This window comes from Natator depressus, chromosome 2 (assembly GCF_965152275.1).
Source record: "Natator depressus isolate rNatDep1 chromosome 2, rNatDep2.hap1, whole genome shotgun sequence".
NCBI lineage: Eukaryota > Metazoa > Chordata > Testudines > Cheloniidae > Natator > Natator depressus.
In genome coordinates, this window is record NC_134235.1 from 42,381,864 (window position 1) to 42,670,221 (window position 288,358).

A 288,358-nucleotide genomic window follows, 5' to 3' on the forward strand; every position below is an offset into this window, starting at 1 on the left:
CAAGCTTGGCTCCTCTGTGGGGAAAAATACACAGAAACAACAGGGCTCCAGAAAGCAAGTGGAGAGAGAGTAAAAATGTAGAGCACCAGCATTCATATTTGCAAAAGTTAAGACATATCAACCATTTTGCTCTGTACCAAAGCAGTGTCCACAATCCAATTGGAGCCTTCCGAGGTTGGGACTTTTGAATCTGACAGCATCAGAATGAGACACTTTCCCTAAAGATGGTTTGGTCTTTCCTGGCTAATTTAGCATGGTTAGCATGTCCCTTTATAAAACTCCAGGTGTTCCAGCTAAGGATGAGTGTGTATGTAATCTTCATGTTTTGCATACTTTACAAACCTCTAAGTTTATTCTAAAGGAGCAGTGTGCAACAGATTTTCCTCTTTCTACCAATGGCCCTAATTAAACTGTAAACAGCCAATATCTAAGGCAGAATGTTCTCTAGCACGCTCTGCCAGTCCTTTATGATCTAGTTAATGTCCGTTTTCACTGAAATAATTGTCAAATTGAATTTTTTTCCACTAGGCAGTTTCTAGCACAATGATGCACTCTACCCTCAGAGGGGGTAAATGAAATAAATGGTAGATTAAGATTGCTACCAGCCCCATAATGCCTCTCAGAAAAGCCAACAGGTAGATGGTGTTGATGCCAAAGCAAAGGAGTCTCTAGAAAGTTTCAGCAATAGAGTATACTGAGGCATCCTGTTTTTGTATAGTTTCCAACACAAAGGCCTACCCGCAACAGAAGGGGCCTTTAGGCCTTACTGCAATACATTTTGTGATGAGAGAACCCTTTAAGCAGTGGATAGCAAGTTCTGTTTATCCTGAATCAATACCTGCTAAGCAGGACCTAGCCCCCCTCCCTAGCGCACCCTAGGCACCTGCAACTTCTGAGGTCTGTGTCATCTTCCCTTCAGCATGGTTGCCTGCCTTTGCCTACACCCCAGAGACAATGGCAGCAAGAACTCCCATCTGTGAAGAGATGCAAAGTCTTTGAGTAGAGTGCTGTTTTGATCAAATGCTAGCCCTGTCTATTAATGTATCCCAGCCATGGGTCAGACAAAGGCCTTTAACTATGACCCCTATTCCTTATGTCCCTTTTAATAAAGTACCTGTCCCCTATTATAGTACTTTTAGTCCCTCATTTTCCTGCATGCTGAGTGAAGTATACAGGGAATAATGAAAGCAAGTTTATTTGCATGTATGTCTCACTATTTTATTAGGCAAGGAGGATACCTGATCTTTCATAATGAAGAGAAGCAAAATGAATAACTATTTTTATGAACACTTGAGTAGCTCAACTTTTATACAAAGTGCAAATCAAATGGTTACAAGCTACCTGTTAGCTCTCTTTTAGACACAATGACATTTAGCCCCAAAATTCCACTTTTGAGCCCATTTCCCATTTTTTATTAAATGTAAAAATAAAAAAAAATCAAATTTCAGTCTAGTTTGGCAATGAACCGTGTGGCTGGAAGACATTTTAACATTCATTTGTTAAAATAAAATTTGCATAGACTTATAGGTATTTAGAAAGGCATCTTTCAATGTGAGAAAACGCTGCATAAGATCCCCCCACGTACCAAGGATAAACTGTATGGGTCTATCCAAAAGATGTTCATGAGAAATGTGGAATGGTGCCAGCATTTTCCTAAGTTATCCAGGACTCCTTGGCAAATCTGTAGAGAAACACTATCAAAAACGCATCTGAGGGGAAGTTAGCAAATTTCACAAGGATTCTTATTTTAATATATTCCAGGACCTGTTCACTATCTGAGGGTCACTTTTTAAAAAAACTTCTTAAAGCACCTAAGAATGTTTAAGATGTAAAAAAATACAACAACTTTGCAACTAAAATGTTTACAGTAATTGCATATGTTACCTGGCTACATAATTCACTTGTCTGCTACTAATAAGGAAAAGAAATCTGCCATGCAATTGTGATGTTAGGCTAACCATCTGATAACACACATGAACAATTATGATTGAGATGAAAATTTAACTTAATATTAGAATCAGCCTAACTAAAATAACATGGGTGCTTACAAGCAAACTGGTACGTTGCAACTCAATTAAACAGCAGATATAGGGTTCTCCTGAAAGTCTTGCATTCAGAAGTCCTATTGAAACCAACAGGAGCTCATTGAACACTATTCTACTCCTACATTTCAATAAAGAAAGCAAAAATATGCAGCAACAGCAATCAAGTCTGGCTAACTAGTTGTTCCACAGGAATTGTATGCTTCTATGAAAAAAACTGAGCTGGAAGGGTGGATGGGAATTGATGGTGCAAGAGCCAGAGAGGGCTGTGTCTTACTTAAATTGAGTCAGCACATCTTTTCAAATTATTGGGCGAGCTGGATTAAGTGAAACTACAATGTACTAAATAAGATTTGAGAAAGATTAGTGATATCCTCACGTCTTAATCATTAAGTGCTAATTCTGCTTCTAAGACAGACTTACTGCACTCACTAACATTCTACTTGTTTCTTTCAGTATGTTGTTAGTATTAAGTTCAGTAGGGAAAAAAAATAACCAAACCAGGCATGGAGACTTGCATAAACCCTTGTAACATCATGGGGTTCTCTTTCATCATACATATATTTCAGATGTCTGGCTGGTGGGTTTCACCCACATGCTCAGGGTCTAACTGGCTGCCATATTTGACCTCTCCACATTTCTAAAAAGTGTCCTTCAGTCCTCAAATGTAAGAAACCCCATGATTCAAGATCCGGGGGTCTATTAGTGCCATTGTATAGTTCCAGACTTTAGTATCAATATAGAAGTCCACCTGATCATATGTCCTTTGTATAAAATTGAGGTCTGTTGTCGGTAAAACAACATTCAAGTAGTTTTTGTCATACCTGTCAAAAGAAAATTAAAGATGTTCAACAGGTGCTTTTAATATGTTTTAAAAAGACGTATATCTTTCTACAGTCAGCAGTATTAAACCTTAGAGTCCTTGTAAAAACAGCTAATAGATTGCTCACACCAAGGAAATGTATACACAATTCACCCAGACTGTGATAACAAGCAGGACTCTGAATATGCACTAATCTTCACTATGTAATGCAAATATTATAAAAGCGTTGGAGGTGCAAGAAAGGACAGTAACCGTATTTAAGCAATCCTGGTCAATACAAATGCTTACAAATTTTCAACATGAACAGGTAATCTCCTGCAAGCTCCTTCATGATGGAAACAGATGAAGGAGAATTCTAGACAGCTTGGCAGTGAGTTGGACTGCATTGCTAAAATTCTGCTCTATCAGGGGTTTTGGTAACAGCTAGCTTGATGAAAAACTAAGAAGGGGTTGGAGATTAAAGGAAAACTGCCAAATACTCTAAAGCCCAAACTGACCTAGTTTAGAGCTGTTGTATGCTGGTGGCAACTGTCTGGAATTAAGAATATTTAAGCCACCATTCCTTTGTGAAGTACGGTGTTTTTGTAGGACACAAATACCTCCAAATTTGTTCATTTTCCCCTGCTGGCTTGACTGAAGTACTTAAATACTACTCCTAGAATTAGTCCTATTCTTAGAATACATTCCAGCTGCTGTCGTCATTATGCTTACACACACGTGAGAAAAATGAGGGGTCATATACCAGCTTTAACTGCGCTGAAATTGCAGTAGCAGTGAAAAAAAATTTCCATGTCATCTAGTTGAATTTCTGGTTTCCAGGTCTGTAAGGAGGTTGTTGTAAACAATCCAGGGAGGACTATAGATTAAGAGCTCCTGGTATACGAAAATATTAGTTGAAAATGTCCTTTTAAATGCCTGTTGTAATACCCAATATACTATTAATGGACCTTTAAAAACTAATATTGGGCCTACAACTTCTCCCAAATGCCTAAAAACTAGTTTTACGATTTGTATAGTATGCAAAGTGGGCTAGATATAAAAACATGTGTTTTCCCCCACTCTTTTGGACCCATTTGGAATTTAGATAGAAAAGAGGTCATTTAGAACTAATACAACATTTGCTAACTGTTCACAGGAAGCAGAATCCTGTATGTCTGTGAACTTACTTCTGTTTAGATGACTGTAACTTCCCTGGGTTTTCGTTTCACACTCTCCAGTCGTGTTAGGGGGCGAAAGTTTGTTGATTTCTTGTTTCCTTCTGTATTATTTAATCGGCAGTCTTTCTGTAGGCCTTTCAGCAGCTCCATTAATTCACGCTTTTCGAGCTCTGCTTGCTCCAGCTCTTGACGATGCTGTCTCTCTGCAGCCATAAGGGAGCGCACCTCAGACATCATTCGTGACATCTGACTCTAAAAAGCATGTGAAAACAGACTAAAATAAGAGATCATATAAATACATTTCCAGTAATGGTGGTATTGAAGCTGAAATGACTACTGTATATAGGAGAAGAAATAATGAAGACCAGGCACAGCTGAAAGAATCTGCAATTTTTGATAAACCACTGAACAAACTTAATTTTGCTGATAAGAGCACAGTTTTCGCTTGCTGTGGCACTCATTTCAAATATTCCAGTCTGCAAGAGCCACGAGAGACAGCGAAAATCCAACTGATCACAGATGTATCACTGGATTTCACTGGCTGCTGGTTATGCTCTGTATCTCAAAACCCAAATGAACATTATTCCAAAAACCGAAAGTGTTCAGGACAGAGCTGTGTGACTTACTTGCAGATATGATCTTCCAATATTTTAATTCAAATCCAATACGACGAAACCTTAAAACATACAAAGGCTCAACTGTCTTGCATTTTGATGATGATTTTTTTCCTGTTACAGTATAAAAGCTGGATGAATGGATTAGATAATACATTCTCTCCCCACTGCTTTTTACTTTGGCCTTATCACCACTGGGTTTTGAAGCAAGTTAGAACAGAATCTGAACACAGCTCTAGCTAAACTGGTTTTGTATGGGACCCTGATCCAGCAACTGGATCCATGTGGGCAGCAAACCCTTACTTGCAGTGATGTGTCTTGTATTTAAAGCGCCCAGACTTAAACAGATGCTGCATGTTACAATTTGGGGAATACCACTATGTACAGCTTAAAGAACAGGAGTACTTGTGGCACCTTAGAGACTAACAAATTTATTAGAGCATAAGCTTTCGTGGGCTACAGCCCACTTCATCGGATGCATAGAACGGAACATATAGGTACAGCTTATGAATCCTGTTTGATACTGGGGATTCTCTCTGCACATCTGTCAAACTGCAAACTCCATTTGGAATGTGTGGCTTGTTTGCCTTCTTTCTGCTGTCTTTTGTCTCCATATTGAGCTAAAACCCACAAAAGGTGACGAGAAATTCTTGCAACTTGCACAGAGCTAACAATGGAGGGTTGTTCAGCTTTGACAAAGAGATGGCTGCTGCCCCAGGCAAGCCAACTCTGAACTCCAGGGGTGTGGTAACTTAGCAACAGATGTGGGGGGCTGATCACCTGACAAGGTGATGGGTGGGTCACCTGACACAGGGGACTGGAGGTTATTAGAAAGAAGGTCTGTCACCAGCCACTGAAGAGAAAGGAAGCACACTGCTGCAGGGATCAGAGACAAAGACAAACTCCATCATCCAGCCAAGAAGCCATGTGGAGTAGAGCAAGGATCCTGGACACCAGGATCTGACCTAAGCCCAAAGAATGCTCAAGAGTCTGGATAGGTATTTTATTATTTTGTCTAGATCTGTATATTTCCGATACTATCTAAAGTGAACAGTGATTGGTTTTGGAACCTTTGCAAATTCTGCAATGTATGGGTTATTCCCCTTCCGTCTGCATTTTCTGGAGCTGTTTCAAAGTTGTCACACAGCCCATGTTAGCCACATCTCCTTCTCCAGCCTGCTGACAGATTTTCTGCCTCTTCAGCTGCAATCAAATGATGGTTCACCTTGCTCCCAACTTTTCTTGACAGCTTATTATTTTATTCCTGGACACAGGAGCAATAGAAATGTTTCCCTCAGAAGATTCTTATACTATACTCAATTTTCTTCATTGTTCAGAAGCATATGGGGACACAGAGCTGTCCTAGATCTCAAGCGACTCAATCAATGGATGAAGAAAGTGAGATTCTGGATGGAGACCCTAGCTTCAATGGTAGCATCCCTGTCCAAGGGGACTTCCTTGCTTCTGTGGATCTAGCAGATGCAAATCTCTACATTCCCATATGACTAAACCACCACAGACTGCTGAGATTTATGTACAACACAGCCTGCTATCAGTACCAAATGCTCCCATTCAGCCCCTGGGCTCTTTACCAAGATGCCAGACTCAGGTCTCAAGGCACTTAACTGTATCTCTTCCTAGACAACCCTTCCAAAACTACAGCATAGTCATTTTAGATTAAATCTCAGGAAAAACTTCCTAACTTTAAGAACAGTAGGACAATGGAACAAACTGCCGAGAGAAGTCATGGAAACTCCTTCGCTGTAGCTTTTCAAAAAGAGGCTGGATAGCCATCTGTATTGGATGGTTTAGACACAACAAATCCTGCATCTTGGCAGGTAGGTAGACTAGATGACCCTTGCAGTCCATTCTAACCCTATGGTTCTAGGATTCTACCCATCATTAGACAGATTCCACAAGGTCCAGAACCTGCATGTTGGTAAAGTGTGCAAGTCCACCCATAACTCAATATTTACAACTACGGGGCCTCCTGGTTTCAAATATAGGAATCGCTCTGTGGGCAAGGTCCCATATCAGGTGCCTTCAGGTTTTTCTCCTAAAAGCATGGAACCATTCACCAGAAAACATGCAAGATCAGTTCCCAACCAGATGATGAACTCTCTAAGATGGTGGACAATCCCAGAGAATGTCTGCAAGGGACTTTCCATATGCCTTCCAGACCCACAAGTACTCACAGCCAATGCCAGCCTAACAGGATAGAGAGCACATCAGGGGAACAGAACAGTACAAGGCACCTGGAACCCCATGCGAAAGGAACCAGAGCATTAACCTATTGAGGCTCAGAGCTCTCAAGCTAGCCCAATGGAGGTTCCAGAACTACCTAGAGGATGAAAATATTTTGATCTGTTTGGCCAACATGACCGTTGTGCCATATGTCAACAATCAAGTGGAAACAATGAATATAACTCTACACGCAGAAGTGATGGCCAGAGAACTCCATAAGAGCAAAACACTCAAAAGGATAGCTGAACTAAAAGGCAGACTGACTCACCAGATGTACTATCAACAACTCAGAGTGGTGCCTGAATCAGAAAATCTTTACTAGGATTTCACAGAAGTTCATCCTTCTGGCAGTCAACCTATTCGCCAATCGCAAGAAGACAAGGCAGCCAAAGTACTTCATCAGGGAAGCAGGCCCCAAATCCCTGGGGATGGTTGTTTCTTTGCACATATGGCCGCAAGGCCTTCTATATGCCTTCCCATTTCTAAAAAAGGTGATCCAGAAAGTAAGGTAAGACAAGAAGAAGCCAAGGTGACAGTGCTAGCACCATGCTGGCCAAGCAGATGCATGGTTCTCTGATTGGAGAGAACTGAAATTGGAACTACCACTGTAGCTACCAGTGAGACCAGACATCCTTTAACAAGGCCCATTACTCTATCTAGAGCATCTACAAGTGATAGCCTGCTATTAAGAAGGAAGCATTAGCCACACTAGAACTATCCTTCAAAGAGATGGAACAACATTCTCCTCCCAGTGAGCTTCAACCCTAAGAGCTACTCCTCTATCTGAACTAGGTTTAGCTTGTGGTATCATTAACAACAAAAATCCAAAGGATCCTGATATCCCACTTAGTCTGGACTTTCTTCAGAAAGGCACAGACAAGGAACCAGCTCCATAGTGCCTGGTGTCAGCTGTAGGAATGTCCTATTCACCACATCCTCTGATTCCTTGACAGAGAACTCTCAGATATCTCAGAGTACTCTGACTGACTAAACTTGTGGTTAAACCAGTCTTTCCAAAGGCCCTAACTACGCATCCTTTTGGGCCATTGACATCAATATCTCCATTCCACTTATCTATCAAAACTTTTTTTCAGGTCATCATTATGTCTACTAGACGAGTTTCTGAACGGGCAGCTCTAGCCATGCAGGAATGCCACTGGGTGTTTCATGATGACAAGGTGGCACTAAGAATATTAGAATCGTTTTTTGCCTAAGGTGAATTTAATCTTTTCATGCCACACAGGAGATTGTCCTCTCTTCATTCTGTCCAAAGCCACAGCTCCCGACAGAAAAGCTGAGTCACATGTTAGACATTAGAAGAGCACTGAAGATGATGCCAAGCATACCAAATTGACAAGAAGATCAGGCTCCTAATTTGTCTCCTTTCATCTGAAATGCCAAGGGCCCAGGGTATTCAAGCTATCACTAGCTAGATGGATCAAGCTATGTATAAAGACATCAAGGCACGCTCCACAATATCTATGATGACTTTGTGGGTGGAAAGACCTTGTGCTTCCACCGCTGAGAGCTGCAGGGCAGCAATATGGTCATAGGTTAACACATTTAGCAGATACTATAAACTGACTTTCTGTTCTCTGTGGAGGTCTTCTTTGGTAGGAAGGTGCTGCAGGCACTGAGCGAGGAATAGCATTGCCATTTTGGGCAATTAACTCAAGGGGGAATCTTCTCTATCTCCTTTTTTTGTCTTATCCCCCCTTATTTCTGTTCATTGTTTGTTAATCTCCGTATGTATCAGAATTGTGGGAGACACTGAGCTGCAGAATGGTAAATTTCTTACCTGTTAATTTCCTTTCTGCTAGCAGCATCTTCCACAGTTCTACCTTTCCTGGTTGGCTTCCTAGCCAGGAGACAGTATTTAATTTTGATGGTTATGTTTATAGGCTGTAGCCCACATTGTCTAGCACTGAAGTTACTGTTACTAATCATATCCTACGAATTTTTACACAGCTTTGGAATGAATCATCTGTCAGCAGGCTGGATAAGGGGGCATGGCTCGCACAGGCTGTGCTACCGCTTTGAACTGCCTCCAGAAACTGCAGTCAGGAGGGGACTAGCCCATACCTCTTATAATTGTGGGAGATGCTGCTAGCAGAAAGGAAATTATCATCAGGTAAGAAATTTACTAATTTGTGAGTGTTTCAATTATCACGTGTCTCTAAAGAATTGAAGTGTCTGCTAGAGTGCCCATAAAGTGAAACTGTGAGCAAGGATGTGCTTAATATACTGGGATATCTTGGGGTCAGCACTACTTGTAGGGGCCTAGGGTAGCCGGACTCCTAGATTCCAATTCTCCGAAGGGGTAACTGACAGAAAACCTGTGCCAGAAAGGTCAAGAGAGAGACTGTGTTGGAGTCTACTGAGACCCAAGGAAGCTTAAAAGCACACGGCCCCAGCATTTGGGCCCAAAACAGCAGCCTGGTGAGTGTCCAGCAGGGGAGCTTTACCAGGCCACGACACTGCAATTATTTGAAAAGGATAGGTTCACACCATTGGACTGTAGGACTGTATCTTCTATAGTGAATTAGGATAACAAACTCTCCCCACTACTTGAAAAAGCAAAAAAGCTACACTGTTGGGAGAGGGGAAGAAAACAAAAACACATTTCTACAAATGACACTGGAACTTATTTACCTTTAGTTCTTCAATTTCATTTTGCAGAAGACTCTCTTTTTGAACCATATGCCTTCTCTGTGAATCTAATCTGGACTCCATTTCATGCTTTGCCTCCTCCACTCTGCAGATCATTTCTGACCTAAAAAAGTGTATTTTTCCTTTTTAAACCTAACCATTATACCTGTGACTTTTAAGTACCAGAGTGAACTACTGCTGCCAAATAGCCACATCATTCCTGAATACAACTGGGTGAAATTTTTCGACCAACACTTTTTTCCTCAGGAGGAGAAAAATGCAGATTCAGGAACACCAAAAGATTTTGCAAATTCATGGTGATTTCACTGAGTTGCTTCGGTAAAGAAAAAGAAACACTGAAGCAAATTCTCCCCCCAAAATCAAAATGTTTCATTTAGACAGTTTCTAGATTTAAACAGAAAAATTGAAACATTTAAACTACCTTTTCTTTAGAAATTTCCTTTAATTTTATTTAAAAGAATTAAAAAACATTAAAAAATGTTCAAAATTAAAACAAAAACAAAATGAGAGGTTTTTTTTTAAAATTTGGAATTGACAATGAACCCCAAAAATTCGTGATTTGCCCAAATTTAGTCCTAAATTGAAGCTCTGCTATTGTCTTGTGTTACACAGCTCTCCAGAGGTAATATGAGATATTTAGCATGTTTTTCCAACGGACAGTATTCTTGCTCAGTATGTACCTATTTAGGGGTTTTAATCTCTCGATAGAATGTGCAAGTTCTACTCCTGGCATCAATATCAGAGATTCTTGGTGCTGAAATCCTACGGCGTTGGGCAGCGATACAGAATTCCAAGATAGATGTTTCTGAAATAATTCCAGAAGCTATAGACTAACTTTTTTGGGGGCTTTGGATGGTTTATTTCCTTTCATCCAAACATATAACTGTCATTTTGATTAATTTTATTTTAAGAGTATATGGTAACTTTGTGCAGTAGTTTAGGAGAAATGTAATATGTTTCTCAAAATACAAAGCATGAATGGGCCTCAGTCTGTGTCATTCCACTTAACCCAAGGAGAATGGAATTCTGAAACAAGGACATAATACAGAGAGCTACAGGTTAAGCTCAGGATAGCATACCATCTAGCAGCATTTGGATCAACACTTGTTGGTTTATCATGGATGTGAAATGACAGTAGTTGTGGGAGAAGGAAACTAGTATCATTTAGTTATTAAACACAGCCATAGCCAAAACTGAAACATTAACAGGTTAACTGTTTGAGTTTTGAGCAGCAGTTTGGCATTTTATTGGTATCAGGAAAGTTCACTTGTTTCCTGCTGCACTTACCAGGAACTGAACCTGGGTCACCAGCAAAGTGCAGGAGAGCTGGGGCCTCCATTGACCAAAGGAGCAAGAGAGAAGGTACCAGCAGGATGGGGTGGGAAGAGGTACAAAACTGCTGGAAGATCATGGAAATGATAAACTGGAAGAGGGAGAGAGGCAAGAAGAAAGAAGGGAACAGACAGAAGGTAAAGACGTATACTGATAAGTATTAGTAGTTTTCCAGCATTTTAGGCACAAGGACAAGCTTGAACTCGTAGGTCACCAGCCTCTCATCTCTGATAACTTTATAACTGCCAAATATAATCAGAGTTTTTCATCTCCAAAGTGTTTTTAAAATCTTAAATAATAAATCTTACTTCATAATTTGGCTCTGGGTCCATATCAGACTAAGGTAAAAAGTGAAAAGGTTTAATGCACTCAGTCTAGTTCTTTGTAAGTATTTCACACTTTCATGTAACCATCACATAATTTTGGATAATTGCAATCCCTATTCATTAGGGTTCTGGGCTAATCAAACTAATTCAACTAACTCAGATTAAAAAGTACAGTAAGAGTTTAAAGTGTGTAATGGCTTTTCAAAAATATCCTTACCAGTTAATACCAAGTGATTTACACATTATCGGTTAGATATCAGACTTAAACAGAGCTAGTACTTGGACCTGTCTTTTATGTGCAGTGATTTTAGGCCCAGGTTAAACACAAATACTCAGGAAACAGAAGTAGTATTTTACCGGAGCAGTTCTACTTCTGTTCTTAGCTCTGCTACACAATTATGCTGCGTGTCTTCTGCCCTGAAAATGGTGTAACCACAACCATTAGGGCATTCACGGCTCCGGTATTCACACACTGCCAAATGGCCATCTAAGTTACGTCGTTCAATCTGAACTGGACAACCTGAACAGGAAACAGTAAATTAAGACAATATTAAATCACTGCAATTAACAGAAGCATAGTCCATTCCAGGCAAAAACACCCAAGCAAGCAAACAAACCACAGTGCACAGAACTGATCATATGCAAATATGTCAAAACAAAGTGATTCCCTTACAGCATGAAGAGATACACCTATAGATCCCAAAGCCTTGTCTACATTAAAACTTTTTGCTCAAGTCTCTCATCATTGCTCTAACCCTGGTGGTAACACTAATGTAAGACATGGATAGTAGAAAAAATACTGGCAGCTGGCCTACACTATGCTCCCACCAGCCCTACTCCACCACCAACAGCAATGGTTGGAGATATTAAGATAAATGCCAGTTTAGACAAGGCTTGAGTATCAAAAATTTGGCACCCAAGGTTAGAGAAAATTTGGACCTTGGCAACTTCTCCAAGATCACAGAGCAAATCAACAACAGAGCTGGGACTAGAACCAAGTTCTCTTCACCACTACGCTTGTGCCCTACCTACTAGTAGACTAGTATTTCTCAACCAATGGGCCGCAACTCCTGAAGGGTGGGGGACAAAAGGAATCAGGAGCATTGTGAGGCCATTAAATTTTATTTACAGTTCTAAAGCAAGGGGGGGAAATTTAAAATAACTTAAGGATGTCAAAAGCCTTCAAAGTCTGTGAGATCAAATGTAGTAATAGTATACATTTTTACTCTTACTTTTAGAGTAAATGTAAGTAGGTTGTGCACATTTCTGACTTCAAATAATGGGTTGCCTACCTGACAAGTCTGAGATAAAAGGCAGCATGATCAAGTGCAGTGTATTGCAGACAGGCTGGTAAGGACAAGCAGAAAATATCACCTAGTAGAGGTGGCCTAGCTACAAGCACAAACAAAAATGTGCCATAAAAATCTTGCAAGTGGTAGGTTTCAGAGTGTGTGCACTTCTGATTAAGACAAACACCTATATAATTTAATAAAAATATTTTGCACTTTCAGATCACCTTCCACTGGAAGATCTCAAAAGACTCACAACACCTCTCTGAAAGAGCTATTACTCCCATTTTACAGATTAAGAAACACACAAATGTAAATAACTTGCCCAAGGCAACATAGCAGCAGCATAACTGGGAGCAGAATGCAAAAAACCTTATTTCTTGTCCCATATTAAGCATCAAACAGCGGTTTATCAGATATATACTTAGCCCTACCTACACTGGCTAAAGTTTGAGATACCTTCTGGAAAAGGAGCAAAGCAGCAAGTTATAGTGTAATTCTGTTTAATATAATAAATGTTAAATTGGCCAAAAAGATGGTTCCATCATCACATGCAAAAAACCACAATCAGATGGGTAATAAAAGCTGAATATTAGACAAAATCATACCTTGGCAGAAAGCAAAACCCATGCACTGCTGTGTATTGTGATAAATTAGGGGTCCAGTATTCAAATTCATTCTGGTTAATTTTCACATGAAAAAGGAAAAACTGATGATGGATGACAATCATCATTACAACAGAGAGCAAATCCACTGTCTAAAAAAATTTCTGCAAACTCTCAACCGCTGATCATTGTATTATCTTTTTAATTTTTATTTGGCTCTTTTTTTGTTTTGCTTTGCTTGTTAAACTGAAGCAACCACATTGCAGAGGCCATGTCTGTGTAGGACTGTGCAAGCAGAAGTACCTACCTGCCTGCCTAAAGAAAGCCTACTTCAATCTTTTTGGTCTAGCATGAATATGGTCTAGAACTCAGAAATTCACAATGCGGAACTCAACAAAGAAGTGAATGAATGTCCATCGCTGTCACCCTACTGTGATCAAGTATGACAGATACAAATTTTCTGAACAAAAGGCTCAACTTTGAACTTTACTCACCAGCATTTGAGCAGGGTATCTGGCTGTATTCACATTCTCTCTCATGTCTGTCTATAGATTCTAGAGAACAAACCATTTCACAACCACGCTCTCTGTTCTTGCAATGAAGCTGAAGTCGATTTAGATCATTTTTCATGTATCTATATACAGAAAAGAGTTACTTTGTTTCTTCTTCTTTTTTAAACTCCTGCAATACCGTAAAAGTGTTTACTTTTGCCACATTTCAGGGATTCTACCTTCCACAAGGAAAAAAGTCAAATGCTCCGTTCAACATATTTCAGCATTCAAATAACTACACTTGATGAAAGGGGGTTGGGAGGGTGAAAGCTGTGATGATGGAATATTAAGGTTCAAAATTAAATATGCAAATTAGTTCATGAAGAATGGCTATTGAGAGGTCACAAAACTAAGATTTTAGCACTAACTAGGGCAGGAGTGGGCAAACTTTTTGGCCAGAGGGCCACATCTGGTTATGGAAATTGTATGGCGGGCCATGAATGCTCATGGTTCCCGGCCAATGGGAGCTGCGGGGGTGGCGCTTGGGGCAGGGGCAGCGCGCAGAGTGCCCTGGTTACCCCTACGCATAGGTGCCAGCCGGGGGACATGCTGCTGCTTCTGGGAGCCACGGCACGTGTGGAGCAGAGCAAGCCCTGGACCCTGCTCCCCGTCGGGAGCTCAAAGGCCAGATTAAAATGTCTGAAGGGACAGATGCGGCCTCCGAGCCGTAGTTTGCCCACCCCTGAACTAGGGGCTTGTGTACACTTAAAATGTTAGTGGCACAGCTGTACTGCTGTAGAGCTTCAGTTGTGGACACTACCTATGCTGACGGGACTTCCTCCCCTACAGGCGGAAGAATTCTCCAGTCCACCTAATGGTGTCTACATGGGGACTAATGTCAGCTTACCTATGTGGCTCGGGGTGGGATTTTTTACATCCCTGAGTGACAGTTATATTGACCTAATTTCCTAAACCAGGCTTTAGAAAAATCCCTTCAACAACCAGATTTGTTACGTACCTGTAGAGAGGTCGTAGCACAGACATATCAAGTGCTTGTCTGTCTTCAGGGCAGTTATTGTGATGAACAAGCCAGCCATGTATACAGGCAGTACAGAAAGCATGTTCACAAGGAGCCTGTAAAGGATCTTCTAATACATCTCGGCATATACAGCATAAAAGTCCTTCATTAACATAGCCAACAAAACGCTCAATATCATAACCCATTCTTTTTCACAGACTTTCAACCTGTTATAATGTTAAAACAGCAATTAGTAACTGATGGATAACTAATTATTTAGCACTGACAGAATGCTTGGTGCTGCACGATACACAAAAGTAAAGAAAGGTCCTGCTCAAAGAGCTTTCTATCTTGAAAGCAGAGACACTGATAAAAACAGAGAGGATTAACTTAGTAGGTTCTCTCTCATTTTGAATTTATTACAAAACGTGATTCTTGTGGACATTGTGAAAGATAGCAGTTTAATTCTGCATTTGCACAATGTTTTTGAGAGTATTTAGAGAATAACTGAAGATTTATTCTGTAACTGAAAATTTAAAGATGAATTACAGAAAAACCGCTGTTCAAATGTCAGAACTTGATTTCTGTTTCTTTACCTTTATTTGTATAAAACTCTGCAAATTTGTAAAACAATGTTTTTACTGATAGTATTGAACACCCTTGAGTACTTCTCATCCATATGATTTTATGTATATCTGTCAACCACAGGTAACTTAATTTGATGTATGTTTCTTCTTATACTCGTAAGAAGAACTATTAATAACAACCCAGCTACTGAATGAGGTGGGAGTCTAGAAAAAATAGCGTATGATCCTGTATGTACAGACTGTACCATAATGCATATGCACAAGGAGCCAAATTAAGGTTGCACAGGCAGTGGTGCCCTCAGCTCCTGTACATGGCACCCCAGCAGCTGCAAACAGCCAAGAAGAGTAACTACAAAGGAAGTTCTGCTTGGACCCTGCAGCCCTGGACTGAAGCATGCTCCGTGCAGGTTGCGAAGTATTCTCGCTGGCTTTTTGAGGCAGCCACAGCCTATAGGTGTTTCCACTTGTCTCATGAGCTGCCCCCCTTTTTTTTTTAAACTGTGCCCCCTGGGGTTTCTTTTATGGAACCCTCCCCAACCCAGCATCGTGGTGCAGAAATTCAAACCCTACCCCCTGCTTATATTTTCTGGTTTTCACGGGTTTTTCCTGTTATTTAGGCGTGTTCTGGGGCAGTTTTGAATCTTTGGTTTCACAGACAAACTCTAACAAGCCTCTGAGTTTGTGCAAGCTGCAGTTTTTCAAATCATATAACTACACCAAATTTTCATGGTGATGGCAAAAGACACATCCCTGACACCAGGGTGACCTCCCTCCCCAAAAAAGTTTCAAGTCCCTGCTCTAAAGCATGGAGGTACCAGAGCTCCTCAATAAAACAGATGTTTTGCCCATATTAAAAATAGTTACAATTTATTTTTCCCTAACTTCTTTCTAAAAAACGGCTGAACTGTTTTAGCTGAACTTTGCTCAAAAAACAGCCAGAGGCACACACACAGCATAGAAAATTTCAGCCCAAATGGTTTAAGTTTGGAAAAGTTATAACCACCTGAAAACAGGGTCTTAGAAGGGAAAGTCTAGGGGGCAATGTTAATTATAACCAACACTGACGGATGTGGAGCTATTCTGTAATTTATGAATACTGTATGTTGACAGGGTTATTGGGATGTTTACTTTATAAATATTTTGGTTCAGTTTAATAAGGACTGTATGGAGCAACACGCAGGAAAGAATAGAATGGCTTAAGATAAGCCACTTCTCCACAAACTTTTGAGGGTTGTTAAGATGAAAGCCATTAGATGAAAAGGCCAATGGACAGCAGAGATCAAAAAGACTGTAGCAGTTTAAAAAGGGCTCTCTCTCAAGGGGGGCTCTGGAAACAAGATAGAGTACAAGCACTGGAGAGGGGAAGGGAAGAGGAATCTGAAGAAGTTAGTCCTGTATAGGTTACTATCAGGGCATGGTTAGCTTTTATGTAAGACAGAGGTGTGTAGACTGTTTTAAAAATCTGTTTTCTTTAAATGGTTTGTACTGTTAACAATAAACTATACTTTGGCTTGAAGAAGTCTGTTTTGTCACTGGATACCCCTGGTCACAGACCCTTGATAGGAAGGACCACAGGCATCAGAAGTCAGTTGGACTTACTGGGTAAGCATGGTTGATACCGTCTGTACTGTAATTCAGGGCCTGGTCTAACAGTGAGAGAATTGCAGAACTCCACCCTAGGATAGGTAAAGGCTTCAGCCTGACACCTAAGACGGTTGAACTGAGCGAGACCAGAAAGGAGAAAGAGGTGCCGCTAGCCCTGTAATGATGACATGTGCTACCAGCTCTGCCCATAAAACATGTGAATTTTAAAAGATCAGTAGCCCTAAAACTAAGTTGAAAGTTATATGAAAGAGAAGTAACAAGCTTCTGTACTTGAGTACAATTCTATCAAGGAAGATGTGGCTCGAGTCTAACAATACTTATTTTATGTAATTAACCATCTTCATATATTTTAGGCTGCACATTTTTTCTTAATCATAAAAAATTACTTTTGCAACATACTCAAGCCTCATGAAACAATATTTCCTAAGTTGTTCGAATTTCTTAATAAATATATTTATTAATTATACATAGAAAAATATTTTTTTTACCTTTTAGATTTAATTCACATAAATAGCATGCAGTTTACCACAAACGCTTTGGAATTATGGTTTTCAGGGGAGACAGCAGTACCAAACCATCTTATTCTATCATCTCTTCATTGCTTTGTGTTACTTTCTACAAGAACACTAAAAAGAAACAGAATCAATTGTTGTGTTTCCTAAGTTACAGATCCCCATGCTTAACCAGCTAGTTGTTGAATAGACTACTGTTCTCATAGCCATTAAATCTAAACTTTAAAGAGGCATGCATTTGAAAGGTTACTTTATAGTATGTTTAACACTTTAGCTTGCTGTCACCCATGGCTCATATAGACTGGAAAAAATAGCTAATAGGTGTTAAATTAATACTTTTTAAAACAATACATAGACTGAGGGCATATCTACACTAGGTGCTAAGTGTTGTTTAAAAAGCATTAATAAAAATGTTTTACCATGCTTTTAAAAACACCCCCTATTTTCCTGGGCCCTGTCCAGACTACAATATATTATTTTTGTTATAATTTTGACAGAAAGCATTTTTATTTTTATTAATTTATATTTTCAGTTGCCCAAAATTATGTAGCTTAAGCATTTAAAAAAATAAATTTATATATTCACAGTTGTGGGAAAGAATGGGGTGGTCAAACAATACTTATTTAATGACTAGGGCCCTACCAAATTCATGGTCCATTTTGCTCCATTTCATGGTCATATGATTTTAAAAACAGTAAATTTCATGATTTCAGCTATTTAAATCTGAAATGTCACTGTGTTATAATTGTAGGGGGTCCTGACCCAAAAGAGAGTTTGGGGAGGGGGTCACAAGGTTACGGGGAGGGAGTTTGGGGGGCTGCTATCCTTCCTTCTGCGCTGCTGCTGGCGGGGTACTGCCTTCAGAGCTGGCCATGTGGCCAACAGCTGCTGTTCTCGGCCACCCAGCTCTGAAGACAGTGTAGAAGTAAGGGTGGCAATACTGCAACCCCCCTAAAATAACCTTGTGACCCCCCTGCAACTCCCTTTTGGGTCAGGACCTCCATATGAGAAACTCTGGTCTCCCCTGTGAAATCTGGTCTTGTGTGTGCTTTTACCCTCTAATATACAGATTTCACAGGGCAAGACCAGATTTCACGGTCCGTGATGCGTTTTTCATGGCTGTGAATTTGGTAGGGCCCTATTAATGACAGTAGTTGTTGAGATTCAAAAAATTAAAGCATTTATAAACATTAAAAACACAAACTGTAAACATTACATGTCAAAATATTCAGAGTAAATATCCTTAAATCGAACTCTAATAAGTTCACAAGCAGCATTTTTCTTACTTTGCCTATCTTTAAATTTCAATTACCAATGGAAATATTTGTTGTTCATTTGTGTGTGTACAGTGAAATCAAAACTTACCTATAAAAATCTAATCCTTCCAACCCTAAAAACAGGTCATGTTTGAAAATGTTAGCTAACATTTTAAAATAAATTGTTTATACACTAGATGCAAAATTATAACACCTCTAAAAACATGTTAACTGCTCATATCTAAAACACATTTTTAATTACTACTGTGTCTATGGTAGGTGCTAAGTGGCATTTAAAAACATGTTAATTAACTCATTGTAACTAAGGCCTTGTCTACACTGGCAAGTTTCTGCACAGTAAAGCAGCTTTCTGCGTTATAACTCCCGAGGCGTACACACTGCCACGCCACACAGTGCACAGAAACCCTAACCCTAAGTGAGATATCTTCCATAATGAACACAGCCTGTGGAAAATGTGGGTACAGGAATGATTATAAGACCCCCCCTACAGTGCTGGCTCTCTCCAAGAGCCACGTGTCCAGTGTACAGTACAGTCCTGGAACACTGATTTTCCCTGCCCCTGAGGTTACTCAACATTTTGGGGGCTTGTAGCTCCTGAGTGCCTGTCGGGTCAGCCAGCTAGTGACAGGTATGTGAACAGTGGCTGTGTTTTAAACCAGTGGTCTCTGTGTTGCAAACAATACTGCTTCTGTAAAATGTTGCATTTTGGTTTCACAAATATGACTTGGGAGCCCAGCCTCCCTCTTTGTTATCGCTGGCTGAATGGCTGTGCAGAATTAGAAAGTGGCTTTGAATAACTAAAAAGGACTTTCTGTGTGAGGTCATGATGAACTCCGCGGTCAAAAAATAGGAATTGAAGGAGTTGCAGGACAGTGAGAAGAGCAACCGAAAGGAGAACGCGGCACGCCAGAACGAAGCCATGGAGTGGCTCTTAAACGTTATGGAGGGCCAAGCGGACACGCTCTAGGCGCTACTAGCACTGAAAACTGAGCAGCTCTGTGCCCGCCCTCCCCTGCAGTCGCTGTCGGAAAACTCTTTCCCATGTACCCTCCAGAGATCGCCAACACACTTATCAACTCCAGGTCCAGTTTGAACCCACTGCATTCCACTCCTGCCCTGTCACAGTCCAGCCCTGCGGACTCCCAATACTGCACTCAACAACCGTCCCTCCACAGTTTAGTCCTGCTGAAGTATAGTACCCGCTGCACTGTACTCCAAAGGACAATGTTGCACCTGGACATACACAAATCTTTAACCGTCCCCGTACCTCACCTCCTCCTGGGACCCTTCCTTCCTCCATCCCCCACAGTGCTGATGTGTTTTTTTGTTTCTCTCTCCCCTCCGGTCATTGTTTTTTAATAAAAGAATTGTGTTGGTTTGAAAGCAATCTTTATTCCATTAATTGAAAGCAAACAGAACCTTACAAAGCAACAGGCAATTGTCTTACACCTTCATAGTGCATTAGTCTGCAACGATCACAATCACCTCCTAGCATTACAAGCACTGCACTCCCGAGCATAGCAACAAATTTTAGTGGCTTTTAGCTTCAAATTGCTGCCTTAAGGCATCCCTGATCCTTATGGCCCTGCGCTGCGCCCCTCTAATAGCCCTGGTCGATGTTCAAATTCAGCTTCCAGGTGCTGAGCCTCAGCGGTCCAGCCCTGAGTGAATCTTTCACCCTTCCTTTCACAAATATTATGGAGCGTACAGCACGCAGCTATAAGCACAGGAATATCATCATCAGCCAGGTCCAGCCTCCCATATAGGCAGTGCCAGCAGGCCTTTAAAAGGCCAAAAGCACGCTCAACAGTCATTCTGTACTTGCTCAGCCTGTTGTTGAACCACTCCTTGCTGCTGTCAAGGTGCCCCGTGTATCGTTTCATAAGCCACGACATTAAGGGGTAGGTCTCCCAGGATCACAATGGGCATTTCAACTTCCCCTACGGTGATCTTCTGGTCCGGGAAGAAAGTCCCTGCTTCCAGCTTCCTGAACAGGCCAGTGTTCTGAAAGATGTGTGTGTCATACACCTTTCCGAACCAGCCTGCGTTCATGTCCATTAAATGCCCACAGTGATCCACAAGTGCCTGGAGAACCATTGAGAAATACCCCTTCCAATTAATGTACTCGGTGGCTAGGTGGTCCGGTGCCAGAACTGGAATATGCATGCCATCTATCGCTCCTCTGCAGTTAGGGAAGCCCATTTGTGCAAAGCCATTCATAATGTCATGCATTTTGCCCAGAGTCATGGTCTTTCGGAGCAGGATGCGATTAATGGCCTTGCACACTTCCGTCAACAGGAGTTCAACAGTTGACTTTCCCACCCCAAACTGGTTAGTGACTGATCGGTAGCAGTCTGGAGTAGCCAGCTTCCACAGTGCAATTGCCATGCGCTTCTCCAGCGACAGGGCAGCCAGTGGGAGCCACGATCGGCCAAACCTGCGGATGTGGCAGGTAAACAAACCGGTCCGGCCCGCCAGGGGCTTCCCTGAACAAGCGGTGGCCCTAGTTTGAGAACCACTGGTTTAAAGAATAACTCCACTGCCACTCGTGACGTGTTAGTCAGAGTGAACAGCATATTGGTCAACAGTGCAGGATCCATTCCTGCAGAAGAGGCAGAGCGCACAGTACACAAACCGTTGAAAGATGGCGCCAAATGTCGACGGAAGCACAGGTACTGCTGGGATGCGAAGCAATGCATCACAGGGCATTGGGACAGGACCCAGGATGCCCCGTGACCCCCTCTGCCTTCCCACAACCCTTAGCAACAGAAAAGGAAGAGATGCTCTGTGGGATAGCTGCCCAGAGTGTACCTCTCCGAATACCAATGCAAATGCCGCAAGTGTGAACATGCTATTGCGCAGGCAGCTGACAGTGTGAACACGCAGCAGTGGTTTCCCTTCAGCGCTCTCTGAGGGGTGATGTAACTGCCAGTGTTGTAACTGCCAGCATAGATATACCCTAAGACTTGGTCTTTGCTAAAAAGTTAGGCTGACCCATCTATGTCGCTCAGGGGTGTTTAAAATCCACACCCCATAACTATGAAGTTAAGCCAACCTAGCCCCCACTGTAGACAGTGGTAGCCTTTCGCCTAGCTACCACCTCGCCAATAATAGAACTCCTCCCATTGGTGGAGGTAGTGTCTACACTGCAGTGCTACTGCAGCACAGTTGCAGCGTGGTAGTGTTTCAAATGTAGACAAGCCCTAGGACAAGGTGGATGAGGTAGTACCTTTTATTAGACAACTTCTGTTGGTAAGATAGACAAACTTTCGAACTTCCACACAGCTCTTCTTCATGGTAGCTAACACATTTTAAAACAATCCGGTTTCCCAGTTCAGACATGGCCCCAAATAGGCCTTGTCTAGACTAGGAAAACAAGGTGCTTTTAAGCCTTTGTGTGGACAAGGCATGCTACCTTTTGACACATTAATTCACTGATCAAGGCTGAAAACATTAACATCCCTTTCCCCTGCCACCCTCTTGCTCCCAGTCTAGCCATACCCAGAGAGAAGGTGCAAACGCTACTACAAGTTTTATTAAAAATAAATCTAATTATCAGATTTTATAATACTTATACACAAAAAAGACAACATACTGACTAATGATTTTGGACTTTTTTAAAATGTGGTTGTAGGTATTGATTTCTTTTAAACTGTGTTTTTAATGTGTTTTCTGTGTTTGCAGGCTTGAAAAGCCTAAACTGATTTTTCATTGATTGCCTGTCAGTAATATAAGCAGCAACTAAAAACATTAATAAAAGTAAATATAGAAAATAAACTATATAAATATTCTAGAATATTTTATTTTAAAAAGATGAGCTTGATTTTAGGACAACTCTTTCATTCCATTTTAACTCCATATGGTGACACAATTCTCATTTTTCTATCCCCAAAGTAAACCTTTTCATAAAATTCAGAAATGCAACACATGTAAGTTTTTATTATTGAAAATTAATGGTGGGAAGTAAAAAAAAAAAAAAGTATAAACCACAATGGAATGGAGAGCACTGTCACAGAATAATGGACTACTTACTGCTTGTAGATACATTTTGAGAGATTAGAAACAAACATCTATCCATCATGGTGAAGAAGAGATATTTACCTTCCACAGTGGACAAAAACCAATGTTTTTTAAAAAAAATAATTTAAAAAAAAATTAGTTTTTTATTTAAATCAGATTTTTTTTTGATAAAATGTTTGAGGAAAAAAACCTATCTAAAGATAAAGATACATTATAGCTCAAAGATATCTCATCATGGAATAGGGATTATAAATTCTAGTTCTGTAGTATGAGACAATATATTTGTGTAATGTTTAAGAAAAGTTTTGTAAATTAGTTCCAATAGTTCTTGGATTAGGGACCCAAATTTATGCAGTTCCACAGGCTTCTGTATAGATTATTTCGGTTAATCTTTCTATCTACCCAATGGGATTCGGTGCTCAGTCTAGAAGATACCATCAGAGATGCTTAGTTTTGCAGTTCTCAAACTTTGGATTTGTGTCTCCAGAGGTAACATGCTTGTTAACAGCAAAAATGTTTTTAAATAAATAAATAATTTATAGAGGTGAGAAATAACTGACCTCAACTCTATTATCCCTGTGCAAATTTGTGTACACATAGTCAATCCCTCACCTCTCTCTAAAAGTGCAAAGTTTCAAAAAGTTCAATGAATAGAAGATTGTTGGGGGCAGAATACATCTGGACAAGGAGAAGAAGTCTGGAGATAAATGTGAGAAGTGAGGGACATATGCTTGTTTTGTTAAAATATTATATGATTGCTGTTGAAGAAAAAAAATCCAGAATACTTAATGTTGTTTTAGTTAAATAAAACAATTGAAATGTCTGTCTGGTGATGTTCTCCTCCTAATACAGAATGGCAAGAAAATCCTCCAAATATTAATGATTAACCTGTTGAATAGGATATATTTATGAAGTCATTGGGAGGTGAGCTATCTGCTTCAATTAATTACCTTTGGTAAATGAAATAACCAAACAATCATTCATTTTCGGATATAGCTGTAACACTAATCTGAAAAGTTTTCAAAATAAATCACTGTTTAAAAATGTATAGTGTGTACCTTCTAAAAATGAAACCTACATCTATCTCTGAGTTGTGAAGAATATGTATTAAGGTTATAACAACCAACAAGAATGCACTTTTATGTAGAAAACCATGATTAAATCGAGTCTTCCTGACTAGTGATTTAAATCAAATCCACCCTGTTACTTTCACAGCATGAAACAATGTTACAACTTTCTAGATTCACAGACTTGTTTTTTGCCAAATAAGTAATGTAGAAATTGATAACTGGAGTTCCGCCTCAGATATTCCATCCTCCTATGTTAGGAAAAGCCACTTGAACTGTCTGGATATGGAAGTCATCCTTCAGTGCTCCAGTAGTGCAATTGGTTAACACATGGGGGAGTACTGCTAAGGTTATTAGGACAAGAAGCAATGAGCTTAAAAGGGAGGTTTAGGTTGGACATTAGGAAAAACTTCCTACCTGTCAGGGTAGTTAAGCACTGGAATTAATTGCGTAGGAAGGTTGTGGAATCTCCATTATTGGAAATTTTTAAGAGCTGGTTAGACAAACACCTGTCAGGGATGGTCTAGATCAGTGTTTCTCAAACTGGGGTCCGCAGATCACTAGGGATCCCCGGGGGGACTCCAGGGGGTCTGCAGGCCCCGCTGAGAAACTCCTCCCCCTCCCTCCGAGACATGCCTCCAGCATGCTGGGGAACAGGCTTACTTGTCCTGGCTCACTATTGCTCCCAGAAGTGGCAGGCATGTCTCTGCGGCCCCTGTCCCAGGGGGCCAGGGGTCTCCATGCACTGTCCCCACCCCGAGCACCGACTCCGCAGCTCCCACTGGCCAAGAACTATGGCTAATGGGAGCTGCAGAAGCAGTGCCTGTGGGCGGGGCAGTGCACGGAGGCCACTGGTCCCCCCACTTAGGAGCCGCAGCCAGAGGGATGTGCCAATTGCTTTTGGGAGCATTCCGAGGTAAGCGCCGCACCCCTCACCCGCTCCCACACTCCAACCCCTGCCTGAGCCCAAAGCCCGCAACCCCTCCCATACCCAAACTCCCGCCCAGAGGGCATGAAAGTAAAATATTTTAAGGTTACAGCATTTCAGCTTCTAAGTCTTAAAAAAGGTCGAATTTAATCCACCTAAGAGGTGTTTTGTTTTTTAAATTTAACTGCTGTTTTTTTAAATGGGTGCCAACAATTAATTCAACCAATGGGATCAATTTCTCTCTCAGGATAAGTATGTACTTTATGCTATCTTTTGCTCCTAATCAATAAGGGCATTAATGACATCTCACGTTTTAAAAAAAATACTTCTGAAAATTATTCTCAAATAAATTAGAACACTACCCCCAAAGTGAACCAAACATGGAACTCAATTCTGGAAGGCGCAGAGCACCCTGTATTTCCACTGAGGAAAAAGGGAGTTGAAGGTGCTCAGCAATTTGCAGGGTTGAGAGCTCCTGGAATGGTACAGTAGCTGTAATTATGGCACCTTAATCTAATCACTCAATTCATTTTTCTTCTAAACTTTATTTATATTAAATGTTTTTCTTTCAGTGCTTTTCATTTATACATCTTAATGTGTTTTTACAAAGGAAACCAAGTGTCCTTATTCCCCTTTTACACATGGGGAAACCAAGGCCAAGACAAGTAAACTATCTTGCCCAGAGAAGGACAGTGGCAAATCTAGGAAAAGGACTTCTTCACCAAACCACTTTGAAACCTTTTCTTCAAAACACATGCACATATTTGACTCCTTTTCTGGAGGGCATCATCTGGAGCATTAGTACCTTTGGAGCAGAGACAATGAACACTGGTAAAGTCAATAAACTACTTATGTACATTTGTGTTCTATTATCCGCGGAAAGAAATGGAAGAGTCCATTTCCTGATGTAATTTTGAAAAGTGACATTTCTGAACAAGGGCACTTCTGAAGCTGATTATGGGTATACTTTAGCGCTAATGACACAGGCCCAATGGAATGGAGATTTTAGACCCCCATTTATTATTGCAGAATAAATTAAGAATTTAAATTCAAATTTACGGTCAGAAAAACTTTAGCTTTTAGTTACTTAATTTCATTCAGTTTTCTATTTGATAAAACAAGGAGACGTGTCAGTGTATTTTTGAGAGCATTATTTCAACTGAAACTACCTCCTGAAGGTGTTTGGAAAGACAGCTTTTGAATCCAAAACATTTGTGATCTTAGAAGCAGGTTCCCAGAGCGCTCAATGGGAGATTTAGAAATATATCCAAATCAATGTTTTTAATACAACAAATATAGTCTATACGGAGCTAAAAAACAAGGCCAGTAAGTTAACATGAATTTACAAGGTCACAGCTTTATTCTTCCTGTAAATGGACACTAAAGCAAAGGATTACTCCAAATCTTATGTTCAGATCAATGCAGTGAAAAACAATACAATATTATGTAAAAAAAAATTACAACTGAAGTCTGGTAAGGTCAAATTGCTTGAACTGATGAAACACACTTATCTAACTAACTGAAGTTATATCCAGACCATAAGATGCAGTTTAGATTTAAAAAAAAAGCATTATTGCAAGCAAGTGTATAGTGCTGAGAAACAATCAAGTTCTGATACCTAGCCTAACAACTGTATTTCTAAAACCAGAATTTATTAAAAAGAAAAAGTGACCATTTTTAAATCTTCTAGGTAAACCCAATGTGAGGATAATTGTAATATTATATTGAAAGAATGTGTGCCAACTAGTCAGAATATTGATCCTTATTTATAGTCATTGCTCTCAGTATGCTGATATCTAAATGTGGGATAATAACCCAAAAATAAGAGACACAAGAGAATAGTTAATACAGGAACTTTAAGATGACAAATCATTTATTTAGAATAATATTTCATAATTCTTTATTTTTGACTTACATAATTTATAAGAAGAATAAGAAACTGTGGGGAACTAGTGTCAAGTTTTGGTCTAAAATGAGGGCCAGTAAAAGTGAATTTGCTGTTTTTTTCCCGCCCTCAGGACTAACGGTCTTTCCTCAAGACTCAGTTTCTTTACACTTTCGTCATTGGTCAGGAATTCTAAACCTCTTATTTTTGTTGGTCTCCTTCGGACTCTGGCCGATTTGTCCACATCTTACTTAAAGAGTGGTAGTCCAGAACTGGAGACAGTACTCCAGATGGGACCCCACCAGTGCCAAATAGAGTGGAACAATAACCCCCTCTATCTTATGTATGACACTCCTATTAATACACCCCAGAATTACATTAACCTTTTTTGCAATTGCATCACATTGTTGACTCGATCAATTTATGAACCACTATAACCCCCAGATTCTTTTCAGCAGTACTACTGCCTAGCCAGTTACTCCCCATTCTGTAGCTGTGCATTGATTTTTTCTTCCTAAGTGTAGTACTTTGCACTTGTCTTTACTGAATTTCACCTTGTTGCTTTAAGACCAATTCTCAATTTGTCAAGATCATTTTGAATAATAATCCTTCCTCAAAAGTGCTAGCAACCTCATAAGAACATAAGAATGGCTATACTGAGTCAGACCGAAGGTCCATCCAGCCCAGTATCCTGTCGACTGACAGTGGCCAATGCCAGGTGCCCGAGAGGGAGTGAACCTAACAGGTAATGATCACGTGATCTCTCTTCTGTCATCCATCTCCACCCTCTGACAAACAGAGTCTAGGGACACCATTCCTTACCGATAACACCATTCCTTACCCAACCTCTCCAATCTTGGTGTCATCCACCAATTTTATAAACATAATCTTCACTCCATTACATGATTATCTATTCAATAATTACAAACATTACAACATTTCCAGCAAAGTTGATACTTAATTTTCAGTATATAAGAAAAAATAAAAATACCACTAAAATTTAGAAATCTGCAAAAATCAAGATGGGTATATAACCTTCCACTATAAATAAGCATTTAAGAATGCATTTTTTAAAATTAGACTCATTGTTTGCTATTTTCCAACAACTAGAGTCAAAAGCAAGATTGAACCTGGCATGCACATATTTGACACATACTACTTTTACACATTATAAGATAAATACAAATTTGTGCGGTAAAAATGTGAATTCAGTAATCCTTCTGAAACAATTTACAGACACTTCTTTCCCGAAGGGAGAGAAACTATGCTTTAAAATGAAAACCTGGTTCTGTATGAAGTTTCACTAATTTCACTAATGATCCCAAAATGAGAAGTGCTCCTCTCTGCCAACACTTGCTTAAAGAGATATCACCAGCTGAACTTCACCCCCATACTGCGATCTAAAACTTTTCTTACAGTTGTGAAAGGTGGAGACTAGCAATGTTATTGCCATACTTCAGATTTTGTTTTTAGCTGTTATTCGTTTTAAGGCCAGATTGGAAGCAAGGTGTAATTAACAACATTTCAATTAAGTTTAGTTACATACAGGTAACATTCGATCAATTTACACAAACTGAATGGCAGTACAAGGGGAACACATTCTTATATGCTACTACAGAGGAAAAAAAGATTACACTTTAAATGCAGATTCTTGAAATTTAAATTAAATGACGTAATAGGTAAAGTTTTTAGAAGTTAATGCTCTTACGTAAGTGGGTGAGACACTGATAGATCTGGAGCAGAGCTAACTGACCACCAAGGGGAGGAAAGTCAGGGACTTGGATGGACAGATGCTGCCAGTTTTCTCGCTGGCAGATATATAGCTCGAAGTCACATCTCCACCTCCGTCCTCTCGCTGACTGAATCCCCCGCAGGCCGCTGCCAGAGAATCCCTGGCGACGAGCCGTTATTCACCGGGTCAGCCCCTCAGGAGCCCGCCTGGCCCTATACCCCGCTCCTCCCGCACCATCCCCGGCTCTTGGCCGTGTCACGCTGGCTTCAGGGGCCAGTGCACGCGCGGCATCCCCCGCTGGGGATGGGATCCCGCAGCTCCACCCCCCTCCCCCGCAACCCTTGGAGATGGGCCCCACCACGCACGGTTAACCGCTCCCCGTCCCAGAGACCCACTTACCGCCCAGCCCGGCGGCACCTCACACCACACACGCTCTCTCGGTTCTCAGTTGGTTTCCAAGCACCGCCGCAACGGCAAGCAGCAGTGCATTTTGCGACTGCTATTGCTTGACGGCTGCTTGTCACACACCAGGGAGAACCCCAGCAGGACCACCATACTGTGGGTGGCAGCATGCGCATGCGCAAGGCAGCACCCAGCGAACCCGTTCAAGAGAGGGGAGAGGCCAGTGGGCACGCGCGGGTGCAGGATAGCTGGCGGAGTGAGGATGACCGACAGGAGTATGCGCGGTTGAACTATGGCTGGTGGGAGGAAAGGAGGACGCATGCGCTGTGTGGCAGGTGGCTGACGGGAGCCGGTGGCTGCGGCGGGACGGTTGACTTGAGCGCGATGTGAGTGGGGCAGGGGCGCAGTGACTGAGGAGGCGACGGAGGCCGCTACCTCCTTTCCGGCAGGGGGAGCGCAGCTCTCCTCCGGGGGCAGTACGGAGTAAGCCCCCGACCACACGCAGGCCGGCCGCGCGGATGCAGCCGTCCCGCGTGGGGAGGGGGGGCGGTGAGCGTCCCGCCTGACCCACCCGCAAGGGGCCTGGCAGTGAGTGCCGGGGGAGGGGGGAGGGGGGAGGGGGGAGCAGAGGGTACTAGTAAGCAAGCTCCTGGCTTGGCGGAGGGTCCTGAGCCCTGCCTCTGTGACAAATCTGCCCTGCCCAGCAGCTCATCCCTGCTGGGCGATGCCTGCTTTGGGCATCAGGGTGTGTTCGCCCAGCCGATCGGTAAAGCGACGTTTCCTTTTGCTACTTTTTAATCTGGCTGGTCTCTGGAACAATCTTATTGCCGTAACTGGAGTGTGAGGCCTAAGAGGGGAAAACGGAAAATTGCCTCTGTATGTTTGAGATAGTGGAGTACCTAGGAGTGGAAATTTTGGTGGGCCCTGACTTTTGGGTGGAGGGGCAATGACAGACTGTGCTAACTCAGCTTCTCCCCTGATGCCACGCCCTCTTCTGGGCTTCACCTGCTAGGCTGGGGACGTGCATGGGGCAGTGCAGAAAATGACAAGGTAGAGTTGCCGGAGCATAGTTTTCTGAAGGGTGGGCGCATAGCTCCTGTCCTGGATTTCAGGTGCCTGAGTGATGCTCTGGGCTGCTGTGGCAGCACTACACCCTGACTCAGATTTGGGTGGGCTTGAATGCTACGTGGCTATGCCCCAGTGTGAGAATATTGGCAGTCACCTCTCCTCTCTAAAGTGCTCTCCCAGTTTTCTTCCAGCCACTTGTCCTGTAGAATTAGATATGCTCTGCCTTCTCATCAGAAATAAGCTCTATCTTTCTTTGTTTTGAGGTAGATGATACATAACCCAGTAAATGTGTGTTTCCAGTTATATGTATACAAATTGAAATTAAAGTAATGCATTAGTCTTGAACCCCTAGTACAGGCAATAAGAAATAGTGCTGCTATCTAGGGGTTTGTGTACACTAGCAATTAACAGCGCTGCAACTTTTTCACTCAGGGGTGTGAAAAAACACCCCCCTGAGCGCAGCAAGTTGTAGCTCTGTAAAGTGCAAGTGTAAACAGTGCCCCAGCTCTGGGAGCCATGCCCCTCATTGAGGTGGATTTTTTAGAGCACTGGGAGAGCTCTCTCCCAGTGCTGCGACCTGATCACACAAGGCACATTAAAATGCTGCCATGACAGCGCTTTAGCATTGCCAATGTAAAGCCTAAAGATCTTAGTCTCAGGCATTGACAAGAAGTTGATTTGTATATTTATCTACTTTTTTCTGTTCCTGAACATTCCATACCTATTACTTTTGATTAAAACCTTTGGTAAAGTTTTGGGGTATAAAGTGAAATTCGTCAAAATCTCAGATTCTCCTGATTTGTTGGGGTAGAATCTTTTAAGGCTGCACTGACCCTGGAAACTCTCTTTTTCAATGGACTTCATTTAAAATTAAGTATTTGGATTTTAGAGATCTAATGTGCATACTATGTATAACACAAACTTTCCAGATTAATTTGCACTATTTCACAAGGTGATAGCTGGAAGTTACTGCCAGTTAGGTGGGTAGATCAAGTTGGGCCAGTGCTGTCCAAATTGCATTGTATTTTGTACCTATTTTGGATGTTCCTGATTATTATTCCTATACAATGATTTGACCTGATGTTATCAGGGTAGGGAAGGTGAGCCATCTGCTGTCTAAGATTGCTATATAAACATCTTGAACATGGTATCTGCTCCCTTCATGATATTAAAAAATACAAACTGGGCAGTGCAATAATTTAAGGGCCATTCTTGCATGAAATTTAAGGCCCAGCTCCTATGAACATTTAGGTAAATGCTTAACTTGATACATGTGAGTAGTATAACCAACTGCAACAAGACCACTCACATTCCTTCCTGATATATAAATTGCAATACAATGGTAATGAATGCCTGTAAAGATGAGTAACATTGAAAGCCATCTCTCAGACAAACACTGGAGAAAATGCACCTACCTACCAGTCAGTTGCAGGAGAAGGACCTGTTCCAATACGGGAATTTTTCTAACAGGCCTGGAACCTTACGTATCTGTACAGATCTGCTCAGTTGTATTCTAAAAATTTGTATGTATTTGTACATAAAAGGTATTCTTTCACTGTTTGCTTTAGTAAAAGTAGGAGTGTATGTACATTGAGAAAAAGTGAGCTAGTGTAAAATTATTCTCTTGCTTTTTATATTTTTCTCTATGTTCTTTACATTATGCTTTGGAATACACCCTGTATACAATAATACATTATATGCATTGTATACAGTGTATAATATTACAATAGCACCCAAAATATCCTATGGGCTGTACAGATACATAATATACTCCTCGGGGAATTCTGCACCAAAAAATTAAAAATTCTGCACGCAATATTTTAAAATTTTGCATATTTTATTTGTCAAAATAACACAATATAATCAAACCAGTTTCAATTATTTTGGTAATTTATTTCAACATACCTGACAGCAAGTATGTCTGTAACAATACAGACAACAAAAAAGATTCAGGAAATGTTTTTTGACAAATAAATTCCTTACTAGGCATATTAATAAAGAACTCTGAGTAATAATTCATTTAAACTACAATACAGAAACATATTTTCTGCACCCCTCAGAAGTAGTGCAAAGGCTTGTGGGAGTAAGGGGTAACGGAGGAACTGAGGGAGAAGGAAGTAATTGCTGGAAAGAAGGCTGGGAGTAAACATAGTGGGTAGTTGGATGTGGGTGAGAGAAGTATGGAACAGGGTTTTTTTTTGGGGGGGGGGGGAATTGTTAGGGAGTTGGGGAGCCTCCCCCATGCAGACCCTGGCTGACCCCTTGCCTCTCTCATTCAGTCAGGTATATCTGCCCCTGTCCCCATGTGTCCGTTCACCTCCTGTCTCCATATATCCTTGCACCCCCTCTTCCCTTTCCCCATGTGCCCCTGCACACTCACTCAGCCACACCCTTCCCTCATCCCAGTGTGGCCCTGCACCCCCACTCCCATTCAGCCCCTGCTCCAGTCTGTCCTCCCACTAGCCCTTTTGAACCTGTCTCACACCCTGCAGCCCTGTGTGCCCTGCTTTCTCTGTGCCCCCCATATTCCATGCCTCCTCACCTGGCCTTAAGGGCAAGGTGCTCTGAGGAAGGCAGCCTCTTCTCCTCCCTATCCGTAGAGGTCTGCTCCTGCCTGGAGCAGCTGCCCTCTGTTTTGGCACCACAGCATCCCCTTGTGGGTAAAAGGCATAACTGCAGTACCTCTCTGGCAGAACATTTCTTTGTATTTTCTGCAGAGAAAAAAAATTCTGCTGGGGACATGAATTCTGCACATGCACAGTGGCACAGAATTCCCCCAGAAGTGATAGTAAAGGACAATCCTTGCCCAGAGTTTATAATTTAAAAGAAGACTGGTCCTAAGAAAACATAGATAGTATGTGAAGTATAACCCTTGTAACTTGTAATAAAGTTGACTGGTATAATTTTTATTCCAGTAAAAATAGTACATTTATAAAAACAGTGCAGTAAACCTAAATCTTTCCATAGATGCATAAAGATATCTGCCTGTTAAAGGGTTCTTAAGTTTAACAGCAACAAAGGAACAGATATTGAATTATTATAAATACAAGAAGAGCAGCCCCTGGTTGCATCAACAGAGCCATAGAAGAGGCTTGCAAATCTTGAATATGATAAGGGAAAAGCAAAGATATCACTTAAAATAAGAGTGCTTCCTAATACAACCACACTGAAAGTGACTAACATATAGGGTGAAATCAAATGGTGATCATTCTTCCATCCAGGTGTAGCTCTGCCAGTAGCTTCATACATGCACTCTGTCTAGTTAGGTAAACCACAATTATAAAACAGTCATTAATACTAAGCATTTTTGTATCTAAATCTTTTAAGAAGTGTTTTTTCTTAACAGTAGCCCCTTAATTTCTTTTGTGTGAATGTTCTTCGAAGGGTTGCTGTGCAGCTAGTAGACCACTAGAGTGCAAAACAGTACAGAAAAAGATTTGTGCCACTGGAGTATACAGTAGCTACCAAAACTGTGTCTGTGTCCTGTTCCCAAAAGGACAGAGATGTTTGTATCACATGGAGGCCTACTAAGCTTTGACTGTATTCTTGGTCAATATCTGTCATGTAATTAAAACAAATAATTCTGGAAACCCAATTATGAAATAATCTGAGAGACTTAAACAAAACTGTAACCCATACATTGTGTCTCTATACTGCCACATAACATTTTTATAGTAAAAACACATTATCTTTTTCAAGTTCTGTTGCAATAGATGCAAGTATACTGTATCAGAATGACTTCTTGGAGTATATTATAGTCTTGAGTTCATCTGCGTGAACAATGATATTTGATGTTTGGAAAGCAACTAGCACTCTGTGGGTGCTACTGGAAATAAAGGATACAGACAGGTTTCAGAGTAACAGTCGTGTTAGTCTGTATTCGCAAAAAGAAAGGGAGTACCTGTGGCACCTTAGAGACTAACCAATTTATTTGAGCATAAGCTTTCGTGAGCTACAGCTCACTTCATCGGATGCATTCAGTGGAAAATACAGTGGGGTGATTTATATACGTAGAGAATGTGAAACAATGCGTGTTATCATACACACTAAGAAAAGGAGTACTTGTGGCACCTTAGAGACTAACCAATTTATTTGAGCATAAGCTTTCGTGAGCTACAGCTTATGCTCAAATAAATTGATTAATCTCTAAGGTGCCACAAGTACTCCTTTTCTTTTTGCGAATACAGACTAACACGGCTGTTACTCTGAAACCTACCATACACACTGTAACCAGAGTGATCACTTAAGGTGAGCTATTACCAGCAGGAGAGCCGGGGGGGGGACGGGGGGGACACACCTTTTGTAGTGATAATCAAGGTGGGCCATTTCCAGCAGTTGACAAGAACGTCTGAGGAACGGTGGGGGTGGGGAGTAAACATGGGGAAATAATTTTACTTTGTGTAATGACCCATCCACTCCCAGTCTCTATTCAAGCCTAAGTTAATTGTATCCAGTTTGCAAATTAGTTCCAATTCAGCAGTCTCTCGTTGGGGTCTGTTTTTGAAGTTTTTTTTGTTGAAGAATTGCCACTTTTAGGTCTGTAATTGAGTGACCAGAGAGATTGACGTGTTCTTCGACTGGTTTTTGAATGTTATAATTCTTGAAGTCTGATTTGTGTCCATTCTTTTATGTAGAGACTATCCAGTTTGGCCAATGTACATGGCAGAGGAGCATTGCTGGCACATGATGGCATCTATCACATTGGTAGATGTGCAAGTGAACGAGCCTCTGATAGTGTGGCTGATGTGATTGGGCCCTATGATGGTGTCCCCTGAATAGATATGTGGACGCAGTTGGCAACGGGCTTTGTTGCAAGGATAGGTTCCTGGGTTAGTGGTTCTGTTGTGTGGTGTGTGGTTGCTGGTGAATATTTGCTTTAGGTTGGGGGGCTGTCTGTAAGCAAGGACTGGCTTGTCTCCCAAGATCTGTGAGAGTGATGGGTTGTCCTTCAGGGTAGGTTGTAGATCCTTGAGGATGCGTTAGAGAGGTGTTTTAGTTGGGGGCTGAAGGTGATGGCTAGTGGCGTTCTGTTATTGTCTTTGTTGGGCCTGTCCTGTAGTAGGTGACTTCTGGGTACCCTTCTGGCTCTGTCAATCTGTTTCTTCACTTCAACAGGTGGGTATTGTAGTTGTAAGAATGCTTGATAGAGATCTTGTAGGTGTTTGTCTCTGTCTGAGGGGTTGGAGCAAATGTGGTTGTATGGTAGAGCTTGGCTGTAGACAATGGATCGTGTGGTGTGGTCTGGATGAAAGCTGGAGGCATGTATGTAGGAATAGCGGTCAGTAGGTTTCCGGTATAGGGTGGTGTTTATGTGACCATCGCTTATTAGCACCGTAGTGCCCAGGAAGTGGATCTCTTGTGTGGGCTGGTCCAGGTTGAGGTTGATGGTGGGATGTAAATTGTTGAAATCATGGTGGAATTCCTCAAGGGCTTCTTTTTCATGGGTCCAGATGATGAAGATGTCATCAATGTAGCACAAGTAGAGTAGGGGCATTAGGGGACGAGAGCTGAGGAAGCGTTGTTCTAAGTAAGCCCTAAAAATATTGGCATACTGTGGGGCCATGCGGGTACCCATAGCAGTGCCGCTGATTTGAAGGTATACATTGTCCCCAAATGTGAAATAGTTGTGGGTGAGGACAAAGTCACAAAGTTCAGCTACCAGGTTTGCCGTGACATTATGGGGGATACTGTTCCTGACAGCTTGTAGTCCATCTTTGTGTGGAATGTTGGTGTAGAGGGCTTCTACATCCATAGTGGCCAGGATGGTGTTTTCAGGAAGATCACCGATGGATTGTAGTTTCCTCAGGAAGTCAGTGGTGTCTCGAAGATAGCTGGGAGTGCTGGTAGCGTAGGGCCTGAGGAGGGAGTCTACATAGCCAGACAATCCTGCTGTCAGGGTGCCAATGCCTGAGATGATGGGGCGTCCAGGATTTCCAGGTTTATGGATCTTGGGTAGCAGATAGAATACCCCAGGTCGGGGTTCCAGGGGTGTGTCTGTGTGGATTTGTTCTTGTGCTTTTTCAGGGAGTTTCTTGAGCAAATGCTGTAGTTTCTTTTGGTAACCCTCAGTGGGATCAGAGAGTAATGGCTTGTAGAAAGTGGTGTTGGAGAGCTGCCTAGCAGCCTCTTGTTCATATTCCGACTTATTCATGATGACGACAGCACCTCCTTTGTCAGCCTTTTTGATTATGATGTCAGAGTTATTTCTGAGGCTGTGGATGGCATTGTGTTCTGCACGGCTGAGATTATGGGGCAAGTGATGCTGCTTTTCCACAATTTCAGCCCATGCACGTCAGAGGAAGCACTCTATGTAGAAGTCCAGTCTGTTGTTTCGACCTTCAGGAGGAGTCCACCCAGAATCCGTCTTTTTGTAGTCTTGGTAGGAAGGTCTCTGTGGGTTAGTATGTTGTTCAAAGGTGTGTTGGAAATATTCCTTGAGTCGGATACGTTGAAAATAGGATTCTGAGTCACCACAGAACTGTATCATGTTCGTGGGGGTGGAGGGACAGAAGGAGAGGCCCCGAGATAGGACAGATTCTTCTGCTGGGCTAAGAGTATAGTTGGATAGATTAACAATATTGCTGGGTGGGTTAAGGGAACTACTGTTGTGGCCCCTTGTGGCATGTAGTAGTTTAGATAGTTTAGTGTCCTTTTTCTTTTGTAGAGAAGCAAAGTGTGTGTTGTAAATGGCTTGTCTAGTTTTTGTAAAGTCCAGCCACGAGGAAGTTTGTGTGGAAGGTTGGTTTTTTAGGAGAGTATCCAGTTTTGAGAGCTCATTCTTAATCTTTCCCTGTTTGCTGTAGAGGATGCTGATCAGGTGGTTCCGCAATTTCTTTGAGAGCGTGTGGCACAAGCCGTCAGCATAGTCTGTGTGGTATGTAGATTGTAATGGATTTTTTACCTTCAGTCCTTTTTGTATGATGTCCATCTGTTTGCATTTGGAAAGGAAGATGATGTCTGTCTGTATCTGTACAAGTTTTTCATGAAGTTGATAGATTTCCATTCCATACAGCTAAATGCATAATAACATTCAAAAACCAGTTGGAGGACACTTCAGTCTCTCTGGTCGCTCGATTACAGACCTAAAAGTTGCAGTTCTTCAACAAAAAAAACTTCAAAAACAGACTCCAACAAGAGACCGCTGAATTGGAATTAATTTGCAAACTGGATACAATTAACTTAGGCTTGAATAGAGACTGGAAGTGGATGAGTCATTACACAAAGTAAAACTATTTCCCCATGTTTATTCCCCACCCCCACCGTTCCTCAGACGTTCTTGTTAACTGCTGGAAATGGCCCACCTTGATTATCACTACAAAAGGTTTCCCCCCTTCCCCCCTCCCCGCCCCCCACTCTCCTGCTGGTAATATGACAGGTTTCAGAGTAACAGCCGTGTTAGCCTGTATTCGCAAAAAGAAAAGGAGTACTTTTGGCACCTTAGAGCCTAACCAATTTATTTGAGCATAAGCTTTTGTGAGCTACAGCTCACTTCATCGGATGCATACTGTGGAAAATATAGATGATGTTTTTATACACGCCGACCATGGAAAAAAATGGATGTTTATCACTACAAAAGGTTTTCTCTCCCCACACCCCACAAAATCGGATTTGTGCTGGAAATGGCCCACCTTGGTTATCATACACATTGTAAGGAGAGTGATCACTTTACATAAGCTATTACCAGCAGGAGAGTGGGGTGGGGGGAGAGAAAACCTTTTGTAGTGATAAACATCCATTTTTTTTCATGGTCGGCGTGTATAAAAACATCTTCTGTATTTTCCACAGTATGCATCCGATGAAGTGAGCTGTAGCTCACGAAAGCTTATGCTCAAATAAATTGGTTTGTCTCTACGGTGCCACAAGTACTCCTTTTTCTTTTTGCTGGTAATAGCTCACCTTAAGTGATCACTCTCGTTACAGTGTGTATGGTAACACCCATTGTTTCATGTTCTCTATGTATATAAGTCTCCCCACTGTAACTGAATGCATCTGATGAAGTGAGCTGTAGCTCACGAAAGCTTATGCTCAGATAAATTTGTTAGTCTCTAAGGTGCCACAAGTACTCCTTTTCTTAAAGGATACAGAGTAATTGTCCTGACTGTAACAGTGCATATAGAGCTGAGACTATACCCAGCTCTATTCCCATCTTGATAAGGGGAGTTTACACAACCAGTTTGATTATTAATTGATTCTTAATTAGTTGATTATTAAAGGCAGAATTCTAACCTCAAATGCGCATCTTGAACATTCAGTACTCTGTTTATAAGTACAGTAATGGATTTTTCAAGATTAGCTGTGGAGGGCACAAGAGAAGTTTCCATTCCCAAATGTCTGTCTTTATTAGTCCATGTACAGTTTGTAGAAAAGCAATTTGTATACTGTTCATCCTTAAAGTACCTCTTGTTCTTGAGAAGTGCATCATTGACTTCTCAGGTGAAAGTGGAAATGTTAATGACCGAGTCCTACAGTGTGGATTAGTAAAGATACAGGTTACTATTTCCATTTCTCTTTTTAATTACAGTAGTTGCATGTCTTGTTTGAACATCTTACATCAATTTTGTACATATAGTATGTTAAACCTGAGAACTAAAATTGCTCTTGAAAATGATCTGAGATACAGACTGTGTGATAGATGCTTTCATTTTTAAGATGTGCATGTAGAGTGATATCCTGAAATATTTCTGCCGTTAAAGGTTCTTGCCCCCAAAAATTTCTGTATCTGCTGTTTTTCAGACTGGCAGAAGTAAATATGAGGCGATCAGCAGCTCCAAGTCAACGTCTAGGGAATTCAGCTAAAAAGCCAAGGTTTATACCCCCAGGAAAAAATAACACAATCTGTCTGAAGAAAGAAAATGAACAGCTGGTTCCAGAAATTAAGTTGACTGAGGTAAAAAGAAAAATGGGATGGGGAAACATTTAGCTATGCAGCACCACAACTAAAATATGCCAACAGTAATTAATTCTTACTCGTGCAAGTAGTCGTAATGGGTCAGATTCTGACCTTAACTCATGCTGAATTGCACCTTAGTCCTCAAGTAGTCCCATTACTACTCCCACTTCACCATTGAAGTAAAAGTGCTACCTATGAGTAAAAAGTATCAGAATTCAGCATATATACAAGTCTTACTGTAGCCAACGCATGGATTGCAGGGTTGGCCTATACGTCACTGGGTTACTGAGAGACTGGACTGTAAAATGTTTTGAATGTCCTGGTAAAAGCATTTCAGAAAAGAAGGTCCTTTCTTAAGATGGATAATTCAGAAATGTCAATACACTGAGTCACAGTGTGGCTACAAGACAGCAAAGCCTCTGATATAGAAAAAAATTCAGTATGTCCTCATTTTAGTATATCTTTTTAATTTTAAGTCTTCTGTTGAATAGAATTCATAAGTAGAAGTTGCTGCTTTTGTGGATGGCCATTTATATTAAAAGCACATTTATTTATTTTCATGTATCCATGTGTATACACACAAATATACATAGTAGAGGCTTGATTTTTCCATCCTTATGTATGAATAGTACCTTACTTCTCAGCAGGTACCACTGAAAATCTATGGGACTATTCAGCGTAAATAAAGGGTGGCAGAATTTGGACTAGAGTAACTTGCAAACTTACCATAGAGAAGGAATGATTAATCCTGACCTGTATAACCAAGCTTCAAAATTGCAGAGAGCTACTAAAGTTTGGATGTGGGTAGTACCTAATTATTGTCTTAAATTGGCAACAGGAGAAATTTAGATTTTAATATTTTTGTATAATCTGAGCTGGTATTTTCTGTAATGCATTTAAATATGGAAAAGAACTATATATCTTTCAAGGATGTACTCATCTGGAGTACTGTGTCCAGTTTTGGGCCCCACACTACAAGAAGGATGTGGAAAAATTGGAAAGAGTCCAGCGGAGGGCAACAAAAATGATTAGGGGACTGGAACACATGACTTATGAGGAGAGGCTGAGGGAACTGGGATTGTTTAGTCTGCAGAAGAGAAGAATGAAGGGGGATTTGATAGCTGCTTTCAACTACCTGAAAGGGGGTTCCAAAAAGGATGGATCTAGACTGTTCTCAGTGGTAGCAGATGACAGAACAAGAAGTAATGGTCTCAAGTTGCCGTGGGGGAGTTTAGGTTGGATATTAGGAAAAACTTTTTCACTAGGTGAGTGGTGAAGCACTGGAATGCGTTACCTAGGGAGGAGGTGTAATGTCCTTCCTTGGAGGGTTTTAAGGTCAGGCTTGACAAAGCCCTGGCTGGGATGATTTAGTTGGGGATTGGCCCTGCTTTGAACAAGGGGTTGGACTAGATGACCTCCTGAGATCCCTTCCAACCCTGATATTTTTTGATTCTATTAAAGGCAGATTTTTCACTTTTGCATTAAGGGTAGAGAAAATGCTACCCTGAATTTCTGTTTTTGCAGGTAGAAGAGAAACAGCAGAATGGCTCTAGGCATATAAGAGCTCTTTCTAGAATATGTGGTATAAATATAAATTCTACACTGGCTGTGGAATCTCTTGAAGAAATAAGCTCCACGGAAAAGTGTAATGGAGAAAATGAGTGTGAGGCTGCTGGAATGAAAAAAGTAAATAGACCTAAAGCAGGTAAGATATATCACAGCAACTTTAAAAAAGTGGACTAATTTGGAAGTATTTGAAAAACATAAGGCTGATTTGTTACTCATTGACATGACATGAACGTTGCATAAATGCTTAAATTCTTGTAGTGGTAGCATTATCTCCTGTATTACAAAAAATAGTAATAATAATAATAATTGAAGTTGCTCAAATCGACTGCTTTCCTCAACCCCTCCCTTTTATTTGGTGGGGGATCTAAAAGAAAGTGGAGACTAGCTGTTGGCGCCACCTTTCTAAGTCCTGGTCTAAACTAAAAAGTTAGGTCAACCCAGCTGCGTTGCCCAGGGATGTTCAAAGTCCACACCCCTGAGCAACATTGTAGCCAGACAGCCAGCCCCCCCCCCCCCCCCCCCCCCCCCCCCCCCAGACCAGCATTGCTGGGAACACACGGGAGCCAAAACAACAGGGCACTTAACATAAATTCCAGCACAGCCTTTGAAGCTGTGAGAAGCACAGGTGTGCTGCTACAATGTGCCTCTGGGAACATATACAACGATTAGGCTCACAGCAGACAGAGAAGCTGTGACAGACATGGCTCTTAGCCCCTACTAAATAGCGTGATGCACACACCCCAACATCCTAGGTGGGAAAATATTTACCCTAATAAAAGGAATGTCCAGTAGTCAAAACTTATTGTTTCTCTCCCTTGCAAGTGTATACTACTCTTGCGAGAGCTGGCGTCACCCAGACAGACAAGCCCCAATTTGGCATAAGAAAAGAGAGAGAGAATAAAGGAGTACAGAGGTATAAGTATGGGACCTACAGCACCATGATTTTTGAGTGCTTTTCACTATCTATCTGCTGGTCAGATAAGTGACAGCCTCCCAAGGCTTCTGCAGCTAAGAGGGTCCCTAAGCCTTGTCCCTTATTCGTCTTTCCGCGGAATTGAGTTACCGATCCTGGCTTGGCACCGCTGGAATCGAGAGATGCAAGGAGGGTAAAAAGCACCCACACCTGATCTCCTATCTTTAGTGTACACATATTTTGAAATAGAGCTCTCTACTTTTTCTTTCTTTGGGATTGTGGCTTCAGTTTTGTAACTTGTTTGTGTGTGTAACATCTCTACATTTAAATAAGTAGGCACTAGCAATTTTGTAACCACATGATTAGAATCTAGTTTAATAAATTTTGGTAACCATTTGTGCATAAGCCTGACTTGTTTCTCTGGTTTACTGTAAAGCAGCCAACACAATTGAAGAACCTCAGCTGTTTTGGCTATAAAGCCTGGCCATTAGGTGAGAGTACTAAGAGCCTAGCGTTGAGTTGTGCTGCCTCCACGGGGCAAACTCTTGGGGCGCCTGTCAGTCAATCCTGACTACCCACTGCGAAGGAGCTCTGAGCTCTAGCAGTTAAAGTCACGGGTGTGGAGAGGCTCTTAGTGCTGCCATTGGGGCACCTGTCAGTCAGTGTTGACTGCCCACTGCGAAGGGGCTCTGAGCTCTAGCAGTTAAAGTCACGGGTGTTTAGGACCTTGGGGCATCCGTCAGCCTAGCCCAGGCTGCCCGCCGCGAAGGGACAGTGCATCCTAGCGGTTAAAGTCACGGATGGTATAAAACGGGCATAGCTGGCACCTCACCAAACATCCTTGGCCATCGGCTAACAAACATGAGTAATCCAACATAACCCTTGGTGTAGATGACACTAGGTTGACCAAAGAATTCTTCTGTTGACTTAGCTACCACCTCTTGGGGAGGTGGATTACCTATGCTGATGGGAGAACCCCTCCTGTTGGCGTAGGTAGTGTCTACACCGAAGTCCTACAATGCTACTGCTGTGCTGGTGTAACGTTTCAAGTATAAACAAGCCCTAACACTTTTTGTTTTCTGTTAAGTTACTATTTTTATTTTTTCTGACTTAATTTAATGATTGATGATGATTTATTATTTTAAGTGTAGTATGTTTAATTGGGTCTGATGCTAGAAAAATTCCACAACTGTTTATAATTTAAACTATACAATTTGTGACTCTTTATAACCATTGGAATTGTAATCAAGTCTTTGTTTAACAAAGTGATGTTCAACCCTATTATAAAATGTGACTGTGATGAGATGGTTTAACATTTTTGCTTACATTTTTACAGAACTTCATAATACATGTTGGTGCATATGATCACGTGACTTCTTTGGAGTAGTTGTTAGGGACTTCTTTCAGAACGTTGTTTTTTGAGTCTTTACCTGATCTGTCTTGTAATGATTGCAAGGAACTGTGAAAATGGTGGTTAAAAAATTATTGTTTTGTCCTCATGGATTATGGTGACCTACGCTTTCACAATAAAATCATAAACCTCGGTTTGTTTGAAAGGGACTTCTCAACTTTTTAAGGCCCTCACGTTTACCTGTCTTACAAGTTAACTCCTGTTCCTTCTGATGCTTATAATTTAAATATAAATTTTTAAGTGTTTGTGTGGTAGGAAGAATGGCCAGAGGACAACTTTTTTTGGTTTTGAGTAATTTATGGTCTGCTGTGATGTAAGTGCATGTTCAATGTTTGTGTTCTCTGGGTCCATTAAATTGCACACTGGCAGATACTTCAAAATGACATACTTGTGGAGGAACCTCTATCAGCAGATTCCCCCACAAAAATTGCGATAGAAGTGAAAGATTCCCCCTGGAAGTCATAGTGCTAAAGGGAGAAAACTGCTGGCATATCTTCCCTGTGAAGATCCATGTTAGTACTTCTGAAATAGAGTTGTGAATAGAGGGACATAGTGTTGCCTAATGGATAGAGCACCGGACTGAAACTCAGGACACTGAGTTCTGTTCCCAGCTCGCCTGCTGGGTGACCTTTGACAAGTCACTTCATCTCTTGTGTCTCAGTTTCTCCTTTTTTAAAATGGATACTGACCTCCTTTGTAAAGCACTGATGAAAAGCACTATATAAGAAGAGCTTTATTTTGTTATAAATACTGCTTAAAGTAATCACTGTTACTTAGATACAACTACCAGCTTCTGCTAGTGTATCTTGCCAGCCTTTACCAAGACTTAATTTGTTTTCAATATCCTATATTCTCGAAGGTACCCATATAAGTCCTACCAGTTGTACCAATTCATGTGCTACTCGGCATAACTAGCGCAACAATTATGTAAATGATGTAAGCCATAAACTTCAGTCAGAGCATGAAACTTAATAATCAATTTTATTTTGTTAAAGCTTCTGCTATTTATGAAACTCAAAAATAATGAAAACTGGTCATGAAAATCGGATTCCATAGATTTTTTTTTTGACTAATGAATTATATATGAATTTTCTAGCCAGGTGGTAAAATCAGTTGGTTGGTTAAAGGGATATTATCACAATGATGTAATTTAAAGCTGGGTTTTTTAGATGATTAAAAGAATTTAACAAATCTTAATTTCTTGTACCATATTCGTTTGTTACCTACAATTTGTTCAGTGTGGACAGTGAAGCTGGATTAGTAAGTTTCACTTTTTGCTTCTTCGGTACTGGCACAATGCTGCTGTGTTTTTTAGGTTTCAAACATAGCAGGAGAATGTGCAAATAAATGCCTCCGTTTTGATTGAAATTCTTATGAAGCACCTGTGGATGTTGAAACAATTGAGTTCATTTGGATGGTCATTCTGATACCTCTCCTGGAGAATGCTCTGCATTCAATCTTTTAAAACCTGAAAATTGACATTCCAGCTGCACATTTTCATTGTGTCCCTTTTCTGGAGCATATACAATTGTATTAGATAGCAACTATGTAAATACTGTACTCAGATCTAACATAAAAAACCTCTTGCCTTGCTAGTTATAGTTTAGATTGAAATTATTATGGATTTGTTTCCTGGAAAACTTTACTGATTTAAAACTGTGCATGTTCTCAGACACTCAACCCTGAAGAATTTTAATATTTTAGGTGTAGATTGACAAAAAGGTCCTATTACACAACAAGCCATTTAAGTATAATTATGACTAGTGAAAAATATGGTGCTCCTTCAAAAATACATCATTTTGGAGGATTTTTTTATCATTACTTTTGTTGGAAAATTAGACTCATTTGAAGTGGCAAAGTGTGGTAGTGTAACTTGGCGGGCTCTTTTGTATTTAGAACATAGGACATGATTTGTTGGCAGCTCAGTTAGCTTGTATAATGACAAAGCATGGTGACTGAGCTGGTATTTGCTACCAGCACATCTTGAAAACTTAGAACAATGCTACTAGTGAGTGAATACATTTGGTGCTGTGATTTCCTACATAACAGAGGACCTCTGAGCCCTCTCTTAGTATAAATAAGTGCTACTTCTAAATCAATCCAAAGGAGGTAGCAGGAGTGGGCAGGTCTTAATGAAGAAGGGAAAGGATGGTTTTGCAGTTCAAGCATTGGACTGGAACTTGGGAACTCTGTTCAGTTCCTGATTTTGTCACAGGCTTCATATATGACTATGGGCAAATCAGTTACCTGTGCCTCAATTCTCATCAGCAAAATGAGGTGGTAATACTTCTGTATTTTACAGGGGCTTTGTAGGGTGCTAAGTGCCCTGTAGAGACTAAGGTCATGTCTACACCTATAGTGCTGCAGCAGCGCAGCTGTACTGATGCAGCTGCGTTGCTGCAGCGCATCTGGTGAAGACGCTTTATGCTGATGGGAGAGAGCTCTCCCATTGGCATAATAAAACCACATCCGCAAATGGCAGAGCTATGTCAGCTGGAGAAGCTCTGTGCACATGAGCGCTTATGTTGGTGTAACTTGTGTCACTCAAGGGGGTGGTTTATTCAAACCCCTGAGTGACCTAAATTATGCCGACATAGGCTCTAGACATAGCCTATATAAATCTTATTTGTTAGAACTCTTCCCACCCATTTGTATATGGGACACCTTACCCTTTATTTCTTTGTTTGATGTCCTGAGAGAGTGATGTGCTCTCTCTCCTTTTATCTGGCAACATTCTGTCTTTTTATTACTGTTTTATTTCTTGGTGAAGAGTGGGTGAGGTTTCTGTCTTCTCTTTTATTTATTTTTTTGGCTTTTCCTTTTTCCTGCATTTCAAAGTTTGCATGCTCTTTGGAAATAGTATACATTGAGAATTCCTGGAGGCCATGCCAAATATACTTTCTTTGCTAACCTGACTACCATGGCAGCAGAGAGAAGGGAAATTTGACTTGTAGAACTGGTATCTGACACTACAGCTTTCTTCATGTGAACTTCTCCTGCAGCCGGCTGCTTTGTGGCAGCTACATGAATAGAAGGTGGCTTTTAAGAAGAAGGCCACCAGCCAGATCACATTTACATTGGAGAGGTGGAGGGGAGACAGCGAGGCGAGGCAAGGCGGGGGGCGAGGGGAATCCAGTCGTTTATTTAACCTTGCCCTTATTGCTCTTCTTCCTTGCCTCCAGACTAGTCTAGTGCCCTCACATTGGGCAACAGTGTTCTTATGCAAGAAGTTTGGGTAGTTTTAAAAAAAATCTTTAATATGTTTGAAAAAAGTGTGAGATATTTCCCAGTACGAAAATTCTTAAGGATACTGAGTTCAGAAGCTATCAGGGAGAATCTAGTTGCGCTTGATAAATCTCTCTGCCTTCCCCTAATTGCCTGTCAAGTTTCACTTGTAACCAGTGTGACAGTAGCTTGCATCTGGAGTGTCAGTGGATATACATCAGTGTCTTTTGACAATTAAGAATGTTACTGTGCACAATCTTGAAGTGAGAATGATAAAACTAATAGTTTCTATCAATCTGAATTGAACAGTACATTTAACTGAATATTTTTGATTAATCATTTTTTCATGGGATTTCTTCAGTTGTATTCAGCTGGAAAACTGAAGTGAGTCAAACAATTGTTTATTCTCAAGAGTGTGCTAGGTGGACTTATTCAAATCACTGTGCTGAACTGTGAGAAATTTAACTTAAATCAGGCTTTCAGTTTAATAAGTACAAATCACAGAGAAAGCATTACAAAGCATTAATTAAAAACACAAGCATATCTTAAACTTGCTTACTGCTGTTTTTAATGAAAGCTTTAAAAGGAAACTTGAAATAGAACAAGAGGACAAAACATAACTGGACATTCAGAAGATTCAACATCTGAACCTCAGATGAACGAAGATAGTTCATAAATGTATTTTTTAAAATTACTTTATAGAATTAAAAGCAGTAAATCCTTAAAGTATTACTGTAGTGTCAATTCAGTGTGAGACTAGAATGATTACAACATACAATCTCCAGGGTAAATCTTGACAAATATATTCAATACAATAAAAATAACATGGAAAGAGCAGGGAAAAGTGAAACCCAAATAGTTATTCAAAATTAAGAAAAAAATCTGGTAAATAAGTTGTTCTTTTCTCACAATGGAGTATGTCAAATTTATTCTTATGTCACTGTTGATCAGGAAAAAATACTCCTTGCTGTGCTCCAAATACCCCACAAACATTGCGAAAGTTAGCAGCACAAAAGGCTGCATCTTGCACTCTAGCGCTTGTAGATTCAGATTTAAGCATATCTAACTTTCTCTGACGTACCTGTTGAGAAAAGTCAGGAAATATGGATGTGGTAACCCCCAAATAACCAGGGTGGATTTGCTTTAAATCATGATTTAAATCACTAGTTGGGGAGTCTTGATTTAATCATGGATTTCTACATAAAAGTGCATTCTTGTTGGTTGTTATAACCTTTCATACATATTCGTCACAATTCAGAGATAGATGTAGGTTTCATTTTTAGAAGGTACACACTACATTTTTAAACAGTGATTTATTTTGAAAACTTTTCAGATTATTTTTACAGCTATATCGGAAAATGAATGATTGTTTGGTTATTTCATTTACCAAAGGTAAATGAAGCAGATATTTATGAAGTCATTGGGAAGTGAACTATTTCCAATTCAACAGGTTAATCATTAATATTTGGAGGATTTTCTTGCCATGCTGTATTAGGAGGAGAACATCACCAGACAGACATTTCAATTGTTTTATTTAACTAAAACATCAATGTTATGGATTCTGGATTTTTTTTTCTTCAGCAAACATATAATATTTTAACAAAACAAGCATATGAATTTTTGAATTTAGTTAAACATTCAAGTTCTTTAAAATCAGGTTTATTTTTGTTAAAATTGTTTTAAATTAAAATAGTTAAATGAAATATTAAAAAAAAAATTAAATAGACTATGGCAGCAAGGTCAACATGAGAAACTTAAAATATTGGCTTTTGCTGCTAACTCGGTCGTCTGCACCTTCATTTTCCTGTTTGTTCACAATCTGGAAAAGAAAAAAAAGCTTTCCTGCTTTTTCAGGTCCCAAATGATTTCTCAATTTGGAATGAATTAGTCCAAAGGAAGAAAAATATTCTTTCTACACCAGCAGAAGAAGCTACTGCTGTTAAAAGTGAGATTATCACTTCAACAGTCTCTGAATCCAAGTGCTTAAGCAGGGGTCTCAAAGTCCTGACCTGTGGGCCACCTAAGAACCTCACCACTGCGGCTCGCGGAAAATTTTTAAAAAGTTCTTTCATCTGGCCCTCATGGCTGCCAGTGGAGGGGGCGGGAGAGGAGCGGGCAGGAGAGATTCACATGCCCCTCCCCACAATGTTGCTCCATCCTGCTGCTCCTGGGACCCTCTCGGGGGTTGCACTTGGCAAAGTGTCATTCACCTCGGGCAGCTCCGCTCCCTGCAAGCGGTTCCCTATCCCTGCTGTTGCCGGCGGAGCTGTGGAGGAGAGACCCATGCAGCCACGCTGCTGGCTGTCTGCTGCAGGCGCTGCCCTCCGCAGTTCCCATTGGCTGGGGAGAGGGACAGAGATATATCATCACTAGTCGCCGAGCAGAGTTGGCCATGGAGGCAGCATCATTAGTTGCCAGGCAGAGTCATCCATGGAAGCAGTGTCACTAATCGCCCGGGCAGTCAGCCGGGGCGGCATGAGGCCAAGGGAGCGAGGAAAAAGGATGGGAAACGGGCTGGGAGGTGGTGTGAACACCATCTGCAGTGACATTATTGGCCTGCCTGGAGGATTTGAGGACTGGCACTGGCCGTAAGGTAAATTGAGTTTGAGACCCCTGGCTTAAGTGACTTCCACCAGTTCACTGGTGTGACTTTCTTTAAAACATCATCAGCAAACATGTTTCTTGAATGGTTCTTATTCCCAAACTGGGTCTCTTTTATGGCCTGCTGCCATTATAGGTTTTCCCTTCTAGTGAGATAATGGTATGGTAGATCTCAAATCAATGAAGGCTACACTCAGAAAGACCTGAAGACTTCTGGAATATGCTGCTCAAACAGTTTCACTTTTGTTTCTACTGCCTGTCCCTCCCTTTTCACATTTATCTCCAGACGACTTCTCCTTGTCCAGATCTATTCCATCCCCAACCATCTTCTATTCATTGAACGTTTTGAAACTTTGCACTTTTAGAGAGAGGTAAGGGATTGACTCTGTGTGCACAAATTTGCAGAGGGACAGTAAGGTTGAGGTCTGTTGTTTCTCACCTCTATAAATTGTTTGTTAGCATTTTTGCTGTTAACAAGCATGTTATCTCTGGAGTGGAGACACAAATCCACAGTTTGAGAACTGCAAAACTAAGCATCTCTGATGGTATATTCCAGAATGAGCACTGAGTCCCATTGGGTAGATAGAAAGATTAACCTAAATAATCTACACAGAAGCCCCTGGAACCCCATAAAATTGGGTCCCTAATCCATGAATTATTGAAACTCATTTACAAAACTTTTCTTAAACATTACATGAATATATTCTCATACTACAGAATTAGTTTTATAATCCCTGTTCCATGATAAGATACATTATATCTCAAAGATATCTTAATTAAAACTATCTTTAGATAGTTTTTTCCTCAAAAAGCATTTCATCAAAAAAATTTGATTTTTTTTTTTAAATCACTTATTTGCAGGGTGGATAAAAATCAATATCATGTTTTCTGACCTTGTTTCTAGAAAGAAACATGTCTATTGGTGGAAGCCAAGAAAGAGACCATTTTCAGGGTTACTGTTGGCAAGCGCTATCCAATAACTTCTAACTTTTGTTTTGGGCCTGGTCTGATTTGGGGCCCATGCCTGGGCCCCATCACTGTTTTACTAATAAGGAAACAAATAAAGAGGCCAAGTATCTGTGAGCTGATGTACAAGTCAGTGACAGAGCTGGAACTAGAACCCACATCTTTGATACCGAGTGTCAACTAATAGACGACATGACCAGTTGTGGTTATGGAGAGTAATGAAAAAGGACTAGGGAAAGAGAGAGGTGGAAAGGGAATGGAGACAAATAGACAGATTTAGAGGAGGAAGTGGGTGAGGTCTATTTGATTGAAAAGAAAACAATCTACTAGTTAGCTGATTTATTAATTGGCTTGTCAGGCTTTTAATACTCCCTTGATATAAACAAAAGAACAACAAAGGAACCAGCTGCAGGAGTAAAAAGGGAGTGCAGGCAGAAGTCCAGCAACAGAGTGGGGGTTACCTACTTTATTGCACCCAATGCAGCATGTATGATTACCTGCCCTATGGGCAGGTGGCGTATGTGTGCATTCGGTGCAAGGAGCTTCTGGTCCTCAGAGACCGTGTACGGGCTTTGGAGACCAGAGTGGCTGAACTGAAGGAGCTGAGGGAGACAGAGAGGTACATTGATGAGACTTTCCAGGACACAGTAGAACGGTGTCCCCCAGTCTGACAGCCTCTGTGCTGTTGAGGAGGATGAAAGTCCCAGGGAAGGAGGGCATCTAACTGGAGCAGACAGAACCAATCCCATAGTTGGGACCCTCCTTCCAGATGATCATGTGGTATCCTCTCGCACTGAGGATACCTCTCCAGGGGAGAGAACTCTAGCTATTAGAAAGAGGCAGGCATTAGTAATGGGTTTGTTAGTCTCTAAGGTGCCACAAGTACTCCTTTTCTTTTTGCGAATACAGACTAACACGGCTGCTACTCTGAAACCTGTCATTATGCAAGGCACTGAATTTAGCCGTATGCAGTGGAAATTTATCAACTTCATGAAAAAACTCATACAGATACAGACAGACATCATCTTCCTTTCCAAAACCAGACAGATGGACATCATATCAAAAGGACTGAAGGTAGCCACTGAATGCATCTGATGTAGTGAGCTGTAGCTCACGAAAGCTTATGCTCAAATAAATTTTAGTTTCTAAGGTGCCAGAAGTACTCCTTTTCTTCTGTCATTAGAAACATAGATAGTTGGGTTTGCGATGACCGGGAGAACCGCATGATGACTTGCCTGCCTGGTGCGAAGGTTGCGGATCTCTCAAGACCTCTAGATAGACTTATGTGTAGTGCTGGAGAGGATCCGGTGGTCGTGGTACATGTAGGTACCAATGACATAGGGAAGGATAGGAGAGAGGTCCTGGAAGCCAAATTTAGATGGCTAGGTAAGAGATTGAAGTCCAGGACCTCCCTGGTAGCATTCTCTGAGATGCTCCCAGTTCCACACGCAGGGCCAGTTAGACAGGCAGAACTGCAGAGTCTCAATGTGTGGCTGAGAGGATGGTTTAGATTTATTGGGAACTGGGGAAACTTTTGGGAAAGGGGGAGCCTATACAGGAAGGATAGGCTCCACCTAAACCAAAATCGAAACAGATTGCTGGCACTTAACATTAAAAAGGTCATAGAGCAGTTTTTAAACTAAGGGCTGGGGGAAAGCCGACAGATGCGGAGGAGCACATGGTTCAGACATTCCTTAGGGGAAGATTTATTAATAGAGAAGGAGAGGATGGAAAAGGATAAAATACAGGCAGGATCTGATCAGAAGCAGTTAAATAAGAGTCCCATTCAATTACATCATGTAATGGCAGACAGCCAAAAGGAGATAAGTTTTTAAAGTGCTTGTATACCAGTGCTAGAAGTCTAAATAATAAAATGGGTGAACTAGAGTGCCTCATATTAAATGAGGATATTGATATAATAGGCATCACAGAAACTTGGTGGAATGAGGCTAATCAATGAGATACAGTAATACCAAGGTACAAAATATATCGGAAGGACAGAAAAGGTCTGTTAGAGAGCTTATTGCTTCACTCTCCCACTTCCCTGGTCCTTGCATGAACAGAGAGCAAAATACCCGAAGTCCGAAGGTGCAAACAATTAGATGTTTACTGGGGTGAACTTCAAGCAAGCTTAAATCCAAGTTCCTTTTTCCTTATTTTCGAATCCCAACTTACTTCCTGTTTGCCCCTAATTTATATAGTAATATTCTTAGCTATACCTTAACCAATCATTCCACTGAAATTCACCTAACCAAATCCTAACATATTGTAACATGATTAGCTAACCAATTATATCCCACCACCTTAATTAGTTTACACCCAGCAAAATTAATTATACGGCAGACAGAAACAATCACAGAACCAGACAGAGACCATGCAAATAGACAGTAGCAAAGTGGGAACTATAATGACAAAACAATACAGAAGTGAGGATTTCACAACTACATCTATAAAGACATAAGGGTTTTCCAGCTGTGTCTATTGATAAGTGAGTTCTTACCAGACAGAAAACTATCAACCTAAATTTCCTTTTACATCTTCTAGGCTCTTCCCTTTCTCTGGAGGTGATAGATCGGATCACCTTGCTAACAGCCCCATATTGACTAGTTTGGAATGTGAGGATGTGACCATGTGAGCCAGCTTATGGCTGCCTCTGCTGCTTAGCCAAAGGCATTGGCCTAAGAACAGGGCCTCAGACTGTCAGTGAGAGACACAGATTCTTTCTTGTATACCTCTATCACTAGCTAAATGATAAACATATACCTACATTCTTAAACTATAGGCCTTTACAGGCAGGCCTGAATATCTATATCCTAACAAGGTCGTGCTGGTGGGGAAGTGGCATTATATGTGAAAGAAAGTGCAGAATCAAATGAAGTGAAAATTGTAAATGAATCAAACTGTACCATAGAATCTTTATGGATAGAAATTCCATGTTCTAATAATAAGAATATAGCGGTAGGGGTATATTACCGACCACCTGACCAGGATGATGAGAGTGACTGTGAAATGCTCAGGGAGATTAGAGAGGCTATTAAAATAAAAAACTCAATAATAATAATAATGGAGGATTTCAATTATCCCCATATTGATTGGGTACATGTCACCTCAGGATAGGGAGCAGAGATAAAGTTTCTTGACACCTTAAATGACTGCTTCTTGGAGCAGCTGGTCCTGGAACCCACCAGAGGAGAGGCAATTCTTGATTTAGTCCTAAGTGGAGCACAGGATCAGGTCCAAGAGGTAAATATAGCTAACCACTTGGTAATAGTGACCACAATATAATTAAATTTAATATGTGGGGGGAAAAACACTACAGCGGCCCAACACTGTAACATTTAATTTCAGAAAGAGGACCTACACAAAAATGAGGCGGTTAGTTAAACAGAAATTAAAGGGTACAGTGCCAAAAGTGAAATCTCTGCAAGTTGTGTGGAAACTTTTTAAAGACCCCATAATAGAGGCTCAACTTAAATGTATACCCCCAAATTAAAAAACATAGTAAGAGAACTAAAAAAGAGCCACTATGGCTAAACAACAAAGTAAAAGAAGCAGTAAGAGGCAAAAAGGCATCCTTTAAAAAGTGGAAGTTAAATCCTAGTGAGGAAAATAAAAAGGAGCATAAACTCTGGCAAATGTGTAAAAATACAATTAGGAAGGCCAAAAAAGAATTTGAGGAACAGTTAGCCAAAGACTCAAAGTAATAGCAATTTTTTTTTAAGTACATTGGAAGCAGGAAGCCTGCTAAACAACCAGTGGGGCAACTGGACGATTGAGGTGCTAAAGGAGCACTCAAGGACAATAAGGCCATTGTAGAGAAACTAAATAAATTCTTTGCATCGGTCTTCATGGCTGAGGATGTGAGGGAGATTCCCAAACCTGAGCCATTCTTTTTAGGGGACAAATCTGAGGAACTGTCCCAAACTGAGGTATCATTAAAGGAGGTTTTGGAACAACTTGATAAATTAAACAGCAATAAGTCACCGGTACCAGACAGTATTCACCCAAGAGTTCTGAAGGAACTCAAATGTGAAATTGCAGAACTACTAACTGTAGTCTGTAACCTATCATTTAAATCAGCTTCTGTCCCAGATGACTGGAGGATAGCTAATGTGACACCAATTTTTAAAAAGGGCTCCAGAGGTGATACCGACAATTACAGGCCTCTAAGCCTGACTTCAGTACCGGGCAAACTGGTTGAAACTATAATAAAGAACAATATTGTCAGACATATAGATGAACATAATTTGTTGAGGAACAGTCACCATGATTTTAGTAAAGGGAAATCATGCCTCACCAATCAACTAGAATTCTTTGAGGGGGTCAACAAGCATGTGGACCAAGGGGATCCAGTGGATATAGTGTATTTAGATTTTCCGAAATCCTTTGACAAGGACCCTCACCAAAGGCTCTTACGCAAAGTAAGCTGCCCCGGGATAGGAGGGAAGGTGCTCTCATACATTGGTAACTGGTTAAAAGATAGGAAACAAAGGGTAGGTACAAATGGTAAGCTCTCAGAATGGAGAGAGGTAAAAAATGGTGTCCCCCAGGTGTCTGTTCTGGGACCAGTCCTATTAAACATATTCATAAATGATCTGGAAAAAAGGGTAAATAGTGAGGTGGCAAAATTTGCAGATGATACAAAATTACTGAAGATAGTTTAAGACCCAAGCAGACTGCGAAGAGCTACAAAAGGATCTCTCAAAACTGGGTGACTGGGCAATAAAAGGGCAGATGAAATTTAATGTTGATAAATGCAAAGTAATGCACATTGGAAAGCATAATCCCAGCTATACATATAAAATCATGGGGTCTAAATTAGCTATTACTGTTCAAGAAAGAGATCTTGGTGTCATTGTGGATAGTTCTCTGAAAACATCCACTTAATGTGCAGCGGCAGTCAAAAAAGCGAACAGAATGCTGGGAATAATTAAGAAAGGGATAGATAATAGGACAGAAAATATCATGTTGCCTCTATATAAATCCATGGTACGCCCACATCTTGAATACTGTGTGCAGATGTGGTTGCCCCATCTCAAAAAAGATATATTGGAAAAGGTTCAGAAAAGGTCAACAAAAATTATTAGGGGTATGGAATGGCTTCCGTATGAGGAGAGATTAATAAGGCTGGGACTTTTCAGCTTGGAAAAGAGACGGCTAAGGGGATATATGATAGAGGTCTATAAAATCATGACTAGTGTAGAGAAAGTTGTTGACTACTTCTCATCACACAAGAACTAGGAATCAGCAAATGAAATTAATAGGCAGCAGGTTTAAAACAAACAAAAGGAAGTATTTCTGCACACAGTGCACAATCAACCTGTGGAACTGCTTGCCAGAAGATGTTGTGAAGGCCAAGACCAAAAAAGAACTAGATGGAGGATACGTCCATCAATGGCTATTAGCCAGGATGGGCAGGAATGGTGTCCCTAGCCTCTGTTTTCCAGAAGCTGGGAATGAGCAACAGGGGATGGATCACTTGATGATTACCTATTCTGTTCATTCCCTCTGGGGCACCTGGCACTGGCCACTGTCAGAAGACAGGATACTGGGCTAGATGGATCTTTGGTCTGACCCAGTAGGGCCATTCTTATGTTCTTTGATTTACATGGATAGATGTCAATAAACGTCAATTTCATCTGATACAGTGAAATCAACGAGGAAATAAAATCCATCGGGAGCAGTCAGTGTGAGTGCACCTCCCCCTGGTACCTTGTGCCTGCGGGGATCGGGTGTCACTGGCCCTATAGGCATTCAGGGAGTCCTCTGCAGCTTTGCTGTCATGGCCCTGTTCTCCCAATCACTAGCCAGGAATGTGGGGGCTGTCCCCTGGCAGGACCTGTTCAGCAGTGGGGTGGCCTCCCCTGCAGCCCTGTCTGGTGGGTCTGCTCTGAGATGCCAGGACCACAGCCTTACACCTGGGCGTGCTGGGCCCCTGGGCTGTGCAGGGAGCCCCCTGAATTCTCCGCTATGAGTGCTAGGAACCCCGTACAGCCCTGCTGTCAGTGCAGCCCTAATCCCAACCCTTTCCCCCCCATTAATTGTCTGCAGCTATAAAAAGAAAAAATATTTTTTTATTTTTTTGCAATTTAAAAAAAAATCAAATTCTCAGAGACTCTAAGGCCAGAAGAGACCATCATGATCATCTAGTCTGACCTCCTGCACGTTGCAGGTCTCAGAACCTCACCTAACCACTCCAGTAATAGGCCCATAACCTCTGGCTAAGTTATTGAAGTAATCAAATCTTGATGTAAAGACTTCAAGTTACAGAGAATCCACCGTTTACTCTAGTTCATACCAGCAAGTGAACTGTGCCCCATGCTTCAGAGGAAGGCAAAAAAAACCCAGGGTCTCTGCCATTCTGACCTGGGGGCGGGGGAGGAGTCCTTCCTAACCCGAAATATGGCAGTCAGTTAGATCCTGAACATGTGGTTGAAACCCACCAGCCAGATATCTGGGCAAGAATTCTCTGTAGTAATTTAGAGCCCTCCTCATCTAGTGTCCCATTTCTGGCCATTGGAGCTATTTGCTAATAGGAGTTGCAGATGGGGCATATGCCACTGTAGGCAATCTCATCGTACCATCTGCTCCATGAACTTATCAAGATCAGTCTTGAAACAAGTTAGGATCTTTGCCTCCACTAGTTCACTGGGAAGGCTGTTCCAGAATTTCACTCCTCTGATGGTTAGAAACCTTTTTCTAATTTCAAGACTAAACTTCTTGATTGTCAGTTTATATCCATTTGTTCTTGTGTCAACATTGGCCCTTAACTTAAATAACTCCTCTCTTTCTCTGGTGTTTGCTCTCTAAATACATCAGAGGGATGATCATATCTCTTCTCAGCTCTTTGTTTTGTTAGGCTAACCAAGCCAAGCTCCTTAAGTCGCCTCTCATAAAGTAGGTTCTCCATTCCTTTGATCATCCTCGTAGCCCTTCTCTGCACCTGTTCCAGTTTGAATTCATCTTTCTTAAAGATGGGGAAACAGAATTGCACACAGTATTCCAGTTGAGGTCTTCCCATTGCCTTGTATAATGATTATAACAGTTCCTTATCTCTTCTGGAAATACCTTGCTTGATGCATTCTAGGATTCGATTAGCCTTTTTCATAGGCACATTGCATTGGCATCTCATAGCCATCCTGTGATGGACTAATACACCCAGGGCTTTTCCCTCCTCTGTCACTTCCAACTGATAAGTCCCCCAAAACATAGCAGAAATCCCTAAACGCATTACCTTGTACTTTGCACTATTAAATTTCATTCCATTTCTATAACTGCAGTTTTCAAGATCGTCCAAATCTTTGTATGATATTCCAGTCCTCCTCCATATTGGCAATACCTGCCAACTTTGTGTCATCCACAAATTCTGCCACACTTGTTAATATTAGTCATGGAGACAGTAATTTTGTAAATTGCAAGTTTGAAGGATTAATGTTAGTGTAAGTGTGATGTAGTAGGGGAATGTCAAAGTAATAGTATGTACAACTCTGTTATGTTCTCCTTCCTGCACCTCAGTTTGAAGTACAGATCAGAGTTCTGTCTTTTCAGGACTTTTCAGAAAGCATTACAAGTTAAACCTCAGGGCTATTATATGTAAAACCCTGATAATTAGCTGTTCCCAGTCAGCTTCTTAATAAACAAACATTAATGCACAGAAGCATTGTAAATAGTACTTGGAATACTATGAATAACTTTTAAACAAGAGGAGTTAGGCAATAAATCTACATGATGTTCTTTACAGATCTCCCCACTTTGTTGCTGTTACATATATTTAAATATTTAGTTCCAACATAACTTCTCTAACAGTGAGGGTAATTAACCATTGGAGCACCTTACCAAAGGTTGCAGTGGATTCTTATTTACTGGCAGTTTTAAAATCAAAATTGGATGTTTTTCTAGAAGATATGCTCTAGTTCAAACAGCAATTATTTGGGGGAAGTTCTATGGCCTGTATTATGCAGGAGGTCAGACTAGATGATCACAATGGTCACTTCTGGCTTTGGAATCTATGAATTTATACTTCAGCGTGCACGTGCACACACTCACACATTCCTTGCTGATCTTTTTTTAGAGAGGGTTTCTCAGTCTTTATAGTGCAACCATAAGGTGTCCTATGTGTCACTTGGTCTCTTCAGAGCTTGAGAAAAATGGTAGCATTTCAGTCCTTATCCAAAAAATTCAGAACCTGTAAAGCAAACAATCAATCTGGGGAATCTCCACAGCTAGCAGCATTCCAGCCCTCACAGCAGACACATCTTTTGGTCCTGTGTCAATCAGCTGCTAAGTCCACAAGGCTGTCTCCAATTCCTATATTTCTCATCTTCCCCTCTGAGCTCTGGTTGGCTCAGCTCTTAGAGGGTAAAAGGGGGTGACCTCAAACAAACTTTTATAGGTAACTCTAAAAAATTCCAACTAAAATACCTGTCTCTCCGTCTCCCCCCCCCCCCATTGCTTTTCTCCCTTTCTTTGGGCCAAACAAAGTCAAATACTGCAATAGGTTGTGCCCCTATTTAAATAAATGACATCCCCACAATCTGATGACATCTGTGACCCACAATAATGTCCTATCTACATCTGTCTGCAAAGTCAGGTAGTAAAGAAAGGTATATGCAGTGATACTTTATCACTTGGGGATCTTGGATCTCCACAGAAGTACAGACTCAAGGACTAGTCCCCAAGTTTGAGTGGGTTGACTTCTAGCTCTGCCTGGTCAGGCAGTCCCACCACATCTGTGCTACCCTCCACAAATGTTGTGACGGGAATAGGCAGATTCACTTTAGCTGCAGTGGAGTGCTCATATCATGAAATTTCCCTTGATTTTCATCAAGTGAAGTACTCTGGTTTGGGTCAAATTCCTCCGCCAGTGTCTTAAGTTCAGATTGCAAAGTCAAATCAAATGAAGATTCATCCATTTCTTCAGTCTGCACACCTGCATTAGATCCCTTCTGTTGAGATCTCCTTTTTACTTGAGTCTCTTCCAGCAGCTCTGTCAGGATTCCCTCCCCACTCTGAACTCTAGGGTACAGATGTGGGGACCCGCATGAAAGACCCCCTAAGCTTATTTCTACCAGCTTAGGTTAAAAACTTCCCCAAAGCACAAATCCTTCCTTATCCTTGGATGGGTGCTGCTGCCACCACCAAGTGAGTTAGACAAAGATTCAGGAAAAGGACCGCTTGGAGTTCCTATCCCCTAAAATATCCCCCAAGCTCCTTCACCCCCTTTCCTGGGGAGGCTAATATACCAACCAAATAGTTAAACCAGATTCTTAAAAACCAGAACTTTATTATAAAGAAAAAAAAATAAAAGAAGCACCTCTGTAAAATCAGGATGGAAGGTAACTTTAGCGGGTAATCAGATTCAAAACACAGAGGATTCCCCTCTAGGCAAAACTTTAAAGTTACAAAAAACAGGGATAAACCTCCCTCTAAGCATAGGGAAAGTTCACAAGCTAAAAACAAAAGATAATGTAACGCGCCTTGCCTTATTTACTTACTCTTTTTGCAATATTGTGACTCTTTTTAGGATGATTTTAGGAGAAGGAGTTTTCTGACCTGGTGCTTCTCTGCTTCCCCAGAGAACACCCAAACAAAGAGCACAAACAGAGCCTTCTCCCACCTCCCCAGATTTGAAAGTATCTTCTTTCCCCATTGGTCCTTTTGGTCAGGTGCCAACCAGGTTATTTGAGCTTCTTAACCCCTTACAGGTAAGGAGGAATTCTAGGCTACCCTTAGCTGTATGGTTATGACAAGCTCTACCTCTGTTATCTTTGGAACAGATGCTTTAATGTTCAAAAGCTTGGCAGGCTTTCCTACAGTAGCATTCCGTCTGAGACGACGCTTACAGATCTGATATTTCCTTTACACCACTCAGATCATTCAAGGCCAATAAAATCAACCTCTAGCCAATTCTAACATTTTCTCTACTTCTGTATGGGCCATCTTATTGTGGATTCTAAAGCACAGTTTCTATGAGTGTAGGGACTCACTAGCTGTCCCCAACCTTCTCCTCTCCTCTGAACCTTCCTATATAAAATCCCATCTGACAGGAAGAGTTTTGGCCATTCTGGCAAGTATAGTTGGGTCTCGTAGTTCTGCTCCTTCTCCTCATTCTGACTTGGTCTATGGCGAGACTTCAGTAAGTAAGTGCTGTATGCTTTCCAGTCAATGGGAATAGAATCTTGGGCACTTGGTCTTCCAGGCCATGGACTTGGAGTTTGAAACTCCTGTGGTATGCTGGCCCCACAAGACAGTGTCTACAAATCCTGTAGCATGAGCTGCTGATTCTTCTTCAGGATTATTCTCCTGAGATCTAACTTGTGCTCCGTGCATCTGCAAGATTGCTGTCTGTACTCTTCGTACAAATCCTCCAGCAGGGACCTTTGCTTGGGGAAAATCTCTTGTTTTTCTCTTTTAACTTTGAGTTTATGCCACCCTGAATATCTGCTGATCAGTTATTGGTGCAGTAAATGAGGTTAGGTGTATTCTCACAGTCTCCTATGAAATGTTGTTCCTGTCCACAGTTGAAACACGTTCTTTTTTTTTATCTGGGTATCATTTGCTTTTCAGTTTCTTTGAGGGTCCCAATGTCCTTCTGAACTAGGTTGAGCAGGTCTTGGTCTAAAAATCTTCAATTGAGTCAACTGCTGCTCAGCCAAGGAGAGCTGTGATAGCTCCTTTTCTTGAATAGTCCTATGTTGTTAACATGCAAAATTGTGCCCTAACTCACTATTTCAGAATACATTTGGCTGCAATGTACAGGCAAAGCTGTACAATAAAGTTATAAAATTTTGGGCACAATTCAAGGTAATGTCCTATACAAATAATGTAAATATTCGGGTAACTAGCGAAACAAACAAAAGGACACAGGAAAAATTGTAATAGATTGTAGTACACGTAAAAAGAAATAAATAAACTTGAATATTTTATATCTGCATGCATCAAATTGTTTATTGCACTGTTTCCACAATGCAGGAAATTTTGTAATGTATAAACAAATCCCCATTTAGTAGATTAATTTATAGTGCTGTTTCCTTGACAACAAGACTTGTGAGGATTGACTGCAGAGTCCATATTTGTTTTGGGGGATATTGATGTGTGGCTTTAGGTGGATGTGAGTGGTCCATGCAGAAAGGTTGTTAAATTTCCCTTTTACCTCCTTTCTGAATTTGGTCTGTCAGACGTACAAGGGCAAGTGGGGTTAAGTGGACAGTAACAGCCATTCTTGCGGGGGAGATAAGAGACTCATATTGCTTGGCATTTGTTTGGATGTGAGATACTGTGTGTGGGAGTAGGCAGCCTATTTTAAAAGCTGTTAAGTTTACTTCTGTTCCTTTATTTAAAGGTAAAGTTTTATCCTTCCTCCCTCCCCTCCCCCCAGCCCTGACCTATGTATTAGGTGGCTTGATTCTGGCTAGCAGTAGCGCATTTTCAGCTGTGGTGACTGTCTCTTCATTGACATTAGAATGACAATGTTGAATATTGCTGCTGTGCTAGGAATATAGTAGTCTGAGTGAAGGGACATAATTGTTTGGGGGGGGTTGGTAAGGTAAGATGACACAGGGGAAAAGTGTGCGCATAAACCTGTGTCATGTTTGATTTTAATCCCATTGGTTTTGTCTGTTTTACTTTCAGGAATTCAGGGTGTTAGTTGGTTGCTGAACTGGCTTCTCAAATAATGCTGTTCACTGGAAGGACAGTGTTTTAATAATCATGCCCCATGACTTAAGGTTGTGATCCCTGACTGTGTTTGTGTAACTGAGATCACCTAGCTGGATGCCACTACATGGCCGTTATTGGCACAATAGTCTTTAGCTGGTTTTTGGCTCTACATAGAGGGAGTATCAGGGAATGTGGTGTAACTGTGTAGTTTGTTTCTGACCTCAGTTACAGGAGACTGCTTGCCCCTAAACTAGATGTGATTGTGAGTCTCCATCTTGAATGTTAGTCCCAAGATGAGATTAATGTGGGCCAAGAATTGGTGTGCACATTGCTGAAGAGTCACATCAGAGCCCCTTTGTGAATTTATTGCCATTACTAATTGTAACAATTATGGAGTTGCCAAGACTGATAGTGCTTAGCGGCATCAGTGTCTATGTGGATGATGATGGTTTTCTCAGTTGGATGAGGGTCTCGTGGTACTATGACAACCATGGGACTGTGTCATGTGGATTCTGATTAATTTCCTAGAGCTGGCCACAGTCTGGATCTAATGTTTGGGATAGGATAAAGATTGGGAGTATAGGCTTGTCATTGATCAACCATTACTTCCTTTAGTTTAGGGTCACTTTCATGTCATAAAAAATTCTGTGGTTGCTTAGGCTGACAGCTTCTTGAGGTTTGTGGAATACATAAACAAGGCAGTTTGCCATTAGATGAAAGTTATCATTTATGTTTTTCTTTTTTAGAGGGAAGGAAGCAACCCTGGCTGAAATGAGTCCATGCTCAAAAATCTTCTCGTGGTATTAATGGTCTGACATTGCCTAGTTTCAAGATTTCCTTTGTAACTCTGTGAACACCTACTCACAGAGGAATTTTTCATCATTTGGTCTAGCTGCAGGACTTAAGACAGTGTTAGTCATGTGATGGAGTGTTAACTGTGAGATTTGAGATGGCTTTTCCTACTATTAATATTAGCTCTATCACCTGTATTCAGTACCATTAATCATCAAGTATTTCTTCTGTATGGGCTCATTGGGCATAATTAGATTTCTTTGGGTCCTGTCTACACTTCTGTTACAGATCAAGTGGGGTGCACAGTTGTCGGAAAGTTTTCCCCTAGCAGCACCCGTCGGGTCGGCTGTGGAGCCCCCTGGAGTGGCGCCTCTGTGGCGCTCAATATATGACCCTGCCGACTTGGCACCTCCTCAGTTCCTTCTTACCGCCAGTGACGGTCATTGGAACTGTGGTGGCTTGCTTAGCAAGGTCTCCTCTCCTTCTCCTAGCCTTTCAGTTCGCTGTAGTTATTAGTGGTAGTAGTGTTTAGCTGTTGGGAGTGGGGGTTTTCCTTCCACCCTGACTGCCTATCTCCTCTTAGGGACTCGGGGCATGCCTCAGTCGCAAGGGTTCAAACCCCGCAAGTCCTGCAATAAGCCCGTACCAGTGGGTGACCCCCACAAGGCTTGTCTAAAGTGTCTGCGGGAAGCGCACCAAGCCAATAGGTGCAGGGTTTGTAAAGGGTTTCACCCTAAAGAAAAAAGGAGTGGGACTTCCATTTAAAGTAGCTCCTTATGGAGGCAACTCTGAGACCACAATCCGCCTCGGCACGGCAAGACCCGGCACTGTGTTCATTGGTGCGGAACACTCCGGTATCCATGGCAGAAGAGGCATCACGGAAGGACTCTGGGCACAGAGATTTGCGGCACCACTGCTCCCTAGTGCTGAAGTCAGTGGGAACTGTCCAGCATTGGTCCCATTCCCCAGCACCACAGGAACTGTACCGAAGCAGGGTAGGACTGGATCACCGCCTTCAAGACCCACTCCTTTGGAGTCAGCCAGTGGGGCACATCGCAGGGAGGAGCACCTGGCGCCGAGAGCTTTGGAGCTGGCACCCTTGACTTCAGCCCCGCAAAGGAGACCATTGAGTCTGGTGCCGTTGGACTCCCTAAGCCATACGGTAGAAGAGGTGGGGCTACCATCCACCCCAGACACCTTTGAGGGACCTCATTGCTATGATGGCACTGCGGTCCCTGGCCCTCCACGACAAGCCTCCAGCACTACTGAAGGCAGCACAGTCATGGGGAAAGCCGGTGATGTTGTGTCCACCTGCATCTCCAAGGCACTGCTCACCGGCACCGACAAGGAGGCACCGCTCTGAGTCCCAGCACCAATCCGTCTCACAGCACTGCTCACCATCATGTCCCCAATCCCCACCTTGGCACGGGTTCCCGACTCAGCAGAGGTCCCGATCTCGGCACTGGTCAACACGGCACCGGTCGAGGTCTCGGCACCGATTGTCTTCATGGTGCTGCTCCGGATCCCAGCACCACTCATCAACCCAGCTTTGCTCGGCACTGCCATGCCGTCAAGATTCCGGTCCTCATCTTCAGACTTGGAGGTGGGGTCCAGATATTCGCACCAGAGCTGGTACTGGTCGGCACATAGACGCCCCAATGTAGGCACAAAGCCATGGCCAGCACAATCGCAGGGGCTGGCAGAGTGTCCCTTTTGGACCTCCTGGGCATATCACCAGGCCCAGGGTACCTTGTCCAAGGGCTCCCGGTCGGTGGTAGCCACGCTCAGGGTGCTAGCAGCCTCGGCCAACCACCCTGTCCCCAGGGATGCTGAGGGAACTCCGGCCTCAGTGCCTCCCCTGGAGCCGACCCCACTCCTACAGCTGATCTGGGGTTAATCAATCTGAAACAGGAGGTCCTAATGGACCAGGAGGTCCAGGATGACCCTGTTCCCCCACTTGTGTTCTCATCTTCTTCCTCTCTAGATGAGGCAGTGGTGGGGACTTCTACTTTAGGGATGCCGCCCATAAACAGTTGTGCCCACCAGGACCTGCTGTGTAGGGTGGCACACGAGAGGGACCTGCAGGCCGAAGAGGTGGTGGAACAAGAGGTTCCTCAGGAGCTAAGGGGAAAGAGATTCTACTCCCATTATTTCCTAATCCCCAAAGCCAAAGGGGGTTTCAGACCCATTCTAGACCTGCGGGGCCTCAACAGATTCATGCTGCACTTCAGCTTCACCATGGTCTCCCTGAGCTCAGTCATTCCCACTCTGGATCTGGGAGACTGGTACGCCGTCTTCTAGCTCAAGGACACGTACTTTCATATATCCATACGTCCTGCTCACAGATGATACCTGAGGTTTGTGGTCAATCACAACCGCTTCCAGTTTATGGTTCTCCCCTTCGGCTTGTCCACAGCCCCTTGGGTGTTCACCAATCTCATGTCTGTCGTTGCTGCCTTCCTTTGCCAGAGGCAGGTGCAGGTATATCTGCACCTCAACAACTGGCTGCTCCAGAGGCGTTCTAGGGACTAGGTAGAAGCGCAGATACGTATCGTGAGGTACACATACAACAGGTTGGGCCTTCTTCTCAATGAGAGCAAGTTGACCCCGATACCAATTCAAAGGATAGAGTTTATGAGGGCAGTATTGGACACAGGTTGTGCTAGAGTATTCCTGCTGGAGACCTGTTTTCTAATGATCTCGGACTCCATACAAGGTCTCAGACGGTTCCCTACCACCACAGCAAGGGCCTGCCTGAGACTACTCGGTCACATGGTATCTTGTACGTACGTGGTACAGCATGCCAGGATGAGCTAAATCTGGAGAGGTCTGCGATGCACGTCAGCGTACCGCCTGGAACGCGACAGTCTGGACTCTGTGGCTACTCTTCCGGGTTATCTCTTCCAGTCTCTGGGCTGGAGGCTCAACCAACAAGCTATATGCAAGGGAGTCCCCTTCTACAGACCTCAGACCTCACTGTCCCTGGTAGTGGAGGCATTGGCACTGGGGTGGGGCACACACCTGGTGGACCTTCAGACACTGGGCCTCTGGTCTCAAGACGAGCTCTCACTCCACATCAACATCAAGGAGCTGAGAGCGATTCAATTAGAGTGCCAGACCTTCCATGCCCACTTGAGGGGTTAATGCGTGGGAGTCAACACAACTGCAATGTTTTACATAAACAAGCAGGGTGGTGCCCATTCCTCTCCCCTCTGTTGGGAAGCCCTCCAGCTGTGGGAGTTCTGCATAGCCCACTCAATGCATTTGGAAGCAATGTATCTCCCAGGATCACAAAACGAGCTGGCAGACTACCTCAGCAGATTGTTCTGCATCCATGAGTCATCCATCTGGCCAGATGTCATCCTCCCCAGCTTCCAGAGGTGGGGAACTCCCCGATCTTTTCGCCACTCTGAGCAACAGGAAGTGCCTGAGGTTCTGCTCCTTTTGGAACCACTGCCGGGGCTCCGTCACAGACGCCTTCCTCCTCCCATGGTCAGATCATCTCATGTATGCGTTCCCACCATTTCTTCTTGTACACAAGGCCCTGCTCAAAGTCCGCAGGACAAGGTGCTGGTCATCCTGATGGCTTCAGCGTGGCCATGCCAACACTGAACACCACGCTCCTGGACCTTTCGGTAGGCACCCCGATCATGCTATCGCTGCTCACGAACCTGATTACCCAGGACCATGGTCGCTTTCATCACCCAGACCTCCAGTCTCTCCACCTCATGGCCTGGAAGTTTCATGTCTGAACCCCATGGAGCTCATGTGTTCGGAGTATGTCAGGGAAGTTCTGCTCGCTAGCAGGAAGCCCTCCACTAGGGCCACTTTTCTGGCAAAGTGGAAGCAGTTTGCAATCTGGTGCTCCCAAGGCTGTACTCCATCATTGCAGACCCCTATTCCTTTCTTCCTGGAGTACCTATTGCAACTCAAGCAGCAAGGTCTGGCTGCTTCGTCCACCCAGGTGCACCTGGCAGCTATCTCTGCATTCCACGTGGGAGTGGCCAGAAGCTCCATCTTCGCCAACCCCATGGTAGGCCACTTCCTCAAGGGCCTGGAGCACCAGTACCCACAGGTTCAGCAACCAATCCTTGCATGGGACCTCAACCTGGTTCTTTCCAAACTGATGGGATCTCCTTCTGAACTGTTGGCAACTTGCTCACTCCTGTATCTATCATGGAAGGTTGCTTTTCTGGTTGCCATTACTTCGGCAACGAGGGTCTCGGAGCTCAAGGCCCTCACCTCTGACGCTCCATGCACAGTCTTCTTCAACGACAAGGTGCAGCTTAGGCCTCACCCTGCTTTCCTTCCAAAGGTTGTGTCCCAATTACACTCCAACCAGGACATTTTCCTGCCTGTATTTTACCCTAAACCTCATGCAACCGTCCAAGAGCAACAGCTCTACTCTCTGGATGTTCGATGGGCACTTGCTTTTTACATCAAACGCACGAAGCTGTTCCGAAAGTCAAACCAACTATTTGTGGCAGTAGCAGACTGTATGAAAGGTCTCCCGGTCTAGTCACAGAGGATCTCATTGTGGATTACCATCTGCACCTGCTACGAATTAGCCAGCGTTCCAGCCCTGGCTCTCATGGCCCATTACATGAGGGCACAGGCCTCATCGGCAGCGTTCCTGACCCAGGTGCCAATTCAAGAATTCTTCAGGGTGGCAACATGGCCCTCAGTGCACATATTTGCTACTTGCTACACTATAAACCAGCATGCTAGAGACAATGCAGCCTTCGGCAGAGCAGTGCTCCAGTCTGTCATTCCATAACTCTGACTCCACCTCCAAGGTAGGGTTTGGGAGTCACCTAACTGGAATCAATATGAGCAAGCACTCGAAGAAAAATAGTTACTCACCTTCTTGTAACTGTTCTTCAAGATGTGCTGTTCATATCCATTACAGACCTACCCGCCTTCCCCTCTGTCAGAGTAGCCAGCAATCAGGAACTGAGGGGGTGCCAGGTTGGTAGGGTCATACATTGAGCACCATAGAAGCCCCAGTCGAGAGGGCTCCACAGCCAACCTGACGGGTGCTGCTAAGGGGAAAACTTTCCAACGATTGTGCACGCAGCGTGCACACACCTAACTGGAATGGATATGAGCAACACCTCTCAAAGAAAAGTAGTTATGAGAAGGTGAGTAACCGTTTTTTCCTGAACGCAGTCCAGCAACTGTCCCAATATTGGGGTCCACTCTTGGGGTACAGACCTGCTATCTAGCACCTCATCCTGAGAGCAGCAACCCACTGTACAGCTACATAGCCCCTGTAGGCACAATGCTGACCCTTCAGACTCCCTTGTACATAAACACACCTTCTCCTAGAACTCCACCCCAAAGGTATGAAGCTTCTGGTTTACAGTTCAACTTTCTTGGAAGGCTTGTAGTAATTGTGAGGCATATAATTCAGTAATTGTGTTGCACTCTGGGTTCTCTTCCTTAATAGTATAAAATACAAGAAAGTGTTGATATCATTTAGAAAACAATAAACATCCTAATCGCAATGCCCCTTACTATCTCACCCTACCCCTGGTAGTCCTTGGAGGGGGGGACCATGTGGTCTCAGGAAGGGAGGCAGGGTCCCCCACACCTCTTGCAGGCCCTGACATACTGGGCTGCTTCTCTCTCCCCTCCTGTTGAGCAAGAGAAAAAATGACCCAGGAAAGATCAGCTCCTCCCTCTTTATAACCTTCCTTTTTCCACTGGTGCCATTGCCAGGTGACCAGTAGTGGGAGAAGGGGGGCCCTCAGGCAGAAGGGGTGAGCCAGTGCTGGGGCTAGAGTCCCAGAGCCTGCCGTTCATCTGCTGCCCATGCAAACAGGTAATAGAGAAGGCAAAAAACTGCACGTTCAGTTGGAGTTTGTGTGCATCTGTGTATACTGCAAAAATCCCCCAGTATCAAATAGAATTCATAAGTTGTACAGAGCCTCCTAACTCACCACAGCTTCATATACAACTGTTTGGGAGACCTGGTTACACCACAATTGTTCTGTGAATGAGTTATACTATTTTTCCAATTTATAGTGTAGCCAGGATTGTGACCATGTTTTGTAACAGGGCTAAAGCATTGGCCATATCTCCCTTGACATTAATGCCTCTTAGACATGTTGTCATGCTTAAACATGGTTAAGGTCATTTTTACTCTAGAAATTTGAATAATTTTGTAACAAATCCTCTGGCATGGTTTTATTTGCAATGTTCATAGGTCCACAGAGTTGCACCATTTGTTCATTTCAGCCAGTTCTTGGTTTGGTGCTAGGGGGTTGGCCTCTAGAGCCTTCGGGAATATTGTTAATAAGAAATTTGTTTTATCTGTTCTGTCTTGATGGCATCACTGTTAGTCCTTCAGGGTGTTTAACACCTTTTCGAGGCAGGTCGGCTGTCTGGAATGCAGTACAAGAGGCTGCCCTGGGCCAAGTCCAGACTTGAACAGTCATAGTGCTAATATTTTTACATATTGTGTAACATGGAGTTCATAATTTGATAGTCTTATCTCACTTTTTCACATGAATAACAAGGCTTTCCTCACACAGCATCCAGGGCTGGGTCAGACCCACCCCCACATTTCTCCCCTGGCTGCAGGAAGCTCTGCAAAATCCCTTCCCCCCTCCCACCCCACTTCTTGCGCCCATCACTTCTCAGCTGCAGAGGGAGGGCTTGGTAGGGTGGTGGTGTGGGTGGCTCATCAGGGTGGTCCAGGTGCAGGGATCTGGGGCTTATCAGGGGAATTCTGAGTGCAGGGGGGTGAGGCTCAATGGGAGGGTCTGGGCATGAGGTGGTCTGGATGCACAGGGGTTGTGTGGATGGGGGAGAAGCTCCCTGTACAGGGATCCCTCCCTCTGCAGCTGAGGCGTGATGGACGCAAGAAGTGGGGTGGGAGTGGGGAAGGGATTTTGCAGAGCTTCCTGCAGCCAGGGGAGAAATGTGGGGGTGGGTCTGACCCAACCCCGGATGCCGTGTGGGGAAAGAGGTAGTCTCTGCCCAGCCCAGCCCAGCCTGGACTAGCAGCTGAGCCTGGCGCAAGGTACGAGCCACCAGCAAGGTCTTCCCCAGTCCTGTTTCCTGCCCCACAGTGGTTTACTTCTCTTCCAGCTGCCCTGGGTACCTGAAACATACTGCTGGCAAGGGTTGCATGACTGCTTTTGTGGCTTCCCTGCCAGAAAGTCATTTTTCTGCAGGGAAGCAAAGAAATCTGCAAGGGACATAAATTCTGCACATGCGCAGTGGCGCAGAATTCCCACAGGAGTAGGCAATAGATAGTATATTGGGATTTTCAGGTGTCCCAGTTAAGTGAGCTCTGATTTGTGCACTTGAATTAATTGAGTTAATACACGTACTGAAGCATGTGAGTGAGGGGAAGGAGAATTGAAACTGGTAGGTTACAAGTTGGTCAAGAGCTGTGGGAAGATTGGAGTTGTAGATAGAGAGAAATTTGGGGGAAGCGATTAGGATAATCAAATGAAGGCTTAGGATATGTTTCATTCAGGGGAAGTTGGAAGGCTCCAGGCACTTTAATGAACATTACAGACCTGGCTGAGCCCTCCTAGTATGGGGTCACCAGTCTATAGTAATTGGACTCAGCCTTTGCATTCCATGTTCTTCCAAGCCAGTTGGCTTGGGCAGAGTCCCACCATGATCTTTAGATTTGGGCTTTAGATAAGGCTCGCTCCTGCAGATCCTTGCCTGAAATCCTTCCTTGGGACTTGAGACTCCACAGTCCAACTGCCCTAGGCCTCAAGACCAGTCCTGGACTTCCTAAGTCTCTCCAGTTGCTGATGCTTATTCCCCCAGAGTTCCAGTCCATTTTGGATACTCTGGTTTATCGTTTAACTCTTTGGTGACCACATGGCAGGTAAAGTAAGGAATAGAAGCTTTGCACAGGAATTTCTAAAACCAAAGTAACTTTTACTCTCAAAGCATACAAGAGTTACAGATCTTTAGGTGAAACAACAAAATCTTATATGCCCTCACGCCTTCTTGTGAGTCCTCAGGGCATAGTCCATATATCAAAGTGTAGGCTCCTCCTGCAGTCCTCTTGTTGTGGGCAGTGGTTGGTTGGTGTGAGAGGGAGTAGAGTAGACCTTGATCTTAAGTAAAGTGTCTGTCCCTTCTTTAATGTGACTCATTCACTGGCTTCAGTGTCCTAGTCAGGTGATTAAAGCCTTAGCCCCTCTTAGAGACAAACTGGTAGAATCAGGTTTTTTTGCCTGATTACTCTCTTCAGCAAATACCATTGTTCCCATAGAGTCATTCATAATTGATGGCCCTCTCATTCAGGGTCAGACACCTTAATCTTTCACACTAGACATTACTATAGGCAAAGAGCAAAGCATGGGAAAAAGAGGGCAAGTTAAGCATAAAAAGCAATGTTTTTACCAAGTGCTCACACTCCAAATAAGAGTTTTTGTTTCTCAAGTTCCATCTACAATGGGCTTCAAACCTTTCTTAAGAAACTCTATTTAATCTTGCTTTGAATGCAGCCCCGGACAAATGAATCAGCACACTCCTACCTAGATCTGTCTTTATTGCCTTTAGATACTTTTAACTATAATTGGATTTCTTCCCCTTCACCCCATCCCAGCCGACATTTTTCAAGAATAAACATGGTAAGCTTGAGAAGCTGTTACCAATATCCCTTCAAATCAAACTCGTTTTCAAGGTCTTGACTTTTCAGTCATGGACCTCCTTTTTCAAACTTGGTGCTCAGAACTGTACACAGTAACCCCCTACAAGCTCCCCCTTTTTAAGTGGAACCATTCTTTTCCTTAGCTTTGTAAGTTCTTTTGTTTCTCAGATTTTGTTGGTTTAATTTAAACCATGGATGTTTAAAACCTGGTATATGTATTTTTAAATAATTTTTTTGAAAAATATTAGCTATGCAGAATGATTAGCACTGGTACAGTATGCACATCTTGTTAATAAAAATATTTGACACTGAAAGAATGCTTCAAAGTATTATCATAAAAGTAGATTTTTTTTTTCCTGGTGGATAGTATGAAAATCCCAGTATCCACACACTGTAATACACTCAGTAAATCTGTCATGACTGAATGTAACCTTTATTACATGCAGACTGGGAGTTAGATCATGCCATTTCTTAGGCACTGCAGACTGAATGTTGATGACATACACATTACAGGACAGGCATGTTTTAGCAGGGCACAGCTGCAGGCAGAAGCTAAAGGACAATTCATTGTTCATGTATATCTCTTTTTTGTTTTTGCTCTAGATAAATGTTTTATCATTAACAGACTGCTTCTTTAAAACGCCTGTGTGTAGGTAGCTAAAGCAGCCTGCAAAATGCAGGAGAAGCTTAGCTTTACTGTGAAGTCTGAGTCTGAGTGTAACCTAACTAGCTAGAGGATATGCAATTCCTGATTGACAGCAGGACTAGCATTATGCAAATGCTGTAAGAGCGAACAGCAGCTGGGGAACAGTGATCAGGGGCTCTGTTAGGGATCTCTCTACACACGCCACACTTATCTCTCTAGTTTTTATCTCTTCTGCTGTTGTGTTTCATTTCAACAATCAATAAATTACACAAAACAATTGTTGCTTTTTTGACAATATTAAATTTAAAATCTCAGAGCAGTTTCAGCTTTTCAGCTAGAGATCTGTGAGAGTTTTTTACTCAAGCTAAATTGGTTAAATTTCAGCTGGGTAACGTGCTTATCTTTAAACCTTTCTGTTTTTAAATCCTGTGTGTCTGGTCCCTTCATACTAAAGTGTATTTTGCTTGTTTCTTCCCGTCGTCTTCAGTCTGAAGCCTTATGTAGGTCAGGCTTGGCTTAAGCAGATTTCCTGAACCTGCGTCAGCTTAAGCTGAAGGAATTTTAATAAACCCTCCCTTGTAGGCGTGGGCCTAAATGAGACTAGCCTAGTTAAGCCTGATCTTTTTCTGTTTGTGAAAAAGAGCTGAGCAGAGCTAGGGACTGCATGGTGGTTTCAAAAACTGCCTCCTTAATTCAGAGATAACAATGGTTGGGAAGGCCAGATCTTCTAATTTTACCTTATCTGAAAAGCTTGATTTGCTAAAACTTGTGAAGCCGTATGTTAAAATTCTTGAAGAACATACCAATAAGCATTCAGTAATAGTGGAAAAAAACAAATGCTGGGATATCATAGCTGATAACTACAATGCCATCGGAGTAGATCGTCCTCCTCGTACTGCACAGGGCCTGCGCACGCTGTACAAGAGGCTCAAAGAATATGCCAAACAGGAGCTATTGCAGCAAAAGGAGACTCATTCAGATTATAAAAGCAGCATTTCTGAGCCAACCAAGAAAGTTGTGGAGATGATTCCACAGATTTCCAGTGTGTGTTTAAGAGACAGGAGCAGTTTACAAAGGTGAGATTCATTTTACTTTGTTATTAAATTAAAATTATAGCGCCTCCTACCTACTCTATATGTCTTATTCTTAACTTGAGTTCAGTGTCCTAAAGCAAATACCCACAACAGAGCTGAAAAGGATTGGAAACAATAGCAAGATACTATTTCCTTTGTTTTATGGTGACTTAACATTGCATTCTATTTTCAGCTGTGTTTCAAAGCTTGTTTCAGTGTCTTGTGTCATATTCTGGAAGGTGAGGGTTAAGAGGGAATCACAGAGAAATAGTAGCTCCAACCTCTACCCCTCCCTCACCTTTTAATAGGCAGATTATTCAAACACTGAAGAAGTGATGGCTATTCTCCTCCATTTAAGGTAATACTGCAGTCATCTTGCTGCATATAAAACTATTACCAGTTTACATAAGATCCATATAAAGTTCAGGGAACAAAGAAATCTATTTCGTATACCTTGTCTGTATCATAAATTATTCTATTAGGCAAATATTGAATATGTTTTAATTGAATCCAGATCTTAAGTACTTTGTCTCCATACAGTAAAGTGCCTTTAACAATACAAATAGATTTTTACAGATTACCTTTCCTTCACTTGCTGACATTTTCTGAAACCAGAGCAAAGCTAATTGCAAAATAAACTGTAAATAACAATACATGTATTGTATGCTAGGCAGTTTGGAAGCATATAGACAGAGACTGAGGAGCTACAGAATCAGAAGTTTTCTCTTTTGTAGTTCTTTAGTGCTCCATGAAGTAAGAGACTGTCTAGATTTGAATCAGACATAGTACAAGCAGGCAGTGGGCAAGCTTCTCCCCACAGCTGCTATAATGCCCCTCAGATCAGACTTGCAACACACTCTACTGGTACAGTATTGATCTTTTCAGGATCAGAAACTGCCAGGGTCAGATTTTGCTTCCTCTGGATGCAGATATTTTAAACTAACAAGGATAAAAGTAAACATGATAAAGCTACATTTTTACATTATTTTCACTAACAGATCAAAATAATATGTGAAGTTGGCTTCCCATTAATCAGATACTACTTATAGTTGGTTGGTGCAACAGCTAAGTGTTCTAAGGGAAGCTGGCATGTGCACACAGGGGAAGTTTGATTCATGGTGCCAATGACTGAACTGAATGGTAACAATTGTCTAAATCCTAATGTGCCAGATGCTCTTAAAAAAAAAAAAATAACATGCTCTTGTGGGGCTTTGTTGTAAAGAAATCTGTAAAAGCAGTGCAGCCTAGTTGCTACTGGTGAATGCCCATATAGGTAAAATTCAAAAGATCTTATAAAAAACAAAACAGCCTTTTTAATTAGGTATAAAAGTGATGTTTTGATCACCACCTCCTGTAATGAAAAAATTAGTCTGAGAACTATAGATGTTACCGGGACTAGTGTACAGTAATGGTGCTTTTCATGCACAGCATATTCAAGAGCCAGTGCTCTCCATAATTTGACTCCTGCAACTCAAACATATTTGAAATCTGTTAGTACTCTGAGAACAGTGAATTGGGGCCCAAAATGATTTCCCCTAATATACCAGTTGGTGCACTAAGTATTGGAGAAATACTTTTAAATAATTTATGCAAAATGCACTATTATTTTGTATTCTTTCATTTTAACCCTGAATTACACCCCCCCACCCAAACATAACCAGTTTTAACCCATTAGAACATGACTTAGTTTTTGGAGGTATATATAAGTAGGTGACAAAGTCCTAATGTCACCTGGTATCTGGTAAGAAATTCTTACCTTAATTTAATTTAATTAAACAAAACCTGTGAATCATGGGTGCCTCAGGGTTATAAATACCACCCCCATTATGGTAACTGTTATTTCCCTTTCTTTCAGTGGAGTTGGCAGGAGTCCCATTATAACTGCCAAAGAAGAGCTTCTCTTATTACAGTTCCTTCTTTCTGTTTTCACCTTCTATCTTACTGTTGTTTAGCTCTTAAGAAACTAACTAGAAATAGGTTTAGAGTAGCCCAAGAAAGCTTATGCTCTAATAAATTTGTTAGTCTCTAAGGTGCCACAAGTACTCCTGTTCTTTTAATGAGAAATAATCCACAGGTCTGAGTCACATGGAGGCTTAGCATTTTGCTAGTTTCTTGGTGGGGTCCACTGTAGTGGATCAGTGTAGATTTCTCACCATTGGGCTGTTCTAGACCATATCAACTCCCAGTCAACCTCACCTCCCCTTTCTGGGAGCCTCTCTTTCTCTTTAGCTTGACCTGCTTCTCCTGATACTTGTTTCCACCCCTTGCCTCAGGCTAGGAACAGCAAGGAAGGGTGAGGAAGGCCACATTAGGAGCTGAGGCTATGGCAGGAAGAAAAACAGCATGTAGCCAGCAGTGGAGAAGAGACTGTCAGTTGTACTTGGCAGTGGGAATGGAGCGTGATGCTCTGTGCTTGCTTGGGGAGAGAAACATTACTGGTTGGAGGGCACAAGAGGCTCAAGAGAGAGTGAAGTTTTTGGGTGAAGTGAGAGGGAATGAGGTACTATATTTATTATAAGTGAAGCAGGAAACAACACCTATAATTAGGATTGCCCAACACTTCTCATTTTAAGACCTGTTTTCAATTGCTTATAACTTTGCCAAACTTTAATAATTTGGGTTGAAAGTTTCCATACCAAGTGCTAGCCTTGGGCTGAATTTTTTTTAATTCTGTGTTTGTACAGTACCTAATGTACAAATAATAATTTTCATTAAGAACCTCTACTGCCTCCATGCTTTAAAGCAGGATGGTCGCCCTGGTGTCAGTGATGTGCCTTTTGCCATCCTTATGAAAATCCATCCAAATTAGGCTCAATTAGGATCCCCTGAAAATCTATTTGCACATATTCAATAGAGGCTTGTTACCATGTGGCAGCTTAATACTCTGAAAATTCTTTCTGGGCCCGCTCCAGCCTGAAGCTGCAGGGGCTGAGCAGGACTGGGAGAGACTGGGAGGAAGGGGTGGGGAGGTTGAGAGACTGGGGCATGGAGAAAGGGAGTGGGGGAAAGACTGTGACTGAGGACAATTACCCAGGGGCAGGGTGAAGAAGGGCTAGGAGCAGAGAAGATCAGACTTGCTAGGGGAGAATGGGAATGGGACAGAAAGATCTGTAACCACTAGACTACACTCTCCTTAGAATCTGAAATAACAAAAAATTCCAGCATTTCAGCATTCTTCTGCTATCAGGAAATATCTGTGAAACTGTCTGGCAAAACGTTTGCTTTATCTTCTCCTAATGACTAGCCCACGTACAGGATGAGAACCTACTGTGACTATCATTTACTCGGTTAACTCAAATGGCAGAGGTCTCTACTGTGGATCTAAGAGTTCCAGCCCTAGTGGTGAACAATGTGGGTGGCAGTATTGTTTCACATGCTGGAATTTTATTTTTTTAGTTTACTTTTTTAAAAATATAGTAAATTGCATACAAAAAGAATGTTAAGGTTGTAAAGTCAAGCACTCAAAAGTTAGGAAGTAAAAGAATTAAGGCCCATGCAACCTTAATTGTCCCCCTTTTGTGTATGTATTATAATACAGTCTTTAATTACATGATCACATATTATTTTTCCCACAGGACCCCTGCCTCATTCAGTGCACAAGATGTACACTGCTTACGGAATTAATCTGGGCTGTGTATTGAGTGAAGCAGTTGTCAGTAGGCCCCGGGCCTCATTTGTTGTACGAGTTGAAAGGTGTGTAGTGAATGAGGCAGGGTCTTGCGTGAAGAGAAAGGATGGTCTCATGGTTAAGGCATTTGAAAACTGGGTTCTATTCCTGCCTCTGCCACAGAGACCCTGATCCACACAGGGATTTAGGTGTTGTAACACTCAGCATTGCAATGCTTCACTTTCAGGTTCCTAGAAAACCACTATCATCACTGGGATCCACAAAGCCTGAATTAGGTGTCTATGCTCCCTATACAATGCATAGGGAGAAATAGGTGCCTAAGAATGGGATCCACAAAAGCCCGCACACTAGACAGGGAGTTGCCTAAGCTAGCTAATGGGAGATGCTGGCAAGAAGGGTGTGTCCTAAGCCTTCCCCTCTCATGAAGTTAGGCACCTCCCTGTAGTTGAGATCTAGGTGCCTATCTCTGCATTCTACAGCCAGAAGTCCCTTTCTTGAGGGGCATGGAGAAAGGGAGTGGGGGACAGTCAGGCAGTTTAGTTGCCTAAGCAAAAAAATGGAGAAGGAGGTGGATGTGTCTCCTTTATGACTTTTAGCTCAGTGGTTAGAGCACACACCCAGGATGTGGGAAACCAGGGTTCAATTCCCCCTTATGTATGATGGGAAGAAAGGATTTGAGCAAGGGTCTCCTACCTCTTAGGAGAGTACCATAACCACAGACATATGGAATATTCTGATGTGGGGCTTCCTCAGTCTCTTCTATAGAATCTGTTCCTCCACTTTGGGTAAATAATTAGAGTCATTGGGGCAGAGTGAGAGAGCGAGACTAACTCTATAGCTTGGTGGTTAGGGCACCCACCTGACAGATAGGTGACCCAGGGTGTCTAGTTCCCCTGTTTGGGTTGCATAGGGAAGATAGGTAGGGCACTACCTCATTTCCCTTACTTTGTGGATTTTGCTGGGGCTTAGGCATGAGCTAGATTTCTGGACTTCTAGAGTGAGGCTGCAGTGTACATGCTCAAAGTGAGAAAACATAGGCATCTACCATAAAAACATTATTCATTGAGTGAGTTTTGGTGCCTATGGGATTACGCAGCAGCTGAGACAGGGAACTGTGGGTTGCAGTGATGCCTAAAACTGGGATTTAAGCATCTAAGTCCCTTTGTGGATCTTATGTGATGCTAGGCAACTCACTTAAACTAAACTTTTCACAGGTTGCCAGTAACTGTGGTCATGTCTACGCTACCACTTATGTCGTCAAAATTTATGTTGCTCAAGGGTGTGAAAAAAACATATCTCTGAGCGACGTAAGTGTCACTGGCATAAGTGGTAGTGTGCACAGCGCTCCTGCCAACATAGCTACCACCGCTCATTGCAGGTGGTTTAATTATGTTGATGGGAGAGCTCTCCCATCAGCATAGAGCAAGTACAGTAGAGATCTTACAGTGGAGCAGCTGCATTGGTACAGCTGTGACACTGTAGGGTCTCTAGTGTAGACATAGCCTATGTGTTCCTAATTTTCTGGATGCCCAAGTTGAGAAATGTGGGGCTAGATTTACAGAAGTGCAGAACACTCAAGCTGAAACTGAAGACAAGAGCTGTGCTTTAAAGAAATAAAGTGCTATAAAATTAATGCTAAGTTCTGTAAAAAAAAAAAAAAAAAAAAGAGGCCATAGGCCCTCAAATTGGGCATCCGAAATTAGTGGACACTTTTGACCTTAACCTCTCTGTGCCTCTGTCATAAATATAAAGGGAAGGCTAACCACCTTTAAATCCCTCCTGGCCAGAGGAAAAACCCTTTCTCCTGTAAAGGGTTAAGAAGCTAAAGATAACCTCGCTGGCACCTGACCAAAATGACCAATGAGGAGACAAGATACTTTCAAAGCTGGAGGGGCGGAAAACAAAGGGTTCTCTCTCTCTGTCTGTGTTGTCTTTTGCTGGGACCAGAGCAGGAATGCAGGTCAGAACTCCTGTAAAAAGTTAATAAGCAATCTAGTTAGATATGAGTTAGATTCTGTTTTGTTTAAATGGCTGATAAAATAAGTTGTGCTGAATGGAATGTATATTCCTGTTTTTGTGTCTTGTTGTAACTGAAGGTTTTGCCTAGGGGGATTCTCTATGTTTTGAATCTGATTACCCTGTAAGGTGTTTACCATCCTGATTTTACAGAGGTGATTCTTTTACCTTTTCTTTAATTAAAATTCTTCTTCTAAGAACCTGATTGCTTTTTCATTGTTCTTAAGATCCAAGGGTTTGAGTCTGTGTTCACCTGTGCAAATTGGTGAGGATTTTTATCAAGCCTTCCCCAGGAAAGGGGGTGTAGGGCCTGGGGGGATTTTGGGGGGAAAGACGTTTCCAAGTGGGCTCTTTCCCTGTTATATCTGTTAGACGCTTGGTGGTGGCAGCAATAAAGTCCAGGGACAAAAGGTAAAATAGTTTATACCTTGGGGAGGTTTTAACCTAAGCTGGTAAAAATAAGCTTAGGGGGTTTTTCATGCAGGTCCCTACATCTGTACCCTAGAGTTCAGAGTGGGGAAGGAATTTTGACAGCCTCAGATCTAGAGCCCTGCAAATCCGCAGGTATCCACTTTATATCCGTGGACCCTTTCTGCGTATAGCGGATGCGGATACAAATTTTGTATCCGCTCAGGGCTCTGACTGTAAGAGCCGGGTGGGCAGCTGTGAGGAACCATGGCACGGATCCTCAGGGACACTGAGCGGAGAGGCTGGGGGGCAGGGACACTGGGCTGGGGGCTAGGGGGCAGGGACACTGGGTGGGGGATGGGACATTTGGCGGAGGGGCAGGGACACTGGGTGGGGAGTGGGGGGCTGTGGCTCCCCACAGCTGCCAGTGCAGCTCTCCCTGACCCAGAACTGGCAGGGAAGGGGGGGTGGCTCAAAGCTGCAGTCTGGCCATGGTAAGAGCTGCGTGGGGAGCTGCGGCGGATCCTCCACCTGCCCTGGGTGGGGGGCCCGAGCAGCCCCCGGGCAGCTCCACAGGTCTTCCCCCTCCCCTGGCCAGGCCAGTGTGGAGCCCAGACAGAGAGCTGCAGGGAGCCGCGGCAGACCCCCCTTCTGCCCTGGGCAGGGGGCCTGGCAGCCCCGGGGCAGCTCCACAGGCTCCCCCCACCCCCTCGCCAGGCCAGTGTTTAGCCCAGCCAGGGAGCCGTGGGGAGCCGCGGTGGACCCTCCACTTGCCCGTGGTGGAGGGGCTGAGAGTAGCTCCCAGCCATCTTCCCCCCCAGTCGAGGGCAGGTAGAGGGTCCGCAACTCTGCATGGGGCTCCCCACAGCAGCCCACGTGGCTCTCACCGACTGGGCTCTTGCAGGGGGATGCCTCGGAGCCTCAGCCCAGCACCCAGTGTAGAGCCATGCAAATCCACGGATATCCACAGATAATTTTTGCGGATCGGATGCACGTACACATTTGTGTAGCCACACAGGACTCTAGGCAGATCCTCATCTGTAAAATGGGAATAATAATACTGTAACACCACTTTCATGGGAGTGTTTTGAAAATAAATTCATTAATATCTGTGAAGCATTCAGATTCTGTAGAGATAAGCACCATAGAAAAGTCCATAAGGAAGTTAATAATTCTGTCTTCAGAGCAGGATTTAAAAAGTGTGCAGTAAATATGGCCTAGGGCCACACATTCAGCAAGGAGGATAACCAAAATATTGAATAGCTGATCATTAAGTAAGCATCATCCATCCTATGCACTGAAGAAGAGAGGGGTCTTCTTCAGTGAAAAAAATAATTTGTAATCATTTAATTTGTAATAATTTGGGAAAAAAATAATTTGTAATCATGTAATTAAAAACTATATCATAATGCATATGCACTAGGGGGGCAATTAAGAGTGCATGGGTCCTAATTCTTGTACTACTTAACTTTCTTGGCTGGCCGGCCAGCCTTCCTCCTCCCTGACTGTGATTTTCCACCTGTACTCCGTGCTATGACTCTCTTGCTACCTTACAGCTACTCAGGTCACACAGACAGACACACACACACACTGCAAGAGAAAAAATAATGCAGGCAGAAGTCCAGCAAAGTGGGGGGCTCTCCAGTTTATTTCATTTAATGCAGCATGTATGATTACTTCCTTGTGGGTAGGTAGCAAATGTGTGCATTTGGTGCAAGTGACTCATGGCCCATAAAGTTCATGCCTGGGCTCTTCAGACCAGAATGGCTTAATTGGAGGAGCTAAGGGAGACAGAGGTACATAGATGAGACTTTCTGGGATGCAGTAGAGTGGTCCCACCCCTTCATCTGTCAGTTGAGGAGGATGAAATCTCAGGGAAGGAGAACATCAAGCTGGAGCAGAGGGAAACAATCCCATAGTTGGAACCTTCCTTCCAGATGATGTCCTGGTATCTTCTCACACTGAGGATACCTCTCTGTGGGAGGGGACCCCTTTTATTAGGAAAAGACAGGTAATTGTAATGGGGGATTTAGTTATTAAAAATATAGATAGTTGGATTTGTGATGACTGGGAGAACCATGTGGTGAATAACCTGCCAGGTCTGAAGACCTCACAAGACATCTAGACAGACTTCTGTGCAGTGCTGGGGAGCACGTAGGTACCAGGAACATAGGGAAAGGTAGGAGAGAGGTCCTAAAGGCCAAATTCAGGCTGCTAGGCAAGAGATTAAAGTCCAGGACCCATTAGTAGCATTCTCTGAAATGCTTGCAGTTCCACATGCAGGGCTAGTTAAACAAATAGAACTGCAGGGTCTCAGCATATGGATGAGGTGATGGAGTTTGGAGGAGGGAGTTGGGTTTATTAGGAACTGGAGAATCTTTTGGGAAAGGAGGCTCTATACAGGTAGGATGAGCTCCACCTATACCAAAATGGAACCAGATTTCTGGAATGTAAAAAAAAGAGGAGTTTTAAAATTAAGAAAGCTGACAGATGTGGAAGAACACATGGTTCAGACAGACACACCCCTTAGGGGAGGATTTATTAAAGGGAATGCTTTAAAACCTAGTAAAGAGAAGAGGATAGAAGTTGATAAAGTACAGGTAGGATCTGAAGAGAAACAGTTAAATGAAAGAGTGCCTTTCAGTTACATCACATGAAGGCAAACAACTAAATATTGACAAAATTTAAAATTGTTTGTATATTAATGCAAGAAGTTAAAAAGCTAAGATGAGTGAACCTGACTGCCTGGTATTAAATAAGGCTATTGATACAGTAGTCATCACAGAAACTTGGTGGAATTATGATAATCCGTGGGATGCAGGAATATCGGTACAAAATATGTAGGAACGACAGAGTAGATTGTGCTGGTGGGGGAGTGGCACTACATGTGAAAGAAAGCATGGAGTCAAATATAGTAAAAATCTTGAATGAATCAAACAATACTATAGAATTTCTGTGGATAGAAATTCCATGCTTGAATAATGAGTATAGCGGGAGGAACATACCACCGCCTGGCCAGGATGGTTATTGTGATTGAGAAGTACTCATGGAGGTTAGAAGTCTTCAAAAACAGAACAGTTAAAACCTCAAAATAAGGGGAGATTTCAACTATCCTCATATTGACTGGAAGCATGTCACCTCAGGACGGGATGCAGAGAGAAAATTTCTAGACACCATTAAGTGACGACTTGTTTGAGCAGCTAGTCCTGGAATCCACAAGGGGATGGGCAATTATTGATTTAATCCTAAATGGATCTGGCCCAGAAAGTGATAATACAATAAAAGCTGTTTTATCTGGCACTTCACCAACCGGAAAGCTCTATAAACCGGGATTTGAGCTTCATTAAAATTCTGGTTTATAGTCCGGTTGGTGCAGAGCTCACAAGGGGTTGGGGTACAGGAAGGGGTTTGGAGCGTGGGCTCTGGGAGGGAGTTTGGGTGCGGGAGGGGGCTTGGGGTGCAGGAGGGGATGCATAGTGCTGGATCCAGGAGCCACTCACCTCGGGTGGGTCCCCGCAAGCGGCGACCTGTCCCGGCTGCTCCTAGGCGGACGCGCGACAGACGGCTCTCTGCACTACCTCACCCCAAGTGCTAGCAATGCAGCTCCCATTGGCTGGGAACCGTGGCCAATGGGAACTGGAGGGGCAGCTCCTGTGGGTGAAGGCGGCGCGCAGAGCTGCTTGCTGCACCTCCGTTTTTAGGAGCAGCCGGGACAGGTCACAGCTTGCAGGAGCCGCCTGAGGTGAGCAGCCCCCGGATCTGGCATCCCGCATCCCCTCCTCTGCACCAAACCCCCTCCCGTACCCAAACTCCCTCCCTCTTACTTAACCGGCATTTTTCACTTACCCGCACCCCCCATTCCCCCAACATGCCAGATAAAACAGCTTTTACTGTACCTGAACCACTTGGTAATAGTGACCATAGTGTAATTAAGTTTAACATCCTTTTAAGGGGAAAAATACCAGAGAAATTAACCACAGTAGCATTTAACTTCGGAGCTACATAAAAATGGGGACGCTAGCTATAACGAACAGTCACAAGTTAAATGGCTGCAAGCTGCATGGAAAGTTTTTTAAAACACCATAATAGAGGCTCAAATTAAATGTGTACCCCCAATAAAAACAAACTACAAGATGACCCCCCCCAAGCCATCATGGCTAAACAATAGAGTAAAAGAGGTGGTTAGAGACAAAAAGGCATCTTTTAGAAATTGGAAGTCAAATCCTAGTGATGAAAATAGAAAGGAACATAAACTCTGGCAAGTCAAGTGTAAAAGTATGCTTAGGCAGGCCAAAAGAGAATTTTGAAGAGCAACTAACAAAAGACACAAAAACTAAAACCATTTTTGCTGTTAAGTACATCTGAAGCAGGAAGCCTGCCAAACAATCAGTGGGGCAACTGGACAATTGAGCTGCTAAAGGAACACTCAGAGAAGACAAGGCCATTGCAGAGAAACTGAATGAACTCTTTGCATTTGTCTTCACTGCAGAGGGTAAGAGGGAGATTCTCACACATGAGACATTCTTTTTAGGTGACAAATCTGAGGAACTGTTCCGGGTTGAGATGTCAATAGAGAAGGGTTTGGAACAAATTGATAAATTAAACAGTAATAAGTCACCAGGACAAGGTGGTATTCACCCAAGAGTTCTGAAGGAACTCAAATGTGAAATTGCAGAACTACAAACTGTGGTCTGTAACCTATCATTTAAATCAGCTTCTGTCCCAGATAACTGGCAGATAGCTAATGTGACACCTTTTTTTAAAAAAAGGCTCCAGTGGTGATCCTGGCAATTACAGGCCAGTAAGCCTGACTTCAGTACCCGGCAAATTGGTTGAAGCTATAGTAAAGAACAGGATTATCAGACACATGGATGAACATAATAAGTTGGGGAAGAGTCAACATGACTTTTGTAAAGGGAAGTCATGCCTCACCAAACTATTAGAATTCTTTGAGGGGGTCAACAAACGTGGACAAGAGTGATCTATTGGATATAGTGTATTTGGATTTTCAGAAATCCTTTGACAAGGTCCCTCACCAAAGGCTCTTAAGCAAACTAAGCAGTCATGGATAAGAGGGAGGGTCCTCTCATGGATTAGTAACTGGTTTAAAAATAGGAAACAAAGGGTAGGAATAAATGGTCACTTTTCGGGGTGGAAAGAGGTAAATAGCAGGGTCTCCCAAGGATCGGTACTGGGACCAGTGCTGTTTAACATATTCATAAATGATCTGGAAAAAGGGGTTAACAATGAGGTGGCAACATTTCAGATGGTCCAAAATTACTCAAGATAGCTAAGTCCAAAGCAGACTCTGAAGAGTTACAAAGGGATCTCACAAAACTGGGTGACTGGGCAACGAAATGGCAGATGAAATTCAATGTTGATAAATGCAAAGTAATACACATTGGAAAACATAATCCCAACTGTACAGCCAAAATATTGGGGTCTAAATTAGTTATCTCTTAAGAAAGAGATCTTGGTATAGTTGTGGCTAGTTCTCTGAATACATCTGCTCAATATGCAGCAGCAGTCAAAAAAGCTAACAGAGTGTTAGGAACCATTAGGAAGGGGATAGATAAGAAGACCCAAAATATCATCATGCCACTATATAAATCTGTGAGTACAGTGTGCAGTTCTAGTAAATCCATCTAAAAAAACTAAGATATACTAGGATTCAAAAAAATACTGCGAAAAGCAACAAAAATAATTATGGGTATGGAACAGCTTTTTTTTTGTTGTTGTTGGGGACCAGAGATTAAAAAGGTTGAAACTGCTCATCTTAGAAAAAGAGATGACTAAGGGAGGATATAATAGCAGTCTATAAAATCATGAACGATGTGGAGAAAGTGAATAGGGAAGTGTTATTTACCCCTTCACATAACACAGGAACTGGGGTCACCCAATGACATTAATAGGCAGCAAGTTAAAAACACAGGAAATAAAGTGCTTCTTCACACAGTGCACAGTTAACCTGTGGAACTCATTACCAGGGGATGTTGTGAAGGCCAAAAGTATAACTGAATGAAAGAATTAGATAAATTCATGGAGGATAGATCCATCAATGGCTATTAACTAGGAGGGTCAGAGACGCAGCCCCATGCTCTAAACCTCTGTCAGAAACTGGGATTAGATGACTGAGGATGGAGCACTCAGTAAATTTCATCTGGTACTGGACACTGTCAGAAGACAGGATGCTGGGCGAGATGGACCATGGTTCTGACCCAGTGTGGCCGTTCTTATGTACTTTTACAGAATTATAGTAATATTAAAATTGTCAGAACAGAAAGTCTGGACTGGGATCCAGTCTCTGATATTAGCCAATGCCTGATGCTTCGGAGGAACACACAAAACTTCCATTAGAAGTGGAAGAAAACTTCCATTGGAAATGCACTTGCCTGCTCATCAAGTGTAGGACTGCTCTGACTTGGGGCTTTGTTCTCTTCTCTTCAACAGGCAGAAGGTGCCCTAATCTGAGGCAGAAGTGTCTGCATGTCTATCAAATAGAGTGAATGGAGAGTCACCAAGTATTGATCAATGTATCCTAGAATTATATAGGTTAGAGATGGGAAACTATTATATTAGATTCTGTGACTTAAAGATAATGTACACATCTTAAACTCGAAGTACCTTGTATTCCACTTCATAACTCTAATCAGTGTACTTACAACGTGTTCTTATTCTGACAGTATCCTTTAAACCAGTATGCATACCACCTGTGGTACACACACAGTGGCTTGAGAACCAATGTATTAGATCCTCCAGTCCTTTTCCTGGGCAATACAGGATTGTTCCCAACAGTTCCTAGTGTATCATCCAGATTAATTTTAAGTATGAAGTGGTGTGGTTTCCACTACCATACTTTATGCCCTGAAACAGGAGGATTAGTCCTCATAACTTTTATTCTAGCTAATGTAATTTTATATGCTATTCTAATCCATATAAATGTTTAATCATTTTCAGTCTTATTAAGGTATTTGTTCCATATTCAGTAGCAGTGAGTTCCACAAAGTAATTACACTCTGTCTAAAAAGTATTATATTTTATCTATTTTTAAATTTACTTTCATTTAATGAACAGCATCTAATTTACTTGCTCTGCCCAAGATCTGTGGCAGAGTCTGGAATTAAGCCGGAGCTCTTGAGTCTGCCACAGATTTCTTCACGGGTCTTGGGCAAGTCATTTAATCTTTCTCTGCTCCATTTCCCTATCTAAGAATCTCATCAGACAAAATAATATTTATATTTTGAGATTCCATTTATTGGGAATTTTTTTTCTCTTAAAATTTGCTTTTGATCAACTTCTTGTAAGATAAATTAAGCGAAGAGACTTTAGTTAATATTAACATAGGAAAATACAATTTGTATACTTTATTCATATAAAATAGGAGCTATAACCCTTGAAAACTAAAGGTTTAAAGTGATGGGCTTATATGTTTTTCTACCAGGGCTGTTTTCAGAAATGAGTAGCACTCGAAGTCAGAGGAGGAGTGGATGAGGGTGGCGCTGGGGAGAGGAAGTATCAGCTGGCAGTGAAACTGTTTCAACAGGGACTACTTAAATCTAAATGCTCTTCTCTCTCTCTCATCTCACTCTGTTGTTAGTGCATAAGAGTTGCCTGCTTCTGTCACTTTCACTTTCTTCTCCTGCATTGCTCCCTTGCCTGCTTATCACTGATAGCTTTTGCTTTACCCATCCTGTGGGAGAAGAAGGGCCCACCAAGCTGGTTCTGTCTAATCTATGTAGCCTCCTTCATGGTAGAATATAATACCCAAAGGAGGAAGACAGAGTGAGAGAGAGACTATCTTTATGAGAGAGATAATCCCAGTCAGTGTACTGGTGAGGTTTTGCCTGTATTTTATCTGGCAGAGGGGCAACATTTTAAACAAATTATTCTTGATTAGCTATGTCACAGTTGCAGGATAACTGCACCTCTGTTCTCCCACAGTTGTCCCTCAAAGGCACCTACTTACAGGTTTCTGGCTCCCAGCCATCCCCCTCTTGGATGGAGACCCACATCTCACTCCCTCCTGAGCAGGGATTTTTAAGGCTGCACAGTTCCCTGCCTTACACTTTGATATCCCTACCAAGCCACACTGCCTTAAAAGGCCTGTGCTTTGTTTTCTGACCAGTGTGTTGCCCACAGTTATAAATTACCTCGCAACTCCTAAGCAAGTATATTTATTCTTAAGGTAAAAGCATTATAGGGGAAAACATATTAAAACAATAAAAGAACCTACACCTGGGCTAAAAAGGTTAGTAGAGGTCACCCCCAATTTCTGCTTATGGGCTCTGGTAAGTTTTAGTCCTTTTAAACCCACCTAACTGGGTTTTCCCGATGGTTATCATTTCATTTTAGATGCAGAACGGAGACAGGGCAGATCAGTTGCTTTTTTTTATACAGCTCAATCTTCTGATCTTGGTCCTCTGTGACAGGTAATCAACAGACTCCTCAGGGTGCACCCTTGAAAGACTGTTTTGGGGGTTTTTTTATGCATAACTGGAGTTGTGGAATTTGCATTAGCCTTTCCCTAGGGATTCCTCAGGAAATCCACTTAACACTTTTCTTCCCAAAAAGTACACATTTATTTGGCACAACTCAGTATAGTCTCTTGAAATCCTATATACTTCCCAGGGCTTACATCTGTCACCTCTCCCCACTAGGGAAGTTGCATACAGTCCTAGCTCACCTTAATAAAGTAAGGTCTTCCAAGATATATTGCAGGAAATTGCCATATTTATCACAAATTAAATTTGCTCCTATTTTTGTATATTATGGCTTTTGTTTACAGATAATGACTTAATATATATATATATGTTTTAGCGCTAATATAGATAAAGAAATGGTTGCTGGTACCAGTTCCCCACAAGCAGTATTGGATCACCATCCTGTCACAATGGAGTTGGAACCAGAAGAGGATGTCAAACCTCCTCCTTCCTTGGCTGTAGATTCACAGCAGAGTGAGGACTTAGAACAAGGAGAAGAACACCAATTGGTGCATGTTATGGAGAGATCTCCTTCAACTTCACTGTCTTCTGTTGATATGAGAATGATGTTGTCTTCATCTCCCATCCCAAGAAGAGATGATTTTTTTAGGCTCGAGGTTGGAGAACGCTTTAGGCCAGCATGTGGGTATGAGCCACAAATGTTGCAAATGCTGAAAGAGGAGCATCAGATAATCTTAGAAAATCAAAGGAAAATTGGGCTTTATGTCCAAGAAAAGAGGGATGGCTTGAAAAGAAAGCAGCAGCTGGAAGAAGAGCTATTGAAAGCAAAAATCAAAGTAGAGAAGCTGAAGGCAATAAGACTACGACGTGATCTGCCAGAATACAACAGTCTTTAAATATTTATCATCTCTGTCATATAATCTGAGATGTTTTATTCTCTGAGATACTTTATAATACATTCTTTTTGCCTAGCAAAATGATTTTTTATGTTAATTTGGATGGATCAAAATCTAGCCTTGAAAAACGAATGCATGTTTTCCATTTTGTTTATGTACATTAGCAAAAATGTCAAATGTCTTTCACAGGTTTGAGTCTTCTCAATATTTCTAGTCTGAAGTATAACCAGATACTGTAGCTCTGTGTGTAAGATAAAAAACTGCCTTTGGAAATCTTCCACTGATCTTTAATAGAGCTGGAACAAGCTAATGAAAATTTAGACAGGTGTTCTTAAAGGTGTTGATTTTATGCTTTATTCTTTTTTTAAAGCAATTCTTATTCTTTATGAAGTTATTTGAAGGTTAATAAATATATATAGAGAGAAGAAATAAAGGCCATGTTTCTTTATATATCTTTTTCACTCATTTTAAATTTGTAAAGCCTATGGCAATGATGAGATTTTGCTAATGTGTTATATTAGCTTGGAGAACATAGGAAACTGACTGGATTATTTTATTTTTTAATGCTCAACTGAGGAAAGGTTTAACACACATCTTTTTAAAATTTAACACCTTTTATAATATTCAGTGTATGAAAGTTTCCATATGATAATTTCAAAATAGAGATGCTGAAGGCAACATTTAAATTTTCAGAACTGCACGCATGCATAATTTGTGTGCACAGTTACTGTGATTGTGTATTCAATTGTGGTAATTACACTGGCAAGTGACTAGAAAGATATCTAATTTGTTCATTTCCATGCATAATTACTATGATACATGTGCAACCAAGACAGATGCGGGTGCATTTGGATCAACATCACTGTTATGCTATAGCTACCAAAATGCCATAGTTTCTCTACATAAATAATTTGTGACCCAAAATCCAAGTAAGATTCTTTATTATTTAGGATATTTTTTGTGAATGGTCTGACTTTTTTTTTTATTTATTTACAAATAAAAATCCCAGACACAAAAAATAAATCCATTCTCCTATCCTTCCTAGCAACATCCCTTGCTTGCAGTGTAGTCCCTATACTGTTATGACCACTATCAAGGAAGCAGAGAGGCAAATAAATGCCTGTCAATCATAGCTATTACATAAGCTCCAGACTGCCCATTTCTTCATGGTTCTTTGCCTTCTGCCCTCTGGAATCATGGAGCAGCACTTGCCTCAATCCTCTGACTCCATATTTCTTCTAACACTATTTTCCCTTCCTCCAACTTCTAGCACAAGAAAAGGATATGAAATACAGGGTAAAGGAAAAAGAGAGAAAACAAAGGAGATATCATTCTACCTGTGTCTGCTGTGTAGGGCCCCAGCAACACAGAGAGGACAAAAGCAGCAATAAGGAGGCCATTCCCTCCTATGACTGCTTCCACTCGTGACTCTATCCACCAATGCTCTTTAGATCAGCTGCTTTCTCTACCCACACAGTGTCTCTCCATATGGGTGAGGGGCAGTGCTCTGCATCAGTAGATGAGGTAAGCCCTGCTACTACTTATCAGTCTCCTGGGCCCCTCAGGATATCTTTGTAACCGCAGGTGTGACTGATAACACAGTCTGAAGACTGCAGGATTGCATAGGTTTAATTAAGGGCTTAACTGAGCCTAAAGAACCTCTATTTGTGATGCTGTTGTGAGAGATGGAGAGAAACCAGCTTGACTGTCAGAACCCAGGATGAGTTTGTGGAGTTATGTGAGGTAGCGGGTCGGGGGGAGGAAACAAATCTTTTACTTGCAACCTGAGGAAATCGGAATCAGTGAGATTCAATGAATATGGAACTCCACAAACCGTTTTTTTCCCCCTACAGTCACTTTAGGGTAGAGCAGAACTTTAAGCCCACGTCTACACTCACACTTATATTGACAAAACATATGTCGCTCAGGTGTGTGAAAAAAACACACACACGGGTGACATAAGTTTTGCCAGCGTAAGTGTTCATGTATACAGCACTGTGTCACTGCTCATTTAGGTGGTTTTATTAAGTTGACAGGAGAGATCTCGTGTAGAGCAGCTACATGAGCGATCTTACAGCAGCGCAGCTGCATCGGCACATCTGTGCCACTGTAAGTTCACTAGTGTAGACATGGCCTAAGATTAGAGCCCCATTCTCTCTATTGTGCCTTTTGTGTGCCTTGAAGGGTTAACTTCCAATAACTAGCCTTGATTTCAGTACACACCCTGGCCAACCCCAGCATTCTTCAATTCCAAGATACTGATATGTCTTGTAGAGCTGGAACCACTTCCACAGGACATTCATTTTCCTGAGCCTACAAGACTGAAAACTTTTTAAAAAATAAAAGGCATTCTTCCCGCTGTACTTTACCATCCAGGATGTGGCTTCTGAGGAATGGGAACCAGCATAAAGTAAATTTTCAGTGCCTACCTCATAGCATGGAAATACCTGGCTTTGCCGGAGAATCTAGATTCTGCTTATCCAGTGTTATGGGGTAGATGCCAAGTTGTTTCTATGTTCTTGTTCCAAGTTCTCATAGATGTGGTCCCACATTCAACAGAGGCCGGAATGAGGTCGAATAGGGCTTATGGTGTTGCAGCGGTTGTCTTGACTACAACCCACTCTACATTGGTTATCAGAGCCCGCCACATAGACTTTGGAAGCTTTTCGACATAAATGTCCATTTCTTTCAACATCTCTCTCTACAGATGTTATCTCTGTGAGGGCCAGAACCATGCAACTTTCCACTCTGTGCCAGCATCAGGTGGCTTCTCACCAGGAATGGAGAGGTAGATGCAAAGACCAATTGGCAGAATCTCCTCAGCGTTTTAGATTCTGGGAGGAAAAGAGTTGGGTGGATGAAGACATAATAGAATATGGAGGTCCCATGAAGACGCTTTCTCCACCATCCTCACTCCATATTATGATTGTTTTTTTTCTGTTCTGTTTGTAAGAGAAAGGAGTTTTCTCTTCTTCTTTGTGCTAGCGGCATCTTCTATCCAGAGACTTCTCATATTTCCAGTTTCCTTTTTTCTAATTTCATCATGGTGGAGCTTTCAATTCTTGGGTCATTTTGCAGTTTGCTTGCACCTTGTCATGTGGGTTTACTTCTACCTTCAGCCATCCTCCTTCAAATGTACTTTATTTTTTTTTCCATGGAAGATGTCCTTTCCTTCTCTTAGTCTATCAAGAAGGCAACCACATTTGGTGCTTCTCTCCCTCCAATTATTATGGGTCTGCACTTCTTCTCTAGCACCCATATCTGGGTTGCATCATCGCATTACCTGCCTCTTAGACTTGGGCATCTTTCATTTCTTAGAAAGTGTACCTTCACTATTGTTATGTTGCAGCTTTAAGGTGTATCTACACTGCAGCAAAAAACAAGCTGTGTTCACACTACAGTGGGTAGCTAAATATGGCAGTGAAAGGCTCTGGCCAGGGGGATGCAGCAGGGAGCTGAGGGAGCCTTTCCGCACTGAGGGAGTCTTTCACTGTGGCAACTTCCCACTCTGGCAACTTCCCACTTTCACTGCCATGGGGAGCTGCTGGAGTCTTTCCCCACTGTCTCCCTGCTGCCGGAGTCTTTCCCTGCTGCTGGAATCTTTTGCCACTCCCTCTCCACTGCATGAAAAGACTCCGGCAGTGGGGAGGCATCAGGACATTACACTGCTAAAAATAGCAGTATAGCTGTTGGAGGCACTGCTTCGGCATAAAGAGAGAGAGTTTTGGCATGTCTTGATGCGCCTAAACAGTGCCTCATTATCTAGAATGTTGTTTATACCCATTTGTGGGGGGGGCATGCAGTTTATGTACTCTACACACTGCCATCAGGAGTGTGCTGTGTAGGCATACCCTTAGGCAGTTCTTCCGGACCTGCAGTCTTAGGAACTTCTCTGTTCCAGTACACAGCCTAACTGAACTAACATATATGATCAGGCAGCTTGGAAAACACAGCACCATGTTCTGTCCTTCTCCCTCCCCAGTCTCTGTACCTTACCAGTGCCTCTGTCCCTGTCTGCCGCAGAAAAGTGTACCTCTAGCAAGGATGAGTGAGTGCAGCCTTCACCTTCGTGGGGTCTCCGAACAGTTTATTAGTATGCTTCCAGCAAGATAACCATACTAAACAAGTCCTGGAAAGAGCTGCAATCCCAATTTTGAGGGATCTATTCATTTGCTTGAGATTGAGGCAAGGAACTGTGATAGTGTTCCTCTCCTTTCCTCTTGACTCAGGACTTTGGAGAAAAATAAGACATGTCAGAAATGATACGACTGCCTCCTTTGTTGCTCTTCATCTTTGAGAACAGGAGTATCACCAAGTTCTCCTCCTTGATAAATGCCCTTCACCTGGAGCATATGTTCCAGAGACAAGTCAGTTTCCCCAGCTCATGTCACCTAGCCTTGACATCCTGGAAGCTGAATGAAGATGGTATTTCACTGTAGGATTTTTGGAGGATGTAGCTTGGGGTGTTTCCTCCTGGAGAAGGAATAAGAACATAAGAATGGCCATAGTGGGTCAGATCAAAGATCCGTCTGGCCCGGGGTGGGCAAACTTTTTGGCCTGAGGGCCACATTGGGGTGTGAAATTGTATGGAAGGCCGGGTAGGGAAGGCTGTACCTCCCCAAACAGCCTGGCCCCTGCCCCCTATCCGCCCCCTCCCACTTCCTGCCCCCTGACTGCCCCCCTCAGAACCTCCAACCCCACCCTGCTCCTTGTCCCCTGACCTTCCGGGACCTCTGTCCACTGACTTCCCCGACCCCTAGCCACACCCCTGCCCCCAGACAGGCCCCACGGAACTCCCATGCCTATCCAACCCCCCCGTTCCTCGTCCCCTGACTCCCCCCAGAACCTCAACCCCATCCAACCACCCCCTGTTCCCCGTCCCCAACTGCCCCGACCCCTATCCACACCTCCACCCCGTGACAGCCCCTCTGGGACTTCCACGCCTATCCAATGCCCCCTGTCCCCTGACTGCTCCCAGGACCCTCTGCCACTTATCCAACCCCTCCGCCCCCTTACCATGCCACTCAGAGTGGCTGGAGCTTGCAAGAGTGGCGGGCCAGAGTGCTGGCAGCGCGGCATGCTGAGGCTGCACAGGAGTGGGGACAGCAGGGTAGGGGCCGGGCACTAGCCTCCTGGGCCAGGAGCTCGGGGGGGGGGGGGCAGGACAGTCCTGTGGCCCGGATGTGGCCCGCGGGCCATAGTTTGCCCGCCTCTGGTCTAGCCCAGTATCCTGTCTTCCGACAGTGGCCTATGCAAGATGCTTCGGAGGGAATGAACAGAACAGGTAATCATCAAGTGATCTATCCTGTCGCCCATTCCCAGCTTCTGGCAAACAGAGGCTAGGGACACTATCTCTGGCCATCCTGGCTAATATGCCTTTGATGGACCTATCCTGTTATAGTCTTGATCATCACAACATCCTCTGGCAAAGAGTTCAACAGGTTGACTGAGCTTTGTATGAAAAAATACTTCCTTTTGTTTGTTTTAAACCTGCTGCCTATTAATTTCATTTGGTGACCTTTAGTTCTTGTGTTGAGAAGGAGTAAATAACACTTCCTTATTTAGTTTCTCCACACCAGACAACATTTTATAGATCTCTATCATATCCCCCCTTAGTCATCTCTTTTCCAAGCTGAAAAGTCCCGGTGTTATTAATTTCTCCTCCTGTGGAAGCCATTTCATACCCCTAATCATTTTTGTTCTTTTCTGTACCTTTTCTAGTTCCAATATATCTTTTTTTGAGATATGGCGACCACATCTGCACACAGTATTCAAGATGTGGGTGTAGCATGAATTTATATAGAGTCAATATGATATTTTCTATCTTATTATCTATCCCTTTCTCAATGGTTCCCAATATTCTGATAGCTTTTTTGACTGCCGGTGCACATTGAATGGATGTTTTTAGAGAACTATCCACAATAACAGCAAATTCTCTTTCTTGAGTGGTAACAGCCAATTTCGATCCCATCATTTTATATGTATAGTAGGGATTATGTTTTCCAATGTACATTACTTTGCATTTATCTACATTGAATTTCATCTGCCATTTTGTTGTCCAGTCACCCAGTTTTGTGAGATCCTTTTGTAGCTCTTCGCAGTCTGCTTGGGACTTAACTATCTTGAGTAGTTTTGTATCATCTGCAAATTTTGCCACCTCACTGTTTACCCCCTTTCCCAGATCATTTATGAATATGTTGAATAGGATGGTCCCAGTACAGACCCTTGGGGGACTCCATTTACCTCTTTCCATTCTGAAAACTGACCATTTATTCCTACCCTTTGTTTTTTATCTTTTAACCAGTTACTGATCCATGAGAGGACCTTCCCTCTTATCCCATGACAGCTTACTTTGCTTAAGAGCCTTTGGTGAGGCACCTTGTCACAGGCTTTCAGAAAATCTAAGAACACTATATCCATTGGATCCCCCTTGTCCACATGCTTGTTTACCCCCTTAAAGAATTCTGGTATATTGGTGAGGCATGATTTCCCTTTTTAAAAAAACATATTGATTCTTCCCCAACAAATTATATTCATCTGTGTGTCTGACAATTTTGTTCTTTATAGTTTCAACCAGTTTGCCCGATACTGAAGTCAAGCTTGCCGCCCTGTAATTGCAAGGAACACCTCTGGAGCTCTTTTTAAAAATTGGCATCACATTAGCTATCCTCCAGTCATTTGGTACAGAAGCTGATTTAAATGTTACAAACTACAGTTAGTAGTTCTGTAATTTCACATTTGAGTTCCTTAATGACTCTTCGGTGAATACTGTCTGGTCCTGGTGACTTATTACTGTTTAGTTTATCAATTTGTTCCAAAACCTTCTCTAAGGACACCCCAATCTGTGACAGTTTCTCAGATTTGTCACCTAAAAAGAATGGCACAGCTTTGGGAATCTCCCTCACATCCTCAGCCGTGAAGACCGATGTAAAGAATTCATTTAGTTTCTCCACAATGGCCTTATCGTCCTTGAGGAATTGGACTTAAATTTGTACACTCAGATTGGGACATCGACCTTTCCCTCTATTTTAGGGTTTTCTATAGTGCCTATCACCAAAGTAGCTGACCATTCCTTCATCTGCTAGGTATTAGAGAGAGGGATGGATGCACAATTATGCTCCCTTAAGTCCTCTACTTTCTATATGGAGGGTTGAAGGTTATTTTGCTGCAATTGCTGCAATATGCAGATCATTCAGGTAAGGGACATTGTCAGTTGCAAGAGAAAGCAGTCTCTTCACATTGAGCTGGGAACCAAAGTACTGGCCTGTTAGCCCTCAGACATTTGTCATTAGTTTTTCAGATGTCTGTAGGTGTCCCTTCTGAAACTGGGAGAAGCATTTCTGAAATTGCTTTCTCTCAAGGAGGCACTTCTAGTTGCTATTGAATCTCTCTCTTTCAATAGTGAGTGATTTGAATTAATTGATTATCTCCCTAATTTCCCTTTGTGTCCAACTGTTTTTCTCCCTGAGTGCGTGGTCATGTCAAATATTACACAAACTCTTAAAAATATTGTATTCAGAGCTGTAATAAAGGCAAGGCAACCTGCTATTGCCCAGAAGGAGCAAGAGCGTTGTTCTTGTATGACCAAGGTATGAAATCTCATCCTCATGTCAGAAGTGTCACTGCTCTTGGGTCATGATAATATTTTGGGCTTGGCAGGTTTAAATGCCTGTTTCTACTACTAACAAGGCAGCTACTTAGTTTCACCCACCACTACCAGATGGTCCAGTCTTTTGCTGCAGACTCTTGCATTTGGCTACTGTACAGATAAGTTTTGGGATACAGTTGCTGTCTGTAAGGGCCGTTGCCAGGTAAAATGGGAGAACTGGGATCTACAAAATGACAAGGCAGTATTGCTTACAGGTAATCCTGTTTGTCATAGTTCTCTTTTCTTTTGTCCTCCATCTCTCCCGCCTTCTCACTTGGGGTGTTGCCAATTATTTTCTTTCATCTCTGTTGCTATTTTCCTGTTTAAGAATCCACAGCACTAGAATCTAGGTCAGCGAAACCTGGAGCAATTGATGTTCCCACATCGCCCCTAGGAAGTCATGCAGAGCCACATCCAAGGACCATTGTGGCAGTTAGGTGCTGCAAGAAGTACTGCCCAAAGGGGCCAGAGCAGCAGCACCCTGGGGTGCTCTGATTGGACCACTCTTACTTTTTAACCCTGAAGCGTGCCCCAGAAAGTTGTCTGGGCAACCACACAGACTTCTGACTCGCTGCAACTCCAGACCTTGCCTTGTGTCATCTCATTTCGCTCTCCGATCTTCAGACTCCAACCCCAGCCTGACTTCTACCCTGACTCTTGTCTAATGATTTCAGCTCTCACAACTACTCTGACCACTGCCTTGTAGCCGCCTCTGGACTCCACGACACCAGCCTAACAGTACTGCCTACACCTTAGTATCTTACATCCTGTTTTAGATATTTTTTTCTCACTGGACAGAATAGAGTTTATATATTGTCTTTGATTGACAGACCTTTTGCCTCCAGCTTCCCAATAGGTGAAGCCATAATACTGTCTGTAAGAGCTATTGCTGAGTGGGAGAAGAGAGGATATGACAAACAGGTTTGTTGGTGAGTAATCTTCCCTTATTTCATCTCTAACTCCTTTTAACAAGGTAGTCGGATGCCATGATGGTGGGGAGGGTGGGCTGGGGTGCAAAATCCAGGAAGTAAAGAGAGATTACAAATTTTGGAATTTGTTCCATATTTTTGAAAATTGCTTTGTTCCACAGTGTTCAGTTAAAAACACGTGTTATGGAAATGTTAAACTTTACATAGCTCTACAGGCATTAAGCTGAATATATTTTCAATTCCTAAATTTCCATGTTTAAAAAAGCTTTAACAGCCCACACTATATTTTTGGTTTAATTTCTTATCTTATTCCACAGTATTATAGGGTTGATCAATTCTAGTTGTGATAAAATAATAATAAACAAAAAATCCTTGCAACCGGAGAGAATTTAAATAATTATTGTTCTAGCATATTGACTTCTTTTAAATACTTTGGATGGAAATAAATAGAAACCCTAGAATAGTGAGTTTATTTTAGAAAGAACTTGTATTTTAAAGGTTGAAAATGCAATTTAAAAGATAGCAATGTAGTACAAGTGCTTCATAATACACATTTTTGATCTGTTTTTTTTATTCCTTTTGAATTTGTTTTTAAATCATCTGAAAAGCTCATTGCATAACATTTTGACACAGTGTTTGCTATTTTACTATTGTTACATTTCAGAATTTTAACGGAGCTTCTTTGTGTAACAGATTACTGAAATTAAGATGTCCTGTGAATTATGCGTCTTGCTGATTAATAGTAAAAATGAAAACACTCAGTTTTATCCCAGTCAGACTGACTTTATTGATTAAATGGTGTTCTTTATTAAAGTGGAGTCCATGTGGCCTGAACAAAGTTCCATTAGTAGCAAGGATATGACTTCTTTAGATTTTACTGGGTTTTAGCTAGCTAAACTTCTCTGTTGATCCGGCTTATGGATCCTCCACAGTCATTCTGTACTCTACCAAGTTTGGAGATAATTGTGATTCTTACTTTGGGAGAGGAGAGGAGAGAGTGAAATGGCGGGAATGCTTTGCCTTCTGCAACCATGGAATGCCATAGACATTCTCCAGTGTACCTGTCCTCCTCCTGCAATGTGGGATCTGATACCACCCAACATTATGGCTATGTGGAATAATCTCTTGGACCCTGATGTGTTCAAAGATCTCCTGGTGGGTGTAACACTGACAATGGTGTTTCCTTGGCTGACTGGGTATATGAGAACCATACAGTTATAAAATACAAACTAGTTGAGTAATTTTAATTAACCAGTTACACAACCACATTTCTCATGGTTCTTATATATATGTTGCTTAGCTAAATTACACACTTGAATTATTATAAATTTATAAGTTTCATTAGCTGAAATAGAATTTAAAAATGAGAGAGAGAGAGGAAGGAATAAAGATGACTAGGTAATAGTATTTATAAAGTTCAAGGTGCAGTGCTTGACCAATTTTTGCATATCTCTGTTTACCTTTTAAGTTGCAACTTCTCTGTTTTCTTCCTTTGCAAATGTGTTCATTCAGGTAGAATCTCTCTGCATTCTTTGATAAATCATAAATTAATTTAATCAATCCATTACACAGTGGTATAGACCAATTTTAATCATTTGCTTGGATGAATGTAGCAGTTAATGAAACAGTAGGACAAAACAGCTGTATATCAGTAATTCCTTTCTGTTCACTTCAGTTGGTAAGCTAGAATCACTCTTCTGTCTTCTTGTGACTTCTAACCAGCATTTAATAAGTATTGTGGTCACTTAGTCCTTACAACATTTTGGTTCACCTGGCTTCTTGTTGACCTTTAAACATAGCAGTTAGAATATATGTTTTAAAATAGAAAACAAATACTTTTATATTTGTGCCTGTTAATTATTTGTTAAATAGGTTCTTGTGTACATTCATTTCTGTATAAAATACACATTATGGTCCAAACTATTTCTGTTACTTATGGTTCCAATGCTTTTGGCACAAAAGCATCTTCAAACTGAAGGGAGTTTGTTATAGCTTTGATTCTCCATATTGTTTAAGTTTAATCAACACATATATTTTATAAAAAACAAAAGAAAATGTTTAAAAAGTTAAGGTTGTAAAGTTAAGCACTTATAAGTTAAGAATCTCCTCAGAAATGGAGAACCATTTTAGCTAAAACTTTTTTTAAAAAAATTCAGCCTTAAGCACACACCCTACATGGGAAGTTTCAGCCTGAATGGTTAAAATTTGGCAAAGTTATAAGTCATTGAACACAGGGTTTTATAATGGAAATATAACTATAGCTGGTACTACCTGCACTGCCTATAATTAACTGTTAAGAGTTTGTCTATATGGCGAGTAACTGTGTGATAAGCCAAGGTGTGAACTACATTGCAACAGCTTTCCCTGCCATAAAATGATGCGTGGACACTGCTGCAGTGCAGTGAAAGTGCCAGTGTGGGGCAAGATTTGCAATTGCAGGTTTGGGCTGCTTCCCGCAGTGCCAGGTCTGGGCATCTGAACTAAGAGCAGGGAGAATGTCTCCTATACTCTGTGCCCTGCTGGGCCCAGGCAGCATGGGAGGAGGAAGCTGTCCAATTTCAATGCAAAGGGGATGAGACCCAGATCAGGGAGATGGGATGAAAGTAGATTAGTACAAAAAAGCCTTGGGGGAGTGGCATGGAGAGGAATATTGAGACTTGAGGGGTGGGGAACTGGTAATGGCTGGGCAAGGAGATTGGGACCTGGGGGGAGACTGAAACTGGCTGAGCAAGGATCCTGGGAGGGAAATGGAGGAGGGTTTGGGAGCTATAAGTACGGGGCATATATGGGATGACTAGGTATGGGGAAGACTAGGACTGGCTGGGCAAGGAGACTGGGATGAGAACCCATGGGGTGAGATGGAGGAGTTGCAGGGGGAAGACAGACCTGACGAGAAACTGGAGTATGAGGGAGAAACTGGGACTGACTGAGCAAAGTTACTGGAACAAGGAGCTGGAAGGTGGGATGGGGAGGAGCACTGATACTGGATGAGGACCCCGGGGGACAGCAATTGAGACTGGGAGTCAGTGGGAATTGGGAATATGGGTGGAGGATGATCGGAGGCAATGCTGCGGTGGGAGAGACATATCTGATGAGGAGCTGGCAGGAAGGGAGATAGGACTGACTGGGCAAGGAAACTGAGGACAAGGAGCTAGGGGGTGCGCACAAGGGAACTGGCAATGGCTGGGCAAGGAGACTGGGACAGTGATAAGAATCGTGAATAGTGGAAATTGGGACTGCCTAGGTTAAGAAAATGGGACTAAGATGAGGAGCCAGGGTTAGGGTAGAGTCAGAACAGGGGCAAGTTGGAGGGGGTGGAGCAGAAGGGGGTCACACTTGGGGGAAGATGCAAAAGAGTCTGTGCCCACGAGAGAACACTCCCCTCCAGAGCCCAGGATGGAACTGAAGATGGTTCTTCAATGATTGCACATGTCCATTCCTCTTCAGGGATGTGTGTGCATGTGTGCGCAGTGCACTAATCAGAGATTTTTCCCTCAGTGTTACCTGTCGGTGTGGTGCATGTGCCCTATGCTGCTCCGTGATGGTATAAAGGGTTGAGCCATCTTGCACCATCCTCAGTTCCATCTTGCTACCTGTGGTTGGTAGTTGGAGTGTGTTGGCTTGCTTTCAGGGCTGGCCTTAGGAAAAATGGTGTCTTGGGCGAACTTGTATTTTGGTGCTCCGGTTCCCATGGGTGCCCCACAATTGCCCCTGGTCCCTGTGGGCTCCCCAACCCCTAAACTGTGCTCCCTTTGTCCCAACCCCTGCGCCCCCCTCCTGCGTCCCAACTCCTGCACTCTCCCTCCCACACCCCTAACCCCTGCACCCCTCTACTGTGCCCCTGTGGGGAAACTGACCTGGATGCACAGAGCAGCTGGCATTGCTGCTCGCTCCCCCCCTTGAACGCTGCTTCTCCGCTCTCTCCTATGGGGGTTGTGAGGGAGGGAGTGAGGAACGACATCAGAAACGCTGCATCCATGTCACTTTCCCCACCCACCTGGGCTGCGTAAGGGTAGAGCAGGAGAGCAGCAGCTCAGCCAAGGGGGGGGAAAAAACATAGGAGGAGATCTCTACCTCTTCAGTTTTCATCTATGGCAGGTTCCTGGAGGCAGTCTAGAAATTCCAAGCAGTATGTTTGACTACCTTGTTGAGGATAGACTACCAGATCCACTCTTGCAAGTTTCTCCTTCATTTTTTTCTGACTGGCTATCCCATCTGCTTGGTCCCATATTACCGCAGATTGATGTATTACCACAGATTGATGTGTTCTAAAGTGCAAGATGTATCCCTGCAGAGCAGGGATACATCTTGCACTTTATTGCCATCCTTCCCTTCCACTCCCTACCCCCATTCCTTTTAAGAGACCACTCTCATGAAGCGTTCTCCTCCAGGAGATCCAGTCTCTCTTCCATTTGGGAGCTATAGAGGAGGTTCCCCCTCTTCTCTGAGGGAAGGGTTTCTATTAGCGTTACTTCTTGATTCCAAAGGCAAAAGGAGGGATCCGACCCATCTTAGATCTGCAAAATCTGAACAAATATGAAATCTTGTTTTCTTTATATATGGTTACCCCGACCTCCATTGTCCCCTCCCTGGATCCTGGCAACTGGTACGCTGCCCTCAACATGAAGGATATGTATTTCCGTGTGGCTGCCCATTAAAGCCACAGGAGATTTCTAGTATTTCTAATCAACAACATGCATTTTCCGTTTACAGTAGTACCCTTCAGCCTGTCTGTTGCCCTGCAATTATTTACAGAATGCATGGTGGTGGTGGCTACGTTCCTAAGGAAAGCAGGGATACAAGTTATTTCCTTGCCTGAATGACTGGCTGATATGAAGTCGATCCAGGCTCCAAGTAGAAATCAGTCGCACCAGAATCTGATCCTCCTTCTTCGAGTGTTTGTTCATTTCCTTTCTGTGTCAGGAGTGTGTGCACCATGTGCCCCAGTGCCAGAGATTTTTTCCCCTCTGTGGTATTCATAGGGCTAGCTCTAGCACCCCTGTGAGCCCTACACTCATGACCCGTATAAGAGGCACCACCGACCCTGTGCCCTTCCAGTTCCTTCTTACCCGCCCGTGACGGTTGCTGGTACAGCATTCTCTTCCTTGCATTTGCAAGCCTTCTCCAGTGGTTGCTGAACTGTGGTGTTGTAAATAGTCTTAGTTTTAGAGTTAGTTGTCCCCTGAGGGGACATCATCCCAGAGACAGGGCATTCCCTGGTTCCCGGGGTTCAAACCATGTGCTTCATGTAGTAAGCCCATGCTGGTGAGCAATCCTTGTTGGAGCTGCCTAAAGTGCCATGGGGAGGTTCACATCAAGAACAAGTGCAAAATTTGCCAGGGCTTCAGGCCACATACCTAGAAAGACAGGGACATTTGTCTAAAGGCCCTGCTCATGGAACTGGCTTTGGAACCGAGCTGGTCGGACTCTGCATTGAGCACGTCGGGTTTAGTGTGCAGCACTCCTCTGGGACCATGCCCCCATCAACACCACTCTACATCCCAGGAGCCAAGAAAGCAGTACAAGAAGCCCACGGGAGGAGGGCACTTCCAAGTGCCCAGGAGAGACAATAGGGGCAGAGGTGGTAAGTTGAGACTCATGCTGGGCCACTCGTCCTCCCCACAGAGGCATTTGACTGCAGAGCTGACTCCACCTGCAGTGCCTAGGCTGACCCAGGACTCACCTCTCACTCCTGGGAGCGGCCGGAGTACATCGCACTTGAGAGCCCCCTCCACGCTGAAAGCCTTCCAAGCGGCAAGGGACCTTATGGCCTTGCCAGTGCCTCCCACACCCCAGGACCACCTGCCTCTGTAGAACCAACACCAGAGGGAAGACCGCCATGGGACCTTGGCAATGGTCCCCAACTCGGCGCCAGTCTCCATAGCCATGCTGGTCTCTGGCATCGAAGTGTCTGTCTCCAGCGCCCAACACCGGTCATCAGAGCCCCAGCACCAGATGCTGGGGTCCTGGCACTGATCACCAGCTACTCATAGCCGGTATCCAGTGCCAAGTCATCGATCCCCAACCCTACACCATTCACCGGTTCCTCATCATAGCCAGCAGGAGGGAACGGCAACTGCTCTGCCTTGGTCATCGGAGGAGGAGTCGTCTTCATCAGACTCTGTAGGGAATCTGCTACTCCACAAAAGTGGTGCCACCACCCAGCCTGTGCACTGGACTTCGGTACTGGACCATCTATGGACTTATGGCCTCGGGGGCAGTGGCCCATGCGTTGGCAATGCTGGAACCTGTGGGGGTTCCCTGTGGTGTTCAGGTAGTTCTCTCACCCTCAGTCTTTTGCGGTTTCCTAGAGAGAGTCTGCAGCCCCACCACAGCCAGTTCCAGAGCTGGGCTTGGACTCCGACAGCGGTACCAAGACCCTGGTGGTACCTCTGATAGAGATTACTTTGGGGGCGGTAGAGGATTCAGATCCTTCGGTACCAGTGGCATCCTCCTCCTCATCCCCAGATGAGGCAATCACAGGTCCCACTAACCTGCTGCTTCCGGACAATTTTAGGGCCCATCAAGAGCTCCTTAAAAGTTTTGCCGCCAACCTGGGCCTAGAGGCATAGGAGTTGACAGAGCCCACAGACAGTCTATTTGATATTTTGGCTGCCACAGCTCCCTCTAAAGCAGTGGTTCCCAACATGGGGTTCGCAAAATGTTACAGGGGGTTCTCAGGAAAAAATTCCCTAATGACAGACAGAGCTGTCCCTAGGGACCCCAGGGAGCAGGGGGCCAGCAGCCTGGAGCCTCTGGACTTCCAAGAGCTAAGCAAATCAAAGCAAGCATATCTATCACAGTGAGGAGATTTAAACTTCAAGACTCCTTATAAGAAATGGAAAGGGAGGTGGTTATTTTTTTCTGTTTTTAAAATTAAATAGGCAGCTAGTATTGTTTTTAAAATTATTATGAAGAACAAGTTTAAGCTTTGTTGTAACGTGCGTTGTTTGCCGGGACTGCTCAAGACCTGAATGCTTGTGTAGGAGGAATTCTTTGAGTTGGCTTCTTAAATACCTTCATGCTGTTTCACATCTGATACTCCTTGATGAAACATAGGAACCTTGTCTTATAACAGGCTTATTCAAAGTGACACAATCTACAAAAGCTAGATCTTTGAAGGGTGTTGCCGTTTTCATAATGTAATAAAAATACTGTAATGATAAATAATAAATAGTGTGTAATAAGCATGTCATAAAAACAAATTTTATATTTCCAAGATCACTGCTTTTATAATTTATACTCAGGTAAAGGAGAAAATCCTGCGAAAAATGAATATTTCCAGGGGAATTCGTGAGACATGACATTTTAGTGCAAGGGGTTCACAGTTTGTTAGTTTGGGAACCACTGCTCTAAAGTGGCCTTACCTGTGCATGATGGGCTAGTTAGTTGGTAAAGTTGTGGCAGACCAATCATCTCTGCCCTGACCTCTAAAAGGGCGGAGAAAAAATACTATGTTCCCACCAAGGGATTCAAATATATGTATTTGCACCTCACCCCTTCATTCCCCCTGGGTTCCTTGGTGGTTTCTGTCACTAACGAGCAGGATAGACAGGGCTAAACAAGCACTACCCCAAAGAACAAGGATGCTAAATGCCTTGATCTATTGGGTAGGAAGGTTTATTCCACTGTTAGCCTTCAACTTTGTATCTCGAATCAGCAGGCGCTGCTGGGGAGATACAATTTCAATGTCCGTGATTCAGTGGGAACATTTAAGGACTCCGTGCATCAAGAGTCATGGCAGCAATTCAAGTCCATCGTGGAGGAAGGAAAGGTGGTGACTAGAACATCCCTCCAGGTTTAGATGCAACAGATTCGGTAGCCAGGACAATGGCATCGGCGGTCACTATGAGGTGTAGTTTGTGAATGTTGTCATCAGGACTGTCCCAAGAGGTTCAGCAGTTGGTGCAGGATCTCCTATTTGAGGGAACCTTGTTATTCTCAGACCAGAAGAACACCAGATTACACAGTCTCAAGGATTCCAGGGCCACACTGTGGTCTTAAGGCCTTTATAAACTGTTGACCTCCAGGAAGCACTTCAGACCACAACAGCCACCCAGGTTCTTGGGGCACCCAGACATGAGCCATATAAAAGAAGAGGAAAAGATTATAGGTGCCACCAGGGCCAGCCATCCTCTACCACTACTCAGCAGGGCACTAGCTGGTTCCTGAGCAGAAATAGACAGGCCTTTTGAAGGCACGCTCGGGGAAGACCTACCAGTCTCCCTCCCGGATCCATTCCCCATTTTATTTTTAAACCACCTTTCACCATACCTCCCTGCTTGGTCGTCAATTACATTGAACCACTGGGTACTTATACCATAGCATAGGGGTACACCCTTCAGTTTGTGTCTATCCCTCTACTATACCCCCCTTCCCTGTCCCACTTCAGAGACCCTTCTTATGAGCAAGTTCTCATCCAGGAAGTACAAGGCAGGGCTGTGAAGTTAGTTCCTCCAGAACTGAGAGGGAAGGGATTTTACTCCCGTTTCACCTTGGGAATCAAGAAGTAAGGGGGCCTCTGGCCCATCCTAGACTTGCATCACCTCAACAAGTATCTCAAGAAACTGAGTTTCCGCATGGTCTCCCTGGCCTCCATTATTCCCTCCCTGGTCCAGTAGACTGGTACTCCTCCCTCGATTTAAAGGATGTGTACTTCCACGTCTCCATTTTCCATGGTGGGCCACAGCCACTATCAATTTACGGTGCTTCCCTTTGGCATGTCGGCGGCTCTGTAAGTTTTCACAAAGTGAATGGCGGTAGTCCCTACCTACCTCAGGCCTTGAGGTATATCGATTTACCCATACCTCAATGATTGGCTCATAAGAGGCCACTCACAAGCTCAAGTTCAGCAAAGCATCAGTGTAGTGTGAGCCACCTGCCAGGCGCTGGGCCTCTTAATAAATGAGCAAAAGTTGATGTTGGGCTTGGTCCAGAAAATAGAATTCATAGGAGCGGTGCTCGATGCCTCTCAGGCCTGGGCATTTCTCCCGGAGACCAGATACAGAGCTATGGCAGACCTAATCACCCCAGGTGTTGGACTACCCGTTGATGACCGCCCATGTCTGTCTACAACTGCTGGGACACATAGCAGCATGTACCTATGTGGTACAGTACATGTGGCTACATTTCAGACTGCTTCAGATGTGGCTTGCCTCAGTTTACTCCATAAGCAGGCACTGTTTGGACTCGGTTCTTACCATCCCACTGCCACTCCTGGCATCCCTAATGTGGTGGTTGGGCCCAGCCTCAGTTCTGTTTGGAGTACCCTTCGTATCCCCATGGTGCACAATAACATTGACATCTGACACATCGGATGTAGTGTGATGGCCTCACCTCGACGATCTCAGGAACCAAGGTCTCTGGTAGCAGAAAAGCTATCCCTACACATAAATGTAAAGGCGCTCAGGACAATACACTTGGCCTGCAAAGTGTTCCTTGCCCAACCCACCTGTTTTATGTCATCAAACAGCGAGGCTCCCGGTCCAAGGTCCTCTGCCAAGAAGCTCTCAGGTTATGGGATTTCTGCGTGAAGCATTCCATTCACCTGGAGGCATCTCATCTCCCTGGGCAGCGGAATGTGTTGGCGGATCACCTTAGGAAACCATTTCCCTTTCACCATGAGTGGTCTCTCCACCTGTGGTGGGGAACTACCCAGGTGGACCTATTCGCCCTCATACAGAACACGCAATGTCCTTGCTTTTGCTCAAGGCACGGTCAAGACAAAGGTTCCCTGTCCAATGTCTTTCTACAGTCATGGGCAGACAGCCTGCTGCACTCCATCCATCCAATTCCCTGAGTTCACAAAGTCTTTCTGAAGATCAAGGGGGACAAGGTGAAGGTTATCATCATTGCATCAGCATGGCCTCATCAGCCTTGGTCTGGCATTCCTCTAGATCTCGCAGTCACAGCCCCACTGATGCTCCCACTCAGACCTTACTTGATCTCACAGGACTCCTCCATCCGAACCTCGCCTGCCTGAATCCAGAGGAGAGAGCATGGTTGGACCAACTCCAACAGGTTTTGCTAGGCAGCAGAAAGCCCTCTACTAGAGCCAACTACCTGGCCAAGTGGAATCGCTTCATATGCTGGGCAGCCGAGAGGAGCCTGGCTCAGGCATCCTTGCAGTCCATCCTAGACTAGAATCTCCTTCACCAAGGTCTATCGTGGTCCTCAATCAAAGTCCACTTAACAGCCATCTCGGTGTTCCATTCTCCGATCCAAGGCAGATTGGTCTTCGCCCATGAGATGAGAAGCAGGTTCATCAAGGGTCTGGAAAGTCTCCACCTGCAAGTTCGTGACCCAGTTCCTCCTGGGGATCTGATCCAGGCTCATGAGGCCACCCTTCGAGCTCCTGGCATCTTGCTCCCTGCTGCTCTTCTTGTGGAAGGTTGCCTTCCTGGTGGCAATTACTTTGGCCAGAAGCGTTCTGGAACTTCAGGCCTTGACCTCGGAACCCACTTATACTGTTTTCTTCAAAGATAAGGTTCAGCTTTGTCCTCACCCAGCATTTGCTTACAACAATGAGAAATTGACTCATATGCCTGTATGTATGTGGTTTGGAATGCCAGAGTTAATCTCAGGAAATTGCAGGGATGTTTAAAGTCCTCATACTCCTTAGTTCATCATCCACTGGACATGTTGATTCAGGTACTTGCATATGATAAGTGTTTTGAGTTTGAGGAGTCATCGCTGAGCCGGAGAGTCCTAAGGATCTAGCCAGTCCACAAGCAAGGGTCTAACAAGGTGTCCACATGGCAGGTGTATAGGCTCCTAAGAAAAGCAGCCACTCCAGTCTGCTCAACATTGCTTCCTTGTTGGAGATACTCCTAGCTGCCTGTTAATACTGACAGATTGCTCCTACTCCAGTCTGTGCCTGGTTGTTCCCTTGCTCCAGCGCCTGCCTGCTTCACCCTCTGCCTGCTCCTGATTGAGCCACTGCTGATTGCCCAGCTGTCCTGACACTGCAGGAGTGCCAGCCTCCTTTGCAGGAGTGCCAGCCTCCTTGGTGTGGTGGACAGACCTGGCTAATGTGTTTAAGGTTGTTCCCTTTGCCCCTCCCTTTCACATATTAACACTAGTTACAGACACTTCTTCTCTAGGTTGGGGACTTCACCTAGGAGACTTAAAACTCAAGATCTGTGTGTCCAACAAGATTTGGATCTCCACATAAACATGCGGGAGTTGCGGTCTATTCATCTGGCCTATCAAGCTTTTCTCACTGTCATCAAGGGACAACATCTTCATGTCTTCACGGACGACACTGTGGCAATGTTCTGCGGGAACAGGCAGGAAGGTGCCAGATCAGATCATCTCTCTGAAGACTACATCTTTGGGAGTTTTGTATCACCAGTGTAATACATCTCAAAGCCTCCCACCTTCCGGATGCTCAGAACAGCTTGGTGGATCACTTGAGCAGATCTTTCACTTGTGATCCCTGCTGTATCTCAGGTTGCATATCATGAGATTCATTTTTCAAAACAAGCGTGTCCTTCACATTGACCTGTTTACAACTTGTCTTAACAAAGTGCCAGGTCTTTTGTTCCAGGGCAGGTCTCAGGGATTTCTGACAGATGCTTTCCTATCATCTTGGAAGGACAAGCTGTTGCATGCCTATTTTCCCACTTCTTCCCAGGGTGTTGCTCAAGCTCAGGCATGATCATTCTTGTATGATCCTCATAGCACTGGCGTGGCTCTGCCAGCATTGGTTCTTCAGTATGTTGAGCCTATCCCCCAGGGCTCCTTTTGAGACTGCCTTCAGAACCTGACCCAATCTCCAAGGACCACAGTCATCCCTACATCGCAACCCCGCTGCTCTCCATCTGATGGCCTGGATGCTCCATGGTTAGCTTCTCATGAGGTGGAGTGTTTTGAGAATGTGCAGAACATCTTCACAAATTGTAGAAAGCCATCTACTAGATACACTTACCAGCTGAAGTGGAAATTATTCTCCTTATGGTCAAAACAGAAGGGAGTTTGTCCTTGCACCTCTAGCCACCATTTTTGGACTACTTGTCCTACTTGAAACAACAAGGTTTATCCATTAGTTCCATCAGGGTTCACCTGGCAGGTATCTTCACTTTCCATGTTCCAGTTACGGGTAACTCAGTATTTTCTAATCCTATGTCACTTAAATTCTTAAAGGGTCTGGATACCTTCCTCCTGGGACTTAAATCTGGTGTAACAAGGTTGATGGGTCTGCCTTTAGAACCGATGGCTACCTACTCTTTACTTCATCTGTCTATAAAAGCACTGTTTTTGGTAACTATTATCTCTTTGAGAAGGGTGGCGGAGTTACGAGCATTAGTAGCTGACCCCCAGTTTGCAGTTTTTTTTATAAGGACAACATTTACTTATGCCTGCATTCGAAATTCCAGACTAAAGTAATATCAGCATTCCATCTCAATCAACCCATATACTTATCAACTTTGTTTCCTAAGCTCCATTATTGTAAGGATGAGGAGAGAGACTATACCTTAGATGTTAGAAGGTGTTGGCTTTTTACTTGGACGGAACTAGGTCTTTTAGATTGCCATCCCAGCTTTTCTTGTCAGTTGCAGACAGGATGAAAGGCTTTCCAGTCTTGACGCAGAGGATTTCCTCATGGATTTTGTCTTGCATACAGCTGTGCTAACATTTGCTGATGTATCCCCTGCAAGCAGAATGGCAGCACACTCTACAAAATCTGAAGAAGCTTCCACGGTTTTTTTTTGATCAAGTACCTACAACAGACATTTGTAAAGCTGCGACTTGGTCCACAGTGCAGACCTTTACAACTCACTATGCTTTATCTCAGTATTCCAGAGACGATGCCAGGTTTGGACAAGTAGACCTTCAGGCATTGTTCAGGTAGGTTCTGAAACCCATCTCCAGATTGAGCTGCTTGTGAGTCACCTGAAGTGAAATGGACATGTGCAATTATTAGAAGAAAAGAATGGTTACTAATGTGTTGTTAGTAACTACACATCTCAAAGAACATTGTTCTTTGAGATGTGTAGTACATGTCCGCTCCAAGACTCCCTCTCCTCTCCCCAGGGCCGAAACTAGGCGAAACTTTCACCTTGCGCCTGCCCCCCTCACCCGGGAGCCCTGAGGCACCCCCCTCTCGCGGCAGCTCCTCCCCCCTTGGCCCAGGGAGCCGTGTGCGGCAGCTTCCCGCCCCCCTCCCTCCCTCCTCTCGGCCCGGGGAGCCGTGCGGCACTCCCCACCCCAGTTCACCTCTGCTCCGCCTCCTCCCCAAGCACGCCGCCGCCGTTCCGCTTCTCCCGCCTCCCAGGCTTGCAGTGCCAATCCTGGGAGGGAGAGAAGCAGAGCAGGGCGGCATGCTCAGGGGAGGAGGCGGAGAAGAGGTGAGCTGGGGAGCGGTTCCCCTGTATGCTGCCCCCCACCCCTTACTTGCTGTAGGCGGCCCTCCCCACGCCCTCCTACCCCAGCTCACCTCCGCTCCACCTCCTCCCCGCTGCGTGTTTTTGGCTGCCCCCAACCACTTGGCGCCCTAGGTGGCCGCCTAGTTTGCCTAGTGGTTGCATCGGCCCTGCCTCTCTCCTCCATATCAGACTCTATACAGTATGAAGGAACTGGGGGATGGTCGGGGTGTCAATGCCCTTTATTCCATCGTGCAGTAGCACAAGGTGGCAGCAGCAGCAGACACATGGCCCCCCTGACAGGAACTGCTGAGGGAAAATCTCTGACTCTAGTGCAGAGGGCATGCACATGCTTGAAGTGGAATGGACATGTGCAACACATCTGTAACTGTTCTTTGAGAATAGCTTAGTAACTATTTTTTCCTGAGTGTCACCATTCCTCTGCTGTTAGAAAATATCTGTGAAACCCACTGGCAAAGTGTCTTATCCCCCATTAATGCTGATCTACATAGGATGGCAACCAGCTTTGGCCATCAGATACTCCATTAGCTGAAGTTGCAGAGGTCTGTGCCTCAGTTTTGCATCTGTAAAATGGAGATAATAATAGCCCTTCATCTCACAGGGGTGTTGTGAAAATAAATTAACTGATACTTGTGAAGCACTGAAATATTGTATAATGAGCACCATAGAAAAGCCCATGAAGGAAATTAATAATTCTGTTGTGAGAGAAGGATTTGAATAGTGTGAAATAAATAAGGCATGGAGCTCCACAGCGAATAATGAGGCAAAAACAAAATATTCAGTAGCTCCACATTAAGTGAACGTGATCCATCCTGGGCATTGAGTAAGGCAAGGGCTCTGTGGAAAAAATAGTATGCAATCATGTAATTAAGGATTATATCATAATGCGTATGCACAAGAGGACTGAATTAAGGTTACACAGGCAACCTTAATTCTGGCATTTCCCAATGCTTGACTTTGCAATATTAACAGTAAAGTTCTTTTAACAGATGATGTGCATGTGCACGTGGGGTCCCAGGGGGTGTAAAATAAATAAGTTGGCCACCTGGCAAGATAGTATTAACATCCTCCAGGGGCTTACAGTACTTTGCAGGCCGCAAATATTTTCATCTGGATTGTACTTCCCTGCTTCAAACTATGGTCCAGTCCACAAAACTACTAAAACAGAGAACTCAGTGGGGAAGGTAGAGGGATGAAAAAGTTATGGTTGGGGCAGTCCTCTTACGTTAGGAACAACTGTCAGTGAATTGGGTTGCTTACTATTTGAATTCATTTTAGTAAAATCTTTGTCTGCATTTGCAGACGTACTAGTATTCAGCACAGTCTTAGATGATAAAATGTGTCCCTGACACCAGTATTTTTATGATAACTTACTATACCTTAGATCAATATAGTTTTTAAAGAAGGCTGTTTGTAAATCCATTTCTAAGATGCAAAAATGAGCACTGTACTAAAAATAACTTTAGTAAAAGTCCAGAAATTATTTTAAGTATGTTTGAACTTGTTTAGTTATTTTAATCCTTAAAATGCAAACGAACCCTGTGAAGAGTATGTAACAGGTCTTTGGATGACCAATTTAAAACTGTTATATGCTGTAAAGAGACCAATGAGATAGTCCTTAATGCTATTACAAATAAATAAAAAGGCAACTAGATAAGTAGGGCTAAAGCCACCTGTGGAACAAATGTGAGTGGAAGAATTTACATTGGGTGTAAAACAGAGGTGGGCAAACTACAGCCTGCGGGCCACATGTGGCCCGCGGGACTCTCCTGCCCAGCCCCTGAGCTCCTGGCTCTGGAGGCTAGCCCCCGGCCCTTCCCCTGCTGTTCCCCCTCCCCCCGCAGCTTCAGCTCAGTGCGCCGCCGTGCCTGTGGCTGGCTGTGGCTGGGCAGTGTGGCTGTAGCGCTGCCAGCCACTGTTGCTCCAGGCAGCGCAGTAAGGGGGCCGGGAGCAGAGGGGGTTGGAGAGAGGGCAAGGGGGTTTGGGGTGGTGGTCGGGGCGGGTGTGTGGATAGGGGGCGGGGAACAAGGGGGTTGAATGGGGGCAGGGGTTCCGATGGGTGGGAGTCAGGAAGGAGAGGGGGTTGGATGGGATGGCGGGGGGAAGTCGGGGCAGGGGTTCCAGAGGCAGTCGGGGAAAGGGAGACGTGGTGGTTGGATGGGGCAGAGGTCCTGGGGTGGGGGGCAGTCAGGAATGAGAGGAGGGGTTGGATGGGGCTGTGGGGGGCAGTCAGGGGTGGGGGTTCCGGGGTCAGTCAGGGGACAAGGAGAAGGGGGTGTGTGGATGGGGCAGGGGTCCTGGGGGAGCTGCCAGGGAACAGGGGGGTTGGATGGGGCAGGAGTCCCGTGGAGGGCCATCATGGGGTGAGAAGCGGATAGGAGGCGGGGGCTTGGCCATGCCTGGCTGTTTGGGGAGGGACAGCCTCCCCTAACCGTCCCTCCATACAATTTCCAAAACCCGATGCGGCCCTCAGGCTAAAACGTTTGCCCACCCCTGGTGTAAAAGGAAGTAGAGGGATTTGATTCCTTGGAAATTGCACTGGAAACCAGACTGTGTTGATCGAAAGCTGCTACATCTTCGTGTGTGTATGCCTCCATAGGTTAGGGGTCAGTTCAGCTCCAAAAATGGGCAGGACTGATTCAAAATAAAGCCGGCCCTATGGAGCCTGAATCTGTGGTTTCCTGCAGAAGTTCATGTTTGTGAATTTGCGTTGGAGCCCCTGTAATTTAAAACTGCTTCCATTTTCCTGCGATCTAGACAAGCAAGGACAACACAGTAACCACCATTTACCCTCCAGAGGAATGAATTTCCCCCCTCTGGCACAGTGTGCTTTCCTGGTGCAAGTTACAACTTATGCACCAGCTTTGTTGAGTTTTGGCCCTAAACATTATTTTTCTGCTTGAACTATTGAATGGATTACATTTATGTAAATCATATTTATGTAACTTGGTTTGGAAATATTACTCCTTCCCCTCCAGTAATGTCCTCAGTCAGTAATCATTCCTTCATAACACATGAAAATGCTAAAGTACCACCTTCTTCCAGGGTAATTTCATGAATTTTAAACAGGCATGTCTAAATTATTTAGACTGGCTAGGAATAGTTTGTGTTTCCTACCCACTGCAGAGGATATAATATGTTTTATTGATAAATGCTCTTTAAAATACAGAATAGAAACATTAATGGCCCATTGTTGATTTTCTGAGTCAATATTATTCAAGCCAATCGAAAGTTATCGCTGGCAAACAAATAAATAAATTAAATAAACCCAAACAAGTAAGTAAATCAGATTTTCCTCAGATATGAGTTAACATAGATGTTAATACCAAGTATGCATAATCTTAATAAACCCCTATTTGCCTACTTACTCTTTGCTTCACTTCTATTGGGTTTCTGGAAACTATGAAGACTTGTAAATCACAAATAGTCCATTTTTTTTAATAGTTTGGGGGTCCCCCTCCGCAAAACACCTCAGAAAAGTTGCAATAACTGGCACATCTTCACAGAATGCCAAGCGGTATATTTTCAGTGTGGCATATGAGGATTTAGCTGCATGCTTCCCATTAACATTTAATGTGAATTATGACTAAATCCCTATGAAATGCTTTGAAAAGTGACCCCTTTGACTATGGTACAACTAACTCGTGATTGTTAAATATCATAACTTTTGTATTAGTAAAAATGAATGTAGTGATGACGTTTACTGGCTGTTTTTCTATTTTTATAAACCGGAAAAAATGAATAGAAATCAAATAATTATAAATACACATTTTACAATAACATACAAAATACTGTACATGGCATTCAAGTGTATATTTTACTTTCTAAAGTCTTACCTGCATTTAATTTGTCACTGAACAGCATTTGTTTTTTTATTTATATAAAGAGGTTAGAATTGATCTGTGTGTTCTAACATCTTAGAAGACATTGTAAACAGTCAACTTGGATGGCATTTGAATGGATTCAACATTTTATTTAGGTAATCTGGTTTAGTGCACCATCTGATGCCTGCGCATTCCAGAATTGTCAAAGATATTGCTGTTGCCTTTGATGATAGGACATGCATAACTATTTCTGTGAACTTATCAGAAGCTTTCAACTTAGTTCATTAAATTTTTACTGTGAATGCTAGAGTCAGTTGGTTTTTCCAGACAGTAGAAAGGTTTAAGAACATTTTTTCCACTTAGGCCTGGGCTACACTGGGGGGCGTGGTTTCGAACTAAGATACGCAACTTCTTTGTTCGACTTACCTGGCTGTCCTCACAGCAGCGAGTCGACCCCAGCGGCTCCCCCATCGACTCCACTTACTCCTCCTGCAGAGGTGGAGTACAGGTGTTGATTCGGGGATCGATTTATTGCATCTAGATGAGATGCGATAAATCGATCCCTGATAGATCGATCACTACCCGCTGATCCGGCGGGTAGTGAAGATGTATCCTTAGAAGCTATGTTTTGGAAATCTTCTCTACCTATCATCCCCCATTAAAGCAGTATCCTTAAGAGCTAAATATTTTGCTAAGAGGTGAAGTTACAATGCAGTCATTTCACAACTGCTATAGTTAAGGCCATCACAACTCTCCTATTATTATGACACACATATGCATGAACACACAAAACTGCATTAAAAGAACACTATTAAGATGGCAAAGTCAAACACTCAAACATTAGGAAATGTCAGAATTAAGAGTGCCTGTGTAACCTTAATTTTGCCCCATGGTGTGTAAGAATTATAAAACAGTCTTTAATTACATGATCACATACTATTTTTTTCCACAGAACCCCTGCTTCAGTCAGTGCACAGTCTAGATGGTGGTCAGGTAGTGATGATATTTACGATATTTTATTTTTTCCTCATTCATAGAATCATCGAATTGTAGAACTGGAAGAGACTTGAGAAGTCTTCTAACCCAGTCCCCTGCAGTCAAGACAGGACTAAATATTATTTTAGTATTATCATTCCTGACAAGTGTTTATCTAACCTCCTCCTAAAAATCTCTGATGATGGAGATTTTTCAGTGTTCCATTGTTCAATGTGTGGCCCTATGTCTTATTTGTTGCACGCTATTCAGTCCTGGCCTGCAGACAGAACTATTAATTTCCTCATAGTTTGTTTTTTTTTATGGCACTCATCACTAGACTATCGGAGTTCTTCACAAATATTAATGCATCTATTTCCACAACACCATTGTGAGAGTCATAGATTATAAGGCAAAAAGGGACCATTGCAATCATCTTGTCTGACTGCCTGTATAACACAGGACACAGGAGTGCCCTGAATTAATTCGTGTTTGAACTAAAGCATATTTTTTAGAAAAACTAGCAATCTTGATTTAAAATTTACAGTGATGGAGAAGCCCCCACAGTCCTTGGTAACTTGTGCAAGTAGTTACTCACTGTTAAAAATGTGTGTTTTATTTCTAGCCTGAATTTAGAATTAAGGTAACACTATCTTTCTATCATAATGTTGGGTTAGATATTCCTGGATCTCAGATTAGCATGCGATTTTAAATATAATGTATACACACTCCATGTGTAACAGAATACCTAGCTACAGTACAAAGAGCTGTTTTCTGAATTTGTGTACTATTTTTCATTTGCTCTCTTAACTATTCTGATTGCTAGTATGAAATTGAAGTAAAATAAAACTTCCGTTGATCCTCAGAAGACATAAAGAGCTTGGTCTCTGCTAAGCATATGTTTTAAGAATGTATATGGGAATGGATTTAATTTCAGATATCAATACACAAAGGTGGCATTTCATTGTAGAGAAGGGTCAGAATCCAAGCTCTAGGTCCAAATTCCGTTGTATGCTGGGATGTTCAAATATTCTGAACTAAATTTTGGCTTCATCTGTCCTTTTTTATCATCACGTGGCAGAATTAGAAGCAGATTTCTTATTCTTTTGAACAGTAATACTTGCACTTAAACAATGCTTTATCAGGAATTTCAAAGCACTTTACAGAGGGGTAGATACCTTTATGTACATTTTACAGATGAGGGAAACTAAAGCATAGAGGAGTCAAATGACTTGAGTAAGATCAAACCGTGTGTGTTGGCAAAGCCAGGATCCTGACTCCTCGTCCTGTAGTGTCCACTGGAGCATGCTGCATTCCTTATGGGAATTTCCCATTTAAGCTGCTGTACACAGTGCTACAGATTAATTTGGGAATGCATATTTTATTTAAATTTTGCATTCTTTCAGATTTCCTTTTACTTCTCTGTGCAGATATAATCAGTGTCTACCCTAAACCTGTTCTGCAGAAACTGGTTATACTAATTTGCCACTGCAGCATTTATTTTCTTTTTCCTCCCACATCCCCATTTTCTATAAATCATCAACTCCATCAGTTTATAGGAATTCATTCTCACATAGAACAAGCATTTGCTGAAATATTGAAACTTAAGGACTTACTGTTTCACCTATTGTAAATACCCACTTTTATAGTCTCTGCATTTTAGCCTTTGGACCATAATGCTTCAGCTGTATTCTCTCAGTTCAGGAAGAAGGACCACGTCACCTGCAACAGCTTCTTAGTGGTCATGAAGAGTTTAGTTTTATAAAGTGGGCTTTTTGTTTGTTGAGAGAGAAATTAGTGGACACAGATTGATTCCCTATCTCTTTTTGTTTATAGTACGCACATATTTCTGTTAGTCTGTGTGCAAGATAATAACCAGAAGCAACAAGAGAGATCACAATGTACAAGTGTAGCTTCATTTCTAGGGCATCGGCAAAAGCAACTGTATTTGGATGCCTTCAGCTAGCAGTAATTTCACTGTCCAAGCTGCTGCTCTGTATTCTGCTACCAAACACTGCCCTTAGCAGCTGTATGGAGTGCGTCAGCCTTACACCAAATGATTAAACGTTGAGCTAGGTGAATAAATGATTTTTTTGATTTGGTGACCGTTCCGAAAATTTAAAAAGAAATTGGTTTGGGTCGAACTGAATCTGAAACTTTTCAGAATGTTTAATGAATTGAACAAGTCTGTTTTGGGTCTTTTCTGGAGTGGGGATTTGAACCTTGGTCTCCCAAATCTCAGGTGAGTTCCCTAACCACTGGGCAAAAGGTTATAATGGAGGGCACCATCACCACCTCTTCCTCTAGCTGTTTTGTAAATAACCAAAACTATTTGTGAAATTCATGAATTGTTTTGAATCGACCCAAACTGTTCTCCTCCTCCTCCGCCCCCCGCCCCCCAATAAACTATTTGCCTGAAAAATTTTACCCACTGTTTGCAAACATTCTGCTATTGGACTAAAACCTTCATGTTAAATTGACTAGATACTGTGTACAAACAAAAGTGAAAAACTCAGTAGTCGATTGGTATTTTCCAAATTGAATGCAAGGTTGAATATAAGTAAACAAATGTCATTGATGGTGTTAAGTAAATATTGACCTTGTCTAAACAGCTTGTAAGTGTGTGGCAACCCAGTGTGTGAATTTACAGCGCACTAGCTTTCTGTGCAGTAAAATCCCATGTGGATGCTGCTATAGCACACTTTAAAAGTTCCTTGGTGTGCTTTGATGATTAAACAGGGGTATGTCAGAATGCACTACGGAACTTTTAGTGCTCTGTGGCTGTGCCCAGGGGATGTTACTGCCTGCAAACTAGTAGACTGTAGTGTGCACACTCTGTCTTACCACACACTAATGTCCTGCATAGACAAGCCAATAGCTTCTTACAGATCTTATAGTCTCTGGCATTAACAACCATACATGTAAGAATATTTTGGGCGTGTGTAATGATTTTTAATCTGACAATATTCTTATTTTAAAAGCATGAAATATTGCTGCAAACATAGCCAAATATCTTGACATTTTGACATAGGACTATGCTGCAATGGTAATAATGAGACTATTTTGGGTACAATAGAAAGATACCCAACCCAGCTATTTTGTATATGTAAATTGCAATGATGATTCAGAAGGTGGACTTGGGGAATGAACCTCAGCAATATAATGTTTTACCTAATCTTTAGTTTTCTCACTGAGCATGTGGATGTCATATGGGATACTGTTATCTGGCTTTCTTCACTCTGGGGCGAATTGCTTCAAGAACTGTTCGTTGCAAAAATCTCATTTCCAAAAGCTAATAGTTCCCAAACTTACCATTATGTCCTATTTTGTTTTCCCTATTGCTTTAAATTGCTTTAAAATACCTTGCGGGATTAATGTTGGCTTGGCAACTAACTAACTGGCTGTTCACACCAAGAATACCCAGGTACATTTTTAAATAGAATCATTCGGGTAAAAAGCAGCGGCCGTAAAACAGGCGTGAAGGCTCTGTGAACTCGTCTCTGAGGGCTATGTAAGAGAAAGGGAAGAAGTGTTCACCCACTTGACGACATCCATCCTTTTGTGAAGAGGAAGGACGTTCAGCTGTCAACAAGTCTCCAGTTCTTGCAGAAATATACATTTAAAATCTTAAAAGGAGAAGGCAATTGAAAGCTGCGCATTAAAATGTAGAGATGGCAATTCTATATTTGCTTTGTGATCCACTTTAAACTTAGGAATTTGAAGCCAAGCAAGTTCAGTCCTTCGTATTTTTCACTATCTTAAGGGTTTTCTCTGCCCCATTACCATAGTATTTAAGTGCTGGATGGATCTGCAATGCTTTTTATCTAAAACAGCTGCAGGAAGTTGTGTTGGTAAGTTAGTAGAGGGCATTCTTTCCTCTGATGATACTGAACCAGTGCCCCAGCATCATGATAAGAGCACTGTGCTGCTGTAGCTGCCATTGTTAGGATCAGACCAAACAAAAAACAAAAACCCACCACCCTGACTACTTCTGTCCACTGATAGGTCTTCGGTACTTTTTGCAAAAGTGCAAGGATTTTTTCATGTGTCTTAGTCAAATTACCACACTCCAGATGCATTAAATTCTCCCTGTATTTTCAGGTGCAAAAGAGGAGGAGTTTTTTTGTTTTGTTTTGGGGTTGGGTTTTTTTGTTGCTTCTAGTCATTGTGTAGCATTGCTGTGTACTCTTAAATAGCTGCTTTGTTGCACCTTCGAGGTGGAAGCATTTCTACCGTGGATCCACATGTATATATTCAGTATGCGGATTCACCCGAGGAGTCCCATTTACTTCAGGGACTCTGCACACAACCAAAGCTCCACGGGAGTGGATCCCTCTACGGGACTGGGGTTGAAATTTGTAAAGTGCTGTGGCATGAAAATCTCTATCAATAAATAAAATATCTTGCATATATATTGTTTTATTAATGATAAAGTTAACATTCATCTGATAATTTAGATTAATTTTTAGGCAGTTAATCTAATCATGTTTTGCAGGGGGTTTTTTTTTTAAACAATTACCATAAGAAGTGATGTTCAGGTTATTTGATTTCCCTTTTTCTCTGGTCATTATTATAGATGGAATTTTATATTTTCTGCTTCTTGTCTAAGTATAAGCACATAAGAAGAGTTAGTCTTTTGTATGAGCAGTCTTTTAGTGTCAAATCTGTATAGTGCTGAATCCAGATGGAATCAAAGGAGCAAGCTGATTAAGCCTTGACCAGCATGCAAGGGTATTTTAATGAAAATTAGTCTGGTTTTCACTTTGATGTTGTGCACATATGCTTTGCTAAAAAGGAGTGTTTCAGATTTTCCTTCAGATAATTCTGCAGACTTGCTCTATTGTTACTTGACTCATGCCAGACTGGTAACTCATGGCAGGCATGTGAGCTTTGTCTTTATTCAATAGTATAGACAACTGTTGCTTGCAATGTTGAGAATCCTTAAAGTTATTAACCTAATTATATTCAGCAAATACTTGCATTGATTATAGATATAAGTAGCTGCAATGCTGCCAAATTTATGACTATTTTAGGTTGAAACATTTGGTTTGCTGCAATCTCAAGTCATGCTGCTGTTTTTCAGGATTTTAGGATAGTGGATGGTTTTTAATATATTACAAAGAAAGTGGGTGAACTGTTCTTTCAACTGGAAATGTAAAACAGTTTTATTTTCTAGCTATTTTCAGGTTTTCTAAAGCTACACTAATAGTTATTCTGAATTCAATCTTTTGGCTTTAGTTGTGGATCTATTCACTTGCCTCCCCTTCTGCATTGAGTTCTAAGTTCCCATCTTCACTTTCAAGGCATTGCTCATCTCCTCCTCATCTGAGACCGTACTCTCATTTCCTTCTTCTTTTCTTCTCACCGCTTTGTTTTTCCCAAAACTTCCTTTTTATCCCTCACCCACTGTCTCCTCCTTCCATTCCACACCAGGAGCTACCTCTTTTTCATGGGCTAAATAACTGCTCTCCTACTTGAAAATCTTTCCTTAAAGCATATACTTTCCACACAGTATTTCGTAAAATTAGTGCCCCTTTGAGCTTGCACCCCCATCCATTGTTTTAAGCCTGAATTACGATGTCTCTGTCTCACTTAGATTGTAAGCTACTCAGAACAGGGACCATGCCATCTTATGTTCGTGTAGCAGGAAATGCACAGACTGCACTTAACTGATGATAGTGCTGAGTTTTTTTTAAATAATTTTTCTACATCAACAGAAATGTTTTGATATTCTTCTTCATTTTGCTTCTTTTTAGAGCCAGTGTACGTACCAACACCAGAAATAGCAAGACACAAGAAAGAGGAAGACGAACCTGACTGCCTTGCAAAATACTTCAGTGTTGTGTGGTGTAAGGCTTCAAAGAAAAAACACAAGAAGTGGGAAGGTGATGCTGTTCTTATTGCAAAAGGAAAGTCTGTGATACTGAATGATATGGAAGGCAAAGACATTGGAAGAGGTATTATAGATTTACATATAGTTGTTACTTAAACATTGGCCTAAAAATAATGTGTGTTTTGAATGGGAGCAAAAAATGCCAAAGGAAACAGTGGGGGCAAAAAACCTAACTGACTTCAAGACTGAGCTTGATAAGTTTATGGAGGGGATGGTAAGATGAGACTGCCTACGATGGTATGTAGCTGATCTGTGACTGCTAGCAGCAAATAACTTCAACAGCCATTGATGAGAACTAGATGGGAAGGGCTCTGAGTTACTACAGAGAATTCTTTCTCAGGTATCTGTCTGGTGGGTCTTGCTCACATGCTCAGGGTTTTACTCATTGCCATTGTTGGGGCGGAAAGGAATTTTCCCCTAGGTCAGATTGGCAGAGACCTTGGGGTTTTTTTTGCCTTCCTCTGCAGAATGGGGAATGGGTCACTTGCAGGTTTAACTAGTGTAAATGGTGGATTCTCTGTAACTTGAAGTCTTTAAATAATGATTTGAGAACGTCCATAATTCAGCCAGAGGTTGGGGTCTAGTACAGGAGTTGGGTGGGTGAGGTTCTGTGGCCTGCAGTGAGCAGGAGATCAGACTAGATCAGAGGTGGGCAAACTACGGCCCGTGGGCCACATCCGGCCCACAGGACCATCCTGCCCGGCCCCTGAGCTCCTGGCCCAGGAGGCTAGCCCCCAGCCCCTCCCCTGCTGTTCCCCCCCACTCTGGACGGCAGGGCTGCATGTCTGGCTCTGGGTGGGTGGCGCAGCAGCCAGACATGTTGCTCTGAGTGGCATGGTAAGGGGGCTGGGGCCGGAGGGTTGGATAAGGGGCAGGGGGTCCCGGGGGGCAGTCAGGGGACATGGAGCAGTTGGATGGGGTGGAGGTTCGGGGGGGGCAGTCAGGGGATGGGGAGCAGGGGGGATTATATAGGGGGTGGGATCCCGGGGGGCGGTTAGGGGCAGGGGTCCCGGGAGGGGGCGGTCAGGGGACAAGGAGCAGTGGGGCGATTGGATGGGTCGGGGGTTTTGAGGGGGGCAGTCAGGGAGCGGGAAGTGGGAGGGGCGGATAGGGGGCAGGGGCCAGGCTGTTTGGGGAGGCACAGCCTTCCCTACCCAGCCCTCCATACAGTTTCGCACCCTGATGTGGCCCTCGGGCCAAAATGTTTGCCCACCCCTGGACTAGATGATCATGATGGTCCCTTCTGACTTACAGTCTATGAATGAAGTGAAATGAAGCTGTTTATAAATCGTGTAAATTAGGATGACCAAACTCTGGTCTGTGGACCGCTGGTCAGAATGGGAGAAAAATAACTATTACACAGAAACCCAGGACAAGTAGAAATGTTTTTTGGACAAGTAAAAGGATAATGTTTCCTGCTCACTAAACAAAAAGTACAGGGGAAAATGGGGCGGATTGAGTTACATCAGGGGTAAAAGCATTGAGCTGCCAGTCCAAGGAGAGGGGCTAGAAAAGAAGGGCCGAGCAGATCAGTAGAGCTGCCAAAAGGGAGGGGCTGGGCCTTGTTGACATCAGCCACACAAATAATGCCGTGGAGAAGTGGGCTTGCACCAGGGACAAATTCACAGCTGAGCAGACAGTCCTAAGGCTGAACCTCCATTTGAATGTGTTACTTGTTAACGTTCTGATCAGGGGTCTGGTGACACTGGAGCTGCATTTTTCAGCTACAGTGAAGTATCTATAAATATTGCCTTTGCCTGAAACGCAAGCCAGAGTTGATGGTGCTGCAATTTTTAGTAGCAGCTACTGTAAGATACATTTTGATTTTATATTAAGAGGAAAAAATAAGGCTCGTAAGCTATAGGTTGCAGTCAGCTCAAAAATTTTGCCTGAAAGACCAGCGACAATTTAAGTTGCCAGCAAAGCCAAAGTAGATTATTTAGTAAGAAACTACAATTTTACAATGTGTTGCTGCAAAACACACTTGTATTTGAATTTAAGACCGAGATGGCCCTCTAATAATTTGTTACAACCCTAGCATTGCAAACTTTGCTGCTGTCAGGCACTTTAATTGAAAAATAATCCATGACTTTACAAATTTAATTTAATTTGTATCAAAACTATATATACACTTGCTTGACTTAAAAAAAAAAGTGAGTGAGAGAATAAGAAATGTCTGGAATGCATCAACCACCCTGTTGAGTTTTTTGTTAAAATCACATTAGCTTCATTTAGGGTCATACTGAAGGTCCTGATCTAGGTAAGTATAAAGCACATGGCGCTTTCCAGAACTAATAGAAAGCTAAATATGGATATTTAATCTTTACAACATAAAAATATTTCTGGTCTTTCAAGGCAAAGCTGCAGAAAAATCAAATCTCTGTGCTTGAAGCAGCCATTGACACGGATGCCAATTTCACCAGGCTTCCACAACCACTTCAGTTTACTTGAGTGTCAGTCTAAAAATTGGAATAGCCGCACTTTCTTGTCAGAGAACCAAACTGAGTTTTTAGATGGAGGAGTGATCAGATATTTTCCCCGCTTATTACTAGCAGTACACAGAGTACTTGCTTTTTGTTGCAGAGAGGTGGTTGGTCAGATGATGCAGGCTCCCCCCATATCCATCTGCTAACTTGCATTAAAAGGCAGTTAAAATATATTGTTTTTATATTTTTCCATTTAAGCCATTGCTGTGATTGCCACAGACATATAATGAGATTGTAAATGGGACAGGAAAGTGGTTCTTTTCATCATGAGTGGTGTGGGGGGGAAAGAGGAGTGGTCAATGAGACAATCGCTTTGTTAAGATGTGATTGGGTAGTCCAATATCTAAATGCATGCTTATATTCAGTTATAAGAGGATAATTCACAGCAGTTTTTAAAATAGTTGGTACAACGATTTCCAGATAATGTGATGTTATGTTCACAATACCAAGAAAAAAACGGATCTACTTGAATCTGTTTTCACTTAAATGAAAAAACTTGTTGCCACTTTGCTTTCCTAGTTATGAAAGGTTATTCAAATTCATATGCTTGATTATTAAAGGATTTGATGACATTTCTGTTTTCACTTCCTGCAGTTGAATAAGGCAGTGATACCCACTCTGTGGTCCTAATTAATTGCTAAACGTAAGTAAATGAATTATTATTTTTAGGTACTGGATACAAATCTAAAGACCTTGAAAGTCTTGATGAAGGTCAAACGCTGATGATTGGAGGAAAAGAAATTGAAGTGATGGGTGTAATTTCAGCAGAGGACTTTAATAGTGGCAAATGTTTTCAGACTGGTGTAGGGACGTCCACCACAGTCCCAACTGCTTCTTCACAAAGTACCTTGAAACCATTCTGTAGCCCATTCAAAAATGTCTGCAAGCCAAGCACTAATGAAAATCTACTTAAAGAGTCCCAAAACTACAAACCTCGCCATGATCCAAATGCATCAAGTAAGATTTAAAATTCTGTTATTTATTTAACCCTCCACTGTCCTTTTGTAAGAAAGCTCAATGTGTAACCAAGGTTTTTATGTTCCCTGTCCACGTACTGAATGAGAATCTAGGGTATCCCAGTGAAAATCAAGTTTAACCAATAACACCACAACATGATTCTGTTCTACAAGTGGCAGGTGTGCTGTAAAGCATGAGACTGGAGGCTGTGTCACTGACATTTGAGAAAGTGTTAGTATCCTTAAACAGTCCATATACCCTAGAGCAGGGGTGGCCAATGTGAGCCTGAGAAGGAGCCAGAATTTACCAATTTACATTGCCAAAGAGCCACAGTAATACATCAGCAGCCCCCCATCAGCTTCCCCTTCCCCGCCGCTCCCCGTGCCTCCCACCCACTGGCAGCCCCACCGATCAGCGCCTTCCCCCTCCCTCCCCGCACCTCCTGATCAGCTGTTTTGTGGTGTGCAGGAGGCTCTGGGGGGGGAAAGGGGAGAGTGAGGGCACGGCAGGCTCAGGGAAGGGGGCGGGAAGGGGTGGATTGGGGCTCTGTGTTCAACCACAGAGTTGGCTGCATTTTGTCTGTTTCTGCAATGCTGTGTGAAAGACCTGGGTTTCTCTCCAATTTTTGGTTTTGGGGGGGCCCGATCCTGTGATGGATTTGAGTGCCTCCTGCAACCTGAGCCTCTCAACTCCTATGGAAGTTGAGAGCACTCAGAACCCCACAGGATGGGGACCTTTGATCTCTAAACTAGCATGAGTAGGGTGTGCTGTGTTGTTCACTGTCTTGTGTTGCTCAATGTTAACCCCTTCCAGCGCTGATGGACTCCAAAGTATTCTACCCATTCCTCTGTAGTCTTTGAGGGGGAGCGGGGACGATGAGAATAGTGTGTGTGTGTGTGTGTGTGTAAGAAATAGAAGGTTAGCCACAGTGTTCTGATAAACTCTATTTTGAGTAATTATGTTTTGTACTCCTTGCAGTTTTAATTGGATGAGGTATTTTTCCTCATTTCCTGTCCTAAATTGATTATTGTTGGTAATCCTCAATTGAACAGCTGCTATAGTTGATCCCAAAGGTGGCAGATTGTAGTAAATGATGGGTGAAGTGGTTCTTATAGGTATTAAACTTTTAAAGCACTTCTGAAACCTTTAGGATATGCGGCAGTGTTTTAATAGATTTTTTTTTTTATTATTTATACTGTATCTAGGTACTCAGACGTAACAATAGCAGCTGTTGTTCTTTATATTCTTTGTCTAGAAATGACCAATATGTTAAAAAGCAATTTTCAGCAGTTATTGAAGTCTAGCAAATAGTTACTTGATATAGTTACCTTGGAATAACAATACTTTTTGCTTACGAAGTGAACACAAATTATCTCTTACCACATCTGTGTATATGTTGAACTTTAAGATTCTTTAGTTATGCCACGTCCAACTCCAGATCACCAGCGGATGTTCAATAAGGCTGGTTTACCTGTGGTAGATGTAGTTGTGGATCCTTACCTTGTAAATCATCTTCGCCCACATCAGAAAGAAGGAATTGTATTCCTGTACGAGTGTGTGATGGGAATGAGGTAGGAGAATAACTGTCCTATTAATTTTAACTCTGGTAATTTTTAGCATGTTTAAAAAAACACCCCAAAATTGAGATGCATTCTGTATTTCTCTGTTAGAAGAGAATGGTTGAATTATCCTATAAACCAGTGGTTCTCAACCCACGGGCTGCATGCAGCCCAATTAGCCCACAGCTGTGGCCCAGCTGTATGCTAAAGGATGGCAGGGTCCAGGGCCTGGGCTGCCACATGGTGGGTTTCAGGATTGGGGTCAGGACTGCTGCCTGGCACGCTGCGGCAGGGTCTGGGGTCAGGGCTGCCGCCCAGTCCCGCACAGCAGGGCCCCGGGTCAGGGCTGCTGCCCAGCCCCGCAAAGCAGGGCCCCGGGTCGGGGCTTCCCCCCGGACCCGCCCAATAAGGTCTGGGGTTGGGGTTGGGGTCGGGGCTGCACCCGGCCCCACACAGCAAGGTCTGGGGTCAGGGCTGCTGTCCGGCCCCGCCTGGCAGGGATCAGGGTTGGCGATGGGGTCGGGTTGGGGCTGCCTCCCAGCCCCACACAAAGGGGTACGGGGTCCCTGCCACTCGGCCGCAGCACCGGGGCTCTGCTCTTTGCCCCGCTCTGTGGAGGGGTCTTTGGGCTGTGGGCACTGGGCATAACGGTGTGGTGGTGGGGTGCTGTGGTTCTCAATCTGCAGCCCAGGTAACACATTGTGGCCTTATGTGGCCCACAATGATTAATAGGTTGAGAATCACTGCTATAAACCAAGCCAAAATGCAGTGCTGGTTGGTATTTCAGAAATTTTCAGTCAAGTATAAAGGTACGTCGATGTATCACTCTGTTGAAAAATTACTATATTACTTTTACAGTTGTTACATAAGCTTTATATACTACAGGCTGCTTATGGTATATGTTCATGTGCTTTGACATAAATTACTTAAACATTTTTAATAATGAAAGAAGTCAAGTAAGATCTCTAATTTTGGATGATCGGTATGTTAATCTAGTAATGAACATAAATTTCACACAGGCATATAGAACTTTTTGATTTAACTGAATAAAAAACTACAGCGTGATCATAGTAGAAAGAAATAGGTTTGTATTTACTTAAAAAAACCATATTAGCCAGATGAGAATGCAAATAGTTGCAGGGTTTCCTTTTCATTACTAAATTGTAATTATTTCTTACAGATTAAGTGGCAGATTTGGAGCTATTCTTGCTGATGAAATGGGTTTAGGAAAAACTTTGCAGTGCATTTCGCTCGTCTGGACTCTCCTACGTCAGGGGCTCTATGGATGCAAACCTATAATAAAGCAGGCACTGATTGTCACCCCTGGGAGTCTGGTGAAGAACTGGAAAAAAGAATTTCAGAAGTGGCTGGGAAGTGAAAGGATCAAAGTGTTTACAGTTGATAAGGTGAAATTTATATTCAAAAAGGTCAAATCTGGCTCAAAATTAAAAAAAAAAAATCCAATATTCCAAATAAGCTGTTTTTTAACAAGCAAATATTTGTCTACAGTATTTGCAGCCAAAACATTGCAGGAGGGAAATGTATGCATGAAAACTAAAAGTGAAATTGATTAGAAACTGACTAGTGTACTTTCATTGACCAAAATTAGAGTAATGCAAAAAATAAAGAAGTGAAATAGTGAAAAGAAAACTTCAAAAAATAATTATTATTACTCTGCCATGTTGTTTGTAACAAACGTAAGGCAGTTTATTTTCAAAAAGATATTTTTTTAACCTGATAATTCCCTGCAAATGTATTTGTATGAAGTAACAGAGAGAATGCTGTCTTCTAAATTTGACCTAATATTTGTTGCGAATAGATTAACAGTTAGGCCTGATCTACATTTAAAAGTTAAGTTGACATAGCTGCAGCGTTTAGGGGTGTGAAAAATTCACCTCAGCAGCATAGCTGCAGTGCCGTAGCTTTGCCACTGTAGCACCCATAGTGTAGATATGGCCTTAAACACTTCCTTTTTGGCAGTCTTCCTTCATGGTCTGTATGAAATAGTGAGTCTTTCAGACGAAATGAAAGCTCTTTTTACAAGTGTTTTTATATGTTTTACAAAACGTTTAATTTTTTCGATGTGTACCTATTTATTTTTTCTACTTATTTAGCATTCAGTCCTGCTATGGTGCTGAACATACTGAGGCCAGTCTAGATGTCTGTTTAACTCATATGCCGTCTTTGCTTCCATCACTTTCCTTAGAGTAACTTATTTCAAGATGTGGAACTGAAGTGAACTGATTTGACAGAAATTGTCTATGTGGCAGTAACTGAGTTTGAGCAAAGTAAATGATCAACTGTGTTAGTTCTTGAGAGAGCAGCTTTGGTGGAAAAAGATTCACTGTAACGTAAAAAAAAAAATAGTTACCTAAACAGATATTTAGAGGCTGTTGCACATTTTCTCTCAATTATCAGGGTTTTTTTATAACACTAATGTTGGGGTGGGGGGATATTGAATTTATTGGTAATTAATGTGTCCCAAAGTGACAGCAACATATTTTCCTTTTCATTTAAATATGTCTAACATTCTTATTCATCTGGTTGAAGTCAGTGGCATTTGAGAGCCCTCAGCAGTTTGTAAGATTGGGCCCCTAAAAAGCAAAGAAAACATTGACATGCAAAAGTGAGATAACAATACCACTTGCCTACAATATAATGAAGTATTTTAAATAGTAATTTCCTCTCTACCTTATAGGGAAGAATGGCAATTATCATACTATTATTTCTTCAGCACAACGTAAAAAGAGCTTGTCTCAGCCTTTTGAACTTCTTGCATATAAAATAATAAATTCAAACAGTTATCAGGCATGTTTTCTTTACCTATACATGGAAACACTCAGCCCTACTCTTGACCCTTCAGTAATCAAATTTAAAAACAAGTACATTAATTTCTACTTAATGTTGAAACTTGATCAAGGTATAGTTTTGTTATATCACAAATGACCCATACAGAACTTTGCTGACAAAATGAAGGCTCTGACTTAAAGGTTCTATTTTATAGCCAAGCAGGTTTCATTAATCCATGTTGCTGGATTGTATGAAATATAAATTTGAGGGAGTGTTGTCATTATCAGTTTCCAGAATACTACTACTACTATTTTAAAAAGCAAAACACCTACAATAATAATAATTAATAATGAAAGTTTGTGCTACTTGAGTCACTGAGATGTTTTTCATTTACACTTCACTGAAATCAGTGGAAAGGCTTCTATTGACTTCAATGCCCATTGAACCGGTGCCAAGAGAGGTGTGTTCAGTGTACAGGAATGGGAACCAGGAACTGTGGAGATCTCATACTAACTGGCAATTGCTCCATGTGTAGCTTTGGGCAAGTCACTTAAGCTTTTCATCTCAGTGTTTGCATCTGTAAAATCGGGGCAGCCACCTCCTGATTGCCCCCTCATGTCTGGTGAAGTCTCTTCTTCAGCCTGCCTCTGGTTCCCCTCTTTAGAACCCCTTAAAACTTTAATATAGTCTTGTGGCTAACACACTGATACACACCACGTCTGGGATTGGTTAAATAATAGAAACCACTCAAGACAGTCCTCAAAATAAAGTCCATCATTACAGCCTAAAAGTTCATACTCAGCTCTGGCTCTTCTGCCACACACACAACTCTTTTTCTATCCCAATTTGCTCTTCGTGAAGCTGCCACTTATACGCTTTCATAGCGAGAGCTCAGTGTTCTGGTTTTGTCTTCCTTCTCCCATCAACATCTCCCCTCTTCTGAGAGAGAAGGCAGCATGTATAGTACCTAGGCTTAAAGGGCCAGAATGCTCCATTACATGGGGTTATAATAGCTACCTATCTTACAGAAATGTTGAGAGGATGAATGAATGTTTTGAAATGATTGCAAAGAATATTGTTAATTCCATAGTTCATCTTCATATACTCATTATATATGACCATAGCAAATCATGTGATGGGGGTAATGAATAAATAGGGTTGCTAAATCAGTGGATCAGATCACTTGGATCCAGACTGAGTTGTCTGTCTTTGGTAACTGAGCTTTGACTGGAAGCAAAAAATATAATTTTAAAAATTCTGGAGCGTTGAGGGAGCTTCAGGCTGCAGGTTATGGGTTGAGCCATGTTCTTTTTAGTTGGAGAAGGCCAGCAGGGAAGTACAGCCTAACTCACGGTGGAGATTATCATCAGCTCCCTCCAGGAAGAAAAGATTTCGGCTTCCTTTAAGAAAACAATTGTTAGGGCTCTACTGAAGAAACCATCCATTGCTTTGGACCATCTTAACTATCATTCTGTATCAAGCATCCCTTTTTTGGGAGAGCTCATTGGAAAATGTGTTCACCTTTTAGGTCATGCTGCAAGACTGATCTCTTGGGTTTTCAAGTAGAGAGGTGCACTGAAGGATTTGAGGTGGTTGACTGTGGGATATTAGCATGGCAAGTATTAGTAGTGTAGTTAATATTAACTGCTAAATGAGCTACTTGGGATATAAAGTAGACTGTTCTATTAAGTGGCTTTGGGCTGAAAAGTCTCTTGTTGCAATGATTTTTGTCCATATATTTCTGAATTTTTGACATATAGAGATCATAAGCCTTTGGCTAGTCTATGGCTTGTTGAATGATTTCTATGGACAATCAAATAGGTATGGTGCAAGGATTTAAATAAAAAGGTGTGTTGTCATTTTGTAAGTCATATGTGCAAATGCGACTACTTTTAACCATCTAATCTGGCAAAAACTTTCTTGTATTATATTGAACTTTTGTTTGATTTAGTACCCCGGTGCTGCTTTCAAGATCTAAAACCTCTGATTTTCCCATGCTGCTCAGACTCAATTATCACTTTTCTTTATTTCTATACCTTGAAATAAGTAACTAAGGAAAGAGACCAAAGCAAAGAGTAAGCATGAGTTAAACATATATGTTGATGCCTTCTGAAGAAAAAAGGCATTAAAGGTTCAAAACAATAGGCCCCATAGCTTTTTTTCTGACTGTCAGTAAAATATTTTGGGGTAGCGTCTCTGCTGGATACAACAGAGCAGGAGTGCTGTTAAGGAGCTGGTTATGCGTCCCTGATTCTCTGTCTCCCCAGCTTCTATGCTGCCGTAACTTATGCATGCTAGCTATGCCCTCCTAGGGTTAGCAATGTTATGTGGCTCATAACAGAGTGAGGACTATTTGATTGAACTGAAAGAGGTAAACAGAATGTGGCAAATTTATTACAAGATCACAGTATAAATTGGTGTCTACTGCATCTTGTGATCCCACCATAAATGTACTGGGAGTCTCTTAGGCTTTTTCATTATCTCCATTACAATTATCAATTTGAAACTTACCCACAACACCAGGGTTAAGTAGCTGTTACACCAGGTCTGTAGTTTTCACCTTCACAGTAATGTGCTTTAGTAGACTTGGTGTACTCGAAGAACAGTGAGCTGCCCAGCAGCGTGGTAGTAGTATTCTGTATTGCCATGTCGGATTCCCATATTTCTTTTGCAAATTAAGAGGGAAGAAGTAGTCCAAGCCCGCTGGGGAGGTGGGGAATGACTCATGTCGTACACAGGGCCCTGCAGTTCTCCACGGAATATGTTTGCTGATCGTGGATAGATGCATATCCAAATTTTATATCTAGAGCCCTGCAAATCTGCAGATCTCTGCAAATTTTGTATCCGTGCAGGGCTCTCGTCAGGCAACAGAAATTCCACCTGAAACCAGAGAATCGGGGAACAGGGTTGAGGAGCTCCAAAGAGAATTGGCTGTGTGATACAACTTTTATTTATGCTCTACAGGATAACAAAGTAGAAGAGTTCATCAATTCCCCACTTCATGCAGTTCTGATAATCAGTTATGAGATGCTGCTGCGCACCTTGGACCAAATTCAGACTATAGAATTTAACCTCCTAATCTGCGATGAGGGACATCGTTTGAAAAACAGCTCCATTAAGACAGCTACAGCCCTCGTCAGTCTGTCCTGTGAGAGAAGAATTATCCTGACTGGTCAGTATATTACAAATAGCCTATTTTATAGCTAGACTAAAAGAGCTAACTTTGGTGAGTATGTGAAAGAAAGTTGCAAGTTATACAAGTATGAAAATTTTGGCAACATTATCAGAGGTATTGTTTTTATAGTGTTTTTATAGAAATCAGCATAAACTCTGGCAAGTCAAGTGTAAAAGTATAATTAGGCAGGCTAAAAAAGAATTTGAAGAGAAACTAGGGGATTGGGGTGCGGGAGAGGTGTGGGCTCTGGGATTGGGCCGGGGATGCAGTGGGGAGAGAGGACTCCCCCCAGCCCTCTCTCGCTTCAGCAGCTCGGGGCTGGGGGAAAGGCGCATCTCCCCAGCCGCGGCAACTTCAGTGGGGCTGGGCTGGGCGGGGCCGGGCCCAGGGAGGGGCTCCTCTCCCTGGAAGCTCCAGCGGGCCTGGACCTGGCCGGGCCGAGGGAGGGGCTCCTCTTCCCTGGCCACAGCAAGTCCAGGGCAGGTCTGCACAGGGGCCGGCGGGGAGGGGTGCCTCTCGGCACCTGAGCCCTGGCGCGGTGCTTAATAATCAGCCATACGGTCACGCAGCTTAGAGGGAACTTAGGCCTGCACCAATTAACCTAAATCAGTTTCATCACCATTTTAGTTAAATCATACAACTTTTTTGTGTTGACAAGACGTGGGCTCTGATCCCTAGCTGGAAACACTGCTCTGCCTCAGGGTGATTTAACCATTGGAACAAACTAGCAAGGGAAGTGATGGATTCTCCATCTCTTGATGTCTATGTCTTTCAAAGATATGCTTTGGTCAAACACAAGTTATTAGGGTCAATACAGGGGTCAGAACAGATGATCTAATGGTCCCATGTAGCCTTAAAATCCATGAAACTATTAATCTATTAATGTTGCGCTCTGTTGACTTCTGGTTGATGCCTAGAGCAACATTGATTACATATCAGAAAGACCTCCATTTAGACCATCTAAGTTTGGAGGGACTACATTGCATAATAGGACCTTTGCAGGAGGGAGAATTAAAATTAAAAAGAAGATTTAAAAAATATTTCTGGTTTCTTAGTATTTTGTATTGTGTTAAAGTTAAACTGTCAGCCTGGAGAGAAGCCCTTGTACTCTATTGCGAACAGCTAAAACCCAACTTGTTGCAGGAGATACTGCTGCATTTGTTCAAAATAAGAATAACCTTGCAAATGAAGCTACAGTCTTCACTCTTTTTTTTCCCCTAGGAACACACAATCTGAAACAGAACAAATAGTTCTCAAGTGCTGGTCTGTATGGGGATTTCATGTGTGGGTACACATGCGCTCCATGTACCTAAGACCAGAAATTTCTGGCAAGTAGTTTCCATTTACCCGTGCCTGTACAGTTGTTCCTCATGCTCCATGCTCAGGGTATAAAGGGCAGTGCAGACCAATGCCTTTTCAGTTCCTTCTCCCCACCACATGGCCTGAGTCCAAATTCTCTGTCCAAAGCTATTTTCGCATCATCTTTCAAAACAGGTAAATAAGCCAAGATCTTTTCCTCAGCTGTTTTATCTCCAGCACGCTTATGAGCCGCCGTGTAAATGCCAAAGGATACAAAGACTTAGATATACAGCTTCCTCCACCTGAACCACAGCTGCTCAGCCTCACCCACCATCCAGGGGTTACTTTTGATGGGATGCTTCAGAACCATGTACCACTATTGATGCCATTCCCTACTGCCTCCCAAACTTTTGATGGGTGCCTCATCCTTTTGCTCCACAGCTGGAGGGCAGTAACAACAAACAAGTAAGTATCGAGATCATCCACTCCGGCTACACCATTGAGTTTCTCTCCCCTCAGCTGCACAAATCCCTTCCCCAGCCCTTCTTCAGAGACCATTCTCACAAGGAGAGCCTCTGTCTGGAGGTGGACACTCTCCTACAGCATGGAGCTACAGAGGAGGTGCCACCTCAATATCCAGGGAAAGGATTCTACTCCTAAAATTTCATAGATCCCAAGAAAAATCAGCTGAATATCTTTATTTGCAAATCCAAATTCTGCTTGCTCGTGCTGGCATCAATAATCCCCTCCCTGGAGAAGAGCACATGGTGTGAGGCTCCCGACATGAAAGGTGCTTACTTTCATCGGGACATTCATCCATCCCACAAAAGGTTCCTCAGATTTCTGGTAGAACAAGAGTACTATCTGTTCAGAGTACTCCCATTCACGCTGGCGACAGCGCCCAGGGTCCTCATTTCGATCCTCTCAGTGGTGGCAGCCCAGATGAGACAGAACAGCTGTACCATTTTCCTGTACCTGGACAATTGACTCCTAATGGGCAGATCCAATCAGGAGGTCCAGTTGGCGACCCTATCCTTACTCCATCTTCTGGCATGCTTGGGAGTCTGTGTAAACGGAAAATAATCTACCTTGACTCCTGCAAAAATCATGGGCTTTATAAGAGCGACCCTAGTCTCAACCTCATCAAAGGTCTACCTCCCTATGGACAGATTCCAGGTCAGAAACAGCCTAATAAGTCAAATCACCCTCAAACTTCAAAACACAGTCAAGGTCCAATCTTTCCCTTCCAAGCTGCATGGCCCCATGTACCTGTGTAACACTGTTCACCAGGCTTCACCTTCATTGTCTACAGGACTGGCTCCAGTCTATTTACTCACCAAACAGAGACAGCATGAATACAAGTAACAATTCCTGGCAAGGTTACAGCTTCTCTTGTATGGTGAATGAACGTGGAACAAGTGTGTGTCAGAGTACCTTTCCTTCCACCCATACCCAACACAACCATAATTGTGGACGCATCCCTCATAGATGCACAGCCCATGTGGACAGGACACAAGGTATGACGACTCCTTGAGAGGCCAGGATGCATATCAGTCTCCTAGAATTAAAGACTGTCTGCCTAGCCTGTAATGCAGTGTTTAATTTGTGCCAGCCCTGGCACCTCTAGGTTTGGCAGTTCATAGCCTCAGCACCTCTGGGCTTGCCACATCAGTTATGAAAGAAAAAAAATTGCTTGACCCTGGAACCTCTTTCATTACAAATTAAGCACTGCTGCAATGCCTTCCTCCCACTTATACAGTCCCATCATATGTAGATAATTTCAGACAACATGATGACCATCTTCTGTATAACAAACATGGTGGAGTGAAATCTCTTCGCCCTATAAAGGCAATCAATTTATGGAACTGGTGCATCAGGAAACCACATCATCGTCTTGGCAACATACCTGACAGATGTGCAGAACTCTCTAGTGGACAAAATTAGGAAGCACTTCTTCACAGACTGTGAACACCATTCTGTCCTGAATGAAATCTTCACCCAGTGAGGAATGCCATCTTGGGACCTGTTTGCCTCCCAGATGAACAAGAACTTCAACGTAATGTGCTCCAGAGCAGCACTAAGCTGGGACTCCAGGAGTGATGCCCTTTTGTTGTCTTGGACAGACCACCTGAGATACACCTTTCATTCCATCACACCGCTATTACAGGTTTTGTGAAAGATTCATCACAACAAAGCTCGAGTCATTCTCATCACATCTAACTTGCATAGACCGTTCTAGTTTCCCAGATCTTTTACCCATTTTCTCATAAGCATCTGAACCTTCTCGAATTGTTAATTCAGTAAGATCAAACATGCCAACTCAGATTCTCTTCACCTCACAGCCTGGTTTTTGGATGGGTGTCATACCTAGAGCATCCACGTTCAGAGGCTGTTCAGACTATTCCCAATCAAAGTAGTAATGCTCCATCAGAAAATTCAGTCTAGCTAAATAGAGACATTTCTCTACTTAAATACAACAGAACCAGTTGTCCCCAGAAAAAGTGGGTATTTGTGCTATGACACACTATTTCCTCATCCTCAAGACATCGGATCTTCCTTTTAGCTCCCTGTGGGTCCATTTAGCAGCCACCAGTGCCTTTCATCCTTTGGTAGAATGATAAAATTATAGAAGTATAGGACTGGAAGGGACCTCAGTAGGTCATCTAGTCCAGTCCCCTGCATTCAAGGCAGGACTAACTAATAACTAGACTATTCCTGACAGGTGTTTGGAGGTTTTTAAGAGCAGGTTAGACAATGACAGAGATTCCACAACCTCCCTAGGCAATTTGTTCCAGTGCTTAACTATCCTGATAGGAAGTTTTTCCTAATGTCCAACCTCACCCTCCCTTGCTGCAATTTAAGCCCATTGCTTCTTGTCCTAGCCTCAGAGGTTAAGGAGAACAATTTTTCACAGTCTCTCTTCTAACAATCTTGTATGTACTTGAAAACTATTATCATGTCCCCTCTCAGTATTCTCTTCTACAGACTAAACAAACCCAGTTTTTTCAGTTTTTCCTCATAGGTCATGTTTTCTAGGCCTTTAATAATTTTTGTTGCTCTCCTTTGGACTTTCTCCAATTTGTACTCACCCCAAACAGTCAGATCCCTGAAAGGTCTCATTAGGACCTTCTCCCCTGGGGAGAAACCAGCACTGCAATGAGATCTCCATCTTGTACTCCCAATACTTACCAGATCACGCTTTGAACTGTTAGCCATGTGTTCCATGTCCCACCTGTCCATGAAGGTCTCCTTCCTAGTCACCATCACATCAGCCAGAAGGGTGAGTGAACTGGGAGCACTTGTGGACGACCCACCATATATCACATTTCAGAGGGAGAAGGTTTCCCTTTGCCTCCTCCTGAAAATCATGCCTAAGATAATTTCTGAGTTACACATAAATCAGCCTATTCACCTGCTTGTATTCTTTTCAAAATCTCATGCTTCCAATGAGAAGAGATGAGACTTCTCTCTCTCAGTGTCAAGCAGGCTTTAGTGTTCTATCTGCAAAGAACTAAACCAGTTAGGAAAATTCCTAGACTATTTGTCGCTATAGCAGACTGATTGAAGGGACAAGCGTTATCTGCTCAGAGACTCTTGAAGTGGGTCTCCGGCTATATCATTCTTTCTCATCAGTTGGTGGGTATTCTTCCCCCAGTGGGGGTAAAGGTCTATTCCACTACAGCACAGGCAACCTCGATAGCATCTCTTCAAGAAGCACTTATACTGGACATATGACAGGCAGCAATCTGAAATTCTGTTCATACTTCACGGAACATTACCCTTTAATTCAGGCCTCTTCTGCAGATGCAGCTGTTGGGGCAGCAGTATTATACACTGTATATCAGCTGCATTCGTGTACCTCCTGCTGTTTGAATATTGCTTATCAATCACCAACGTTTGGAATACACATAGGGACCACCACTTGAAGAAATTGAGGTTACTTAGCTGTAACTGGAGGTTCTTTGAGATGTGTGGTCCCAATCTGTATTCCACTACGTGTCTGTCTTCCCTCTGTTTCAGATCCTATCTGTTTCGGGGTAAGAGAAGGAACTAGAGAGGTGTTGGTCTGTGCACCCCTTAAACTCTCAGTTTAAGTGGTGCATGAGGGGAGCAACTGTGCTGGCACGAACTAAAGGATACTACTTGATAGAAATCTCTTGTCTGAAGAGCATTGAATACATGTGTACCCACAGGTGAAATACAGATAGAGACCACACATCTCAAAGAACCTCCAGTTACAGGTAAGTATCTGTCATATTTCTTCAAAACGGAAAAAGAAAAGCGCTAAATGAGAAAACAAGATTTCAAATTCATGACTAGTTGAGCCACAATAACTAGATATACAATCTAATCAGTCAGGATACAATAGTTAATTAAGAACTTCAAAGTTCTTACTATTATTGTCAACTTTAAACTCTGTTGTATTCAGCAATTATACTTACTATCAATTTCAAGGGGAAAAAAACTCTTAAATGTGTAAAAGTACATATTTAATTATTTTTTCTTCACCTAGGCACTCCAATACAAAATGACCTGCAAGAATTTTACGCATTAATAGAGTTTGTAAATCCAGGAATACTTGGTTCTTTGTCCACATACAGAAAAATATATGAGGAGCCTATTATTCGGTCCCGAGAGCCTTCAGCAGCAAAGGTACATCATTTAAAAACAAGAATTCAGTCATTGAATATAATTCATAAGGAGAGTTAGAAATTCATCTTCTAGAGAGTCAAATGTAATTTAGACTGTTTTTCTTCTTTAATGCATAACCTGTGGCTGAGATTTTCAAAGAAGCCTAATTCCCTTGGGCTCCTCTGAAAATTCCAGTATCAAAACATAAGTAAGTTCATGTAATACTCAAAGCGCGACTTCTTTGGGCATTTCTTTCTTTTATGTCAGACAAGGTGGGTGAGGTAATATCTTTTATTGGACCAACTTATATTAGGCCTTGTCTACACTGGCAAGCTACTGCACAGTAAAGCAGCTTTCTGCGATGTAACTCCCGAGGAGTACACACTGCCAAGCCACTTAGTACGCAGAAACTCCTCAGTTGCAGTGTTGCAAAAAAAACCACCTCAACGAGAGTCGTAAGGCTTACAGCACAGATGCTCCTGCGCTGCATTGCCAGTGTAAACACATCAATTGCTTTCAGCACTGTAATTGGCCTCCGGAAGTGTCCCATAATCCTGCAAGTTGCCACTCTGCTCATTGTTATGAACTCTGGCTGGCTGCCCTGAATGCTTGTACCTCTCTCCCCTTTCAAAGCTCCGTTTCTGACAGCCCTGCATGCTGTGCTGATCTGCTCCGGGACATAAAGCAAACCATTATTGTGGAATGCTTGTGCTGTTGAACACAGAGGCAGGGGTGTGTGTGTGCGTAAGAGAGACAGAGACAGATTGCTGTGCAGAGAGTTGGGGAGGGAGGCGGGGGCTGATGGTGGTTTCCCCCTTCCCCCTGCCTAAGGACTGGTTGCTTCCTGCCACTGTCTGAACTTACAAGACAGTATGCTGACACAGTCTCTGTCCACCAAAACACAGTCTCTTTCCCCCCCCACACAACCCGATACACATACACAGACACACACACTCCCTGTCACACACACTCCCCCCTCCACTTCAGTTGAAAAGCAGTAGGCAATGTAGTAGGATGCCCATGGAACTATGGGATTGGGAAACCTGCATCATGTGACGCTGTGCCTGCCCCATGAGGCATTGCAAACCCTTCCCAAAGCACCCTACTGCCAGTTGCACAGTGGGATAGCTACCACAATGCACTGCTCTCTTTGCTGTTGCAAGAGCTGCTAATGTGGATGCGCTCCAGCATCACAAGGAGTACAGTGTGGACACACAACAGCAATTTAATTCCAGCACTTTAATAAAAATGGTATAACTTGTTGCACAAAAACTTTGCAGTGTAGACATACCCTTAGTGAGAGAGACAAGCTTTTGAACTACTCAGAGGTCAGGTCTGGGAAAGGTACTCAGTGTCACAGTTAAATAAGAGATCAAACAGATAGTTTAGCCCAAGTAGTTAGGACATATTGTAAGAGACCATTTAAGGTGAAATGACTTGTTAACACCCCTGTAGTCATAGGAGAAAAAGGGGAGTTAGTGGGTTACAGATTGTTGTAATAAGCCAGTTTGCCTGTTATAATAAAACACTGGATTTATGGCTTATTGCAACAATATTTAGTCCTGCCATGAGTGCAGGTGACTGGATTGAGCTCTTGAGGTCCCTTCTAGTCCTACAATTCTATGAATCTATATTTAGATGTGACACTGAGTACTTTTCCCAGACCTAAGGAACAGCTCTGTGGCTATGTCTACACAGCAATGTAAGCCTAAGGTTAGTGGGACTTGAGTCAGCTGACCTGTGTCAGGGAACCCTGGACTTGAGCGTCTACATTCCTTTTTTTTTTTTTTTTTTTTTTTTTTTTTAACACCTAGGTTAAGAATTTTCTGACCCGTGCTCAAACCTAGGGCTCTGGCATCCACACTGCAGTGCACAGACCCAAGTCAAAGTAAACATATCCCAAAGTGCCTAGAGCACTCCTTAGCCCCAGTATCTAGCCCTAGGAATGTGGTACACTGTGGGAAAACCCTACTGCCCATCCTGTTTCCCAACTGTGGTGGTGCTATTGATGGGACTCAGGTGCCCATAAGAAGCACATGAGTACATAAACTGCATCATTAGCTCCTTTGGTGACCGTCTCAGTAGAATGATGGCAGTTTGAGAAGGCTTTATACTGAACTACCATCTAATCTGAAACTTGGGCTCTCCAGGTCTAGGCTGAGAAAAATGCCCATTAGCATCTGGATATCAGTCTCCAGGGTAGTCAAACTATTAAAATGAAACTTTGCGATTCTTAATTTTTAAAATGGGATGTTCAATGGAGGGGGTTTTTTGTTTGGTTGTTTTTTTATTTATTTTTGTCTGTTTGTTTTGAAGTTTGACATAAAATGAAGGTATCAGAGGAAAAACACAAACTCATACCCCAGCCTGGGTGTTGCTGGCTGCAGAGTGGTGAAGTGCACTCCCAGGGTTTGGGGTGCAGTGTGCTTCAGCTACCCCCGGGGATCAATTATCTCTGCCCCCACCGCACCCCACGAGGCAAGGATAAGGGATCCTCGGAAGGCTGCAGGGAAGTTTTGGGTCTGGTTCCCACTCACCGCCCTCACAGTGCATGCAGCCCAGGTATTCCTGCACATGCAGGAAGGGTAGGAGGGGCCAGAGAGCAGAGCAGGGACCAAGCACCACCCTGCAGGGAGGGACAGTGCCTGAGGTCCCAGTTTAGCACAGCCAGGGGAGGGATGACTTGCAACATCCCTGCAACCAGGAGCCATCTGTCACCTGTCAGCTTTGCTCCCTGCTCTGGGCGAGCTCCATGCAGCAGTGAGGAGGAGCCAGAGTAGGAAGGGGAAGTACGCTCAGCCAGGCAGTAATGGTACTTCTGGCTGCTGTATTGGCTGCCTGCAGTGCTGCTCCTCTGCCGCCAGGAACTCTGGGATACATCCAGAGGACTTCTGGGCTCTGAATCAAGCTGGGGCCACATGCACACAGGAAAGCAGTAATGCTCGGATGCTAGGTTCCAGCTTAACACGAGCTCAAACCCTCCAGCCCTGGGACCCGGGGGCTTAACCCTAGGTTAGCAAATTTGCTGTGTGGATGCAAGGGGGGTTTGGCTCGAGCTTATGCTCAGACCCAGGCTTAAATTGCTGTGTTGACATACCCTGTGTAGCTCAAAAGCTTGTCTCTCTCACCAACGGAACCTGATACTAAAAGATATTACCTCACCTACCTTGTCCCTCTAATATCCTGGGACTGACATGGCTACAACACCACTTTTTTTCGTGTGTCAGACTCTATGGCCCCAATTCAGTGTTTTCCCGCCTGGAACATAGGATCGAGGGGGTACCAAAGTAGTTTGGTGGGGAGAGCATTGTAATTTGGTCTAGGGCAGGTGTGGTAACACAGACTTCTCAGCCTCTTATTTGAAATCAGAGTTAAATGCTGTTATTTAATCAACTGTTTTGGAATTAATTAACTTTTTAAAGTTTATATAATGTTGAGTTTTTCGAACACCTGTTTTATTGAATAATTAGTTTGTGGATTATTTATTAGATAATGATCTTTGATGGTAGGAACAACGAATCTAAACACTTGGTTATAATTCAGTCCAATTAATTGAAGGGCTCCACATATCTACCACTGTGCAAATGGCAAATGGCTACAATGTTTCTTTCCTTCTAGGAAAGAAATTTGTCCTGGCACACCCCACAAAAATGGTCACTTTCATGCCATCTTCCATCTCCTCAGCCTATTCACCTGCTATTGTAGCAGTCTGGCAGGAAGGGGACTGTGATTGGCTGGAGAAAGGGAGAGGGCATATAGTGACATGAGGGAAAGAAGGGGGATGAAACACTTGGAGGGATTGAATGGAGGTATAATTCTTCACTTCTGCAGTTCTGAGGAGCTTCTCATGGCAGTTGTCTTCCTCTGCTACTTTGTGAAGGAGTAGAGCTCCTGGCAGGGTTTGGGAGTGTGAGGGCTGGTCTACACTATAAACCTATATCAGTATAACTGTGTTGCTCAGGGATGTGAAAAATGCACACCCTGCAGCAACGTAGTTATACCAACATAACCCCCCATGTAGACAGTGTTATGTTGATGGTAGCTACCGCCTCTCATGGAGGTGGATTAATTCTCTCCTGTCAGCGTGGAACATCTTCATTAAAGTTCTACAGTGGTTTACTTGGTAGTTTGTTCCAATTGGTGCAGCTGCACCTATGCGGCATTTTAAGCGTAGATGTGCTCTGAGATGGTAGTCATTTCCTTTACTTTCTCTAAGGGCACGTCTTCACTAGCAACATTAAAGCGCTGCCATGGCTCTCCCAGTGCTATAAAAGAACCACCTCCATGAGGGGAAAAGCTACCAGCGCTGGAAGTGCGGCTCATGGCGCTGGTTCACTGTCTACACTGGCACTTCGCAGCGCTGAAACTTGCAGCACTCGGTGGGGTGTTTTTTCACACCCCTGAGTGAGACAGTTGTAGTGCTGTAAAGTGCCAGTGTAGACAAGCCCTGAGACACTGTTTCAACTCCTGCCACTGTCTGTCCATTTCACGTTTTAGGAGCTGTACAAATTGCGATATGATGCCATTCATTTATCACTTCAGCACAGTTCTGTAGAATTCAGTGCAGCTTTGCTACATAAATCAGGAACCTAGCCACATAATTTGAGTCTGTAGTGACTCATAATGCATTAGCTCTTGCCTCGGTTAAGAGTTTAAAAACTCCTATGACAAACCAAATATGCTGATATTAATTGATCATTAAAACCCTGTGGTATCATACAAACAAACCGTGTTCACTACTGCCTGATTAAGAATCCTATAGCAAAGAATTGTGATGTAACTGAACATGCTTGTAAAGTCATATCTAAACCTCTGTTTGTTACATTAGGAGGAAAAGGAGTTAGGAGAGAAAAGAGCAGCAGAACTCACTCGCCTAACTGGACTGTTTATTCTTAGAAGAACACAAGAGATCATAAACAAATTTCTCCCACCGAAAAAAGAGAGCATACTTTTCTGCCGACCAACAGCCTTGCAGCTTGAACTCTATAGAAAACTGCTTAGTTCTCGAGTTGTTAGATCCTGCCTACAAGGAGTACTAGAAAACAGTCCTCATCTGATATGTATAGGAGCTTTGAAAAAACTCTGCAACCATCCCTGTCTTCTGTTTAAAGCCATAAAGGTATTTACTGTATTTTGCTTCAACACAAATAATTAGACAGTGCTACACAATAAAAGTCATTAAAATGAGTTACTGTTAAAAACTGTATCAGTGGAGTTCCACACATGACCTCCCAAAATGATGTGCTTTAGAGCTTTCAAAAAACTAAACAATTAGAAAGTCAGTTTTGTCAGTTTCATTAGGGTGGTGTTATCAAGTACTTCCAGTAATTTGGTAATTTTCCACCGCTTTGTTACTTTTCAGCTTTTTGACTGCAGAGAGGTAGAGGTGGGTTTGACAGAGAGTGTCAATCAAATCTTGGAGCAGTATTTTTGCTGTCTTCTGAGTTACCACCAGGGCATTTGGCTCCCTTTAGAACAGGTAAATCCAGTGGCCTTTGAGTTACAGCTGCTCAAGTTCCTGAAGATCCACCCCATTTTTCACAACTCACTTGTGAAGACCTACACCAGGAACCCATACTCAGACTGCTCCAACCCCACCATCCATATCCGTATGTGGACAGTAGCAGTACTTGGTCCCCCAAATCCTCAACCCTGGGTGAGTTAGGGGAAGACTTCAGTACCCGGTGGACTGGGAAGGCTACAGCCCGTACAAGTAGTCTTGGGGGAACAAGTAGAGAACATCCATGCCCTGACCCTATTGCGGGAGTTCTCACGGAAATACCCTGAGAAACCAGGCCCTCAGGCTCCTAAGATGCCCTTGAACGTCGCGAATCAGGCACTGAAGCCAAGCCAGTTTCTGGGCAACCTAACAAGTGCAACTTGCCTGTAGTAGGCTGCCAGATTGGATACATAGCCTGATTGGTGGGAAATGTCAGAAGATTGCTCTTTAGTGCAGCAGCAGTAGTTTGGTAGCTGCTCAGAGCTAAAAGCTCTTGCACGTGCTTGTTCCCAGCTTTCTTCCCACCTTGTTCCAGTCCTGCTCCTACCTTGTTCCTGCCTCAGACCCCACCCTGCTCCTTTGCACCCAGCCTTGCTCCTGCCTTGCTGCCCTCCAGATAACCCATCTCAAGCTTTTGGCTCACATTCCTGACTTCTGATTCCAGCTCTGCCCCTTGGCTCTGGCCGCTGATTCTGGCTCTGATCCTGGGCTCTTATTCCTGCCTACCAACTCCTGCTGTAGCCACTAGGTGTGACTCCTAGTCCAATCACTAGGCATGACCACCCATGTCCTGCTTTCTGCCACACACACCACGAAAAGTTACAAAGATAGACAACTTGTTAAAAATAGCAGGCCAAGCAGGGCTCAAAATCAGTTATGCTAAAACAAATATCCTTGCAACCCAGATGTCAAGCAGTAATATCACATTAAATGGCAAAAATATCAAGAAAGTACATCAGTTCATTTACCTGGGCAGCACCATATTAGCTAATGGAGACCTCAAAAGGAAGGGACATCAAGGAAAGGAATGACACCCACAACATTTACTTAATTCAGCAATGTATGGAAATTAAAGATATACGGCACCAGAACAAAATAGGGAATTTTCAGTTCAGATATAATCTTGGTGCCAACATCCGTCTGTGAGAGCTGGAGATCTACTAAAATGCTTGACAGAAAACTAGAGGTCTTCAAGAAGAAGTGCCCATGAAAGTTTCTGGGCATTGGTTGGAAAGACTATTACCAACAAAGAGATCTGAGAAATCACCAACCAGCAGCTCCTTTCCCCCAGGATCAGAAGGAAACGCTGAGCATATTTGGGGCATATACTCCAGGTGCCAAAACAAAGAATCCCACATGAAGCTGTCCAGCAGAAGCCAACTGGTGTGAGAGAAAAACGGTGCCCAATAGAAACTTTATGAAGAATTCTTTGCAGGAAGGGCAGAATAGTAGATCTCAATGCCATAGTGCAAATGAAAGCAGCAGCAAATGACAGAGAGGAATAGAAGAGACTATTTTCCACCTTGTGCACCATCATTGGTATGGGAAGGATGTACTGCTACTAAAGGATAATAGGATAATAAGTAATTGCCGACATGGATTTGTCAAGAACATATCATACCAAATCAACCTAATTTCCTTCTTTGATAGGGTTATTGGCCTAGTGGATGGGGGCAAGCAGTAGATATATCTTGTTTTTAGTAAGGCTTTTGACACAGTCCTACATTACATTCTCATAAGCAAACTAGAGAAATGTGTTTTGTATTAAACTGGGTGCAAAACTGGTTGAAAGACAGTACTCAAAGAGCAGTTATCTTTGATTCACTGTCAAAGTGGGAGCACGTATATAAGGGGTGCCTCAGAGCTCTGTCCTGGGTCTGATATGTTTCAACATTTTCAATAATGACTTGGATAATGGAGTGGAGAATATGCTTATAAAATTTGCAGATGACACCTCCAAGTACTTTGGAGAACTGAAAATGACCTTGATAAATTGGAGAAATAGTCTGAAATCAATAAGATGAAATTGAATAAAGAAAAGTAGAAAGTACTACACTGAGAAAGAAAAAATCAATTGCACAACTACAAAATGGGGAATAACTGGGTAGATGACAGGTTTCAGAGTAGCCGCTGTGTTAGTCTGTATCCGCAAAAAGATGATAGAACAGCTGAAAAGGATCTGGGGGTTATAGTGGATCACAAATTGAATATGAGTTGACAATGTGATGCAGTTGCAGAAAAAATGCTAGTATCATTCTGGGGTGTATTAATAGGAGTCTTGTAAGTAAGATGTTGGAAGTAATTTTCCAGCTTTATTCAATACTAGTGAGGCCTCAGCTGGACTACTGTGTCCAGTTTTGGACACCACACATTTTTCTTAATGTGGATAAATTGGAGGGCAATAAACGTTTAGGAAAACCTGACATATAGGAAAGGTTAAAAATACTGGGCCTGTTTAGTCTTGAGAAAAGTAGACTGAGGGGGAACCTGATAGTCTTCAAAGGCTGTTATAGAGGATGGCGTTCAACTGTTTGCCTTGTCTGCAGATGGTAGGACAAGAAGTAATGGGCTTAATCTGCAGCAAGGGAGAGTTAGGTTAGATATTAGGAAAACCTTTCTAACTATAAGCATAGTTAAGCACTGGAATAGGCTTCCAAGGAAGGTCGTGGAATCCCTGTCATTGGTTTCTAAAAACAGGTTAGACAAACACCTGTCAGGGATGGTGTAGGGCATACTTGGTCCTGCCTCAGCACAGAGGGCTGGACTAGCTGAGCTCTGGAGGTGACTTTCAGCCCTACATTTCTATGATTCCCTCAGTTATCTTACTAAAATGTCAGCTGCAAAAGGTATAATTAGATTGACATTAAAGTTAACATCCATAGCCTTTAGAGCAGCAGGACCCAAACCTTTGAAGGCTGTGCCCACCTTACTCCATCTATTCCTCCCCAACGCCCCCCCACATCGGGGCTGGGGCGGTGGCCATGGCTCGAGGTAAGGGGGGGCAGGGACGGGGTAAGGGGGCCAATGCTGGGGGTGGATCTGGAGCTGGGAACGGGGCCATGGCCAGGGGCTGAGGCTGGGGGTGGGGACAGGGGTGGAGCTGCAGCCAGGCTGCGATAAGGGTCAGGGCTGGGAGCGGAGCCAGGCCGAGGCTGGGAGCTGGGGATGCGGCTGGGGGCACGACCAGAGCAGAGATGGGGGTGGGGAGGGGCTGGGTGGTGCTCCCTCCCTGTCCCCCATGGGGGCTGGCTCAGGCCCTGCTGCATCCCCCCGGACGTTCCTCTACACCCCCCTAGGAGGGTGGGGTATGCCCCACAGTTTGGGAACCTCTTCTTTGGAGTCAACATTAATTGAGATGAATAGAAGAAGTGTAAACCTATTGCAAGAGTGCAAGAGCTATCGTTTCAGTCTGTGTCTGTGACTCAGAGAGAATACTATGTTCGTTCAGTAAATTTGCTTCACAACTGTAAATGCTAGAAACTTTTTTTTAACATGAAAGCTTAACTTCTTAGAAATTGGTGGGATGGAGAGAGAGATATAAACGCAAGTTGGTTTTATTGCTGTTATTTTTATTACACTGATATAGCTATTGTTAGACTACAGCTAAGTGATTTTACCATTTTTCCTCTACCCTTCATTCTGGATCCATTGTACCTTTGATAGCTGCTCTTCATCCTCTCAGTTCCTAATCTCTTGTTGGGAAGAGAACAGTTTTCTCAAAAATAAATGCCGTAAAGCTCTGTAATAAGCTGGCACAGAATGAAGCAGGAGCAAACAAAGCATGAGTTTACCTCTCATATGTTTCTGATGTCATGTAACTACTTCTTTTAAATCAGAGAAGCAGGAGTGAGCAATACTATTTTCTTCTCCATCCTCTATCCAGATGTAGATGAGACATTAGTCTATAGGGTATAGAATCAAGTTTAATTTTATTATAACAATGGTTTGTAAAAATTGCAGTAGAGCCAATGATGAGAGGTTATCAGCCAGATGGCTTGTTTGTTCATTAAAATCTGTGTGCTGGTTCTTGATCTTGTCTTTCTCTGATGCTTTCTGTAATCATAATGAAAATATTGACAAGCTTATTTTTTTTTAGTACCTTTTCAAAAAGTCATGCAGCTACCACAGATTAATCTTTTTTAATAGGAAAAAGAATGTAATCCAACTTGTGATGAATGTGAGGAATCCAATCTTTATGAAGGTTTAAGAGATATTTTCCCACAAGATTATACCTCCACCACTTTCACTGAAACTGACTCAGGAAAATTACAGGTCCTGGCAAAGCTGTTGGCAGCGATCCGTGAACTCAGCCCTTCTGAAAGGTGAGAGAGAAAGAAAGGTAGGAGAGACATATTAGCTACTTTTGAATTTAGATGATCCCTTTGATTTTCCCACTTGCTGTTTTCACACAAACATGATGCCAAAATATTTACCCTTAGGGATCTGTCACTCCCACAGCTACCAAGCATACTTATTCATACGTACATGTATTCTACTCTACAGCTTTGCCTCTTGTTAAAATTATTAACATAGGAATTACAGCTGGTGGACACTTGTCCAAGTTTCTGTTTTTGTTATTTCTGGACAGTTATCTGGTTGTTTTCTTTTTCATGCTGAGTTCTACCAACTAAGCAGATGTCTGACACTGAAACTACTGTTCTGTGACATACTGCCTGTTACTTGCATAGACTTTCCAGCACTTTGTGTCCCTTGGGGTAATCATTTAATGTGCTCAGTATTTTAAACTGTTCAATAAAATATTTTTTAATTACTAGACTGAGCTCTCTCCCGTATAGTCATGTTTATGACTAGCTATCATTCAGGGTTTTCCTTTTACTCCATTTTAGGAGACGTTAGCTGTCTATAAGTTCCTTTTCAAAAGAGAATGTCAGGAAGAAGCGCTCCCCAGTGTGTCAGTACAAAGGGAGCTGCTGTCTCCTCCTACTGTTAATTGATAGCAGAGGTTTTCAAACTGTGGGGCATGCCCCCCTAGGGGGGCACAAAGGAACATTCAGTGGGGCAAGCGGGGATGCCAGGCAGCTTGGGCATCAGCCCCATGCAGCAGGGCATGGGGAGGAAGCACCACCTCCACACACTCCACACACTGAGATTTTTTGAGCTGAGCCCCTACTTTGAGTTATAATTTTTGGTTGTGTGCCCCCACCCCCTGAACCCTGACAGGCTGGGTGGCCCACTGAGGTGAGTCAGGGGATGGAGGTGGCTCTCCCTCCCTGAGCCCCACCATGTGGGGTTGGCCCAAGCCATCTGGCCTTGCCGCCTCCCCCCCTGAATGTTCTTCTATGCCGCCCTAGTGGGGCGTGCACCCCAGTTTGAAAACCTTTAAAAGCTGTTGCTAAATGGAAGGCAGAAACCTGGGGGGCATGCGTAATATGTAATCTGCCCCCACATGCCCCCCTCCCCCCCATGTTGCCTCTGTCTATCTCAGACAGGTACACGGTAGACTACATTATTTGGAAAGGGGTACGCAGCTTAAAAAGTTTGAAACCCACTGATTTACAGCTTGTGCTGAGGCATTACTTTGTGACAAGTCTTACTGCTTCAGTTAGACCTCTTCCCCCTTCCCCATTTAGTACAATCTTCCCCAGAGATTAAAGGGGAAGTTTGCAAATCTCTGAAACCAAGTGATTCTGGAGTAGGGTGACCAGATAGCAACTGTGAAAAAACGGGACGGGGGGTGGGAGATAATAGGTGTCTATATAAGAAAAAGCCCCCAAAAAACAGGACTGTCCCTATAAAAATGGGACATCTGGTCACCCTATTATGGACTAATAAGTGTATCAGATAAAACATTGATGTAGTAGAAGTAAGTGGGAGATCAATAGCTCAAAAGACCTGGAGACCAGTTTACCAGAAATATCTGTAATATTTACAAAGCCATTTGCCCTCCTTTTTCCCTCATCCCATTTTATCCAAACCCCAGCTTGGGGAGGAGGAATTTTCTTCAGATGAATGCCCCCATTTAGCTCATCTGTAATTCTCCTACTCAGAAATCTCTCAAATTGTGTGGTGATGTTCACAGTAGCTTTTTCTTTAAGTGGAGCCACATACAGGTGCATATAGTTCCTCTTACAAGACCTAGTTTGTGTAAGTAGAAATTTTATAATCCAATCTATGTGCTTGGTCCTGTTTGTACATTAAGCAAAATCCTGTTGAAAAAATAACTTTAATAATTTATTTGAATGCTTCACAGTAGGTCTGACATGTCTTTATTTGCAATGTCAAATATTTCATTTTTAAAGAGAGGTGAGTAAAGTCAGGCTGATGTGCAATTTTTGTCTGAGTTGTGATTTGATTTCTTCAGTTGTCTACAATAAATAAATATAATGCTTCATTAGATTTAACTACTTATGCACAACATAACAAGTTCTTTGTTTCTCTGATTGACAGAATTGTGTTGGTATCTAATTATACACAGACATTGAATATTTTGCAAGAGATGTGCAAACATTATGGATACTCTTATACAAGACTCGATGGACACACTCCTGTCTCCCAGAGGCAACAGATTGTGGATAGTTTTAATAATAAATTCCGTTCAGCGTTTATCTTTTTGCTGAGTTCGAAGGCTGGCGGTGTAGGTCTGAACCTTGTTGGAGCATCTCATTTAATTTTGTATGACATTGACTGGAATCCAGCCACAGATATTCAGGTTTGATACAGTTATGTGTATCAGGGACGGGATGTGGACCAAATGGAGTTTTAATTGATGAGGAGATAGATTCTAATATGTCAGACCTTAAATCTCTCACTGGTCCATTATTGAATATTGCTCAGCCTGCATCTAGACAAGTGTAATTATGTGGGGAAGGAGAAAAAATGTGTCTGGCAGATTGTTTAAATTAGCTTTGTCTCCATATCAGAAACACATCTGAAGGATTTCCATGCAACTTTATCCATATCGATCAGCTGTTGGGTCTCTTTTTGTATTGTGACATTCAGCCAGGAGATGCTTGTCTCTAGTTTGAATATTCAGGGTAAAATTAAATTAGAACAGCTGATTGGGATAAACAAGGAGCATAAAGTGTAGGGGAATAAATCTCTGGTCTCCCTGGAGGGGTTTCTTATAAGGCCCAGTCTTCTGTTGACTTTGATTTTCTAGTAGAATGGCCATCATCTCTTTCTTATGTTTCCCAAAAGAAAATGAAATTAAAACTGATCATTTTGTGTAGTGTGTGCTGGTGAAGAGGGAACTCAGCTACATCTGAGCTAAGGGGGGGGGAGGGGAGTCCTGAGTAGCATGAAGAAAGGGACAAAATCAAATGGCAGCAGATGTTACAAGAAAAAAATAAAGTTACTGCTATTCTTGTAATGATTGTGGTAGCTCTGTGCGTATTGTTTTATCTGGCATAAGAGTGCTTGGATAAAACTTTTTTTTAACAAATTTTAAATGTCTTTAAAAAGAATTTCTTACAATTTCAATAAATCGCCTCAGATTGTACAGTAATGGTAATTGCCTATCACCTGCATGGAACTCAGAGGCTTTGCTCTTGTTCCTGATCTTCATCAGCACCATCATGTGGTCACTTGTCGTACTGCTTGAAACACAGTCTAGTAAAATCAGCCACAAATATTACAGCTTGCTAAATATTGAAACTTGTGCTTTGTGCACATATGCTGAATATGTACTTGTAACCCTTAAATTGTTGCCAAAAATTCACTTAAGTGGACGCTGTCAAGTAATTTTTTAAGATTTAAAGGTTTTGTGCAAAAACTGATTTTCCAAACCCAACTGAAATGGATGTTTTCACTGTTTTTATAAATATTGAAAAAAAGTATTGGGGGGAGGAACTTAAACGCCTGTGCAGTGTTAGAAACCTAAATCCAATAGAGTCATGCTAATATCTGAAAACCTCAAGTGAAACTAGGGCTAGCAGAAATGAAATTTCATGTGGTAATCTAGGCAAGGTGAGAGGCAGAGAGTAAATGTTAGAAGCAAATTAGATTTGAAAAATTTTTCAGATTTAATAACCTAAGATTTAATAGTAATACAGATAACATTTTCCAAAAAATTGTCTTTATTTTGACAGTGTCCCTTTAAGGAGCTAGCAAGTGCTAAGAACTTGATTAGAAAAGAATAAACGTTTTAGCCAATGTTCTTTGTGTAATGAGATTTCAAATAACATCATTACCTTTTTATCTTCTTTAGGCAATGGCCAGGGTGTGGAGAGATGGTCAGAAACACACTGTGCATATTTACAGACTGCTAACTACAGGTCAGAAATATTATAAATGTAAATGCTACTCTAACATAGGCTGGAGGGAGGCAAATCTTGGCAAGTATAAGAATAGGGTGGGGCACTTTTGGAAATCGCATAAACATATGGCTTGGCTTTGCTTTGCTTTGCTTATACTGCCATTAGAAAAGGTTCAGAGAAGGGCAACTAAAATGATTAGGGGTTTGGAACGGGTCCCATATGAGGAGAGATTAAAGAGGCTAGGACTTTTCAGCTTGGAAAAGAGGAGACTAAGGGGTGGATATGACAGAGGTATATAAAATCATGAGTGGTGTGGAGAAAGTGAATAAGGAAAAGCTATTTACTTGTTCCCATAATATAAGAACTAGGGGCCACCAAATGAAATTAATGGGCAGCAGGTTTAAAACAAGTAAAAGGAAGTTCTTCACACAGTGCACAGTCAACCTGTGGAACTCCTTGCCTGAGGAAGTTGTGAAGGCTAGGACTATAACAGGGTTTAAAAGAGAACTGGATAAATTCATGGAAGTTAAGTCCATTAATGGCTATTAGCCAGGATGGGTAAGGAATGGTGTCCCTAGCCTCTGTTTGTCAGAGGGTGGAGATGGATGGCAGGAGTGAGATCACTTGATCATTACCTGTTAGGTTCACTCCCTTTGGGGCACCTGGCATTGGCCATTGTCGATAGACAGGATACTGGGCTGGATGGACTTTTGGTGTGATTCAGTATGGCCCTTCTTATGTTCTTATGCTTTGCTCTGATTATTCTTTTAGTAACTGAAGGTAATACTCCAACATTTCCAATTATGCAATTATCAGGTAACTGGAATCTACCTTTAGAAATACTAGTCTAAAATTAATCTTATGTATATGATGTTTTTCAATGCAGGCTCAATAGAAGAAAAGATCTATCAGAGACAGATCAGCAAGCAAGGCCTTTCTGGGGCAGTTGTAGACCTTTCCAAGACATCTGAACACATCCGTTTTTCCATTGAGGAACTTAAAAATCTCTTTATACTACATGAAGATTCCAGCTGTGTTACCCATGACCTGCTTGAGTGCAACTGTATGGGAAAGAAAGACCATCAAAGTGAGCTTTCTGTTCTTTATCTCTTTGGCACTTGCAGGGTTGGTCCATCCATTTCCAGTGACACCCATTACAAGAGGATTAAAGTAATGAAATTCTTTATTGGATCCTCATGATATTGCCTTATGCCTGATTTTATTTTCAAATCCACAGGACCCTTTCATCAGCTGATGATGAGAAAAGATTCATTCCTTGAACTAATGACCTCTACTTTTAACAGCCTCTTAAATCCCTAAACCAATCAGGGCAAATTGGACTAGTGACAATGGTTATAATCAGACAAGATAATTTATGAAACTCAGAGAAAGAAACTATCAAGAGCAAGAATGATTAGATGATACAAACAAGGGACTAGATTATCAATTATCAATTGGTGTAAATCACTGTCGCACTATTGATTTGACTGGGACTGTACCAGCTTACATCAGTTGAGGATCTGGCCAAAGGTGTAGTAGTGCCCAAAGTACAGACAATCATTTGTGGCAAGGTCACTGTCTAAAACTGGAAAAGAGTGATTAGAACAGTCAGCAGAAAGGTGCAAAAATAGACCCCCTAGCTTCTGTCTGCCCTATGCCAAGGATATAAATAGTGCCATCTCCACTAGTGTTCCTAATACCTCCCTTTCCACTCTTTCTTTGTGGTGTGGTGTTTAATACCTTTTTGCATATAGCTGATTTAAATTAGGGATAGGATTTTTTGTTTTCATATGTTTTTTTGAAATGTCTTAATCTTGTTTTCATTAAGGTCGCTCTCCATCAGGTCTAACCTTTATGACAGACCCAGCATCTAAGAAACAGGTGCATCTGTTGCCCCAATAAGTTCCCTTCTTCTGATGGGCATGAGACGCTCATCTATAATAGCGCTACTAGTGTGATAATGGTGCAAATACTGATCTCTTCTAAATAGACACTCTCTGCTATCATAGTAATGAGACCCAAAGAAATATCTACAACATTTTTAAATTGAATTTTAACAGCACTAAGTAGAAATGCAGGTGGTGAGAATTATTCTTCTAAAATCCTCCGAAGACTTCCATCTAAATGTGTGTCTTCTTACCAGCAGATGCAGACAGGAAATTAAGCAATTAAAAAAGGGGTTGACCCTGTTTGGTTGTTTATATGTTTCCAGCAGATAGACTAGAGGTTTGCTCATTTCTCCTCTCCTCCCCTTCTCACCTAAAGTCTGGCAGAGGTTGTATAGTTAAGATAGGGTGCTTTTATAGTGAAGAGTTTTTTGTTTTTCACTTTACTTTTGGTTAAAGCACTCTGACAAGCAATCCACTGATTTCATTGTCTTTGTGTTCTTTTCATGGCTGAAAAGCTGGAGTTTCAGTTCTTGAGGGGGAAATGGAGCTCATGTGAGCTGGTAAAATATACCTAGAGGATCCAGCTCAATGTTTTCTATGGGCACTCGCACAGGGCCTGTTTTTTACCTAGTATCCTGATAGTGACTTGATCAAGAGATACAGTTACAGGAGTATTGTAGACCTTCCCAGAGAAAAAAAAATTGCGCGCACACCCTGATTTTGTCCAAGTAGTTATGGAGATGTCAGAGAGTGCAAGCTGTTTGCATTATGCTTCTCATATAGAGTTCTGCCAGTTTTTTCCCATCCCAGGGATGAAAGGGAATACTCTGACAAGGGTAAGCATATAAGCAGCCACACACTTAGATAGAGTAAGATGCAAGAGCCAAAAAATACCATTACAGAAATACTAAAGGTGGATGCTGGACTGAGGTTACTGGGGTGGGTGGGTGTAGGGGTTCATGAGCTGAGGGGTATGTGTCAGGCTGGTGGAGAGGGGTGCCTGGGAGAGGAAGAGGAGGGGCAGGCTGGTTGGGGGGTGCCTGGAAGAGGAGGGGTAGGATCATGGCGGGTACCTGGAGGGGAAGAAGAGGGGCAGGCTGGTGTGGGGAGGATAGGATTGCTACGTGTCCTGTTTTTGACCAGAATGCCTGGTCGAAAAGGAACCCTGGCAGCTCTGGTCAGCACCGCCGACTGGGCCGTTAAAAGTCCAGTCAGCAGTGCAGCAGGGCCAAGGCAGGCTCCCAGAAACAGCGGCATGTCCCCCCTCCAGCTCCTATGCATAGGGGCAGCCAGGGGGATCCACACGCTGCCCCCGCCCCAAGCACCAGCTCTGCAGCTCTCATTGGCTGGGAACTGCAGCCAATGGGAGCTGCGGGGGCAGTGTGCAGAGCCACCTGGCTTCGTCTCTGCACAGGAGCCGGAGGGGGACATGCCTTCTGGGAGCCGCTTGAGGTAAGCGCCACCCAGAGCCTGCACTCCTGACCCCCTCCCACGCCCTGACCGCCTGCCTCCGCCCTGATCCCCCTCCTGCCCTTCTGCACCCCAAACCCCCTAGCCCCACCCCAGAGCCCTCACCCCCAGCCAGAGCCTTCAACGGCCCCCGCACTCCAACCCCTTGCCTGAGCCCTGATCCCTGTCCCACCCTCCCAACCCCTCAGTCCCAGCCCATAGCACCCTCCTGCACCCCAATCACCTTATCCCCAGCCCCACCCCAGAGCCCTCACCGCCAGCCAGAACCCTCATATTCCCCCCCCTTCCCCCCCCCCCCCCGCCCCAGCCCTGATCCTCCTCCAGCCTTCAAAACCCCTCAGTCCCAGCCTGGAGCAACTTCCTGCACCCCAAACCCTTCAGCCCCAGCCCTACCCCAGAGTCTGCACCCCCAGCTGGATCCCTCAACATCCCCCCTGCGCCGTAACCCCTGCCCCAGTCCAGAGCCCCCTCTCACACTCTGAACCCCCCAGCCTGGAGCCCACTCCTGCCCCCCAAATCCCTCATCCCTGGCCCCACACCAGAGCCCACATCCCCAGCCGGAGCCCTCACCCCCCTACACATCCCAACCCCCTGCCTGAGCCTGGTGAAAATGAGCGAGTGAGTGAGGGCAGGGAGAGCAAGAAACAAAGGGAGTCGGGATGTAGTGAGTGGGGGGCGGGGCCTCAGAGGATGGGTGGGGCAGGCTGGTTGGAGGAGGAAGGGCAGGCTGGTTTAGGGTATGTCTGGGAATTGAAGAGGACGGGAATGTTCACTGCTCGCTACTTCCTCTACATCACAGAATTGTGGGAGATGCTGAGCTGTGGAATGGAAAATTTCTTAGCAGTAATTTTCTTCCGGCTAGCAGCATCTCCCACAATTCTTCCTATCCTGTATGGCTTTATTAACCAAAGAACAACATTTAATTTCTATATCTACAGTTTGTGGGCCAAGTAGCCCACTGGACATAGTTCACTGGTTGGGATGCAGGTTATTGTTACTCCTATTCTAAGACGTTCTCCACAGCTCTGGAATGACTCCTGGCAGGAAGCCAGAAAAGGGGGTAGTACCAGCACAGGCTGCAACACTGAACCACTTCCAGAACTGCAGAGAAGAGGGGAATAGCCCATGTGTCACAGAATTGCAGGAGATGCTGCTAGCAGAAAGCAAATGATCAGATAAGAAACTTTCCATTCCATCTACTTGTACCAGGACTTGTACTCTGGGCTGGCAGAGGGGGATTTTTGAGAAATAAAATTAACAAGTAATTTACATTTTTGTGTATGTGTGGCTTGTATTGGTGTAGAAGGTTGCACTTGCTGTTCTGGAAAATACAATACTGATCCAGACTGAGAATTTTCTTGGTAGTTCTCAATCTCTGTTTCACTTTATCACTTTTCAGATCCTTCTTCAGAAAAGCTCTCTGTGTATAGAGGTTGCCAGCTTGGACAACATCATGAGAGGGCTGATTCAAAGAAACCTCTTTCTATGTCGCAGCTGATGCAATGGAAACACTTTTCGGGGCAGCACCAGACTCTTGCTGATCCCTTCCTTGAAAGAATAAAGACGAGTATTTCTTTTATTTTCCAGAATGTAACCAATCCAGCTACTCCCACCCCATAAAACTAAATTATTTTTCCATGTACATGATGTGCCTTGTACTCACTGGTGCCAGTCTTCAAAGAAAAGGAAAGTATGCAGTTGCCTTTATGTTGCTGCCAAAACTCAGTGTTTTTACGAGGAGGTTTCTGTGTAAATGTACAGCTGTTGATGTTTTTTGTAAAGTTAGAGAGATACTATCAGATTAAAAATACCTTATTAGTAAATAGTTATAATTGAAAGAATTTTAAAAATTTAATTTGCTTTTCAACACATCTGCTGGTTTGGCATAATAATTAGGAGTGGTTTAAACTATTTTACACAACCTCCTAGTTAGGCCCAAACTACCTAACAGTTTTCTTTCAATGATAATAATACATTAATAATAATAATACAGAGATGACAACTTAGCTGGATGTTCGAAGGTACATTAGGCTATAGTATATATGTGATGTTTACAAATCTCTGACTGGATTTGTCTCTGCACCTGTAGAGATAATGGGCCTGATTCACCACTACATTACTCCAGCTTTACCCCAATATAACTCATGGTTTCAGTGGAGTTACCCCAGCATAAAACTAGAATAGCATAGTGGTCCATCAGACCCAGATTCTGAGACCACAGTTTAATTGTGCTTGACCATCTTTTATGAGAAACAGCAGTGCACGGTGCATTTAGTTGGGGAAATTAACATTCTGTGGTTCCCAGCTATACTCAATGCAGGTGCATGTTATTTCTATCTAAATAGATATGACGAACATATTTTTCTGAATCTCAAAGCATTGCATACAATGTAATTGCAGTATAATATTAGGATGATGATTTGTTTCTTTATGTGATCAGGCATAAGAATCTGAAATAGCAATTATAGCTTTAAAAGTACCTTGTGTGGTATCTCAGCTATGCAATTCCTCTCTATAAGAAGAATATTTTATTCACAAATGTGAAAAATGGAATCTTATGAACAAAAATGTGGCATTATTTCCACTAGAAGTGTATAGAATACTAGAAGTGTATAGAAAGTGAAATCACTTTTAATAAAATTAAAATTGTAATTTGGAATTCATTGGTATTTATTTATTTGTATTGTGGTAGTGCTGAGGGGCCCTAATCATTGATCAGTGTGTTACGTGCTGTATAAAGACAGAACAGTTGGTAACTATGTTTGGTTTCTGGAGTGTCCACTATAAAGCCCAACCTGCAGGAAATAACTAATTGATTTGTCCTCCATTTTAGTTGTTCACAACATTTAGGGCTCCCATCGCCCTGGTTCCCACTGACTCCACCGTGAATCTATTTTTGATGCACCTGTCATGGTATTTAAGTGCAGAGAATTAATGACAGGAACAAAGAAAGCACTGAACTTTCTAAATGCAATGATTTTGGGTAGTCTAAGTAGGGGAGGGAAGTGAGAGATTGGGGGGGGGGCACTAAAATGTAAACACTTTAAAAAGACAAGTTCTGTTGGTGTGTGAGTCTATGTCCTCCGTTGAGGATCAGAATGAAATAACCTGGTGCAAATTCTCTATGGTCAAAACCTTTTATTCTTCCGCATGATCAGTTTATTTTGGTTAATATGCACCCAGATGCTCAGTAACAGTCTAGGCCACTACTGGCTAGAATTCCAGCTCAGCTCTATGCCAGCTGAGAGTTCCCCTGTTGGGGGTGGGAGCTCTCAGCTGGCATAAAGCAGGAGAGCTGGTTTCTGCACCTACCACTTTCTGTTCTGGTGTGTAAGCATGTAGGGGAACTCTTCTCCTTTACACCAATCCTCAGATGGCATATAGTGTCTTGAGCCAAGATCCTCAAAGATATTTAGGCTGGAAGTTAGGAGCCTAAATAACTTTGAGGATCTGTGCCTTAGACCCCAAACTCCACTACCATAGATTAAATCAGCCACACTGCTGCTCTGTCACAGCAGGGCAAAGTGTGCCACAGAATCAGCAAGACATAACAGGCGCCCTGCCACACCTACCCTAGACAAACAGGGCTTGGATGCAGAAGAGAATCTACCCTATTATTCCTGGTACAGTACATATTGCTAAAGAGACTCAAATGCACCATGTTTTGGATTGGGGATTACCCTGATTTTAGGGGGGCACATGTTTGTTTTATTACAAAAATTGTTTGTCTCCATTAAGCTCAGCTCCAAGTGACTGGTTTTCCTGATTCCAGCTTTACTCACCCTGGTTCACATCTTCTTTAATTCAGGTGATAGCAGTGTTGTCTCCCACACATACACATGAACTACCTCATTGTTCATTCATAAATTGACTGTCCAAGTAAAAATTTCTTATGTTTCTATTCAGTTAATACTGCTGCTGGCGGAGCAGACTAAAACTCAGGAGTTTCTAAAATGCCAAATTCAAACAATCTTTGCCAATTGCCCTGGGTTATCATCAGGAATTTGCAAAGTGAGATTTCAGCTTTTGCAGGCCAAATGCATGTGGAAGGAGGATCGTTCATTCATGTGCTTTCCATTGAATGAAAATTTGATGTAAACTGTGTTTTTCTGTTCATACGCAGTTTAAATAACTGATATGTTGTGGTGTGACCATCTGGGAGCTGTACAAAGTAACGAGAGGAAACAACTGCTCTACCTTAAAGAGGTTCTGTTACTGAGGGATAAACTTAATACAGGGGTATTTTTAAAAACAGTTGTATGTTAGTATTTACATATCACCAAAAGTGTGATAGACCCCTTACAGGCAATGGGCAGACCCTGAGAAGAACTGGAAGGGCTTACCACGTAGAATGCAATTCTCCAATTTAAAGGAACTAGCTGTGTTAATAAGTAGCTGAGTAAGCATTGCAGAATCAGGCCCTAAATCAATAACACTGACTATTAGTAAAAACAACAAGGAGTCCTTGTGGCACCTTAGTTGTTTTTGCTGATACAGACTAACATGGCTACCACTCTGAAACCTGTCACCGTGCAAACCAACTGACTATTAGGGCAATCCCAGTGGTACCCTATCAGAAACCTCTCCAGTTAGATAAATTGGTTAGAGTCATTACCCTTTGGTTATGGCCTTTCACCTGGTTTTCATTCCACATCAAACCTAATTTGAAGTAAACATTTGCCTGTTAATAGTTTCTGCAACTTTCACCTTCTTAAAAAGAAAAGGAGTACTTGTGGCACCTTAGAGACTAACCAATTTATTTGAGCATAAGCTTTCGTGAGCTACAGCTCACTTCATTGGATGTAGCTCACGAAAGCTTATGCTCAAATAAATTGGTTAGTCTCTAAGGTGCCACAAGTACTCCTTTTCTTTTTGCGAATACAGACTAACACGGCTGTTACTCTGAAACCTTTCACCTTCTGGCCCCTTCACCATATATAACCCAGCAACTTAAATTCTCCCTTTTCTCCCTTTATATTTGTTTGGTTTGACTCACACCACCTTGCCAACGTATACTCCTCACTCTCCACTTTTACATCCCTTTTGAATTGTCCGTAGCTGTCAGTACACTGGGATAAAAACCAACTTGCCTACAAGTCGGTTGGTTTGTTCCTTTCTGTCAAATATATAAACTATTATTTTATCTGTTCATTTTATTTGAATAGGTCCGAGTTTTAGTTTAACTAGACTAGGAGTCACCTTGAAGTCACAGCAGTAGCAAAACAGCAGACGGTGCAGCAATTTTCCTGCCTTGTGATTGGCTATTGGAGCTGCATGTCTGTTAAAAGAATGGGTAGATGACCTCTTCAGTTACAAATTACTGTACTGACGTGCAGAAAACCAATTACCAGGTTAGGAGTCATCTGAATGGTGGTGTCTTCAATAGCACAGAACCCCTAATGCCATGTTGGGACATTAATTCACTATTGATTTCAGAGGGATTCATCAGCATCACTCCTTGCATCACTTGTGATTTACTTGCTGGTCTCTCAAGACCTACCCCTTGTAGCTTGTTTGATTTGGTGAGATCACAGAATGGGGTGGTACAGCTGCAAGCAAAGTGCTTGCTATAAAGCAGATAAGATACTCTACTGCTTGACACAAAGATTCTCTTCCCACTCTTCTATGGAAAATCAAAGACTCCCCTTTGCGAAACTGTGGTGAGAACATCCAAACCATCGAACACATAACACAGGGCCCCAATATGGATGCAAAGATGAATTGGATGATATCCACAACATCACAGAAGAGGCATCGAAATGGCTTATGAACCTACAACTGAGACTATATGCTCTGCGATTGCCTTTTGAAGGAGGGGGGCAAAGGGGAGCACAGAGATTGGCGGGGGTTGGGTTCTCTGCAGATCCTTGGCTTTTTTGTGTCCTACCCACTCTGCATCCCTACCAGTCTAGCGAAGTGGGGTGGAAGGAGAATGGCTTCACTGCAGCCAGTGTTTACGTTAATTTGCTTCCCCCATCACCCCCACACATGAGTTACATGGCAAGGAAACACATGGCCCTGTGTTCTCATTGCTCTGATTTGGAGAATTTAATATGTGAATAATAGTTGTGCTGATAAGACACTCTAATCTTTGAGCTCCCTTAGCTGGCAGTAGCATTTGCTATTTCGCCTGTTACCCGTCCTTTACCTGACTGCCAAGCCCGGCACGTTGCCCCTTATATGGACTCTACAATCTCACCACTTGACTGGAAAACAGTGTTCTCTGTCACTGGTCCAGGTCTCGCTGTGTGTGCAGGGATCTGGCACCACCACATCTAAGTCACACTTCCCTGTAATGGTGCTGAAAACAGTCTTGTCATGGGCTGCATCATTTTTGCCCTGGTTAAGCAGACCCATTGCTCACAGCCATTGCCAGCAAAGGCTCAGTTTGCTAGTGTAGCTGAGGCATTTATCAGCACTTACATATGTGTCTGTCATAGCTTTGTTTTGATTCTACAAGCAAACAAGAACACTGTTAAGGTAGGCTGATAGCAGCTCTCCTGCCCCACAACATGCCTATTTGCCCCATACCTCCACCCCCAGTCTCCCTGGAGCAAGGGAAATCAAGGGAGTTAAACAGCCATGAAAAGGAGAGGGAGGATGGGGAGAGTAGGATCAATTGTGCCCCCCGGCTCTGGGAGAAGGCTTCACTCTCCTTAGCTGGAGCCCCAGTGGGACCAACCTCTTCAGGTCAGTCTGACAAGCATTCCCCTGTAGCCAAGTGCAGGGAGAAGCCGCTGCTCATCAGACACTCCGGGTCCAAGTTTCTCACTCTCCCTGCCCCCTCTTGTAAGTGGGAGGCAGAAGGAGTCGGGGGACTGGTGTCAGAAGATGGCTTAAGGGTGGAGGCAGAAGGAGGAGACTCCTGAGTTGGGGGTGGGAGTGGGGTAACGTGCAGAAAATGAAATCATGGCTGTCGATTGCAGGGATTGAGTGAGGGTGTCAACAGGGGGTTCCTGGCTTCTTCTAGTGCCTTGGTGGTGGTATATGTACTTGTGTTGGTTTTAACAACTGTTTTGAGGAGGGTGAATTTATACTATCCATAGCCTTACAGCCTTCTTTAATATATAGTCAGTGTCAGAGTGTCAGAAGTGTGTGAACATCACTGTGGAAGAAAGGGTGAAAGCCATTCTGTGCTTGGCTTTGGCTGTTTATCAGGAGTTAACACTGCACCAGCCTAATGACAAGGAGACCGTGTTTCACATGCTTTCCCAGACAGTGTCAAAGCTGTATCCTTAGAGGTCCTTCCTGTATTTGCCACATTGAAATGATATGTAGTCATTCATTTGTTACACTGAGTAGCCTTTTGGGGAGAACTAAACAGACGATAGCAAACCAAGTACTTTTGCAACAGATGTTTCTTCACACAGTTCCCAGCTGCACTTTCCCCATCTGCACATGATGTCCTTCCAACCTTTGCTGTCATCTCACCTGCGCTTGCTAAAATGTCCCTGCTGCATTAGAACAGTCGTAATAAACCATTTAGGTAAGTAACGTTTCTTTCCTGCTCTTCTGAGCTCATGAAAATGAGATTGTGACTCCTGCATTCCTCAGTGATACAGAGTGACCTTCACATGAGCCTTGCCTGAGAATGTTAGAGAAACAACCTCTGGTTGCTAAGCAATGTCATGCACATTTTATTAATCAAAGTGATCATGCCCTCTGTTTGCTGTCAGTGCCAATACTAAATGGGGAATTCCAAAGAGAAATCCCCACTGCTGCAATGGTGTCACCAGTTAGACAGCCTTTGAAACTGGTAATAAGTCTCTCTCACACTCACACACACACACACACACACACGCACACACACACTTTCAGCAAACTTAAATTTCAGCAAAGATAAATTCTGGTAAGGAAAATAAATCTGAAGTATGAGCTGCAAAATAATTACCATAGATTTTCTCTACACAAACTGTATGACTATATCTGCATCATTAGGTGCATTACAAAATTAGGTTTTAAGCATCTCAGAAACACCCAAGGTAGGTAATCTATTGGTTTTGTTTTCTATCACAATTTAGTTTAGATTCCATTCAAAAGTACCAGAGAATGCTTCACAACGGCTTGCAGTCTATGCCTGACAAGCCAATGTGCTGCTGTTGGGATGAAGCAATACATTGTACATATCTGCAGGTGTGATAGAAGAGGGGCAAAGACAACACAACAAACACAGTTGCTGATTTTCAGGGAAGGTAACTGAGCACAGGAAACTGAGAAGTTTAGGAGGTAAGACTTGATTGCCAGTGACAGGGTTAGTTGTCCACCCAAGGCTAGGGACAAGAATGAGTCAGGGAGCCATAAAATAACACTGTTCAATTTTACAGATTGTGGCAATGTTCCTTAGGTACTCAGTTTTCTCAAATTCCCACCCATTTATGCTGGACTGGAGAACCCTAATCTAGAGATCTGCAAATCCATGGATATCCGCTTTATATTGCAGATATCTGCATCTGCAGACCATTTTTGCAGATTGCGAATGGATACAGAGCCAGATTTTATATCTAAAGCCCTGTAATTCTGACGACATCCACTTTATAGCTGCCGATATCCACAGATCATTTCTGGGGATCACGGATCAGATGCGAACACAAATTTTGTATCCGCACAGGGCTCTCCCCTAATCACCTCCTTGCTAAGTCCCAAACTCCCCAGTTCCCTTCTGTGACCTTTGAGAATGAAGGATTTTACCCCAGGTCCTATCCCAGCAACTTCATCAGTCACCAAATGGGCAGGAGCTAAACCACATATACCTTAGAAGAAAAAACTAAGTGAACCTTCCATATACAGCCATATATTCCCAGAAGTTGTAGAATGAGGGTACAATGCAATGAACCCCTAAATAGGAGAAATCCAGCTCAGCTAATGAAAAACAGTCCCAAGTGCCCCTCCAAAATTGTTGGGTGTGGAACATGCCTACAAAGAACATTTCAGTTAAAAAGAAAAAGGTAAGCTTAGGAAACTTGGGAAATCCAAGTTAAGGTTTCAATTACAACAAACACATACCAGCCACTGGAGAGGGTCAGATAAGGTCCTCCGAACAAACTTAATGTCTTCATGTCGCTAGGTCACCCAAATAACCTTAACTCTGACCCCATGTTGCTATCCTTAGTATACCCAGAAATGTAGAGACACAGTTTTCTTATAAGAACACACAGATTCAGTTACTTCATTTACCTCATCCCCGAAAGGCCCCAAATGACCTAACACCAAACTACCGGAGACACTGCTTCTTTCTCTGAGCCAGACTGACCTTGTTATCCTTAGTGGAGGTGCTCAAGCTAGAGCTACCACGATTTAAAAGAAAGGAGACAGCTGGCAGGGCGGTTCTCCATGGAGGACCTTTTACTGTGGAATTCACAGCCTCTGGTCTGAAATAACCTGAATGTGTTGACATTCAGGACCCGCAGCCAGGATCATCTAATTAGATGGGGATCTACCAGGCTTTTGGGGTGGGGTGGGAGGGGATGCCTGGTTGGTATGCTCAGAGAGATGGGGTAATTTTAAAGTTAACTGACTTGGTGTGGGTTATGTGGGGCAGAGGCAAGTCATCAGCTGATCTAATATCTGTACTGTACTGTATATATTTCTGTAAAAGGCACTTTTTTCTTTATTGTATAATATTGAATGTAATAATTATAATAAATAATAAACCAGAAACTTACACACTACAGTGTAATTTAAACCAAACTGCACCAGTGTTTATGTCTCTAACTCCAAGGATTCCTGCCTTCTCTAAAGCTGTAGGTAGTTCCCACTACTTCCAAAAGGTGAGCATCGCCTATTAGATCGATGTTATTAGCCATAGTTAGCATATCTACAGATTCAAATTACTTAGGCCACAAACTGCAGATATTAGCCTAGATCCTTCAGTGATTGGACAGAAAAGTTGAGACCAAAGTTTAGTGTGGCTGCTAAAGATCACACTTAGGGTACGTCTGTTTTGCAGCCAGGGGTGAATGGCAGCTTGTGTAAGGTAGCTAGTGCACTAGAAAAGGGAAGTGAAACTGTGGTGTCATGGACTTCAGCGCAGGCTGTATGAATGGGTAAATACCCAGGAGGGTCAGGTGGGCTTGTGCAGCCCACGGCATCGATGGTTTTAGCAAGTTAGCTAGATCTCAGGTAGCATGGGTACATCTACATACGCTGCCATTCAACCACTGGCTGCAATGTAAACATACCTTTGGCTCAGAGACAAACATCTATAAAACCAATGCTGTGTACTTGCAACACTCCAGATGGAAACTTTAGAAGTACAGTTGTTTTTTTTCCAAATAGAATGTGACAGACAGGCTGCAAACTTCTTGAAGCTCTTAGCAGTATGAAAATGTACTTACAAACTCATGCAGGAAAATACTTTAATAAAACCCTCCCACATCTTACAGAGCAGGACTAGAGAAGGCTGGTTGGGAAATGGGAGATTGATGATGGTCTGGGGCAGAGTTAAGGTTGTTTGAGTAGCCTGATCCCAACAACATTTGGCCTTATATAAATAAAGTAGAAAGGAAATACAGTCTACTGAAAAATACAGTAATTGGTCTAAAGAAAGCATACTGCAGGCAGTTAGGAATATTATTAATAATATTTTACTGCTTTCAACTAAGACTCAGAGATACCTTTCTTAATGGCAGGTGTCCTTTGATATATAATATATCTAAAATGGACTGCTCAGACTTTTGGGAGGTCAAATGCCCTACTCGCCACAAGAAGCAAATCAGTTTTTGGTAAACTGAAGGCCCACTTTGTGAGATACGGCATTCCGGACATGGCATGCACTGACAACAGACTCCAATTTGCCTCAGAAGAATTCAAAGAATTTGCACACAAATGGAGTTTGACCGTCACACCTCCTCCCCAGCATACCCACAGAGTAATGGTAGGGTGGAATCAGTTGTGGAAACAGCTAAGAGAGAGTTACTCACGGCTGTTTCTTCTGATTTGGTCCTCTTGTTAGCATTTTTGGCAAACTGGAATACCCCATCACAGGGGTGCCAAAGCAGTCCAGTGCAGGCACTGATGGGGTGACGGAGGGCTGGTTTGTTACAGCCAGCAGGATGGGAACATTGCTGAGAGGAAATGGCCAACAGTCAGAGAAAGCAGGCACTAGAGTACATCAGGTCAGCCAAAGACTTACTGGCCTTGGAAACGGGCACTCCTGTGAGGATCCAGCCATGAGAGAGAGACACTGGAAGCAGCGCACCGAAGGAGCTGTGAAGCGGGTGCTGGAGCATCTAGGACATACAAAGTGATTATGTAAGAGGGACAAGTGATCCAAAAGAACAGGAGTCACTTAAGAGCCAGCAGACAGAAGACCCAGAGAAAGACTACAGAGATCAGAACAGAGAGACAGAGAACCAGCTGGAGGCCTCCCCCACAGGGAGGGAGAAGACTTCATAGAGAGATAGTGAGCTAGGCTTGGTGACAGGGAGACAGACAGAGGTCATCCCATGTAGTTGTCTGTTGAGGAGACTAAACTATCTCAGAGACTAGTCAGCTGAATCTGTCATAAAGATGAGATTCCAACTTGGCTATGTGCTAGCAACCTCTGGCTGAAGGGGGCCTGAGCATCAATTATTTGTTTTTAATGTTTGTATGAAAACATCTGTGAAATAGAAAAGCTGTATCATGACCAGTGGAACTGGAGTCAGAGGGCTATTGTTCCCCAGAGGAGCTGTTATTGACAGGACACCAGTGGAACAGGGAATGTAGAAGTTAGGCTGGAAGGAACTCAGCCGCATGGACAGAGCAGTGCACAGAACTGAATAGAGTTTCCCTTGTTCAACTTAACCTGCATTCAGCTTTGCCCTTTGTGAATGAAACAACAGTCCCCTGGTTAGGGCACTCACCTGAGGGATGGCAGATCTCCATTCAAATCCCTACTCCCCCTAGGCAGAGTGGGGACTTGAACTGGCGGTCTCCCACGTCCCAAGTGAGTTCCCTAACCTCTAGGCTAAAAATTATGAGGATGTTTGTGCCTGCTCCAGCTTGTGTGAGCTTACCAGTAGGGTCCTGATCTGGTTGGCCAGCTCAGAGCATGCTTATTGGATTGGGCCCTGCAGGTGAGTTAGGTGGAAGAACACCTATCTTTCCCCAGGTCATGCTTCACCCTTGGTCTTACGCATCTGGACACCTAGAGTGGTGCTGCAGTGATTATGCCCAGAGGCAGAAACTTTTACTGCAACAACCCACGTGTTGAGCGAGTGTAGGAGCCTCAGGCTACAGGGTTTGGCAGCAGCTGAACAGAGGCTTTGTGAATGCCAGTGGGGTCTGATTCTGGGATTTAGATGCCTAAAGTGGCAGTTAGGCGCCTATGTCCTTTTGTGAATCTAGCCTGTAGGGTCTTTAGGTGCCCACAGAGTTAGGTGGCAGCTGAGCAGGGTTTTGTGAATGCTAGTAACACCTAAACGTTGGACTTAGGCACTCAAGTCCCCCCTGTGAATGCCATCCTTTGAGCCGAAAAGAAATGCACTATATAGGAGGTATGTTTTCATTATGTCTGATCAAAATAAGGCTGAAGTGATACACCAACATGCAACCAGGGTGGGCCAATATCTTTGTGAATCCCACACTAACTTATTAGAGATCATATATGCAGTACTTTTAGGCACCAAAGATGATAAAGCCAGCACACACATATTGTGACAATCACACTTGCAACTTAACTATGCTGTTGATAACTGGCACAGTAGTGAAAAAACAAAGGAACAGCTAAAATTGTACTTGAATGCATTCCGAATAGGAGGAGAGAAACACCATATACAAAATTGCCTGAGAAGGAAGGGACTCAGAGTGGAACCACACAAAATGGAAGAGCTGTAAAGTTGCTTAGTTATTTGAAGGGTTACATAGTTGATTGAAATTACTCAGTTTCCATTATGGGAAGGATATGGTATAGGAGTGCTTTCTATGTATATATGTAAGTAGCTAATAGATAATGCGCCAGTAGATGGTGCTCAAGAACATACAGCATTGCTCCTGGGTCTGTAGAACCAATAAAACTTCTTGTTATTATTTATTATTTGCATTATCATATTATCTAGGAGACCCAGCCAGGACCCTGTTGTGCTAGGCACTGTACAAAGCAAGAATAAAAAGTTGTACAGGACAAATGGCTTCCTCCGTTTCCTCTTTACATTAGCTCTTAATGTTAACACAACAAAGAGATTTTTCAGAAGTGCGTGCATGCATTCTGAGATGCACCCCCTTGCACATGCACTAATGCCAATGCACAGCCAAACTGTTTTGCACAAGCATACAGGCATGTGCAGACATATTCAGAAGTGCACATGGATGGATGAAATTTGAAAAGTCGGCCCTGGATGATGCAGTTGCAACCATTTGTAAAAATCTTTTGTGAAAAACAAGTGCATATTTGAGACTGTGTTTTGTCTCAATTAGTTTGTGTACTATACTTACTATTTTACATGATTTACTCTAACTTTTTGGAATGTCTGTTTTGTTTCTTTTTCCTATAGTTCTGTATTTTGCTTCCCTTACTTCAATAATCCTTACTCATACACGTAGTCCAAATAAAATCAATGGGACTTTCTGTGTGAGTTATAGATGCAAGACTGGCCTTTGACTGTGGTCATCCAAATGATCCTGGGCTTCAGAATACCTGAAGTCCATGGAATCATTTAATCACAAGTCAGAAAATAAGACAGACTCATTGGAAGAGGAGAAATAGGTACTTTGGAAGTGAATAATATATCAGCCAGCAGCTTGTATACACCATATTTGCAACCATTTGTCATAGACAGAAATGGTGACCAAGCCTTGAAGAATACAGAGATCTGGTATGAAATCATGCATTTTGAATTATATCCAACATGAGTATGAGCCATGTGCCTTTTCTTTTATCCTATTGGTAAGGCTGGCCTGGACTAGGACACCAATTTGTATTCAAAAACTCATCTCAAATGATAATGATAGAGATTTTTTTTGTCCCCCATCTAGTATTTACTGGATGCAATTTAGTTTTCCTGCTGTATTTGGTATACATACCCTTCTATACACACAAAAACATAAGCTAGACTGGCACAAATGGGTGGCTTGTATGTTTGTGTTTTTTCGTTAGTCACGGATCACCCTGTTTCTTCTTTGCTTTCCATTCTGCGGCGCACTATGTCAGAGAGATCATGTTGCGATCACCCAAACTTCCAGTTCACATCTTTCCATCCAGCATTCTTGGTTACTGCCAGTTATCTGCAGAGATTGGTTCCTGGAACACAGTTTGAGAACTACTCTTTCTAGGAAAAATAGTTTATGCCAAAATATGCAGTGAATGGTGAAGATAACTTCACAGGAAGGGGTGAGGCAACTGGAGATGATGAAGAACAAAGGCTGAGAACTCAGCTGCACGTTTGCGGCGTTGTAGAGGCAGTACCTTTCCCAGACCTGAGGAAGAGCTCTGTGTAGCTCAAAAGCTTGTCTCTTTCACCAACAGAAGTTGGTCTGATGCAAGATATTACCTTGCCCACCTTTTATTTCCTCAAACACATGGCAAGCTGCAGGTTATTGGAAGATCATAGCCACTGGAATTCATTGTTGTTAGGACTCTGTCCACAATAACCCTGCTAGCAACAACCTTCTAAGGCCTGGAAATCACATTAAATTATTTCCTATAGTTTCTACTGTTCTGTTAATGTTCCCAGATAAATGTTCCCTGTATTGTACACCTTTTCCTGAGGGGATAAAATACTATGGCTAGGGAATCACATTATAGGTGAACTGGTAAGAAATCATTTTCAGTGTGTATTTGGTTTGGGCTACTGTAGTAAATATCTGGTTTCAATCAGCTGTTGTCTTATGAAATATTTGAAATACCCATGGATGGTTTAGATAGCATTCAAGCTATGATTGTGGCAGGCTTTCAGGCAAATATACAAAGAAAAGACAGTTTGAAAAGATAGGACTATTTTTTCCTACGGAGTTTTTGTATAAAAGGCCCCTTTTCAATTACAGATGTGCTGAAATGTTTTACCTGTAAATGTTGTATAAACTGATCAATGTCAAGGAGCTCTGCATTGCTGGGATTTCTATTTCTTTGCCAGGCAGCTGCTATAGCTCCTGACGGGTCTGTTCAGTGTACTGCAAGTGCTGGCAGCTGTGAGGCAGGATGCTAACCCCATTCTTTCGCTAGCCTGACGCAGAGATTCCACTGGTAACGCTGAACCCTGCCCTTCTAAATTCAGGGTGGCTTTGAGCTCTTCTCTTCGGCCAGCAGTCATTTAAAAAGTGGATTGATAACTAGTAGAAAAATAAGCATTCCATATGGTATGTCTGACAAATAGATCCTCTTGGTGGATTATCTAAATTCCTTTGGAACATACTCAGTTAGAGAAACCGAGGGAAATGTTACGGAGTTGAGGGTTCTTTTTGACCATTCTACTCTGCCACCACTCTGCTCCTTTACTGTTCTTCAGTGATCCACCCCTGCTTTTCCCGAGAGCTCCCAGAGTTAGTAGTTGCCTCTTGCTGTCTTTATGGTTTCCAATACATTTATTTGCTCCCTTTCTGATTTCTTTAAGAAATCACGTCTTTGTCCCAGTGTTAGTTCTCAGCCGTTTGTCCACTCTTTTGATAACAGTGACCGAGACCTTTAAAACTGGGCTACTGTTTCAGTGGAATTGGTTGGCCACAGAGTGGACCCCACACTGCCTCCTCTTAAAGGTGGTGTTATGACTGTTCCCCAGAGCACATTGTTCCTGTGGAGTTGGAGGCATTGTGCCTCCAACGCCTGGCTTTGGCTATATACCCCAATTTAGCCCATTGCTATCTGCTATACAAGCTGTACAACAGCCAGACATTTTCAGTACATCATTTGCCTTCTCAGTAAAGCAGATGAGACTGTTTTCTCTTATACAGACACAGAGTCCAACTCTCCATCCCTTGCTCAAACACACTATTGCATGAGAAGGGTTTGATGGATCAAGCAGACAAAACATTTGCAGTAACAGTACACATTCCAATCTGCCGGGACCTCTGTGTATGCTGAAGGAATCATTTGGTTAAAAGGTATGAAATAGACAAAACGGTAGGATATTATCAGTGACAAAATATCAAATCTAAAGGCATTGTGGTGGCTTTCCCCATCTCTCCTGGAGGCACTGCACTGCCTTCTGATTTCCATCTGGCCAGGGACTGTGGAAACACAACCTGGCCTTCGGGTTCTTTGTGAGCAGCCCAGGTTGGGGGCTACAACAGCAAAGTATTGTGAGGCTCCCATGTTTGCAGGGCGGGTGGTGACACCACCCTGACTGCTCTGGATGCACCCCAGAATGTGATAGTGGCTCAAGACCGAATATTGGAAAACCACAAGCACACCTGTGGCAACTCGCCAACATCACGCCCATTTTATGACGCGTTTAACCCAGTGCTATGGACTGCACCAAACACAGAGCCAGCAGAGGCGTGCGATGACTTCATCATCAGGGATGGTGGTCTGCTGGCACCAGAAGCCAGCACAAGAATCGGTGGGAACCGGAAGCAGGCGTTGAATGAGGCAAATGAAGTGACTCTCTGCTGATGAAACTGGTCCTAGAGGAGGCTTTGCCACAGGAGCAGCTGCAGCACATCCTGGGACTGTATTCAGAGAAGCTTTTAGACAGCCCTCCCTCCCCACCCTCTGAGGAGCAGCCCTGCAGCGGAACTGGCAGCAGAAACAGAAAAGGGAAAAGCTGCCCTGGAGCCTGGTACATTTCTGGCTCCATGTTTGAGTTTATTAATATAGGAATGGCAGGGAATTCTACCTACAAACCAAAGCACAAGGTATTAAAAGCCCTGAGCAGCAGTGTGTATCCGCTAATGGAGGGCTGAATGCCAATGTCTCTGTGTCCCATCCCCCCCAATCACATGGAATTCAAAATGGAGAGCGGGAAACGTAAAGCACGCAAGAGAATTTTTACTGGGAAGGCGCACATTGTGCTAATACGTTCCGGTTTGTTAAAATAAGAACTTTATGTTACCTTCCCTGTATGTACCCTGTTTGGCACCAATCCAGTGCTGTAATGAACCACCTGAAAAGACTGAACTGTGTGTGAGGGTGGTGGTGGGGGGAAGAGGTTCAAATGTAGTCCATTTCTGTTAAATATTCTTGTATTCTTGTCAGCAAGTTAAAGAAGTATGGGCTGGATGGATGCACTACAAGGTGGATAGAAAATTGGCTAGATTGTCGGGCTCAACGGGTAGTGATCAATGGCTCCATGTCTAGTTGGCAGCCGGTATCTAGCAGAGTGCCCCAAGGGTCGGTCCTGGGGCCGGTTTTGTTCAATATCTTCATTAATGATCTGGAGGATGGTGTGGATTGCACCCTCAGCAAGTTTCCAGATGACACTAAACTGGGAGGAGTGGTAGATACGCTGGAGGGTAGGGATAGGATACAGAGGGACCTAGACAAATTGGAGGATTGGGCCAAAAGAAATCTGATGAGGTTCAACAAGGACAAGTGCAGAGTCCTGCACTTAGGACGGAAGAATCCAATGCACCACTACAGACTAGGGACCGAATGGCTAGGCAGCAGTTCTGCAGAGAAGGACCTAGGGGTGACAGTGGACGAGAAGCTGGATATGAGTCAACAGTGTGCCCTTGTTGCCAAGAAGGCCAATGGCATTTTGGGGTGTATAAGTAGGGGCATTGCCAGCAGATCGAGGGACGTGATTGTTCCCCTCTATTCGACATTGGTGAGGCCTCACCTGGAGTACTGTGTCCAGTTTTGGGCCCCACACTACAAGAAGGAAGTGGAGAAATTGGAGAGAGTCCAGCGAAGGGCAACAAAAATGATTAGGGGACTGGAACACATGAGTTATGAGGAGAGGCTGAGGGAACTGGGATTGTTTAGTCTACGGAAGAGAAGAATGAGGGGGGATTTGATAGCTGCTTTCAACTACCTGAAAGGTGGATCCAAAGAAGATGGATCTAGACTATTCTCAGTGATAGCAGATGACAGGACAAGGAGTAATGGTCTCAAGTTGCAGAGGGGGAGGTCTAGGTTGGATATTAGGAAAAACTTTTTCACTAGGAGGGTGGTGAAACACTAGAATGCATTACCTAGGGAGGTGGTGGAATCCCCTTCCTTAGAAGTTTTTAAGGTCAGGCTTGACAAAGCCCTGGCTGGGATGATTTAGTTGGGATTGGTCCTGCTCTGGGCCGGGGGTTGGACTAGATGGCCTCCAGAGGTCCCTTCCAACTCTGTTATTCTATGATTCTATGAAATATAGTCCATGAATTCCATGGGTAACAAAATCATTAGTCCCAAGTACTAGTGTGGGTTTGAATGCAATCCAGAAATTTGCCAGGAGAAGAAGGGAGTCGAGTTCTGTGTGTTTGCTGCTGCCCTAACAATCTGTATCGGAAGCTGTGGGGAGTCACTGACCCACATGGAAGCTGTTGATTACCTCATGAATTCTGACCCAATCCCAGGTGCTATTAGCTGCAAACTCTTCCCATAGCAGGAATGCCAGATAGGCAGTCTCATTCCAGGGAAGGGTGTATGTTTCAGGGCCATCTCAGTAGCGCATCAGCCCACTCCGTTCATAGATGTGCTGTTCAGCAAGGAACCTAGAAATCCATTAGCCACAGAAAAACGCAGAATTTGAGTTTTTACAGAGAATCTTTAGTTTTTACATTTTGTGAAAAAATAAAAACATACAGTAGAACCCCATTTATCTGAACCTCCATTATCCGGCTCTCCGTATTAACCAAACTGGGGCTGACAGCCCGAGTCCTGGGTGGCGGGGCTTGGGTTCTCAGCCCCAGGTGGATCAGCTCAGGTTTCAGCTGATCTGACCCCAGTCCCAATTAGATCGGATAAATGTATTCCACTATTACACTGTATAGAATACAGACATAGAAGCATTTGGTATATGTAAGAAATACAAATTGCAATTCTATTTATTTTATTTTATTATTATGATTGAGGGCACTGGTAAGCTTTGAACGTGCTTAAAAATTGTAAATATAGCAATAAAACATTGTGTTCAACTGATACCTATATATATTGTATCCAAAATGAGTTTTTCTGTGCTCCTGCACTGAGCTATTTGAGACAATAACTCTCTGTGTCTTGTCCTATTCCAGGCTCCTCAACCTCTGCAGGCTTCACTACCTCCACAGCTTGCCCACACTTGCAGAAGGCTGGCTCACTATATCTTCACGGACAGTTCCATGAGGAAGTATTTCCGTGATGAATTTATGATTGAAGTTCTCGACAGGGCCAAAAAGCCAGTTGAGTACCAAAGGCAAAGGGACTTGCAGCAAGAGGAAAGACACGCTGAGACAAGAAGAAAGTCTCAGGTTGGCTTTGCAGCTTGAGGACACGGTAGCTGCATGGGAGCAGACACTTGCTTTGCCGTTGCTGGAACAGGAATGGTAGTTAAGGGAGGAAGATAGACACCAAGTGCTGCGTCCGCTTTGCAGTACCCTGGCCTGCATTCCAGGAACAGCTTGGACAACTCCATGGCTGGGTGGCCCGTGCAATCGGGCCCTATGAGAGGCTGGACATGGCAAACGTGCCCATGAAGTCCTCAGTGCTGAACTCCTGCCCCGTGGATGCTGTGACATACCAGGGTACAATCCAGACTAATGAGCAGGACTGTCACCCCTGCCCTGCAACTTTGGGTGGCTTACAATGCTACAATGAAGTAGCTCCCACGTGGGCCACTCACAAACAGCTTTCCAGCATGCAAGCCACACCCTGAGTGTCTCTATGTACCTGCAGCCTGCCAGCCACACTTGGGTTACACTCTGGCTCTCACCAGCCTTGGTTATACTGCAGGGTAACCCAAAAAACACACCCAATCTTAGATTTCCCCACAGAAATGTATGTCCTGTACTGCCCAGCCCTCTCCTGGACAGTACAAAATATTTTAAGTCCTGTTAGTCCTTCAAGGCAATAAATGCCAGCTTCTTATCTTAGAAAGTTATTCAAATACTTCAATTTAACTTCATGGGCTAGATAAAACAAGTTTATTAACTACAAAGAGAGATTTTAAATTAGCACTAGTATTAATACCTGACTTATATCAGATTCAAGCAAAGTTTCTCACCACATGCTTTCAGCAGCCTTACTGACCAAACCCTGTAGGTCAGGACCCCTCTCCCAGAGCCCAACATCTGCTTCCTTTGTCACTTCAGATGCAGTGAAGGCGATGGACAGGGGAGAGAGAGAGGGGTACACTGGAGTGTTTGTCCCTCCTTTTTATAGTTTCAGTCCCTCTCTTGAAAAACACTTCCAGCTGGGCAGTAGGAAACAACGCGTCTATATGGAAGGATGTTCTCTGCTGGCTTTTTCTCATCTGTTCAGGCTTTCTTTGTTTCCCTTCCTGCTTGATGACTCTGTTCACTGCTTAAATGCAAATTAAGCAGAGCATACATTCCTTTGTTTAGGACAGATCTATTTGCCAACCTCAGTTTGAGCAGGGCTGTGGGTTTGGATCATGTGTTAATAACATCATACAAGTAAATATTATAACTTCACATACAATGTGGCTGTACATATTTTATCAGGACGATGCTGACCAGCAAATTATGAGTTTTCAAATGATACCTTACAAGACATGCCATGTACAAAAATTATTACAATGTTTCCATCCCCCTGCCTTGGTGCCAAGTGCATGGCAAACATGGAAGAAAGTGAAAGGAGAATGGGGTACCAGGGGACATGCAATAATAAGGGGTGTGCGTCCTGTACATGGTTCAGCTGTTTGTATTTTTAATGTGCTTTGTTCTTGCTTACTTTTAAAGCTTTGGGTGTTACTGGTGTTTGAGTGTGCTAATGGCAGCTGACCTGCCAGGCAATGGTTTAATAGTGTACTTTTCCAGTATGTGTGTAAAAATAAAGGATTTTATTTTATAAAGAAATTGTATTGCCATCACTGCAATACATCATATAATGAGTATTTCAAGTAATAAAGTCAAACACATGATCAGGGAAAACTGGGAGACTGTATGCAAAAACCGACGTGTCAGTACAGCTATATACATCAATCCACACATCAGTTATTTACATCACTCCAAACGGTGCCCTCCCATTTCATAGACGTACAGTGCATGACAATCAGCCCCCTCCCCCCACTCTCCAAGTGCATGCATAAAGCTACTATTCTCCCTCTTCCATTGGCCCAGCAAATCCATAATGTGGGAGCACAAAGCAGCCCTGATTTCTGTTGCCTGGGTGCATCCAGGTCCAGCTGTGCTAGGTGCACTTTCTTGCTCAGTGTCCTGGTTCAGCGGCCCCTCGCTGTCATAGGTCCAGGGGCATTGGCTCACCTTTGGCTTCACAAAGATCGGGAGGAGCACAGCAAGCCGCAGTAGCACGGACAGGATTGATAACGCTGGAATCCAAACTTTTCTGTAAACATCACCAGAGGGATTTCAATCGGCCAAAGGCACATTCAACCTCCATTTTACTCCTGCTGAGAGTGTAATTAAACCTTCTTTTGCCAGGGCCTCTAAAATCAGGGGACAGTTTCATAAGCCAAGGCAAAAGGAGGTACAAAGGGTCCCCCAGAATAACTGTGGGGACAGTATCTCTGCTTATGACAACGCCATGTGCTGTGAATAGTGTCCCAGCCTTTCCATGAATGATCATCGGAAAACTCTGGCATGATGAACTTTTCCAGATCAGCCTCTGTGGTCCATGAGGGCCTGCCTAACAATGGAGTAGTACCCTTGGCAGTTTATATACTCATGTGCTTCTTGAAGAGGGCTACTATGGGCACAAGACCCAGCCAAGTTCTCCATGTTGCTGGCTCTGGTTGCTGGGAGAGCACGGACCAAGATAATGGCTTGGCCAGATGTGTTGGTGGGTTGTTCACACTTTCTGTAATGGGGGGGGAGGCGCATGGACAGTCAAGGTTTCCCTCACTGCATTTTGGGAGGGTGCTAGGAATTCTGGGATATGGTTGTTTGGATTTGCGTCTGTGTACTTCAGTGTAGATGCTGGAGCCCCAGGTTCAGGCCTGGGTTAAAATATTCTTAACATAGATTTCAGAGTAGCAGCCGTGTTAGTCTGTATTTGCAAAAAGAAAGGGAGTACCTGTGGCACCTTAGAGACTAACCAATTTATCTGAGCATAAGCTTTCGTGAGCTACAGCTCACTTCATCGGATGCATTCAGATGAAGTGAACTGTAGCTCACGAAAGCTTATGCTCAAATAAATTTGTTAGTCTCTAAGGTGCCACAAGTACTCCTTTTCTTAACATAAAGTTAGCTATCAGTGCAGAGGCTCAAACCCAGGATTTGCTGACTTGAGTCCCACTAACCCTGTGCTTACATTGCAGTGTAGACATACCCTGTGATGCAGGCATTGTTATACTTGTTTTACAAGCTGAGGCCTACAGATGTTAATGATTTACCCTCGGTGGCTCAGAGACATCACAGAGCACTGAAAACCAAGCACTCAGATACTACTGTGAATACCTTGATAAAGAGAGAGAGAGAGAGAGTAAGGGGCAAAACCTGCACCTTCTAAGTCTCCAGTGTGCTTCTTCAGTGCTAGCCATAATTTAGCCCTTAATGTTTACTCCACGGAGGTACTTTGCACCAGTGGCGTATTAATGCCTAGGCCGACAAGGCCTAGGCCTAGGGCGGCAAATTTGCAGGTGCGGCACGGTGCTGGTTTGCGCCCTCCGCCCCTGGCCCTGCCCCAACTCCACCCCTTCTCTGCCCCCATTCCCCGCCCGCTCCCTGCCCCTATTGGTCCCCTTCCCCAAATCCCCACCCCAGCCCCATCTCCTCTCCTGAGCATGCCTTGTTCCCCCCTTCCTCCCCTCCTTCACAAAGCTGTTTCGTGCACAAGTGCTGGCAGGGAGCGGGGAGAAGCAGGACCCGGCGGTGCGCTCAGGGGAGGAGGCAGAGGCGGAGCCAGAGCGGAGGTGAGCTGGGGGGGGGGCAGCAATTATTTCTGGGCCTAGGGGTGGCAAAATCATTAATCCGCTACTGCCTTGCACACAGTATTTGTGGCATTCCTTATACATAGAATAGGGAATTCCCCAAATACCACAATAATTTTAACCACTGTGATTGGTAAACATCCTGATTTTAATGACACGCTTGTACTCGGGTTTGGTGTTGTCACTGGGCTCTATTTTTACTCATTAATAAGAGTGAGTCTCATTCTATTTTCTTGCGGTAGTTTATCAATAGCTCTTCTGTGTACTACACTAGCCCTTGTAGGAATCCTGTTGCCTAGCTAAACATAAACACAAACTATTTATATATTGGGACATACCTAGCTAAGCTGAACAGCACCTTAACCTAGTTCAGCAGTTGGGTAACACTAGGTATTAACAGAGGTTATTTCTGTCACTAAGTCGTTCAGACTTACTATGTTTAATTAAAACCTTTGACCAGTCTTTATTATGCCTGCGATCACTTGAAGCCACATGGATATAAATATAAAACAATGTGACAAGCACCAAATCTCACAATCTGAAATGGCTCCGTTCGGATCTCAAGCTTGCCCCACATATTATGTCTGATGCCCAGGTCATTTGTTTGTCTGAACCTTTAAACAGACACATTTTATGGCAATACCAAATATTTTCCAATTCAGTTTTGAACTCACTGTTTCCTTCACCCCACTGCAAAAACTTTTTTTCAAACTGGTAATGTGCTAGCAACCCAAGATGTTCTGTTCAACTGACACAAGAATGTACTTATGTATTCTTGAGCTAAATTAGTTTGTCGCCTCTGAATATGGTAAGTAAAATTTGTGCTTTTAAATTGGAAGGGATTTGGTAGATAAAAAAGCTTTTGATTCTTGCTGCCTCATTTGCAATGATGTATACTCACTTTGAGTGCATCAAGGAAAGGCTGCTACTAAACCAGTAATACCAGTAACAGTGTTACTCTGGATGGGACGTAAAAAAAGGTTACTACCTGGTGATTTGGAATCTCCTTGTTTCTAATGGAATTAGCAGTTAATACTATTACATAGTACATGGGATTTTGATTATACAATGCATCATATCTTGCTTTCTTGCATTTAGAATCAATGGCTATTTATTGTCAGTTTCCTAAGATTGCTTAGTTTATGAAAACAAAATTTTCCTTCTCCGACATGTAATCTAAGGCTTCAGAGAACTGCTGTAGCTGCAGTTCTCTCATCAGTGGCTTTTAGGAAAGCATAAACATGTAAATCCACTGTGCCTTTCATTAAAAAGAAGAGGAGGACTTGTGGCACCTTAGAGACTAACCAATTTATTTGAGCATAAGCATCCGATGAAGTGAGCTGTAGCTCACGAAAGCTCATGCTCAAATAAATTGGTTTGTCTCTACGGTGCCACAAGTACTCCTCTTCTTTTTGCGAATACAGACTAACACGGCTGCTACTCTGAAACCTGTGACTTTCATTGCTTCCAGGCAAAGCTAGGGATGAGATTAACCCTTTAGCACGGGCGGTCAGGATTTCCTGATATTACTAACACAGCTGAGGTACTAATACCACATTGCTAACACAGCCAAAGTGCTACAATGTAGCAAAAAAACCACATCACAGCGTACGTTAATAGGCTACCGTGCAGGCCTTGGGTGAGAGAGGAGTGAGGCCCCAAGAAGAGTGCAGTGAGCAGCTGAAATGGGGAGTAGTAACCTTAGTAACACGTACCCATCTCTAACTTATTCCTGTTCAGAACATGGCTCTTTAGTTTTACTTTTTTGAAAAACACTTTTCAAAAGAGTGTTTCTGGGCCATGTGTTTCCTTCCACAATGAAAAGTAGTTCTCGGTAGAAATCTACAAGAAAATAGTGGGGAAATTTCTTGACAGCTTTTCTATACTGTTATGAACAAACATTTTAAACATTAATTCAGCAATGCAAACATTATGGTAAAAAACAGAGAAAAGGTCTTTATAACCTGAACAGAAAAGGGGCCAGATCACAGGCTGGATTTGTGCTGCTCCAGCAGTACAAAGCAAGCAGAAAGCCAGCTAAATGTGGCTGCTTGGGGATTCTCCCATGAAGGGAAATCCCCAGGTTGCACAGAAATCTCCCCCTTAGTCAGTCACTGTATTTCTGTGGGTGAAGAACTTGCTCCTATCCCACCCCCACCATCCCAATTCCTATCTTTGCCAGGTCCTTCTCCTCCTCACCTCCTCCCATCTTCCCCTAGACACAGAGAAAGTAAATTCCAAGTATGAGCCACCCAGCCAGGATTTCTGCAGATACTGCCCTGCCTGGGAGACACCAGGAAGCAGAAGTGAGGGGCAGAGACCTTTGCTCTCCACTACCAGCACAGCTCTAAATGGGCTTCACGTGGAGGGGCTGGGCTAGTATCTCAGTTAGTACATTTGGGATTTATTGTCACCCTTTGGTCCAGCACAGGCACACTTCAGGTCAGTAAATCTGCTTGTAAGAGGCTGACGTTTTTGAACAATGGCAACCGAAAGTGAAATAACGTGACATCTCTAGGGTCAGACGTAGACAAGTTAGCCACGTGCAGTTTCTTGCGTACATTTGTGTCTGCCTATCTTAGTCATGCAACTACTCAAGTACTCTATCAGAAATGTGCACACATACATGGTTGCAGCTACCAAACTGAATATCTGATTTGCTCATGCACATTGAATTTTTGCTTACATACTATACATTAAAAGAAAAGGAGTACTTGTGGCACCTTAGAGACTAACCAATTTATTTGAGCATAAGCTTTCGTGAGCTACAGCTCACTTCATCGGATGTGTTAGTCTCTAAGGTGCCACAAGTCCTCCTTTTCTTTTTGCGGATACAGACGAACACGGCTGCTACTCTGAATACTGTACATTAGGTTCTTTGACTGCATATTTACAAGAGATTGGCCCTATGGACCTGTGTTACCAAGGTGGTCACAGGACTGGTGAGCCATAAGTTAAGAAAAGTGACGGCTGTCAGCCCGTTAAACACTTTGGATATGATTTTTTTCTCACTTAGGCTTGTTTTTCATTGATTTCAAGAGTTGCTGCTGATTTCCACCAGTGTGAAGCAAGAATCAGGCCTTTAATTTCGTAGATATTTTGAAGATATCCAGTGCAGCTCTTAGGACAGAATTGGTACCAAGTTTCTGCTGTGCCATGCAATTCTGTTAGCTTGTCCACTAAGAGCCAACGAGTTCCTGGAAACAGCACCATACTGCCTAGCAGGTATGATGTGATCACTCATGGGGTAGTTTTAGTTTACAAGTCACACAGAGGTGGGGCTTGTAACTAGGAGGTCAAAATAATTTTCCATCCCTTGTGTAATGAGATGTGTCTACATTATGTTTTGCCCCCTAGTTTTCCTATTTGTTCAGAGTGATGTTTATCATCTTCTTCTCTAGTCCTTGTACGTGGCACTTGGGTCTTAGTTTATATTATGACAGTGTTGTTTAAAACTCATTAAAAGAAACTTTCACCTTGCTATAGAATATAGTGTGTGTAAATACCTGCCCTTGAATGTTACGTGCCAGGAAGTGTTTGAAGCACCAAGTTGTAAACTACATACAGCCGAGTTTTGCAGGGACTCACCAATCAGATCTGATTTATGTCATTCAAAAATTATGCTCCATGTTCTTCTGACTCTGGATTATCGCTTTCCTCCTTGTTTCTAGGTCCATCCCCTGGCCATTGCTTGAACTGCGAGCAACACAAGCTGGGGTTCTAGAAACAGGACATGTAGCTGCTTTGATAGTGCCAAGAATTCAAGACTTGCTTTTGCCCATTTCTCCAGACTTGTTCTTTAAGGGCAGATTTTCCACAAATGAACTTTATGCACCGTTCACATGGGTTTGCATTAGAAATGCGCTATTTCCAAACAGTGCTTGAGCAGCTGCTGAAACAGATTTTCTTCTCTAAAGAAAAGGAGGACTTGTGGCACCTTAGAGACTAACCAGTTTATTTGAGCATAGGCTTTCGTGCGCTACCGCTCACTTCATCGGATGCATTCAGTGGAAAATACATTGAGGAGATTTATATACACACAGAACATGAAACAATGGGTGTTACCGAGAGTGATCACTTAAGATGAGCTATTACCAGCAGGAGAACGGGGCCGGGGGGGGGGGGGGAGGGAACCTTTTGTAGTGATAATCAAGGTGGGCCATTTCCAGCAGTTAACAAGAACGTCTGAGAAACAGGTTTCAGAGTAACAGCCGTGTTAGTCTGTATTCGCAAAAAAGAAAAGGAGTACTTGTGGCACCTTAGAGACTAACCAATTTCGTGAGCTACAGCTCGAAAGCTTATGCTCAAATAAATTGGTTAATCTCTAAGGTGCCACAAGTCCTCCTTTTCTGTCTGAGGAACAGTGGGGGGGGGCGGGAATAAACATGGGGAAATAGTTTTACTTTGTGTAATGACTCATCCACTCCCAGTCTCTATTCAAGCCTAAGTTAATTGTATCCAGTTTGCAAATTAATTCCAATTCAGCAGTCTCTCGAGACTGGGAGTGGATGAGTCATTACACAAAATAAAACTATTTCCCCATGTTTATTCCACCCCCACCCCCACTGTTCCTCAGACGTTCTTGTTAACTGCTGGAAATGGCCCACCTTGATTATCACTACAAAAGGTGTCCGTCCCCGCCCCCCGCTCTCCTGCTGGTAATAGCTCATCTTAAGTGATCACTCTCCTTACAGTGTGTATGATAACACCCATTTTTTCACGTTCTCTGTGTATATAAATCTCCTCACTGTATTTTCCACTAAATGCATCCGATGAAGTGAGCTGTAGCTCACAAAAGCTTATGTTCAAATAAATTGTTTAGTCTCTAAGGTGCCACAAGTCCTCCTTTTCTTTTTGCAACTACAGACTAACACGGCTGCTACTCTGAATCCTTTTTCTTCTCTGTCTACAAATGACCCTCTCTCTGGGCCTTATCCTGTAAGGTGCAGACTGCCCTCAACTTCAATTAACTTCACAAGAACAGCCCCTCTCATGTGAAGCCCCTAGAAGTGGAAAAGGGTCAGTGGAGAAAATTTACCTAATAGGGGAACTTGCTCTCCTCCACCAGATAATTCGTTACTTACTATGTAGAAGACATCATGGTTAATGCAGAAACTTCCCTGGGCCGTTGTATTTCAGTGCCTCTAAGAGAGACAGTACTATACCACACACTTTCTCAGACTTACCTTTGATTGATGTGTCAGATGAAGTTTTGCATGAAAAAGTTATCATAAGCATAGCAAATCTTCTGCACTGACGTTACTTTAGAGATTGTAATGATAATACTTTTATTTCATACAACCCCTCTGTTCTTCATTGTCTGTTTTCACAAATCAATAGATTTTTGTGAAAGAAGAGAGAGAAAGGAAAAGACAAAAGTCCTGTGTATGAAAGTGGCGTCCCCAAACCTCTGTGTGTATAGCTTGCTCTAACACTTTTCCAGCCTACGCCTTTCGAGCTGCTACATACCTTGGTGATACAGAGTGGAAGTGACGCCAAGAGTATTGTAGTTATTGGCATTGTATTAACTGTGTCCCCTGTAAAAAGTACTGGCTGTGATCACCCCTTGTACGGGGAAGAGGATGCCTGGATTTCTGCACAGTCTGTATACAATATTATAATCACCTAGCCCTTGCCCACGTTTTATTTAAGGCCTCTCTCTGTGTTTTCGTTGGCAAATGGCCTGCAGTGCTGACTTGCATCTATTAATACAGAACCAGGGTAACACTCTGTACTTCTCACACACATGATTTTTAAAAGATGGACTCTTAGAGCCATATCATGAATACCCTGCCACTCTGATATCCTGGGTCAGGATGCCACCCGCCAGGCCCCTCAACAAGCTGTGGAATGTTTTTACTGCTTCTTTCTGCACAAACAATGTATTCCCTATTACCTCGGTAGGTATGCAGTTGCTGTGTGGATGGCAGCCTTTGTGTTCACAGATTTTGTACTACACATGCCAGTTCCCGCCCGTGTTATGGTCAAGTTGTGTTGGCTGAAGTATGTGCTGATGCGCTCTTCTATAGCATGGCAGGATACCTTCTGAGCAGCTCATTTTAAACTCATTTTAGGGACAGGCAGGATTTAGCCTGATTCTCTACTCCATTACGCTGGCCCAAAATAGATGTAACAAAAGGCAGAATCATGCCCTTACAAACTATGTCTGTGTTCATTTTCCTGTATTTTATTTGGGAACAGTGGACTTTGCTTTAATCAATTGCACCTGGCTGCACCAACTGACAAAGGTATAGGTGTATATAGATTAAAGGAGATGTGCCATCCCCCAAGTAATAAGATATATTAATTAAGCCCAAGGATACACAGCATTTGCTAAAAGAGAGCTCATATGATCCAGGGCTTAAAGCACAATTTCTGGGGCTGGATAGTCAGTGCAGTCTGCTGATAAAAGCACAAGACTGGGAGCCAGAAAATCAAAATAAAGCCAAGAATGACTATGCATTCACTGTATGCACCACTTCCTTGTGTGTCAGCGCCGTGAGCGACAAGCATGCAGCTGAGGGTGGAAGCACAACACTAGTGAAGGCGATTAGAGTACCCTGTAAACCGGGAACGAAATGAATGATTGGATCGCAAGATGCAAATGCTGTTTAGCTGTACGTTTGTTATAGAAATGAACTAACCACTTATTTGACAATATGGGGTAGATCAGAAGGCATATTATAACACTGGCTTTGTCTGACTAGGAAAAGTGGGTGAGTTTAGGTTGGGCTTAGCTATCATGCGATAGCTAGGCTGGATTTAAATTCCATCTTTCTTCCAGTGTAGATGTGGGGTAACACCTTCTAGCTCGATTTTAGCTAGTCAAAGGCTACGTTTACACTACAGCTCTTGCAGCTGCGCCGCTGTAAGGTCTCTCCTGTAGTTGCTCTATGCCGATAGGAGAGAGCATCTCCCACCAGCATAGCACTGTCCACACCAGCGCTTCTGTTGGTGAAACTTATGTCCGTCGGGGGAGTGTGCGTTTTTTCCGCACCCTTAACCGACAAGTTTTACTGACAAAGTGCTAGTGTAGACATAGCCTAAAACTTGACCAGCTAAATCCCACTACATATGTTGGCTGAACTTACCTAGCTGTCCTAATCAAGACAAAGCCTCTGGCAGTGAGTGCAACATGGATTTGAAATTATGGGCCAAATTCTCTGCTGGGGTAAATCAGTGCAGTTCCATTGGCAATGGCACTCAGTACCAGTTTACACCAGCAGATAATAATTAGGAGGGGGCTCAGGGATTGGGCAGGGGGTTGGGTGTGGGAGGGGGTGTGGGCTCTGGGATGGAGTTTGGGTGCGGGAGGGGATTCCGACCTGGGAAAGGAGGTTTGGGGTGTGGGCTCTGGCCAGGTGGCGCTTATATCAGGTGGCTCCTGTCTGCAGTGCAGCGGGACTAAGGCAGGCTCCCTGCCTGCTCTGCCTCCATGCTGCTCCTGGAAGCGGCTGGCCTGTCTGGCTCCAGGGTAGAGGTGTGGCCAGGCGGCTCTGTGTGGTGTGCGCTGCCCGCTCCCACAGGTGCTGCCTCCACAGCTCCCATTGGCTCCCATTCCCAGCCAATGGGAGCTGCGGAGCCAGCATGGGGGCAGCACGCAAAGCTTCCCTGGCTGCCCATGCGCCCAGGGGTCACAGGGACATGCTGGGAATGGTGAACCATGGCTGCTGAGAGCTCCAGGGGGCCATGCCTGCATATGGTCAACGTCAGCAAAATGTCTCGTGGCCTGCAATCAGATTACCCTGATGGACCACATGAGGCCCCGCAGGCTGCAGGTTGCCCACCACTGCCGTAGTAGTTCCTTCTTTGAGCGTTTCTTATGCTAATAATATAGGTTTCAGAGGGGTATACAGTTTTGTATTTTGCCTTTAATGATCATCATTGGTTCTTTTTTGCCATCACCTTTAATTATCATCATTGGGTTTTTTTCCCCTCCATATTTCATGCATTTCTCCTCCTCACTGGATTATTTTTGGGGTCCACTAGAAAACTCAGTGTGCAGAATTTGACACAAAGGAAATTCTTTGCGTTTATCTTTACAGAGCTAACCTCAAAGAGTTAATATCTCTCTTTCCTTTCGGTAAACTAGATTGGAAAATAACATTAAAAACAAGTATGCTGTGTGAAGCATACCCCCTTCATTAGTTCTCTGGATTCTCTGTTTCTTAGTCTTAGCTTCAGTGTTCTAATGGGCCCTCCAAATGCATTAACGGGAGGACACTTTGTGGCTGGTATGCATAGTTCTCATGGCTCTGCAGTGAATGTATATGTAGAAGAATTTCCCTTTGAGATGTCAGAATCCAGATTATCTGCAAGTAATATAGTAATGACGATCTGCTTAATCAGGTAGTTTGCTTATTAGCTACAATCCCATCTTCTGAATGCTCTAATAGTCCCTTTTATCGTAAATGCTATCTTATGTGCAGGAGTACAAAACAGTGCTTCTTTGTCATTCTCTTCCTCTAGTATTTAAGGGAAACCTCACACTTTGAATGATCAATTTGAAAAATGTAAAATGTTGCTGTGGCCTGGCTAATGGTGGCTGGTGGTATTTTTGTTTTGTTGAGTAGATGTTAATTCTCTAGCACTTGGAAAGGAGAGATTACAGGAAGGGCAGTCTCACATTCTGTCTTTCGGAGGGAAAACAAACCTGAATGACAGACTGATCCTTTTACTAGAATTGTGGGATAGGACTTTCAGAAGTTTCAGTGTTGGCTTGGGTCCGTTCCCACTGAAGTCAATGAACATTTAACCATTGCGCCATAAACTCTTTCTTTTCTGCATCAGGCTCAGAACAACCCAACCTTCTTTGGCCCAAGCAGTGAAGACTACTCCATGTCCCGCCCACCCTAGCTCTTATCCCTTCATTTTATCACCACCCCCAGTTTCAGAATCCTTTCATCTTCCTACCTGGAGATGCTCCGTCCCACCAGGGTTCACCCGATGGTGGCAGGTGGCACTGCACTGTCAAGCGCAGCAGTCAGACCTAGTCTCTGTCTCTATTAGCACAGACTGACAGCTGAGGCATTATTGGAGTGGTATAGATCCACCTGCCCCTGATGTCCAGCCACAACTGAAGCATATAATGGGGGAAAATAGTCTCCAATGTGTCTGCCTGCAAGGTGTGCTACTCAGTCTTAGAAATGAGGAGATGCCTTACCCCTGGCAAACGAACACTAAATATGGTGCTTAACTTGGTGGCAGAGAACCCCCCCGTATTTTATTTTCTAGTGAAAATATCTGCCTAATTGCACTGTGCAGCCAGCTGACCATAAAGGGATCGGAAGTTGTCACACCACAATTTGTATTTCAGCCTGGTGAAGAAGCTTGAAAAGCAGCAGGAGAGCAAAACAATCTATCATTCTTATATGGCGCCCACCTGTGTTGTCTGAGCCCTCATGTACCCCAAATGCTGCACTAAGTTAAAATGTCTCAGCTATGGGATCTTTTCGGTCAAATGTGCTGCCGTATAACTAAGCCCCTTCGTTTCCAGTTTAAACTGATTTTTACCTAAAAATTCCCAGGTTTTACAAAAAGTATTATTCAGTTTTTTTCTGATTTTTACCCTACTTTTGTATCATTAAAATATATAAAAAAGTACTTGTTTTATTAGGAAAATACAATACGTTGCATGAGATATATGTATTATGATAATACATTAATCTGTGTGTATATGCAAAGCTGCTTACAATGTAAGACTATGTATTAGTCTAGAAGATATGCACGATAAACAAACAGGCACGCACGCAAGCTCTGAAGTGCGTGCGCATGTGAACGTACTGATGAATCTCATGCCCACATGTACACATTTCAAGCTGTTAGCAGATAACGGTTTATAGAGTTGACACACTCAAATGGGAAGAAAACAAAAATCTGTATCAGAATACACTTCAGAATACAAGGAAGTATTCAAAAGTTTTAAAAAACAAAAACAGGAGAAAAGGATGAAGTTGAGTATATGCGCTGCAAATGGTGTGGCCCAATTATTAAATGTAAAGATTTATAGGCTAATAGTTCTAAGTCTACAACAGTAAACTGTTTATTCAGAGGAAAAATTTGGGGGGATTAGAGATAAACTCAGAGGTGGTATTGTGTTTTGAGTTTTGTTTTAGTTGTCCAGCAAACGACATTGAGTAACGGAATTCAAAGCATTTATCTACTGAATACTTTTTTTCTTGTCTTTCCGTCCACCAACATAAACCCTGATATTTACCCAGAAAAATTATGAATAGTCTTTTGCACTGATCTTCACCTGTTTTTGTTGTGGTGGCAATAAACACTGATAAATTCCTGGGGAAAATTAAGTAAAATAAAAACTGAAAACGAAGGGCCCTAAGTATAACAGTTCCTTGTGCTAAGGTTTCTGTCATCTAAGTAACATGATCATGTATGTGACCCCCTCTCAAACAGTTGTAAGCTGTTAGGTGACTTTTGGTTGCAAAATGGTTGACCTGCTAGGAGGGTAAGAGGGCAAAGCTATTCAGGATTACATGGCCCTGCAACAGTCAATTGGATTGTATTTGGAAGTCCAAGCATGTAATAAGCTTTATTAATAAGGACTTGGTTCGTATGTTTAATTAGTTATCCCTCTGGCTCCCTGTTTTGTTGTCTATGTAACTACAGGATAAAAATGCGGCACATTTCCCCTACTTTCACACAATTAAAAACAGAGAGGGCCAGAGTCTGCCACCCTTCCTCACACAGAATTGCTCTGCTGACATCACAGAGGTTGCACGAGGAATAAAGTTCTACTCCACGTGACTAAAGGTGGCAGAATCTAGGCTGGAATCAGAAACAAAGGGGTTAAGTGTCACATCAGAAAAAGTGATAAATAGGCTCTTAAGAGAAAAAAACAAAAGGAAAAATGTGCATGCAAGTTTCACAAATACCAGCGCCACATACCAGGCCAGGGTGGTCCTTACAGACAGTTTTATGGAAGAGATGTTCTGTGTAGTTACTACAGAGCTGTGTTTTCTTCTTCTACCCTAAAAAGGCCCTTGAATATTATGAAGAATTTATGCAAGACAGTGGGTCTTAAACACTAACCTTAATGATCTCTAAGTGCTTGACTGACTCTGGGTTTATTTGCTAGATACAGCGCTACCGTCTGTGCTTTCCAGTATTATCTATTTACAATTTTCCATGAAACCTTCATAGCCTCTGACTCTGCCTGATAAGTCTGGCCATAAACTTTCCATTCCTGTGGCGGAGAAAGATTGTTTTCACATTTAGAACTACAAACTACAATAAAAAATGAACATGCGCTACAGAACAGGGCAGTCCAGGCACCTAGTCAGCTGGACCACCAGCACCTAGTCTACAACCACCAGCAAGATGAAAAGTGAAGCCAAATGCATGGCCAGCCAAAGAACAAGGTGCCCTTTTTGTAAAGTCACCTCTGAGCACGGCCTGTGGGGCATGCTGCTGTCCCTCCAACAAGAGAATAGTCAATGCTGCGTGATAGGACTTTGCAGTGCTGTACAGTCCAGTATTCATAGCAGTTCCATATGGCCAGTAGACCAAATAAAAGGCTGCTTCTTATGGTGCATGCTGCTCATTGATGCTTAATCCCAATATTGCAAACACACGACTGGCTGGTGATTCAGTCATCCGGGAGAGCTAGCTAGTACTCAGAGTTCTGATGCAGTTCAGTGTTTGTCATACGATCAGTTTTGCATTAGGAGACATGGGCAGGTGAAAGTAAGGGCGTATTCTGCTTCTTCTCCAATTCTCCACTTGCCAGGCTTGAGTGACTCCTATTGACTTTATAGGAGAATATTATTTTGGAGAATGTTCTTGTCTTCGTATGTTGGAGAATGAGCATGGAAAGAATCCCTGACCAAAAACAAAATTAACATGTTTCTGTTGAAGAGTTTTGTAAATTCCATCTTTTCTTAGCAATGTTACCAGGTCATTACCTGAAACGGAGTTACTCCTGATTTATAGCAGTCAATCATGCCACAAAGACATCTGTGTCCATGTTCAGAAATGGATTAACTTCATCTGTTCGGATTTCTATAGTGCTTTATTAGTAAAGATTTTATATGATTTTATATAACACCTGGAGACCTTATACACTGTTGGTAAGGGAATCTCCCCAGTCTTTATCAGTAGAATGAATAAAATAGAATTCCATCTAGCCTTAAAAGTATCGGTCTAAGAGTGTGATAATGCAATGCTTTCTCTGGCAAAACTCCTTGCAGTTAAGGAGGCTTGAAACAGTAAAGATTTAAGGATCAAGCCCCTCTTTTGTAACACGTACAATATAGTTTCAGCTTTTCTAAAACCATGCAGCATTGTGCTACTCCAATTTTAGGCGAGTGTCACACCTTTGATACCCGTGGAATTACATTAGCATCAAACTGGAGTAACACTGCGGTGAATAAGAATCTGTGCATCCAAAAAGCATGTAGTGAGACTGAGAAAACTGTTCAGTGACTTGTAGATTTTAAAGAAAATGAAAAATGGGATCTTTTGTATTAGTCATTCTGATACTGAAAAATAGCACAAAATCCCTAATTTTCAGGTATTTACAAATTATTGATCTATGATTACATTTAGGAGATGAGGTTCTCCAGGATGGAGTTCCTTCCATTTTTGTAGTTAGATAAGGAAATATATTTGTCGCCTTTGGGACATTAGAAAAGCTCAAGCAATTCTTTAGATATCACCGATTTCAAGAGCACTTGAGGGCAAAGCTGAAAGAGTCTTGTGATGAAATGAGAATTTATTGTATTTTTCCACTCCGTAAGAAGGCAAAAGGTTTACTGGCATTATTAATGAAGAAAAAAATCATATGGCTGCAAGTAAATGATTTCGTTAGTGTTACTGTCTGTAAGTTTTTGCTCTTCTGCATGCCCGCTTCCTCCCAGCTGGGGGCTGGCTGTTGTGTGAACAGGCCAACGACGTCACGGAAAAGCCCTGTCTCTGATCAGATGGGCTTAATATAAACCAGGTTTGCTGAGAAAGAATTAGAGAGGCAGCCACTGAACAGGAGAGGATTTACTCCAGCAGACCAGTTCACTATATCACACTCCACTGCAAGAAATAGACAATAAGACCAAAGCTGACTGGTTGAAGAGACTGTGAAAAGTAAGGTGGTGCTGGCTGAAAAGTATTGGTTTGAATGTATTACTTAAGTGAAGAGAAATCATAGAACTAAGTAGATAAATGAAATATGTAACGTGGAATATAGTTTGAATTTGGAATTGAGTGCACTACAGTAAGTTATAAGACATTGTCTTGTTTAGTTTATTAACTGTGGAACTCTCTTAAGGAAGCACTACTAATGTAGACTGTTTATTATTTAGCCAAATCAAAGTTAACATTTCTCATTCTGTCTTTTTGACAGGGAAATGACAGCAAAATATATGCTTGAAAGTTAAAATATTTAATTTTGTTTGTGAAGCAGTGTTTGTTTGATGCCTGGTCTCCTGCTAAAAACATTTCTTGCTGGCAAAGGTTTATGTGACTGTATAGAATTCAGATGAACTCATTTTGCAACAAATGCTGTAATTACAGATAGAAAATGGCATTGGTCATAAGAGGCAATATGCTTGGTAAAGGCTGATATTCAAATTACAGGTATAGTCTGCTGTTTTTCAGCACATTCGTTTTATGACCTGCTCCGTACCTGCTCTAAAAAGTTTTCAAGGGTTTCTTGAATTAGAAGAAGTAATTGGTAGTGTGCAATTTGATGAGCTGTGCACTTTTTGCAAACACGAAAGAGGAATACAGTTGGAAAGCGGCCCAGGATGTTTTAATAGCAGATGCTCTCTTTGTTAATATGCAGAAGAGAACTGAGAGCCATCAGACTTAAGTCTAAAAAAGCAAAATGTATAAATAACTGTCACCTTGGGAACTGGAGAGCATCAAAGTAACTTTCCTAAAAATGGTAGCTGTGGACCACTAGGAATGACATCACAACATTCTGCCTCCAACCAAGGCAAAATCCATTCAAAAGCCACATGTCATTAAAAGCCATGTTTAGACAAGAGGAGCTAGCCTGACTAGCTGCTCCTCAGCCAAATTAATTTGTTGATTTAAAAACTGTAAATGTATGAGCTATTTTCTCCCAGTGATAGCTCCCCTAGTGGTGTGATCAGGTACATACTCTGGGATCCCATCAGATCTCATTCTGCTCTCTCTTACACCCGTTTGATACCAGCTTAATTCCAGTGTGTGCAATGGAGTTGCTCTTTCTTTTTTTTTACACTGAGCTCAAAATCAAGCCCCTTATAGCAAGACCTGTTGATGTGGTTCTTTTTCCACCGGAGGAAATGATCTAAATGTGCAGAGTATAATGTTTGTTGTTCTCACGACAGATTCAACTGTCAGTTGAGACTAAGCATGACACTTTGCAGGCAAAGAACAATTTCTTGTTTAACAAAGCCCCGGCAGATTCCGCTGGACTTTACCTGGGTATGCAGTGATGGGAGAGGGTGCAAGGAACCTTCACTCCATTGCATGGTCTGTGTAAGGGACAGGCACAACTGCAGTCCCTGTATTTCTCCCTCTGCACACCCCTTGAGGTGCACAGTGCCCCAGAATGGGCAGGGACCAGCACACTGGGAATTATGCCCTCTCTGAAAGGACACAGCAGTGGGCATGGTCCCCCATGTGATGGATTGCTATGAAAGACATTCTGCCTCCTACTGCTCCCTTTGGGGCAGTGCAGCTCCACACCATCCCCAAAGCAGGGCTGTGCCTAATATTCACAACTAGGGGGAGACAAAGGTAGGGCTTAGTATGTAATGCTGATTTCAACCTGAATCCTAAAGCCATGACTATGGTTGGCGAACTAGAAATGTTAGAGGCAAATGAAAGAGGCAGCCGTTTTAATTCTTCTTTTGTCTGTGCACGAGGCATTTGCAGATACACAGGATATACCTTACCACTGGGTTTTTTTAACATGGAGCCCATTTCAGATACCTGGTGTCTAACATTTGCGACTTCGCTATTTTTCACTAGGGAAAACCCATGACTCTGAATCACGTCACCCTGCGTCACAGCACCAGCGTGCTGCACGCACAGCAGCAGCGCTGGAGCATCCCTGCTGATGGAAGGCACCTGACCGTCCACAAAGACCCCCATGAGTACAACGTGCGCAAGAGATACACTATGAACCCCGATGATTATTACCGAAGGAGTTGGTCGTCCGAGTCATCCGATTCAGTCATTTCCTCCGAGTCCGGAAATACCTACTACCGGGTGGTCATGATTGGGGAGCATGGAGTGGGGAAATCTACCTTGGCCAATATCTTCGCAGGCGTGCACGACAGCATGGACAGTGACTGTGATGTGCTAGGAGGTAGGTCATTGCATTCTGCATTGCTTATGTTTATTTAAAGCCTTTCCTGTCACTAGTCATCAGCAATAAGACAGAAAATTAGTGACGTCATTTAATCTGGAGTGCCTGAAACTGAGGTAATGCACACTTGGCCCTTAGTTTCAAAGCTGATTCCAGCGCGTGCATCTGTCTCAACAATCGGGCTATGAAAAAAGACACTCACTGACAAAGGTCTAAGTCTGCTGAAATACAGAGAAAGGAGACCAGTACAGCTTCTGAGCCCTTTCTTTTTAAAAAAGGCAGTTGGAATCTGATTAATTCTTGATTGTGCTGTAAATACATTACATAGAAGGCCTGAATCAGATCTTATACCAGTTTCACACTGGTGTAACTACAGACTCCAGTGGATCAACTCCTGCTTTACCCTGGTGTGAGGTAATAGCCTGGCCTGTAAATTGCACTGCCAGCCTTGTGATGCTATTGTTCTATGAGAAATCAGTGCGTAAAATCATTTGGAATTTTAAAGAAACTGTTAAGAGCTACATATCAGCAAGAGATAAGGGTAGAAAAATAATAATCCCTGCCCTGCTTTACAGGTACCACCAAAATACTTGCTGGCCATTAAGTAATCCCACCAAATTTGTATGAAAATAAATTGCCTCAGTATAAGTTATTTGGGTTCTTCTTATTAGCATTTCATATCACCTGCATGGCACAGATCCCCCACTTCCCACAAGCGAAGAGCAGATAACGATGCCTCAGTAGTGTGAGGAAAAAATCCTGCTCCCCAATTAATTTGAGGAAAAAGAGGAGGCTGACATGGTCTGCAGCTCTTTGCTAGGCAAGTGCCCTTTACTATGCACCTCTGTTTTAGAGCGAGGGGTCTCGTATTTTCATTATTCCCAGGGATCAATTAAAGCTAAAGGCCAAACAGTGGCACTGAGTCATGGGCCATGTTTTATGTGCGGGATACCACTGGGGAGGAGCTTTGCTGCAGCAGGATCTCCTGCGGCTCTGAAGACGTGGATACGGTCACCCTTTGGAGAAAGGGCAGGGGTTGCTCCTACTCTGGCTGGAAAAGTTTCACTGACCAGTGCAGATGGCCCCATCCCTCCACTGCCGCTTGCCGCCCTGCCTCTTTGGGATGCCTAGCCAACAGGCAGCACCAGAGCAGTCTTTGTGTGCCGGGCTAGGAACGATTTATCACTTAACATGGCCTGGAATTAAAAATACAGGGTCCAACTCCAGCTTGTGCATGACCACAGGCTGGAAATATAAATCTTGGGAGCCTGAGGGGAACCTGAGGACCCCTTTGATGCACTGGACACGGATCAGCCAATCAGGTGTGTTTTCTTTTAATCTTCCACTGGGTAGTCCTGTAATCATGCAAGACATCATTTGCACTAGACGGGCCTTCTAGCAGCTATCTAGCCTGCACTCCAGCAGCATGTAAAGTACAGCACAGAACAAGCTTATGGTCACTTCCACTCTTCTTTCTTGCAGACTTGCAAAATTGCCCTGAAAATCTACTAGCCCAGGCACCCCGCCTAGTCACCCACCTTCACAGTTATGAGGCGGGGGGGGGGAGTAATCCCCAAACCAATGATAATATTTTACTTATCTGAAAAATTTTACTTGTCCCAGGGAAGTGGAATTTTGCACAGCTGCTTTATGCTATATGATGGACCAGATCTTCTGTTGGATGTTGGTGCACTGTTGACAGCATGTGTCCTTACAGCAGGTGTAACCAGAATTCAGAGGATCACCCCAGTCAAAGGGAGCCTCCAGTTAGTGTAGAATCAGTGTAGCAGTGCCTATGTTGTGCTATCTCCCTGCTGCTGATGTAGGGGACACGGGTGGGATGCTCCTATGCCATTGTTCCAAACACTGGGAGCTGCCAGTAGCCAGGGTAAGGTAGAACAGCCTTAAAGCTGCTCTAAACTTACTCCAGAGGACCAGTCCTCCACAGAGCAGCCCCAAGATGAGGGGGAGTATGAAGATGAGCTTTATGCCTCCTACAGCCTGCACTCTGTTCAGCTCTGCTGGACTCAGACGTTTGCCCAGGATTAATCTAAGGCACAAGCACAAAGGAGAACCTACTGGGACTAGAAGTGAAATTGCTCCTGTTGGTTAGTGTTTTCTTTTTGCTTTCCTCCTTTAGGCCCATCCACCCCCAGGTGGCCAGCTGTGTCAGCCCAGTGCCCTTTTGTTCACAAAGAGTTTCCCATTTTAAAGTTTCTGTGGCAGAACTGATTTTAAAAAAAACATTTGGCTATTCTTTAGTTACCCTTGGCTCATTCTACTCCATGGCCTCACTGTTTTCTGGCTTCCAGGAGAGTCCAGGATTAGGACTTGGGGAAAGATCACTTCACAAAAGCACAGTGGGAGCTTATGAGGCAAGAGCCTTTATTTAAAATACAGTAATATCCTCCATCAGAGTGGTTTGGATAGGTGCTCTGAACAGCATGGTGATGAATGTAAGCTGTCTGCCCTAACACTGGATTTTATTATGCTAGCAGTAACACAAGACTAGAGATGGACCCAAACCAAAAACATGCTTTCAAACACCCCAAACTTCAAGGGAGTGAAAGGGACGGGGAATGGAATCCAAATTTCACAGTGGCCCTTGATCTCTATAATGGCTTGGCGCAGACCTCAGATCTAAATACCTCTGAACCGTGTGAGGTTTGAAATCCAGATATGAATTTTGCAGGTCCTTACCCAGGGTTAGGCAGGTTCTGCCACTTCCTACCAAACTGCTGTGAAATGCTTCATCACCTCTTTAATGTTCATAGGTGAACATTTAGTGAGAAGCACTAACCTGGGACAGGATAAAGCCAGGGGAACGAGGGACAGTTCAGGGGACTGTAGTGCAATAGCAGCATCTGTTTTATAGAGCCCAACAACCTTTGCCTCACACACCGCTGCCTGTTGCTAGGGCTGCTGGATGGCTGAACTGCTCAGAGCAGCAGTGATTGTTCACCCGAAAAGGGTCCCCGCTAGAGTGAAAACAAATATTTTCCATTACTAAGCCTTGCTGGAGTCTGTACGTCTGTCAGCTGCTCCCAGGGGGTCAAATGTTCAGCATTTGATTTATTTCTTTCACTGGTTATATTCCTCTTCCCCCTCCCCCACCGTATCCCTGCCCTGCATAGGATAAAAAGCTTTTCAGCCAAAATCATGAACACTAGTTGCAATATCTTTCAGTCTCGTTCATTTGCCATGAAAATTAAGAAAAAAATGGTAAAGAGACATAGGGCCACATGCACTACTCGTGAAAGTGGATACAACTCCACTGAAATCAATGGACTCGCCCCAACAGTGAATTGGATTCACTGAACTCAACTTGGAACAAATTATATGTATATGGCTATTTTTCTTTATTGCTACATATATGACAAAAGGAAGGGATGTATTGCTAACATTGTGGATTTTTATTCTAGAAGACACATATGAACGGACCTTGATGGTAGATGGTGAAAGTGCAACCATTATGCTGCTTGACATGTGGGAAAATAAGGTATTGCATTCAATTCATTTTATTCAAGTGCCAAAGGGAAATTAAGTATGAATGAGTAGCAATACTCTAGTTCTGCTAGGAACATGCAGTTGTTGAACAAGTAAGGAGGTGTTATCCATAATTCTATGGTCAGTGAAAGCATGGGGACTTTAACAATGTCCAAGTTCCTCCATGTAAGTTTGAAAATGGCAAAGAAATTTCTTTGTCTGATTTATTATTAAAAACAAAAATGCTGGAAACATGATCAGAGCTAAATTTGACCTGGGCATAAGCAAACACAAGTTAATGAAGTCTATTGGTCAATGTTTGCCCTGGTTTGTGCTGGTGTACATCCCTGTTACTTTGGTTTTATACTGGTGTAACTGTGATCAAAACCATACCCAGCAAAGTTTCACCATGATTGAATTTGGATTGAGTAATATTACACTTTTTCTGTAAACACTCAGCTGGGCTTCCAGTTAAGAAAGCCAGGCTTTTGCTAATGCTGGCTGTATCTATTTTATATTATCAGAGTGAAGAAGAATGGATCCAAGATCACTGCATGCAAGTAGGAGATGCATACTTGATTGTCTACTCCATCACAGACCGAGCGAGCTTTGAGAAAGCCTCTGAACTAAGAATACAGCTCCGCAGGGCACGCCAAACAGAAGATATTCCCATTATTTTAGTGGGCAACAAAAGCGATCTCGTCAGGTGCCGTGAAGTCTCTGTGTCAGGTATGGAAAATTACCATGACAACCACTTTATAACTTTAAGAGCCATATACTGTCCTAGATCTGCTTGAAGAATTCCCACTGATGTCTGGAGTACTCTATGGCTGAGAATGGGTGGAATGGTTCAATAGCAAAAAACAAACAAACAACCTCAACCCCAAAATCCCCAGTTTAAGGGCCTGATTCAGCTCCCATAAATGTGAATTAAAAGGCTCTCTTTAATGGGAGATGAATCGAGTCTTTGGTCAACTAAGTCTCTTCCTGGAAACTTATCCGTGAGTGTTGGATGTGCACTGTCTACAACAACACAATAAAATAAATTAGCATAACCAGAAACGGATGAGAAACTCCCCCCAGCTTAGGTTTCAACACAATCCCATGACCATTGACTGTAGAGCCTGACCTTTCCAAAGGTATTCACCCTCTCCTCTGTCTTCCAAGAAGTTCCTCTGATAGACCTTTTCCCAGGTCCCCATGCAAGAGGAAAGGAAAGCTGATCTGGACTTTACCCTGCATTCTGGCCCTGTCACAATGGCCCTACATGAAAACTTCTCATGGGATACGTAGAGCAGTAGAGCACAAGAGCTCAGTAATATTACTAGGCTTCTTATTTTCATTTTCACATTCTTCCTAGTGCTGGGCTGTTAAAGGCACTTTGCCTCGAGTGAAGGCAGGAAGGTGGGTTTCATTCTAAGCACTCTATGAGTCAACCACCTGATGTGTTTGGAGAGGGAGGGGAGTATCAGAGCATGCTGGTATCCATTTAGAAGAAGATCATTAGAGGTAGTTTAGGTTCAAATATAAAAAATAAGGGCCAAGATTTCAAAGTGGCTTCTAAAATTATGGGCATAATTTAGCTAATACCTAATTTTTTGCACATGTTGCTGTTCACCCTAAAGTTTTTGCTGTTCAAAGACTACGATTTGTGTATGCAATCTGTAGGCCCAGTCCTACTCCTTTCAATGTTAGTTGCAAGTTTTACCATTGACTTCAATGAGGGTAAAGTCAGGTATATTTACACATACAAATCAGGTAGGTAGGAACTTACCCATTCAGGGTATTTCTACACTGCAATAAAAGACCCATGGCACAGCTATGGCTGGCCTGGGTCAGTTGAGTGAGGCTCAGGCTGTAGGGCTATAAAATTGCAATGTGATATTAGGGCTTGGGGGAGCCTGGGCTCTGAGATTGCAAGGGGGAGGGCTTAAGCTCCATCCCGAGCCTGAAAGTTTATACAGCAATTTTATACCTATACCGCCCAAGCCCTGTGAGCCTGAGTCAGTTGACCTGGGATCTGAGACCTGGGGCTGAGGGTTTCTATTGCAGTGTAGACGTACCCTAAATGTGCATGTGGAAATCTGAGTTTTGGCATATGCAAAATTATGCCTGCAATCTTCAAAGCTGCATTTTGAAAATATGGCTGTAAATGGATCAAGCAGTATATTGCTCTCAATAATGGTAACCTAATTGCCTCTGTCACGAGTCACTGAGGTTTCCCTGAAGTACAAGTGACTCTATTTGGAGCATTTATAGATAGCTCACATTCTGTACTGCGCATGGCACTGTGTTCAGCAGCTTTGCCCTTCTCCCTTTTGCTTAGGGAACGTGCCCTATCTGAACACTATGCCTACTGACATAGATCCCTTACCATTTTACAGAGGGCCGAGCTTGTGCTGTTGTGTTTGACTGTAAGTTCATCGAGACCTCCGCAGCTGTCCAGCACAACGTGAAGGAGCTGTTTGAAGGAATTGTGCGGCAAGTCCGGCTAAGACGAGACAGCAAGGAAAAGAACGAGAGGAGGCTGGCATATCAGAAGAGGAGAGAGAGCATTCCTAAGAAAGCCAGGCGGTTCTGGGGCAAAATAGCTGCCAAGAACAACAAGAATATGGCCTTCAAACTTAAGTCTAAGTCTTGCCACGACCTATCAGTACTTTAAGAAGGCTGGACTATGACAGATGTTCTCTTCTGTGGACATTGTTTAACTACATTGTGAACAATAATCAATCTATATTAGATTGGACTACAAGAAAAACATTTTTGACTTGGATTTACGGTTGTAATTGTGACAAAATGTGCTGGCAATAAGCACAGCACAATGCATGGAAAACAAAAGCCTTTCTTAATTTTTTTGTCAGTAGTTTTTGAAAAAGCTTTCTCTTATACACCAGAACATCCTAAAGTTAAGCAGGGTGTGTTTTTAAATGTATTTCTTGTTTCTCTTGTTGCCTTTGGATAATAGTATAAGAACCTAAACACTCATGATCTGGGGAATGAATTGCACCCTCTCATTATTTTTGGAAAAATGTGTAGCGAAATGGTGAACTCACTGAGAACTGAGCCTTTGCCAAATAGTTGGTCTGATTTTCTTAAGCATCCAAAATCTGCATTTCTCTAGAATAGTTACTGAGACACTGTCTTGTTTCCAGGGGTAACACCCATGAACATACACATCTCTTACTTCTAAAAATTTAATATTTAATGGAAAAAGTACTTCTAGCCAAATGATTTTTCCCCTCTGATTTTCATACTGTGGGACTGTCAACAACAAAAAAATCAGATTAAAATGCAAAATGCATGAAGCGAGAGATGCCAAATTTTAAAACCACCTGATCTTTTATAAGAAACCACATGGACTTTTTGTACCCAGACTTGTGTATGCCAGAGCTGTGCTGTATTTATTTCATTGCAAAGCAATAAGCATTTTTAGTATTGGGGGTGAAAAAGTATTTATTGTCAGGTTTCTTAAGAAAAACACTTTAATGTTTTCTAGCTAATATCTTTTTCAGATTATGCAAGTTTTTATTTACATGCCTTGTAATAAAACAAACAAAATATTTGACTGCCTTTGAGTACCAACACGAAATCTCAAAGATTTTATTGGAAGTTAAAGAAAAGATTTTGATTGTTTGGAAAGCATCTTATGTGTGTGTGTACACTGAAGATACCTAACAGGTATTGCTGATTACAGACTACTTAGCAATTTAGAATCACAAGCAAAAGTACCCAAGATATTGTAAAATGCTCTTAATGCCCAATATTCCTTATACCCAGAGTGGCACTATGGTGATAAAGATAATAATAGTTCATTCGTATAGAGTGTATTTTGTTTAGAGATCTCAAAGCACTCTACAAAGAAAGATAAGCATCGTTATCCCCATTTTACAGATGGGGAAACAGAGGCAGAGAAGTGAAGTACCTTGCTCAAGGTCACAAAGCATGTCACTGGGTGCTAGAGTGGGAAAATCTCAGTCCAGTGTCCTATTCCTAAAGTAGTATTTGAAACAAGGGTGTTGTTAACACAGAGACCCACTCTGGATTGGGATATTCAGGGACTTTGGGTGCATAACTCCAAGGTCAGGGCAGATGTGCAGCAGTTCTAACATGCAAACTGGTAACTGTGATGGGCCAAATGGCCACCCTAGTAGCTCAGGTACCACAAAGATGGGTGTAATATAGACAGACACACAGAAGTGAACTCCACATCCTGTGCTGTACAGGCTTTGTTTACAAAAGGCCTGGAGTCAGCTTGCTGAGTGTTTGAAGAACACTACCTCTACTGACAGACTAGGTTTAGTACTGCCCATCAGGGAGTGAGCAAACAACTGTGCAGAATTCATACTTCCCAAAGAATATAGTACGTCTGCTGTAGAGTACATTGCCTAGCAATTTGCCTGAAATAATATAATTCGGTATTTGGAACACAGAAGAGACAAGAGCACCACGTGATTCTATGAATTCAGAGGAAAGTGTAATTTTGAAATGAATGTTTTTTGCATGGCCTGGATACAATTTAACATAGAATCATAGGACTGGAAGGGACCTCGAGAGGTCATCTAGTCCAGTCCCCTGCACTCATGGTAGGACTAAGTATTATCTAGACCATCCCTGACAGGTGTTTGTCTAACCTGCTCTTAAAAATCTCCAGTGATGGAGATTCCACAATCTCCCTAAGCAATTTATTCCAGTGCTTAACCACCCTGACAGGTAGGAAGTTTTTCCTAATGTCCAACCTGAACCACCCTTGCTGCAATTTAAGCCCATTGCTTCTTGTCCTATTCTCAGAGGTTAAGAAGAACAATTTTTCTCCCTCCTCCTTGTAACAACTTTTTACGTACTTGAAAACTGTTCTCATGTCCCCTCTCAGTCTTCTCTTCTCCAGACTAAACAAACCCATTTTTTTCAATCTTCCTTCATAGGTCATGTTTTCTAGACCTTTAATCATTTTTGTTGTTCTTTTCTGGACTTTCTCCAATTTGTCCACTTCTTTCCTGAAATGTGGCACCCAGAACTGGACACAATACTCCAGTTGAGGCCTAAGCAGTGCAAAGTAGAGCGGAAGAATTACTTCTCATGTCTTGCTTACAACACTCCTGCTAATACATCCCAGAACGATGTTTGCTTTTTTTGCAACAGGGTTACACTGACTCATATTTAGCTTGTGGTCCACTATGATCCCCAGATCCCTTTCCGCAGTACTCCTTCCTAGGCAGTACTTTCATATTTGGTCAATCTAAAGCAGTCCAGACAGAAGTATTCATTACAATATCATAGTTTAGAGCTACTGTACTAACAGAGCCTGGTACCATTCAAAACTTGCAGCAGAAAGAAGTGGGCAAAACTTTTTAGCCATTAGTTATTTTCTTCTACTATATAAGTTTCATTGAATTAATGTCCTCAAATTGCTGAGGGGTTGGGGGTGGGGGGAAATTCCTTGGCCTGTTCCATTTCAGTCAAGCCACGGTATTTTATAACTCCACATCAAACAGGCTTTGAATCTATACAGTCCTAGTCTTCCAAACAGAGGTGTTAAGAGTGGAAGCCAGTAATTTTTTACAGCACAGTTGGTTGGCACATACAGTGTCGCCAACCCCAAATATTAAATAAATCATGTCAGGGCCACAAAATTAAAGAGATTGGCTTAAAAATCATTAGAGTTTTTTAAATAAAAAACTGGGGTTCTTTTTATTTGCTTTCGGCTTCATAGCCTTTAGTGTGCTCTTGCTTCTTCTTTTTGAACTTTTCTCTTGAAACCAGGAGGGCTAGAAACTTTGAGTTGGCAGCATTGAACATGCTATGGCTAGAGACAACTGTCTAATTTCAGACATGTTTACAACCACTTAGCTCAAGTGGGTCATAAGGGAATGGACAGCAGAGAAGGCACTTCTGCAGGCTAGAGTTGTATTTGGATAAATGCTACGTAATCTCTCTGAGTAGCACAGAGAGGATGAGCTGAGAGGAAAACCTCATCTGAGCCAAAATCTTTTAGAGGGGAGTGCGTCTGAGTAAACACACCATTAGCCCTCTTTCCTTCCATTCCTGTGGAAATCATCCCATGGAACTTCACACAGCTGGGCCTCTGTGGGGTTTGAGGAAGCATTTTTGGGCAGGAAGGTGGGGGTGGAGTGTCACTCCAGTGGATTTACCTGACTAAATTCATGATGTTAGTATCAGCATGAACTACAGCTTTGCATCTTGAAACCATCCCTGGGTGAATGCACTGTCGGCCAGTGGTGGGCAACAATGCGTGAAGAAGGTGTGGTGCATGGCGGGCAAGCAGCCTGGCGAGTGCCGCAGAGAGTCTGGGCATCCATGTGGCTGCCCTAAACCTCCAAGGAATGCCCAAGAGCTTCAGGATATCTCTGTGGATCTAAAGTCCTCTGTGGGTCAGGATGGCATTGCTTCCTGCCCATTCTGTGATCAAACTCTGACTCTATCTTATAGTGGAACAGAAACTCTACAGCAGGGGTGGGCAAACTTTTTGGCCTGAGGGCCACATTGGGGTTCTGAAACTGTATGGAGGGCCGGGTAGGGAAGGCTGTGCCTCCCCAAACAGCCTGGCCTCTGCCCCCTGTTTGCCCCCTCCCACTTCCAGCCCCCTGACTGCCCCCCTCAGAACCCCTGACCCATCCAACACCCCCTGCTTCTTGAACCCTGACTGCCCCCTCCCAGGACCCTCTGCCCCTTATCCAACCCCCCCTCTCCCCAACCCCTTACCATGTCACTCAGAGCAGCAGGACTGGCAGCTGCGCCGCCTGGCCGGATCCAGCCATGCCACTGCACTGGCTGGCAGGAGCTCACAGCCCTGCTGCCCAGAGCGCTGGTGGCATGGCTAGCTAAGGCTGCAGGGGAGTGGGGACAGCAGGGGAGGGGCCAGGGGCTAGCCTCCATGGCAGGGAGCTCAAGGGCCAGGCAGGATGGTCCACAGTTTGCCCACCTCTGCTCTACAGCCTCAAAGCTGTGGATTTTTTTCACCTAATGTTGGCCTTCCCATAGGTTCTTCCATGGGAGAAGGCAAGATACATGCCTATTTAGCTATATTTAATGCACTTTCACTGCAGTACCTGAGTCCTTTGTATCCATATTTATAAAGATGTCTCAACCTAACCTCTAATTATATGCCCACAATCAGTTATGGGCGTAATGGGAGACATCCAAATGCCTTATTAAAGGCTACTAAGATGTCTATATCCTAATATTTGTGTTTTTCAAATTTTCACTCAGAATTGTCACTAGAGTATCACTTCAAAATAATTTGTCCCTTGGAATCTAAATTTAGTCAAAAGACAAAATGGCCCATTTAGAGAGATGACTATAGAGAATGGGGTAGGGGGAGGGATAGCTCAGTGGTTTGAGCACTGGCCTGCTAAACCCAGGGTTGTGAGCTCAATCCTTGAGGGGGCCATTTAGGGAGCTGGGGCAAAAATTGGGGATTGGTCCTACTTTGAGCAGCGGGTTCAACTAGATGACCTCCTGAGGTACCTTCCAACCCTCTGATATTCTAATGGACCATGGTTTTATTTTGACATTTACAAGAGAAATTTGAGTCATGATCATAGCTGATTATCATCAAGTTACTAGATACAGAAAATTTCACCCTTCATAACAGCTGGCTGGTAAATAATCATGTTACTTAATTGGTACCTTAAATACTGGGTAAATATTGACACTTCAGACCTTTACTATCCACAAGCCTGTTAGGTGTTGATTTCAGAGGGCAGTTTCAAGAAATGTGTAACATCATAGAACAATGTCAGGGGCCCTATTGGGGTACCTATAAATAAACAAGTGCTATAGGCATTCCAACAACGGAAGAGGCATGGAAATTGTGAAAACAAGCGACAAACAAATCCCAAATGCAAAAGCATCAGAAAGCTTACAAAAAAGCGGTTCGGGGACTCAAACCATTGTGTTGGCTACTCATGAAGTCAGGGCTACAGTAATAGAAGCTAACAAGATCATTGCTCCGTTGTCCACAGAGATCTGGCAGTAACTGTGGAATCGTTGAGTCATAAGATTGATAGATCCAAGGCAACAACTATGAAATTCCTGGAGCCTGGATAAAATAAAATAAATGTAGCAACAAAAAATTCTAAGATCATGTGAAATGACTAATTATTACAATAATAGCTCTCTTAAAAAGACAAACTATATCAGTGACATGAATTAGGGAGAAAGTTCCACTTTCAATTAATTTCATCTTGACAGATTTAATGCCAGAGGAAAGGTTTCTTTATTAAAGTTTTAAGGAATAACTATAATAGTCACTAGGTTCCCACCTGATATCCTACCTGAAGGAATTACATTATCTCTGTTGTGACAGCACATGCATCTCTAGCATATTAAACTGCACACATGTCGTCTTGTGAGGATTATTGATGACATTTAGGCAAGTATAAGATATAGATTATAAAAATGGAGAGATGAATACTGCATGGTTTTAATCCACATATGTGCAATATTTTTAAATTACACCCCTTGGAAATCTTTACAGATAAAGGGCCAGATTCTGGGTCTACTGAGGGTATGTCTAGACACCTGTGGCTGGCCCGTGCCAGCAGACTTGGGCTCGTGGGGCTTGGGCTGTGGGGCTGTTTCACTGCTGTGCAGACTCCTGGGCTCGGGTTGCAGCCTGGGCTCTAGGAGTCTGTGAGGTGGGAAGGTCCCAGAGCTCAGGCTCCCGCCAGAACCCAGGAGTCTACAAGGCAATGAAACAGCCCCGTAGCCTGCACCCTGCAAGCCCGACTCAGCTGGCATGGGCCAGCTGCCGGTTTTTCTTTGCTGTGTAGAAATACCAGGCTGGTTTGTGTCACCTTGGTGTCTGGCTGTGAATGAAAGAGGGAGACAAAGGGCTCAGAAAGATGGAGCCTAACTTCCTGATAATGATGATTATGCTGATAACTTTGTTGACTCAGCAGACACAGCAGTGCAGTATTGGGGTGGGGAGCTGGACTGCAATTAGACACCTGCGTCTGGGCCGTGCCAGCTGACTCACGCTCTCGCAGGTCTCAGGCTGTGGGGCTGTTGAATTGTGCTGTAGAGGGCTGCAGCCCGAGCTCTGGGACCCTCCCACCTCACAGGGTCCTAGTGCCCAGGTTCCAGCCCGAACATCAACACCACAGTTAAACAGCCCCTTCGCCCGAGCCCTATGAGCCTGAGTTCCCTGGCAAAGGCCAGCCATGGGTGTGTAATTGCAGTGTAGACATACTGTAAGGGGTAATGTCCTTCAGAGGAGATGTTAACCCAATGTCCTTGTTCTGTCTCTGATGGCTGTTTAGGTGGATGTTATGGAGTCCTGAGGAGAACCAAAAGATTATGGGATAACACAAGTGTCCTGGCCAGTATTTTCAATTATTAACATAGATGATGTCCTAAACAGGTGTATATAAACAAAGACAAATCCTATGCTGACTAGGCACCCCATTCAACCCTACTGAAGACTATCGGACTGCACAGGGTATAACTCACTACAGACCTGAATCTATACATGCTAACACCCCCCCATAATGAAAATATAAAATCAAGACAAAGCTCTGGGGTAGGACTTTGCTTTGGATATCCTTGTGGATATGAGGCTGAGATATGCTTTTGTCTCTTTGGATAGCAAGCTTTATGGGCAGAGACCCTGGCTCCTGAGCATATTGCTGGTGCTTAACAAATAATACAGAAATAAATCATAATATTCAATAATGATTGCTTAGTTTTCCTACATTAATAGAAGGGCCAAATTCTACCCTGACTTAAACCCTGTTAGCTCTGCTGATCTCCGGGAGGTTTTTAACTCAGTGCAGGCAAGTCAGGGGAGAATTTGGCTCATTCAGGGTTTGTGTAAGTGGGGAAATTACGTGGTGCGAACAAGATGTTAAACATGACTTAGCACTCAGTGTAGACAAGGACCGTTGTGTTTAAATCATGTTCAAGTGGTTGCGGACCCTAGGGTTAACAATGATCAACTGACATAATTTTAAATATGACAGTCTGTGTCTGCATTGAGTGTTTAACATCATGTTAGTTAAGATGTGATCTAACATGCTGAAATTTCCAAATATAGATTGCCCTCACTTTAGTTATCACTCTGAAAACACCTTCAAACTATCAGGCCCTGTATAAAATCCAATCGTGTTCAACAGATTGTTAAGTGAAAGAAATTGAAATGTCTCCTGCTTAGAGTATGGAGTGTTGTTATAGCCATGTTGGTCCCAGGATATTAGCGAGACAAGGTGGGTGAGGTAATAACTTTTATTGGACCACCGTCTGTTGGTGAGAGAGACAAGCTGTGATACTTGGAGTTAGTTTCCCAGAGCTGAAGAAGAGCTCTGTGTAAGCTCAAAAACTTGTCTCTCTCACCAATGGAAGCTGGTCCAATATTACCTCACCCACCTGTTTCTCCTTAGAGTCACATTTACAATGCCATGATATTAATGGCTTTTTGCCTTGTAATACTGACGCTCAACATGCCACCCACTCACATGTTTTTCAACTGCTCTGGAGCAACAGTTGACTGGTAGATCAGGAACCTACGACAATAAAACCATGGGAGTGCGCCTAGTAACAAACAAACCTGGACCAGACATCATTTGTGTCACATCATCATATAGATAATAATTGACTACATGAATGATTAAGGCAACACACTTCCTTTATTTTAAAATATTTATTTTTAGCATTTGGATACTTTTATTTTAAGTTTAAATGACTCTTTAAAAAGCAGTCATATCAGTGTGTTTATAACTTCTGGTATGGATACATTCTGTGGAGATACCATGTCATCAAAAACCAGTGTATTTCGGAATGTAATGGAGCACTGAAAATCAAAAGGAGGGATTACTTTCTGTGAAATCCAATGCATAATCTCATGGGCGGTGGGTGAACCCTCCCCCTCTGGGGAGGCTAGCCCCTGGCCCCACCCCTTCCATCCGAGACCCCGCCCCTACCCCACACCCCTCGCCTGCTGGAGCCCCGAGCTCCCCGCACCGTGGCCAGAGGAGCCCCGGGCAAACTGCCATGACCCCCAGGCAGTCCGAGCACTGGCCTGAGCCGCCCCAGGCTGCCAGCTGGCCCGAGCACCATCCCAATGCCCGAGCCGCCCCGGGCTGCTGGCTGGCCCGAGCACCATCCCAATGCCCAAGTCAGCCTGGGCTGCCGGCCGGATGAGCCCCGAGCTCCATGCTGCCAGCCCAAGATGAGCCCCCACTGACTTAAGGGGTGAGGGGGAGCGAGGGCGGGGCCTCGGGGCAGAGTGTGGGCAGGGCCACAGCCTAGATTAAGGGAGGCTTAGCCTCCCCTGGCCTATTATACCTGCCGCCCATGCATAATCTTAAATATGTACAGTTTGCCCTGAACCAAGACCCCAGATCTGAACATCTACTGAACTTTAGTGAAATTGTTCACTTTCACACTGGGCAAAATAACAGGAGACAGCTGCATAGTGAAACACAGGGAGAATTCAAAATATCATGCAGACATAATAGTCTTACACTCACATCACTGAAACAAACCTAGTTCCCAAAGTCCCAAAGTTATCAACCATTAGACACTCACACCTCCAGCTCTCCAGAAATAAGTGATTCCATGCTGAAACAATGCCAGACCATTACCTGAGACAAAGTGAGTGGCACTCAGGAAAGCAGACAGCAGGAGGCAACAGAAAGGCAGTGCTCACACAAAGTGAGCAAAGGTGGGCATAGAGGCAGAGTTGGCATGTCCAAGAAACCAGCGCTCTGCTTGTTCTATCAGATGGTTCTGAAGTCTCATCCCAGTTCTCTCACTAACTCTATATGATGCTGACCAAGTTGTTTAACCCCTCTTGGCCTCATTGAAGTAAATAGAAAAACCATTGGATTCGACATGGCCACAATTTCACCTCATGTGTTTTCATTTTCCCCTCTGTACAATGGGGAAAATATATTTTTACCTTCCTCTCACTAGGTGGCGTGAGACTTTACTGAATGATAGTTTTGCTGCGAGCATGGTCCGTGCTATTACCATGCTAACTCTTCTGTAGATGGTGAAATCATTGACAGTTGCTCAGTCAGAGGCACTAAAATTCTGACACCGGGGCTTTACTTTGTTTTTCCCTCTGTTCGTAAACCAGTAAAGCATGATTTTCACCTCTTAACCAGAATTTAATCCTGTGGCATACGTGGCCGTCATTGCTCTCGGGCTGCTATTTAATGCATTAAACAATAGGAGAACACTAAACTGCTATTTTTCAGACTACAAACTACAGCTGTGAAATGTGAGAGGTGAAATCCAGGCAATTCTGAAGTCATGGGAGTTTTGCCATTGATTTCGCGCCTGCAACGACAATGGTTGTACCCACCAGTGAGGGAACACATCACAAATCCAGGTCCTAGCTGCTGATGAGCACCTATTATAATGACAGTGGTGCCTTTTAAATCAGTGTCTGAGATGTTTTGTCACCTACCCATTCTGAGAGGACTGTCACTATGCAATGCCCATCTAGTGATAAGGGAGTGAAGGCGGGGACTGTGCTGTGCATAGGGCTCGGGAACATGTCACTGTACCGTTCACCTTGTACTGTTCCTGCGGTAGAGGTTAGGTGTATGTTTCTGCATGGATTTCAGGTGATGTTACACCTAATTTCAGAGCACTAGCACCTTTCTATCATCTGAAATGAGATTTTCACTAACTTAGCGTCCCTGGGATCCTTCTAACCCCATTTACTGATATGTGACTCACACCATTTTACTGCTCATCACTGATCTAGTGGCAATGAATTGTCTAGGACATTCATTATTATTTATCTGTATTACTGTAGCACCTATGAGTCCTAGTCATGGGCCAGGACCCCACTCTGCGAGGCACTGTGCAATCCCAGAACAAAAACACAGTCCCTGCCCCCAATCTATTTTTATAATTGTAGAGTTTTAAAAATACAAATGTACTTTTTACTTGGTTACAAGATACAAACCCTGTATTTCTGCTGCAAGCAAAATTTGCCTTCTTATGGACTACAAGCTCAGGCTCTTGTTGCAAATTAAAGTTCTAATAGGAAACCCGTAAAGAGGGGCACAGTTGCTGAAATAACATCTTGTTTACCCAACTATCATTTGCTTTCCACTCATGCAACAGCCTTGTAAGAAAGACACTCTGAGCCAGATTCTGCAAATGTTTACTCATGCAGTAGTCCAGCTGAAGGATTAATCCCATGAGTCATTCTCTGTAGGATTGGGCCCTATCCTCTTGTTGGCTCATCAACTGACTAAATACCTGATATGATCTATTATATAACAAGTGGGTGAAAAGCTCCATTGCTTTCCTTCCAAAGAAGAAATACATCCCTGGAATGTCTCATTTGGTACAGCTAATATTTACTTTACAATTATATCCTTGACACTGTGGGGTAGAATTTCAAGACATTTCATGCCTTTGCAACAAACTGAATCTAGAAAGTGGACATGTACAAAGCAAACAAGCATAAGGTATATTTAACCCAAGCGAGAATACAGGAACGTGCCTGCCTGGCTTTTTCTGCACTGCTCAAAAGTAGTTGGAGAGTGAATAGAGCTATGAATATTGTTATTCAAGTGTAATTTTCAAAGAAAAGTTGTATGTGTAATGATCTTGGGGTTCATTAAATAACAAATCAGGGAATGAGAAAGGAATAAAACAAACTAGAGAGCATCTCTGGTGAACTGCTGCACACAGCCATGTGGTATTCCCAACCCCTGCCTCCAGGGCACATCTCCAAATTCCCATATTCATAACACTGTCCCTTTTGAGGGAGTGTCTCTAAATTATCATCTTCTACAAACATACCTCTACATCTTCCCTCTTAAAGAAAAACAAATTAACTCTTATAAACATATATATAAACAGCTAACAACTATGTAATAACACATGTATTACATTCTCAACCCATGTAGTGCATTTCCATAAACCCAATGTGCCAACTACCTACAGAGGAGAGGTTACTAGCACATCACTCTCAGGTGAGTCTTTACCCCTCTCTTTCCTCAAATACCCTTTTTCCAGGCAGGTTAGCAAATCTCTATGAGTCTTTCACGACTTTTAACCTCCCATTCTGATCTTCTCAGTATCAGCTTTTCATTAGAGTCTGAGTTGTTCTCTTGTTTCTTGACAGTTTCTTTTTTGTGCATTGATGATAAAGGATCAGTCAGATGGGAAATGCCAACATTCACACTTACTGCCAAAGTGTTGGAACTTTCTGGGATTACTCATAGATCCCTTTGATTACATCTAAATGTGTCTCCTTGGCCTGTCTGGACTACACAAGACCTTGGATGAAGCTGTTCTTTAATGGTACCCCTTTGGTGCCAACTATTAGAGGTTTGATTCCTCAAGCACACTCTATCACCTGGGTTAAGAGATGGGAGATCACAGGCCTTTTTGTCAAATAGTATTTCTGCTTCCACTTCTGACTTTCTTTCATCTTCCATATGGTTTCATTGTAATTAGATTTCAGCAGGTTATCAGTAATTGGTAAATTAGAGCTGATCCTTCTTCCCATTAACAGCTGAGCTGGAGAAAAGCCATTCTCCAGGGGTGAACTTTGGTAAACCAGTAGTGCTTTACACAAATCTCTCCCACTGTCAAAAGTTTTTTTCATAAGGTTCTTTATTGTTCATATAAACCTTTCCACAAGACCATTTGTTTGGGGAGGGGGTAATTTGGATTTGATGTTTTGTGATGAAAATCCCAATCTATGGCAAATTGCCTAAAATCTGCAGTGGAAAATTGCAGCCCATTATCACTAAAGACTCCATCTGGAATTCCATGTCTGCAGAAGATTCCCTCCATGCTGGCTATCACAGATTTACTATTAGTACTGTGCAGTGTGCAAATTTCTGGATACAGAGGATAATAATCTGTGACTATTAAATAATCCTTTGCCAGGTAAATTGCTGACCTTCTCATAAGGCCTTTGTGGAACTGGATGAGGTCTCAGTGGCTCTGTTTGTTGGCCTGGCTTGTATTTAAAGCATGAAAAGCAGTTTCCTACCACGTTAGTAATGTTGTGATTGATCCATGGCCAATACAGCATCTCTCATGCTCACTGTTTGTACTTCTCAGTTCCTAAATGATCCTCGTGGATCTTTTGAAGCATTTCTTTTTGAAGGCTCCCTGGAATTACAATCCTACTGCCCTTGAAAATCACCCCATCTATCACAGTAAATTCATGTCTGCAGTTCCAATAGTCTCATATACTTGGACAGCAACTGCTTATTTCTTCAGGCCACCCTTTAATTATCACTTCTTTAAAGATTAACGATTCATCTTTCTTTGACTGGGGACGTAGCATCATTTCAAGGGCTAAAATCTTCCTCTTATCAGGTTTTACACCTTCTTCAAACTTAAAGTTGTTATACATATCCAATGCTTTCCCCCCAACAGCATGCAAAAAGACTGATGATTTCACTTTATCATTTTTCTCCTCTGCCCCTATGGCTGCTAAATACAATTTAAATCTCTGTCTGAATTTTTTCCAGTTCTCTGCAACATTGCCTGACAATTGCAGACTGGATGGAGCTTGCAATACATCCATTTTTGGCTTCCCCCCCATTCTTAAGACAGTCAAACTACTACTGTGCTCACCAAAAACATGCAAAAGCTTCTGTGTCTGGTGTACCACATGCTTCTCTGATGCTTCCCACAAGTTAATATTTTTTTAAATCTCATTTTAAAGCCAATCACGATTTTTGGGGCCTGACAATTGATATAATATATTAAATGTCATGCTTTGGATGTATTGAAAGTATTCCTATAATCTGTCAGCTAATGTAAATTATATTAGTAGAAGTTATTTTAAGGCAAACTAGAAACCATTGTGTTAAACAATGCAAAGGCGATTTACAATTTTGTATACCATATGCAGCTCAGTTACTTTTCTCCAGTCAAAATAGTTTAAACTTAACACTATTGGAAATGTGTTTAACCATAAGGAGAAAACACTTCACAGCAGGAAGGTTTCCTGTTCCACTTCCTTAGGACCTAATCTTGCAAACTTCTGAGCTCTCTCAGTATTAGCTGAAGTGAGTGCACTCAGCACCTTGTAGGAGACACATGCGAATTCATAGGATCAAGCCTATAATGAGCTGTGTAGCCTGATTTAGGGCATACTGATAATATGAATTGAATGTATCAATTTAATTTCTATTTTAATGTAATTTTAATTAATTATTAATATTAATAATAATTAATCATTAATATTAATTAGTATGGTTAAAGGCTCACCAATCTGTTTGATCAGAAGATAAAAGTTCTTGTCCCAAATCAGGCTCCACAGAATTTACAAAGGACCCTTGGCGGTATGACAGGAAGCTCACACCGAGACAGATACAGCCTTAAAGACTTTTTATTCAAATCAATAACAGTAAGCAAATGGTAAAATACCAGAGTTACAAAGTTACAATTGCATTACTGCTATTCAAAAGATACATATGATAATATAGTATTATATGCAACAAAGCTTTGGTTAATACACCCTTCCTTGATAACCTGGTGGTAAGAGACACAAGACCAGCCTTGCAGTTCAGGTTTCTCAATTCTTGAGTGAGGGATGCAGTGCTTAGAAAATGCTAACAGCTATCAAAGCTGACTAGGGTTTACTTGACTAACTTAAACTTAAAATCAAAACCTAATAAACAAACAAAGAATAAAACTTAGGGAAACCAAGCCTAGCCTAGTTCCCTTGAAACTTAAAGTTTAAGAAGAACAAGTATAGCCTACTAATAGTAGCAGTCATCATAGATAGATAGAATCGATAGAGTAGAAGTAGAATAAGTAAGAATAGAAATGGAGTACTCTAGTGAGGTGGGTTACCTCTTTTATAGGGCAAGTGCCGGAAATCCTTCCTCCAATACCCAAATTTCATTCCTCACCCACAAAATGTTAGGGTACGCTTACCCCGTAGGCTAGTATGTATATGCATATTGATGACAGGTATATACGCACATAAGTTTCCTTGTGGCGTGCCTGTTAAGTCTGTGGGTACAACATTGAAAAACCCCCTATGCTGTTCTCCATTGTCTATTGGTCTAGATAAAAGGTCACAGACATAGGCGTGGGTACTTAGCTATTTAGGTAACAAGATATAGGTCAACTTTGCTTTGTGAGTAAAAGGTCTTAAAATAGATCTGCTAACTTTGCCTTAGCTTAACATACAGGATATGGCCTGTAGGTCTCTTGCATTACAGCCAAACTTACTTTAATATAAATTTATAAACCTATTACAATACATCAAATATTTAAACTATAAGAAAAGATATATATATATATATATATGTATATATGCAAGCAAGCAGGTTAGTCCTGTAGGCTACAGCTGCTGTTCTTTGTTTTTATAGACGTACTAATAAAGTGTGCCTGATCCCCCTCTGCACTGTAACCTCCCCTCCCCCCGTGGAAAGTCCACTAGGCAAGGTTTTGCTAGCACAGAATATCTGCAAGTTCCCCCCTGCTGGGACTAGCTCAGCCAGAGAAGTGGTGGGCATTGACTCATTGCACAACAGGATGGCCAAGGAATGCTCTGATACAGTTTCTTCCCATTGCGGGGTTACCTCGGGCGGCTCTCGGTCAGCCGCGCAGCGGGGGGGAGGCGAAGGCAGGCTTCCAGAAGTGGCCAGCAGCAGGTACAGTTCCTAGGCTGTCCCCAGTTCCCACCCCGCCCCCACCTTGAGCACTGGCTCCACAGTTCCTGGCCAATGGGAGCGGGCGGGGGGGGCGGAGCCTGCAGGCAAGAGTTCCACAGAGCCGCTTCTGCGCCTCCATCTAGGAGCCAGACCTGCAGCTGGCCGCTTTTGGGGAGCAGCATGGTCCACAGTGCCAGGACAGGCAGGAAGCCTGCCTTAGCCCCCCTGCTGACTGGGAGCCACCTGAGGTAAGCCCGCATCCCAACCCTGTGCCCCAATCCCCTGCCCCAGCCCTGAGCCCCCTCAAGTCTGGAGTCCCTTCCCGTACCCCAAACCCCTTATCCTCAGCCCCACCCCAGAGCCTACACACCCATCCCAGAGCCCTCACCCCGTCCTGTGTCTCAACCCCATGCCCCAATCCCCTGCCCCAGCCCTGAGCCCTCCCAAACCCACAGCCCCTTCCTGCCCCCCAAGTCCCTCATCCCTGGCCCCACCCCAGAGTCTGCACCCCCAGCCCAGAGCCCTGACCCCCTCCCATACCCCAACCCCCTGCTCCAACACAGACCCCCTCCCACACCCTGAACCCCTCATCCCCAGCTCCGTTGGGTCGTGGGCATCAACAATTTTCTTTAACTGGGTTGCCAGAAAAAAAGTTTGAAAACCACTGCTCTAGTGTCTATATTCATACCCAGAAGGCTGACAAAACCTGCTGTCTGTTACACTGGTGTAATCTCCTTGAAGTGCACTGCTGCATTCAAGCAGAATTTAGCCACATGGCTGTATTAAGGCTTGAGAAGCAATGAAGATGTGAGTGTATATTAGTTGACAAATGCATATTGTGTCTTAAATTACTGCCTATTTGCCTTACAAAGTAATAGACTATGACTAGAGCTGGTTCGGCATTTTGTGTCACAATAATTTTCCCAGCAGAAAATGCCCTTTTCTGCAAAGTCAAAAGTGTCCAATGGGAAAATCGGAATGGCAGCTCCCAAGCTGCTGGACTAGAAGGCTTTCACCTGCTGACAGAATGTGAAATTGACAACAGACTTCTAGGAGGCCTGATGAGGCTGAGTGCCCTGACTCTGCTTCAATGCTTCGCCCCCAGCTTCAAGGCCAAAGAGACAGACCACTTCAGTTCTCTGCCTCTCCGATGGGGGGCTTGTGAGGAGAATGAGCAGCTGGGCTCTCTGCTTCGCTGGCTGCTGGAGATGGTGGGGAGGCAGAGCAGAAAGTGAAATTGACAAGACCCTTTCTTGTGGGCAGCCAGGAAACTAAATTTTTTTTCTTGAAATCCCTTCCCACAAAAAAAATTTGTTTTTACTTTTTAATCTTGATTTGGGATGAAACATTTTTCAAAACCACAACACATTTCACAGGAAGGTATTTCCATTATCTGGCCAGCTCTAAATACAATGAACACAAAGTACAATATGCTAAAGATGTGGAGGTTACATTAATTTTCATCAGCCAGAGTGTTTGTACTTATGACTTCCATCCAAGTAAAACTGGAGGCAGAGAATGAACTAAAATAGCTGCATTACTAATCTTTGAAAATCCAGAGAAAGTGAATATAAAATATATACTGGTATAGCTAGCCCAATAACACAGATCTTTACTCACATGGGTAGTCCCACAGGATCTCACTCAATAGCAGGGATACAGTCAGCCACGAAAAACTGGGTATTTACCAGACAGTAGTTAAAATTATTGTGGCATTTGTGGTATTTCCCTGTAAGTATGGGAAATATTGCAAATGCTACATTAAATGATGTCCACTTTAAATAACTGCAAGCATAAATGTGCACATAAATAGAAAAGAAAATCATTAGAATAAGGGCCTCACCCTGTAAATGCATACCTCGGGAATAGGCCTTGATCACAGAAATAGATGATTTGAGTTAGGCTAGGCCTATACTGTATAGAAATTCTCTTACAATAGATAAAATTCCGGCTGAGAATTAATCCAATTATTGATTTGTGGTTTAAATACCATATACTGTTATGTTCTTTAAAGCATACTGCCAGTTCCCAATAGGGCTCAAGTCCACATATAGTAACCCTGATAAAGAGCATAACATTTCAGATGATATGCACAGCTGCACCCAGAGTACACATTTCCACTTGGATTAGAGGCAACAGAATTGATAAGCAGATATTTTTCTGACGGAAATGAATTTATGTTCACTGGTCCATTATTCTTAATGGAACACTCACTGAAATAAGCGATGAGTTGGCCATTTACGTTTTCAATACCTGCATTGCAGTTCAGAATTCCTGTAGGTATACACCCCTCAGGCATGGATGAACCAATGAGCACTCAGTGCACCTGCACAGGGCCCTCATCTCAGGGGGACCCCTGACAACCAGATTTGATGGGGGGGAATCTTGTGATTTTTTTGAAGCTAACCCAGTGGCTCAAGCTGGTCTCTTGTAAAGGTGATGGAAGCTCTGTTTCCATGTTTAATTCTTAGTATAGTTTAGTAGATTTATATCAGTATGATGAAAATAAATCAAGTCATTTTAGAAGACTAACCAGAATACAATTGAGATGAACCCAGCAGAGCTTTGGATTGACCCATTGCTGTCACTCTCAGAACCAGGCTTTGATGTTTATAATGGGTAACAATATTACAGGTTCCACCCAAAGGTAATTAACCCCTGTCTACTGTGATCATACTGCTACGCGTGGTAACAGGACTAGGATTTTGGGGAGGGTCAGATAAATGCTTCTTTGGGGGCAACCCTAATCTTAATGAACTGGGATTAGCATACAGGACTCCCTTGCTCTACGACCCATGCTTAGTCTGCTAGTCCAGGCTGTCTCTTATACCATTAAATTTTAGATCTTGTGGCTAGAGGTTACAGTGGTTGCTCAACAGCGGAACATCTCAACTGCAAGCAGCGAGGTGGGAAAGGAGCTTGGGATGCCTTTAACCTCTAATTTGGCCTCAAACCTCTCCTTCCTAAACAGATGGGATATTTTGAGTTCCCTATGTAAATCAAAAGACCCTGTGGCTTTAGGTCTCATGGGTCCCAAAGTCCAGACTTGGGCAACTAGTGGGGCTATGCATATCCCATGATCTTTAGGAAAATTTGCAGTGGCAAAATTTCAACCCTAAAGATTAGTTTGCATTTTGAGGGCTATTTTGATGAGGAAAAGGAGGAGAGGGTCACCTGGACACTTAGGTCACCCAAATCAAGGACTGCTCACAAGCTCTGGGTGTCCTGGATCCTAAAGGCCAGCTGCCCTTGCATTTTCAGTGGTGTACATTATTATAGTCAAATAAATATAAATGAATGCCAGTCTCAGTTCACTAGATCATTTCTGGTCATAATATAAAAACAATGAGGAGTCTTTGTGGCACCTTAGAGACTAACAAATTTATCTGGGCATAAGCTTCCGTGGGCTAGAACCCACTTCATCAAATGCATGGAGTGGAAAATACAGGAGCAGGTATAAATACATGAAAAGATGTGAGTTGCCTTACCAAGTGTCTTAGTCTCATGCCCAAATACATTTGTTAGTCTCTAAGGTGCCACAAAGACTCCTCGTTGTTTTTGCTGATACAGACTAACACGGCTACCACTCTGAAACCGGTCATAATATAATATCTCTGCTTTCTAAACAGGATTAACCTAGTGTAACTGGGAGCAGGAGCTTCCCCCTTATTTTGTTCTGATGCTATATTATATTTCATGATATGTCTTGAATCTCACAACATTTGGAGACATCTTTTCATATGTGAAAAATGCCTAGTAGCTGCAAAATGTTGCCTCTCCAGCATATAGGAACAAAAAATATATATCATGGTTTGGAAATATGAGCTGGTAATAAACTTGGAACTACACAATTCATAACTGATATGCATACTTCACTCCAAGTGCAGACTAGAATTAGACAGAGGTCACATGAATGTTTCAAAAAAATGAATTTCTCTAATGCACAGTGCTGCCGTTCTGTGCAACTTCAATCTGAAACACAAGCTTTTAATCTCCTTTGGCGCTCTTACAATAAATAGTGTAAATAACAGTAGTCACTGGAACATACACTATTTATTCCAAAAGAATTATTTGGCTCCATTACATGACAACCTACATGGATAATAAGAACAACTAAAGTCTATCACCTCCTTCTTTGGTGCCGGCTCACTGCAAATCATAATGAGGCTACTATAAAAGAAATGTGCTCCACAACACATTTTGAAAAGCAACAATAATCTCAGTATAAGCAGAGAAGAAAAGATGCTGTGGTTATAGAGGTCCATCCAATTGTGCAAGAGGAGGATGTACAACAATGATATCAGTTTAACTGAGGAGAGTAGTAAAACTATAAAAGAAAATGGAAAAGCAAAAGAGAAGTAGAGGAGTGGGAGGAACGTCAAAGGTGAAAAATGGATAGGGTGAGGAGGATATGAGCAAAGATGTGGGAAGTGCTATCTCTGGAAAAACTGACTCACTTAACAATGAATCACATAATAAATACCTAAACACTTGGCTTTTTTTCATCACATTTGTTGAAAGAAACAGCTGGATCAAGAAACCACCCTCCCTATTGAGTTTCTCCTTGTTTCAATTTAATCTGTAGCACCATGTTATGACTGCTGAAAAGCCTTAAGTGCTTCTGGACTTCGTAATGTTTTTGACATCATGACATTTTTTTTTGTGTGGGTACAACCAGGAGGCAGTAGCTTTGCACCCAAGAAATTACTCCGGTAATTACTCTGGTCAGGGAAAGACAAAGGGGTGAACAGACTTTGCTGGCAATATGCCATGACGTCTAAAAAGTACATTACAATCAGCAACGAACATTTTTCTAAGCTTTCACTGGATATGCATTCAGTTAAACAGAACTTGCAACTTAAGCCTCTGGAATAGCATCATCTTGTAGCTCCTGATAATAGGCATCTTAGAGTTCTAGGGCCAAAGCTGACTCTCACTTACACCAGTGTAATATAATTTAATTCAAGAGTTATTCTGAATTTATATAATCGTAAAAGAGAATTAATTTTGACACTCAGTCTTTTGTTTATGTGCACTTGATTATTAAGTCAGTGAGACTTTACTGTTTTGAAATATAATGCATTATATTGAAAATAGCTTTACTGTTTTATTCACCTGTGACTGCAATAAAAAAGACTCAAACTTTGTGTAAGACACTTAACTTCAAGCTATTTACACTAGGAATGGATTTGTCTCACTCATATAATATATATAATATTATACTACTTCTAAGTAGTTTGAAGAGAGATCTAATAGATAAAGGAAGGAGTTGGTTTTGTATTATGCTCAACATGTCATTGTACTAACCGTTGTACATACAAAAAGTAAAAGATATTCCTTGATTTGAAACATTTGCAATCTACACAGACATGAAAGACAAAAGGCGGGATGAAGGAAATATTATCCACAATTCCAGATGGAATTAAATGACTTGCCCAAAGTCAAGCCCATGGAAATCTGTGCCAGAGCTAGGATTTGAACCCAAATAATCCAAAGTCCCAGTCGGGTGCACTATTCCTAGTGAACAGACTCTCTTCTCTCGGATTTGATCAACAGTCACAAAGACAGGTCACCTTCATGTCCAAGTTCTTGTCTTTTGACCTTGAGTCATCACTGTTACTCACAAAGTGACAGAGAGAGTATCTCCCCAGAAGGACAGTGCCCTTTGTACATTCCTTTCCAATTCCTCTCTTACAGATAGAGGCTGAGAGGAGAAATCATTCCTATCTATATCATTCCTAACTAGTTACCCGTAGCTCCTTGCACTCTTATTCAAAAGCAGAGTTCAGTTTGAAAGTCCGAAGGTAAATAAAAATGCTTAAAGAGGAGTAGGTTATTTCATGGATATCCTACTTCCTTTCATAGCTGCCATTTCATGCCACACCTAGTCAGTATGGATCAATAGTAATCAAAGTAGTTAATGTTTGAGCCAACCTGCAGGGAGAATCTGAAAAACCATAAACTGCGCATAGATACACAGAGAGACATCGTTAACTGCAGCAGGTGATTCCAAAGGCTCAAAGAGGGGAATATATTTTAGAGGGAAACAACATTTTCATACTAAAGGTAAGGGGTGATCTAACTAACATTTATTTGGAAGATTTTGAAGTGCCGAAGCAAGGGAGTTGGGTTTTTGGTGATGTCAGCAACCTGATGGCCTGCACTTTTTCTTTTCTTGGAAAATGGATGGCTGCATTGCTAGTGTTAGGAGCGGGCTGTATCTGATGCAGATCAATTTTCTCCTTCAAGGCAAAGTGGTTTATACTTTAAAACTTGAATCTCTAAAACAAAAAATACAAAGCAGGCATTTCAAATATGTTTTTTTAAAAACTTTTCATGTAATCAGACACTTTTAACTCTTCATCTGGAAATATGTACTATACTCACAGAGCGTTTATTACCAAAAGCTGCTTGTATATTTGCATACTGGATACCCTAGAGTCATATATATTTCATTTTTAAGTTTTTTAGACAGAGGACCCATAAAAAAGATCATTAGGGATATATAAACTGGTTAGGAAAAGAGAAGTGGGTGAAATGAACTAGTTTAACCCTCAGCCTGGATCTCAGCTGTCAAACTCTCCATTTTTGTGTGTGTGTATTAGAAAGAGCTTAGGTAGGTATTGCTCCTTGTGCTTACCCCTAAACTGTTCTTGTATGTTAGCTAAAACCCTTCTCTAAGTCTCAGCAGGTTTTGCATTCTATACTGGAACAGCTGAGTTGGATCAGTTGGACTCATGATTTCTGAGGTTTCCTGGGTGATAGGGAATTGTGCATTTCAGGGGCTTCTGACCCCTGGGAATGCCAGAGTGTAAGAGATCTGGTAAGAGCTTCTAGCCACCTGAGAGATACTGGTCCCACCTCACAGTGTGCAAGGTTATGATGAAGAAATAAGCACTGATCAAATCTCTGTTCTAGGTTTTATCAACTGGTACAGTGACCTGTTTTATAAATATTTTTGATAAGGAATTATATTAAATTTAGAGGAAAAATAGGCCTTCCCCAAACTATAACTTACCAAACCAATGTATCCATCATATTACTGTACTTCTCAGTCAAGCTGGGATAGGTTTAAATCAGGGATCGGCAACCTCTGGCATGCGGCCCGTCAGGGAAAGCTGCTGGCAGGCCGGGACGGTTTGTTTACCTGCAGTGTCCGCAGGTTCGGTCGATCACAGCTCCCACTGGCTGCAGTTCACCGTTCCAGGCTAACTGCCTTCTCCTGTGAATTGTAGAGGAGAAAACAGAAGAATTAAATGGGATGGAAAAGCCCTAAAAGCAGGAAATCTAAACAGGGCTCTGCCTCCACAATATGTTCTTCCTTCCCTGTGGTTGGGGCTTGGTAGCTTAAGGTTGTGTACTGGGGAATGGGGGAGAGCCAAGATGCAGAGGTGCTGAATGCTCACGACTGCAATATGAATTATCAATGGAGAGGCTACCATGACTTTTTGCAACATTAACTTTCACTGTGCATCAGCATTGCTTTACAGAATTGGCCTAGTTCTTTAAGTGGAAGTGTTCTAACCCGAGGAGAAGAGAATTTCATTTCCATCAGTCTCTTAGATTTACGACAGGAAGTGATACACACAACTGAGCCCACAGTTTTCAAAGCTGGGTTCCTTGTGATGGGCTCCTGAATAGTGACCTTAAATGTAAGAGCGCTGAACTGCCCCGGCTGTCATTGAGAGTTATGAGTGCTCAGTTGTTTTGAAATTCGGGAGGCTTTAATTTAGCATTAATTTAGGTGCCTATATATGGATTTGGGAGCTTGACTTTTGGCACCCAGGTTTTAAAAGTTTGGCTTAAACCTTTATTTATAAATATATGGAATGAGAATTCTGATGGACTAAGATAAATGGATTGTAAACTATTATGTAATCATTCACAGGAGCCAAAATAAAAGAAATCAAGATGTTTAAGCTCTGTGGACTTCATCTACTCTATCTCCTGGTATTTCACCTGGTGAGTGATTGCTTTTTCCTTTGTTTAGTTGGTAAAAACCCATGAATATCAACAGATGTATCCAGGCCCTTAAACTATCTTTCATAAATGGCATTTCAGTATACAAGTATGATGGGCAACATATTTTATATAGAATTTTTATAATATGGACAGTGGACAAAAATCCTGGACATTCATGTTCTTATTTGAAAGATTACAATTAATGTCAGTCATTTAAAAAACAGTTTGGTGACAAGCTTTAAATAAAAAGATCTTCTTATACTTCTCCTATAGTAACTGAATCTGCTAAGGAAGAACGATTAAGACATGGTGTCATATTTCTCTTTGCTGTAGCTGAACCTCACATTAATAAAGATTTGAAAATGATTCCACCCTACATCATCAAACCGTGATGACTTTTTACACTAGTTTAGTGCTATGCTCTGTATTATAATTTACACTTGTGCTGTTATATAAATGCATTTTCCTAGGACATACAGTGCTATATCATTTAAATCATACCTATTACTTATTTTACTTAACTTCATTTCTCCACTTAAATCAATTTGCAGTGGCTTATCTATGGCCTAAACCTTCAACCTTTACACATATGAGTAATCCCCATTTATGGGAGCAGGCCCATTGAAGTCAATGAAATTACTGATATATGTATAGGCTGAAGGATTGGGGCTCTAAGCTGCATTTGTAACTAACATAAAGTATAAAAAAGTCAGATCTAAACCTATAATAAAACAATGCCTCCCCCCACAATATGGAGACCGGTATAACCATCACTCGCATAAATCCTATTGTCCTCAGTAGACTACTTGTGTGAACATAGGATTGCAAGACTCACCCTATGTTCCTTATTGTACTTCACATTTTTATTGCCAATGGGTGCACCTATAGAACTCCTGAAATTGTACTGCAACGGTTATAGTTAGTTTGTACAGGATTGTAGCAACTGCCAAACAGAAACTAGACCAAAGAGGTAAACAGTTCTTCCTTGTTGGTTCATGAATAATGATTCACAACATACTCATGCATTAGGAAATGTTTATGGCTCACATAAAGCAGTTTTAATTGACAGGATGAGATAGCTGTTGTTTGATACAAGAGCTGAACTTTGAACCCTACAGTTAGACTGCACAGTATTAGCCTTGTTCCTTCAGAATAGGCACATCATCCATAAAACATGACAAAGTAAAATCCCTCCAAAACCAAAGGCCAACAACAATAAAAAAAACCAGTTTACAATCTATCAGGCTGGATTCTGCCTCCTTTGCTCTTGTTGAGAGGGATCTTGAGTAGCCCTTCTGAACTCCCTGAGCCTACTTGCACAATAGGGCACAAACACTATGTAAGTAAAGGTGGCAGCTCCATGGTCATCATTCTGCCTCAGCAGGAGCCACCGTCAGCTGAACTTCATCTGAAACACAGCACAATAGCATTTCATGGTAAATTGTAGTGAGTCCTCTGTCATAGCCTGTATAAAGTCTTTCCCTGAAAAGTAAGTATGGAAGCCTGTACTTTGAATACACTTGTCTTGAATACTTTGAATACAGCTGCACTTTGCTGCATAATCCCCAGGGGCTAGATCCATGAAGAGAACTTAAGCTCAGTATTGGTCCACTTTGTATAAATAATTAAATATTCAGTGGGCCAGAGAGTATGACACCAGTGTTATAGCCTAGGGGTTGGGGTACTCATGTAGGAGGCAGGAGACTCAAGTCCTTGTTTTAATGACTCTATAATTATTTATACAAAGTGGAAGAGTTTCAAGGGGAGAGATTGAGAGAAAGAGCCCCACCCCAGAATATTCCATAGCTCAGTGTTTAGGGTACTTTCCTGGGAGATGTGGGAGCAAATCATGCAGAGCGGGATAGGAAACTGAGAATGCCTATGGGATTGAGCCCTGCAGGCAAGATAGGCAGGGAACACCTAGTCTGAGGATCCTGCCTGGGATGAGGTATGAGATAGGTGTCAGGATTTATTCAGGGGGCTGTGTGCAGGCTCACTGACAGATTCCAGATGTGTGTGTGGGGGGGCATTATGGCAGACATTTGGGTGCTTAGATACTTTAGGTGCCTACATGCTTAGGTGGCAGCTGAGCGAGGGTTTTCAGGATCTAAATTTTGGACATAGGCACCTACCACAGCAGTTAGGCACCTAAATCCCTTTGTGGCTCTAGCCCTGTGACTCTGGATTTCTGTTGTGAATTTCTCCACAAAGGACTGGATCTTATTTATGATGGAAGGCATCCAACAGACAAAATTCACTCACCAGGCTCATCGTCACAGGGAAAATGACCAGCAGTACACAGCAGTATAATTATACCACTATAGCTATGCTGGTATAATTCCATATGTGGACACACTGGTCTGGAATAAAAGTGATTTTATTCCAGTAGCATTATGATGCAATCTTTAATTACACAATCACATACTATTTTCCTGCCTCATTCAATGCATAGGTTGGCCAGTGCCCACTTAATGAACAGCTATTCAATATTTTGATTTATCCTCAATGTTCAAACTCTGCCCTGAAGACAGAATTATTAATTTTCTCATGGGCTTTTCTGTGGCACTGATGCTTTTCACAACACCCTTGTGAGGTGTGGTGGTTTTACAGATGAAGAGTTGAGGCATAGAAAGATTAAGGTCAAAGTCTCCACTAATTTTGGGTGTCCAATTTGAGATACTTAGGACCTATTTTTTCAAAGTACTTAGCATTACGTAGTACTTAATATGATCAAAACACAGCTCCCACTGACTTCAGTTGCAACTGTGAGTGCTCAGCACCTCTGAAAGTCAGGCCCCAGAGTCTCAAGTTGGGCACCCAGAAAATGATGAACATGCAATTAGTGACCACCCAAGTGAAAAGTTTGGTTTAAGTGACTTGTTTAGCCTCACATTGGAATTGTGTGGCAGAGGCAGGGCTAGACTCCAGCTTTCATGGGTGGCATTCGACTGCCTTAGTTATGAGACCCTAATTCTCTGCCTCATTCACTACACACTTTCTAACTTCTGCAACAAATGAGTCAGGGAGTCCCACAGACAACAGCCGCCTTCCCTGCACAACCTTGATTCATCCTCAAAGCAGCTCCAGCCAGTGCACTGAAAGAGGCCGGAATCTGTGGAAAAAACAGTATGTAATCATGAAATTACTTAGAGGCTATCATAATGCCTATGCACAAAGGAGTTGAATCGTGGTTGCCAGGCAACCTTTATTCTGGCAGTTCCTAACTTTTGAGTAACTTTTAACATAGTTTTTTGTGTGTAATTTCATATAAACAACTCCCATGGTGTTATGTTTTTATTAAGGAAATTGTATTGACATCACATACCATGTCCCTACTTTAATCAGGTACCATTACGATGATCAGTTGTTCTGTGTTTTCCCTGGCAAAACTAAAATAAAGTTAATGGGAAGGAAATGACTTGCACTATGGATATTCTAAATGTTTGCACATTATTAATCCATTAAAAGCACTTTTTAAAAATGGTCTGTAAATGTTGGAGCTTTCTGAAACATTAATGTGTATATTTTAAAAGCTGGTTCAGAAAACTGGTTTTATTTAATTTTTTTAATAACACAGCAAGATATTAGAGCAGGAAGCAAACTTTGAACAGCATGCCTGCTCCTAGGGAGCTTTGGTCATAACACAAATGTGCTGGAACACTGACGTTTACAATGAACGTCAATCCCATTAAAAAGACAATAATTACTGCAGTGTATTTACATTATGTTCTCAGTAGTGAAGTACACAGGGAAGACTATCGCTGTACAGGCTGTAGTCTAGGTTTGTCAGCCAGTGAGATGAAGACAAGTCAGTTTTGAACAAGAAGAAATAAAGAATATGAATATCAGAAATCAGGTGACAGAATCCACAGGCACACACTGTGAAGGGTATTGGTCATCATTTTGAAAATCATTTTTCCTCACTGTTTGTAGTTAAGAACCACCCTTTGGAAACTTGGTAGGCCCTGGCCCGTTCTGCTCTCAGCTCAACCCACTGGCATATTTTGGGCAAGATTGTCACTTGCCCTTACATGGACAAGCAGAGGAGTAAGGGGCATAAACCCTGATTTCCCGCCCCCCCATGAGCACTCTGAGGAGGGGATGGAAGAGCAGGCACCACAGCCCCTCCCCGCCCCCAATACCACAGGCATGTTAGCTGGGAGTGGGCAGAGCCTCCAGGACACCGGTCAGAATGAAAGTAAGCTGCTCTTAGGGCAGCGTAGCTATCTGCTGTCCCTTATAGGGGGCTAGACACAGGGCTGTAACCAGGGTGTGGCAAGTGAGACAGCTGCCCAGGGTGCAAAGGCGCAGGGGTGGAAAAATGGGGCGGTATGTGTGTGTGTGTGTGTGGGGGTGGACATGCAGAGTCGTGTGCCCCTCCCCCAGAGATTTTTGCCTTCCATTTAGCACAGTTTGAAAACTGTCACCTCCTGCCAGGAGTTGGTGGATTGGAAGCTGCTGGGAGAAGCCCGGCCCACTTGGGCCCTTGGCTCTTCATGCTGAAGGAGCCCAATGCCAGCCAGCGATGCCCTCTTGAGCCAGCTGCTGTCTCTGGTTCTGCTGCTGCTCCACAGCAGTGAGCAAGCCCACTGGGGAGCATCTCATAGCAGCTGGGCTCTGCTGGGGAGAGGCAAGAGTGTATCAGGGGCACAGCTCAGAGCTGTGTTGCCCGCCGTGCTTGGGGAGCACCCACCCATACAGAGGTGGCTGGCTCAGAAAGCAGGGCAGGGGGGGCATGAAGAGCCAGGTGCCCAAGCAGGCCAGGTGCCTCCCATCAGCTTCTGATCCGCTGGCTCCTGGCAAGAGGCAACCGTTTTCAAACTGTGGGGTGTGCCCCTAGGTGGGTGTGCCCCACAGTTTGAAACCTCTGTGCTAAACGGAAGCAGAAATCTGAGGGGTGGGCAATGTGACCCTGCATGTCCCACCCCACATTGCTTCTAAAGGGTGCAAATATGTTTGATCACCCCAGGTGCTAAAATGCCTAGTTACAGCTCTGACTAGATGTATGGTCTCAATCTAGCCCTCAGTCCTTTTGTGCACACAAATTGGTTCCTTTTGCAAGCTGAGCATGTGACATTTAATTAAGTAATATATTTACTTTGGAAAAAGGCAGCATTTAAATATTTGTTTTGAAATAGAATTTTAAAAAAATAACATCAATTTAAAAAAATGGATCTACATTAAAAACCAGCATTAGAAATCATTAAAAATACATTAAAAATCTATATTAAAAGCCAGCCATTCTCAGCACTGTTCACTTTACATTATTTTAGTGCAAATTTTTTTTAAAAAAAGCATCTTTTTTTATACTGCAGTGATGATAGGGCCACTGTTGATTGCAACTAGCATAGAAAAGATATTGTTCATCTTCCTCCACTTCCCTCCTGCACAGGCTGCGTGCCATGGTATGAATGAATTGTATATCAGTGGACCTCTGCAAGACATGACATTTTCTGTATCAGAAGGTACAATTGGAGTTCATGTATTATACCAGGTAATCATTAACTCTGAGTGTTCGCTCTTTGTTCAAAAGACCCATCCTATGCTCATTGATATCCATGAGAGTTTTGCTGTTGATTTCAATAAGAACAGCAGCCCCAAAGATGTGTTATGATAGAAACTTTGACTTTTATTATCTGATAATTTAGTGCCTGCTGATAAAATGTAAAGCATCAGCCTCTCTCAAATAAGTTCCAAGAGGATACATCTAAAATAGAGTATTGCTAGAATCAGCATTCCTAGAGGATGAATTTAAGAAATTACATGCCGTTCATGTTCAGTCAATCAGACAAAGGCATAACAAGATCCAATGGCTGAAAGCTGAAACTAGACAAATTCAGACTGGAAATAACACCTACATTTTTGACAGTGAGGGTAATTAACCATGGGAACAATTTACCATGGGTGGCGGTGGAGTCTCCATCACTGGCAATTTTGAATTTAAGATTGGTTGTTTTTTAAAAAGATTTGCTCTAGTTGTATAACAGGTCAGATTAGATTATCACAATGGTCTGTTCAGCCTAGGAATCTATGAATCTGTGAACTGCATTCTACCTGATTTCCTTTCCTTTAGAGATTCCCTTTACCCACAGTGATAGTCGCTCCAAGTGTCACGAGCTTTGTTTCTAGTGAAAGATGAATAGCAGAGCCAATACTCAAATAGATGGAGGATGAGTGTGTTATGTTTTTTCCATTCCTGTACTCAGACCAGCCTCCATTTTAGACAGATGTCTGCTTTCCCCCTTACTGCATCCTAGAGCTGGGAAAGTAATGTTAACAATGATTCATCTACTAATTTAAGACAGGGAAAACACCAATGTGTTTGCATATCATTTGCCCACTCTAGCAAGGAGCAATTTTGACAAGGAATTTAAAAAATTTGTGAATTAAATAAGTTAAATTCTCTGAAATATTCCTGAAAAGGAACCTCTTCCCCTGACTTTTTTCTTTACTCTCTAGTTTACAATGGAGCCGCCTGCTGTCAGTTTGAGACTGTCTGGTGAAAAAGATGGCGTCATCGAGATCGCGTCAAAGAAAGGCTATCTTTATCTCAACGGGTCTCTAGACAGGGAAACCAAAGCAATCCACAGGCTACAGGTGAAATAAATGAGAAATAGAGCAGGCTGAAAAAGGGTTGGGGAGGGTTATTAATTAATTAATTTTTTTGCTGAAATTTGAAATTAACACATCAGTTGAAATTTCCTCCCAACCTCTGTTGCCAACTAATTCATTGCCAGTAGAGAATTTGACTCCAGGATATTTCTCCTCATCTGGCAGCATGGGGACAGCTAGCTATGTTCTATTCGTTTATTTGAGTGCTTGTTTCCGCTTTTACAGTGGAGGGCTACTGTCATCAGAGGAGAGGGATTGGGACACTGAAAATGTGTTCTGAATGCTTCGTACTTGGATAAACCTTTTACAAATGATCCAGGTATGACTGTACTAGAAGCAGGGCTGGGAGAGCCACTTATCACTATGGCTGCCTGACCCTTCCATTATAAGATCCTGTTTTCAGTGTCTTATAACTTTGCCCAATTTTAACCATTTGGGTTGAAATTTTTCATGCTGGGTGTCTGCCCCGGGCTGATTTTTTGTTTTTTAATTTCAGCCAGTGTGGTTCAGCTGTTTCCAAGAACAAGGGTAGGGAAAGAAATTGTTTTGCCCATGTTAAACATTTCTGATGTCCTTTTCTTTGAACGGCACTAGTGGCTCATGCTTTGGAGCAGGGGTTTGAAATTTATCAGGGGGAAAGCCTTTGTGTCAAGGATTTGCCCTAGGTCATCCTTGGGAAAATCTGCCCAAATGTGGACAAGTTAAAAGCCTTTGAAAAGTTACAGTTTGCACATGCTCAATAGAGACATCTGCCATTTTAGCAGCTGAAGATTCCATCCATGTTCAAGCCTCTCACAGCTCCTAGAGCTGACCACACTCCACATGCACCATCCTCCCAGAGTGCCTGAACATGCTCCAGGCCAGCAATACAGGGGTGAAACTAGAATTTCCCTGTAATTACTGCTCTAGGGAAGGGTGGGGCCAGGCACCAGAACTCAGAGCAGGCAGCCTGTCTTTCTTGTCTTCTCATTGGGCCCCTGGCTGGAATCCAGGCAGCATGGAGGAGGATACTGTCTAATTTGAATACAAAGGGGAGAGGACCTGGATTGGGGGGGAGGAGTGAATGAAGTAGATTGGGCCAACGAGTCTGATAAGACAGAGACTGGAGGTGGGGAGAGAAACTGGGACAGGGAGTTAGGGGGAGACTGGGACTGGTTGGGTGAAGAGACTGGGACTGGGAGCTGGGTGGGGAGGCTGGAAAAGTTGGATGGGGAGGCTGTGAGTGGTAGGGCAAGGAGACTGGGACTAGGAATAAGTGTGGGGGGAAAGTGGGGCAAAGGGAGACAGATCTCACAAGGAGCTGGGTGCAAGGGGAGAACTGGGACTGTCTGAGCAAAAGAGTCTGGGTCTAGGGGCCAGGGAGAGAATGTGGGGGAGACTGAGATTGGACGAGGAGCCTGGGGTGGGACACTGGGACTGGGAGGAAGCATGTGGGGAGAGACAGATCAGATGAGGAACAGGGAGGGAGGAACTGGGACTGGCTGAGGGAGGAGACTGTGAGTAGGGAGAGGGGATATTGGGACTAGGTAGGGGAGACTGAAACTTACACATAGATCATGGAGAGGGAAGATTAGGAATGGACAGGCAAGGAGACTTGGACAGGGATGAGAAGCCTGAAGAGTGAGACTGGGCCTGGTAGGCAGGGAGAATGGGACTTGGACAAGGCGGCAGGGCTGGAGAAGAGATAAGACTGGGATAGGTACAGGTTGGAGGGTATGGGGCAGAAGGGGTGAAGCTTGGGGAAAACAGGCAGAAGAGAATCTGTGTCCACAAGAGCACACTCCCCTCCAGAGCCTGGAATGGAACCCAAATTTCCTGAGTCTCACCATTCCTCTGCTATAAGCAAATATCTGTGAAACCCTCTGGCAAAGTGTTGTCTCATCCCTCTTCAGTGCTGGCTCATAGAGAGAATGACAACCTACTTTGCTATCAATACTCTGTTAGCTCAAGTGGCAAAGGTCTGTGCTGGGGTCATAAGTTTCCAATTCAGTCGATGACCAATGTGGGTGTCAGGCTGATACACAGGAGGGAATTTTTTTTTTCAGTTTGCTTTTTTAAAAACCAGGCAGGCAGCTGACAAGTCAAAACGTTCTGCTTTGGTTCTACCAAAATCCTTTCCACAATTTTTTTTAAAGATTTTTCAAAATGAACCCCTTCCCCCCGTCGCCCCCCCCCAAAATGCCAAAATCTCAAAAATGTTTATGTGAAGGAAAATCCCATTCCTGGACAGCTCTACTAACACACTGTTCTGTTGCTAATTCCTCAGGCTGACCTTGTGGCTCAGTTTACTTTTTCTGGCCACTTGCAGAATAGCATACTCAAGCAGACACATACTCATGCTTTTGTCATTGTGGTATGGAAAACATCCATTTCTATATGAAGAAGACAAGCATTAAGGAGTCGCTCCTGAACGGTGCTGAGCACTCTGCCCTGGTCCAGCACCTTCCAGACCTAAGACCTACCTGGTCTCCACCATGGAGATCAGACTGCTACTGAAACAGGTCACTAACATCAGGGGCTACTTTATATCGTTGGTATACTGTGCAATGAAAACCATCCGATGAACAGTGTCATGACTAATGAAGCTTAAAATAAAACAACTATAATAAGGGTATATGCTAATGATGCTCCATTCCAGTGAAACTCACTTTGAAATGAAGTGGAACCAAGATTTATTGAGTGTATCTCAGCAGTTGCTGTCGTGACTGTTATGGAGTCTCATCTTCACATGAAAACGATCCAGTTCAGACTGTTTTTACTCTTCAGCTTTAACATGCTGGATACAAATTTCCAACTCACTTAAGTGAAAATCTTTCCTGGCCATTTCTTTTGCTTTTCAATATTAGGTGGAGGCTCTGAATGAAGTGGGAGAGAAAGTGAAAGGTCCCTACTCTATTACTATCAATGTTCAGGATATTAATGACAACCCACCAAAGTTTGACAAGTCAAAATACAAAGCAGTAGTATGGGAGAATTCCCGTCCAGGTAAAGGCCATTATCATTAATAATTAATATTATTATTGTTACTATTTAAAATGTATACCGTGCCATTTAATGAGCATTGTGCAATATAGTAGATTGAAAATGCTAAACAAAGAATAGCACCTTGTCACAAAGGATATCACAAACTAAAGGCATGACTGGGTACAGTATCATACAAATAGCACATAGGTAAACAGAGTGGTTTGTGTCTATCACAGCTGACGTGTTTCACAGAACTTACCACATTACAAACATTATTTAGTAAGTAAATATCACTATCCGCATTGTGCACTACTCATGGAAGCTGAAGCTAAAAGAAGTTAAAAAACATGCCCAAGATCACACAGAAAGTAGGTGTTACTAGGGATCTAAATTATTTAGATCTTTATAGATCACCCTGGAGGGGGAAAAAAAGATGCCACTAGAGCTGTTAGATAATTGGTTATTTATATTTCCTGTGGCAAAACACTGCCCAGAAAGCGGGCTGCACCATCAGTAGTTTCCAAGTAGTTTTGTTTTGTAGATTGCAGTAAACCAATTTAGAAGTCATAAAAGTATGGAAACCAGTGATAAGAGCCAAGAGAATGGAAAAAGAGACATAACCAGCTATTAACACTATGATCATGGAACCAAAAAGGAGCTTTTAGTAAAGTACAGGAATCTGTGGCTCGAGCAGGCAAGAAAGGAATGCAATAGTTCTTGAGTATATTTGCAGTTCATCCAGGTGATAGGGTTTTTTATATGTTGAATGGATAAACAATTAAAGTTTAAAAGTTTGTTCACAGTTCCATGCTTTGATATACGCTCCACTAGCTCTTAATGTTCCACATTATGCTTTTCACAAAAAAAGTCTATTATACATGTCTGAAAATGTTTGTTCAACCAGTTTTCCATCGGAAAATACCATTTTGATTGAACTGAAAATATTCACAAAATCATATCAAAATTCAATGAAATTTCCTGCAAGAAAAATGTTTCCCAAAGCAAAATTTTTTCATTTGAAAATTTTTTTTTGCTTTGGAAAAATTTAAAAATTTAGTTTCAAAATGAAATTTTTATTTTGAACTTTATTTTACGTTTTTCATTTTAAAATTATTTTTACATTATTTAATGAATGTCAGTGGTAATGGTGCATAATATGATGTCATATATTTTCATGTCATATTTTGACAATATAATAGTCAAATATTTAATTTTAAAAAAATTATGGCAACTGCTACATAACAGACTGAAAAAAATCAAAAGTGTCTGTTGTTTGTATTGTAGTGAAAAGGGTCAAATTGTTTTGTAAACAGAGATAAACAGTGAGATGACAAAGTTTGCCGATAATACAAAATTACTCAACACAGTTAAGTCCAAAATTGACTGTGAAGTGTTACAAAGGGTTCTCACAAAACTGGGTGACTGGGCAACAAAATGGCAGATGAAAATCAATGTTGATGAATGCCAACTGTTGGACACTGGAAAACATAATCCCAACTATCCATATAAAATGATGGGGTCTAAATTAGCTCCAAGAAAGAGATCTTGGAGTCATCGTGGATAGTTCTCTGAAAACATCTGGTCAGTGTGCAGCGGCAGTCACAAAAGCGAACAGAATGTTAGTAACCATTAGGAAAGGGATAGATAACAAAACAGAAAATATCATAAATCCACAACATAAATTCATGGTGCACCCACATCTTGAATACTGCATGCAGTTCTGTTTGCCACATCTGAAAGAAGATATATTAGAATTGGAAAATGTACAGAGAAGGGCAACAATAAAGGGTATGGAACAGCTTCCACATGAGGAGAAATTAAAAAGACAGACTGTTTAGCTTAGAAAAGAGACGACTGAGGGGGGACATGATCGAGGTCTATAAAATCACAGATGGTGTGGAGAGAGTAAATAAGGAAGTGTTATTTGCCCTTTACCATACTGCAAGAATCAGAGTTCACCCAATGAAATTAATAGGCAGCAGGTTAAAACAAACAAAAAAGTACTTCTTTACACAGCACAAAGCCAACCTGTGGAACTTGTTGCTAGGGAATGTTGTGAAGGCCAAAGTATAACAGGATTCAAGAAAGAATTAGATAACGTCATGGAGGATGGGTCCATCAGTGGCTACTAGCCAAAATGGTCAGGGATGCAACCCCATGGTCTGGGTATCCCTAAGCCTCTGACTTCCAGGTGCTGGGACTGGATAACAGGGGATGGATCACTCAACAATTGCCCTGTTCTGTTTATTCCCTGTGAAGCACCTAGCCCTGGCCACTGTCAGAAGATGGGATGCAGGGCTAAATGGACCACTGGTCTGGCCCAGTACGGCTGTTCTTCTGTTATGTTTTGTTACAAATATGAGACACTTTGATCAAAAATAAACTAAAATGTTTTAATCTGTACGAAGTAGTATCTGCCCTTAATTAAAAAAAAAGACATGTCCTGTTATATTAGGACATGAGTGGGTATGTTATGGTATGTCATACTATGCACTATTACCACTGACATGTCATTAAATAATGTACAAATAATAAAAATGTAGAAATGGAAAAAATACATTTCAAAAGACATTTCATTTTGATGTGAAATTTTTCCCAAATTACATTTTCCCAAATGATTTTTTTTTGAATTGCCATTTTGCAGGAAATTTCAAAAGTATTTCTTTTTGTTCTGGAACAAAACCAAATTTTGCTATGTCAACCTTTTCCATGAAACCAAAATCCCAACTTGTGACCAGCTATAGTGTAGAACAGCCTCTTTAATGGTAACAATTCTAAATGCAGTAACAGTGTTGCATGTTCTCTAAACACTCTGTGATGGATTATTTGCAGAAGCACCACAATGTGCCACTAAACTACCCAAAGAGAGCTGTCAGAGAATCCCCCCTTCCCAAGGAACTCCGTGCAGGTGGAACGCGGCTGAGATGCCACTGCCACACCCTGCATCAGCCAGTCCCCAACCTCGTGTAAGGGGAAAGCGGCAGCATGTCAGGGGCGTGTCAGAGGGGGTGAGGGACCTTACTTATGCCAATGATGTAAATTAAGGCTGCTCTGTGCAACCCTAACTTGTACAGAACATGTGAGGCACTGAATCAGGGAGCTGCAAGCACATCCCCCCTTCAGCTGAGCTGCACATGCATGGATTAGAGAATCAAGGCCCTTTCTCCATTCTCTTACTGGCTTTTCTTCTATATCCAAACAGGCAAACCCTTCATGTATGTCCATGCCACTGACCATGATGATCCTACAACTCCCAATGCACAGCTGAGTTACAGCATTCTCCACCACTTCCCCAACCCTTATATTCAGATGCTTTTTCAGATTGATAACGTAACTGGAGCAATCTCCACAAGTGAGACTGGTATGTAAAATTCTCATTAGTATTGTTATTGTTTGTATGTTAAGCACCAACCACGAGTTCCATGCTGTACGTGACACAAAATAACAACAGTTATTTCCTGACTTGAGGAGTCTATAGACTAAAAACAGAGAACACAGGGAAAACCAGAAGAGAGATAACTTAGGAGGGGTTTTCCTTCACTATTTATTTAAGCCTCTTCTTGTGATCATTGTGGAAGAAGTGGGTCTAGGAGGGACTTGAATCAAGATAAAAGAAGAAAGCTCCTTTCCAACCAATCCACAGAATAAAGTTAGCCCATGGGACATATTTTTTAAGGGCCTGCCCTGATACTGAGAGGTATGGAGCATTTGTGACTCCGACTGAAGTGAATGGAAGCTATTTACAGAACTATAGTCTCATTTGCTGTTATTACTATTATTAATTATTTTTTATTTTGGTAGTGCCTGGGACCCCATTGTGCGAGGTGCTGTACAAACACAGAACAAAGAGACAGCCCATGTCTTAATGAGATTACAATCTAAATATGCTGGAACCAGTACTAGTTTAGGAATTTGTCATGAACAGGTGTATCTCCAACTATGCAACTCCACATTTGATTTTTAATTTTTTTTCTGAGAGTGTATCTCTCAAAACAGTAATTCTCAACTTTTTCGGAAATTGAAGCAATTTAGCAGGCTAAAAGACTTATCCAACTCCCAGTGAAATCAATGGAATGACTTCCACTGACTTCAAAGGGAGTTTGATCAGATCCTAAAACATTACCTGTACTAGCTAGTACCCATTGCCTCTCTTGGAGTGCCGCTTTTGCCTATTTCCCAAGTTCTAACACAGAGACTCATCTTTAAGTTCATGAAGAGAAGCCTAGACTAACAGTTGTAAAAGCAAGATACCTCAATGGATGTATACAAAGCAGAGGTTGGGATTTCTCTGCAGCTAAACAAGGTACCAGTAACAGAGCTTTTGCTTAGTTTCTCTCATGTCTCTTTGTTTTGTTCTCTAGGATCTCGTTTATTAAATCATCAAAAGCAGGATATGTTCATCCTTGTTGTCACAGTGAAGGATTTGGCAGGAATGTCAGAGAACGCTTTAACCAGTAACACTGACGTGGAAATAACTGTGAAGGAGAACCTTTGGAAGGCACCTCCAAAAGCATCTATCAAAGAAAACTCTACTGAGCCTCATCCCATCTATATCATGCAGGTAGGAACTAGAAATCACAGAAATGACTGATGTCAGGGCATCTACAAGCCCTAAATGTTCCCTGCCACCCGCAGGATCTTCTTCCAGTTATCAAGACTTTGGTATATCTTCCGTGTTGGATATTGCCGTCCATGGGAGTTTGGGCTGAGGAAGGACTGAGTAAAAATGGAATACGGATTTCAAGATTTGGCCCCTTGGTCATATTTTACATAAACTGGAAGAGGGTGTTAGTGTGGATTTCCCTATAATATCCTTATTATGGAATGGATGCTAAGGAGATGATTAAGGTACAACCCAGACCAATGTCAATGTCACAGTGACACAAGGATTTTCCCACTCAAGTTTACAGAAAGTGCTAGTCTTGGTATATTCTGTGAACTGCAGGCAATGCATAGGGAACTCTGCTGATGTACAGAAAACTCTAAGGAACAGAAAGGATACTCATTCCAAGGCTGTTTGGCACAATATGAATTACAAAAGCAAGAGCCCATTGATGTAATAGAGAATTAGTCTTTTAAAGAATGCAGGGAGGATTTTTACAGATGGGGAATACAACAGCTGGGAAAAATATGGGTATGCTAGGTACTACCACCGGGAATAGTAAATGTAGGGCTTGATTGCCTCTCTCACAGACAGACTCATGGGAGGGTGCCCAGCAGGGAGGAAAACTCTCTCAAGTTCCCCTTATGGAATGTCCTCCAACTTCTTCAGTTGCAGGGTTGGTTATGCTCACCCCCACTCACCCCATCCATGAGGAAACAGTAGGGTTCAGCCCCTAAAGTCCCTGGGAGGTCAGCTGGAGGCATCGGGCAAGGTTAGCAGAGATTTTGTGCCTCTTAACTGGATCTGGTGTTCCCGCTTCCCCACACTCTCTGGCAGTTCCAATACAGCTCTACCGGCAGACACACTGCAGCCTACAACCCCTTCTTAAGGTAATACTGAGGCTGCCTCCCCACCCTCCACGTGAGAGTTTGGGAGGAGACTAACCATGCATGGATCCCAGTGTGTCCATGGAGTTTTAGAGGTAAGTATTTGCCCTAAACCAGATCTAGTGAGATACAGTGCAACCACTACCTTCACAATAGCGAGAAAGGACTTAAGATCAGCTTTCTGCCCTCCTTCAGATTCACATATTTCCCATAATATCACCCACCTCCTCTGATATTCTGCAGCACAAGTGAAGACTGGGCTGATTATATTGGTATGGCCATAATGACATCAGTTAATATTAACTAATAGGCAAACACCCAGAAATATTTGTGCTTAGAAGTTCACTTGGCATTAGATCACACAATGTACTGATGCTTAGGGTATTACAAGATTATTCATACTCTGTTCTTGAGAATAGTTGGTTTGGAAAATGACAAATAATGGGCCTTACTCTATTCCCACTGAAGATAATAGGAGTGTGGCATGGATTTAAATGGTAATAGGATCAAGTCCAGAAAGATAGCAGCTGGAAGAAAGATCTATGTGAACCATATATAGCAAAAGTGATATTTACATTTTGGGATAATTTATATGAAAATTTCCCATAGAAATGAATAGTGTTTCTGTAGAGTGGGGACTAGCAGGTGCTATATATATATTTAAACAGCACCTCCTACTCCTTTATTATGTAAGAAAAAGACTCAGAATTTATGAAAAAAGCTTACTGTGTTTAATTTTAAATAGAAAGACCACACAAAATACCCTATGTGCCAGACCAGTCTGACAATTTTATGTGTACTACTCCTGCCCCCACCACGCCCTAAGATTTGGCTTGCCACTCTATGTTTCTATCTGTGAACCCAAACTGCTAAGATGATTAAAGCTGAAGAGGAAAAGCACAGAAGTTGGCTGGTACAAAAAGATGCTGTAAATTAGTGTGATGCCATTACAATACTGTAATAATATACCTCGTTCTTACACAACACTTTTCAACACTTAGATCTCAAAGTGCTTTTAAAAGGAGGTAAGTGTTATTATCCACATTTTACAGATAAGGAAACTGAGGCAAAGAGAGTGACTTGATCAAGGTCATTCAGCAGACCAGTGGCAGAGCTGGGATCATCAGCTGGGCCTCTGAGTCCCAGTTCCAAGGCCTGCCAAATGGTTAGATGACCTAAAATTAAGTAATGTGCAAAACAGGAAATTTGTCTTTTCCTTTTCATTCCAAACGTTTCATCCAGTTACAGCTCAGTGCACACTTTTAATCCTTTGTCTTAACTCATTTTGGGAATTTTAGGTGCACTGGAATGAGCCAGGTGCAAAATATGGACTTTTGGAAAAGGAGAGGATGCCCAGGTTCCCATTTACAATTGATCAGAATGGGACTATTTATGTGACCGAACCCTTGGATAGGGAAGAAAAGGAATTGGTAAGTAAACATGAGAAACCTGACTGATACAGTAGCCCAAAGTCTGAGACTCAATAGTGGTTGGGTGTGTAAATGTAGGCGAGTTAGTGGTGGGAGAGGGAGGAGAAAGAGATTTAATTTGATGTGGTTTCTGGATGAATTTGAGTGACCTGATAGACATGGAGTCTTAGGCAATTTAATAGCAGGCATGCCCATCACACCACACTACATTCATGCACCCAACAGCCATTAATTCAGCACTTTATAATATTTCTTTCTAAAGCAACACGAGTTCTGTAGTTATTGCAGTTTTCACAGCCTACCCTGAATTGGACAGAACATGTGCTATGTACAGAGACAGTGTTATAGTACCTGATCGAGTGGCGGACTGTGGCGGAATTTTTAGCTCTGTCAAGTCTTCCTGCCTTTCTTCTCCACGAGGTAGGGTGGGGAGACATCTCTTCACAATAGGCAAAACAAATGAACTTACTGTAGATAACGAAGAGTTCCCCCAACAACAGATGTTATCCGACGCTCTCTCTCTTCAGATACATTCCTACACATTCTTTCCACAAAGAGGAAAGAAATTAGTCCTGTATATTCTGTGTAGCTAACATCAGCTAGGACTAAGATTTAACAGCGCACACATGTGTGTGCTTCACTAATTAAAAGCAAGTGTTCATACAAAGAACACTTTACATTTGAACAGCAACTGTAGTCCCAGGGCTGCTCCAAGTTGTGCCAGTTGTCAGTGGCTTTAAGAGGTCTGTCTAGCTGCTGGGGTTCACTAGAGTGCAGCAGCCCTTTGGCCAAGCTCCCTTGTCTCGGCCCCTAGGTCCTACACAAGAGGGAAGAGTGGGCAAGGGGGTTGGGCACAGGAGCTGCTATGCTGGCCTGACACCACCTGGGGTTTCCCCCATGCTGGGGGAATCATGAGATAGCTGTATCCACCAGCCTTATGACTGTTTTGTGCTGGTGGACTGGAACCATAGGCGCTGACTCTGTGGGTGCTCTGAGGCTGGAGTACCTCTGGAAAAAAATAGAGGTGCTCAGCACCCACCAGCCACCTGCTGATCAGCTGTTCGGTAGGCCCCGCTGATCAGCTTCTCCCTCTCCCTCCCAGCGCCTCCTGCTCACTGCCAATCAGCTTGTTCAGTGGCAGGCGTGTCATAAAAATAAAGGGAAGGGTAACCAGCTTTCTGTATACAGTGCTATAAAATCCCTCCTGGCCAGAGGAAAAACCCTTTCTCCTGTAAAGGTAACCTCGCTGGCACCTGACCAAAATGACCAATGAGGAGACAAGATACTTTCAAATCGGGAGGTGGAGGAAACAAAGGGTTTGTCTGTCTGTGTGATGCTTTTGCCGGGAACAGATCAGGAATGCAGACTCAGAACTTCTGTAAAGTTAGTAAGTAATCTAGCTAGAAATGCGTTAGATTTCCTTTTGTTTAATGGCTGGTAAAATTCGCTGTGCTGGATGGAATGTGTATTCCTGTTTTTGTGTCTTTTTGTAACTTAAGGTTTTGCCTAGAGGGATTCTCTATGTTTTGAATCTGATTACCCTGTAAGGTATTTACCAGCCTGATTTTACAGAGGTGATTCTTTTATCTTTTCTTTAATTAAAATTCTTTTTTTAAGAACCTGATTGATTTTTCATTGTTCTTAAGATCGAAGGGTTTGGGTCTGTGTTGACCTGTACAAATTGGTGAGGCCAATTATCAAGCCTTCTCCGGGAAAGGGGGAGTAGGGCTTGGGGGGATATTTTGGGGGAAGATGTCTCCAAGTGGGCTCTTTCCCTGTTCTTTGTTTAACATGCTTGGTGGTGGCAGCATAGGGTTCAAGGACAAGGCAAAGTTTGTACCTTGGGGAAGTTTTAAACCTAAGTTGGTAAGAATAAACTTCGGGGGTCTTTCATGCAGGTCCTCACATCTGTACCCTAGAGTTCAGAGTGGGGAAGGAACCTTGACACGGCGGAAGGCACTGGAGGGGAGGGGGAAGAGCTGGGGCTAGAAGAGGCGGAGTGAGAGTGAGAGTGGGTCTCCTTAGCCCGAGCCTCGCAAGCCTGAGTCAGCTGGCACAGGCCAGCCATGGGTATTTAATGTCAGTGTAGACATACCCTGGCTCAGGCCAGCCTGTCATTTTGAATAAACACAAAATTCAAGAGCTGCATTTTAACTTAGCCCCAGGAATAGTCCGTGATACTGACATTAGATCAGCGTGTAATTAAAGTGAGTCTATTTTGGTATTAAATGTATTCTCATTATGAAAAAAAATTGCTGGACAAGGAAAATAATGCCATGCTTTTTATTGGGCCTATAAATACATTGTATAATTTATAAGCTTTCAGGCTATAAATCTCCCTTCTTGTGGTGTTGAAAGAATTGCTAAAATACTACATAGTGACCAGTCGGCATATCTAAAGGGATTTGATCTCCCTCACCATTTTGTGTTTCATGTTTAATTTTAAAAACGGTACTTTCCATAGTGTTTCTCAGTTTGTTTTCTCTAACTGTACAGTCAGCATTTGCCTGGGAATTTGCTGACCTCACAGCAATGCATCATCAGGAGGGGCATGAAAAAGAGATTTAATGAATAAAACTGTGATCAATTGCCTACTTCTCTCTGAAGGTAGAATAAGTATTTCCAGGAGAGAATACAGATATAGGCCCTAATTCTGCAAGGAACATAAGCAGGTGCCTAACTTTAAACACTTCAGTGCGAGAAATCTGATGAGGTTCAACAAGGACAAGTGCAGAGTCCTGCACTTAGGATGGAAGAATCCCATGCACCACTACAGACTAGGGACCGAGTGGCTAGGCAGCAGTTCTGCAGAAAAGGACTTAGGGGTTACAGTGGACGAGAAGCTGGATATAAGTCAACAGTGTGCCCTTGTTGCCAAGAAGGTTAATGGCATTTTGGGCTGTTTCAGTAGGAGCATTGCCAGCAGACTGAGGGACGTGATCGTTCCCCTCTATTCGGCATTGGTGAGGCCTCATCTGGAGTACTGTGTCCAGTTTGGGGCCCCACACTACAAGAAGGATGTGGAAAAATTGGAAAGCATCCAGCAGAGGTCAACAAAAATGATTAGGGGGCTGGAGCACATGAGTTATGAGGAGAGGCTGAGGGAACTGGGATTATTTAGTCTGCAGAAGAGAAGACTGAGGGGGGATTTAATAGCTGTTTTCAACTACCTGAAAGGGGGTTCCAAAGAGGATGGCTCTAGACTGTTCTCAGTGGTAGCAGATGACAGAACAAGGAGTAATGGTCTCAAGTTGCATTGGGGGAGGTTTAGGTTGGATATTAGGAAAAACTTTTTCACTAGGAGGGTGGTGAAGCGCTGGAATGGGTTACTTAGGGAGGTGCTGGAATCTCCTTCCTTAGAGGTTTTTAAGGTCAGGCTTGACAAAGCCCTGGCTGGGATGATTTAGTTGGGGATTGGTCCTGCTTTGAGCAAGGGGTTGGACTAGATGACCTCCTGATGTCCGTTCCAACCCTGATATTCTATGAGTCTATGATTCTATGACTAACCATATGCTTAAAGTTAGGTTTCAGAGTAACAGCCGTGTTAGTCTGTATTCGCAAAAAGAAAAGGAGTACTTGTGGCACCTTAGAGACTAACCAATTTATTTGAGCATAAGCTTTCGTGAGCTACAGCTCACTTCATCCGATGAAGTGAGCTGTAGCTCACGAAAGCTTATGCTCAAATAAATTGGTTAGTCTCTAAGGTGCCACAAGTACTCCTTTTCTTAAAGTTAGGCACATTCTTAAATTCCTTACTAAATTGTGGCCACAGAGAGGAAGGATAGTCTTGTGGTTGTAACCGACACTGGCCTGGGACTAGATGGAGATATAGGGTGAAATCCCAAACCACTCATTGAAATCAATGGGAGTTTTGCCATTGACTTCATTGATGCCAGGATGTCACACATAGATTCTGTTTCAGCTCTTGCACAGACTTCTTGTGCACTTCACCTATCTGTATCTTAGTCTCTCATCTATGAAATGGAGAGAACAATGTTTTCCTGCCTCTCCTAGGTGTTGGGAGAATAAATGCAGTGATGAATGGTGAGGCATTCAGATAACATGGTAATAGGTACCATATAAGAGCCTATAAGTAATTAGTATTAAAATAGAAGAAAATGTTATTAAGACCTACAGAAAGAGCTTTCATTTGGTAGCAAGGTTTTCATTGCGATCCCTTTAAATGGAAGCTATTATAGTTCTTGCATTTATTAGGCCTAATTGCAATATTATCATTGTAGTATTCATTCTTTGCAACTGCAAAAGAAGAAGGAGGAGAGGAACTGGGCTGGCCTTTGCCAATCTTCGTTCAGGTTGAAGACATTAATGATAATCCTCCTGTGTGCCAGAATGCTTTGACTATATTTGAAGTTCAGGAGAATGAAGAATTAGGTAAGACATCATTAAAGTAACTGTTATATAAATCATTCTCACTGTCTGAACATTGTTTCCATTTGGTGAAACTAGAATTAACAATTTCAGGGCCCAATTCTGTCACATTTATTCACTTTGAATAGTGCTTATTCATGCAAAGTGTCCCACTGACTACAACTGGATTGTTTGTGCAACTAAGCTAGTCAAGGTGAGTGAGAGTTGCAAAATCAAATCCTCAATGTGTAAAACAGAAATGTCATTTAAAATACAATATTGTGCTCTCTGACAATCAAAATGCTAAAATGTACAATAGAATTTGCTTTCCTTTTTTAAGATAAAAAATATGGTTTGCTCTCACTGGATAAATGCTTTGATTCTCCTGTCCCTTATATGGATGCTACATTGGTGTAACTCCATTAATTTCAATGGAGTTACTTCTGATTTACACCAACATTAGTGAAATCTGTCCCTAAGTCTCTACATTACTTGTTCAGAGATTTTACGGCAAAAACGCCCCATTATGGTAATCTACTCTGACCTCTTGCACAACACAGACGATAGACTTGCACCCAGTAATTCCTGCATCAATCCATAACTGTTGATTGAGCTAATGCATAGCTTTAATATAAAGCTATTGTGTTTCTTTACAGTATTTTCAGGAGAAAAGGTGGGTCAGGTAATATCTTTTATTGAACCAACTTCTGTTGGTGAAGGACACAAGCTTTTGAACTAGACAGAGCTCTTCTTCAGGTCTGGGGAAGGTACTCAGAGTGTCACAGTTCAATACAAGGTGGAACAGATTGTTTAGCATAAGTGGTTAACACACATTGTAAGAGACCATTCAAGGTGAAGTGGCCACTTAACACCTCTGCAGTCATCGGAGAAAAAAGGGGGGGTTTGTGGATTACAGATTGTTGTAATAAACTATAAATCCCATATCTTTATTAAGACCATGGTTTTTAGTGTCTAGCAAAGTTATGAATTTAAGTTCCCAGCCTCATCTTTTGAAAGTGTTGTGCAGATTTCCTTTGAGGATGAGGACTGAGAGGTCAGATGAGCGATTGTTTTGTGAAAAGTGTTTGCCCATGGGTGATATGGTATTTTTGTCTTTTATCATTTTTCTGTGTGAAACCTGTCATCTGAGAATGTAGCAAGTGTCTGGTTTTCCTACTAGTTGTAATTGGGATATTTAGTGCACTGGATGAGGTACACCATATGCTGTGATAGGTATGTGTGGGACTCATGCATCTTAAAAGGTGAGTTGTGGGGGATACTGATCACCGTAGCAGTGGAGATATGTCTGCAGGTTTTGCATCTGTTGTTACTGCAGGTTAGGGAACAATCTGTTCCACCTTGTATTTACCTGTGACACTCTGAGTACCTTTTCAAGACCTGAAGAGGAGCTCTGAGTAGCTTCAAAGCTTGTCTCTTTCACCAACAGAAATTGGTCCAATAAAAGCTATTACGTCACTGTGATGGGGTGCCTACCCCACATATGCCTGGAAATGTTTAATGTGGACCTGAGGGGCCAGGGTACCTGGCTGCACCTGGAGGGACAGCCAGGCCTAACTCAACAAGAAACCCAGCTGGTCTGGAATAGGCTGGATTATAAAGCCAGAAAGTTTGCAGCAGAAGGAGGCTGCAGGGAGAGGGCCTGCAGTCACTCTCTGGGAGCAGAGAGGAGGAGACGTGAAAACCCAGGAGGAAGAATAAGCCCTGGGTTTCTAGCCCTAGCAGAAGGGTAAATCCCAGAGGAGTTGTGGGGAAAGAAAGCCTGTGAGGGCTAATTAAGAAGAAGCCCAGGGAAACAGCTGCAAGGGGTAGGACTATGCAGACCTGGGCTGTTTGTTGTAGGGTCCCTGGGATGGAACCCAGTGTAGAGGGCAGGCCTGGGTTCTTCTACCAGCCACTGGGAAGTGGTACAGGAGTGGCAGAGATGCCAACTGCACAAGATGGTCTGGAGAGACTTTGTTACCCCAGAAGGGGAGGTGTATAGTGACTCAGCTGGAGGGGCTGATTCACAAAGAAGTAGCACCCTGAGTCCTGGAGAGAGAAGGCCACGATGCAAGGAAGAGGGCATCAGACCTGAGTGGAGCTAATCCACAAGGAGGCGCCACAAGGAGGGGCCCCTTGTGGTGAGTGAAGCCCATCACACTCACACCTTGTCTCTGTAATATCCTGGGACCGACACGGCTACAACAACATTGCAAACAGTATTTTCCAGGCAATTGGCATTTTTACAGTATCTGTTATATTCATACTAGCAGCATTGTCCATAGTATTTGATTCAGTGGGAAAGTAGGATATATTGATAGATTTGTTATCTAACTGACTTCATTCTTTCCTTGACTCTAGGGAGCAATATTGGAACTCTGCATGCTACAGACATGGATAAAGAAAACACTCTTAATTCTCGCCTGCAGTTCCGTATTGTGGAGCAGAACCCCAAAATCCCTTTAGATAACCTCTTTATTATCCAACAAGAAGCTGGGACTTTCCAGCTCTCTAGGTCTTCATTAAACAAGCAGAAAGTTTCGAATTATTCTGTAACGGTGGAGGTGACCGATAAAGGTCAGTACAAACAGCCCATCACATGCTGAAATAATTTCATTCGTCAGCCTTCCTGTTTCAATGTTCAGTATCCAAGATGTTCACGTTAAGCGATTTAGGGATTCCCAGACAGGGCATTTACAGGAAGCAGCAATATTGAGCGCTGCTCTTCTTCCTGAATTTTACTTAATTGTTTTAAAGATGCACAGAGAAATGACTCATAATGTGATAATTAAATTCAGCAAGCACTAGGGCAGAGGGTTCACTAGAATTCTCCAGTAAGAGGTTTTCTACTGCATGGGAATCTCTGAAGGGATTGCATGATTTGTGATGTTTCCACTGGTTTTATTGGAAAGCATTAATGTCTCACTCAAGAAACTTTAGTGAGTTCAGTGCAGCTGGCCAGAGAGTCCAGATGGTTTATATAAATATTCAGAACAAAAGTTAATCTTCAAAAAGGGTTTGCAAGCTCGTTATCCAAGAGCTCAGAAATCCCTGATGGTTAACTGAATAGAAAGTATGTACTTTTTCCCATTAAAGACTAAGGGCTTCATCCTGCAGTTCTTAGCCAAGCAAAACTTACAAAATTTACATTGACCTCCATGGGAGATAGAAGCACATAGAGTAAGCAGGATTACATTTCCCCTTCATTAATGAAACAGCATGGTTTAAACAAACGATAGGAGAACTTCAAAAGGCTTGGAAGTTGGTTTTGGAAGCTCGTTTCGAATTACATCTAAACTATTTTGTTTAGGATATTCCCTGAGTCCTGGTTTAAGACATACACAATGAATATACTGGGATCTTACTATGTCTGAACAATTTACAGTTAACCAGAGCAGACTTTTTGGATCCATAAAACCAAATACTAAGGGCTCCCCCTCCCGCCGCCATTTGTGGCACATTCCTGGATTTAAAACAAGGCTGTGAGGTCTGCTGCTGTCTGAGTTCACTGATTGGCATTCTGCTAATTATACCTAGTTTAGGTCCAGCTATAAGCAAAGTTCAGAATGTTCTCTGATGACCCACCATAGGGGAAAAAAAAGACTGGTATCTCTGGATGGGGGAGGGAGGAGTCTCCTTGCAATCTCCATGTTATGAAGAACACAGAAAATTCATTATCTTCCTGCTCTTGATCAGGGGTGGGGTGAAAGTAAATTTAGGAAAAGAATTAGGGGAAAGAATGGTGGAAATATTGAGAGAACTAGGAAGAGGCAAGGAGAACTGAGGGAACCCCGCTCAAAGTATAAACTAATTGTGACTCCCAATATCTTGTGGCCAGTCTTTCTGACAGCAGCAGGATTTTGCTTCGATTGCTATGTTGTATTGCCATGTTGTATGCTTGTACAATGCCTGTCACACTGTGGACACTTGAAAAAAAACCTCAGGTTTTCTGCAGAAAGGTTGCTTGTGATATTGCTTTGTTCTGTTTTGTACAGTGTTCACAACATTGTGTGATGTGAAAATAAACGTCATTGACATCAATGATCAGATTCCCATCTTTGAAAAATCAGATGTGAGTATTCCTCACAATATTGTTTCTGATGTTACAAGACAAACTTTTACTGAAGCTATGGCCAGATCTAATGCCTGCTGAAGTCAGTGGGCGTCTTTCCATTAACTACAATGGTCATTGGTTAAGATTGCTAGTGAGCAGCAGAGATAACATTATGCCTCTGCAGCAAGGCCTGTCTACGAGATCTAAATAGCTGCGGTAAACAGACTTACTACACAAATCTAAGAGTTCATTCTTTAGTATGAAAATAAGTTAAAATGTGTACTGTTCATTTAAAGGGACAATATTGGGAATTCAGGCCTGAAATGTAGGTTTTATAAAGGGGGGAGGAGGGGAGAGTGGAAATGAAATGGATTAAAATGGCTTAATGTAAAAAATGTATTGGATTTAAGATTTCCCCCAATACCATTGCAAAAACAGTGCTAGTGCATATGCACCAGAAAGTGAAATTACCTGTAATCACAAGTGAAACTGACCAGTCTATTTTCTTTCTGTAAAGGGAAAGTGCAAAGACAAACAAAGAGCATGAATGGTGAAGAATGGATTACATTTAGGAAGTTTGCTCAGTTCTAATAAACTAAAATGTTACATACAGAAATAATGTATGTAAATATATATATTTTAACTTGGCAGCATCCCTTCAGTTTCTAGACTACAAGGATGTAAGGTTTTTAATAAAAGAACTATTGAAAAAAATTGTAACAAGCTATTTGGGGCAGATTAAATAGTTGGAGGGAACATGCCAAAGGCCAGATTATGCCATCAATTACACCTTTGTAGCTCCTTGACTTAATTTTACAGATATTTCATTTCAATTAAATAATATTCTGCAATTTCTTTCCTGAACTAAATAATAGCAATATGAACCATACAAATACATAGTTATAATTATGATATATTTAAAGGATTAAAAAAGTTTATAAATTAAAAAAATCAATCTAACCACTGCTGGCATGAGAAGTATTATTTATTTTTGTAAATTAATTCAAGTGTTAAGGAAAAAAATCTTTAAGGAGCATGTTGGCAGTTCGGGAGGTTTATTTTTGACATATGTCCAATGTATCTTTTGTGTGAGGTTTGTACAAGGGCCTAGAAATTTCAAATAGGCACTTTTAATTAAAGAACGATTGAGGGTGAAATCCCTGATGGTTAACTGACTATAAAGTACTTACCTTAGGCTGGTATAGCAACCACTACCCATCCTTGCCAATTGAATGGGGCACTCTAGCCAGTTGATTGACATAACTCAGCTTTTTGAGTTTATCATTCAGATGTTTATCAAAACTAGAAGGATGGATGGTCTTTTTGGAACTGGACTGGGACTCGGGACACGGGGTGGAATTCCTGGTCCTGTCATAATTTTACTATGTGACCTTGGGCCAGATCCTCAAAGACTTTTAGGAACCAACTCTCATTTTTAGGCACCTAACTCTCATTGATTTCAATGGGAGTTAGGTATTGAAATATCTTTGAGGATCTTAGCCTCAATCTCTTTATGCCTCATCTGTAAATCGCGAAAATAATTCTCTTCTTCCTTGTGTGGTTGAACTCATTAATGATTATGCTTCACTAAGTTGTAGCACTGAAGCCCATTTCCTTGAATGGTTCCTGATGTCTCATGTTTCAATGGTCTTTTCTCTTTAGTATGGTAATTGGACTATTCTTGAAGATACTCCAGTAGGAGAAGTAATACTAGAAATTCAAGCTACAGATGCTGATGAACCATTCACTGGGAGCTCTCAAATCATTTACCAAATTGAAGAGGGAGACCAAAATAAAAATTTCATTATAGAGACAGACCCCCAAACAAATAGGGGATTTGTCAAGATTAACAAGGTAAGTGGATCTCTTTAATTCCTAAGTTACAGTAGTACAAATAAATTTTTTCTTTAAGCCTTATTTTTTGTTCTTAAACAACATCCAGTAATCTTTTTTTTTAACTGCCTGCTGATGGATTATGGATCTCCAGAAAACACAGCTTAAAATGTGTGTCTCATTGGTGCCCCATTGTAAGGTGATGAGCTAAAGCTTTGAATATTGAACTGGAAGGAAGTTGCCAGTACAGTAGCAATAATTAAACTACCTGCATCCTAAGAAAAATGAAAAAAATGAGGAGGAAGCCCAACATGTAACAAAAATTGGTAACTGAAGCCAGAAGAATATCTATAACTCTTTACAAAATGGCTGTAGAATAGCAGAAAGTGTGTTTTAACTGTTAAGTGTATCCCAGCCCTATGCCACATACAATATAGCAAAGCTGGTAATAGTTTGTAAAGCGCTACACAGCAAAGGGTTTTGATTTCCAGACAAGTTACCCACAAAGAGACATTTTCTTTGTCCTTCAAAATATGAATGTCTTTTATCACTCTTACACCAAATGTTGTACCTGTTACCCATGTCTCTTCAATTGAGGCAAACTCCATACAGACTCAAAATTATATTTTAATCTTTACAAGAACATCAGAGTTAAATAAATTACTCATTCTAGTCAATAAATTAAAATATTCACACAAGGATCACTTGTTCCTTATGTGGAACTTGCTTTGATGTCAGTGGAGTTATGTTGACACATTGAACATAAGAGTGAGCCTTATTGCAACTCTTTTGTTTCTTTAGAATATATCACAAGATATGATGATGGCATGTTGGAGGGTAGATCTTTGTTCTTCATGCAAACACTGTATTACATGTTGTGCAAAATCATGAATGGGTCACTTGAAAACTAAGCCAGTAAACATTACAGTGTCTCACAGATATTTGTTTGTAATACAATATTAAGTAAAAGATATCTGTTCCAGGATGGAATCTTAGAGCTGGGGAGCATTTCCAACCCATACTTGACTTTTACAATGGGAGTTGCAGGTGCTCAGCGTGTCTCAGGATCAGGACAAATGTAGAGTTTTTTTCTGTTAAAGTGAACACTGACGGATATAAAGCCAAAGTCAATATTTACCTTGATAGATAACAAATCATGATACTCACTGAAACAAGAAGTCAGTGAATATATAATTAGAAATACCAGGAAAACTCTGTATTATGACCATAAGTTTAAAAAACAGAGGTGCTTTTCCTTTGAAATTAACCTTCTCAAAGGCAGTTCAAGTTAGAGAGAGCCAAAAACAAACAAATAATTATTCATCATCTAATGGGTAAAATATAGTTTTCATTACCTCACCTGTAGCCATTTTGGGTGCAGTCATTCACATGTTCAGTTTTCTTGACATTGTTCTAGACCTCAGTATTATTGCTTTCCAAGGATGTAACCATTAGAAACATATTAACTAATTGCATAACTGTTTTCAACCAATCATGAGCCAGAGTCTTCTTGTATGTAACAATAAATATTATTTCTATAAATAGAATTGGAAATTAATTGGAAATGTTACTTGCTGAGGGACACACCCAAGATCTATTCATTTTGAAATAATTCTTTCTAGTGCTGTGCTGTTGTCCTCCTACAAGATGAGTCTGCCCTATCCCTTTGTTACCTAAGATATACTCTGTCTCCAAAGCAGGGGAGATGGTACCATTGTGTCTGTTGGCTTCACATTAGGGGAGAATCAATAGATTGCCTGAAAGCCTTACTTTTAACTTCTTAGTTTATTTTCAGCATTGACAATACCTACCCTTTTGCTTCCATTTCCCCCAGGGATGGAAATCTTCAAATGATCTGGAGATTATAGGCATACACAAGAGATTCCTCAATCTCTTACTGAAGAGAACAGTGAAATGATTGTTTATTGCAATCTCTCCCCATTTCTCCAGATCCTTGATTTTGAAATGTCTTCAATGTACAACCTGACGGTCAAGGCCACAAATCCAGAACCTTTGGTGAAAGGAGTACAGTATAATTCAAGCTCCACGGCCTATTTCAGAGTTGTTGTGGTGGATGTGAATGAAGAGCCAGTTTTCTCCAAGAATATTTATATAGTAGATATATTTGAAGATGTTCCTGTAGGTACTTTGGTGATGAACGTGACGGCCAATGATCCTGAGGGGGACCGGATAAGGTAAAACAAAAACCAAAAATCTCCACAACCAAACAAAAACACCCTGCCTTCTATTTATTTGTAGTTTTTAGCATTGACTGGGATTCTCACATCAGTTGTTAATCTAGTCCTAAACCAGTGAGCTTCTAGATTGAAATGCTGTGGTTGAGAGCAATAGAATATCTGTGCCAGGAAGAGGACACATTCAAACATAGAATACAAGGAAATGCAATAATTTTTTCTATGTATGTATAGTTTACATTTTATTGTGGAAGATAATACAATGGAAACAGTTGGGTGTATTCCTGTTGCAGTACATGATCTTCTCTGCAGCGAACTCTAGGGTAAAGCCTTTTGTATGTACCTGTATTATAGCAAGAATAATTCCAATGGAGCTCATGGTTTATGAGATTAATAATGAAAAATAGGCCAATGTAAATCTCCAGAGAAAGGCACTGTTGACTTGAAAACAATCCCTTTTGCCTTGATTTGTGTTTCAAGTAGGTTTAATAATGAATGAGTTGTGTATAAAATATTCCTAGATGGAGACTAAGAATAAGCAAGAGGACAATGATATTTTTTCATTTCAGTAAATTGTTAGTGCTTTTTATGCAGCAGAACACACCTACAAACTAAACAAAGAGTTTAACACATCTAAAGCAGGACTTCAATAATACATTAGATTTTTTTTTTTCAAATCAGTCTTCTTTAGTTCAATTCTCAGAGTCTAAGCCTCTGTTTAGGATACAAAAAATGCTCTGCCCCTACTCCTGCATAATTCATACTGAGGTTTTGCGGAAAAATAAAAAATAACATTAACTAGTTTTGAGGAAAACACCAAGCAAGCTAATGGAGTTACATGAAGGATGAATCTGACCTCAGGTCTCCCCAGCACCACCCATATGAATGATCTATACTTTACACTGATTCCATTAACATGGTTTGTCTCAGTGAGAATGCCAATGGTGACAGCTACAGGACAGCATTTAAAGATGGGCTGACAACCTCTCTGCCCCTGATAAATTGGCACGAAGGGGAAACACTCAGGGTCACAACTTGTGGCTCTCTGCCATGCACTAACAATCACTTATAAACACTGAAGCCTGATGATCAAACCTGTGACTGTAATACATGTCTCATCACAGACAGTAGTGTTGTAGCCATGTCTGTCCCAGGATACTAGAGAGTTAAGGTGTGGGAGGCAATATCTTCTATTGGACCAACTTCTGTGGAAAGACAGAAAGACAAGCTTTCAAGCTTACACAGAGACCTTAGAAGGTCTCTCAGATCTGAAGAAGAGCTTTGTGTAAGCTTGAAAGCTTGTCTCGCTCACCAGCCTTGTCTAGTTTATCTACACTTTTCTTCTTTCACTGTGCCTCATACAAATCCTCTCTCCTCCCCCTGGTAGAATATATAGATAGAATATATTTTTGTCTTTATCCTATACTAAAAGGCAATATACTTCCTGTTGCTGACCATTAAGGTTAAGGCCTCTTTACTTGCCTGTCTTCTAAATGGTGCAAGTGTCATGGAATGGGTTCAGATGGCTTCCACTGTGGCTGTTTGTCATGGGGTCATTGTCCCTGGAACTGATGTTGCGAGTGTCCCCAGTAAGTGGTAGATCCTTAAACCAAGGCAGTGATATTCAACAGTGAGTTACATACCTCTAAGCTTTATTGATCCTGTCTGCATGTTGTGAGATTTCCTTATTCCCTTCCCTAGCAAGCCAGTCAACAACCAGTTACCCTACTTCATCTTACTCCAGTATCTGCCACTATGTCAAAAAGCGATGGATAAGCACATTAACTAGATGCTTTTGTTAACTCAATCAGTCGTGAAAGAATTAAATGTTGATATTTAAATCGTCATTCGTCTTCAGAGTTAAAATCCTATTGAGATTAATAGGAGCAGTTCACAGGGTATCTCTGAGCTAGCTGTCTGCACACTCAGTCAATTGTCAAACAACACTGTTTACACTCTGTTTAAACTGAGTTTCTATTCAGGTCACATTTTAAAGATTCTTTGCAAATTAAGGATCTAGAGTCATTTAAAATCAAAATTTAAAAGACAATTATTTGGGAACGTTAAAAAATTGACAATTATAGAGTTATTATAACTGCATTTTACACAGGGCACAGCTTTTAGATTGTGGTAGTAGGACCTCTCTGATCATCTAGTCTCATATTTTTTTCATTTGCTTTTAACCCTAACGGAGGGGCAGACCCCAGGGCATCTCTTGAGTTGTCTCCCTCTTTTTTGGTGGAAGGACTATCAACTTTTCCCAAGGAATTCTATCATTGTCCTTTAGATACTCTACTAATCAAGCTACTTACTGACCGTTTTTAAACCAGTACAGATAATTTAATGTTTAACCAACGAAGAGACATTTGCTCTATAAAAATTATTATGGCTTGGTACAGAATATATATACATATATATACACTTATATATTTATGCTTTGTGAAGATACACGTTGGAAAGCAACAAGAGAAACTGGCTGCGGATTGATACATTTTCTGGAGCGATATATACTCATGCTCCTTTGGATCGAGAAGTAGAACATGAATACAAAGTACAAGTCACTGCAACAGAAGAAAGTAAGCAATGAAACCACTATGTTTGTTTTCCAAGGCTACATGCACAGCTAACAGCAAGACCTTGACTTTGTCTGATACAGCTATAGAAGCTGCACTATTAAATTATTTTTGATGCATCTTGCTGTTTATGCTTGGGAGGATATATTCGTTTAGGAATTACTTTCTGTAAAATGAAACTTCAGATTATTGATAATATGGATTAGGGCTGTCAAATGATTTAAAAATAATCTCAATTAATCGTGAGATAAAAAAAGTTGCAATTAATTGCAGTTTTAATCACACTGTTAAACTACAATAGAATACCAATTTTAAATTTATTACAAATATTTTAGTTTTTCTACATTTTCAAATATATTGATTTCAATTACAACACACAATACAAAGTGTTAAGTGCTCACTTTATATTACTATTTTGATTACAAATATTTGCACTGTAAAAAAGATTTAAAAAATAGTGCAAGATACAAGTTGAAGCATGAAAGGGCATGTGAATGTTTGGCATATCTGTCTCGTAAATACTGTGACGGAGCAAGGCCAGATGGCTATAGAAAAGTAGTGGGAGATAGATATATTAGCTCCAGGCTAAACAAATCCCTGGTGCCAGGATAAGTGAAATGGCAGCTGCTCCAGGTCAATTAAGACACCTGGGGCCAATTAAGAACTTTCCAGAAGTCAGGGAGAAGGCTAGGTTGATTGGGACACCTGAAGCCAATCAGGGGCTGGCTGAAACTAGTTAAAAGCCTCCCAGTTAGTCAGGTGGGTGTGTATGTCAGGAGCTGTGGGAGGAAGTTGCGCTGTTGGAGAGGCTGAGTAGTACACACCATATCAGGCACAAGGAAGGAGGCCCTGAGGTAAGGGTGAAGTGGAGCTTGAGGAAGTGAGGGCTGCTGTGGGGGAAGTAGCCCAGGGAATTGTACATGTCATGTTTCTAAAAGGTCAGCTACCATAGCTGGAGCCCAGATTAGAGGGTGGGCCTGGGCTCCCCCCCACCTTTTCCCCCTGATTAATCACTGAGACTGGGAGACAACAGAGACTATGCAAGGAAGGATAACTTCTCCTCACCTCCCTCGCTGGCTTATAATGAAAATGGCTCAGTAGACTGTGACCCTTGTCTCTAGAGAGAGAAGGGTTACGTGCAGAGTCACAGTGAGCCTCTGAGGCTAGCAAAATCCGCCAGGAAACGCGGGACCCATGGAGGCAAGGACAGAGCTTTGTGACAATACCTTGCAACGCCGACTACAACAGTGCCATGCAAATGCCTATTCTGACTTTCAGATGACATTGTAAATAAGTAGCAGGCAGTTTTATCTCCCATAAATGTAAACAAACTTATCTGTCTTAGCAATTGGCTGAACAAGAAGTAGAACCGAGTGGACTTGTAGGCTCTAAAGTTTTGCATTGTTTTGTTTTTGAGTGCAGTTATGTGGAAAAAATAATAATTCTACATTTGTAAGTTTCACTTTCATGATAAAGAGATTGCACTACAGTACTTGTATGAGGTGAACTGAAAAATAGTATTTCTTTTGTTTATACCGGCAGGGGATTTAATTTTGCCACCTACACTGCATGGATGGTTAACAAGACTGGGATGTATTTGGGTTGAAATCTGTCTTTTAAGGCATAAACCCAGGTTTCCCTAACTAACTTGAACACAACAACAATTACTTAACATTCAATACTGTCCATTGTTTTTGACATATCAAAAGAACAGTTGACATTACTGGGGAAAGAGAAGGTCTTCTTAGATGAAGAACTAGATTGGGGCTGCTGTTGCTGGGATGTGCAAAGAAAGGCAACCACATCTTGCCTTTTGCCTGCTCACGCAGGGAACAGCCAAAAGGCTGGGGCTTGTGTTCACTTAACATAAAAGGCTGGAGTTCCCTGCTCCAAAGAGGGCTTGCTGGATATGGTGGCTTAATATATCTCCTCTTTCACCAGTTAGCACTCAGAAGCCAGCACTAGTCAGTCAGAAGTGGCAGCTAGTGTTACTTTTTAAAAAGTGTAGGGGTGTGTATGATCCCCCCTCTCCAGCACTTTAAAAAAAGTGACACTAGTTGCCACTTCTGACTGACTACACCCGCTCAGTCCCTCCAGAGACTGACTGCCTCTGTATTCTACAGACGGAGTAGCTCCGGCACCTGTCTCTCTCATGTTGCACCACCACACCCACTCTCTTCAAGGCCACTGCAGTTGCAAAAGCAACAACCCAGCCCCAAGCGACCGTGAATTTGAAGTCCACGACCTGAAGTATAATTTTGCACTGTTTTAAATTTTACAGATAAAAAATCTCAGAGCTCCACAGCAGTCTTCATGCTATTCATAAAAGATGTGAACGATAATCCTCCCCGGCTAACAAAGGGTAATCATCTATTCTTCTGCCATCCGCTCCATGGAGGAGCAAGAGCAGAGATCCAGGCCACCGATGACGATCAACAACCGTATTCTCCAGAATTCAGTTTTTCTCTTGGAGGCGGTGAAAATATAAAGAGTGACTGGGAAATTTCTAGAATAGACGGTAAGTTTTTCAATCATATTGAAAATGTAGCATGTACATGCATTTATTGTGTATATTTAAGAAATGGTTGGATTCCTGTTTCATTCTGACCTTTCTGTGTTATATATCGTACATTGAAATATTTAGGTGTGTTGAGAAAGTAATATATATTTGAGTACATGATCATTGCAACACTTTAGATTGTTGTATTTGGCTTTATTTTACATTGATAAAACCCGTTTGTAAGAGATGATGCTTTTATTTAGTGTGCTAGCAAACTGGGATTTTTCTGACAAGAAGAGAGAAGAAACACATGTGACTCAAAGTGCTGTGGGAGTCTACTTCAATATAAACAGTATAAAACCATTTTTGATATAGAAACAGAGCAGCTAGAGTAAACTGTGCATTAGATACTTTTCCCAGGACATTGCATTTTAATATTTTGATGTTGGATGTGGCAATGTGCAAAATCTGACTACAGATTTACGGTATGTATTGTAGCTAGAATGTTTTGTGAAGGCTTCCCCACTATATTGGCTTAGTTTGCATACATCAGAGGAGTGGCCTGTCCTGCTAGGTGACCTTGGGGACACTTTTTAGGAAAGCCTGTCTTGTTAGGTTATCATGGGGTGTAATGCGAGGATGGTTGGTTTAGATATTCTGAAATGATTGCACGAGTGTGGAATTCCTTCTGAATATAAGAAGTGGTGTATTGTAGAAGTTAAGATGCAGAAGGCACTGGGTGAGAGTCTATGGATTGCAGGAGATCAGATGAGATGATCATAAAAGTCCCTATGTGGTTTTGCAGGGGGCAGAATAGACCACATGTAAGAACTCCATGAGCATCTGATTCCTTCTCATACATCCACCTCTCCTTCCTCCAGCCTGTCCATACCCGGCTTCTGCCCCACCCCTGGCCTGTCCTAGAATATCCCCCGTGCCTGGGGTCCCTGCAGAGGTGGCAGAGAGCCGATGGAGGCAGCTAAGTGCCAGACACAAAGGCTGTCTGCACCTGGAGTTATTCCCTGGGAGGCCCTTGCATCTTCCCTGGAGCCCCTTTACAGCAGCTTGAATGGATTGGGGAACCACTAGATCTTAAAAAAAAAAAAAGGAAAAAGAAAGACCTGGGCAGTAGGGCATCTGCAGGGGGAGGTGGTGTTTAGTGAAACTGAGCACGTTTTACAGTCCCTCATTGTCCTGATGTGTATGTCCTGTTCCATGTTGACAGGCACCCACGCTTACCTTTCCCCCAAGCACACTAATCTAGAGGAGAAAAATTATAGCATTCCATTAACAATTAATGACAACGGAAAACCACCCCGGGAGGGAAACCTGAATCTTCAAGGTATGTTACACACACAGCACTTATGGGGCTGATTTACAGAGAACAGCAATATTCATGGACAGTTCTGTCGGGCTGATAAATGATTCCACTAATCTTATGACATTTGTCTTTGACTGCAGTAAACGTTTGCAGGTGTACAGATGAGAAGAGATGTTTTATAGAAGTAGAAAACCGTTCTGGGATGCCAAGCACAGGCATGGCAGTTGGTATTCTTCTTGGAGTATTGATATCCATCGGTAGGTGATATTTCTTAGAGACATGATTACTTTAACTTCTCAGTTTAACATTATTCATTGTTTTAACTCCTGTGGGACACCAACATTTATGGTGCCAACAAGCATGATTGTAAAGTTAGATTGTATTGCACAGGATCGTATTCAGCTAGGCATGAGCTGATGGAATGAAGGCAAACAGATGTATACCTTTCCCCCCAAAACAAGACAGAATGCTTTTGAGTATTCTTTTAATAAGCTTAAGCACAAAAGGAGTAGGGATGACAGACTGATGAGATCCAGTCTCCTCCTCTCCCCTCTCCCCCCACCAATCCTGCCCAGTAAGTAAATAAACAAAAGAATTCAGAGCACAGTCTGTGATTTTTGGATGGCATAGCTACAGTCAGCAGACTGTGACTCAGATTTAGAGAGGGTGAAAATATCAAAAAGCTGAAATTAAATAAAATGTAGACATCATATCCGAAGGGATCAAACTTAGAAGATGATATAAAAAGAAGTTATGTCAGCTTTCAATTACCTCAGTTACACAGGAAAAAAGAATGGCCACCAGAAAACAAGTTTTCTGCCCTGCAACTAGGAAAGGGAAACCAAGATTTTGTGATGATACTTGGTGTGTAATTCACAAGCCTCTGGAAGAAGAGAAACTACCTATGACTATAATTTGGTCCTTAGAAGATGGAAGGGGGAAAGGGGATATAGTGTGATTCAAAGAAAGCTAAGAGAATGGAAAAAGCCAGGATCAGAGTTTGTGGTTGCCAGAGAAAGCCTTTACATCAGATCTATGTTCAAACCTCTGAAATCACTATTTCCCTGTAATACCTTCATCCAACCTCTCATTTAATATGAACTAGAGACAAAACATACCATAGGAAAATTAGATTAACAGGAATAGCAAAACATGACTCCTAGTACTAAGGACTTGATCCCACATCACTGCCTTACTTGAAATTTCTATTCGCTGTTGGTTTGCCAGAAAACTCAGTGAAGACATTTTGTCCAGCTCTATGCTAGCCTACTTTAAAGAAGCCAGTGAAAGTAAGTTGTAAAAAAAACCTGTATATGACTCATGATTTTAAAAATAAACTACTGTGCCAAACATACAGCTTCACTTTCACACATATAAAGGACTTTTTCCCCTTTGAATCAGGAGCAAGAACCATAGCCACTCAGACAGATTTAGCAGGGGGTTCAGAGCTGGGCAATGAAAAGGATGAGAGATCTGGAAAGACTTTCATGTGTAGAGAGATTGAAAAGATTAGGACTGTTCAGTACAGAGTAGAGACTAATAAGAGGTGACATAGTAAAGACGTACAGAGTAATAAATGATATACAGAGGATAACTCAGCCACTCATATGCTTTCTCAGAAGAGAAGAACAAGGGGACATTCACTGAAAATGAAAACAATAAATTTAAGACTGGTAAAAAGGAAAAAATTTTACACGGTGCAATAATTGCCACAAAATATCATTGAACCCAAGGGCTTAGTACAATTTTAGAAAGAGACTGAACATTTATATTGATAATGAGAACATCTACAGTTATACTGGATAGGATAAGAAAAATGATAAGGGATAAAACCCCTCATGCCTCAGGCCATAAAATAACCTCTAACTGAAGAGGATTAAGGAAGAAACCTCCCGCATCAGAGAGAAGCAACTGAACCAGAAGTCTGGTCCAGTTTGGTAATTCCTATATCCCTAAAATCAATTTAGTTCCAATTAGGGATGGGAAAGTATTGTGAATAGTTGTATATTAATGAAGATTAATCCCTTGCTGAAATACTTTAAGAATGTTTTAAAATTTCCTTTATTAGGCCATGATTTTTCTTCTCTTTCAGGTTTTATTGTAGGAGGCATATTTCTCAGATTGGAATACAAGAAAATGAAAGGACTTAAGAGAAATGCAGCTAAGCCATCTGAACTGAAAACATTAACGTAATCATTGTTTATTTTATTAGGGGAACAAATGACTTTTGTAACTCAGACCTCCCATAAATGTATTTTCAGAAACTCTTGACACAAACATGTATATGCAGGTTCCCCCTGTTCCCCACTTTTATTAGATATTAAGATTCAGTTATAAAATCTATATACAATGTACAGTGGCAGCCATTAATAAAAATATCAGCCCTTGCCAGGAGTTAACGTATGCTGGTACCAAAAAGCTGTGATCCCAGAAAGACTTATAGTCCTGTTAGTGTGGAAACTATTAGTAAATACTGACTGCTCTATATTCTTAGAGAAAGTTTTCATTTTCCTACAATTCTCTTTTCAACAACAAGTTAACAGAGTGTCAATCAATGTGCAGAGAGTGTGTAATTAAATGAAGTCCTACACTAAATTTAGGGCTCTCCCACAAAGTGGGAGGGATCCCTTGACAATAAATTTAACTGCTCCCCAAAGCTAGCTATGCCTGGAGATATTCTGACTTGAACCACACCTGCTTGTATTATTACATTATTCTTGTAAATTTAGGACAAAAAGAATTACTGTGACTCACCAATAAGTTAAGCAACCTAGGGTAGTGAAATAGTAGGTATTTTAATTTTCCCTTTATTGCATGTATCCACTGGGATAGTCTATATTGTTTGTGTAAGCACCATTGTCCTCCTTTAGTGTTCCAAGAAGAACAAAAAAAGATTTTTAAAGACTTTACAAATTGGTTGATGTGCTACTGTATTATAATATTGCAAATAACTTCTGGCTCTGTGCACATTAGATAGTAATTATATGTTCTCCCAAGGGATTTATTGCCTGTCCATGAAACAAGGATAGAAAACCAACGCTGTTGGCAGGGTTTAACACAAAACTTTCCATAAAAGAGACCTGAAATGGTAACTTGCCAGGAGCCAGTGGGCTGTACCTAATTCATGCCTGATTATATCATGATGGGGTAATTGCATTCTGGGACTTATCATATCTGTGTAGTGTACCTATGCATTGAAGATGTCTACACCTGCAAGCTATATCTTAGATTTCAATGAACTCCATTTGGCCCGTAGGTCTCACGCTGGGAAGAAAATACAATTGGTTTAAAAAACAGACTTATATTGATGCATTATTTGGTGGTACGCTAATGAAAGATTGTTTGTTTTTTTTGAGCAGGGAATAAAAACTTACAAATTATGCACTTATGTCCCAAATTTGAAAGGCTATGTTCTTTTGAAAGGGAGGTGAGGGATGTGGGAGGGTGGGTGTTTACGTAGCAATTTTTTGGTCACGTTTGTATAATGTACAGATCTGGAAGGAAAGGAACATTACTCTGGTAGCATTGCATTAAAATATGTTTTCCTAGAGTACTGCCAATAAAAACGTTGCTTTTGGCCTTCAGCCATGTCTCACCACATCACATTGTCCAGCTGCTGAAGGTTGGAGAGCTTTGGTTGTTTGCTGTGGGAGTTATTTCATCTGCTGAAGTGTATTTTATGATGGGAAGAACAGTCCATTGTGTTTGATAACTGTGACACTAAATTACGTGAGAGGGTGCAGTGTTAGGGATGAGTGTATTTATATTTTTATAAATAAAATAAATTATTAGGAACTAAAGACCACCACTGTATTTGTATATACCAATGTGGTTCTATCTCAAGAGAAAATATGCAAAAGTTCCATTTTGTTTTAACTTCTGTTTTAGTTTCACTCAGTCAGACTGTCTCCCATTTAGGACACCTCACTTTTCTGTAGGAAGATAAATACGCTCTGTGGTTCACCTGTATTCACCCCAGCCAGAAGACATTATATTGTATTATTGAGTTTGACACTATGAGCCTGATTCTACATTTCTTGTGCTCTGTCACAGAGCTCTTACCTCATCCTATGGAGATGCAGGCGCTGTCTCAGTTTCCTCACCTCCTTTGAGTAATTTACCTTGCTCTCTGCAAAGCTTCCCTCCCAGCTGTGGATAGTTTGGCCTTCAGGACAAATTAAAACATCTGCTTGTTCTAAGGTAAGGAAAAGTCCACAAGAGAACACCACCATTCCATATCTTAATCCTTCAGTGCAGGGACCTCACAAAGTCTTTCATCCTCCCTGGGCCACAGCCCTGTCTTCAAGGTCTGTGAGACCTCAACCTCCTCCCTTCAACAAGGGTTCTCCCTTCTTGCAGCTAGGGGTCTACAAACAATCCTTTGCACTTGGTTGCAGGGGTCTCAGCAAAACCACTTCTATGTGGCCCTATTAAGTCACAGAACAGCCTGTGCCCTCTCCCTACCAGGGCTCCAACACTGAGGCCCGAAACACTAAAGTTGCTAGCATCTCCAGCCTCAGAGGTTTCTGCTTTACTTGTCCCTCAGGGCTACTTCCCATGCTTGTCGGCCTGTCTCTTAGGCCTTCTTCCCAGTCCTTCAACAGGTTTCTTCAGCTCAGCCCTTCCCAAGCTCCTTCATGGGCTCACTCTCTGCTGAGAACTCTACTGCAGCTCTCAGCCCATACTTAGCCCTGGCAGAAGTTTGCTGCCAGAGAACAGGATCTGTTCCTTTTTGAGTCTGTATTGAGGAAGGCAAGTGAACTTTATTAACCTATCTTCCCAACATGCTTTGCTATCAATCTACAGTGCCTGGGTCCTTCTGGGAACTACGACTTCCAGAATTCCTTGCTCTTTCGGGCCAGAACTCAACCTGAGCCTGCCTTGTAAGACCAGCACAGCCTGACACATGCTCAGTGCCGCAGGGCTCATGCTCTCTGCCTATTCCTTACTGTGGAAACAAAGTCTGTGCTGACTGCGTCTAGGGTAAAAAATCCTGCTGGGAGCAGGGAAACTGAGGCATGGTGGAAAGATGCTTTGTATCAGACCTCAGCTGGGAGAAGTAAACCTGAGGGTGGTAAAGAATACTGCTAAACTCATGATACCTGCCAGAGGGTGTGAAAATCCCCACAGGGGTGTGAAACAATCACTTGGGGAAGATGGAAAAGGGGGGAAGGTTCTTCTTAATGTATGGTTTCACGGTGGTCAATCAAGATGTAATTGATCCCAGTGAGGAGGAAGTGCAACTCACCTCTCTCCAGGAGTATGAAGAAGGGGACTGGTCTTGGGAGAAAATAGGGAGATTCAACCTCGCCCCAGGACAGGGACCACTCATCTCCCAGAAGCACTGCAGTGCCAAGATCCACCCTGCAGAGGGACCAGTCTCTCGTGGACACCCCTACCAGTCAGAAGTATTGAAGTGACAAAAGCATATGCTGGCCCAGGCATTCTGCCCATACTTACTCTGCCCCTTTGTCATAAAACTGTGTATTGGTACGTGTGTGTGTGTATATATATAATCAGTGCAAGTGTTTACTGACTGAATGTATGAATTTGAATTAATAAGTAATAGCAGATACTCTGTCTAGAAGTGGGATTACAGAACATCTCTGGGGTACTTGGCATGTATCCCTGCTCTGTTCTTTTTTGAGGGGGAGGAATGTGGAGAATCTGTACGTACAACTTATGATTTCTGTTTGATCTTGGGGGCTCTTTACATTTATCTGTGTCAGACTGCAGGCTCCATTTTGGATATGCGGGTCTTTACCTTCTCTCTCCTCTTACCACCATGCTGGACTGGCATTCCGAAGGCTGATGGCAAAGGGCTGACAATAGAGGGCCAATGACAATGTCCCATTGAAACTGAATCACTCTAAACAATAGGCTGACTCCTAGCCAGGAGAACTGGTTTCTCAGGGGAGTGGTCACCGAGCATCAAAGTCTGGGATCACCTGAAGAGGCTGATATGGGAGCCACCTGTTCGAGGGGCTAAAAGTTTGTAAAAGGAGTCACGGGGAAAGACACAAAGGAAGTTTTGGGCAGGAGAGGGGAAGAGGATGCATTCGCCAAGGTCAGAGAACGCAAACTGGGGGTGGGTGGGAGCAAGAATCCATGTTTCAGAACATAAGACGTGCACTGCAGCAGAAGGACCCTGCATGGCCTTAGAGGACCCTGGATCGCAGCCCAAAGAACACTCCAGAGTGGTGAAGAAACTGAGGCAGGAAAAAGCATGTAGGGTTTATTATTATTGCACACGTCTGCATATTTCTCGTGCAATTAAGTAAAGAGCAATGGTTTTAGAATCATGTGCAAAGTCTGTGTGTGTTGTGTTACACTATTCACATGGCCCTTGAAGTGGTAAACTATGGGCCCTCAGCATCTTTTCAGCCGGAGTTCTGCAAAAGTGTGTGTTTAAACTACAGAGGAAGACTGAGGAGTCAACACAGACTCCAGGGGTTTGGTAATGGGTAGCATGGTCGCAGTTCTCAGGAGGGGGCGCTAGGCAGAGGGTTGCAGCCCAAGAGTGTGCCTATGGATCTCAAAGACAGAGGTATAACACTTTCTCAGAGCGCTCAGGACTGTGAGTCACCTTGTTACCTCTCTGCTTCAATGAGAGCGAGAGGCTTGCCGGTGCTAAACTGGGTGTTAGTGCTCTCTGTCTCTTCAGTCTCTGAGCCACCCAGACAATCTCCTCAGAAGCTGTGCCAGCCTTTACTTGCATTGCAGCTGCACTTCAATCCGGAGCCCCCTTGAAGAGTCCTTCCCTGCAATATCCAGCCCCCATCACTGGACACTTACAGAAATTACCAAGTATTCTGTATCCAAAGAGGTAGTGTACACACCAGCCTGTTTGGGTCAGCTGAGGATTCGCACATAATATTACAGGACTGCGATGAATTTACAATAAAACCAAGAATAGGTCTATTAATAAAGAACAGATTTAAGTGACGCCAAGTAAGGATGCTGGAAAGTAGGTATAGTGACTCTCAGCAAGGATAGGAGTACTTGTGGCACCTTAGAGACTAACAAATTTATTTGACGATAAGCTTTCGTGAGCTACAGCTCACTTCATCAGATGCATTCAGTGGAAAATACAGTGGGGAGATTTTATATACACAGAGAACATGAAACAATGGGTGTTACCATACACACTGTAACAAGAGTGATCAGGTAAGGTGAGATATTACCAGCAGGATAGTGGCGGGGAAAAAACCTTTTGTAGTGATAATCAAGGTGGGCCATTTCCAGCAGTTGACAAGAAGATCTGAGGAACAGCGGGGCGGGCGGGGGGAAATAAACGTGGGAAATAGTTTTACTTTGTGTAATGACACATCCACTCCCAGGCTTTATTCAAGCCTAAGTTAATTGTATCCAGTTTGCAAATTAAATCCAATTCAGCGGTCTCTCGTTGGAGTCTGTTTTTGAAGTTTTTTTTCCTTGCAACAAAGCCCATTGCCAACTGTGTCCACATATCTATTCAGGGGACACCATCATAGGGCCTAATCACATCAGCCACACTATCAGAGGCTCGTTCACCTGCACATCTACCAATGTGATAGATGCCATCATGTGCCAGCAATGCCCCTCTGCCATGTACATTGGCCAAACTGGACAGTCTCTACATAAAAGAATAAATGGACACAAATCAGACGTCAAGAATTATAACATTCAAAAACCAGTCGGAGAACACTTCAATCTCTTTGATCACTTGATTACAGACCTAAAAGTGGCAATTCTTCAAAAAAAAAAAAAACCCTTCAAAAACAGACTCCAATGAGAGACTGCTGAATTGGAATTAATTTGCAAACTGGATACAATTAACTTGAATGAAGACTGGGAGTGGATGTGTCATTACACAAAGTAAAACTATTTCCCCATGTTTATTCCCCCCCTTACTGTTCCTCACACATTCTTGTCAACTGCTGGAAATAGCCCACCTTGATTATCACTACAAAAAGTCTCCCCCTCTCCCCCCGCTCTCCTGCTGGTAATAGCTCACCTTACTTGATCACTCTCGTTACAGTGTGTATGGTAATACCCATTGTTTCATGTTCTCTGTGTATATAAAATCGCCCCACTGTATTTGCCACTGCGTGCATCCGATGAAGTGAGCTGTAGCTCACGAAAGCTTATGCTCAAATAAATTTGTTAGTCTCTAAGTTGCCACAAGTACTCCTTTTCTTTTTGCGGATACAGACTAACACGGCTGCTACTCTGAAATCAGCGAGGATAGTGGTTACTAATAAAACAAAAGTATAACACTCTTCTAAAAGACTAAATATATAACTTTAGCAGGCTACATTTCTCTAGCTAAAGCAGTTTTCTCACCCTCAAAGTCTTTCTGCAGAACTTGCTCGTTTTCAATCACAGCCATAATCCATAATAGTCGCAAATCACTCCCTCTCACTAAGAGTGCCCCTCAGTGAAATGGACAACAAAGTGTCTTTTTGCTTCTCCTTATATTTCCCCAAAAACTAATTGTTTAGATTAGAGATAGGACAAGTCCTTGTGGTTGTAGTCTGCCATATCCTCCCATGCTGATTTCACATCGAGCTCAGCCTGGCTTTTCCTGTTGACTTACATGCAAATGCAGTTCCCATTATGTTTAGGTTTTTACAGTGCTTAATTTACCTCATAGGCCTAGGAAGACAGTAAATCAACATTCTTTTATCTAGGACAAACTTGTTTATCAGCTCTGCCTGTTTACGTGGTTTAAACATATTTTTTATTACATACATATAATTTATTCATGATCACCCATACATACATCATGCCATGCTTGTGGTGACCAGTATGATATAAGCTTTCATTTGATACCTTACACGACCTTTTGTACAGGTAAATATTATGACAGCAATGTGGTTAGGAGTTGCTGTTACAGGACAACAAACCATTTGGCACTGAGGGGCTCTTAGGGGTACCTGGGGCAGTGTTTGGATTCTGTTCAGACTCTAGGCTTAAAACATGCACAGATTCAACAGCTGGATCCCCTCAAGCAGTCTGGTGAGTAGCCAAGAGGGGGCGCTCAACTGGAGCGGTAATGCTCCCAAAGTACAGTTGCACTGAATTTTCAGTGTAGAGCTAAAATCACTTATGAACGGTATTGTAAAGACTGAAGCACACTTGTTTCTTAAGACTGAAAGACAACATAGGCCAAACTTCTAAAACTTTAGCCATTTGGATGTCTATCGTTAATGGCACCTAAATTTTATAATTTTGTCCTAAATCCACTTTTCAAGCTTCAGCAACAGGTATGCCACACATACCTCTATGTGTATGTATATATATAATACAAACCCACCAACTATTATCAACTAATCAAGTTTTGTAATCAGAAAACCCCACACAGAACTACTGCTATAAACAGAAGGTAATTAGCAGAAACTAGTAATGGGATCAGAGACCTGCCCACCTTACACACAGAAATTAATGGGACAACTTGAGTAGCACTTGGGACAGGGCCTGATTTTTTGTTTTGTGTAATAAAAAGAACAGGAGGGTTTGGCCCAAGTCACTGGTGGAAGAACAGACTTTTAATACATCTGTGATCACTTTGGACTTTAGTCACATTCTTTCTGCAAAGGACAACACTACACAGCCAACCAATGATGAAATCAGTTGAGAATGTATCCCCTGACTCTGTTCCTTTTGATGGCTTCTCCTTTAAATATGTAGAGTTCTCTTTATTAGGCTCAAAGATAGGAAAGAATGTCTGAACACATTCTACTTCTCTTTACAAGATTAATGAGTCATGAGGCTTTAAAGATTATCTCCAAAATTCATGACCTGCATTTGTTAAACTGACAGGAAGTATATTTTTTCCAGTTCTCTTGTAAACATGTTTGTTATAAAATTAAAAGATTTTAATCTGAATTTGTAGAACAAATGACATAGAACTGCAGTTATTGGGGGAAAGTGTCCTAATTCCTGCTTTTAAAATACAGTACATCTGTACTTGTCATATAATCATAGACACTCTACATGAAAGACACCTAGCTGATACTCAGCCAATCTCCAGGCTGATGCATGATTGCACCCTACGCTACATTATCTACTGCTTTGCCAGTTAAAACTGGCAGAAATGTATTGCCATCTGGAATAAGACATTCCATATCATGTGTGTGGAGTATGGAAAAAGGGAATTTAGGAGGAATTAAGAACCTGGCCCATAAAATCTTATAGTTCACATTGATCGTACTGCAAAGGTGTCTTCCCATCCTTCCTGTCTAACAGGTATTCTTAAGTAGAATTCATAAAGAGTTTTGGAAGATTTTTTTGAAAAATCAGTTTCTCTTGTTATTTCCTCAAAACTGGGTGGCAACTTTAGTTAAAACTAGTACATTGTTACACCATGCAGTGGCTGTAACTGACTAGGATCCTATGTGCATTGGTCAGAGAGGGGATGGGCAACACACACTGACCAGAAGATTACATACTACCCCTCAATGGATGAAACTCATCTCCAGCATCTGAAGCCCATGGCAGTTCAAATCCCAGACAAGCCCCCACTTCTGTGATGGTGACCGAGTTGGCTGATGCTAGAGGATGGACTAGAGACCTCATAAGCCTTCTGCTTGAACCATAAAGCCAGGTCCTCTAGTTGGACGCAGTAAACGGAATCACATACTTGACTGATTGGGTATAGAAAGGGACATATAACACCCACTGACCAGTGAGTTACAGCTATATACGTGAACGCTCAGAGTACAGTTGAAAATGCCTGAAGATACTCAGAATGAAGAATTAGATTCTGTAAACAAAATTTCAAATGACTTGAGCCAGGAAAAACATTTCTAACTTGTTCATTATATTACATGTTCCAAAAGCAAAACAGAAGATAAAAAACATGTAACAGCAGATCTTTGAACTTGTAGCTGAACAACTTGTTCGTACATTGCTAGGTATTTGTCAGCCAAATGATGCAGAATGGCTAAAATCGGTTACACTGTTATACATACAATGGGGTAAGCAGAACCATAGGGCTATACACAGGGGAATCGATACAGAACAAGTGCAGTTCCGAAGGATGTCACTGCAAATTAACTCAGCAGAACGATGACCAATGTAGTGTCATGTAACTTTCAGTGAATACTGCAATTATTATTCATACAATAATTTGGAGTGGATAGGACTGCTACTGAGTCACCTGCTCCTTCCTCCAGTGTCATAATCAGATAAATTTAATTATTCCTGAACCAACCCTGACCAATATGCGTTAATGCTGAATATATTCAATGAATGAGATTTCATGTCCTCCCTTACTGACATATTCTACTAGCTGACTTATTATGGCTAAAAAGCTTTTCCTAATATTTAACCTCTATGTTCTCTGATGCAGCTTAAGTCATAAGAACTTAAGAATGTCCCTACTGGGTCAGGTCAACGGTCCATCTAGCCCAGTATCCTGTGTTCTGACCGTGGCCAGTGTCAGAAGTTTCGGAGGGAATGACCAGAACAGGGCAATTATTGAATGATCCATCCCCAGTGGTCTAGTCCCAGCTTCTAACAGTCTGAGATTTAAGGAACCCCAGAACATGGGGATGCCTCCTTAACCATCTTGGACCCACCCTCCATGACGTTATCTAATTCTTTTTTGAACCCACTTATACTTTTGGCCTTCACAACAGCCCCCGGCAACAAGTTCCGGCAACAGGCTGACCGCATGTTGTATGAAGAAGTATTTCCTTATGTTTGTTTCAAACCTGCTGCCTATTCATTTCAGTGTTTGACCCTGGTTCTTGTGGTATGTGAAGGGGTAAATAACCCGTCCCCATTCACTTTCCCCACACCAGTCATGACTGTATAGCCTCGGTCATATCCCCTCCCCCCTTAATCATCCCTTTCAAGCTGAACACTCCCAGGATTTTTAATCTTTTCTCCTACAGAGGCTGGTCCACGCCCGAAATAATTTTTGTTGCCCTTCTATGTATCTTTGCCAATTCTAACACATTTTTTTTAAGATTGGGCAATCAGATCTGCACACAATATCCAAGGATTCTCCCTGGATTCATTTAACCTATTCCTCCCCACTGTTTAAAGAAAGAGCGAAATGGGCTTCATTAGAAGCTTCTTTGTTACTTTAAATGCTCCATCGGAGCTGAAATCACGTGTGTGTGCGGCTGTGTTTCTGCCCAGAGCTAAAAGTCATTGAGAGCTGAAATCACTAGAGATGGGGCCGTGTTTCTGCCCAGGCTGCAAAGAGCTGAAAATCACTAAAAGACTGATGTGCAGAGGTCACAGCAGAGAGGAAGGTGGCAGCATAAGGTGACTGACAGTCAGTTGTTGAATGATTAACTGGTGACGCGGTGAGCAGAATGAGCCGCTGAAGGGGAGGCCAGGCGGCACAGCAAGCGAGCGGCTGGAGGGGAGGACAGGCAGCACAGCAAGCGAGCGGCTGGTGGGGGGCCAGGTGGCACAGCAAGCGAGCGGCTGGTGGGGAGGCCAGGCGGCACAGCAAGCGAGCGGCTGGAGGGGAGGCCAGGCGGCACAGCAAGCGAGTGGCTGGAGGGGAGGCCAGGCGGCACAGCAAGCGAGCGGCTGGTGGGGTGGTCAGGCGGCACAGCAAGCGAGCGGCTGGAGGGGAGGCCAGGCGGCACAGCAAGCGAGTGGCTGGAGGGGAGGCCAGGCGGCACAGCAAGCGAGCGGCTGGTGGGGTGGTCAGGCGGCACAGCAAGCGAGCGGCTGGAGGGGAGGCCAGGCGGCACAGCAAGCGAGCGGCTGGAGGGGAGGCCAGGCGGCACAGCAAGCGAGCGGCTGGTGGGGAGGTCAGGCGGCACAGCAAGCGAGCGGCTGGTGGGGAGGCCAGGCGGCACAGCAAGCGAGCGGCTGATGGGGTGGTCAGGCGGCACAGCAAGCGAGCGGCTGGTGGGGAGGCCAGGCGGCACAGCAAGCGAGCGGCTGATGGGGTGGTCAGGCGGCACAGCAAGCGAGCGGCTGGAGGGGAGGCCAGGCGGCACAGCAAGCGAGCGGCTGGAGGGGAGGCCAGGCGGCACAGCAAGTGAGCGGCTGGAGGGGAGGCCAGGCGGCACAGCAAGCGAGTGGCCGATGGGGTGGTCAGGCGGCACAGCAAGCGAGCGGCTGGTGGGGAGGCCAGGTGGCACAGCAAGCGAGCGGCTGATGGGGTGGTCAGGCGGCACAGCAAGCGAGCGGCTGGAGGGGAGGCCAGGCGGCACAGCAAGCGAGCGGCTGGAGGGGAGGACAGGCGGCACAGCAAGCGAGCGGCTGGTGGGGAGGTCAGGCGGCACAGCAAGCGAGCGGCTGGAGGGGAGGCCAGGTGGCACAGCAAGCGAGCAGCTGGTGGGGAGGTCAGGCGGCACAGCAAGCGAGCGGCTGGAGGGGAGGCCAGGTGGCACAGCAAGCGAGCAGCTGGTGGGGAGGTCAGGCGGCACAGCAAGCGAGCGGCTGGAGGGGAGGCCAGGCGGCATAGCAAGCGAGCAGCTGGAGGGGAGGCCAGGCGGCACAGCGAGCGAGCGGCTGGTGGGATGGCCATGTGGCACAGCAAGTGAGTGGCTGGTGGGGCATCCAGGCAGCACAGCAAGCGAGTGGCTGGTGGGGTGGTCAGGTGGCACAGTGAGTGACGGCGGGGTGGCTGGCAGAGAGGCGCAGTGAGCAGCAGGCAGGCAGAGAGGTGCAGCGAGCGGCCAGCAGAGAGGCAAAGCAAGCAGCCAGTGGGGCGGCTGGTGGAGAGGTGTAGCGAGCGGCCAGCAAGGCGGCTGGCACAGAGGGGCCCGCGGAGTCAGTAAGGTACCTCCTTAGCTCCACTCAGGGTGGGAGGTGAACTCTGCAGATCCACCTCGGAACTCTGGGTCTGCACCGACCAAGGACAGCAACTGTGAGTGGGGTGCAGAGAAGGGATAGGCATGTTAAAGGGACTTTTGGGCTGCTGGACTTAAGACCCTGAGGGGAAAAGGACACTGCCCAACTTACTTGGGGGTGGGTCTTTTGCTTATGGTTTATGTTTATAAACTCTGTTTGCAGTGTTTTCCCAAATTAATGCCGCATTATTTCCCTCCTTTTATTAAAAGTGTCTTTTCTACACAGGGCCGGCTCCAGGCACCAGCGAAGGAAGCAGGTGCCTGGGGCGGCAAATAGAAAGGGGCAGCACTCTGTGCGTTATTGGGGCGGCAATTTGGTGGGTCCTTCATTCCCTCTCTTTCTCTTCGGCGGCACTTTGGCGGCAGCTCAACTGGGTTTTTCTTTTTTTTTTCCCTTCGTCGCTTGGGGCGGCAAAAAAGCTGGAGCCGGCCCTGTTTCTACACTCAGACTCTGTGCTGGTGAGAGAGGAAGTGTTGCCTCTCAAAGGCACCCAGCGGTGGTGTGTAATTTTCCCAGGTTACTGGGTGGAGGCTCAAATCAGTTTTGTGTTGTATTGATTGAAAGGAACCCCTAGATATTGAACCTGACCCTGGTTGTTGCTGGCTCTGCCTGGCAGAAGGATTACATATGTATAGTTGGGATTATGTTTTCCAGTGCGCATTACTTTGCATTTATCTGTATTGACTTTCATCTGCCATTTTCTTACCCAGTCTTCCAGTTCTGTGAGATCCATTCGTAACTCTTCACAGTCTGCTTTGGACTTATCTTGAGTAATTTTGTATCATCTGCAAATTTTGCCACCTCACTGTTCCCCCCCATTTTCAGATAATTTATGAGTAAGCCCATCACATCTCTTTCAGTTCTCATTGACTAATGAGAATAATTGGTCCTTACATATATAAAAGATATTAATAATAATATCTGTATATAAAAGAAATTAATAATAAAACCAAAGAGTCTGTATAATCTATATGCGAGGAAAGAAGAAAGATTTCTCTGATGTAACAATCCCATCAAGAGCAAGAAAATTGTTAATAAATAAATACAAAGTAAATAGATTTGATATAGATCAGGAAGATTTGGAAATGGAGATTTGGGGAACACTTGATTCTGGTGTGAATGTACCAAAATAGTTGTATATTAGGATGTATCTATCAAAGGTAAGATATCAGACAAGGACTAAATTTCATATGTCATGTAAAATTGTGTCTTCAAGTTTTGCACACACCAATCAACTATCTAGAAACTAACAGTAACTACTGTGACAAAAGTTCTGTCCTTGTCTCCATGGGTCCCGCATTTTCTAGAGGATTTTGCTAGCCTCAGAGGCTCACTGTGACCCTCCAGGTAGCCCTTCTCTCTCTAGAGGCAAGGGTCACAGCCTACTGAGCCATTTTCATCATAAGCCAGCGAGGGAGGTGAGGAGAAGCTATCCTCCCTTGCACAATCTCTGTTGTCTCCCAGTCTCAGTGATTCATCAGGGGCCAAAGGGGGAGCCCAGGCCTGCCCTCTACTCCAGGCTCCAGCCCAAGGACCGTAATAGTATCAGCTATGGTAGCTGACTTTTTAGAAACAGGACACGTACAATTCCCTGGGCTACTTCCCCACAGCAGCCTCCACTTCCTCAAGATTCACTTCACCCTTACCTCAGGGCCTCCTTCCTTGTGCCTGATATGGTGTGTACTGCTCAGTCTCTCCAACAGCACAACTTCCTACTACAGCTCCTGACATGCGCACCCACCTGACTAACTGGGAGGCTTTGGCTTCAGGTGTCCCAATCAACCTCACTGTCCTCCCTGCCTTCTGGAAAGATCTTAATTGGCCCCAGGTGTCTTAATTGACCTGGAGCAGCTGCCATTTGCTTATTCTGGTAACAGGGATTTGTTTAGCTTGTGGCTAATATATCTATCTCCCATTACTTTACTATGGCCATCTGGCCTTGCCCCGTCACACTACCCAATTTGCATATGCAAAATATGTGTGACCAGTTATAGGGGGCAGTTTGGAAAACTTGTTCTGAAGTGTCTAGAGATCCTCTAGACATTATTAAAATGAACATAAACTCAGAGTGGAATGACTGCATGTACTATATTATATGGAAAATACAATTCAGAGGAATTTATAATAGGACATATACTTGGGCAATATAGTGCAATTTCCTGAGAGACATCTCAGCACAGTGACAGTCTTTTGGAGACAGCTAATGGGAAACAATGGCATGAATGGAAGTTAAACAACAAACTGGGCCTAGTTACACAACTATAAATCTGGATTAAATCCATGGACCTTAATGGCATTACACTGGATATAACTGGAAGCCAAATTTGGATGCGGTCTACAAAGGTAAGGTCACATGACTTTCATCTTAAACTCACACACTAACCCTGAATTCACTCATGTGTGGCATTAAGATTTCTGAGGACATTTCCTATGGTTCTTTGCACTGCAGTAAGCTGAACCTCTCTATGAATTCTTTCCCAGTGAATTGTGGGAGAATGTGTCTGTCCTTTACACAAGGGGTACACAAGGGGAATTGTGGGAATTTGAGAACTATCAGCACTGAAATGGAGCTGGCCTACATCCACACCACAGAGTGGTAGAGTTAGCCCCTGACAAATTGTGCTCACTTGAGCTTTAGTTTATACCTACTAGTGGGCCAGCCAACCTGAGTTACAAGCAACACCACGTTTGAGTTAAGAGGTGTGTGTGTGGACTGGACTCAAGTTAGGGGCAATACTTGAGTTGTAACTCCAGTTAACTCTTCATGGAAGACAAGGCCTAAAAAGACACAACACAGACAATAGGTATAGCTTGTCCAGCTAAAGTGATCAAGGTGATGGTGGACACAGGTCTTACCATCTCTATGTCATTTTTATAATTATTTGTTGATTTTAGTGGGAGTTTGGAGATGGGCACTAGGGATTGAAGCGGAAAAAAGGAAGGGATTATTGGAGAAAGAGAGGGTAGTGAGGAAAGGAAGAAGAAAGTGATGGAGAGATAGAAGAGAAAGAAGGGACAGGACAAGAGAAAGAAGATGACAAGCATAATGGGCAGGGAGAGTGAGGCTGGGCAGCTGAAGGGTTGTAAGTGGTAGGAGGGGGACAGAAGGAAAGTGGAACCAATACCAGTGACAATACAGCAAATGAGGACAATGTATGCAGAGTCCAGTTTTAAGAACTGAGGGAATGATGATGCCTGGAGGCTGTGAAGGCTCCTCACAATTGCTGCTGGAAGAGGGCCTTGGGATCTAATGACCCATGTACATCCTTCTGGGTCTTGTGGTGGCAGCGGAGCTGGGAGGCAGCCAGTGCGGACTGCTTTGGACCAGGAGCTCTGAGGCTTGGGAATTTCCATAGATCTCCCGCACAAGTTCTTTCTGGCTGCTGATGCTTCCAAACCCGATTTAGCTGTCACCTTTTTTTTTTCTGTCCATTTTTTGACAATGTGAGAGGTTTCAGATATTTTCTTGCCCTTCAGATAACCTTGTCATGTTAAAAATGACTGTTATGAAATTTTTTCCATTTACTGGGGAAATATTTTATGTTAATAGTGTTCTGTCCTTTTAAAAAAACATTGATTTTATCTGCAATGTGTTTTGCCAAATGTAATTTTTAGAGCCTTACGTTTATTGTCTTAGGTCCTATTCATAAATGTTTCACTGGGCTCCTTTTTTTCCATGATGCACAATGTACTTCTTTCAAGAAAAGTACAGTTAATAGCATTTTGTTATGGCTAACATAAAAAGCAGATAGGGTGCAGGAGGGGGAAGCAGTAGACCTGGGTTCTGATTCAGGCTTTGCCATGGACTTAGGCAAATCAATAAACCCATTTGTGCCTCAGTTTCTTCCTTTTAAATTGGGGGTGACAATACTAACCATCACTAACCTGTGTTAAGTGGTTGGAGACCCCCTGGTGAAAAGCACTCTGCATCAGTGCAAAATGGTATTAGTAGTGCACCCCTTGGACAGGACTGGACACCACCCCGCTTCTACAGACATGAGACAGGTGGTGCACAGTTCTACCTTTCCTTCTTGCTGGAACTGAATACTGACATCCTTTAGCTTTCTCAAGGACTGACATCCGTGAGGAGGAGGCTGACAGCAAACTTTCTGAAGGTCAGCCCAGACAAGATGCTGACAGCAAACTTTCTGAAGGTCAGCCCAGACAAGATGGAAATCAGAAGCAGAAACATTGGAAGCAATTTGTAGGGACTGTGCCTGCACTTTCTATTGGGTATGTGTGGGCATTCTTTTAGTAATATGGTCTGCAGACTGGGGGTCATATTCAGTCTCTCTCTGGTCCTGAAAACCCAGAGGATGGCAGGGGCTCTTAGTGCTGTCTTTCCTCTAAATTTGCCCAGGAGACTGTGGCTTCTCCTCTCCAATTCAGAGTTTACCACAGGGATTCTCACTTGTTTCATCTCCTGGCTATATAAGTGCTTGGGGCTACCCTTAAAGATTCAGAAGGTGCATAATACCGTGGTTTACTTCCTAAACTGGATGGATCACTGTGAACTCATGTCACCAATCATCCATGTTCTCAATTGATTACTTATTTGCTTTTAGGTACAAGCCCATGATTTTTAAACCTCTAAATGGTCTAGGACCCGGTTGCCTTGAAGATTTTCTCTTCCTATAACGTATGTCTTCCACACAATTAAGATTTGATGGGCAGCGTTTGATGTAAATTCCTGGAATTTCATTGCCCAGCAGTGACAGAAGGCCCTCACCTATAGAGTTTGCTCTCTTTTGGCAGTCTGCCAGAGATAGTCTGGCACATTTCATTGCAAATCTGCTTAATCAGGCCAGTACTTAACTATTATCGCAGACCCTACTGCCTAGTCCTTTATAGTTACTAAATCTTTAACTAAGAGACTGTTTTTATGTTGATTGCATGAATTAGTGTCACAGTACCCACCTACCATGGCAATGATCACTGTGTACCAATAAACTTCTAAAATAGAACAGAACAAACAAGAATAAAACAAAGATGCTCTAGGTAAACCCTAGTTTACAAGAACTAATTCTTCCACTCTACTCCATGCTGATAAGGCCTCAGCTGGAGTATTGTGTCCAGTTCTGGGCGCCATATTTCAAGAAAAATGTGGACAAATTGGAAACAGTCAGAGGAGAGCAACAAAAATGATTAAAGGTCTAGAAAATATGGGCTATGAGGAAAGATTGAAAAAACTGGGTTTGTTCAGTCTGGAGAAGAGAAGACTAAGAGGGGACATGAAAACAGTTTTCAAGTACATAAAAGGTTTTTATAAGAAGGAGGGAGGTAAATTGTTCTCCTTAACCTCCAAGGATAGGACAAGAAGCAATGGGCTTGAATTGCAGCAAGAGGGGTTTAGGCTGGACATTAGGAAAAACTTCCTAACTGTCAGGATAGTTAAGCACTGGAACAAATTGCCAAGGGAGGTTGTGGAATCTCTGTCATTGGAGGTTTATAAGAACAGGTTAGACAAACACCTGTCTGGAATGGTCTAGTTATTACTTAGTCCTGCCTTTGAGTGCAGGGGACTGGACTAGATAATCTACGGAGGTGTCTTCCAGTCTTACTCTGCTATGATTGTATGGTGTTGTAAATGGAAAGTTCAACCACCTACTTTGCACCTGGAAAGAGGTAGTTTTCTCCAGCAAAGCCCCAAAAGTTAGCCTCGATGACCAGGAGAGGAGATTGGCCAGAGCAGCCAGAGAGTGCACTGAGTCGGTGCCTCTCACAAATGAGTACCACTGACAAAGCTCTTTTGGAGCCTCTGGAAGGATGTGAAGCTGATTCTTATTCTAGTGGAAAACCTGAGGGAGCAGGGCAATGCAAATGTCTGCCTGTCATAGAATATCATAGAATCATAGAATATCAGGGTTGGAAGGGACCTCAGGAGGTCATCTAGTCCAACCCCCTGTTCAAAGCAGGACCGATCCCCAATGAAATCATCCCAGCCAGGGCTTTGTCAAGCCTGACCTTAAAAACTTCTAAGGAAGGAGATTCCACCACCTCCCTAGGTAACGCATTCCAGTGTTTCACCACCCTCCTAGTGAAAAAGTTTTTCCTAATATCCAACCTAAATCTCCCCCACTGCAACTTGAGATCATTACTCCTTGTTCTGTCATCTGCTACCACTGAGAACAGTCTAGAGCCATCCTCTTCGGAACCCCCTTTCAGGTAGTTGAAAGCAGCTATCAAATCCCCCCTCATTCTTCTCTTCCGTAGACCAAACATCCCCAGTTCCCTCAGCCTCTCCTCATAACTCATGTGTTCCAGTCCCCTAATCATTTTTGTTGCCCTCCGCTGGACTCTTTCCAATTTTTCCACATCCTTCTTGCAGTGTGGGGCCCAAAACTGGACACAATACTCCAGATGAGGCCTCACCAGTGTCGAATAGAGGGGAACGATCACGTCCCTCGATCTGCTGGCAATGCCCCTACTTATACATCCCAAAATGCCATTGGCCTTCTTGGCAACAACGGCACACTGTTGACTCATATCCAGCTTCTCGTCCACTGTAACCCCTAGGTCCTTTTCTGCAGAACTGCTGCTGAGCCATTCGATCCATAGTCTATAGTGGTGCATTGGATTCTTCCATCCTAAGTGTAGGACTCTGCACTTGCCCTTGTTGAACTTCATCAGATTTCTTTTGGCCCAATCCTCCAATTTGTCTAGGTCCCTCTGTATCCTATCCATACTCTCCAGCGTATTTACCTCTCCTCCCAGTTTAGTGTCATCTGCAAACTTGCTGAGGGTGCAATCCACACCATCCTCCACATCATTTATGAAGATATTGAACAAAACCGGCCCCAGGACCGACCCTTGGGGCACTCCACTTGATACCAGCTGCCAACTAGACATGGAGCCATTGATCACTACCCATTGAGCCCGACAACCTAGCCAGCTTTCTATCCACCTTATAGTCCATTCATCCAGCCCATACTTCTTTAACTTGCTAGCTAGAATACTGTGGGAGACCGTGTCAAAAGCTTTGCTAAAGTCAAGGAACAACACGTCCACTGCTTTCCCTTCATCCACAGAGCCAGTTATCTCGTCATAGAAGGCAATTAGATTAGTCAGGCATGACTTGCCCTTGGTGAATCCATGCTGACTGTTCCTGATCACTTTCCTCTCCTCTAAGTGCTTCAGAATTGATTCCTTGAGGACCTGCTCCATGATTTTTCCAGGGACTGAGGTGAGGCTGACTGGCCTGTAGTTCCCCGGATCCTCCTTCTTCCCTTTTTTAAAGATGGGCACTACATTAGCCTTTTTCCAGTTATCCGGGACCTCCCCCGATCGCCATGAGTTTTCAAAGATAATGGCCAATGGCTCTGCAATCACATCCGCCAACTCCTTTAGCACTCTCGGATGCAACGCATCCGGCCCCATGGACTTGTGCTCGTCCAGCTTTTCTAAATAGTCCCGAACCAGAGGGCTGGTCACCTCCTCCCCATGCTGTGCTGCCCAGTGCAGTAGTCTGGGAGCTGACCTTGTTCGTGAAGACAGAGGCAAAAAAAGCATTGAGTACATTAGCTTTTTCCACATCCTCTGTCACTAGGTTGCCTCCCTCATTCAGTAAGGGGCCCACACTTTCCTTGACTTTCTTCTTGTTGCTAACATAACTGAAGAAACCCTTCTTGTTACTCTTAACATCTCTTGCTAGCTGCAACTCCAGGTGTGATTTGGCCTTCCTGATTTCACTCCTGCATGCCCCAGCAATATTTTTATACTCATCCCTGGTCATTTGTCCAATCTTCCACTTCTTGTAAGCTTCTTTTTTGTATTTAAGATCAGCAAGGATTTCACTGTTAAGCCAAGCCGGTCGCCTGCCATATTTACTATTCTTTCTACACATCCGGATGGTTTGTCCCTGTAATCTCAATAAGGATTCTTTAAAATACAGCCAGCTCTCCTGGAGTCCTTTCCCCCTCATGTTATTCTCCCAGGGGATCTTGCCCATCAGCTCCCTGAGGGAGTCAAAGTCTGCTTTTCTGAAGTCCAGAAGTCACTCTGTCCTTAGAGTGAATTCCCAATAGGCTGCAAAGGAGTTCAGTGGGACAGAGAGGTGTAATCTGCTGGCACTGTACTGGTATCTGTGTGCCTTGGAGCACTTTGCATTTCTTTGGGGTAAGCAATAATATAGAAATATGCACTATATAATTAGGGTTAATATTAGCAAATTCTGGAGTTTTTGTTCAATTTGCACTGGCATGTCGTCCAGGCTGCCTTTGATGTTTGTGGCTGCATAGTCACACAGAGCACATTCATTTCATTTTGCAGTGTCTTCATTTTCTGCTACAATGCCTCTCTTGGCCAGGCATTGTCAGTAATTTTCATGGTCATGGACAGAGCCTTAAAAATATCTCAGTTTTGTTCCGTACTGCGCACCAGCTACTACTTATAGTCTGGTCAGAGATTTTATTCTCACAGTCATCTCTATTGTTTCACCTCTAAACTCACCACTATCATCACAGCACCCATTCAGGATATTTGTCTGAAAATGGAATTCTTGCAAACAACCCCTTTGGACTCATTTGTGTCGTATTATCAAAGAAACACTATTTCACCCTCCAAAGGAAACACAGAAAGAATGTAATTTCAGATCACATCAAAGCAGGACTAAATGACACATAAGTACTTCCCAAAGATATTCTGAAGGCCCACACAAGTGTAGAGGCAAGAGTCTGACTGCACTAGATTAAATGTTCCAAAAGATAGTTTCTGTAATTACAAGCTGTAAGCTATCCAGCATGTTGAACCAATCTTATGACACATCACCCACAACACAGGTGCAAAATATCCAGGCAGACGAGTGCCAGATTGATATATGTAGCCTGGAATGTGTCTTAAACATGCACAATGAATGCACAAGCTTCATCTTTCACTGACTAGTTCCAGAGCACCAAAGGACATGGGGTGCTGGAATAATTTTGATAGTGGAGGTGCTATTGAGCCACACTGTAAACTCTTTATATGATGGAAACCTCTTCAAGCCAGGGGCAGCACTCCCAGCATCCCTAGTTCCAGCACCTATGCAAAGGACCCAGTAACTAAAAGTAGCATGTGCTTGCCCCTGGGGGACAGGAAAAGGTTGTGCTCTCAGCACCCTTTAGTATATCAGCTGGCCTACAGATACCACATAACATCCCCAGTTCCGGGCTGCCCTATGGATTTGCTAACTTACTGGATCTTGGGATCTGTCAGGCTCATTGTGCAACTTACAGCAGCCCAGTGGCAGCCTAGAATCAGATCCACTGTGCTGGGTCTAGAGAGTGATGGCTGTGCTGCAGGATATAATCTACCACAGTGGGAAACCCGGTGGGACTGGAACTTCTCCAGTCCTTGGATGTTCCAATGGCTGCAGTGTACCTTACTGCCACTGGGGGACTCCCAGAAAGGCTTGAGAAGCCATATCCCTACACAGAGGTTCTCAAACTGTGGTCCATGGACCACCAGTGGTCCGCGAGCTCCATTCAGGTGGTCTGTGGATAGTTCCCTCAAAGGTGCGTGCCTGGGAGGCTGCACATGAGAGAATGAAGGGCCACCCACCTAATTAGTGGAGCTGCGCAGACATGACTCCACTAATTAGGTGCCTGGACCCTGGAGAAGATGCACATGTAAGGTGAGGTGGTGGCCTTGGGGGGAATAGGGAGTAGGTGGGAGGGGGCCATTGGGTGAGGAGAAAGGGTGGGGGGAATTTGGGACATATAGGGCTGCGAGAGCCAGAGAAAGAGGTGACTTTCCCCAGCTCCAGGTCTGCGGCTGCCAGGGAGATACCCCCCTCCTTCCCAGCCCCAGCTCAGTGGCTGCCACAGCAGGGGAGAGAGGGCCCATCCATTGCATTAGAAAGGTAAGACAACTGATATTAAAATATGAGTTGTGTGCTGTTATTTGTAGAACAAAAAAAGTTAATTATTTAAGTTTTTTTATATAAAGCGCTTTTATCCAAAGCACTTTACAATAGTTAGCTAATGGTACAAACAACATTTAGAAAGATCATTAAGTGGTCCACCAAGACCCTCAGCAATTTTCAAGTGGTCCGCGAAAAAAAAAGTTTGAGAACCACTGCCCTACAACTTTACTACAGCACATTGGCTGCAGGCAGGAGAGGGAGCCAGTGCAGAATAGGCAATATGGGCTTTTCTATTTTTCATCCAAATGAATTATTCTGACACCGATTAGATAAGAAATGTGTGTTCAAGAGAGGTGGAAGAGGAAGACGTGCTTGTGATTCTGATGCAATGCCAGGACATGTCTGAGGTACAGCAACAAATTGTCCTTGCATGATGAATGCGAAGCAATCCTCCCCAGGTCACATAGACCTTGAGGTATGCATTTGATACATGGAAAGCAGAGGCAGCTTTATCTTCCACAGCCAAAGGTATCAGAAACATTCTAGTTTTGTTTTAACAAAACAATGGAGTCCTCCCATTACAGTAAGCATCAGACTCCCCACATCCATCCGCTTGCCATGTATTGATACTGCATCCTTCACTCTTGTACCTGAGCACAAAGTTTCCTTATATTCTACCCCATTGTGTGGTCTTGCCCATTCCCTCAGCTGATAGCAGACTAGTCTCCTGCTATGGACTTCGCAGTATCAACTTCATGCAAGGAGATCATGTGTTACAACCTTCCATCTGAGTTACACAAACACTGGATTTACACAAGGTATAAACATAATAGAGCGATGAACTGTAAGCATTTTGCAATGTAATTTGCTTGTAACAGGAAATTTGTGGGGCAGTCCAGTTAAGTGGGCTGCGTAGAGGTTCAATAAATACAGTTTGTTGCTATGTCTAAAGGAAACAAAACATAAGGTGGATTAAGTGTTACCATAGTTCTATCATCTCTGTCATTACACACATGATTATAAGGACTGCCTTGTTTAAAAATCTTTTTGAAGTCAAAACTTGGATAAAGCTAATCTGTAACGGAAACAATTTTTCTCTCTCTCTTTATGTAACTGTTGTACTTACAAATTCTAAAGAGGCTGAAATGTGGCTTTTTAAACAAACTATGGAACATGCAGCTGGACTGCAGGAAATGTAACTACTGTAAACACCACAGCCATCATCCCTCAACCAGGGATGGAGCCACAATGAAAAGTTATGATTTGGATCAGGGTCTAGAGCACAGTATCTCAAAGTTTAGGGATGTTAAGGTCCAAGAATTTGGCTTAGCCCACTGAATGCAGACAAAAAGTTTGGATCCAAGTCCAGATCCAAACTTCTCCATAGCTTGGGGATACTCAGAGGAAGGCTTTTGGTTCAGGCCCATCTCTATTCAGGCCATCTGAATCCTTAAATGTTTGATAATGGAGCTGTAAATCTCAAAGGTTGTATACTCCGTGGCTCCTCATACCCCTTCCACTACGTCCCTATAGGTGGCACTTCAGAGGCTATGGTGGCAATTAAAACACAGTGAGAAGGAGCACAGGGAATAGAGAATGGGGAGGAAGGACACAGTTCTGCCAAAGGAGGAAATGAAACATTTGAGAAAGCAGATAAGGTACAGACAGCAGAGAGAACAGGGAAATCGGAGCAAGTATGGTGAGTGGAGGAAAAGGCAGCAAGGTAGTGAAGGAGCAGAGCAAGGGAGAAAGGAAATAAAGGAAGCAGGGAAAGGAAAGAGTGAAAACAGAAGGAGCAGCCACAGTCAGCTGTGGGAGGAAGGAGACACCAGATGAAGTGTTGGGGTGGGAGCAGGGAAACTAGGAGAAAGAGGAAACAAAACAATAATTATTTGCTGTTACTTTCAGCAACAGGCCCCTGATTCAGCAAAGTATCTAAGCAGGTTCTTCACTTAAAGTATGTGTTTAAGAGTCATTGAAGTTAATAGATTAAAATTAAGCAGATGCTTACTAGCTTTGCTGACTTGGTCCTAGAACAGAAGGCAAATTAGGAACAGAAAATGGCCATCCTGCCCCAAATGCCTGCACATTAAACAATTCTGTTTCTAATGGTGTGTGAAATTAACACTGGTCTTCATTTACATTCGTACTGTACTTCAGTGTGCCACAAATACAGTCATTCCTATTAACCCTCCCCATTATGCTTTCCCCTTGCTTCGTCTTAGCAAAGGTACACAATAGCACTGCTGGACGCTCTCATTCTTAAGCCTTTTTCTCTCACACAAGGTACCTGAGTATTTTCCCAGGTGTACTAGGAAGTGCTGAATACCAAGATAAGCAGCTGTAACAGGATAGCCACACCAATAAGGGAAATGTGTGTGTGTGTGTGTGTGTTGAGGAAGGTGAACTGTAACCCAGCTGGTGGAATCCCTCTCTGTGGGCAGCCCCAGTCCCAGAACACAGCTGGCAAGGCCACTCCCCATCTGAGCACCGTGGCCATGTGTGTTTACAAAACCAAAAAACCAAAAAACCCAACCTGTTGGGAGGAACCAGCCAGAAAGCCAGCAGGACCAGAGCTCTTCAGATGCTGATGATGTGATCAGAGCAGACCGCTTTGTTTTTTTCAGTTTTTAATCTGGACAGTCTTTCCTTTCTGCTAATTGGCTGTTTGCTCCAACTCCATTTTGCCCCTCCCTCACAAGTTTCCTCATTTCAGCCTCACTCCTGTCTTGCAGGAAATTCACTGATTTCTAAATCTGGTTTCATTCTGAATCAGAAGAAAAACAAAGAATTCAAAGTTTCCCATGAAACAAAATTGTTCAAAAAATGTCAATTGAGTTTTTACGTTTTAAATTTATAAATATAGATAACTTTTTAAAAAAAGGAAACAGTGTCAAAATTGACATGTTCCCATGGAAGGTTTCAGTTTGGATGAAACAGCATTTTCTAAAGAAAAAAGTTTCACTGAAAAATTTTCTGCCAGCTCTACTCACTCCACTTGCCCTCCGGGCTTCCTTTTCCCACTTCCCTTCAGTATTTCTTCTCCCTTCCTGATTAGGTAAATCCTTCCAAACAAAACCCCACACTTAAAAGAGTAACAGACCAAGAAGAAGTCATAGCACTAACACATGCTGCTTGAGCCATTCCATTGATCACTGAATGTATGTTATATCCTTTCCTGCCAACCCACTGTCTGTCTTCTCTATTTAGACTATAAATTCTTCCGGGCAAGGACTGCTTCTTAGTATATGTTTGTGTGGCACTTAGCACCATGGGACCTTGATCTTGGTAGGGGTTCCAAGGTGCTACCATAATGCAAGTAATACAAAAATAAATAAACCTAAACTGCATTCATCAAAAAAACGTTCTCATCTGAAAAGCTCTTCACATAGGAAAAGTCCCATTTAAGTCAATGGGAGTTCCATAATCTGAGTTTGCAGGATCCAGCTCTGAAAGTACAAAGTACATTTTGTGATGCCGCATCGCTACTGACTTCATTCATTTATTAACTGATTCTCAAAAGTTCAGTAGTCTGCCACAGAACCCCTGGTCACCAGTGACAATTAATGAATTTCTTTTGTGTGTTATTTTGTGTGTGTAAATATCAGTGATAAGCTCCGTAACACTGGCCTGGGGATGGTGCTGGTGTGTGTTAGTTACCTGCTGCTGTAGTATGTGGAGAGAGACATAAGAAAACACTGATTTGGTGCACAGGGACAGATTAGGGATATATGACCCCGGCCACTGCACATGGTATCCCACGACTTTCAGCTGAATAGCCATGTGATCCTTCTCCCTAATCTTAGCAGCCACCGGTCCAAAGAAATGTAGGTGGGGAGAGCAGTTTCCTGGGAAAGGATTCCGGGTCTGAGGAAGATTCATTATTATTATTTATCAGGGTAGTGCCTTGGGGCGGGGTCAACGGAGAAGCGGGCCTCATTGTATTAGGCACCGGGCAGACAGAGTAAGAGACAGTCCCTGCCCACATATATTAGGAAGCCAAGGAGAGAGGTGGAAAGAGAGAGCCAAGAAATTGGTGCCCCCTACATGTTACTTACACCACCTCTGTCTATCCCTACATGAACAAGTGCCTGTTTCAAAACATTTCAGTTACAGAGCTAGGCATGTTAAAATATATTCATTTAGATTTCAATGGCCATTTGAACTGATTACAGTTTTAAGGTAGGTCAGATTTGGGGCAAAATGATTGGATATGGTACTGCTGCTTTATCCACCTGGCTACCACTGCTGAACGTTGCCCCACATTCAGAAGTCATTTTTCCAACTGAAAAGGAGAGTGCTAACATGTGACTGTTAAGATAAGAGAACTGCTTTGAAGTGGCTTAGGGTAATAACGATCAGTAAATCTCACTAGGGTGGAATGCACAAACACAATGATGTAACTTCTCACTGAAGCTTAGCCTGAAATAGAGTAAATAATATTGACTTCACAGATCTTAGTGGAACTAGGATATTTGTATGATTGAATACTTGTTTGAATGGCTGGGGAGCAGCCAAATGCTGACTGAGAAATACATATGGATTAACTGTTATTTTTTTAAAAAAGCCTTCTGTTTAGATATTCACTTCTGGGCTTATCTGAAAATGCGGGCAAAAGACTCTTATCTTTCAAATGTTTTAAAATTTGGCTGGTACTTCCTGTTCACAAGTATCTTTGAAGCTTCAAAATATTTTTCCTCACAATTTTGACCTTTGGTGTAGAGGCAGTCATTGATTCTTCTGTGTTTTGAAGGGAACTGAAATGAACACTTCTGAATTAAAACACAAATGTATAGAATGATGCCAAGCAGTGGCAGGCTGGATGATACCAGCCCAACTCTAGAACTACGGGCTTGTCTTCACTACGGGGGTAAGTCGACCTAAGTTATGCTATTCCAGCTATGTGAATAACGTAGCTGGAGTCGACATAGCTTAGGTCAACTTACCCCGGTGTCTTCACTGCACTGTGTAGATGGGAGATGCTATCTGACTGACTTCCCTTACTCTTCTCAGAGAGGTGGAGTACTGGGGTTGACCGGAGAGCGCTCTGCCATTGATTTAGTGGGTCATCAATTGCAGCAGCGTTGATCTCCCCCGTAGTGAAGACAAGCCCTAATATATGTCAGTTTACAGCCAACTCAGGCCATTTCTTCATGAGCAAACTTCTCAGACAGTCTCACCTATACCTGCCAATGTTACACACAAAGCAGTCGTTACCTCAGACCTAACAGGGATCTCATAGTTTCTGCACAGCCCTCAGAGGGACGCAGTGTGGAAGCGTCCCATACTTATAAACTTTTGGATGCCAGAACTAACCTATCAGAGAAATCTTTAAAGTGAGTGGGGTATTGCTTTGCTGAGTGGGTTATTGTTTTGATGCAGACCCCTCTCTCTGAATTCAGTGTTGGGTACCTACTCCACGTGAAGGGGAATGGACTAACTCAATAGACGAGCTCCTACAACCCAATACTGGAACACCATGAAAAGAATGTGGATTGTTCGAACACAGCTAGTTTAGAAGTGACATTTCTCTAATTCATCATATCGAGGCAAGTAAAACCATACAGGAAGGAGAGAAATTCAAAACTTTGTGAGCAGGCCAGAGTTCTGAGAGCTGTGTACAGTCAGGGAGCAGACATGGTGAGCCCTCGGTACAGGATGCTGAGCTGCTTGGAAGCTGAACTAGATTTATAACACCTGTGTCACATGCAGTGACTTGTAAATACTTGATTCAAGCGGTAGAATCTGGAATGTTGCTTTGTATTCACAGCTGCTGGCAGGAGTCTGAGTATTCAGCTGACAAGGGGGAAGAGCCTTTTCATGTACCTGCTCCTCACAAATCCTTCTTCTTGGAGGATTTATAAATGTTTCCTTCTTCATGTCAATAGAAATATTCATTATCATTTATACTGGCACTGGCGAGCAATAGCAATAAAGCCAGAACATTTTGTTGCTTTTTTTTTTTTTACATCTTTGCTGAGTGTGTGAATCTTTGTGCACCATCAGATTCTGCCTGGTTTATAACTCTACATTTTTCCTTCCATAAATCCAGCCAGGAGTGGAATATATTAAATATCATTTTACTGCCTTTTGTTGTGACTCCTCAACCTCCCTTTGATATTCAAAATATGACATCCAAAGAAAAACAGACACAAGGACAGAAATATTAAACTCTGTGCATACTGCTAGCTAATACTGTGAAGTAAGCAGTGTTGATCTACTAATGGCATATCCATTGCACTCCCTGTGTTAGGCACAAGGTAAGACTTAGTGACCAAGTTTTGAAACAGGCTCTCTTTAATCATCCAGTTAAAATCTCAGCAGCATGTACTCAGTCCTTCATCCTTCTGCAGTAGATAAATAGTGTCTGGAAGCTTACTGTGTGGGGGTATTTCATAGGGGTGTTTACAAACCAAGGTCCTGTCTGTTTTATGTGGACTTCATCGACTCCACGGCACTGAATTAGTCCAGGTATTTTCCACTCACAGTGTTGTGCTGTGCTTCATCTGTCTGTCTGGCAGCTGCCCCCCACTCCAGAGGCAGCTCCATTTCAGTAGTGCTGACCTGTGTGTACACAGTTTGTAAGGAACTTTGGGATCCCTCAGAATGAAAAGGGCTATTTAAGGGTAAATATTACCCACTTTATCATTTGGCCAAAGCCACAAATACAACAAAACTGAGGGTGAAATCCTGGCCCCACTGAAGTCAGTGGGAGTTTTGCTGCTGACTTCAATGGGGCTAGAGTTTTACTCTGAATCCGTAAGGATGCATAATGATACTCCAATATAAAATATATATAGTAAATATTATTCTCAAAGGGAGCTCCAAACAAAAGAGAGCAGGGAACAAGTTAGCCCTAATTAATCTATGTTAAATGGCTAATCCTTATCTTGAGTGTGAATAGATATCACATTGAAATATGGCTCATCTATTCTTTTTCTAATTATTTAAAACACATGAAATATCTTGGATCAGACATTACATTTTTGCTTTAGTACAGTGGGATTAACTCTTCAAATGGACTGATCTGAGGACAGTCAATAACAATGTTATTAAAAATACAAACAGCATTTGAACTAAGTGCAATTAAAATAGGCAATAGCACTTGGAGTGGAGGAATGCTTTGCTGTGAAGATGCTGAGTCTGATGCTGGAACTAAGGAGTTTGTGTCTCCCTTGTTCTGGATTGCTAGGGGCTGGTTTGAGCACTGACACAGATTAGGGCAGCCGTGTGGGTTGCTGTAACTTGTGCTTCTGCTGCAATGGTTCTCATGGGTCTTTGCAGCAGTTGACAAAGTTGCCAATACATAAGACTGCTCGGGACACTCCCCTCGCCTATCCCCCATATGCCTCCTGCCTGCTCCCAAATACTCCCTGAGCCAGGGAATGCTGCCAGGACAAAGAGGAAGTGGGCAGGGCAGAGCCAGATTTTCAGTTTCCTCAGAGGGCCTCTTGTGCCGAGAGCATTTGAAAGCCTGCATGAGTGCTTTGCAGCCGATGCAAAGGGGCCACAGAATAATGGTGAACTAGGGTTTTACTCCACTAGGCTACATGACCTCTGGCAAATAGTCAAGATCTCTAAGGGTGAAATCCACAACAGCATAAAGAATAGAGTGACTGAGTTACATGGGTGCAGAGTGCAGACTTCTTCAGGGATGTGAAATCTCACCCCAACCCAGGGCTCAATGCACCCATGTAAACAAGAATCTGCAAAGCTGTTCCCTGGCCCAGCCCTAGCCCTTCTAGGTCTACTTCTTACATGTCCTCCCAGGTGCTGCTCTTTGCAGAGACCTTCGTGCAGCACCGCAACACCTGCGGAAGTGCTGTGCCAGTGGACCTTGTGCTGGTCCTTATTACAGTCAGGGTTGGGTCCCCCACAGTTTTCTGTCAATACAATAGAAATACTTTGAGAAGACCTAAAATTAAAAAAAAATTGGATGCAAGAGCTTTTGTAACCAAAGTTTGTTCTGGACTTCATGCCAGCCTCTACATGGATGCAAAACGTTGTGCTTAATTTA

General features: G+C 42.8%; 5 protein-coding genes across 7 annotated transcripts; 4 read left to right on the plus strand and 1 right to left on the minus strand.

The window, feature by feature from the left end:
- Positions 1 to 921: 921 nt before the first annotated feature.
- Positions 922 to 28,884, minus strand: LOC141982226 (RING finger protein 151-like). Of its 3 annotated transcripts, none has more exons than XM_074944091.1 (8): positions 28,624 to 28,883; positions 17,292 to 17,429; positions 14,612 to 14,838; positions 13,597 to 13,736; positions 11,566 to 11,728; positions 9,533 to 9,653; positions 4,032 to 4,274; positions 922 to 2,866 (listed from the first exon to the last, which is right to left on the minus strand). In XM_074944091.1, exons 3-7 carry the CDS (start codon positions 14,815 to 14,817, stop codon positions 4,038 to 4,040), a joined length of 867 nt encoding a protein of 288 aa, XP_074800192.1. In that variant the 5' UTR covers positions 14,818 to 14,838; positions 17,292 to 17,429; positions 28,624 to 28,883; the 3' UTR covers positions 922 to 2,866; positions 4,032 to 4,037. The 3 variants fall into 3 exon arrangements, with proteins under 3 accessions (XP_074800192.1, XP_074800193.1, XP_074800194.1); XM_074944092.1 differs by lacking the exon at positions 28,624 to 28,883 and adding an exon at positions 28,201 to 28,337; XM_074944093.1 differs by lacking the exon at positions 17,292 to 17,429 and having other exon boundaries at positions 28,624 to 28,884.
- On the plus strand, positions 28,655 to 156,651 carry RAD54B (RAD54 homolog B). The gene is made up of 15 exons (XM_074944089.1): positions 28,655 to 29,012; positions 38,428 to 38,581; positions 40,109 to 40,289; positions 119,971 to 120,171; positions 123,263 to 123,550; positions 124,959 to 125,121; positions 126,290 to 126,515; positions 130,864 to 131,071; positions 136,887 to 137,026; positions 141,834 to 142,124; positions 146,652 to 146,827; positions 148,914 to 149,175; positions 150,673 to 150,739; positions 151,608 to 151,808; positions 155,480 to 156,651. Exons 1-15 carry the CDS (start codon positions 28,795 to 28,797, stop codon positions 155,698 to 155,700), a joined length of 2,997 nt encoding a protein of 998 aa, XP_074800190.1. The 5' UTR covers positions 28,655 to 28,794; the 3' UTR covers positions 155,701 to 156,651.
- FSBP (fibrinogen silencer binding protein) lies at positions 71,593 to 87,894 on the plus strand. Its single transcript, XM_074944090.1, has 2 exons — positions 71,593 to 72,070; positions 86,937 to 87,894. Exons 1-2 carry the CDS (start codon positions 71,700 to 71,702, stop codon positions 87,454 to 87,456), a joined length of 891 nt encoding a protein of 296 aa, XP_074800191.1. The 5' UTR covers positions 71,593 to 71,699; the 3' UTR covers positions 87,457 to 87,894.
- Positions 156,652 to 189,926: 33,275 nt separating the features above from the next.
- Positions 189,927 to 199,495, plus strand: GEM (GTP binding protein overexpressed in skeletal muscle). Its single transcript, XM_074943006.1, has 5 exons — positions 189,927 to 190,064; positions 191,943 to 192,282; positions 195,705 to 195,781; positions 196,293 to 196,497; positions 198,153 to 199,495. The coding sequence occupies exons 2-5, from the start codon at positions 191,952 to 191,954 to the stop codon at positions 198,428 to 198,430; spliced, it is 891 nt and encodes a 296-aa protein (XP_074799107.1). The 5' UTR covers positions 189,927 to 190,064; positions 191,943 to 191,951; the 3' UTR covers positions 198,431 to 199,495.
- A 21,802-nt stretch (positions 199,496 to 221,297) lies between these two features.
- Positions 221,298 to 258,881, plus strand: CDH17 (cadherin 17). Its single transcript, XM_074942899.1, has 17 exons — positions 221,298 to 221,348; positions 226,741 to 226,842; positions 227,808 to 227,945; positions 230,807 to 230,945; positions 234,127 to 234,285; positions 235,286 to 235,485; positions 237,713 to 237,844; positions 242,086 to 242,236; positions 244,574 to 244,789; positions 246,208 to 246,284; positions 247,929 to 248,120; positions 250,050 to 250,294; positions 252,740 to 252,870; positions 255,149 to 255,385; positions 256,593 to 256,709; positions 256,829 to 256,945; positions 258,781 to 258,881. Exons 1-17 carry the CDS (start codon positions 221,298 to 221,300, stop codon positions 258,879 to 258,881), a joined length of 2,505 nt encoding a protein of 834 aa, XP_074799000.1.
- Positions 258,882 to 288,358: the final 29,477 nt, after the last annotated feature.

What these genes read in the sequence shown, in the direction of transcription:
- FSBP (XM_074944090.1), top strand. Translation starts at nt 71,700, where the DNA reads ATGGTTGGGAAGGCCAGATCTTCTAATTTTACCTTATCTGAAAAGCTT. An exon ending in GACAGGAGCAGTTTACAAAG is followed by an intron (nt 72,071 to 86,936) that starts GTGAGATTCATT and finishes TATATGTTTTAG; the next exon opens with CGCTAATATAGATAAAGAAA.
- CDH17 (XM_074942899.1), top strand. Translation starts at nt 221,298, where the DNA reads ATGTTTAAGCTCTGTGGACTTCATCTACTCTATCTCCTGGTATTTCAC. An exon ending in ATCTCCTGGTATTTCACCTG is followed by an intron (nt 221,349 to 226,740) that starts GTGAGTGATTGC and finishes CCTCCTGCACAG; the next exon opens with GCTGCGTGCCATGGTATGAA. An exon ending in GAGTTCATGTATTATACCAG is followed by an intron (nt 226,843 to 227,807) that starts GTAATCATTAAC and finishes TTTACTCTCTAG; the next exon opens with TTTACAATGGAGCCGCCTGC.
- GEM (XM_074943006.1), top strand. Translation starts at nt 191,952, where the DNA reads ATGACTCTGAATCACGTCACCCTGCGTCACAGCACCAGCGTGCTGCAC. An exon ending in TTGACATGTGGGAAAATAAG is followed by an intron (nt 195,782 to 196,292) that starts GTATTGCATTCA and finishes TTATATTATCAG; the next exon opens with AGTGAAGAAGAATGGATCCA. An exon ending in CCGTGAAGTCTCTGTGTCAG is followed by an intron (nt 196,498 to 198,152) that starts GTATGGAAAATT and finishes ACCATTTTACAG; the next exon opens with AGGGCCGAGCTTGTGCTGTT.
- RAD54B (XM_074944089.1), top strand. Translation starts at nt 28,795, where the DNA reads ATGCGCATGCGCAAGGCAGCACCCAGCGAACCCGTTCAAGAGAGGGGA. An exon ending in ACGGTTGACTTGAGCGCGAT is followed by an intron (nt 29,013 to 38,427) that starts GTGAGTGGGGCA and finishes GCTGTTTTTCAG; the next exon opens with ACTGGCAGAAGTAAATATGA. An exon ending in TTCTGTTTAAAGCCATAAAG is followed by an intron (nt 142,125 to 146,651) that starts GTATTTACTGTA and finishes CTTTTTTAATAG; the next exon opens with GAAAAAGAATGTAATCCAAC.
- LOC141982226 (XM_074944093.1), bottom strand. Translation starts at nt 14,817, where the DNA reads ATGGGTTATGATATTGAGCGTTTTGTTGGCTATGTTAATGAAGGACTT. An exon ending in GTGCTACGACCTCTCTACAG is followed by an intron (nt 13,737 to 14,611) that starts GTACGTAACAAA and finishes TTCTGTATATAG; the next exon opens with ATACATGAAAAATGATCTAA. An exon ending in GATACCCTGCTCAAATGCTG is followed by an intron (nt 11,729 to 13,596) that starts GTGAGTAAAGTT and finishes TTTCCTGTTCAG; the next exon opens with GTTGTCCAGTTCAGATTGAA.